Consider the following 288358-nt stretch of genomic DNA (forward strand, 5'->3'; position numbering starts at 1 on the left):
GTTTAAAAGCAGGAAATGTGATACTTCCAGCTTTCCTAAGATTGCTTTGGCTATTTGGGGTCTCTTGTGGTTCCATACTAACTTTAGGATTTATTTTTATTTCTCTGAAAAAATGCTATTAGAATTTTATATGAATTGCATTGACTCTATAGATAGCTTTACATCTACTATATGTCTAGGATACTAGTATATGTCTAGTATAGATATTTTAATAATATTAATTCTTCTCATTCATGGATATGTAACTTTTATAATTTATGTTTTCTTCAATTTCTTTCATTAGTGTCTTATAGCTTTCAGTGTACAGACCTTTCAACTCCTCGCTTAAATGTATTCCTAAGTATTTTATTGTTTTTGATACTATTTATTTCTTCAGGTATTTCATTGTTATTCAACTTATTTTACTAGGTTATTTTGTATCCTGCAACTTTACTGAATTCATTTATTAGTTCTAAAAGCTTTTAGATGGAATCCTAAGGAAATTCTACATGTATATCATGTCATCTGCAAACGAAGACAATTTATTTCTTTTGATTGCCTAACTCTTCTGGCTAACAGCATCTGGTACTGAGGTGAATAGAAGTGGCAAGAGTCTGTATCCTTGTTTGTGCTTGATCTTAGAGGAAGAGCTTTCAGCTTCTCACCGTTGTGAGCTGTGGGTTTCTCATATATGGCCTTTATTATGTTGAAATATTTCCTTCTGTACCCAAGTTGTTGAGAATGTTTATCATGAAATGGTATTGGATTTTTGAACATTTGTTTGCATCTATTGAAAGGATCATATAATGTTTATTCTTCATTCTATTAATATGGTCTATCATGTGTATTGGTTTTTGTATGTTGAAACATCCTCGTACACCTTGGATAAATCCTGTTTGCTCATGATATATTATTCTTTTAATGTACTGTTAAGTTTGGTTTGATAGAATAAGGTCAAGGATTTTGCATCTGTATTCATAAGGGATATTGCTCTATAATTTTCTTTTCTTGTGATGTCTGTATGTACCTTTGGTATCAGTATAATGTTGGGACACAAAATGATTTGGGGAGTGTTTCCTCCTGTTCAGTTTTTTGGACAAGGTTGAGAAAGGTTCACATTAATTCTTTTTTAAATGTTTGATAGAACTCACCAATAAAGCCATTTGGTCCTGGACTTTATTGTTGTTTGAGGAAGGATTTGGATAACTCTTTCAATTTTTTTAATCATAATTTCATCTGTTCAGATTTTCTATTTCTTCATGCTTCAGATCGATAGGTTGTATGTTCCTAGAAATCTATCCATTTTTTCTAGGTTATCCATTTGTCAGTATATAGTTATTCATAGTGGCCTCTTATGATCCTTTGTATTTTTGTAGCATTGGTTGTAATGTCTCCCACTATGTCTCCCAGAAGACTGGACTGGTCTCTGATAATGGCTGGAAGGATTGGACCTCAGCCTAGGGTCCTGAATCGCCAGGGGCACAGACAGGGGTGTCTCTTGCTGGCAGACCGGCAGACTTTGGCTGTGAGGAAGCTCACTTGTTCCACAGGGTCTTTTCAGGATCTCTGAGGTGCAAATGGGAGGTTCTCTTGCTAGTCCCTGATCCAGGTGTCCAGCTCATGGGTCTACAGCTGGGCAAGGACTGAAGCCTATTATATGGCCCTTTCAGGATCTCTGGGGGTTTAGACGGGGATGTTCACTGTTGGGGTGCTATGCCAGCAATAATGATCATGAACTACTGCTGGGGTAGACTGAAGCTCAATGATAGGGCCCTTTCCAAATGAGCAAATTTGATGGGCTTACATTCAGGTAATCTGAAACTGTGACAAAGACGTGTTGAAGCTGGTTTCTGGGCCACTTCAGGGTCCATAGCGGAGTCTGAAGTCTGTATGGGTATTATCTGATGCATGGGTGGGTGTGTCTCCTCTGGGTCTCTTAGCATATGGTGCCAGTGACAGTCCCAAAGACAACTGGAGCTATAGTCAAATTCTCAGGAGTCTGGAGCTATTTATGTTTCTGTGGCCAGGACTATGGTCAGTTAGTCATTTGCTTGGTTGGAAGCCTGATGGGCTATTATTGTTGGTCTTGATCTTCACTGGGGTTTCTCCATCTCCTACCTGGATCCCATAGTTCCCACAAATACACCCTTGTTTGTGGATAGATACCACATTATTACTTTTGAGAGAGGAAGGTGTGCAAGAAACATCTTATTTGGCCATTTTGCTGAAATCACACCCCACATCTTGATTTTGACCCTCTGGCTTCCAGAATGGCTAAAGAAAACATTTCTATTGTTTTAAGCCACCCCAATTGTGGTACTTTGTTATGGCACTCTTATAAAACTAAAACGATGCTGGAGTGTATTTAATTTTGAAACGCAACATGTTTAGAGAAAAGTTAACAGAAGAAAACTGCTTCTCCTGTATTAATATACATGTTATGGCACTTGGCTTAATGCTAATAATCCCATCTCAAACTCCGCCCCATAAGCAACTGAAATTCATATGTATACATAATTCAACTGCCTCTTTTTAAGTTAATACCACTGTGGCTTAATTCATTGGATTTAGAGAACAGTAGCGTAAGAAGTGAGGAACTAACACTTTACTTGAATACTCAAATGACAGTAAACTCACTTCCTTTAAAGGCAGTCTGTTCCACCCTTGGGTGGTTTTCACGACTGAGACTTTTTTTTCCATCTTGGGCTGAAATTTCATTTTCCATCATCATCACTTTGCGTTCTTGCTCTATGCCTTGAGGAACACCAAACAGTTTTCATTGCACTTTTCCAGAACAAGCCAGGAACCCTGGTCATTGTCCTCCATACCCCGCTTTCTGCAGACTCTACAACTTTGTATTCTTGGAGCTTGGCTCATGCGACATGGGTTCAGCTCACAGCGCTGGACCAGTCACTCCCCTCATCTTGTTTACTTTAACCATGTGCACTGGCATTTCAGCTCCATGCTTTCTGCTGCTAGTCAGTCAGTACAATGTCGGGCTCTGTTCTCCCGTGACATCGCTGCATGGCCAGCTTGCCCAAGGAAAACAAAGTTTAATTAAATCTTAATGTTGCACCAGGCTTCTACAGGACCGCTATTTCCACATCCTTGTGCTATTAGCTGAATATGTAATGAGGGTGAATGGGGTAAGGGATCAGCTGTGCTTACAAAGAGGAGCATTTTTTTACTCACTCCATCTCCTGTCACTAAGCTTAGTTTTTGGTTATCCACAGCGGTCTCAGTTTTCCTTACAGACAAACAGGAATACTTGTGGCAGTGTTTGTTCTTTTTAAATTATGAAAGTAGCATCATAAAAAAGCTTAAAATAGATTGGTATATCTAAAAGAAAATATGCATTATTTCATACAGATAGTTTTGGGAATTTTTCTCTATCTGCTGCTATTATCCAGTTACCTCTTTCGCATTTATGAATTGTCTAAATTAAAACACTACTAGTCTTCTGAGAACTCCCAAAGCTCATTCACACATACAATATTCCTTATCTGAACTGATATAATTTCTTTTCTTCTTAAAATTATTTATTTTTATTTTTATTTTTTTATTCTTGTTTATTCTGTTACAGTTGTCCCAATTTTTCCCCCTTTGCCCTCCTCTCCTGTTTTTACTTTATGACAGAAACAACCATCATAGTTATTAAGTTATGGGGGAAACTACTAAAAAGTAACACCACCCAGATATCCTTTAATTACTCATTTTTCCAACATGGACATAAATTCTGAGGAAGTGCCCTGTACCTCAACTGTTAAATGTTGATTCACTAAGAGTTAATAGTTGACTATTACTGCCTGCCTTAGAGAAGTAGAAGAGAAAATATGACTCTATGGTGTCAACCATTTTCATTTTCTACAACAGCTGAAGGCAAATACAAAAAAACAATACATGACATGTGGACTTCTTGTACCGTATTATTGAACTGATAATGATGTGAATTTATTCCTTCTGGCAATTTACCCTTTGATTTCTTAACAATTTGCACTACAAATTGTAGTAATAATATGCTCTTTTGATTCTATGATAAAAAACAAAGAGCCTAGAAGACTTTATGGCCACCAAGCTTCTGTCTTCCATGTTAAATAAGAATAGTTTAAAGTGGCTACACAGTATTAATGTTCCACTTTGGAAAAAAGTACTGTGGCACAGAATGTTGAGAGGTCTCTTTTCAAAGCTGCATGGGCCATGAAAAAGTCAAAGAGCAAATTTGAGTGTAAATGTCCTTCTTTTCATTCTTCAAGTGAAATTTTTCTAAATTTGGGTGGAAGTATTTCAGGTTGAATAGTTTACCAGCTTAGTCAGTATCTGTATCACATGCCTGTCAACATATGTAAAGATCATGAAATTATTTATACGTAATGATTGATCCTATTCTTTAAAAAATCTCAAGTACATTCACAATTAGATATTGGAAGTACAAAATGAAATGAAAATCAGACATTCTCTACCACCCATGTCTTGCATTTACTAGCATGTGATCTCCATCAGAGACTTACTCGGACCTATTTTGACATCTGATGATGTTATGAAACTGCTCACATTCCATCTATTTTCCACAATGTTAGCAGAGTGATAATTCTTAAATCAAGTCCACATAAACCCATCAGAGTCCTAGGTAATTCAATAAGACAAGAAAAATAAAAGCAGGTATACCAATTTGGAAAGAAGGAGTAACTTTTTTTCATTTTTATGTTTTGGTTTACAAATAACGTGATCATCTGTGTAGAAAATTTGAAAGAATCTACAACAACAAAACCAAAAAAAAAAAAAAAAAGCAAAAACCAAAAAACCCTGAAACTAATAAGCAAGTATAGCAAGGTTGCAGGGTATAGATTAATATACAAAAGGCAGTTTCTTGTCCATATATGAGCAGTGAACATTGGAATTTGAAATTAACAACATACTACCATATATGTTGGCACCACAAAAGTGAAATACTTAGGTATAAATCTAACAAAATGTGTATTTCAAGAAGTCAGTTCTTCTCAGATTGATTTGTATATTCAATCCAATTCCATTAAAAATCCTCACAAGTTATTTTGTGGATAATTACAACTGATTTTAAAGTTTATATGGAGAGCCGAAAGTTCCAGAATAACCAATACCAATACAATATAGAAGACAAAAAAACAAAGTCAGAGGATTGACACTATTAGACTTTAATATTTGTTATAAAGCTATAGTAATTAAGACAGTGTGATATTGGTGAAATAATAAATAGACCACTAACAGGATAGAAAACCCAGAAATAGACTCCCCTAAATATAGGCAACGGATCTTTGACAAATAGCAAGGGCATTTCAATGGAGTAAAGATTGTCTTTTCAACAATGGTTCTGGATTAACTAGACATCAATGGTAAAGAAAAAAGAAAGAAAGAAAAAAAGAGAGAAAAAAAGAAAGAAAGAAGGAAAAAATAACCTAGACACAGACCTTACCCCCTTCACAAAAAATTAACTCAAAATGTATCATAGGACAAAATGTAAATTGCAAAATTATGAACTTCCTAGAAGATAACATTCAAGAAATCCTAGATGACATTGGGTACGGCAATGTCTTTTTAGACAAAACACCAAAGGCATGCTCCATGAAGAAAAAAACAAAAACGGATAGGCTTAACTTCGTTAAAATTAAAATGTTCATCTCTGGGAAATATATGGTCAAGAGAATGAGAGGACAAGCCACAGACTTGGAAGAAAATTGCAAAAGATGCATCTGATAATGGACTGCTGCCCGAATACACTAAGAACTCTTAAAGCTCAACAATAAGAAAACAAACAACCCCATTAAAAAATAAGCCAAAGACTTGAACAGAGAGCTCACCTAAGAAGATATACAGGTGGCAAACACACATATGAAAAAGATGTTCCACATCACATATCATCAGGGAAATGCCATTTGAAACAATAGAGGAATACCGTGACACAACTATGAGAATGGCCAAAAAAAAATTACTCTCAGCACCAAATGCTGTTGAGGATGTGGAACAGCAGGATCTCTCAAGGCTGGAGGAAATGCAAAATGACGCAGCTACGTTGGAAGACATTGTGGTGGTATCTTACACAACTAAACATACTTATCGTGTGAACCAGCAATTGTACTCCATTTACTCGAAGATGTTTAAAACTTATGTTTGCACAAAAACCTGCACACAGACTCTGTTTATTGCATCTTTATTCCTAATTGCCAAACTTGAAAATGACTAAGATGTCCTTCAGTGGGTGAGTGGATAAATAAACTGGGGTACATTGGACAATGGAATCGTCATCAGTGTTAAAAAAGAAAATGAGCTACCAAGGCATGAAAAGACATGAAAGAACCCTAAATGCATATGACTAAGAGGAAGAAGCTTATATGCAATTTGGATTCTATGAAATTTGGAAACTATTCCAACTATATTGCATCCTGAAAAAAGGCAAAACTTTGAAGATAGTGAAACGACTAGTGATGACCAGGGGTTAAGGATGAGGGAGGACTGAGTAGGTAGAGTGCAGAGAATTTTAGAGCAGTGAAACTATTTTGTTTGATACTACAGTGGTAGCTATATGTCCTTTTACATCTGTGCAAACTAACAGACTACAACACCAAGAACAAACCCTAGGTGAACTATGAACTTTGGATGATAACGGATTATCAGTATAGGTTCATAAGTTGCAACAAATGTACCTCTTTGGTGTGGGGTGTTCACAGTTGGGGATCTTTTGCATGTGTAGTGATAGGAAGTATACGGGGATTCCCTGTAGTTTCTACTCAAGTTTGCTGTCAACCTGAAACAGCTGTATTAAAAAAGGTCTATTAAAATAAACAAACAAACAAATCAGAACCTCTGCATCTGTGTCGGTTTAAGGATAGTGTCCAAAGTCCTTGGCATAACATATGAGATCTCTCATAAACATGCCCCTCTCTAACTACGCATGTTAATTTGTTACACCCAGACTTGTTTGTTTACATGTGTACACAAACACACACACCCTTGCCCCACCCATCACACTCTAATCGTTCAGAACTTTTTGAAGCAAATGTACCAGGTTCTTTTATAAGCTTTCCTCTCTAATGGGGAGGTTGTCTGCTCTTTCTGAGTGATTAATGCCAGCTTGTCTTTCAAGCCTCATTCTTTCAGAAAGCTGTTCTTGATCTTCCCCCAGTCTCATTCAGTTGCCTCTGATTGCACCCAGTATGTACATTCTTTTATCATGGGGCATGTCATATTATTCAATAATTGTTTCTATATGGGACAGAATCCTTCAATGGACTATGAGCTCCTTAAAGTAGGATCTGTGTGGCTTTAGCACAGTCCTGTGTGTGTAGCAGGTGCCCGAGAATTATTCACTGTCTAAGATTAACACAGGAAAAAAAAACGGAGAACGCGCTCATCCTAGAGCATCCCCAAGCCTCACAACCATCTATGGCAAACTGCCCTTTAGAGAAAGTGTGTGCAATTGCTGGAAGCATTTTACGTCTTTGGTGATTAGAGCCAACTTCATTCCCCGGTGATGTCAATACGGCACCATTCACCAGCCTGAAAATCCTCTGGCACTAAAAATACATAAATTCTGGAAGCTGTTTATGAGACTGAGAAGGTGAGTCAATAGACTCTGTTCCAAGCTGGCAAGAAGGGATATAGTCCTAAACATCTAAAGCTCCATAATTCACATTGAGCTTCTCACTAACTTAAATGTTAATGTAAATTTAAAACATGTTGTATTGATCTGGAACTATTTTGTATGCATATTGCATAACTGGGGTCTCTAACAACAGAATCCAAATGGACATCCCTTCATATCAACTTATGATTAAGAAAAAGTGAGACTTCTTTCTTCCTGTCATGTAAAATCATTGGTTCGAGTTACAAAGTCACACTATGGAGAAACTGTGTGAACCTCAGCTTTGGACTACAATTGAATTCGATAGTAATGAGCAGAAAGATCAATTTCTTAATCTGCTCTTTCAGAGTATTGTACATATAATTTGAAATGTGTATAGAGATTAGTGTCTTTCCCATTTCACTGATGGGAAACCTAAAATCTCCCTTACCTGCTGGTGATCTCACTCTATTTTGTTAGTTTCAGTCAGAACCTCCTTTTCGGGGATTTATATTTCCTTATTTAAAAGGAAAATACAGTTTCCAAAGGCTATCTCATTGTGTTAGGCTCACATGATGGTGATGACAATAATGATGATGAGGGTGATATCTGGAAATTTTTGTACCTACTTACTAACACTTGCCAGACCCTCATGCAAAGTCTTTTATAAAAAGTTCTCACTTAATCTCCAAAGCTGCACAGGGTGGGGAAAGTTGCTCTGATTACCCTGTTTTACAGACTAGGAAACTGTCCCATGGGAAGGTTAAGCCACCTTCCTAAAGCTCTCCGATCAGAGAGGAATGTTGCTGACCCTGGGACCCAGGATGGTCTGACTCCAAGGTCTTCCATACCCACCATGCTCTCTGGGTCTTACACCACATATTGCAACTAACATTTGCGAGCCTAGAGTACTAGATTTCCTTTTTAGGACACGTGCATAAACATACAAGTGACGATCCAAAGCTATTATTGAGAAGCTGGGTGGATGGACAGCATCTGAAACCTGTTTCTAGTTCATGAACACCTTGTAGCCTGCCTTGTACACATTGTAAACTTTGCATTAATTTATCAGTGAGGCCTCTTCCAGTCCCGCCTTCTATGAATCTGCATAATGATATGCTTCACTCTGTCCTGATCAACCAACCCTCCGCCTGGTTTTTCTCTTCACTGTCACCCACCACAGCGTTTCTTCACATCGGATGCCTTCGCTCCTGCAGCAGCCGTCCTCATTCAGTCCTCACAGAGTAAGCATCCTGCCGCCAACACATGTCTTTGAAACACGTTAACTACCAGGCGAAAAAACTCAGGCTAGGAGGTGAATAAAAGGCAGCATTTTGTTGCCACAGACATGGACGTGAAATACAAGAAACATAGCCCTGGGGAGAAATCAGACAAAACGTTGACATATCAAAGGATGGATATTACCAATGCATTAAGAAGCTCTGATACATAGAAGCCTGAGAGAACTTATTGAAATTAAATATTTACTGGTCTAGATGTAGCCAACAAACTTTGTAGGGCCAGAATATACAGTATAGCAAGTAGGGGTGTTGGTCTTGTGATACACACCTGCTAACTCTGTTATGTATTATCTCTTCCTGGAAAACTGATTCATGCCTCAGTTTCCTCACCTATAAAAGGGGAATCATGGTTCAAAATTCTCATAGGGAAATTACAGGACTTAAAATAAATATAAAGCATTTACTCCAGTGTTTTATATATATATATATATATATATATATATATATATATATATATATATACATGCTTAACTTCGCCTCCATTATTCTAACAGCAATAACAATAAAAATATCATGCATTTTAAAATTTTCTTTGTGAGTAGTTATTTCAGCTAGCACTCTATTTCAGAGTTAGGAATCGTTATTGTTTTTGAAATACAATTACACATAAAACACCAATTAGATATGAATATTTCACCCATAATTATTTACCCCCTTGGGAAGTAACTGAGGGGGATAAAAAATATCATGATGTAATGCCAAATTCTACAGTCTATTTTACAAGTTGCCTACAGTTTCCCTGGTTCTTTCAGAGTTCCACTTTCTTGCCCTCCACGTTAGGAGGGCAGGTTAGTGGCTGACCCATTGGTCATCAGGCCACAGAGGGTTAGGAATCCTGGTTAAAATTCAAATTCTGTTCAGCTTCATGAGATACACAGTTGACTCTTTCAAGTCAATAGGTGAGCCTGAAATTGATCAATTGCAGTCACCTGAGTGTAATTTACTGACAAGTAATTAAGTGCCCATCACAGATGGAAGCCAGTGATTGGGTTCATATAATAAATTTATAAAAAATTAGGCTTCATCTAAACATAAGAGTTTTGTTACCACAAATTCTTTCTGACCATTCTCCCTACCTCATAGCACATCCTTAGAAGAAAAATTATCACAGAAGTTGAAAGATGGAAGGATCCTCAATGGCAATTTTGTATTAAACTCTTAATTTTATATGTGGAGAAATTAAGACTCAGCGAGGTTTGGACATTTGTCCCAAATTGCCTGACTAACTATGGCAGGTTTATGATTGAATCCAGGGTTGATTATCATTCCAATGCCTATATTTACTTATTTTCCTGATGGTATATTCACCTGGAAAATCTGGAAATTACATGTATATTTTCTAGTTTTTTTTTGTCCATTTAGAGTTGAAACAAACTGATTATTATCTGTTATTGTATTGTTTTGAGCTCCTGACAGAGGGATGTGATGGTGGCATAAAGTCTCTCAAATATATATACAAAAAGTTATTTATTATTAAAAAATTTTTCTAGTGAAATACATATGACACATTTCAATAATACAGCACAATAAACATTGACAAAAAAAAGACTTAGCAAATCTAGAGATGAATAAACTATATATGTGTGTGTGTCTGTATATAGATATATAGATTTCTATCCATTTATCTATATTAGAAAGATGAATATTGCAATATTGCATCATTTCAAATCACTAAATTCTACTGGGGGAGGGTGGCAGTCAGGAATGTCTTACTCAAATTTGTTTTGATTTGTATAGTATGATTTAAAAATGTGATATTTGTGTTGTCTTACCCCCAGGTATAAAAGAAACATCATCTTTAGAAATCCAGAACACTTCACCTTCTTCGGGTTTCCTCAGGAAGATCAGGACCTATTGGAGAAGTTTTGATAAGGTAGGTTCCAAGTACCACAAAATTTTTTTTTTGGCAGGTGGTTGGGGGGCGGCTTCCATTTTAGCTGCCCAAGTTCAGGGGGGAGAAAGGGAGGTTAAACCAAAGCAAAAGACAAATGGAGAGCCAGGTACCACATTTATTAATGATGCAGTTAATATCTGAGAATATTATTTCAGTGTATGATGAAAAGAATAGGTTTCCTGAGAGTTAACCACAGAATTAAACAGATGTCCCCATCCAGTCCCAGGAAATGCTGGGCAACCATTGACTTCCCGCACACAGCAGCCTGCCCTATAGAATCTCCAGTGTGGAATAGCAGGCTTGACTGCATTGCTAACAGTCTGCGCTCAAGATGAGGGTGATGAGAATGGATTAAACCACAACTGACAAAGTCTTGCTCCCAAGTTCACCAATCAAATAAATAACTCAAATGGCCAAGGAGCAGAGAGAGTAAAAGGAAAAAAAGGAAAACAAAGAAGGACAGAAAAGACAATATAATGGAGTGTACTTTATGCGGAAAAAGTAGAAATAGGAAATGAGCATTCTTCCCTAAAACCATTGAAGACAATGCCAGCAAAAAGGCTCTTTAGAGGTTGCATCCGGATTTTTCTAATTTAGGACAGCACACTAAGATGATTCTTCCTGGGTGACGGGGATGGCTACCGCTCTCTGATTTCTCCTGCTTTAAGGTGCAAGCAAGATGCTGGGTAGAATTTTTGCCAACTGCCTGTTACCGATATGCATTTTCAGTCACAATGAACATGGCTGTATTGTCATAGAGCAAGTGACTCTATGGTAGACCATTAGTGTTTGTGGTTTAACTGTTTTTCAAAAGCCATTAGATACAGTAATTTTTAATCCTCAGGCATGCTATTCAATTATTCTGTAAAGGGGTTGTGGAGGGAGTATCTTATTTTGGTAGTAAGTGAGCTTAGCTAACTCCTCAGTGTAGTCTCAATGGAAATTTGTAATTGTAATTTAATAAATCATCTATGTCACGTGGATTTTTTTGTTGGCAAAAATAAAACCAAAGGAAGAAAACTTATTAAAAGTATAGAATAAAAAGTAAAATAATAGGCCTGGTACAGAACTGTGAACTGAGTCAAGCATCTGTAGATGGCCTTGGTAGCAAAACCCACTTAATATTTTCAGTTGAATTATGCCTCTAGAATAAATAAGCCCTGTTCCCTTCATATTTGTGTTTCTTTACCTGAGATACAAGATCGCATAAGAAAAATTTTGATTTATTTTAGTCATTTGATTTGATCAAAATTGGTGATTTTTCCTGCCCTTGGTTATACTGAAGTAGCAAAGTAAAAAATATAATAAATTGGGAAATTGACTTTTATAATGGAAGGGTAATCATTTGGATTTATCACTTTACCATGAATGCATATCATCAGGAATAATTAATTATCAACAATGAGGTAGAGCTATCATCAGAAAGAAGGGGTCTATATGTGCTATTATTTAATATTCACTACCTTGTTGCTTATATGGTATATCACCTATTATCAAATAACCCACAAAAATATGTGGATTACAGTGACACTTAGAAAGTTGATTATTAGCAAATATCTCTTGACTATATCCTTAAAGAATGTCAAGGGATTACTAAACTGATCAACTTTTTAAATTTGACACTCAAAGCTATACTTCTGCAAGTTATTATGTTAGCATGAAAGTATGTTTAAAGCTATAAAAGTCCTGATCTCATCTTGTGTTCACTTTGAATGAGATTATTTCTTGTCACAAAACCTCTGTCCCTGCATGGAATGTGAACTTCAGGCATTTAAAAGCAGAACCTGATTTCTCCCATTTATTCCATTCAAGTATGGAATGATAACACTTTAGAAGTTTAAAATATTCTTATAGCTACATTTAACCCCCAAACAGCAGAGTGCTGTAATCTTGGTAATGAGTTTCTACACCTGTGCTTGAACTAATGAAACTATGTCGGAGGAATGGAAAGGAAAATGTAGTCATTAGGAGGTGATCTCAGGAAAGAGCGTGTAGAGCGGACCAAAGACATTTCAGTGGCAAGAGAGAGGATGTGGAAGAGTGGGAGTCAGGAAGTATGACCACAAATGCACAAGCTGGGGAACTTGCTTGGCATGTTCGCTGCTGTCAGTGAGCTGTGAATTGGAGAGAAATAGCTCAGATATTTAATCTGTTCTCAGGTCTGGAATTTGGAGCCACAGCTTTCTTCTACTGGGATGCCAGACTAGATACCAGCTGTAATTAGATTCTGGGGAATCTAAAACACATTCAGTAAAGACAAATGAGCTAGTCCCCAAATGGAAAAAATTATACTGAAAGAGAGAAGATGCATAGTAAGAAAATAAAGAGACTGGGGAATCAAACCTAATAATCTTTCCTAACACAAAGACTTTTAAAGAGGGATAAATTTGTTCTAGATCAGCAGGGCTTTCTGCTCCAAGAAGAAAGCAATGCAAATCCTAATTTAGGACCCTAATTTAAGACTTCAGAATTGCTCCAGATGAAGATCAACCTAAGATGTGGTTATTGTTGATATTTAGTAAATGTTAATTGAATAAATGATTGAATGAATAATGAGGTTAATTATAAATATATGACCATATTTTCCAAAATCTACACATTTGCCATTCTATTTCAGAATGAGTCAATGACCGTTTGTCTCTTTTCCCATACCTTTTTAACATCATTTTTTTAGGAAAACAAAATTAGAAGCAAGTAAATACGGTAGTCCCTCTCAATATTGCAGTTCACTTATCGCAGCCTCACTGTATCACGGGATTTTTAAAAATATTATACTTATTTATCACGGATTTTTTCACTATATCATGGGATTTTGTGGTACTGTATACATATGCTGTTAAAGTTATGTAGGTTTAAGAGTGTAGAATAAATGTAAGGTTCCTACTTCCCGGGGGCAGGGGGTCTAGAACGTAATACCCACAATAAGTGAGGGAACACTGTAACACGTGTAACAAGAGAGAGCTATATCCATCCCTGATAGATCCATGCTAAAGAATTTATCTCAGAAGTTCAAGGCTATCTGGTTCCTGGACACTGACAACTCACAGCATCATCAAATCAGATAATCATGGAAGCATTCTCACCTTAATGTTGTTTAGTGTTTATATATTTTTAAATCATACTTAGAATCAGCTAGTAAAATGAATGGAGAACAGGTTCTATAGGAATGTTTGAATATTCAGGGAAATTTTCCAAAATGTTTTACAAAAAAATAATTAACATTTTAGGGGAGGTCAGAATTGCAACACTCCTTTGATTAACCATCACAGTTCTTCCCCTTCTGCTATGACTAAGCGAGGCATGCAGATTTTTTCCCATTTGGGATTATTATTCCAATATGAATCAGCTCTATCAGTACTTAAGTTTATTTCTGACTTTTTGCTAAAGGGACTGAGAGTTCTTGCCATGTTGAAGCGTGGTTGAATGAACAGAGAAACAGAATGGAACAAGTAAGATTCCAAAGAGCCTTGTCAGGTCTGTGATTCGTATGTAAAAAGCAGACATCTACATGGTTAAATTGCAGTGGCTGTTCCTTTATGATTGACATTTTTATTTAGGAACAGATAAGAGTTCTACTTGCTTCTGGAAATATATCTATAAATTAGATCCCTCAGTGTCTAAAATGAGATAAGTAATTTCAAGTGAAACAATATTATTGCCCCAATCTAAAGAGAGCTAAAGGGACATTTGCTATTATAACATCCATGGGAATTTTTTTATTAAAAAAAAAAAAAAATATATATATATATATATATATATATATATATATATATCTTTTTCCATTTTGGGTTGTCTCTGACATGTAGCTATATTGGTAGTTCCTGAAATAGTTATTAGGTCTGATTCATACATAGAGTTTTTGGTAATAGAAAAAAACATGCCCACATTCCCATGACTCAGGCCCTGGTTAACAAATCTTTATACCATAAATCTGATGTGGCTCTAGTCAGGGATATCTCAAACTCTGTGGAATACCTCCTCCTTGCTCTTTAAATTAAAAATTGAATTAAAACGCCCAGTAGTGGCAAGAGTATAGAGAAAGAGCAATTTTATAAACTGCTATTGAGAATGTAACTTGGTGTAACGCTTTCTGAAACCAATATGGCATGTTATCAAAAATCTTTAAAATGCGCCTGCCCCTGGCCTACCATTTCCTTCTATAAAATTGATCTTAAAGAACCACTAGAGAAATGAATGAAGATATATATGCACATGGAAAATAATTGTAACATGGTAAATAGTTGCAATATATGAGAATAAAACTAAATACCTGAAAATAAAGGACTTGGTATATGGCCTATTGGTATAATAAAACACTATATAGTCATTAGTGATGATGCTATTGCTCCGAATTTACTCATATGGAAATATATTCATAATATATTATGAATTTTAAAACCTGGTTATAGAAGCCCTAACCAGTTTGGCTCAGTTGGTTGGGTGTCATTCCACAAAGGGAAAGATTGCAGGTGCCATCCTTGGTCAGGGCACATGCATGGGTTGTGGGTTTGGTCCCTGGTCGGGGCATGTGAGAGAAGCAAGTGATTGGTGTTTCTCTCTCACGTAAATGTTTCTCTCCCTCTTTCTCCCTCTCTTCCCCTTTCTATAAAAATAAATAAACCAAGAAAAATCTGATTATGAGAAATTAGATAACTGTGATATCAATAATTTATATATTACATATATTATGCATTTATATGTGTAGAAAATGAGTAATGGAATTATGACTTATTTTTTACATATTATATATTTAATACAAAAAATAAACAGACATGTAAATATATAAATTGAGGGAATAAAACAAATTACAAACTAAAAGTTCTTTAAAGGATAGTAAATGACTCCTTTCACTCCTTAAAAGACATACCCAAATACTAAGTTTTTTTTTTTTTCCTCTAAGGGCAAAAGTCATGTTTGTTTACATGTACACCATTGATCCCTATAACAGACATTCAAGTGTATAATTCACATATATGTGAATTTTCAATACATAATTCACCAATAAACCCAAATTTTCAAGATATGTCAATTAAAGAATTGAGGTACAATTTTACAGCCAAATTAGCATTTTTCCAGAACAAGAACACCCATTGTTTTATAAGAGAAAAATTTGGCATAGAAATATTTATCAAATTAGACCCTTTTCCCAATCCTAGGGTTTTATTTTTTAAATATATTTTATTGATTATGCTATTACAGTTGCCTCAGTTTTCCCCTGTAGCCCCTTCCGCCCAGTATCCTCATTCCCTCCAGCAATCCCCTCACTTAGTTCATGTTCTTGGGTCATGCATGTAAGTTCTTTGGCTATGCTATTTCCTATACTCTTCTTAATACTCTGCTGTCTATTTTTACTTACTGTTTTATACTTATTAATACCTTCACCTTTTCCCCCATTCTCCCACTTCCCCGTCTCTGCTGATAACCCCCCAAATATTCTCCATATCTATGGTTCTGTTTCTGTTCTGCTTGTCTGCTTAGTTTTATTTTTAGATTCAGTTGTTCATAGTTGTGAATTTGTTGCACTTTTAATGTTCATAGTTTTGATCTTCTTCTTTCTCTTAAATAGGTCTCTTTAACATTTCATGTATTAATAGCTTGGTGATGATGAACTTCTTTAGCTTTACCTTGCCTGGGAAGCATTTTATATACCCTTCAATTCAACATGATAGCTTTGCTCTATAGAGTCATCTAGGTTGTAGGTCCTTGCTTTTCATCATTTTGAATACTTCTTTCCAGTCTCTTCTAGCCTGCAAAATTTCTTTTGAGAATTCAGCTGACAATTTTATGGGAACTCCTTTGCAGATAACTCTCTGCTTTTCTCTTGTTGTTTTTAAGATTCTCTCTTTATCTTTAACTTTTGGCATTTTAATGATGATGTGTCTTGGTGTAGTGTTCTTTGGGTCCAACTTGTTTGGGACTCTTTGTGCTTTCTGGACTTGTATGTCTATTTCCTTCACCAAATTAGGGAACTTTTCTTCCATTCTTTTCTCACATCAATTTTCAATTTCTTACTATTCCTCTTCTCCTTCTGGCACCCCTATGATTTGGATGTAGGTGTGTTTGGAGATGCCCCAGAGGCTCCTTATTCTGTCTTTTTTTTTTTTTAAATTATCTTTTCTTCTTGCTGTTCTGATTGAATGCTTTTTTCTTCCTTTTGTTTCAAGTCATTAATTTGGTTCTTGTCTTCATCCCCTTCCCTGTTGGTTCCCTGTAGATTTTTTTAAATTTCCCTTTATGCAATATTCATCTCTGCCTGGGTCTTTTTTATGCTATTGTGGTACCCAGTGAATTTTTTGAGCACCCTGATAACCAGTATTTTGAATCTTGCATCTGGTAGGTTGCTACTCTCTACTTCATTTAGTTCTTTGTCTGGATTTTTGTTTCCTTCTTTAATTTGGGTCATATTTCTTTGCCTCCTCAATTTAGCAGCCTCTCTGTTTATTTCTGTGTATTAGGTAGAGCTCCTTTGACTCTCTGTCTTAGTAGCATGGCCTATTGTAGAAAAGGCACCTATAAATTGTGTGGGATGGAACCTTAGGTAATTGTCAGGTTGAGGCAACCTGTGTCACTGCTTTGTGGCTCTGTGTGTGGGAGGGGTCAGAAAGGGAAAAATGCTGTTGTCTGGTCTTTGGAGATTTGCCCAGGAGGAAGCTGTCTCCCAGCACATGCCCTGACGCCAGTCAGTTCACTTTCTCCCCATATGCCACTTGTGCCCTTCCAGCTGTTTCCCTGGTGTTGAATCCCAGAGTGGGTGGGTCTGCCTAAGCCCTGAGATCTTTGCAAGCTCATTAAGAGGAGTCTCCTGAGAATCCTGTAGTTTTTTGCCACCCCAAACCCCACTTGTTTTTACAGCCAGAAGTTATGGGGACTTATCTTCCTTGTGCTGCAACCCTGGGCTGGATGGTCCTGTCTGGGGCTGGGATTTCTCACTCCCAAAATATCTCTTCCACATTTTATCCCCCACATGTGAAAATGGGACTCCTGTTCTGCTGCCTATATGCACCACTTCATATATCCATGCCTTTTTGCACCTCTCCACCTCTCTTCACCTCTCCATGTCTCTGCCCCTCCTACCCATCTGGATGAATGTGGCTTTTTTAAATGCTTGGTTGTCAGACTTCCATACAGCTTGATTTTCTGGCAAATCTAGCTGATATTTGTTTTGTCATCTACTTGTAATTTTTGCTGTAGTTGTGCAAGGAGGTGAAGTGTGTTTACCTACGCCTCTTCCTTGACCAGAAATTCCCACATACTACCTTTTTATAATCAATATTCTTTTTACTTCAGAAGGAGTCCTTGAAGGAGGTGGTTCTGTGGACCTATCATGTTTTGCTTAGAATGGGACTGAGTTGTGATTCCTATTGTCCTAGTGTATAAAAGTGATAATATCTCTTGAAGGACTGAGACCTTTAAACAATATGGTAAAGAGCATTGGGGAGGGGCTTAAAACTAATATAAATTGAACCAGTTGACCATTTGTAAATAAGACTAAAAAGGAACAATGGGAGATATAATTGCGAGAGCTAGGGATTAAAAAGACACATTAAAGATGGTTAAAAGGAAAAGACAATAATATACGTGCTGCTCAGCAGCAAAGTAAAGCCAAGATTATGACTGGTGTAGTAGATATTTGGAGCTCAGTGAAAGGAGTGCATGAGTTTCAGAGCAACTCAAGTTACAGCGTCACAATTCCGCAATGCTATCGTGTGCAAAAGAAAGGGCTTAAGGGAAGGTGCCAAGGTATTGTTTGGGAGACTTTGAGCCATTATACAACTGCTATCAAGTCTCTGAAAGCAGTTAAATACTAAAGTCACTGCCCTTCAAGCTAAGCCCCACCCCTTTCATCCAGATTTTTTTTAAAGCCTATCAGAGACTTTATTTATTTGTTTGTGCATTTGTTTGTTTATTTTCCAATTACAGTTGACATTCAATATTATGTTAGTTTCAGGTATACAGCCTAGAGTTAGACATTTATAACTTATGAATTGATCCCCCATAAAAATTGCACCCACCTAAGACCATTTATAGTTATTACAATATTATTGACCATATTCCCTAAGCTGTATTTTACATCTTTGTGACTGTTCTGTAACTACCAATTCGTACTTCTAAATCCCTTCATCTTTTTCATCCAGTCCCCCAAGACCCTCCCATCTGGCAACCATCAGTTTGTTCTCTGTGTCTATGAAATATGTTTCTGTTTTGTTTGTTCATTTATATATATATATATATATTTATTTATTTTAGATTCTAGTTTATTGACTTCACTCCTCCTAGAATATTGAAAGTTTTGCCATTCATGAACAACTCATGTTCCTGAGGTAATGGGTCCCTGACACCTAAGGTTAAGAGGGAAGAGCCCTATAGCTCTAGTTTCTCTAGAAATTGCTTTTCACTTAGCATTCCTTGATGCCTCTGTGCTCCTGCCATGGAAGCTTAGGAATTCCTCTTTGAAGAGGTTTGGAATTTGTGTGTTTGTCAAGGAGTCTTCTTATATCCTAGTATATTTATCATTACTGTCATCATAAAAATAATGGCAGGTAATAGTAATACAGAAAAAACTTCCTATGTGGATAATTGGACCTAAGTCGCTTCACATAAATTTCTCAGTGAATTCTCACAGCACCCTTTCTGCCTTCACTTTACAGATAAAGACACTGAAGGGGTTGAAGCTAAATAACTTGTTTGAGGTCATTCAAACAGAAAGAAGGTGGGTATGGGATTAAAATCTGCACAGTATAATTAAAATCTTCTTAAGCATTCAGTGTGAAACAGAATATATTATAATTTTGATTTAAGATAACTTGTTTAAAGTAACGATAATAATTTTAAAAGGCTGACATCAGATATCATCAAACAAGAAGCTCACAGGACTCAGAATTTCAAATTTTCAGATTTTTTATAACAAAATAGGGGAGTAAGTGAGTTAGAACCCCATTATTCACCTTTAGTTTTCTCCTTTTGCACTAACCCAATAAACATATCATGGTAATTAATAAATGAATAAACTCCATACCTTTAAAAGCAAAAGGTGAATAAAAGAATATATCATCCAATCACTGTATCATATATAAAAAGGGAAAGCACATTCTAAGTATGTTGTGTTTGTCACATGGTAACCACTTGAAAAACAGGTGAAATGAAAATTACCTGCTATGTCTTATGTATTCCACAGCAATTTCAGCTGAGAATGCTTAAAAATAAAATACCCGAGAAAGCAAGCTATTTGCAGTTTTATTTGTATATGATTTTTCTTCTCTCTGTGTGAGATGTTCATTCAAGATTGTCACTGTCATCATTGAGCATTCTTACTCATTCAGAAAATGTTCACTAAACACATACATCATACCACAAAGCTAGACACAGGGGTTCCCCAGGTGAACAAATGTCCTCTTCTGTGGAGGAAAGAAAGGACACACCCTAGGAGCTTAATATCTTAATAGAATATGGTAGAGATGAGAGGAACAGATGCACATTAACATAAAGATGTATATGCTTGCCCACATATATGCATATGCTATCTTGCCACACTGTAGGAGAGAAATATCAATCACACCAAAGATATTAACAGAATGTCTGGGTGGCTTCCGCCTCGATGGCAGAAAATTTCATGGATGAATAGAGTTTCGAAAAGTTTGGCGAAACATGAAAGAAGTATGATGGCACAGAATATGGAGATATTTTCTATCTTGGCAAAGATAATGATGCAAGGTTATAAGAAGTTCTCAGTTTCTTTAAGGAATATGAGCAAACAGGTCAATTGAACCCTTTAGTGTAGGATTGAGTGTCAAAATTGATTTTTGTTTTTCCATAATATCTCTTAGTAGAGTCTAAATGAAGCAAAATACCTCCTCCAGACCCTTTTTTAGAATCTATAGTCTTTGTATCCAAGATAGTATGTAATTATTGCATTTAATTCTAACACATAAAAGTAAACCAAAATCATTTTTAAAGCTTTGGATTTAGATTAAACTGGGTTAAAGCTGCAGCTTTGCTTAATACTTTTTAAACTTCAAAAAGTTACTTAATTCTATTGTCTTTAAGTCCTTCATAAAAGGAAGATTATTGAGTCAATGCATGTAAACATTTAGCACACTATCTGCCATAGAGTGCACATTCATTAAATGTTATTAATAATACCTATTTACTGTTTCATTATGAGAACTATAACATGAGGAAAAACAAGAAAGAGACTTCTGGTCAAGATGGAGGCATAGGTAAATGAAGGTCACCTCCTTGCACAACCACAGCAAAATTACAGCTAAACTGCTGAACAGATATCACTCAGAGACATCAGAAAATCAGGCTTCATAGAAGCCCAGCAATAAAGGAATTGAAGCAATCACATTTGTCCAGATGGGCAGGAGACGCAGAGGGGTGGAGATCCAGAGACATGAAACAGGCTAGTCCCAAACATACATGTGATGGATATAAAATGGTGGGATATCTCAGGACCAAGGGTTCCCATCCCTGCACCAGAACACCCAGCCCAGGGTTCCAGTGCCAGGAAGATAAGTCCCCATAAATTCTGGCTGCAAAAACCAGTGGGGGTTGGATTGGCAGAAAAAACTTCAGGATTCTCTGGCATCTCCTCTTGGAGGCCCCCCACATAGACTTACTCACATTCACTCATTCTGGGCTTCAGCACCAGGGCAACACCCTGAAGTGCACCACCAGCAGATGGGGAGGAACTGAAGTGCCTGGCACCAGGGCAAGAGCTGGGGACAGCTTCCTCCCAGAAAGAACTGCAGACAACAGCCGTTGTTCCTTTTCTGAGTCCTCCCCCAAACAGAGCCAAGTGAGACAGCACCATATATAAGTCTCCATCAACCTGGCTAACACAGTTAGCCCCTCCCTGATAATTACCTAGGGCTCTGCCCCATCCAACATATAGGCCAACCCAAGCTGGTAACAGTGGCTTTTCCATGTGAATGACTGGTCTAAGCACAGGCTTCAGACTTTCCTAACCCAATCAAACAAGCAACAGCTGAGCCCAGCCTCCATATTTCTTGCTGAGCGACCCCAGGCCTGGCACTAACAGCAGCCATCTGCAGATCACATTATACCTTACACCAAGGGGCCCCAGACAGAGCATAGGTGGTGGCTAACCTTTGCCCGCATCACACAGGAAACTCCAGAGACTGCACACCCAGCGGAAATTTACAGACCACATCAGAGTACCATCACCCAACCACCTCCACAAGCCATGAAGGGTGGTGGTTGCAAGGCAGTTGTCACAGCCATTCCTACTAGCTCTCTGGCATGGGTAAATCCCTTCCACTGATCAGCTGACAGCAGTCAAGACTCAACTATAAGAGGAGGGAGTGCCCAGCCCACACAGAGGGCACACCTCAAGTACCCAGCTTGGGTAATAGGAGAGGCTGTGCCACTAGACTCTACAGGACACCTACTACATTAGGCCATGCTACCAAAAGATGGAGTCAAAGCAGTTCTACCTAATACATAGAAGCAAATACAGAGAGGCTGCCAAAATGAGAATACAAAGAAACATGGCCTAAATGAAAGAACAGATCAAAACTCGAGAAGAAGAGCAATGTGTCAGATACAGGGTTCAAAACACTGATTATAAGGACGCTGAAGGAACTCAGTGGGTACTTTGACAACATAAAAAATGATCAAGTCAGAAATGAAGAAGACACTAATTGAAATAAAGAACAATTTACAAGGAATCAACAGCAGAGTGAATGAAGCTGAAAATCAAATCAATAATTTGGGTCATAAGGAAGCAAAAGGCATCCAATCAGTACATCAGGAAGAAAAAAATCCAAAAAATCGAAGGTAGTGTAAGGAGCCTCTGAGATCACTTCAAACATTACAACATTCACATCATAAGGGTGCCAGAAGGAGAAGAGTAAAAGCAAGAAATTAAACACTTATTTGAAAAAATGACAACAAGGACAACAACAAAAAAACTTCCCTAATTTGGTGAAGGAAATAGAATTACAAGTCCAGGAAGCACAGAGTCCTAAACAAGATGGACACAAAGAGGACCACACCAAGACACATCATAATTAAAATGCCAAAAGTTAAAGATAAGGAGAAAATCTTCAAACTAGCAAGAAAAGAACAAAGAATTGCCTACAAAGGAGTAAAGGAGTTCCCATAAGACTATCAGTTGATTTCTCTCTCTTTTCTCTCTCTCTCTCTCTCTCTCTCTCTCTCTCTCTCTCTCTCTCTCTCTCTCTCTATATATATATATATATATATATATATATATATATATATGTATATATATACATACATATACATATATAGATAGATAGATATAAATAGATATAGCTATATAGATATATAACTTTGCAGGCTAGAAGGGATTGGCAAGAAGTATTCAAAGTGATGAAAAACAAGGCCCTACAACCTAGATTATTCTATCCAGAAAAGCTATAATAAAATTGAAGGGCAGATGAAGTCCTTCCCAGACAAGGTAAAGCTAAAAGAGTTCATCATCACCAAACCATTATTATATAAAATATTAAAGGGACTTACTTAAGAAAAAGATGATCAAAACTATGAACATTAAAATGGCAATACATACATAAATAGCAACAATTAGATCTAAAAGAAATAAATTAATAAAAGCAAACTAAGCAAATAAACCGAACAGAAACAGAATCACAGATATGGAGAGCATTGGGATGGTGGCCAGCTGGGAGGGGTGACTGAGTGAATGGGGGAGAAGATGAAGGAATTAAGAAGTACAAATTAGTAGTTACAGAATGGGCAGGGGCCAAAGAACTTATATGCATGACTCATGGACATGAACAAAAAAGGGGGGATCATTGGAGGGAGTGGGGTTGCTGAGTGAAGTCGGGGAAAGGAGGAAAATTGGGACAACTGGAGTTGCATAATTAATACAATTTAAAAAAAATATATATATATATATATAACATGAAAGTCCTGCACACACTGATTGATACAGTGTAACATGCAACTGGGTTTTTACTTCAACAGAATGAGTTTATTGAGCTATTAGCATATCCTAGAAATTACAGCAAGTGGTATATAACAGTGATAAGTAGTGTGGAGGCCTGCCTGCCCAGTGTCAGCACCTGGGAGGAACCATTTTTAAGGAACCACAATGGCTGGCTGGGGGTCCCGACTTGTTCTTTATTTATCTATCAATTCCTAAGAAAACCAGCGATCTCCAAAGTATTCTTTGTTCAACAGGAAATATTTCAAAATGCCTCTAGCACAATGTCCTATTGAAGCATTTTTGTATTTTGAAAATATATTCCTGTTAATAAAACACCTTTACCTGCATGAACATTGCTCCTCACAGTGGGCTGGTGAGGTAAGCCTGGGGCTGTAAGGGAGGAAGAGAGGGCTGAGGTGATGTTTGGAGGAAACTGACATTTCAAGTAGTTTAATGACTTGCTCATGCTAACAGGGCTCCTGAGAATGCAGAAATTTCTTCTGCATTAATTTGCCTCTGTATAGAATGAATGAGTCAACAGTTCACTCTGAACTCCAGACAGGGCCATCCCTAGGAAGAATATGAGCCTCTGGCATAAAATTTTCAGCTTCCTTTCAATCCACCATTTCCCTTCTCTCATCAAATATACTTCACTGCTTTTCTGGGTAGCTGGTCAGCCATTGGGATCATCCCTCTGCCCCTTCATTGTCCCTTGTCTACAGGCAAAAATAGTCTATCAGGCAGTGATAATTACTGGAATAAAGTGTAGTGTATCCACACAAAGGGATGAAATGATGGTATGTCCTTTGACGTAAATGAACATTAAAAAAAGTTATGCTAAGTAAAAGAACCAGACACAAAAGATCACATATGGTATGATTTCATTTATAGGAAATGTTGAATATGAATGATATGGATATAGTTCCACATCAATTTGAATACAGAATAGCAAATCTAGAGAAACAGGAAGTACATTAGCAGTGGTTTAAGGCAGGGTGAGGAGAATGGGGAATGACGCTAAAGGGTAGGGCATTTCTTTCTGAGGTGACAGAATATTCTAAAACAAGAGTGTGATATGGTTGCACAACTGTGAATATGTTAAAACCACTGATTTGTACACTTAAATGAGTCAACTGCATGACATGTTGATTATATCTCAATAAAACTGTTATAAACAATGTTAGGAATGGCAAAATTATGTTTGCATGTGACAAATATTTTGCACATATTAACTTTGCTTATATTAATTTTTCATATCTATTTAACTCTGCAAAAACCCTGTGAGGCTGGTTACACTTTTATTCTAGTTTTTTTATATGATCAAACTGAGAAAGAAAGTTAATATTCTTTTCCTTCCTCTTATAAGGATATTGTGATTACACTGGGCCCACCTACATAACACTGGGGAACATTATTTTTGTTGGGTTAGATCTGACACTTGTTTTTGACTAACAGCATCTGAATCCAAAAGTGACCCAGTTTTTCTCTTACTATGTCAACTTTTTAAGGTACAGAGTACCATCCGTTTGTCCCAAAAGTCATACAAAATATACATACAAAGGAAAATTTTCAAAAAATTACCTGAATACACTGTTTATTTAGAGTAATTTTATTTTTATAAAGGCTATATATTGTTACTGTAAGTCAAATTGTGCCCTGGCTGGTTTAGCTCAGTGGATTGAGCGTCGGCCTGCGAGCTAAGTGTCGCTGGTTCGATCTTCCAGTCAGGGTACATCAGAGAAGGAAAACTCTGACTCCAAAAAACCTCCGCTGCCTTGCGGCATACCTCTTCAGGGGAAAGGCTAAGGGAGTAAACCCCGACAGAAAATCCGGAGCCGGAGTCCCTAAGGCGGTTTGACGTTGTAGTCAACACCGGCAACTCCTGCGGCGCACCTGAAGCCAAGCTGTATTGACTCCGTCTTTCCCTTGGACCCTTCAGCTGCGAAGAGAGGGGGGGTCTGCTGCATGGGCAACAGCAGACCCTCCATATCACCCTGCCCAGGCTCTGTAGCTTCAGCGTCATCACAAGATGTCGATTCAACACGGGAGGAGACAGATACCATGTCACTCCCGAGTCGGACTGCACAGCCATTCTCGGCGGTGCAGATAGACTCTTAAGAAGCTACACCATCGTCTCTCGAGACGGACGGCTGCCGACGACGACGAAGTCAAATTGTGTATAAGTAGTAAAGTTCTGCTACCAAACGTACATATTAAGGTATTTTATGTTTTCAAATGACAGGCGAGGAAATGCCAAAATGAGATACTTGAAACAGTCTCCTTCAGTTGGCAAAGCTTTAACAAATTGCTTCATGAGACCCACTTTTATGTGCAGAGGTGGGAATATAATGTTATTTCTGTCAACAAGTGGCTCATGTAGAATGTTTGGATCACCAGGTGTGAGGTCAGATCTTGGAGGCCAATTCAACTCTACCCAGTGCTTCTCATGAACTCTGCTGTCCCACATACACAGAAAACAGGGATACTTGGTGTATCCGCGTTGCTGACCAAGAAGGAAGCAGACCATTTGAAGGTCAACACAGATGATCCAATTGTGCTTGTGATATTGCAACAGATCAATGACTCTCCTGATGTCTTCATATTCTTCACAAAAACAAACTGAATGGCCAATTGGGACTGCACCAAATAGATTGCCATTGTGGAGGAGGACACACTTCAAGCCCTGCTTTGAGCTATCAATGAACAGTTGCCTTTCAGTTGCATTATAGATTGGAGTTGCCAATTCCTCCATTAAACCAAATATGTTATGACAATACACAAACCCACCGTCACTTCAGAAGTACTGCAGGAGTGCACTTTCTCTTGATCGGAAGTAGGATACCCTCGCTCCTTTTTCAAGCAAGCTTTTCTCATGCAGTCTTGATGCGAGGAGTTCTGAACCCTTTTTAGATAGTCCCAAATCTCGTGCCAAATCATTCAACTCGCTGATCAAATCCCTTATGAACTGAGTCATCTTCAATTTCAAAATCTTCATCACTGCTGTCACTTAGTTCTTCACCATACTCCTGTTTTTGTTTTTGTTTTTTTTTCGAAGAAGATAGTTCAATGAAAACTGGCACTGGGATTTCAGCTGAATGAGGCCCTGGGCGTATAGCTGATGGTAGACTAGGATACTCTATTTTACACTTATTTTTCTTGTTCTATCCTGACGTTTTCACTATACAAAAGGAACAGTCACTTAAATGATCTCAGGGCTCTCGCCAAACCATAGATATACCAAATGGCAATTTGTCATGTGTTCCCTTTGTCCACATCCATAAGCTCTTGACACACTGCTTGCACAGCTTGTGAGGGGCTCAAGACTTATCTTGATCGCCAAGTTTTACTTTAAAATATGCAAAATAGGCTTGTCTGACAAATGTGCTGATGTTTGTCCTTTGGGAATGGTGAAATTGCCACAGATATAACAAAACAAATCAGGGTTGCTTAAGCATTTATTAGGAGAAATAGCAGAGGCAGATATGATAAGAAGGAAAGGACATAAATACATATGTAAATAAAAAAATAAATTCTGCTAACTCTTTGCATACAGACAAGAACTCGAACTATACTCTGAAATACGATTTACTGTATAGAGCATCACACAACCTCTCACGACATTGTCTCATGTGTAACTGAATAGCCTAGACAAGTATGAACCTGTCACTTGTCTCCAAGGTCATCCCCTCCCCCTCCCCACTTAAGGGAGTTTTGCTCTCAGCCAATAGGAGAGCACTAGTGCTTCCCTCAATCCAGGCTTGATTCAGCCTAGAGTGGTTGCATTAAGATAAGCTGTACAGAAAAAATTTGACGTGATAGAAGAAAACTAACTGCAGTTTTGAAATTAGCATGCCTATTTAAGTCTAAAACAGCTGAAAAATTGAACTCAACAGGAATTATGTTAAAAACTGTTCCCCTGTGTAATCCAGGATAATCTCTTCATCGCAAAATCTTGAATCATTGACACCTGCAAGGTCCCATTTACCACACAAAGTAACATATCCACAGGTGCTGGGGATGAGGATGTGGACATCTTTGGGGGGGACATTATTCAGCCTAACACAGTCACTTTGGTATTAAGAGGTAGTGTTGAGTCTTTTATTCATGTTTCCCAAATAGGATATTTAAGTCTCTTCTACTTTACCACAACCATATCCTATACAGTAATAACAATTGTGTATAAGCTTGTCTAGATTTTAAGCCCTTAGAGACTGGGAAATTTCACCTGCTATAGCAAATAGGTTTGTATGGGGGGAGCAGGGGACTGCCTTTCCTAAGACCACAGGTAGAATTAGGAAGAAAAATTCAGTTTCACGTGTAACTTGCACCGTTCCCTCTGGCAGTGCCTCCGTGGCCCTCCCTCCTGGTGAATAAAGCAGTAATGTAGATTTGCCTGCATTTCCTTTATTTGATAAATTCTGTTTTTAGCAGAAGAATACAGATTCCATCAATAGGCAAATCACTTAATAGTTTTCAAATGACAGCTATAATTCTTTCTCAGCTGTTTCTACCTGTGCACAGAGAAGCCGAGAACTAAGGCAGCAGCATGAATAATTGAAACAATAAACCTCTACTGGCTTAATTACCTGATCATCTCAACAAGTGTGTGGTTAGAATTTTAATTTTTTAAAATTCTCTAACATTTTTTAGTTTACTTAACAATCATGGACATTGCCTTTTAATAAGTCATTTATTTCTTTTGCGTTCCAAATTCAATTTAACAAACATTTAATGAACAACTGATACACGCCACCAACTGTGCTCATTTCTATAGTAGCTAAAGACAGAACACAAAAGAATTTCATTCCCATGGAGCTTTTAGTCCCAACATGAGAGATGATACAATTATAACAATAACTATACAATATGGCAGAATGTAAAGGTCATGAATGAAGTACAAAAATTACAGTAGAAGTATTTACAGAGAGAAATACTTAGTCCATTGGGAAGACTTATGAGAAATTTCTGGTAGGAAAAGTACTCTGGAGGATGGGTAAGAATTTGCAAGGCGGAAGGAGGGCAGGAGAGCTGTCGCAGTGGCATTAACCACAAAGTACGGAGGCAGGGAGACCTGGGATGATCTTGGGAGCCACAGTCTTCTGGTTATGCTGCGGAACGGGGAGCACCCACAATGGTCCCAAGTACTAAGAGACTGAAAGTAACTGTTGACACCCAGCATGTAAAAGTATCTAAGAATTCATCCTAATACCAGTTTTTAATATGTTTGCAGTGAGGCGATACAGAGGCAATGTCTGGAGACACTTCAATTTTCAAAATGGGAGTGGGAGGACACGGGGGGTGGGGGGCAGCCATCTAGTGGGTAGAGGCCGGGGATGCTGCTAAACTTCCTACAAAGCATAGGATATCCCCCCCAAACAAAGAAATATCTGAGCCAAAATGCCAACTCTTCCACTGATAAGGAACCCTGCAATAACATTATGAGATTGTAATATTATTTTCCTTACGTTACAGATGAGAAAATTGGGGACTTTTGAGATTACAACTCTTGCCTGACATTATTGACTACTGAATGGCAGAGCAAGGTTAGGGCCACATGGTAGAGAGTGAGGAATGTGGATATAATCAATGAGATTCTCTAAAGTTCGACGTGTCAGTCTTTGGAGCTGTTGCTAAGCGATTATGTGTGTCAGGTGCTTGGTACCATTCCTGACACATAGTAAGCACTCCATAGATGTTCTTTGATGCTTTGAATGGCAGCTGGAGTTTCCAGTGATGTATCAGCTGTGAGCGGGGTCCCTTGAAGGAGGGAGAGAACAGGAACTAAGAGAAAGTCTGGGACTAGGGCAGTGTTCTGAGGCTGAGCTGGAGTGAAACTATGTGGAGTGTACACACACACACACACACACACACACACACAAGAGACCCACAGAGCCTGATGAGTGGATAAACATGTGGGTGTATGTCGGGGGGAAGTTTTGAAGATGACTCTGGTTTTGAACCTGAGGAACCAGTTTTCGCCTAACCACCATGAAGCGAATAGCTGCCGTCTTCAGATTTCTTACGCTTCCTTAAAGCAGGCAAAGCTGAGACCCAGAAAGGTAAAGCAAGTTCAAGTTCACACCATATTTTAAGATTTCCTTAGAAATGTAAAGAGAAGATAAATTTGACCTTTTTAAAGACACGATGACTAAATGTAGGAAAGATAAAGACAAAATGACAAATTCTTTGATATGCTTCCGGATAGTTTTAATATTTTTTTTTTTTACTATCTATTTGTATAGATGAAAGTAACTTTAACCTCTAGCCAGGCATGATGGCTGAATGAGACACCCAGAAAAACTTACCCAAAGAGTGAGGTTCTGTTTTCTTTGTCACATTTGCTGCATTATTAAGGGATAGCCAAAAATAAAAAAATACAAAAGAGGAAATGACCTGGTTGGCCAGCTAACAACATGTAAAAGAGAGGACCCAAGGTAACCAAAAGCTGGGTTTAATATATTTATTAATAATATAAAACAACACTAATACTTAATGAGTGCTCATTAGAAGCCAGCATCTGTTTCACATGCATTATTTCATTTCAATTATGATAACTGTGTAGGGTAGTTGTGACCAGTGATAGGTAAGGTCTTTGAGGCATAGAGAGGTTAAGTGACTTACCCAAGATCACACAGCTAGGAGAGAGTGGAGCCAATATTAAAACTTCAAGTATTGGACTCAAATGTCCAAGTTTTACCCATCATATGTTTGGCTAAAACTTAGTTCATACATTCTTTGTTTTCTTTTTGTACTTGACAAGATGTAAATGAGACTGGGTGCACAGTCATCATTTAGTTAAGCGCTACCTAAGGGTGACTATAGAATAGTTGTGAAGGAACAGCATGCCTCCTTCTCAGCTCTCATCTTTGACTTTTGCCCAACCCTATGTAACTTCCAAATGTAACTTGTACTTTTTCAGCTCTTCTGTCAAAAATCTGAATCCGGTACCTTCTCTATGAATTCTGAGTAGAGAATAGGGCCCTGAAGAAGAACAGCACTGTCCCTGCATTCATGCACAAGACATTCATGTGGAGGTAGAGGACTCCACACATTTGTTTTTTAAATAGACAATCAGATCATCACTGTGCACAAAATTAAAATGCGGGATAGGCATTGGACTACTGCTTGGCAAAGATGGCCTGTCTTAGACGATCAGAAAGATCAGTGTCTGCAAAGGAGGAAACACGTTAGGCCTAGGGCACAGTTGTTACCAAGGCCCTATTGTCACACAGGAGAAAGGCCTCAGATGAAAGAACTGCTGTGAGAAGGTTGGTGCCAGGAACAGTAGGGTTTTAGAAGTCAATCTAAGAAATTTTCATTGATTTCTGGTACAGTGAGATATGCCTTTGGGTGGCTCTTAATCTTATTTTTCCAAGGGACTGCTTTTCAAATGAATAGCTTTAGGGGCAGTTACCCAAAACAAAAACAAAACAGAACAAAGTACATAATTTTGCCCTGATTTTATCAGTTAATATTTCAGATGAAGACGAGAAGCTAGAGAACCCCAAACTCTTCCAGTAGCTTCATTTGTATCGGAAAGGCACATTTTTGACACTTCGATCAATCAGTGGGTGCCATGAATCTACATATTGTGTCACAAAAATCTGTCTTCTTGATTTTCCTTCTCTTTTTGTTCTTCTCGGGAAATTAATTCACGCCATTTCCATTTGAAATCCTGTAGCATTTGACTGCACAGGCACTTAGAGGCCCCCTTCTGTGACGCTTGGTTGATGGCATTGCCTGTCAGCAGCACCTGAAGGGATGAGAATCTGAATGGCCAGGTCCCTCGGGCCCAGGAAGTTACACATGAGAAAGGCCTTGACACAGGTCTGCAGGTCTGCAGGTCTGCACGTGGGGTCCTCCAAAATAGTCAACTTGGGAGAGTGAGGCTGGCGATTTGATTTTTAACCTTCTTTTCAGTGCTGTGTTTTGCTGTGAAAGGAACATTTTGGCAAAGGTTTGTAAGGTGTCATCAATTTCACTTTAGAATTTTGCTCTCTACAGAGGCTGTCCTTGGAAACTTAGGGAGCATTTTCCGCAGTCGCAGTCTGAGACAACTGATTTGTTTTATGAAAGGTTGAATAATGTCAATCACACCATTTTCTTGATCTGCGTGAAAGCACTTCTCTAAGCAGACATATTCTGATAAAAGCATAAAATTTAAGATTCCAAAGGGCCCTTCAGAGGCCATCAGTCTAGCAGGTCCCCGAGTTGATATCTTTCATGTCATTAAAATGAATAAATATACAGTAGCTCAAGAGAGCGTTTCCAACCTTTTTATTGCACCAGATATTTACACTTTAAAACATTACTAAATAAAAATAAGAAAGCAATTATACCTGTAAAAATATAGGAAAGAATCACTTCTTTTTCAACTCGTTAATAGCACAAAGCCGCTACATCACCCTTACTCATCGCATTTTCCTATAGTGGACGGATGGAAATTTAATTGGGGACAATGTGTGGGAACTGCTAATCTAATCTGAGCCTGACTTAAAGACCCAACCATAACTTGCAGCCTATGCTTGAGTGACTCCAATGACAGTTTTAAAAGGCAGTCCATTCCCTGTTCGGAGGGCTTAATTTTCAGGAAGTACTTTGTTACTTTGATTGGAAGTTATGTGTAGACTCCAAATAGAATGCCTCATATGCACACACACACACACACACACACACACACACACACACACACACACACACACACAATGAATGAATGAACCAAAAACAAACATGCAAATTAATAACATTCTGTAGATTCTAATAGTTGGCATTTTTTACACTGATCTTCCTCTTTCCAACCCCAAAGCTGCTGCGTTTGTTTGCATCCCTATAACCACCCGTGGTTTACTAATTGCTCTCCTAGGTCTGGTTGTTCCTCTTCTCCTCCACTCCATCTGCCAATTGCCCCTTGTGATGTCTTTAGAAAATCCCAAACTTACCATGTTACATCTTAGCTTAATATCACTTTAATGATGCCCCGTTGCCTTTTGGACAAACTCTTCAAAACAACAATCCTCAATCTGGCTTTATATGCAGGTTCATTTCTTGGCACTTCATCTCCTCTCCATAAGTTCCAGCCCTACCTAAAGTATTTGCAGTTCTCATGTACGAACAATGAATATTTTTCAAATTCATGCTCAGGTCTATGCAATGCTAAATGTGCTGCTCCATGCTCTCTCCTGGGATCACGCATATCCCCTTTCTGAACTTATACCAGCCCTTTCTAAAAATGTAAGAATCTCTGAAAAACAATAAAAAGTTGCTAATCCTTTGCCCAGATGCGGTATACAGAACACATTGAAATTGGTACTCAATAAAAGTTTGTTAAATAAATGAATGAGTTGGATTAGATTGAACTAAACTGTTAATTAGTACCTATATACAAGTGTTTTTCCTTAGTATCTTAGTTACTGGAGAAGGGAAATACCTAACACTCAGGCCTTGGGCTTAAATAGAAAAGAAAGAAAAAGGAACAGACACCTAAAAGGGGAGTGGGCCTCTTCAAGGATAAGCTTTATTTAATGTAAGTTTGCCATCTCCTTACCCTAGAGGTAAAAGAAACAGAATTGAGAATAGAAAAGACGAGAAGATTTAGTTACCTTTTTATGTAGCTGCTAAAATCAATAAGAACAATAAGCAAAAAATGAGGTATCATTAATAAGAATTAAAGTAAGAAATCAAATTTCAATGTGACAGAATTATTTTCTGTATCCTTTGATTACCTTTTTACAACTTTACTGAGATGTAATTGACACATAACATTGTATAAATTTAATTTTAAACTTACAATGTGATGATATGATACACATATACATTGTAAAATGATTTCCACAATATGGTTAGTTATCACCTTCATCAACCCACGTAATTACTTTTGTGTGTGTCTATGTGGAGGGAAAACATTTAAAATCTACTCTCTTAGCAACTTCCAGGTATGTAATACAGTCTTGTTAACCATAGTCACTGTATTGTACATTGGATCCCCAGAATTTATTGATCTGATAATTAGCAGTTTGTACCCTCTGGCCAACATCTCCCCATTTCTCCTATTCCTCAGCCCCTGGTAACCACCATTCTGCTCCCTGTTTCTATAAGTTTGACTTTTTTTCGTTTTCACATGTAAGTCAAGATCATATGGTGTTTGTCTTTCTCTGTTTGATTTATTTCACTTAGCATAATGCCTTCAAGATCCATCCATGTTGTCACAGACTTTCTTTTTTTCATGGCTGAAATATACTCCTATATATATATACATTTTCCTTATCTATCCACTCGCTGGTAGACATTTACATTGTTTCCACAACTTGGCTATTGTGAATAACACTGCAAATGACCAGGGGGGTACAGATATCTTTTCAAGAAACTCACTTTCTTCAGATATATACCCAGAAGTGGAATTGCTAGATTACACAGTATTTCTCTTTTTAATTGTTTAAAGTATGTCCATTCTGTTTTCCATAGTGGCTGTACATTCCCACCAGCAGTGGACTAGAGTTCCCTTTTCTCTACCTCCTCGCCTACACTGATCTCTTGGTCTTTTTCTAATCTCTTGTCTTTCTGATAACAGCCATTGTGAGAGGTGAGAGATGATACCTCATTGTGGTTTTGATGTACATCTCCCTGTTGATTAGTGATGTTGACCATCTTTTCATCGTTCCTATTGGCCATTTGTATGTCTTTGGTAAAACATCTGTTTGGGTCATCAGCAATGTGGCATAATTATTATCCTATTGAAAGTATGAACATCCATAAATATCCTTAAAATTTTAATAAAATCCTTTTCAGGATGATGATCAACTGAAGGTTGTAGTAAAATGTCAAACATTCAATCACTTAACAGTCACCATTGTTCACACTGTTCAATAGGACCTCCCCTCCAAGATGTACTGTAACAGAACCCTTGGGCTGCTCCAATTGAAACAGAACCCACGGGCTGTTTAGTTAGGGGCCCGATCGCCCGCCGCCAGAATTATAACTCTGAATACCAGAGTTTGGTGAAAAGAAAAAGAATTGTTTATTTACACATAGTCCTGCCTCCCCCTCCCAGACCTGGCCAGTCTTAGGAAAGTCAGAAACACTGTTTCCCTACTTCCTAGGCACAGTTCAGCTTTACCAGCAGCTGCCAATCACTCAGTTCTGATTGGGGAGGTCCCTTCTGTGCTGTGGTGCCCTCCAGCTCTCGGTGCAGGACCGCCTGGATTCTCAGCCTCCTTGCAAACTGCCTTCTTCCTGCAAACCATGTGAATCTCCTCTCCTTCTCAATGCAGCCTTGCGAGAGCTTCTTCTTTAAGCAGCCTGGAGACTCCTTCTCCAAGCCACATGGAGGGAGCCCACAAGAGCCAGAGAGTGAGGGCGTGAGGGCCAGAGAGAGCATGAGAGAGAAAGCGTCCTAGAGCCAGAGCCAGCCCAAAAATGTCCGCAGCTGCTCTCCTCCTCCCTGCCTCCTCTCTCTCCCTCACTTTGTCCTCTCACGCAGTGGGTGTTGCAAAGCATCCTGACCGTTCACAGAACCCTACTAGGCTCTGTCTCCTTCTTCAGTACCAGCCCACAGTCCAAGACTCCTCCAAGACTTGAGCCTTGGAAGTAAAACAGATCTTTGCAACAATGTTTCCAGCCACTAGCTCCAGGCATGCAAGGGCATCCTGAAAGCTGCTTCCTTTTCCCTATCTCCCAGCTGCAAACTCTGGGGTTTGTTTTTGGACTCCCCTGTTTCTGTAACAGTACAGCACAATCTTCATCTGCCATAGGGATATTTATTTATATTTCATTCCCCTATAAAACCCACACAGATGTTGATGGGTGAAAAAGAGCTTTCTAGTGAAGCAAAGCATTCCCAACCTCCTCTCGTTTGGAAAGTTGATTCCCAATAGTATTTCTTTGTGTATGCTTCTTTTCTGTATTTAAAAAATAATTTCATTCAAGCAATAAAAGTATTTTCATGTTCTTTGTAAATACAATAGTTTTTTTTTTTTTTTTCATCTGAAGCATCTCTGCGACAGTCATTTACTTCCCTCAAAAGTGCTGTGCATGTTAGAAACCTGGACATTTAAGAATGCAGATTGTCTAACATTATTTGAATCATGTGCTACTAAATCAGCTGGAGACCTAAAATCACAGATGTGCTAACGCATCTTCAGTGTGAAGAGAACTGAATTTTGAAATCTATGCACTTCATTTCCTGAAAACACAATGGTAATGTGGTGGGGAAAACAAGGTTATCATTTCTTGGATCTGCACTGCATGGCTAATGCTGAAATAAAGTGACATTCTTTAGGAGCTGGTTTGTACTGAGTGCTGATTTAGCTAGATAAAATGCAGCTGTCTTCCCAAATTACACAACTGGATTCACACCATCTACTAATTCCTGGTGGAATTTTAAAGATACCTTTATGGGCAATTTTCTCCTCGGTGCAAGGAATTCTAATTTAGACAGTACAAGTACATACCATGTAGTTTATCTGCACAAATACTATCTCCCATAAAAACATGCGGGAAAGGAGACTGAGTTCTAAAAGTGCTTGGGTCACCCTTTAAAAAGGATTTCTAAAACGTAATAGGGTCTAAATGGATTCAAAATCAGGTGCCAAATTGCCATCTAACTGTTTCCATCATGATTCTTCTTAATAGTTTAAGTCACTCCTAGAATTTGTCTTGTTGCCTCTTGGGTTTCATAAAAGAAGAATCCTCCCTCAAAATGCTCCACTTCACTGACGCTCTTTCTTACCAGATATCATTTGGGATTGATATCCCCCTGGAAAGAACATTTTAAAGATAACTTTCAAAATCTAGATGCTCTTATCTCTACATGGCATGTAATAGTCCGGTCACCTCTACTGTAGCTGAGGATGCAATTTAACTAAAGGTTTAGCTCTGCTAATCTTTGGGCCACAAATTGTATTTTCTCAGAATGCACCTTATTTTCTGTCCTCTGGCTGCAGAATGGTCAAGCCTGTATCCATCAACTGTACACTAACATTCATGAAGCTCTTAACACATTTGTGTTTCCTGTTTGTGAAGTCCTGTGGGATTGTTCCCCACACGGGTAGCTGCTGCCTCCTCCACTTCCCCAGCTCTTTACATTTACATCTAGTAAAATGCTGAGCATATTGTATCACCATTGCCTGTAATTGTCATGCTTAACTATTTACTCACTTTCCTTCCCTAATCAAGAAGACAGTTCATGCATCCATGAGGCCAAAGGGCCAGGCACTATGCTAAATAACATGGGCTAACCAATAAGCGTTAACACAACCAGGTCTTTGGCAAGTTGACTGGTAATGAATTTTTCCCCACTCATCTGTAAGTTTATTTTTGTTTTTCTCATTTATTTCTAAAGTTGTTTCTAAGAAGTATTTATGTATGGAGAATATGAATATTTTGTTCTATACATTGCCACTAATTTCCCCAGTGTTGTTTTTTGTGATTGTACGTAAGAAACATATGTTTTGACGTATGCTTCTTCCTTTAAATTTTCTCACAGCATTCCTTTTTTGAAGCTGACTGGTCCTAGAGAGGGATCAGCCTGGGTAAAAAGAGAGACTAGTGACAAAGAGTCCACAGAGGAACTTCAGAGGAGTCTCAGGAAAGGAGCGCAGTAAAGATAATTGGGCAGATGTGTGAGCCATTGAATTAGCATCAAAACATGTGATCAGAAAAATGGGGGTAGCCGTGATAACGTCCATAATACCTGGCACAAAATGAGAGGTTAATATCCATCTGTTGAAATACATAAGTTATTAATTGAATGATCCCTTATGCTGAGGATACTTTTTTCTGTAAACCCCAGTAACCATTGAGGACATTTGATACTTGTAAGAGACAGAGGTGGTGGTTAATTGCAAAGACTACCCTGATTCTTCACTCTCTTTTGTCCTCATTCCTTGACAATGGGCTCAGCCACAGATATGACTTACACAGATCCTTAGAAAAATAATCATGCCTTTCTGCGTGCTCTCTTGGATTTCTTATATTGCCAGGAAATTTGCTTGGGCCAAGCTGATGAAGAGAGAGACACATGGAACAGGCCTGAAGTGCCCCAGTTTCCTAGCTAAGACCATCTTAGATGAGCTAACAGTAAAACTGGTCAAGATCAAAAGAACCACTTAACCAATCTCTGACTGACCTGTAGACACATGAGAAATAATAAATGGTTGCTGTTTTTAGCTGCCAAGTTTTGGGGTAGTTTATTGTACAGCAATAGCTAAGTGATACATGTATAATTCTCTGATTAAATTATTTTATTTGGTAGCATTTTAATTAGTTTATCTTTTAGTAATTGTAGTATCTCATTTTTCTAATATTTTGTATGTCACAATGAAAAAACATTCAATGAGGGACAAAAGATCTAGGTTCTTCCATTTACTGATGTCATAACAGACATTTATTCATTCCACTATATGCATAGTATTAGAAATACAAAAAGAAAAGCATGTTCATGAAATCAATCATGGGTTAGGGGGGAAACAGATACATGAGCAAATCATTTCCATCTGTTTTTGACCAAAACATCAATGCATGACTGTACTGGGCTGGGATCTGGGTAGAGGGGTAGCCACTGTAGAGAAGATATTAAAAACAAAAACAGAAATTTGAAAATCAACTGGACTTTAGTATCCTTTTCTATATTTCAAGGAACACAGGATAGATTTCTAATAGGATATCTTCTAGCCCTGAAATACAACATTCTTGGAGTATTGTTTAGCATAACACATGCAGTGAGTTCCCACTAAACATGGTATTTTATCATTAGTAGTTTTCCAGAGAAGTTGTTCTAAAGACGTTAATTTGCATGTCATTCATTATGAGTGACAACAGAAGAAAACTTGATAGGATTATCCCACAGGATATTCTGGTCCCTGGTTCACAGTATTGAAAGTGGAAAAAAAAATTGTAACATAAAGACTCAAATCTTAAGTATGTTTTGTGCTTGAGTAGAGTAGCCTACAGCCTGATAAGTAAAATTAGTAAACACAATAGACCCATCCATTTTTTTCTCTATTTTTAAGGAAAGCTACTGAATTTATTCTTTTTGCTATTTTGTATTTGTGATTATAAGATGCTGTCCTCTGCTGTTTGCTAAAGATTATACCAGGTAGAGTCACCAGCACACAGTGAAATAACATGATAATTTTGTTTCAGCACCCGAATGCCTACAAATCAGGACAGGAGAACGAACAGAATTCTTATGTCCATAGCACAAACCTGCCATGTTAGCACAGTGCCTCTCTTGTTCCGAGTCATCTTATTTTAATGATATTTGTCCTGTCCTTGCTTTAAGGCAATTAGATGGACTAAATGGAAGTGTGACAATGTAGTCAATTCATTACTCATTAGGCAATTATTTCTTTTAAATGAGCTTTTATTAAAATTTTTACTTGAACACATACCCTGTTACTATAGACAGTATTTAACAACTTCAACTGAATAAATATATTTATGTTCTTATTTAACAAATTAATTTGCATGTGTATTTGTATGACAATTAGCTTATTTACTGCAATGCTCTTTTTTTTTTTTTTAATTTTATTTTTTGGTTATTCAATTACAGTTGTCCCATTTTTCCCCCATTGCTCACCCCTCCCAGCCCATCCCTTCTCCCACAATCATATCCCGCCCCGTTGTCCATGTCCATGAGTCATTCATATACGTTCTTTGACTAGACCCTTCCCTTACTTATCCCCCTTCTCTCCCTCCCCCCTCCCCCCTACTGACTACTATTCTAGTCTTTGCCTGTTTAGTTCGTTTGTTTGTGTTGCTCTTTAGTTTCCTGTATTGGGTGATATCATATGGTATTTTGCTTTCTTTGCCTGGCTTATTTCTTTGAGTAAGGTCATTTAGTGGCAAATGTGACAATTCCATTCCCCCACAGGGTTACAGATTCATCTCTGGGATTCAAAGTTGATAATGACAGCCTGCATGTTCATGACTGTCTTAGATGTTTTCCACCTATCCCCAAACCTAGAAGTTATAGGAAAATTGGAGGAATCGGAATGGAGGGATCTGGATTCAAAACTTCTTTATGTCAGCTGTGGCTTTAGCTTTACTTTCCCTATCTTCAAAATCTCTCAGGAGGACGTGGTTTTGAGTTTTAGATAAGGTGATGTATATGATATTTCAGCAAAAGACCAACCCATACGAATGCCCAATAATCACTGGTTGAGTCTGAATGAAAAAATAAAAGCAAAATGACTAATACAAGGTCCTAGAGTGTGAATGGGCAGTTGAGGTGAGAAAAGAAATTGGAACTGCTAAATGGGAAGATAAACAGGGAAGGGAAGACTTTTCTTTTTCCTTTTAGCTAAATAGCACTGATCCTCCCCTGCTCCTTTGTTTAATAGATTAATTCATTCTGAAAGGCTTTAAAGACATCTTGTAGGTAGCTAGCTAATAATCAACTGTGAAAAACAAATCATTGGCTTTTCTCTTGCTGTCAAAGTCCCTAGAAAGAAAAGAATTTTTATTTCAAATGGCTTCTAGCTTACTTCAGAATCAGAGGGTAGACTACTTTGTATCTTTATAGAGCTGCCAGTGAGTGCACTTTTTAATAGTTTATTAGTTGATAAATTGTAATTGACATACGAAGGTAAGAGCTTCAAAAGACAAATTATAGTCAACTGCCTATTACTGTTCTAAATCAATCAATACAGCATTCATTTAAAAATAGAAAGAATATTACCCCTTGACAAATTCATATTTTGATGCAATTCATAACTACATCAAAACTCTCCAAATAGATAAAGAAATTATAATAAATAAAAACCATTAGTGAAGAAAGGCCTTCCTTTTGCAGGTACTGATATCTAAAATACATATTAGAGAATATGGTTAATACCCAAAGAATATATAGGTGTAATACTTTTAAAAAAATTTTTGCCCTAAATAAAGAAATATGTATAGCCTATAAAAAGAACAGGAGGGGGAAAAAGAACATTTGGCGTGAACTTGGATGTGCCTCTGATGTTCCTTTAGTAAATTTTTCTCCTTTTTGTCAAATGCCACTTCTCATTATAATTTGTCACATAAAGACTCAAATGTTATGTATGTATTGTGCTTGAATAGAGTAACCTACAGCTTCTTTAAAACTGTCTTTAAACCAAGTACATATTCATATTCTGATCTCTGAAAAATAAAATCATTAGAGATTATTAATTGTGCAGCTTGAAACAGATAAATATTTCTTTGCCTTCTCTCCCAACATGTAACTCTTTTATCCTATGAACTATCATTCCCTGTTTTATTCTTTTCATATCTCAAGGTTACATAGCTGAATGACAAAATAAGTATTCTTGGCTTACAGAAAGGGCCTTACTTAGGACAGTTATGTATTGGAGACAGAAACCAGCATAAACATGTTATTAATAATAAGACCCAGTGAAATTGAAATGTGCCACCAGCCCCCACCCTGCCTGCTCCTAACATGATGTGTTGGAAAAAACCTACAGCCAGGAGTCAGGGATGTTGCAATTGAGTTGTCAAACTGTCCTGGATATCTTGTACAAACTGAACAGGCCAATTTACTGCAATACTTGCCTAGGCTGAAGGCTCCTTCCTATCTTGCCTACGAACAGTGCTTCCTCCTGGGGAGATTATCCTGTTGGACAGCCGGCTCCCTCCTAGCAGCTTTTCAACAACTCCTAGATTCCTTCTGATCAGCCTATCCTAGGTAAACATAGTACTGTGTTACCTTTCTTTACCTTGTGACCAGCCTGCTTGAACAGGCAGGAGAGACGCTCTTGCCCTGCAATCGGAAAGCAACAGCTTTGTGTGTTTGGTGAGAGTTTTAAAATTCTAGCGGTAATTTGATTTCCTTGTCGTCCCCATTGTGGCTCCAGATTCTGGCTTTCAGGATGAAAACAGGCAGGCTTTTAGTAGGGGGGGGGGGGTGGGATGACAACTTCTCCCACACAGCCCCTGAGTTTCCTTGCCTATTACGAACGGAGCGTGGGGGTTGCTTTGAAACGCAGCTGTTCTGGCTCTGCCCTCCAGGTGGCAGCGGTGCCCCACCGCAGAGGCTCCAATCACTCCGTCCCAGACTTCAAGTGTTAACGCAATTGACCAATCAGTGCTAAGATGATGGGAGGTAATTGGGTAATTGTATTTTACTGATCACAAGATGAGAGAGGGGAAGGAAAGAGGGGCAGAGGAGGGAAGGGGACTGCAGTCCGAGAGAAGATTTTTGGGAGCTAGGACCCTAAACGTCGGGACGTGGCAGTGGCCGAGGGAAAGCTTAGACGCAGGAGCTGCTGCCAGCACTGAGAGCGCGTTTATTTACTTGGGGGAAAGAAGGGGAGAGGCGCGAGAGGGAGGGAAGAGAGTTCAAGCCGAACTGGATGGACGGGGACCGGGGTTTCTGCCGCGCCGGGAGCCGAGAGTCGGGGCGCTCGCACTAAGGTCGGCGCCGAGTAGCTGCGCTCCCGGGAACCTTCTCTTCGCAGAGGACTAGCCGGCGTCAGGAAGGTCTGCGCCAAGAGGAACCAACTTGTGGCTCCAAAATGTACCCGACGCAGCTGGAAATGAGACCAAAGCTGCAGTTTCATTCGAGGAGAATATGAGGAGCCAACGATTACAGATTTATTTTTCGTCACATTTGCCTTTTTCTCACCATATTATTTTCTGATTTGCCTAACACCCCGTTGGTCCCCGCACTTCGCCCTTCCCATTTAAAATAAAAGCCAGTTTGAAGTTTTTCGCCGCGGCGCCCCCGGATGCGCTGCCCGTTGATGGAAGAAAAGGGGACCTGGGGGCTGGCAGGGGCCACTGGAGAGGGACCGCGTCACGCGTCTCCCCCGTGATCGCGGCCCTGCTCCCGGAGTTCCGCAACACCTGGAGGAACTGGACCGGGTGCCGGGGTGGGGGCGGGGACAGAGGAAGGGAAAGCCACCTAGAGCCTTAAAAAAAAAAAAAAAAAAAAAAAAAAAAAAAGTAGAAGGGGGAGGAATGGGTTTCTTCTTGACAGCTGACGGAGCCTTGAAATTTTCCTCCACTACCTCCGCCCCCGCCCCCATCCCCCGCACTCCATTTAACGTGAGATTATGAAATTGCAGAGGCGGTGGAGGGAAGGAGACAGGATATAACAGGGAGTTTGGAGGGAGAGGGGAAGGTGGCTGGCCGGGTGGCTGAAATCAAAAATCCAATTGCGCACTGGGTTGTGATGAGAAATCTAATCAGATCTTTGGAGAAGGGACCGGCCAGAAGGGTGACGAGTGGGGGGAGTTGATCCCCAAATTCTTCCAAGGGGGGGGTTGCTGAGGGAGAGGAATTGACGATGTAAAAGGACACTTTTTTTTTTTTTTTTTTTTTTTTTTTGGTGGCGGTTGGGTGCCTTTGCAAAAATGAAGGATGCGGGACGCAGCTCCCTTTTGGAACAGAACGCAGTGGATTGTGCAAGAGAGCAGGAAGAAGGAAGCTTTTTCTTGTGAGACCTGGATCTTAAGACAAATGTGTATATGTGCACACTGGGAGTATTGAAAAATGAAATAGACCAGTGTCAGGCCCGCGGGAGTTGGTGTGCTCTGACATAAATAAATAATAATAAACAGCTGACCCTCTCCCCAAAAGGATGATTGGAAATGGAGAACCCAGGAGCCACAAAGAAAGAGTATGTTCTTTTTTTTTTTTTTTTTTTTCTATAAAGGAGAAAAGTAAACCAAGGAGATATCTTTTGGAATGAAAAGTTTGGGGCTTTTTTAGGAAAGTAAAGACCCGATATCGTGGTGTTTTCGAGGAAATTAATAATACATCTGCAAAGAAATTTTGGAGAAGAAAAGTTGACCGCGGCAGAATTAGCATTGATTGGGGGAGAGAAACCAGCAGAGCACATTTGGATTTGTGCCTGTGTTGACTAAAATTGATGGATAATTGCAGTTGGATTTTTCATCAACCTTCTTTAAAAAATAATTTTTTTAAAAAAATATTTTGGTGTCAAGATCATGTGTTTTTGCTTGTTCTTAACCACCTGGATTTCCATCTGGAGTTGCTGTAATCAGTCTGAAATACAGTGAGTGATCTATATTTTCTTATTTATTGGTAAAGAAAAAGGTCCATTGATTTAGCATTCCTAGTTCCCTTCTGCCCTCACCTTCTTGAGAATGGTTTGTAAAGATATCACTCTAGGGGGCCAGAGAAATAAGAGAGAGGTGGCCCATGCATTTGCTCCGTCAGCCTGTGCTCTCCGGGAGAAGGTGCTCTGCTTTAATGATGCAGGTTGTCTGCATCCAGGGCAAACGCCTTCGCAAATGTTCATCAGGGAGAAAAAAAAAAGATCTCAGGAAAGCCACTGCGGTGTGGGGTGCCTGTGTGTGTGTGACTGACACTCTAGAATGCACTTAAGTTGCATGTCAGCCCCGGAGTTGGATGCCCAGATATTTTGCTATTGGAAATCAAAAGGGCCTAATTTAAATTTCATTATCCAACCTGACATCACAGATCAACGGAATGTATTAACCCAAAAGCATGATAATAAACCCAGCAGATGAAGGATGGCTTCTGGCTCCTGGTATCCGGAGGGACAGAGTGTGGAGATAGGGGGAGGACGTGCTGGAGAGATGGATACACTTTCTCCAGTCTCTCTTGCACACGCATGCTCAGCTGTGGTCTCCAGTGCCGAGAGTGAGAGAAGGAGAGCCCGCTTCTCTTCAACACACCTCCTCGTAAATAAGTACTTCTTGGGGTAACAGAGACGTTGTATCTACATTGTAGATGGCATGGGTAGTTGGCTTGGGTTTTGCTAAAAACCTTCCCAATATCACCGGAAGGGGCTCTTGAGAGAAAGGCAGAAACAGAGTATCCTGTGTGGTAACTGAGGTAGAGGAGATAAAGAAAAGGTCTGTGTGTTGAACACCAGTGCTTTTCATGTGACAGCTTTGTCTTGGGGGAAAGGGGCCAATAAAGAAAAGTAAGAAGAGGTTGAAAATGCTTAGAGAGCCTGAGGGCCTATAGGATTGATCCCCTTCCCCTCTCCTGCCTGTGGGGGTCATGGGGCTGGCTTTTCTTTCTGGCTTCTCTCTCTCTTTCTTTCACCAGAACTCTTCCTCTTCACCTTCTTTATTCCTCTCTGGGGTCTTCGATCAGAATCAAAGACTCATATAACTTGAGAGCCAGAAGACTCCTCAGAGATCTCATGCCAATAAAAAAGGAAACTCAGGCCCAGAGGAGCTATAATTCTTTGGTTAAGGGCCAAACCATATGAGATCAGTGAGTGACACAGGCCTCCCAACAGCAGACAAAAGTCAGTTTGGAACCCAAACTGGATAGGAATCAGCCAGACATGGTGTGGCTACTTCTGTCCCCACAGGTGCCATTGTCATCTAGAAGAATCAAGGAAAAGACCTGTCCTGAGAACTTGAAATAAACTGCCACGCTGGACCTCAGGCTAGCCCAACTCCAGCATTCATAGTCCTTTTGAGTCTTTTTTTTTTTTTAATGGCAGAGCTCAGAAAACCCTAACTTTAATATTATTAAATAAAAGATCCACAACTCTGGCATATCCTGAAGGAGATGAAAGAAAGCATTCTCCTGGGTCCCTTCTTGGTGCTGGGCAGATTTAATCCAGTGAGTGGTGGTCCCCCGAGAGTCATTAAGGAATCATGGAGTTAGATTTATATTAGAGAGGTGATAATAGAAACCAGAAACACCCTGCTAAAAGCATCTGAGCCTCTTCTTTGGCTCACATCATCTGTTCTTATCCTTTTCATTACTCCTTAACTAAACTAGCCTACAGCTGAGCACTTCTCTAATTTATTTTCCGGACACATGTTTCCTGTTGGGACACAGATCAGGCAGTACATTTCCCAACCCATGAAAATAATCATGGAGAATATGGAGGGGTTTTTTATTTCCCCCCGTGATAGCTCTGTAGGCTTCTGAATATCTTATTCTTGCTGGCAGTTTTTTGTTTGTTTGCTTGTTGCTTGTTTGTTTTGACCTCAGTTAAGTTACCACCTTAGTCAGAGATTGACTCAAGTTAAGCTCCTGTTCAGAGGGAACTCAGGACAATGGACGAAAGAGAAAAAAAAAAAGTACTCTGATGTTTTTTACTGCATACAGAGTTCAGTGCTGGGCTTCACATGGGAAGCCCAGCCTTGCAGTCAGCCTGCGTCTGCCAATCAGGAGACGTGGTTTTTCCTTTCCTTTCCTTTTATTTATTTATTGGGACATTAAAATGTCTTTACTGCTACTGCAATTAAACCTCAAAGTGCATCCCTCTCCTTCATTCTGTCACACTCTCCGTACCAGCCACATTTACATACACATGCAAACTTTTCTGAATGAGAGGAGGGAAGGGGTTGGGGGAGGGGAGAGTGAGAGAGGGAGGAGGTGAATATCTTTAAAAGTGTGGGTTGAAATGTTTCCTCCCGCCCACCTCCACTTAAGCATGTTCCTCAAATCTGGAGAAGATGGAGCCTCCAAGGCTATCATCATTTTTCATCTGGTGAATCACTCATTTCCCCAGCACTACAGTTTGGGACACATTGCCCAGTTTAGGATTTAGCTCCTTGGATTTGGCAGTCAGAGTTGGCTCCGCATTTTAGGCAACTTGTTCATGGACTGATGCAAGAATGATGGCCATGGGAGGCCTGGAAACTTGCCTCGTGAGCTTATTTCAAGGGCTGAAGTTGGTGCCCACTGAATAACATTTGTGAGTCAGTAGTTATATACTGGGCTTCTGCTAAGGGCCACAGGCCCAGAAACAGCTGGGTGTTGCAAGTTTTGAAGTTCCCCTTGTAACTGTCTTTTCCTCTCATTTTTGATAGCTTGATCCTTTGGGCCATATCTTTAATTTCCATGGCCCTCTGTTTTCTCATCTTTGGGTTGGGAAAAATATCAACAAATTAGAATTCAACTAATTCGAGTTGTTTGGTGAATTAAATGTAATGTTATGCAAAGCCCCAGGCATAATAGGCCCTCTAAAGAGGGCTGTTTGTTATGATTGTTCTAGGATTAATTTGGATTAACTTCCTGGGTATGAATACAGGCTGGCCAAACACTTTACCAGTTCTAGTGGCTATATCTGACCTTACAGAAGTTGCCAGATTCTTCTTTTCAGATCTTAGCAGGATAGATTGGCTGCAACACATCATTTTAGATTGAAATGCTGCTTCAAGCTGGAAACTGAACATCAAGATTTTCTCCTTGCAGTATAGAAAAATAAATCTCAGCAAAGAAAATACTTAAATGAAATTGGGGGAGGGGGCGGATAATACTCTTATTGTGTTGCTATTATTTTGGCCTAAAAGTTGCATATGATGGATCTTATATATTAAATGAATAATTTTAGATGCCTATTACATTGTCTGGAACTGGAATGCACAAAACAAACACAGATTTCCAGGCAATAATATAACTTAAATTAGGTGGCATAAAATTCCATTACTAATATTAAGGCCCCTGCATTCACAATTTGGATTCAAAGCCTTTCCAGTTATAATGAATCCTGGGTTAAACATCTTCACTTTGTGAACCAGTCAAGGCCTGATAGTTTTTGGAGTCAAGACTTTATGTAGACAAAGTGTTATATTGTTTGTATGTGCAGATCTTCCAACACCAACTCAGTGATGGTTTTCTGAGGCAGCCAGTTGTGGTCTCTGCTCATAATTTCATTCTCTACAACAGCAGTTCTGTGTTTGGTCCATTTCCTCAATATGTTTCCATGTCCCTACTTTGAGGGAAAAAGAGTCCTGCTGTTGTAATTGTTGTTATTCTTGATGTCATATCTGTAGGTTATAACCAGACAGGCTTAGAAGTTGCCCATCGGATATTTATACTGCTTGTTTTAATTTTGGACAAGTATCCTGAAGTTAAGCATCTTTACTGATCTTAAGGAGACATCATCTATGGAGGAAGTTCTTACCGTGCGATCAATTTTACTTTTTTTGTGTGCTTCCTAAACGTGATCGAGAGATTCGGTAAACTTGGACTCTGGCAGCCTAAGTAAGTTTGAGTTCTCAGCTTTCCACTGGGTCGTGTGTGCTGCACGCACCATTTAACCTCTGTGAGCCTCTATGCTTATCTGTTAGGTAGAGGTTATAGACAACCACATGAATGAAATCAGATTGCGTATGTCAGGGATGGCAGACATTCAATAAATGTACATTTAGATGGGGCAGCTCTGAGTTTAGATTAGGTAATGTGCCGTTTGCAAAAAGTAAATACGGTCTTGTCTGAGGGAAGCTGTCCATCCAAAATCATGTTGGTATGGAGCAGTGGTTCTCAACCTTCCTAATGCCGCGACCCTTTAATACAGTTCCTCATGTTGTAGTGACCCCCAACCATAAAATTATTTTTGTTGCTACTTCATAACTGTAATTTTGCTACTGTTATGAATCATAATGTAAATAAATATCTGATATGCAGGATGTATTTTCATTGTTACAAATTGAACATAATTAAAGCATAGTGATTAATCACAAAAACACTAAGTAATTATATATGTGTTTTCCGATGGTCTTAGGCGACCCCTGTGAAAGGGTCGTTCAACCCCCAAAGGAGTCGTGACCCACAGGTTGAGAACCGCTAGTATAGAGTAACAAAGGAAAAATACATAGACAAGATTAAGGTCGAAGTAACGCCAATAGATGCAACCATTTTTTACCGTTTTTGGTAAGGTCCTACACTTTTAAAACGTACTTGGAAATACTTTACTGAATGTCATTCCCTCAGGAGAGATTGATATGTACTTTGTGAATCGTGGGAATTATACTCTGTGTCCATATAAAGCTTCATTATATTGTCAAGTATTTTACAATACAGGCATACAAAAATTAATGATTTGTAAATGGAATCTTGGAAAGCTCTCCAAGGGGATCAAGTGTTTGTTGCACCCTCCTTCAAAATGATTTTTCTGGAGAGATCTCAATTCGACAGTTGAAACTTGGTGGGGCAGACTTATGAATGAGACAGTGTGCCTGTAATGCTCTCTGAGGGCAAGGATTTTATTTGTTCTCTGGCATGTCCTGAGCCCCTCCGAGAAATGTCTGAGAAATAGTGTGCCTGCGATAAATATCCCTTGACTGACTAATTAAACTCACTTAAATCGGCATTTTCTCCAAAAGACTTAAATGCACATACATACCTATGCAACTTATAAAAGTTTAAATGAGAAATACCAGTTAGTGCATTGACAGGGTGTGTGTCTGTGTACAAATATGACATCACATGCTGATATTAAGTACTACTGAATGGTTTCCTTATGTTGGAAAAGCTGAGGCCCAAAAGTTAGGTGATGCGGCGTATTTATTTATTTTTATTCTTGATACTATCAGTAATAGATTGGAACAATTTCTACAAGTCTCCTCACTGCTCTTAGGTTAGTCTTACATCCTTCTCTGTTAAATAAAAGTAAAAACGAAGCTTTCTTCAAACACAAACATTTTAGGAGTCTGCATTTATAATTGACTGCCAAGGAATTTAAGATTCCTAAGAATTAAAAATATAAAATTCTTGATCTCAGGATACTAGTTTTCAAAATGTGGAGGGGAACAGAGAGTTCTGAGAGCGAGGCAAAAGTGGTGTTGTAATGGCTGACCTATAGGGTAATAGGTGAAAGAAGTCTCTAGAGGGTTTGTAGGGGAAAGACAATGAGATCTGGAATGGACAATCATTGGATTTCAACTTTGTTTACCGCCTGTTAGCCGGGGATCCTAAATGGGCTAGCTAACCTTGCTATGCCTTAGTTTTCTCAACTGTAAAACTGGAAATTACCTCTCTTGCAGTTCTGGGAGCATTAACATGTCTAAGTGTTTGATGCCTGATCAGGACATAATAAATGTTAGCTCACCTTTCATTGAAATCTTTGGCTGCTTTCCACAGAAATGGGAGCATTGAACTGAGTCTGTGAGTGTTTTATCCTTTATAGTTACTGAGTATGTAAATGAAAATCTTTTGCCGATTCTGCTACCAGAGTTGGCAATATTATTTTTGATAATGTTTTCCAATGTCAATCAGATTCATAATAAAGCCTAATGATGAGAAACTTATATAAGATTCATAAATTTTTATTTCAACTTTGGCATAAGTCAATGGTAGCTTTCTGTGCTTATGAAAGCTTTCAACACTTACGGAGGTTACAGGTATAATTTTGTAATAGCAATAGTAACTACCATTTAGGGAACACCTGACATGCACCAGGCACTATGTTGAAAATATAACATATATTTTTCTCTTTAATTTCACTTAGGGAACTGAAACACAAAGGGACTAAGTAACTTGTCTAAGATTCTGCAGTAAGAAAGTGGTGAAACTGAAAGTAGAAACTACATTTCTTTTGACTTCAGAAACGAGATCAAAATCAGTAAATTCAAACTTGTTGACTTGGTAACACATAAACATGGTAGCTCACTGTCATCTAACCTGGTGGTCAATGTTAATATTTTAATTTGAGATTAAGAAGGCTGCAGTCTCTGTCTCCCGTTTCCTGAAACGATCGCTGTCACCAGATGCTTAGGTCACAGATACCTTGCGTATTTTTGCTAGTTCTCAGTAGTAGCCAAGTGTGGCAGAAGCAATTTCTGAGAAAGATGGGAGGAATTGTCCTAACTCAGTCAATGTAACTATTGAACAGAAAGGCTTTGTAAAGTGCTATGAGATCATCTGGAAACTCAGAATTGTGTGAGAAATGTTATTGCTATAGGTTTGGAGTTTAGTTCCCAAAACCTACAAACCCAATGGCTTTGATCTCAGTCCTCATCATGTTTGATCTCTGTAAGCATTTGATAGTATGGCTGCTGCTGATTTTTCTGAAACTCTTCCAGGTCTGTGAGGGGCTGCTTGCTCTCACCTTCTGTATTCACTTTACTTGATCCTCCTCCTGTTTCTCTCCTGAAATGGTGAGGGGCTTCCCCTTTGAGTCTGTTCTAGTCCCAGTCTCACTGCATCCTTGAGAGATGTCAGCTGGGCTTGTTTTGTGAGATGGCTCTCCAATCCTTGGCCTCAGCCACCTGCATAGGGTGAAGGTTCCCAAATCTCCATTTCCACCCAGATGCCACTTCCTTACCTGGCCTGCAGGCCTTGGGAACTTAACACAAGTGTAACTGATTATTTTCCCTCCAGGAGGCTATCCAATTTCAGCTTCAATGACATCACTATCTCCTTAATCTCTCTCATATCCAACCACTCTTCAAATCTAAGTGCTATTTTAAGCTCAGTTTTTTTTTTTTGTTTGTTTGTTTTGTTTTTGTCTTTCAGTCCAGATTTCATTGTTCCTCTTCTAGATATCCTTTTAACTTTCTTGTATTTCTGGTGACACCAACTTTTCTTCGGTGTGTAGTCCAGTTATTCATTCTTCACTCAGAAGGACCATCCTAAGAAATAACACTAAAGTCCCCTTTTCTCTATTCTATAACTGTATTTATGGAATAAAATCTGGATTCTTCTCCTGATAATATGGTCTGGCCAACCTATTCCTGTTCTCTCTTGTCTGCCTTCCATTCTGATTGTTTTATTTCTCTGGAGATATTCTGGGCTACTTTTGGTGCAAAATTTGTGAGAGTTGCTCTATCTGTCTATGGCATACTCTTTATATGTCAAAGTTAAGAGCAAGTTACCTCTTCTGGGAAAACCTCCCAGGTCCCCCTTGGTCCACCAAGTCTGCCTGTCCTCTGTACAACAACATTTTATTCATACATGTGTGATGGCTCTTATCACTATTATGACATATCTAATTATTTGGCCAAAGCCTGCTAGACTGTAACTTATTTGAGGATAAGATCCTCAATTAATCATCTCCTGTGTTTAACAAAGCTCACTGGAATTTTCAATATATTTTGGTAGAACCAATAAATGAATAACTGGTATATATCTTTAGGGTAAAGAGGTTTCTTCAATTCAGTTTATGGTGAAGGCCATTGTTTTCTCAATATTTTTACCACCAAGATCACCTTTTCCTATTTTTCCTCCAGGGACCCATGTTTCAAAGCTATTTTGCTTAATAAATACATTGCGATTTGTTCCTCCATGTTTCCTACTTGAAAACACATACCTGCCAATCATCATTTTTGAAATGCCCCGAATGAACATTTTTTAACTTGAGTTGATATAAACTGAGCCAAAAGAAAAGATCTTTTTATTACCTTATGCAGTTGTGTGAGAACATGCCTCATTTCTAGTCAGCTTTTTGAAATATTGATAATAGTTCTGTAAATATATTTTAGTGCTAATTGGATGCTCTAATGTGTATCTGCTAATAATGGCTCACTACAAGTTTTACAATACACCCTCTTCAGTGACATTGTTCACAGAACATTGTTCACAAAAATGAAGGTGCCCCTTGAAGTTATGCATTGCACAGCTGCACAGTTATGTAAAGTGGGCCTTCCTATTCATGAATGGTTATTGGAAAAAGACTATGAATTTTAAACTTGAGTATTGCCCAAATAAGGAATCATGCAATGAGAGAATAAAATGATCTCCTTAGGAAAAGTGTCTGCATTGAAAAATATTGTTTCACAATATGTAAACAAACACCTGGCTTTATGAAACCAAATAGACATTTTCAGGAGATGGTCTGGCTTCATGCTTCAGAAGGATGCACCCTCCTTCTATCATAAGAAACAGAAGACGCTGGATTAGGTGAAAGAAAGTGCAATGGTAAGGTACTATTTAATTATGGTTTACTTTTATTCTTCAGTCTTTGAATGTAAAATGCTTTGATTATATTGTATCGGACCATTTGTTTTTCTTTTAGTCCTTTTTAATAAAATTATTCTAGTTTTAGATGATTTCTTTTCTGTTTTGCAATTACTATGATTAATCTCATAATAAATCGTATTAGTAAAACAGCATTCACGGTGATGCTTCACAGTGCTTTTTAAATATAGCTGTTCCTTTGAATCCTCTCAATGACATTCTGGCCTCAGAAAACCCAAAGATGTTCTGATTGCTACATCCCTTGTGATAAATCATCAGGAGTTGGGGAGGTGTGTAGGGAAGTTTTATTTAGAAGAGCTAGTGCTGAGTGTGGTCTCTGGTTTTTGACAAAGTGCAAACTGCTGAGACAATACTGTTTTCTTGGCAGGGGTCCATTTGTTTCATCTCATCGATTTTTGCCAAGTCAGTGCAGGGGATGTAGGAGAATTTAGCCATTCAATTATATTTCTTTATCTGTTGCTCTGATAAGTATCTGTGATGGTGGGGCTGGCTTTCATAGATTAAAAAAAAAAAAGTAAGGTCTTTATTCTTATGATGACTCATGCTGTCCTATAACTATTAAAATCAATGGTTATTGTAAATGTGGCCTTGCCAAAAACAAGTTGGTTTGATTGATTTGTGGCGCTTTAAGAGATAGCCTATTGTTCACAGAGATGATCTGTTTATTTATTATTTATTAGTTTTTGGAGCCTAAGAAACACTGTACTATAAACCTTGTTCTCAGGACAACAGACATGTTTTCTTTGAACCAATGACTTGATAATTATGTTGGAAAGTTCAGTAATTAAAATATGGGTTTTTTAAGAAAGATACATGACATTTGAAAATGTATAGATATGCCTCTCTTGAATGGCTTACAGTTGAATCTAAGCCAGATCTTAGAATATGCTGATTTTTACCACCTGGAGAGAGAGAGGGAGAGAGAGAGAGAGAAATTGTTATGAGTTGGGCTGTTCTAATCTGGGCAAGAATAATGCTGATAGCTTAGTTAGAGAATCTCTAGTGAGAATTACTTCGGCAGGGACCAGAGCCTGTGTGTGGGTGAATTAATTTAAATGCATTATAGGGAGTGATCCGGGGGACTCCAATTTCTCCTAACTAAAAAGGCAGAAAGTCAGAACCCATCGTAAAAGAGTTAAAATCTACACAGTGGTGTTCAGGAAGCCAAGAGTGGAACTATGAAGGCTTTCTCTATATTGTTTGAACGTTACCATGGCAATAGTTCCCAGAAGAAGTTCATGGTTTTTAATTCCCCAAAGCAGCCAGTAGCCTTTCCTCTCCTTCTCACCCTCCCTTCAACCCTCCTTATCTCCTTCAGTCCTTAGTTCTTGTCTCTCCAGTTCCTTCCTCCTTCTTCTGTTCTTCCTTTTGTTCTCACTTTCCCAACTTGTTCCCCAGTAACAACAAAGATATTCCAACTCCACTAGATTGCTTTTAGGCAGAAAGTGAATCAGACATACAGCCTTCTATCTTGGTTTCTTATTCCCCTGTCTGTTTATGTATTAAAGGCCTAATTAGAAGGAAGCTGTGGATGGAAGCAGAGTTGGTGCTTCCCCTTGTTGGTAGGACACAGAACATATTATAATGTTTGGTGTTGTGGTGATATGTTAATTGGATCGCTCCAGGCAAGTGCAGAGCAGCAGTCTCTGACAATTAGAAAGAACAATGACTTTCCTATGAAGGAGCCCACTCTCTTAACCAGTGGAAGGATTAGCATGCATTGCAGGTCTCTGGGAGGTTCCTGAAGACCCTGAGAGAGATCTGCAGTTGGGAATGCCTCCTGTCTCTTTTAGACGGCTGCCTCTCATTTAGCTTATTTTACTACCAAAGAAAGAGAAGTGAGGGGACAGTGACAGATTTGGTTTAGTGGGTGGTGGGGGACACTGTCCCAGATCTGGGCCATAGGATATATTGTGGGCTGTTAGGAAGAAATCTTTGCCTACTTAATGCACGTGGCCAGTGAATTGTGAAATGGGTCTCATTAGAGCCTTTCAGATCCCGGCATGTGCCAAAGTGCTTTGCGGGCACAGCGCCATCACTTCGGGTCCAACCCTGCTGCTGTTTGCTGCAGCCAAGAAGGGACAGAGACTCTATCTGTGTTAAAGCCTTCAGTCCCATCGCCCTCTATCTACTGTTCATTGTAAGGCGCCCCTGGGCCTTTCAGTCCAGCCAGCGAGGAGGCACAACACATCTCCTAGGTGTTTGTTCAGAGGAAATAGGAAGGATGTCTAACATCCCTGGATAGGTTTGCGGCAGCCAGTGGGTGCTGATGCCCTGAGATTCCTTCTCTTTTTTCCCAGGGCTGGCAGCGAAGCTGTCTCTAGGCTTCCCTGCAAATACGCCCTGATACTTAATGGAAAGAGCGGACGGTTGGGTAGTTCAGAGCCAAATAAGTCATCAGAGACCTTTGTGTTATTAGATACAGAGGGGCTCTTTGTTTTTTTTTGTTTCTCAGATTCATATACTAGAAATGCTAGTCTCAAATTTTATCTCCCGAAGGATATCCCCATCAGTAATAATAATAGTTGCTGCATGCAGAGTACTATGTGCCAGGTGCTTTGCATGTCTCTGATTTAGGACACCCAGTGGTTCTACAAGACTGATGATATAAAATCATAGAAGGCAGGTTGAACTGAGTCCATCACTTCTTAAACCTGGAGCTGTGGGTAATTTTGCTTACTCTTTTGAACCTCACCTGTCTTACCTGCAACTTGGGAATAAATATAGTATCGGGCTGTGGCGAGTTATAACTGAAATAATGCATGTACAAACTTTTTAGCAGAATGCTTGCACAAGGAAAACACTCAGGCTATTATTTGTAAAAATACAAGAGGCATTTTTACACAAGAGTATTAGCACTAGGCATGTGCCTCAGGCAGAATGAAGTTAAAAATAATTTAGGGCAGATTGTTTAATGGAAAGGAAAAATGAGCATTGGAAGATTAAGCATCTGAATTTGAAATACAAAAATTCCTGGTATTTTTGGTATAATTCTACAGTTTGGAAATCAGACTAGATAGGATCATTGAAATAAACTTCTGTTGCATTCATGCTGGGCACATAATTTTCATCCATTTATAGTGGAGTTTTCTTGTGGGACCAACCTCTAAGGCATTGTACCAGTTGTGATGGCTTATATTGGAAATAAGAGGACAAAATCTAACTAGATTAAGCAAAGCAAGAAGATATACTGACATATGCAATTGAAAAGTTCCACAGGTCATGAAATTCCCGTGTCTTTTGGTGCAGATGTTAATAACATCAAAGGGACTTCCACTCTCTCTTCTGCAATTCTCTTGGCTTACTCCTCCTCCATGGGCCATTTCTATCCTCGAATTATTGTTTTCCATCCTGTCACCCGTCCCTCAAAGAAAGACTCACACATTTGTCCCATTCTTCCCAGAGAACATCCTGAGATTTAAGCTCTCTGGACTAGCTTAGCTCATAGGCCTGCTTGTGGATCAGCCACTGGCTTCAAGGGAATGGAGATGATACTCAAATGCATCCAAATTCAGGGGATATTGAGAGACAAGAGGAATTAGGGGCTGGAAAGAGAATCACAAATAAATGCCATAGGTCTAATGGTGGGAAGTGGGAAGGATAAGTTATGTTTCACATCTGTAACTTGCTACAAGGGTTAATTTTGCTTCTGCTTCTTTGTAATGCTCCATTGCATGTAGGTATTAAAGTTTTAATAACCATCTAAGGACTCTTGTTCTTCCTGCACAGCATCTGGTTGTGGCTATCAGTTTTTCAAAGGAACAACTTGAGCTGCATTCATGCTATTTTTGCATTGTTCCTCTCATCTCCTAGGAACGGGTTCTTGTTTTTGAAAGCAAATCTACAGGCATTTCTGGGAGTAAGGACACAAATGCAAAAACAAAACAATCCTCTTCAGTCAATACAAGTCTGTTGGTAGAAATGCTTTAAGCTGTCTGGAACACCCATGCTGCTGGTCATCTGCATCGCTGTGGATGTGCTTCTGTCCAGCTTTGAGTTCATCTAATTTGTTGCTGCAAAGATCTCAGCAGTGACATAGTCCATCCTTGAACTCTCCATTCTGCCTACTTAGGGATGCTGGTCCAGGGAATATGGCACAATGCCCTTTGCTTCTTCCTAAGTTAAGTGGAGGAAATAATTATCTGGGCTTTGGCTACAAATACTTATTAAGTAGATCTCTATTCAAAGCGCATGACTGCTTGCCATGTTCAGGACTTGGAATTACTATTTGTTTGTAGTCTTTACCCTGTGTGTACCATATTGTGTGCAGTATAGATACTTCACTCATACTTATGTAGTGACATGCTCCAAAGTGGGATTCATCCAAGTTCAGATGCTTTTCATAAAAGCTATTGTAGAGCAAACTACTGATGCAGTAGTTAAAACAATGAACGAGGCTGCCATTTTTGACCACCTGTTATATGGTAGGAACTTTAGTGGGCTATTTTACATATGTTATCTCATTGTACCCTTACAAACCAGCAATACTAATACTAAAGTATCAATAATAAGTAATATTTATTGAGTGATTACCATATGTAGGCACTGTTCTAAATGCTTTAACTTTGTAATGGCATAGAATTTGCAATGAAATAATCACTTTTTTTTTAACATGCGGAAAGGGAAGCTTAGATCGGTTTGATGACTTACCTGTGTCACAGAGCTAGTAAGTGACATAATTCTGCTTTGAACTAATCCTGCCTATGGTTTTTATACTGTGCTGCCTCTCACATGAGATTACTGAAAAAAAGGAAAATAACTTAAATTTGCTTATTTCAGTTTAAAGAAATCAAAACGCCAAAGATCTATCATGCTTTTCTCTAACCCCAATTGGTTTTTAATTATTCTTACTTTTTCTGCTCTTTTCCCAGGTTTCTCAGCTTTGACTTTCTCTCATGGTAGTTTTCAGCCTCTGATTTGGCCTGGGGCAGCTGTCCAGCCACAATTTCATATATTTGAAAGTGAAGCTTTTCTGTGCCATTTATTTTAAATATGATTATTTGATATCACCACAAATAAGCCACAAGAGTGTTTTGGGAAGATTTATTGTTTGTCATAGGTTAGAGAGAGTGAAGAAAGGTTTCATATGCCAGTGGAGTCCTGGTAACTGAACTTTCAAAACCTCTACAGATATCAGTGGTGAGGAGACCTTCTTCCTTAAGATGTAATGATACCAGCAGCCAAATGCATCGCTGCCTAAGGCTGTACCACATATTTATTGTCTCAGTTGTAACCATCAGAATCCTTCTCTCTATATAAAAAAGGAACATTGGGCCTTTTCCTCTCTAGCTCTTAAGACTCTTTCCTCTTCCCTACCAGGGTGGGATATGGGAGAGGCAGAAGGGGCCACAGCTCTCAGACACTGTTTTTGCTGCCTTTCGCAAAAAGCTACTAAACAAAATCACTGTTCTCAGCTCATCTGGGCATTGGGCCAGATAGGAGGCAGTGACCCAAATCTATTTCCTTATTCCTTCAGCATATCACCCGTGCTTTTACTCGGGAGACAGACATTGCAGGGTGGTGGGAGCAGTCACAACATACTACAATTGCAGGATCTGTGAACACCGGCACTTGCTCACTTACGCGCACCTGTGAACACATACATGCACACAGATATGGCGCCCACTAGCTTAATTCAATGTCCTGAATCCCATGTGACTTCTGATTGGCCTTCTGGAGACACGTGCCATTTATCTTTATCTTTCTCCTAGACTCAAGATGCAAACAGAACTGCATACTGCGGCAATAGACTATGGATTCAGGGCACAGTTTGACAGCTGAGAATCCTTATTGCCCACTATACATTTGACCCAGTATCTTCTGTTCAAAGAATATAAAGTGACTTCAGTATCAGTTGTGGCTTTTTATCTGCCAATCTGAGGTTTTTGAAAAACAAACTAAAGAAGCTTGGTGCTACTCACTGTTTTCGAATATCTGAACTACTGCTTCCTGGCCCTTGGGGCTGGCAAGACTGAGTAGCTTCTTGCTTCATATTATCTTTTAGAATACACTCCTTTCCTACATGAATTCAGGCTTTTATGACTTACTATGTTGTTGCGAGCACTTTTAATATGGCTTCTATAGGCTGCATCTCTGTTGGAGGGTCACGTTATAATCTTTCCATAAGTCAAGGCGCACCTCAAGTTTAGGGAAGTAGCTTGCCTAGCTGGGTCTGTGCCCAGCAATGTCAAGGGAAGAGGCAAGAGCAACAAGAGCAGTTGCTCAAACTCAGGTTTTATTACATGCATGTTCACACGAGATAGAATATCAACAATGCATTAATACCCTGTTCTCTATAACATCACACACAGTTAACACACAACAATCAATGGGGGATTACCGAACGTGAGTCCCAGAATCTCAGTCCCAGGACCAGAGGCAGCGTCAGTGAACATGTGTCTTGGTCTAATTGGAGTGGTGCCTCAGGCAGCGTGGAGGTTCCGGAGCTCAGTGGGGCAGCCTCTGGTGGCACGTGGCCCAGAGTAGCATGGAGCAACATCTCACAGTGGAAGATTTGCTGTCTTAGTGGTGGATTTGAAGTCCACCTTAATTATACCCAAATTCTTTACAACTGATTGAGCTGGGAAATTCCATGGCTCAGAGCCCAGAACCCCGGTGCTCTATCAGTAGCTGCACCTTCTCTGCAGACACATCTGTATTGATCTCTTCAGTGTGCTAAGATCTTGGATATACTGCCCTGGCAGGCATTTGGTAGGGTGCTTGGTGTGACTTTGGTAGTTTCCTTCTTGAACCAAAGTGTCATGGCTGACCAGCAGCTACCTTGGTTGACATGAGTGGATGCCGTTTTGTTTTAAGTACTTTATCCTGTCTTGACTAGACCAATGCCATTTTATTGGTCCCGCTGTCCACATATATCCAGGTAATCATAATCATGCCCTAATTTGCCCTTCTGCGTCCAGTCTACCTTTTTCAGCAGTTATTTATCTTTTGGAGGTGCTGCTTCTGTGCTAGCAACCCTCACTTAGAGAATAAATGGCGGACCCTGAAGTCTGGCACTCCTGCAGATGGCCTTTCCATCTCAGCGCTTCGTCTTCTCTCAATTCCAGTTTGTGTTGCTTGGCCATGCTGTATTGTTTTCCATGTTCTCTGTTCTGCTTTGTATGAGTGATTGTTCTATATGCCTTTTGTTTGATTCTTCACCTGGAGTGAAGGCTCCCCAAGGGCAGCTCCTCAACTTACCGTCTGGGTGCTCTCCCCCGCGCCTTGAATGTAGGAGATGCTCTACATGTGATTCATAATTGAAAAACATGATATTTTGCTTTACAAGTTTCCAACTGGTGATTTTTTTTTAAAGCAGTGTTTGTTTTTAATTAGATCTTTATTAACTTTTTAAATAGGTGGCCTTATAGAGTCTACTTGCGGCAAGGCAACCTTTTCCACCTAGCACTGTGCCATCTTTGAAATAAAAAGAACTCTCTTTTGCTGAGTTTCCTACAGGAACCCTTTAGAGTGCTGCTGTTTGAGGAGCTGCGATTCAGAGCTCCACTTTCTAGTGGCTGTTTGCTGAGCAGGGGTACAGCACTCCGTAGTCAGAGCCACGTGCTTCTATGCTTAGAGGCTTGTCGTCTTCACGGGGCTACCTGCTTCTGTGCCCTGTAGTGCTGACATGAGGGAAAGATTTCCCAAAGGACCTACATGCTCATGTGTACAAGACTTTCTTTTCACAATTCCCTGGTCTGTGGAAGTTATAAAGAGCATAGTGAAGTTGTTACCCTCAATATTTTAAATCTCCTACCCCTGTATGCATATTATTCTAATATGCAGCATTGGTTCCTGAAGCTAATCCACCAAATGGGCAGGTGTCCCGATGAGTTTCCAATATTAGATAGAGGAAACAAAACAAAATATTGTGAGTTTCTCACAAAATTATATTAATATATTTTAAGAAACTGAGTTTTCTCCTTGTTATTTTAGTCAGGTCAAAATGTTCTTTTTGTAAAGGTGAATGATTAAGATGGTATATGGCATTTTAAAGAATATAAAGAATCATGGCAGGGTAAGTTATATATACACATAGAGGAGTGGGCAAAGTAGGTTTATAGTTCGGAGTAAATGGAACAGTTTATTTTTGTATTATTATTTAATTATTGTATTATTTTCCATATAAACAACTATAGACCTACTTTTGCGCATATATAACATATGTATATTTATATAAATATGCAAGTGATTGCTTTCTTTGCTGTCTATTTACCTATCTATCCAAGTCTGTGACACCCGACCGCCATGTCCGTGATTTAACCTCAGTCGTTCAGTGGTCCAGAACACTGCTGTAAGGTACAAGCATCAGAGCCCTGAAAAAGCCTTTAGCGGATGGTTGCAAGTAAAGTAGGAAAAGTGTGCCCACCACACCATAACTTCCTCAGCAGCATCATTGCAAGGGCCCTTTCCCACTGCTGAGTGCCATTGTCCCAGACGAGGTTGCCACGCTCCTCTCTGGCTGCAGAACTCAAGAAAGTTACCGCCCCTTTCTCAGTCTTCTGGATCTGCAAAATTAAAAGTTTAATTTAGAAACTCTGCTGTGATCCTTTTGGCTCTCTCTTTCTAAAGTCTAAGGCATTTTATGGAACTATTCACAGGTAACAGGACGATATGTGTCAGAGAGAATAGAAATTCATTTTTCTTGTTCCCCTTCTCAGACATTCTGGATGGCTTACTTCCTTATTCTTCGTATTCCTGGCCTCCGTCTTCTTTCTCATGGTGCCTGTCAAATGTATTTTTCTCCTCTCCTGTCTCTATCTAGCCAAGTCCTTTTCCACCTGAGTTGCCTTTGTGCGTGTGCGTGTGTGTGCGCGCGCGTGCGTGTGTGGCTATTCCGCAGGGTAAGCGCTTCATTTCACACTTGCTTCCACTAATTAACTACAAAATTAAGTAGGTGAATTCATTGATTCAGCACTTGGTTTGAAGTTTATATTAACTCATTAAAAGAGAAGTCCTGGATGTGGCCGGAGGCTTGACGGGAATCTTTCCCTCCCCCCGAAATCTCCTTTGACTTCCCCAACTAGATAGCTATCTCGCTGTTTCTCAGAAGTATTCATGTGTCTGGAGAACAGCCAAATGACCGCCCACCCCCAACCCAACCCCAAGCTGCATCAGACAGGAATTCCATTCTTTGTGACTATGGAAAGAATAATTTCTTTTTCTTTTCCTCCTTCCCCCGCTTACTGGCCAGGACTTCAGTTCTACTTTTGATATACCTGGGGAACTCCCTTCAGAGGACGACTGAGATTTCAGTGATATCTATTTTTTTTTTCTTTTGCCTTTTTTTACTGTTTTTCTTTTCCAGTTGTCCCAATTCCCCCACCCCCCCACAGTCAATCCCACCCTGTTGTCCATGACAGCATGGATGGAACTGGAGAGTATTACGCTAAGTGAAATAAGCCAGCTGATGAAAGATAAATACCATATGATTAGTGATAACTGAATATCCTTTGCCCACCTGCTCCCAGTTCCATGAGGAAAGTGAAGTAGGTCTGCAGACCCCGTCGAAATTTTCACCTTATTTCCATCAGAAAGAACTTATGTAGGAAGCTGTAATAGGGTTCCATACCCCACATCAGAACCATCAACTAGTTTTCAGAAAAAAAAATATTGACTTAAAATCTATTTTTGTTTCAGTTTCCAACAATCATATCTTGTTTCATTCTTCTTTACCACATAATAATCACAGTGAATATTTGCCACAAAATTGTATTTACCTTTTCTTTTTACTTCTTTCCCCGTTTTTGTAGGGATTTATGGGTTCTTTCACCTCCCTGCAAATAACATCTAGCTGATAAAATGTTTTATAATAAAATAGAGTGTTACATGGTCTGTAAAGAGTAGCATCCATCACAAAAGAGGCTTTTCTTGGACCCCACTCAAGCAGTTCAGTTACTTGTCTAAAGTAATTAGATTAAAAGAAAAATGTACTAAATATATGTTCTCTGATTTTCTATACCTTCTGTACTGTGCCTCTGTTAAAATTCTTAAACTCAATGTCCTTGCCTTTAGACAGCTCATTTTCTTGGTTCTGTGTCTTAAACGGTGTGCATGGATTGTTAGCATAAATTGATCTTATCTTCCATTGCAGCACTAGAAGTTGACCCTGTTGTTCTTCCCCCAACACTTCATACACACATCCACTATGGCACCGGTCACATCACTTAGTAATTATATGTTTATTTTCTATCTTTGCCATACCATCCTGAGATCTTTCTATGTAGGGCACCAGCCTTACTCATCTTGGTGTACCTCTTTGACACATCAGTGTCGAAAGAGAACAAATGAAATGGAGAACACGTAAATCTTGGAAATTGTTTAATATAAGATTTAATCCCTGTAGTAATAATACAATTTGAGTTTGATTCAAGTTTTTTTTTTCAAAATTCAATATCACAGTTACTGTGTCTAATAGTGCTATTAAATTAATTCTACAATTTGTGTTTCAAAACACTGCTTTGGGTTTTAAAACATATATGCATGGTTTAAAAAATGAGATTGAATTTGATATAACTCAAGGAATTGGTTTCAACCAACTTAGTCATTAATCTTTAATTACATAAGAAATTTTTCCCAAAATAGTAAGCTCTACTTTATAGAGTGCAACCATCTTATATTTGTAATTTATTCTGAGAGAGACAGACAGAGGGAAAAAACTTATGTCAGATTGGCTTGTCTTAGGTGGACCAAATTAAATTGATAATTGTTAATTCCCTAATAACATCCTATAGTACAAACATAAACATACAAGTTTGTGCTAATACTCTGCAATCAAATACAGAAAAGCTCTCATTTAACAATATTTTAAATTTATGTATGGGTATCTATGTGTATCTAACATTTACACACATATGCATATATGCATATATAAACATGCATGTGTATATTTACACATATACATATATATTTCTTGGTAGATCATAATTTAGAAGTCTGGACTCTACTTCTAGTGATTTTCTGAATAAGATATTATGATGTAAAATATTATGCTGTTATTAAATAGAATGGGAGATTAGAGGGTAATGAAGGGTAGTTTACATTTGCACAAGAAAAATATGTTTGCATTATAAAAAGGATATATTCAATACTTATAGTTGGAACTAAGTTAAGTATAATTGTTGCTTCCTCAATAATTTGTACAAGAAAATATTTTAAAATCACATTTCCTTGAAACCCAAATACTAATGTTTTGATTATTATTTATAGTGAAGATGATAGCCCAGCAACAAAGTGAGAAGTAAAAATATAAGAAAGCATGTGTTATAGAAATGTTCACATTGCTAAATTCAGCTTCTGACATCTTTCCACAGTTGGGCTACAATAATTGATTAAGATAAAATAGAATTTTACAATGTAATGTTGGATACTTTGGCCAATTTTGATGTAGTCAATAATTGTATAATTGCAGATTCAAGGAAAGTGCATGCAATTCCACAAAGTTAGATCTGTGTCTAAGAGTAGAAAAGCTAGTGTACACAGATTATCAGTTCTGAGTCAAAAATTTGAATTTGCACACACACAAACCTTTTTAAAAGACTTTAAATCCCTTTTTTCTCTGAGAAATTGTAATGTGTTTGGTGTCTTTGCAGTGACAGAAAAAGAAAATGAATCATAGGATTGCACTCTGTTCATGAATCTGAATAATTTAATTAATGCCTTTATAATAAGACTTTCTTTGCTCCAAGATGATTTTGGGTGACACTTTGAATCAAAGAAAGATGTTTCATTGAAATTATGATTACTCATTAGCAACTATATTATTATTATTACTATCATTATTGGATGCACTAACAGTTGCACAAGGCTGAAAACGATTTTTTTTTTTTCACTTAGTTCTTGTATACCTTACAAATATAATAAAGACTATGGGACTTTACCTTCCCCCTCTACACATGCAATTATTCAGTTCACAGAATCACTTCTACAGATCTTGGTTAAAAACAGGTGAGTCTTAGAACGGATTTACGTGGATCATTACAAAGCCACAACTCATAACAATCTTCTTTGTATTTATCATAGGCTTTGGTTTTGTATCAGATGTGGATGTATCAAGGAAAGCTTGAGTCCATTTTGTTTGCATACTCATTTTATCTTGTTTCTTGAGTGTGCAGAATTGGATTCATAGTAGGTTATACTTTGTGAATATTTTTGTTTGTTGTTTTTTTTTTTTTTTTTTTTTTTTGAGGCCATTGAAGACAAATGTTAACTGTAAAATAGCCACCAAATAGCTTTCTTCTCATGGGAAATCTCATGTATTTTCTCATTATAGGTTCTGTTTTTATTTTCATGCAACTTCTATTTAATGAATCCTCTAAACTTTCTGGAACTCCTGAGTGTATCTATGTTAGTTTATATTCAGTTTGGAGGAGGCCCATTGTAACATATGAAGACATGGATTGATGTGCCGTGATAAGGTTTTTAATCATATTTTATAGCAATGAACTTGAGATATAACATTTTGGAATGTGTTTGAATGCTAGCCTGATTGTAATTTTATTAATAACTACATGAGTTTGGAGGTGAAGCAAGTTGCCGGCACACAGTGATTTATTCCTAGTTTGTCATATCATAGGATGCAATAATATAAAATGCTCTCATATGATTCCCTGAGTCTGGGATGCAGTTATGAATGAGTCCATTGATATCTACAATGATATCCATATGTGTCAGCCACAAAAGTCCTTCCATGTGAGACCTCCATGTCCTTTCATCCATGTTGACCAGTTGGAGTCTACATTTAGAGCTGGTGTAAGTGAAGAATAAATGTGTCATACCTCATACCCCAGTGAGGAGTTTAGGGATGAGGGCAATACTGTTTTAGCAGCTTGAGGAGGCAGGGATTATCCCACATTCACAATCACTGAAGCCAGAACCAGGTTCTTAGCATATTTGACATAAAATGCCTGCTATGTAGTAGCTATTACCAATTTATGATAGCAATAAAATCTTGTCTGTTGCACAGATCTTTAGAATTAGTAAGGAAAGAAAATTTAACTTTTATTTACCACTTTTGTGTTCTGTAATTTAGGGAAAGTCATTTAACCCTCCTAAAGCTCTCTTTCCTGATCTGTAAATTTCAGCTTCTCTGCTGAAATGTGTCTCCCACATTTTGTTTTCTTAAAAGGCTGAGAACAGATGGTAACACAGAGGAAGCTACAGAATTTTTATATGAGAGGCTTAAGGGTTATAGTTTGCTGGAAAATAAGGGGTCCCCTGGGGACTGGATTTGGAATAGCAGGCTAGTTGCCTTTCTAGGTAGGCTATATATCTGGGTTGAACCGATTGTGGGAATGTTGATGACAATTATTTTGGGATACCTGAAGTGTATCCAACCCTTTAGTGTATGAAAGAGTCTTCGGATTTTTAAAAGGCTTCTCGGATTGAGGGTTTACAACTCTGCGGTAACGCCTGGCTCCAAGGTCATTATGCTTGGTCTTTTTCCCATAGCCACCTTACTGAGGAAGGAAAAATAGGAACAGCATTAGAGCTGGCTTACCCAGATTGTTTATATACACCACTGTGATCAAAATCACCAGATACACATGATAACTCTCAACTTCGTTCTGCCTTTAAACAGTCAATGATCTTGTTAGTTGCAGCTGTAGACCCAGTGGTAGCGGAAATCTTTGTTTATTGAATTCCCAGCTTCCAGTCAACTGTGCAAGGAGCAACTGTGTGAAAATAAAAGTCAATAGCACCCCCCCTTCCTCTCTTTACCTCTGCCTCATCATAAGAAGAACTGGGTTCTTAGGTTGGTTGAAAAAGTAGAATAAAATAGAAGAGAACCTTTCTCTGCTGAAAGACAGAAAGAAAGAAAGAAAGAAAGAAAGAGAGAGAGAGAGAGAGAGAGAGAGAGAGAGAGAGAGAGAGAGAGAGAGAGAGAGAGAGAGAGAGAGGCAGGGAGGGAGGGAGGAAGGAAGGAAGGAAGGAAGGAAGGAAGGAAGGAAGGAAGGAAGGAAGGAAGGACGAAAGAAAGAAAGAGAAAGAAAGAAAGAAACTGAATTGTGAGTATTATGGACTAAATTATATCCTCCAAAATTTATATTTGGAGGTTTTGATCCCCCCCCCCCTTGCAGCAGAATGTAACTGTATTTATAGATTATGTCTTTAAAGAGGTAATTGCCATAAATTAAAATGAGATCTTTAGTGTAGGCTCTAATCCAAAATGACTGACAACCTTAGAAAAGTATGAAATTTGAACACAGACTTGCAGACACAAAGAGGAAATTCTATGTGAGAAAATAGTGAGAAGGTGACTATCTCCAAGTTAAGGACATTTCTCTCTCAGAAGAAGGCAAACTTGCAGACACATTGATCTTGGACTTCTAGTCTGTACAACTCTGAGAAAATATATTTTCATTGTTTAAGCTGTCCAGACCTCATTGCTTTGTTATGGCAGCCCAAGGTGACAGTGTGTCTCTTAAACTGGAATGGAGAGCTATGGCTATAAAAATGGAAGAAATGGTCTAATGCAGCGGTTCTCAACCTATGGGTCACGACCCCTTTGGGGGTCGAATAGCCCTTTCACAGGGATCGCCTAAGACCATCGGAAAACACATATACAATTACATACTGTTTTTGTGATTAATCACTATGCTTTAATTATGTTCAATTTGTAACAATGAAAATACATCCTGTATATCAGATATTTACATTACAATTCATAACAGTAGCAAAATTACAATTATGAAGTAGCAACAAAAATAATTTTATGGTTAGGGGTCACCACAACATGAGGAACTGTATTAAAGGGTCGTGGCATTAGGAAGGTTGAGAACCACTGGTCTAATATATGTATCCACCTAAAGGAATGCATTCTCTCATCTTCACCTCCAGGGAGCATAGACCTTCCGCTTGGCTGTTCACTAGAATAAGAGATAGAGGACACTAGAGTTTCTATTTCAGAGAAATCTGATTAACCCTAGAAGCCCCACATATGGGTTAGTTTTGTATGTCCTGGGTGATATAACCACCTTCCATTCTGTAGAATAGAATCTAAGAAGAAATTCCAAGTTTTAATTAGCCAGATGTCTCAGGGACTACCTCAAATACAAGGATTTTCTCAGACCTTCTTTTGACTTTCTAAAACTTAATATTCAGGGATCTTTTTTACTCCTGGAATCGGGCAGGGGTAAGAAATTTATCTCTTGGAATACACAAAACAAAGGCTTTGTATCAATGAACTACTCAATATTTTTACAACTTCATTTATTGTGTTGTGTTCAATGAGACAGACCTCAGGTTAAATAAAGGTTAAAGAGAAGGTGAAATTTTGTTAGTTTGATTTTGTCGTTGTCATAGGGTAGAGACAATACTCAGTTTGGAGTGGTATGGTGGGATATTTAAGAGCAAGACTGAAGTAAGATAGACTTGGAATCTTGTCATGGTTGTATGCTATCTCTATGAGCTTTTCTAGAACTTATATTTCCTAAATATTGCTATCATTACCATCAATGAAGATAATAGCGAATAGACATAATAACAGTCACTGTAAATAGATATAAAAATAAAACCCACTTTATTCTGTTTTTATTAAGTGAAAAAATGTATGTACCTAGCCTACTATTTGGCACTTGATAAGAAATCAATTTGTTTGCTACTATTCTTTATAATAGTTACTTTTCAACAGTTCTTTATAGTGGAGCACTTTTTAGGCTAAACAAGCATTTTATGTTGACTTGGCTGCTAGGCGCCATTGCTGTTCCCTCTCATTATGAGAAATATCACGTTTGTAGCATGAAGAGTACAGCTGGGATGCGACTCTGAAAACTCTCTATGATAGCAACACCAGCTGTAGATTTTAAATGAATTCGGAATAATCCTATTTGAAGCCTATAAGCCAAGGTTCTTTCTAAAATACAGCCCCTTTAAGTACCAATATCAGCTTTCTCCTTCAAAGGTGAAAGCTGAAAAATACTGACTTTAAAACAACTTTTTAAGGGTTGAAAATAATAGGGCTTGCTAAAAGGAGGTACTTATGGGATTCTCCCTTGAGTCTCTAAGCCAGAGGTTCTCAGACCCTGTGGTGCATCAGGATCTCCTGAGTAAATTTAAAGTTACCAGTACAGAAGCCTCACCTGCTGTTTCAGACTCTCGAGGGATGGGACCTGCATATGAGTGTATTTCTGAAAGCTCCAGGAGTGGTCCTGAACTACATAAAGCCTTGCTGATGATCATGGTTCTAAAGAGACTCTCGGATGAGTCCCCAAAGCTCATGTGTTAACAACCGTATTTTTTAACAATCTCATTGCCAGTGCCACAGTTTAATGTTATCTAAATTCAAACCCAGTCTCTGACAATCATGAGGTTTTCCTAAACAATGTTTATGGGTATTTTTCCCTCCATGTTCTCTTTTTAAAAATATGTAATACTGCAATGCAAGTTAACGATGAATTTTAAAGCTCTAGATAAAAATCATAAAAATATAAAACCTTATGTAACGTCTCCCGAATATAAACTCAGACTCACACACAAAAAGTTTGCTTTATACTTCATTTAGGAAATATCATGATTTTTTTCGAGTCTTATTGGATTGAAGGTCTGGGATACATCATGAACCCATGACCCTCTTGGAACTCACTTTGAAGTGTCTTTGGCTGCAGTAGTTAATGGCATTATTTTCTTGTTGTAAAAAGGCATGTCCTAGGTGCTTTGACAAGTCATCAACCAAGTAGAAAGTACTGTTTGTGTTCAGAGGACCACTCCATCTGGTAGGATGTGGCTTAGGGTGAGACTCTGCCCTCTCCCAGGAGGATATTCTTGCACTTTCCTGTACTATATGGAAAACTAGGGACACACAAGGGTGCAGGGCTTTTTGCTGATTAAGGAGCTTCATGCTATTTTCTTAAAAGATTGAATTTTCCTTTCTTTCATTGGCTTGCTGTCCATATATAATTTCATCACCAGATGGGAGAGGAACAGGAAAATCAATGAAGGTTTGAAGTAGGGAGTTTATGGAGCAGAAAGCCAATAATTACAGAAAGTTAAATATGTTCCTGGACATAGCACGTAGTCTATCACACTTTCTATATTCAAACGTAACATTGTTTTTATGAACTTCAGTCTATGCTTTCCTACCTTCTTTTTAGTTTACAATTCTACTCCCATTGGAGGCATACTTAATACATATGCTTCTCAATTTACAATAAAGTTATGTGCCAGGAAACCCATTGTACAATAACTTGAAAAAAATCCTAAGTCAAACATGCATTTAATACACCTAACTTACCAAACGTCATACCTTAGTTTACCCTACCTTTAAATTATTCAGAACACTTACATCAGCTTGCAGTTAGGAAAACCAGCTCACTGCCACTTCCCAGCATCATAAGAGAGTATTGTACCATGTACCACTAGCCCAGGAGAAGACCAAAATTCAAAATTTGAAGTACAGATTCTCTGGATATATATCACTTTCACACCATCATGAAGTTGAAAAATCATAAGTAAGCTATTATAAGTCTGGGACTATCTTCACTTGAAAAGTCAGACATGAACCTATTATACCTTAAGATGCAATTATTAGTTTTACATAAAAAGGCCCCTACAAATTCCTATTAAGCACCTCCTTTAAACACAATAGCTTTATAAGAAAGTATTTGCACTTGACTACATGCAAACAGCTCTAAGGTATAAAATAAAGTACCACTCACTAATATAATAATTCAGTTATAATAATGCAGTAAATTAACAACTTTTGATTAAACATTTATTAGGAACAAAGATTATATATACCATCTGGTGTATAAATGGAGATTGACATATACCTTAAGTTAAGAATCATTTGTTTCTGAGAACACAAAACTAGTTCCAGAAAATAATTACCCAATTCTTCAATGATAGTATGTTCTGAAGAACAGAATTGTATAATAAAAGCAAGTACCTGCCACTGAAGACCAGAAAGGGAACGTTTTAAGGTGCAGGTAACATATAAACTGGCCCATGACAGAGAGCAGAATAAGAATGATATGTGTTTGTGTTGGACAGAGAGGAAATGGTTTGTGCTCTAAAATCCAACATCCCAAAATTAATTTTATTTCAACCAATGTAAGGCAATGGTAAGAACATGAATATTAAAACCAAAGCAATCTCAGGCTAAATCTGTATTATTTACCAAGTAGATTCCATTGGGCAAGGCATGAATCCTTTCTTTTTTTTTTTCATGTTTAAATGGGGTTCAGAAACTTACCTTTGAGAGTTGTTGTAAGGAATCCATAAGATAACTAAGCGCAGAATTCAATAAATGTCTTTTCCTTCCATCCCAATTCATAGTACTTTGAGAAATACTGTTTTCACTATAGTACATGACAGACTTGCCAAAGAATTTAGATGGTGCCTTGGGAATTGTTTGAATAGAACTCAGCTCTAGCCAGTTCAATTTATTTATTTATTTATTTTACAAAATCACATTGGAACTTGTGCTTCACATTTTTACTGAAATATTGTATTAGCCATTCTAAAAACGTAGAGGTGAACTATCTACATATGTTTTAAAATCTGTCAACTTCTTCTTTCTCAATCTGCAAACAAACAAATTACGTTTAGATTTGCCGTTGCCCCCACAGCAATTCCAATCACCGTGAATTGAGCAGACTCCTGGCGGGTGGATTTTAATGGTTTATTTATGTATTCATATAATCCTTCCATCGAATGTGGACCACATACTTGTGTGCCTGAGCTGAATTCTACTGATTTTTTTTTCTTGCTCCAAACTCTGCTGTTTAGATTTTAATTCCCGACAATGTATTAGTGCCAAATGGCACCATTAGTGCTCTTAGGAGTTGAGCTTTTCTGAAATATCAATACCTACTGCGTGTGTCCTCCAGAAAAGAAAACCATCCTATCTTCTTCACTGGTTGTGACTTCATCTGAAGTGTGGTTTTTAATTTGAGACATGTTGAGGTTGCAAAAGACGATAACAAGATACTTAGACTGTAAAGGATTTCGAATAAGGGGATCAGAAAAAGAATCATAGATGCAGAGAACGGGTTGATGGTTGCCAAATGGGAGGGGCGTTGGGAGGATGGTCTAAAAAGGTGAAGGGATTAAGAAGTACGAATTGGTTGTTACAGAATAGTCCTTGGGATGTAAAGTACAGACAGCAAGGGAATAGAGTAGCCAAAGTACATATATGCATCACCCATGGACATGGATAACGGTGTGGGGTTTGCCTGAGGGAGTGGGGGGCTGGGTAAAGCGGGGCTGAATAAGGGAGGGCAAAGGGGAAAATTGGAACACCTGTAATAGCATAAACAATAAAATATAATTTAAATTTTAAAAAAGAAAACAGGGCAAAATTGAAGCCTTTTATTAATATCTAAATCTGTGATGTTCCCTAACATTATGTATATACACTCCAAGCACATTTAAATGACTTCAACAGGTGCAAGAATACAATGGCACTGCAAAGCATGAACGTGAGATACACGAGGCAAAGTAAAAGGGCAAAGTAATGAGGTCAGTTATGCCAAAGGGATAATGAAAGACAGGCCTACACAAGACGGAGTCTACTCAAGAAAAAAGGTCGCGGGAGCAGATACTCGTAGCACAACGGAGGAAATAGTGATAGAAGTTTTGCACAGAGCACTGTGGGAAAATGGAAGGAGAAAGCACTGATTGTGTTAGAATTGGGAGGGGGTGAGGAAAAGAAGGAAAGGCTTTATTTCGATCTATGCTACCCTCGAAGCAACAGATTTCCCAGTTGTTCCCAGAACAACAAAAACCCACTTGGACTGCCCTTTTAAACATGTGGCATGACACCCTGACCCCCAGCTCTTTAATTCAGTGTTGTAAAGCAGTATAGGACAATGCATTTCTCTGTTTCCCTGAAGTAGCCTATTAGTCATGCCATATATGTCACAGGGGATGGTCAGTGCATGTTTCAAATCTGTGCATTTCCAAAGAGGTGCACAGACAGGAGCAGCTGGGTGTCTGGAAGAAGGTGCGGAACATGCCTCCCCCACCACTCTTCCTCAGACTGGATGGGGAATGAGAACAGACTCTAAAATGGCAAGCACAATCCACCCTGAAGACAAAATCCCTCTTCTTGGCAGTTTTGCCCAGGGTCAGCGCTGAGAGGAGCCAAAGAATGATGGTATGGGGGCTCCCATCCAAGTCAGGTAGCAGAATTGGCTCTCCAAAGAAAGCTTGGTTGTACAGGGTGGGGCAAGTATGTTTATAGTGGTGAAAAGGTGAAAAAAAGTTTATTCTTGTTGTATTACGATTAATTAATTATTGAGTTATTTTTCATGCAAACAACTGTAAACCTAAAAAAATAGGGCCCAAAGGAGGCAAGCTAACAGAAAATTCATCTTCAAGACTATGTAGGTCATTCTTTTGTGGGCCCTTATTTTTCTCATTGTACTGTGTTTTATGGGGTGACTAAAATGAGCAAGCCAGAAGTAAAAGTGTCAACAAATTTAAAGCTATTCACCAAGTTAAATTCAAAACCATTTTTAAATCACAATTTTAAATTGAGAATAGCTTTAAACATTGGGAAATGTGGCAGGGGAACTCTTTAACTTAGAAGGGATTTTAAAGTGTTGGTAAAGGACATGCTTCTAGTACATAGCTCTGCCTTGTTAGTCTCTGCGCACTGGGGACAGCGTTCTCTCCCACAAAGGAGAGAACACAGTCATTGGGGACACACAGGGCTCTCTGGTTTCAAATACTGGCTCTTTCACTTTATTAAGTTGGTAGCTGACATTTAGTGAGAGCTTACTATATGCCAAGCGCTGTTCTAAGTTCTTTACACATAGGAATTTAATAAGACATAGGCCAAGCTGTTATAATACAGGGATTTAACGTACAGTGGATCAAGCAAGATCTAGATTTCATTCTTCTCTCATGCTCATAACAGAGGTAGTTGAACTGGGGAGTTGGGGTGAATTTCTCCACAAGGTTGTCCTGAGACCCAGGTTTCTTCTATCAGGTTGTTCCCCAGCCTGTCTGGTTTGGTCTTCCGTGTGGTGTTGGCTCTCCAAAACCACGCCCACATTCAGATGGTAGGACCAGCAGCTTCGTTTACAAATGTGACCCTGAAGTAGCATATATCATTTGTGGTTACGTTTTGTTGGCCAGAGCCCAGTCACAGGAACAGTCTTGTCTGGGATGGAGGAAGAGGAATCTGGACCCTGGCTATGTGGCCGTGGATTTTGCTAAACTGTAGGGCATGGGACCACCGTATTGCATGATTCCTGGGATTGCCATTTCTATAGGTTATAACTGGAACAGTGACTCCCGAGGCTGGGCAGCAGAACAGGCCAGCTTAGGAGGTACTACAAGGAAGAAGGGGAGAGAGAATACAGGGATGAAATAAACAATTTCTACCATGATGTATTAATTTCTATAACCCTCAAAATAACCTACCAATTTTATCTTCAGCTTTATAGGCAACTCAGTCACAAAATTCAGTCTTAATAGAACCTATGCTCTTAATAGCCGCTTTATTTCCTCTCTGCTTCAGAGACTAATATTGTTCCTACTACTTCAGTAATTAGGTGCAGTTAATACATCAGCATTATTAAGAACCTACTATATTCAGGGAGCTAAGTAGTATCTTGTCTTGTTTTATTTGTTTGTGTGTGTGTGTGTGTGTGTGTGTGTGTGTGTGTGCGTGTGTGTGTGTGAGTGTTTGTTTGTGTATAAGTCTATTTTTCCCCCAGTAGGGGTTTAGGTGGCTGGTTTAATTGAGCATATGTTGAAGATTTCAGCCTCCGGCTGAAAAGGACCCTTTCTTCAGCTTTATCTCTGTATGGAATTTTTGTTTCTGGTACTACATGGTAATAGTTTCGGTTTGCAAGATATGTTTCCCATAATTGAACCTGATTATTTGTATTCTACCTTTCCCATATCTTAGAACTTCTTAAACTCGCTTTTATCCCCCCAATTTATAATCTCGCTGATGTTAGTTAAGTAAGGTGAAAGTGGTTTCTATACTCTTCCAGTGCAGTCAGGCAGAAGTTGCTGCCCCACTGAAGAATGCCTTCTCCCCAGCGCCAGGAAATATATCAGCTACAACAAATGGTCATCTCTTCTGTTAAAGCCTAACCCTTACCTACTTGTTTTAGGGGTACTTTATTATGGGAGAAAAATTTCAGTAAAGTTTCATTTTTTCTTCTCTTTTACCAGTAACATTTAGCGTTCTTTATTTTTTAAAAATTAATTACATGTTGTTTTAAAGAGTTGTTATTTTGTGTATACATGTGTTTTGCATTTTTTGGTTATCTTTTGGAAGGAGGCAGAATTCATTTTAAAAATAAGGATATATGGAGAGAAGAATGGAGATAGATATCAGTGGTTTTGGAAATGTAGTTACATCAATGCTGGTCTTTAATGCTTGTCCCTGTCATCTCTTAGGAAAGCTTCTTGGACAAGTATTCCTTTTATACCTATGCTCTCTCACCTCCATGGAAAAGAGGACACTTTGGGTGATGGGTACCTTACAAGTGCAGGCTGAGATGCAGGCTGCTTCTCTAACTTCTGGCTCTGACCCACGATGTGTAAGCTGTGAGAGCTTGGGCAAGTCACTGAACTTTCTGTCTCTTGGTTACCTAATTTGCATAGTAAAGATAACAAGAGGATGGGACTCAGAGAATTATTGTGAGGATTAAAGAAGTGAGTGGATGTAGCAGTGCCTGGCATGTGGTTAGCAACTGATAGAGTGTAGCTGTTCATGATCATTGATCATTTTCTTTATTGTCATGTTCATGTGGACTTGGCTGATAATCGTTCTGTTTTTCTGCGATGATGTCCTGGTTGCCAGATGTATTGGTTTATTGACGTAGAGAAGCTCAGCTGCAGCAGATGAGCTGTTCCTTCCTGGCTTCTGCTTTATCTACTTTAGTGTACGGTGGACAGCAGGCTTCTAAATGAAGAATAGTTTGAAGAATCCAGACTTTTTAACTCTTTCTAGTCACAGTAGATTTAGGCTACAGTCAGATATAATTGTAGGCTTAATTAAAGATAAGTTTAAACAGTTACTTTAGAAGGAAAAATATGTTCTGGTTGTTATTTATTTTACACCTCTGCTTGATAACTTAACTGGTCACAATATATGATTGAATATTTTATCTATGAGAAGCGCTTTGCTTCTTATAAACATATAGAAATTTCTCTCAGTAATTTTAAATTCCAGCTGGTGAAAATGGCTAAGACACACACTCTATCTATCTATTTACCTATCTATCTATCTATAAGTATTATAATTGTGTAATTTAAATAATTTCCACTCTCCAGTTACATATTGAGAAAATTGAGAAACTAATATAAGTTAAAATAATTATGACGATTAGGCAGAGATTGTATTTGAGGTAGATTTTTTTTATTTCATGAACACCTAGCTATGAGTGAGGAAAAGTTCATGCAAGTATCTGAGGATTTAGAACATGTTCAACTCCAAACTCGAGGACCAAAAAGTTGGATGCATACCTACAAAGGATCCCCCCATTGTATTTGTGCTTGGGATGAATGATTCATCTAGAGACTATGAAGCATGATACAGACGAATCACGGTGCTCAGTTCTGCTATTTTTAGGAGATGAGCACATTGCTGGGATATTTTACATAGAGCAGTTCACTTGGTATTTCTAGAATTCTTAAAGGGCTAATTTTAGGACAAAATATATCTATTTATGTTCTACCCAGGGCCTGGTGGAGCTTTAACAATAGGTATCTCTTCTGGCTTTTAAAATGTAAGAACATTTATTTTCACATAGAACAAGAAGTTCAGAGGGAGGGTGCTTCTGTTTCCCTCACTGGTTAAACAACAGTATCAAGGACAAATATATTTCCATAATTTTGCTCTATTCTTTTTTTCCTTGTCACCTTTGTCTTTAGTCAAACTCCCCTTTGGTCACAAGAGATCATGACAGTTGTAGGCATCAACTCTGGACGTGACGTAGGCCAGGACAAAAGTTTGTCTCTTCCTTGATTATTTTAAGAATAAGAAAAACTTCCCCAGAAATCTTCATTAAGCCTCCCCTTATGTTTTATGGGCTGGACTTGTATGCTCAAAACAATTGCTAGCAAAGGAAATGAGGTGACCTTAATTGCCTCGGATGAGTCAGGACCCGTTCTTTGAGGATGCTTGGAAAGCTGTATGAGTGGGGATAGCTACCTGCAGAAACCTGGGGTTTACTTGGGAACTAGAAAGGATGGGGATAAGGATACACGTATTTGGGCATCAACAGTATCTATTACACTTGGCATATAGTAATATACTCTTATGTTCTTATTTTTGTAAAAAAATGGAGGGAAGGAAGGAAGGAAGGAAGGAAAGGAAAACGCTTGCATAATATGTTTTGTTTGGCCTTCACTACTCATCCAGTAGAATTTGTCTCTGTGTTTCTCTCCATTCCAGGTATAGCACAATAAACATATCGTTAAGCCAAGCATTAGAATCATATTGTCAGAAACTGATTAGAATTGGGTGGCCACTGTTTCTTTCTTGGCAAGGGATCAACTCATTGCAGTAATGTATTAAATAGCCCTTCAAAATAGAAGAGCCAAAAAACAATGTCCCCTGGAAATAACACTCTTAAATAGTATCCAAATTAATGGAAAGTGCCTACACTAATGAAATAAAACATAAGGGCTTTGGCAGGAGGTGATTGGCAGAAACACCCAGTGGCTTGATACATCTGTCTCCTGAAGAGATAAATGAATTCCTCCTATAAAAGAAAATAAGTGACTATGGATGAAGCTAAAGCACTGGTCTAAAGGAAATAATTTCCTGCCTTCTGCCAAAGTACCTAGAGCACATTTCTCAACCTGGTCTTGGTGCTTACTAAATTCAGGTCCTGACTCTAAAGATAAGATAGAACCTCCATCTGCAGTCATGAATACTTCATTGTTTAGTATTCAGTAAAAGAAATTATAATAAAGACATATTTTCTTTAATGACTTGTAAGGATTCAGAAGTGATAGTTACGTAGTTAATTGATGGGTTCATTTAAATACTTTTATGGTTTCTTTCATTCATTGATGCATTCATTCATGTGTTTATGCAATTAAGAGTATCTGCTCTTTTCTAGACACAGTTTTGTGTTGGGCACATCAAGGTTTGCAGAGGCCAAGGTCCTGGGTTTGGGTCATGTGTAGGACAGTGAAGGAAATAAAAGAAACCATGCTATGAAACCCACCAAGTTCTCTTCTACGTAATTCCTCCCTAACACTCCTCACAACCATGTAAGCCATACCATTACCTCCAGTTCCAGAAACAGAAAATGAAGGCTTAGACATTACACCACCTGTTCACCATGATTCTAATTGTCAGTGATGATCTTGGCTTTGAATCCAGGATTATTATTCCATTGCTGGGATCATTCTACCATGAATGAGATTGTGTTCTACCCTAATCACAAATTTACCCTTTTCACTAAGTATCTGGGTATCTTTACTAACAATTCCTATCATTATTTCTTAGATCTCTCTCTTGAGGATGTGTGTGTAGGTCCAAACCAATCCAGCAGAACTAAAAGAGGCCTACATCTCCAAGCTGAAGTCAACTGGTGGTGGTACTAGGAACCTGTGCATTCATAAATATTATACTTACTCTTAAGGAATGAATAAATGGACTCTGAGTGACAGCCTCTGAACTGTTCTAGAAGTAAAATATGTGAAGTTGGTGAGACTGTTACTGTTATTCTCATTTTATAAATAAGACAATTGAGACTTTGAGAGATTAAGGAACAAGTCTTAGGTCTCTAACCTAGAAAATATCATATCTTGGATGCAAAATAAGATTTATATGATTCTGTACTAATCTAAACACCAGTCTTCTTCTTGCTTGGTACTCAGCTCAAAACACCAAGTAAACAACCATATAAACAAGCAATAGGAAATTGTTTTGAGGTGTCTGATATATCTCAGTTTTCTAAGCTTGCCTTTATAAAGTCAAACATATTTTAGGGACATAAAATCTTTTATAACTCCCATTGAATTTTTTTAGACAAGAGGTAGCTTTAGATAATTGAACACAAAAGTATAGACTGAGAATCTAGGTAAAAGATAACTTTGGAATTAAGCACAGAATGCTTCTGCCACTATGATAATGATATTTAGGAATTGATGCTATCTGTATAAATGCCAAGTGGATATTGTACATTTGAGGATTAGGTGAAATTGTTCTGTGCCAATTTTTTTTCTCTCCAGTGTCCCAGGCATCTCTAATATTTCATCCAAACATCATTAATGTGTTTATGCAAATAATTCATTTAGTAGCGAAGAGGTACTTAAAGTATGGAGAGGTGAATCTAAAGCTTCCTGTTTATGAGAAAAGGAAGTATTAATGTTTTGTCCAGTGACAGGTCTATATGAAAGTGCTTTGGTAAACATGTTATTTATGTAAATAAACATAAAACATGCCATATATTTTAATATATGAATTGCATAAAGCTTTTGATTGATTTACTTTTATTTCTGATATATTCTCTACTATGACAGTATAGGAGTTTTTTATTCTGTGTGTTAAGGGTCATAGGGACAAATAGAATCGATTCTAGCCCCACGTTTATAAGCTGGACCATTTTATCTTTGCCATCCTGTGGGTTTCTCTGCTCTGCACAGAAATAGTGTTTAAAAGAAAAATGTAGTGAATATTTTTAGAAAGGGCTTTTTATTTTTTGCCATCCCTTGGAAACTTAAGTCAATACTTGACCTATTCACACCCTATCAGGATAAAATGGAGTCTTTCTGTGCTGACTTGGAACTCTAAAGTGTGTGCTAAGATACATTTGTCTTGAGAGCTCTCTGTTCCTTGGGGTGCTGTGGGTATGTGTGTGTGTATATATACACAATTTCTTGAACTGACTGGCAATAACACCACCCTCACAAGAAAATGATCATATTTTCTGATTTAACCAATGCTTTCTTTCACCTGTATCTTTTCATTTGAGTCTTTGGACTTCATGAAAAAGATCAGAGGCAAGGTTGATAAATGATTCATTCAAACTCAGGTAAACTGAGTCCATGTGCTAATAAGAAGCAATGTCCAGATGCCCATGATGCCTCCTAACTTTGACCTCCAAAGGGGGCCTTCCACGCTGCACGTATTAATACAAAGGGCCAAGATAAACATGTCCTCTCTGCTGTGTGACAAAAATGCTACAGGAGAACAACATAAAGTGACCTGTGTGTCAAAGCATCCTAAGGTCCAAATTCTGCGTTAGTCATGACTTAAGCTCTTTTAAATTAACATAACTTACCGGTGCCCCAGAATTTCTTTCAACTGAAGTCAGAGAAAAGAAGACTCATTGGTGTAAAATGAGGAGGTGAAAGTGATTTATTTCTGTTTCTGTCTTATCTCAGGTATACAGGCCCCTCAGCCTCTGAATGGAACGGTTCTATAAATGCATATTTCTTTGCATCTCAGTTACTTTTTCTTTCTTTCTGCATGCCTTTGGGCACGAGGCTGAGGGCAGTGCAGGGAGGGCTGGAGTGTGGAGGATTGGAAATGTCTCTGGTTGTAGGTATGTATCTGAATGTGGCTCACATTTAGAGGAGGAGTGGGTGCAAAAGAATCTGCTGTGTATTCTGAGGTGCTTGCTGTTTCTTATCAGAGAAGACTCTTGGAGTGAATTTTTCTTCACCCACTTAGTCGTTAAATGGCATCACACAATTTCTTAGTTATCCTGGTATTTAATTACTTCCTCTTTATAGGATCAAGAATAATTGCTATCTCATAGCATTATAATTATAAAGTTATAATTAATGTAGCTAAAACCAAGAAGAGGCAAGCAATAAAATGTGGTCACTGAAATTACAGTCTTCTATAATTTATAGATCATGCATATTGGTTCTGAGCGACCTCCTTTCTGACTGCCAAGGAGGAGCTGGTCTTATCTTTGGACTTCTCTCTTGCAAAAATTACTTCGACTTACCAAATGCACTGCTACTGCTTACAGCATCCCAGTGAGAATAACAGATTTTTATGGATTTGAAACTAACTAAACCTGAAAAGACAACTCTGTCTCACTTTTAAAATTTTAATTAAAACCTCAGCTCAGGAAATAAGTGAAGATATGCATTGCCAGTTCATTTCTGAGGTGAGGAAAGGTCTTTCATCACAAGCTGATATTAAGATCACAATGGTTCTGGCTTTCAGTTCAAATAAATGGTTAACTGGTCTGCAGTAATCAGCAAAATCAGATGACTTTCAATTGTTTGGCACTAAATTGGGAAGAAATGAATATCTTAGCTGGATGGCAGGCCATATTATACTGTACCTGCTTCTGTATTGAATCAAGTCCCTCTTATTTTGAAATTTCAAAATAAGCATTACTTTTTTCATGAATGATTCTTTGAGGAAAACAAAAGCTAGAGATTCACTTCATATTTTGGTAAACAGATCATTTTAAGATGGTATATTTAAGATGGTACATTACTTATATCTGGTTTTCTGAATGCAGTTTTCCAGCAAAGGTCATTATGTGCATGTATTTCATACATATTGGGTTAGCAAAAAGTTCATTTGGTTTTCTCCCTAGTGCTTGGTTGTCTTTAACATCCTTCAAAACAATTTTGGTAGATTGTATGGTGTCCGCTGTCATATCAGCATGCATTAAAAAGAACATATCAAAATCGGTGAATTTTGGTATAGCTGTTTGAATATTGAAGAAGTATGCAACATTTTCAGCATATTATGCTTCATTATTTTAAGAAAGGTAAAAACACAACTGAAATGCAAAAAAAGATTTGTGCAGTGTCTGGAGAGGGTGCTGTGACTGATCGAATGCATCAAAAGTAGTTTGTGAAGTTTTATGCTGGAGATTTCTTGCTGGATTATGCTTCACAGTCGGGTAGACCAGTTGAAGTTGACAGTGATCAAATCGAGACATTAATTGAGAGCAGCCAGTGTTATACGATGAGGGAGAGAGCTGACATACTCAAAATACCCAAATCAATAGTCATCGGTGAAAATTAAAAATGTATATTTTATTTTATGAAAAAAAACTAAACAAACTTTTACCAACACAATATATAATTTATATAATGTGATTTCTTTTTGATATATTAAATACAGAGGAAAGAGTTTTTTTCTTTTTTTTCTCTGACACCCAATGACTTTTGATCTCTTTGTGAATCCAGAGTATTATTTAGCAGTCATTTTCATTTCACTTTTAAAATGCGAATTCAGTGCATTTTATAATACAGTATGTAATTATTAGGAAATGAGACTATTTTAATTCTAATCAAAAGAGTTTATTAACTGCTGTGGGCCCAATGCACTTGGGTACATATCATAAAAAGAAGCAGTCACCAGTTTGTGGTTCCCACGATCTAAAGCAGTAGTTGTTACCTGAGGGTGATACTTCCTTCCCCTCAGGGGACATCTGACAATATCTAAAGACATATTTGGTTGCCATAATTGAAGGGGTGGTGCTACTGGCATCCAGCGAGTAAAGATGCTGCTAATACATAGGACAGCTCTGGTAAAATAATAATTATATAATCCGCCCACAATCAGCAATGCTGATGCTATAAAACCTTGTCTATAGGTTGAGAAATATATAATGTATTGTGATAAGTGCTATTTTAGGAACATGATTGAAGTGCTGCAGCAACTCCAAAGAAGGATAACTAGAAGTGGGGAAGTGCTGAAAAAGCTGTGTGGCAGCAGTGACATTGGGGCCTGACCAAGAAGAATGAGCCTGGTTTAACCAGGTGAGGATGGGAAGGCAGGGAGCATTCTGGGTAGAGGTTCAAAGATGAGTGAAACATAGAAAACTACTCCTGCCACAAGGCGTTTAATGTAGGCAGTTACCATTGAGGTTATATACAAATTGGGTAAATAACGCAACTCTATATGAGAGCTTTTTTTCTAATATGTATTTTAAACTGTATATATAAAAACTTTTTCTAAGTAAAGAAACAGAAACTCACGTTCTGCTAGCAGGAGGACACTTTCCTGACTCCCTGGCTTCAGTTTTCCCGTAGTGCAGTCAGTGTGTCTGCAGATTGCTAATTCTATGTCTCTTCCAGACCCTTCTAGAAGGGTAATTCTAGGAAAGGACTTCATATAACTTAGAGCCATTTGGGAGATAATGCAACCCCCATATCTGGACAACCCAGAATATTAAGACTTTAAAGGGCTTTAAAGGACAGAAAAACAAATAAGCAAATAAATAAAACAGAGAGTAAGTCAGTATTTCATTCTTTAGTGCTGCTCATGGTTCCGTTCTGTGCCTAGTGTACAGCCAGACTCTGCTAGTCCCACCTCAAGAACTTACTCTTTGTGTGCCTTTTGATAAGTGATCAAATTTCTTTTTGCATCCAATTTCTCCTTTAAATGGCTATAATGATATGTATACTATAGAATTGTTTGAAGATTAAATACCATACCATTTTTAGCCTGACCTGTAGTTAGATATCAATATTAGTTCTTTTCACTTCCCCCACTGTGATCCAGGAGCATGAGAATTTGTTTAAGGACCAGTCCTGCATCTCAGGAGACCCTACAAGCAAGATTCTGGCCTTCCCAGTTGAAGAGAAAGACATTCCCAAAGATAGCTTTATGATGGGAAAATGCTAAGTGCTGTGGGCAGATAATGAGGTTGTTTAAGATGCATTCAATTAACAAAATTCAATACTTGTTTAATTTTGTTACACTCAGTGGGTGCACTGAAGATGTCTTTTGAAATGTTGATGGCAAACATGTTGAATTAAAAAGGTCTGTATTTAAGTTCTGGGAGAGAGAGGAGAAGGGAGCAGAGGGGAGGGGAGGCGAGGCGAGGAGAAAGGAGTTATAGTACGGGTAGGCGGACGTTGAAAGCAAGCAAGATTAGTTTAGATTAAAGAAAATTTTAGTCTCTGAGTGATTAAAAGCAAACCATAAACTCTACCTGGGGAAATCACTTGATCTCCTGCTGAGCAGTTGGTGTTACTCCTCTAGCTGTGTATTTGAACGTGTCCAAGTTTCTAGTCATGGCAGAAATAGCAAATAAATTATTTTCTGCTTTCTATGAGTATAAATTCTAGAAGATATACATATATATACATAATATATGCCTTTTATTTCTAATGTTTATATTTTGTTCTAATTGTTATATTTTCTTTAGATTTTTATTTAATACTGGATTTTATTGTTAAAGAATTAATTAATACATATAATCTAAAAAAGATGAAAATGAAGATATGATACTTGTACCTGTAGACTCTTATGTAAAAAGTGATTTGAAGGTTCAAACTAGAACTATTAAGCTATCAGAAGATATACTTCAGGGTTTTTTAGTTAGTGTCTTTTCTTCGAGTACAAACACTAGGGTAAAGGAAACCACATGCTTCTGTTCGTGTTTCTCCTACTAATAAGAGATGAGATGCCTTTCATCACAGTTAAGCTAGAAGGATGAATTTGTCAGATATATCACCTCACAGAAATCTCAGTGTATCATTTTTCACATCCTTTAATTACCATAGAGATTAAGTACTCAATCAAAAGTCTGCAGAGTTAACCAAATACAAAGTAATATTGAGTATTTGAGGTCTTGAAAAAGGTTGACCAATTCTTTTATTTTTCTCTTTTCCCTAACAATGAATTAAAAAGTTAGAAGTTCACTTACTTAATAATCTATGGCATGTATATGATACTTTGAATATAAAGAACCGTCTTCAAACCTCTAAAGTATAATTTATAATAGTAATATAGTAATTAAAATAGTTAAATAGTATCTACAAAATAATATCTATATTGAACACTAAGATCCAAGCACAGGAGTAGTATTTTACTCAATAGTGAAAACAACCTTATAAAGAAATAGTTTTACGATTCACATTCTACAAGTGAGAAAAATAATCCTTAAAATAGGTTAAAATGTGATTGAATTCATTCAACCAGCAAGAGCGATGAAATTGATTTGATTGTTCAGCAAATCTGCAATTTTAAAAATGAAATACTATAGATTCAAATGAAATGAAATAAAATAAGATAGAATAGGAATGAATAAGATAGGAAAGGATATAACAGAATGTAATGAAGTGGAGTGGAATGGAATAGAATGGAATCGAGTACAGAGTGGCCTGGAATGAAGTAGAATGGAATGGAATGGAATAGAATAGAATAGAATAGAATAGAATAGAATAGAATAGAATAGAATAGAATAGAATAGGAGTAATCACTTGTTGTAAGGTTTGATTGGTGAAACATTGCTTCCAGTTTTGAAAGTGGGAGAGAGAAAAAAAGATGAGAGAGAGAGAGAGAGAGAGAGAGAGAGAGAGAGAGAGAATAAGAGAGGGAATAAGAGGTGTTGTATTGCATAATGAGTGTTACTGAGGGATCTCATACAAGAACAAAAACAATTTGAAGTAACTGCACTAAAAATAATCTGCCTCACTTCACTCCCATATTGCTACTACACCATCCAAACCAAATCAATACAATTTTATTTTGTGTGTTCCTGGTTGATGTTTGTGTTATTTAAAGGTCTGAAAGAATGAATATGTGCAGCATCTCAGGCAATCCCGTGGGGTCACATATGGAGACACAGAAGACTGAATAGATTGACACCCACTCCAAGATGGCACAGCTAATTAGTGGCATAATTGGAAGTAGAATATGGGTGTCCTACTACTGTTAGGTGTTGTGCTTTTCATTAGTTTTGCTTCTTTTTTTTTCTTTTTTATCCTAGGAGTTGCAGATTGAATAAACAAAGCCTCAGAAATAAATTGTAAGCTGTCAATACCTACATATTGACTAGTATATCTGTAACATATGTGGGCCTTTCTGGTGCAATCAGATTACAGAAGTGACAATTTATTACATACCGTTTTGGTATAAGACTATACTTAGCTATAAACTACGCCTCTTATTGTCTTGAGCTTCTATTATAGATGAGAAAAATGTATTTATTTATTAATAATATAGTAATATACATAAAATTTAGGTTAAAAAAATCAAAAGATGTTTCAAATAAAATGTAGTTTATTACATTGTTCCAGAGAGGGAGAGGCAATTTTGATTTAGGTGAAAATTAAGTAAGGGATAGTGAAAGAGACAGAAGTGATATCCTTCTCAGGTGGTCTCAGGATACGCCAAGATTGATGAATATCTGGTCAATTCTACAAAGCTTAATGAGTCAATAGATAAAAAATCTGGAATGTCAGGAGAAGTTACAAATAACAAGCTGAAGAGTAATTGTCACAACTGCTAAATGAGTCTTTAGGAACCTGTTGATATTGTAACATAATGTTGGGACAGTTGTTCAATAACCTGTTAATGGGGAGAAGTATAGTTATTCCAAAAGCCTGTATTAGGAAATCCAGGCACAATAGCTCTAGGATAATAGTAATTAATAGTTTAAGGTCAAATTATAACTCTTCCTTAAAACCCACTTAAAAGTCAGTCCACCCAGAGATTTCATTTTTTGAGATTCTCTCTAACGTATAAATTGCTGCATTACATTTAGCACTTAAATATTGTCCTGACTTTTTTAAAACAAATTTCTTGTTTGTACATCTCAGCCAGCGACTTAAATAGACTGTAAACTTCTAGCTGTTCCTGGATTTTTTTCTAATCTCGTTCCCAGTTCCTTTCATGTGCTCCATGATAAATACAGATTTGATTATTGGTTAATAGATACAGTGTTTTTTTTTTAATATAACTAGGAAATTATTAAATTAACCTGCGAAATTCTCTTGCTTTCCTACGGTATTGACTATATTCTACCATTATTATAACCATTTATGTACTTGGTACATTCCCAACTAGCTTTGAAAATGCTGTGGTGCATAGAAACTCTTACGTACACTCACCTCAGCGCTCTGTACCAAACACAGTGCCTACCCCTTGTAGCTATCAAATGAATAGTTATCAAATGGAAATTTAACGGATTTTAAAAATAAGCATGATATATGTAGGTAGCCTAGCAAGGATGAGCACATGGAGGTCTCGCAATAAACGTAAAAGCCAAATGAATAAATGAGTCGTGAATTCTAACTTTCGCTGTGAAGTAGCCATGAGACACGGTCAAATCACTTCCCATGTTGGGCACTTCATTTTTTCACTAGTAGTATAAGGCGTTTTGATTTTGATTTTAAGAATGTTTCCTCAAACTACTTTTCAGACTCTAGGAAGGTGTTTCAGGACCTCCATAAAGAATGAGGTAGTTTCTCGTCCAATGATAGGCAGAGCTAAAATTGTTTGAAAAAATTTGGTTTAAATTACAGTGTGAAATTTTGCTTATCTCAAAGCAGTTTGTACATGTACCATTTAAAATCCATCTTGCTGTTATTACATTACTTTACAAGAACTGGAGCAAGAGGTCCTGCCATTCCAGAAGTCACATTCAAATGAATTTGACATTAATTTTATAGAAATATTGTAAACAACATTTATTAATTTCAAAAACATATTATAGGTTCTTTACTACAGAGAGAAATGTACATTCATCTGTCATTCATACAATGAGCTTTAAAGAATATTAGTTTTTAACATAGTGGAATCAAATATATTCATTTTTTCTCCTTTCCTCATTTCATATTCTCTTTCTAGTAAGGAGAGCAGCACTCTGAAAACATGTTATCGAACTGCTTCATTTGTTGAAGGTGGTTTGGGTTCGTTTCCCTCTCCCCAGACAATTTACACTGGCAGGCTGGCAGATAAAATTTTGCTGTTTTGGTTGACCTATTAGAATGTTAAGATGGCTAGTGATTGGTATTTATTAAAACACTATAAAATCAAAGTTACTAAGCTTGAGGCATTCATCTGTGGCTTAGCAATCACAGCAATGATAATAGTAAATAATAGTAGTAAAAATAATTATAATCAAGAGCTCTATTTAATTTTATTTGTTGGTTACTGGTCCCAGGCACTGATTTAAGTATATAATCTAATGTATTCTCATGACTACCCTGTAGGACAGGTTCCATTATTATAGGAGAGGAAAATGAACACCTTTCCCAAGGTTAATAGTATGTGGTAAGTCAAGATTCATTGAACTTATGATCTAATAGGCATAAAAATAAAAGGACACACTTAGATTTCACACACGTAGAATATAATGAGTGCTATAAGAGAGACACACACAAGTGTAATTTTCTCTAAAATTGTCCGTGTCTTGGTTGGTTCATTTATTTGTGTAGCTATACACTCCATGTTCACAGTATTGCTTTTGTCCAGAATTTCAGGGTTGGCTGATCCTTAGAGCCTCTCTAGTACTTTTATCCATTGCCATGATCTCTTTCTATAGCATCCCTGAGGGCTGGTCAGACAGTCCTGTTACTGAGCACCTTTAGCAATAAAGACACTCGCTGCAGGCAGGGGATAGCTGCTGTTTGGCTCCTATAGATAGCTATTGGAACAAACTTGGTTTCCCTGTACCTTCCAATCTTGCTTTTGCCTAATTCAGATGATTAAAATTTTATGTTTGTCCCTTTTCAAAAACCTAATCCTTCTTTAAGGCTGCTTTCTGACTTTCTTCTACCTCTCCAATGCCGCCTTTTAGGGTTAACATTACAGTGTTTCTGTAAGGTTAAAACTATGTAATTATGTAAAGGGTTTAGGAGCATGCATAACACATAAAAAGCAATTTATATAGATGATAATCATGGTACTAATAATAACACATTTATTACTTATTGGATTAGACATTGTTTATAGAATTTTTCTCCTTTTGGTTGATCACATTTTATATATAATTATTTAGCTGCAGATACTAGTTTTTCTTAAATATGTTACAGCTAATAGGACACAATTCTTTAGGGTCATCTGTGTATATTACTAAAATGATCCCAATTAATTGAATTCTGGTTGAATTATTAACTTAATTGTTAAAGGCATTGGCAGTCTTCACTTGTACATACATGAAATCTGGGTTCTGCCTTGTTGAGTCATTTATTTAAATATCCTATTAAAAACCTAAACTACTGCTTGACTTTCTTACTGTGCATTAGAAAATAGTAATAATGAAAAAATGAGAAAGGGAGGGATGGAAACATTTAAAATAAATAAATGGAAGCCATTTGAAAGATACTGCGCTTTATAAGAGTGATAAGTAAATGTGGTTAAAGTATGACCTATGATCATGGGAGGTTCTCCATTCAAAGGCCGAATTTACTTTTTTTCCTAATACACCAACCTTTTATTTATTAACCTAATACAATTGTAATAAAATATAAAAGTTTTACTATAGACCAAGCCAGACAGCTAATTAAAAGATGCTAAAATAGGCAGCTCCCTGGAGCCTAGAGTCACTTTTACGGTTGATTTTGAATGACTCGTCCAGGCAGGGAGTCTTCTAGGAGGAAATACATCTTTGTGTGGGGTTCAGTCAGGGGCTGGACTCCCAGGGCTCTCTAGTGAACCTCCAGGAGAAGTGCCTGAGGCACAGCCCAGATGGAGGAGCTCACCACATCCTCTTGGAAGGGGGAGGAGAAGATTGACCATCACTCCAGATTAATATTCAGTTGCAGCATTTCTTAGGCAAAGAGCATGCCCATGGCTGTTCTCCCTGCTTTGCTGGTCTGTGGTGGGTACCACCGACCTATGCAATTCTGAAGTCTCAAGTTCAGACGCAGCATCAACAAGCTGGAACACCAGTAGTACCACATGCCACTTAAATAGCTTTTCATCTTGTTGTATGTTGCTTTGGAAGGGGAATGTTCTAGAAGATGTCTCCTATTTCTGCAGAATAATGGCATTTTCAGGCTCTGTGGAATCTTACATCATCTAGTCCAATCACCTCATTTTGCAGATCAAGAACCTGAGGCTGAGAGAGAAGGGACTTGCTCAGAGTCACTCAGCTAAGCAGTGACAGCCAACAGTGGAAACTGCGGTAAGTTGTGTGGCCTCTTTTGGGCTTCTCTTTCCAAATCTATAAAATGGAAACGAGGGATAGGTCTACACAATCTCTAAAATTCCTTCCTGTTCTAATATTCTTTAATTTTCGATTTTTAAACTTCCAGTGGGGTTTTCATTTTGTAATCACCAGGAAGCTTTTATAAAAATGATGCATTTATCTGCCTACATAACAGTGTTCAAGCATATTAGCTAAAATTGTAGTTAATACTTTTGCATTGTGTGCAAATACCTCTGCATATGGCATAGATTTGAAGATTTTGAAAACACACCTGGTGTTGAATATGGTTAATAATTTGCTGTATTGTATCCTAACACTACAAACAATTTTTTAATACAATTATAGTAAATGCTTCATCATTGTTTATTGCCTTATGTTGTTCTGTTCATTGATGGAAAGTTCAGGTCTCATGAATGAGTAAGGATTCTGGAGTAGGACTGCAGTACAGGACAGGAATGCCACATTGATTTTAGTTAGTTGAAAACTCCACTGTATTTAGGCAAGGATTGGATTTTTCCTTCTCATTTCTTCTGCAGGCACATTTTAGACAAACTGACAGTAAATCCATTATGTAATGGCAGCTATAACAGCTTTCATCAAGCATGGGCAAGTTAATGTCTCTGTATGGGGTAAGCTGCATTGTAAGGGCAAGGAAGTCAAGGGTAAGATAGACCTGGGGTTTCAAGTCATTGTTCCCATGGAATTTGAGGGGCATTTAGGAGGAGCAAAGAACTTAATCTCTTTTTTATTTAAACTCATCATATGCAAATCTCCATAGTTTTGTAAAGGTCTGTCTTAGAAGTACATGAATATCCATTTTCCTCGTTAAACATGTGAACTTAACATTTTTGAAGTTCAGTTTATAATGCAGAGAATTCTGAGGTTCGAGAGTTCTCTGGTTACAGGGTGAAGCCTTTTCATTATTTGCAAGAAGTAGCATCTTTACACCACTGGGAATGCAGATTCTCAGGCATTTATTACCTAAATGACACTTGACAAGTTATGTGCGATGATGTTTACAAGGATATCAAAAGGATGAAATGAGATAATGCATATGAAAGAAATGTGTACAGTCTAAAACATAACGGAATCTTTTTATACTGCATATTAAAGCAAATGGGTAGGCGTATAGAAAACAGTGAGGGGTAGAGAAGGAGAGGGTGTGAGAAGCAAATACAGTAATTTTCCAATAAAGTCACAGCTCAGAGCAAAGAGACTACCAGGATGCAAATGAAATATTGCTGCTAGAATATTCAATATCCAGGCTCTGGATATTAATAGATGCAAATTCTCATTCAGTAGATTGGGGACTTTTGAGGTCTGAGAGTCTGCATTTCTAAAAAGCTCCCAGGTGATGTTGATATTACCGGTCTCCAAAATGTTGGGTATAAGTTCATATGTCCTCAGATGAACCAATGTAACCAAAAGTCAACTAAATATCTTACCAGGGAAGAAATGAATTTGTCCACATATTTGTTGGGACACATATATCAATGGGATATCACCCAGCCTCATTAATGCCCGCTCCCCTCCCTTATCACATAATAAAGAAATTGTCTGCACTTTCCTGTTTTATTATTAAGTGTCGTGAAAGCATTCTGTCTCTACTGATGAGGGTTTCTGGCTGACCAATAGCAACGAGAGAGGGGTTTATATACAACAGAAGTAGAAATAACAGGACCTAGAGAACAAACACATTGCGAAGGCAGTTGAGTTGTTTCTTGTTCTTTTTACAGGTTTTAGCAAATAGAGCTTTTGAACCTTGCCTTAAGAATTTTAGACACGTGATTGGTTGTCTTCACTCTCTCCTTTCCCTCGGCACATTGCATGTTTACATTGACTTGGATCCCTCACTTCCCTCATATAATATGTGAACAGGAAGAAACCATGGGAGATGCTTCCTCTTTTTTATAATTTAAATTCAACTCAACACACATTTACTAAGTAAGTACTAGGTTACAAAGTAGTGGACTAAGCACTGGGAGAGACATAAGGATTGTTAAAGTAGTTTCCAAGTATTCTCAGTTCGCTTTTAGAGGATTCAGACATAATAACCACATACAAGGCAGTGGGGTTTAAAAAACCTACTACATCTGTAATAACATGTCAGAGATCTGATAGAAATAGAAATTCTGCTGGGAAGGGAGTTAGGAAGATGTCGTGCATGGAGGAGAATTTAGAACACGGTCATTTGCACCCGGAGGCCAGAAGACAGCTTAAGGCAAAGTGTCCTATAGTGAGTTTACAAAAGAGAGCAGAAGCGAAGAGACGCGATTAGTGTAATTCAGCTAACACGGTGCTGAGATGAAAATGCCTTTTTCTGGATTCAGGCTAAAAACTAGAGCTGGTGTGGGATTGATGGAGGAAGGCCTTAGAAGGGTGGTGTTTCAGCTGCTGCTTCTGTCAAACTTCGGTTTTTCTCCTTTGGCCTTGTTCCCTGGAATCTGCAGGAGAGAAGATCACCTTTTATATGACACTGCCCCCCTTTAGCATATGGAACACAGCATTTCAGGAGGTACATGGATCAGAGAAGGGAGAGAGAAAAAGGATTCCAAATCAACTTAAAATATATTTCCATAGTAACCCATTTACTCATTAGGTGCTCCTTTACAACTCTGGCACTCAAAGGTAATAAAGTATTTATTTTTCTAACCTACTTACTCTTTTCAAATGAATATTTCCCATGAGTTACTTTGGAGTGCTGGTTGATCATAGGGGAGAAGCCTTTTATATTTCTTTCTTTCTTTCTTTCTTTCTTTCTTTCTTTCTTTCTTTCTTTCTTTCTTTCTTTCTTTCTTTCTTTCTTTCTTTCTTCCTTCCTTCCTTCCTTCCTTCCTTCCTTCCTTCCTCCCTTCCTTTCTTTCTTTCTTTCTTTTTTAATGTGCTGGTATTTAGCCATTAAAAAAATGATTCTGCAACTCTTGTCTGATTGCTAATTTCCCTGGCTTGTGCTATTCCCTGGACAGGATAGAGCTAACTACCTGGTGTCACTGAAGTCAATGCCGTCTGATATTCAAATGTATACAGCAATAAGGACAAGCAAAGAGTATTACCATGATCAAAGAGCATTATCCAAGGACAAGTCTGGAGTCATAGTCAGGAGGTATAATAATTTCACATTTCAAAAGTGATCAGGAATATATCAGAGAACAGTGGGTAGAGCAATACCCACTTGAATTACATTATGGGGTGTTTGTTCTTACTGGATATTGACTCTGTTGGCTGAAACTGCCTTACGGGCACAAAGAAGAACATGCAAATGCCAATCCATCTCATTCATTGCTCGCCCTGCAAAGAGAACTCTTAAGAGCATAGATGGACAACGTGAAGCATGTGCTGCTATACAAACTTGGAATCCTCTTGCATCCTGCTCAAATTTTCTTAAACTTCATTCAGCTGTGGCTGTTCCCTGGTCACTTTACATCCTTTTGTCAATTGTTCTGCCATTGCTTATTCTTCTTTAACTTTCCTTCTCTCCTTCTCATGCTCCAATATTGGCAATATTAGATAGTGTTATTTTGATTCTGGTAGCATGCTGTCAATCCAAATTCCAGGTAATAACCGAACTTCAAGGGCATAGCTGTTTCATACTGAGAGGTGTTTTGATGATCATCTAGCATTCTTCCCCTTTGTTTTCAGATTGAACAAATCAACAAATAAACAAGACATTTAAAGGAGATATGGGGGAGGATCCAATAGAGAGATTTGAGATTAAGAGAAAGGGGATGAGAAAATGAAACCAGCATTTATTTGGTGCCAACATATAGTCAACACGTTGTTAAGTTCTTTATATACTTTGTGCTACTGAATCTTTGCCGTGACCTTGTATTAGGGACATCACTGGGCCCCCTTCACCAGGGGGCAAATAGAGCACAAGAGCGATTCTAAGGAGAGATCCACGTCTTACAGACAGACACTCACCAGGAGAGCTCAGGCAGGGGAATCTCCATCTCTAACTCGTCTCTATTACTAGGCGAAAAACAGAATGATGGGTAGCTGCCCTGAAGTGTCATTTTTTTCTTTTTCCCAAAGTAGCTTGAACTATACCAAGATAAGCAGTTTAGATAAAAGGGAGGAAAGGGGTGAGGGTTGAGTAAAAGTTACAGATCTGCTTTCTTTCAAACAGATTGCTGTCTGCATTCACTTTGAACCCAACATGTGTGCTGCTTCGTGGTGGTAATAATCCTTTTACGTGAATATGATCTGTCCGTTCCTCAGTCAGCAATATGAAGTCATGCTGGTTAGGCCCTCGATGTTTAGTGGGTTGGTATACAGTCTGTACATGCTTAATATGCAGAAATTGTTTTTTTAGATAAATTAAGATGAGTATGCTTTTCTCTTTATAAAGCACATCTGGACTTAGATGTTACTAGTAAAGGATGTTCTCAGCTCTACCCATTTATTCTTTAAAGAGTTACGTATTAAGCATATATTACATGGTAGAAACTGAATTAAGAGCTGTATTAGTCAGGATTGTCTGCACTCTGCTATGATGACAGGTAAGCCCTGACATCTTGGTGAATTGCCACAGCAGAAGTTCGTTGTGTGTGCATGCAAAGTCTTCTGTGGGCCCAAGTCCTGAGGGGCCGCTCCCTCTCAAGAGACAGACAGTCTGCTTCTATCCCATGGCTTTGCTGTCTCCACACGTGACTTCCAGATTGCTATAACACGAAAAAAGACAGCTGGAAGTGCCTCAGGGAATTTTCTCTGCCTTCAAAAGTGACACACTTACAGTCTTTTTACAATCCATGCTTCTAAAATCCTCCTTCCCCACCTAACTCTGAGGACAGTGTTGGGAGGGTTCTGGGCAGTGTAATCTTCTCTACGCCTGTGAAAGAAAAAGTGAACAGATGCTGGTGAGTGCTATAGTACAAGTTCTGGGGAGAGCAACGCTGAAATTGTTCAAGTTATCTTCTTCTATCAGAGCTATGCAGTCATATGAGAAAAACAATAATTACAGGCAAGTATTTAAGGCTATGTTACAATTTGGCAGGGCTGATAGCCCCGTAAGCCAGCAACTGCTGTTTTGTTTAGAAATTCTATTTTCGTCTACAAAAGCTGACCTGAGATTTAAAAATCCCTTGTATTCTCTTACATTTATGCTGCCTACTTAATTTTCTTAAATAGAGGCCAAGATGTTTTACAAACTAATCCTGGGCCTTAGAACTTATTTTTTGAACCAGTGGCCCTGTGGCAGTTGTTTCAGAGAATGAAGAAAATTGTCCTTGCCCATCGTAAGCAGTGAAGGGCAGAATGAAACCACTTTATTTGTTGGACTCTTGTTCTTTATACATGTCCTCATGTTTATGACTGGCATGCTCAAATATGGAGACAGTTTTCTGACAAATCATATGCAATTGGAGAGATTTATACCTTGTGGAAAAATAAGAGTGAAAACTAACTAACTAAGGCCATACAAGTAATTTTAGGCTTCAAAGCATGAACCTTTCCAATGGCTTACCATGCTATTGGATACAGTCCATCTTTTGCATGCTTTAGCAGACCATATCTGATTGAGACCCAAGGGCAATTGAGCTTGGTTGAAGATCACATGTAGCTAGAGTTCAGATATTATGTGTTTGTGTATGTGGTACAATATTTTTATTATCATGTATAACTTTCAAAATGACCTGTGAAGAGCTGAAAAAAGGTGTCACATGATTTGCAAGAAACGGAAGGATTAAAATTGGTAACATTTTTCAAAAACCTTTTCTTAGAGAGAAAACAATTTCTACTACTTCTGTCTTATTTATAACTATAATGTGACTTATCCAGAGACTTACATATTTGGGCTTTCACTGTAAAATATTTTCTCTCAACAATTACTCCCTGTGCCTTGGTTTTCAAATTTCATTTGCTTTAAGTTATATCCATGTAACGGATTTGCTTCAGCACTCAGACATATGTTATGGTCTCCAAGTAAACTTTTTCAGTGAATGCAGAGAGGCAGCATGATGGCTTCTGAGATTTTGAAGATAAACTAGAAAGGAAATCTATGAAAATTATACACATAATAGTAATAATAATAATACAATCATGAACAATAATTGGGCATTCATTATGATTCAAGTATTGGGCTACATGTTTTGCAAGGATCCTTTCATTTAGTCTGTATATTTGTTAGAGGCAAGTGCTATTATTAGCTCCACTTTAACAACTGGCTTAGAGAGATGTTAAAAGTTTTCCAGTGTCACATGACCAGAAGGCCTTGATCTGTCTGACATTTACAATTAGCCAACTATTATTCTGCTATAAGGTATTTGGATGGTTTCTAAATGTGTGGATAATCCACAAAACCACAATATAAGCAAAGGGAACTTTAACCTAAACTGCATCTTTTAATTTGTATAAAGAAGGTATATTGTAACAAAAGTACAGTAGCAGAACAAAGTTTGGACATGGAGATTGAGCACTAGAAATATGTTGAATTTTTATCCAGAAGTCTACAAGGGAAATATCCACTACCTAGTGCAGTGGTTCTCAGTAAGGAACAATTGTGCCTCCATACTCAGAGCACTTGTAGAAAAGTCTGTAGACATCTTTGTTGTCATGACTGGGAAAAAGGGTGTTACCATCATATCAGGGTAGAGGCTAGATATATGCTGAACACCCTCTAATTCACATGGTGGCCCCAAGCATTATGCAGGCAAAAAGGTAAATAGTGCCAAGACTTCTCTTGTGTAAAAGAGGTTTCTGTTGTTAGATAAGGGAAGGTATGTAATCAAGAGTTCAATCTTTGAGTCAATACCTGGGTTCAGGTCTAGCTCTTCTGCTTGACTTTGAGAGTTTATGCTCTCTAAGTCTTAACTTAATTACTTGTAAATGGAAACTATGATAATACCTTACAAGATGGATTTGAAGAGTAAATGAATGTATACAAATAAGTTAGCATAGTCCCTTACCTTCACAGATGATCAATCATTTTAATTGAGAAAATGATAAACATTGAATTAGCAGAATTGGTATTTTCTTTTGAGACCCTCAAAGACCACTGTTGATAGATGTTAAAAAAAATAAATCTGCCTCCAGATCAGACAGCTTTGTTTTAAATCTTGTTCCCTCTACTTATTAACTATATGACCTTGAACGGTGCCTTAGAAGTCTCTGTGTCCTCTTTCCCTCATTTATAAAATGAGTAAGGGTAGTAAACATTGTATGTGTCTTCTACAGTTTCTTGAGGCTTATATGAGAGTACAAATGTAAAATGTGTAGAAGAGTGTCTACCACCTAGAAGCAGATAGTTGTCAGCTTTTATTAATCATTTACTTAATATTCATAGATAAGGCATAACATATAAATTAATTTTCTAAGTAGATGAACCTTACCTCTTGAAAAATGAGCCTTTTGTTTTCTTTTAAAAATTACAGTACTGGAAATAGCTCTAAAGTTATATTTAAAAATCCCTTGCTTATTTAAAAAATTGTAGTAAATTTTCAGCATTTCATTTTTAACTTTTTTTTTTTTCTGTCATCATACTATTGTTTCTTGTACTGTATTATGATACACGAAGTTTTAAAAAAACTATTGAAAATAATTTTTCTTACTCTGCACTGCTGGACTGTTTAATTCTTTGGTCTTCTTTTTTAAAAATATTGTTTTTTCTTTCCTTCTATCAAAATATCAGCTGTCTGACTCTTACAGTGCTTTATTTTTGCCTTCGAAAAATATCTGCATTTGATCAGTTGAACAATATTTATTTAATATGCTATGTGCTATGCTCTCTAAAATATAGCAGTGACCAAAACAAACACCCCTTTCCTGAAACTTGCTGTTTAACAGAGGTAAGCATCGAAGACATAATGGAAGTTAAATAAATATTTAGTTTAAATGTGGTACTATGACTGAGACGTATAGGTCACTGTACTTAAGCACAAACTCCTCTAGTGTGGGGAGTTGATCATTAATTGTCAATCTGAAAAGTGAATTGACATTAGCACATCAAAGAGAATAAGTGATACAAGCAGATGCAATGGTATTCACGACAGTCCTGATTCTGAACAGGACATGGCATTAAATAGAGGACTACTTAAAAGCCCAGTATGGCTAAAGACAAAACAAAAAAAGAAATCCAGGTTTAGGGTAGCATTGATGAGTCTAACAAGATAGCCAGGATCTCAATCATATATGGTGTTCTAAAGCACGTAAAAGATTGACTTTATCCAATACCATGGTAAGCCACTGGAAAGGTTAAGCTTGCTGTTGATCCAGCAGATTTTCATGTGAAGAATGGCTTGGACATAGGAACGAATCGAGGCAGACACCAGTTAGAGAGAAAGCTACTGCCGTAGACCAAGCTCAATGTGATGAAAACTTCAAAGTGTATCTCTAACAGAAGTAAACACTCTCTGAGGAATGAGGCTGAAAACGTCTCCAATATTTAGCTGAGGGACTTGGGAAGATTTATTTTGACTATTTTAGCTTGTTTGCCTTCTACCTTGTTCTTGGCTGCATTGCTGAGGATTACACTGATGAATAATCAGTTTCCAAAAGAGTGAAAATACAAATGTAGAGCAATAATAAAAATGAAGTTGTATTTGTGTAATACTTTAAAACTCTCTATTATTGCATTTAATCAGAATATTTTCCTAGCACGTGCTTTTACCCCCATTGCCCCCACAAGACTGATGTAAGTAGATGTACCTTAATTTATTGGCAGTAAGAAATTTCTACCTCAGATAGCCATGATGCATAATAGGAAATTTCATTTGTCCCATCTTATGTCCAATCTTATGGAGAAAGCTGAAATTGAGTAGAAGTGGTCTTCTGTTTTGTTCTTTGCATTACAGATGAGACATAAAAGTGTAGACTCACCAGTTCTCATTTTTAACCATTAGTATCTTGATAAAAAATACAAAACTTTAGATATTAAATAAGGAGAAAGTTACCTACATTATGTGCCACGCACATATGAACTGTGTGCATAGTAAATATGTATATGTGTATATGTACACCGCTGTATTGTGTAGGGCCTTGAATGTCATATTTAAAAAATCAAACATTCTATTTTTTTTTTTCTTAATCTCTTTACCTTTTTCACCCAGCCCCTCAACCTCTCTTCCTTCTGACAGCCATCAGTCTGTTCTTGGTTTCTATGAGTCTGTTTCTATTTTGTTTTTTAGTTTATTTTGTTCATAAGATTTCACAAGTGAGTGAAATTATATACTTGTCTGGCTTATTTCACTTGTCATAATGCCAACCACCTTCATTCATGCTATTAGCAAATGTAAGTAAGATTTTCTTCTTTTTTCATGGTCATGTAGTAGTCTATTTCATTATGTAAATATACCACAGCTTTTGTATTCATTCATCAATTGATGGACACTTGGGCTGCTTCCATATCTTGGCAATTGTAAATAGTATTGCAACGAGCATATAAGTGCATATATTCTTTTGAATTATTGTTTCAGGTTCCCTTAGATGAATTCCCAGGAATGAAACTGGGGGGTCAAAAATTTTAAATTTTTTTGAATAACTTTATACTGCTTTCCACAGTGGCTCCACCAGCCTGCATTCCCACCAACAGTGCACATGGGCTCTCTTTTCTCCACACCCTCAACACTTGCTGTTTGTTGATTTATTGATTATAATTATTCTGACAGGTGTGAAGTGATGTCTCATTGTGGTTTAAATTTTCATCTCTCTGATGATTAGTGATGTTGAACATGTTTTTATATGTTTGTTGGCCATCTGTATGTGTTCTTTGAAGAAGTGTCTATTCAGGTCCTTTGCCTTTTCTTTAATTTGATTTTTTTTTTGTATGTTGATTTGTATAAGTTCTTTATAAATTTTGGATATTAACCCCTTATCAGATGTATCATTGGTGAATATGTTCTCCCATTCAGTGAGGTGTGTTTTTATTTTATTGATGGTTTTCTTTTCTGTGCAAAACATTTTAGTTTGATACAGTCCCATTGGTTTCTTTTTTCTTTTTTTCCCCTTGCCCAAGAAGAAAAATCAATAAATAAATACACACACGTGTGTGTGTGTGTGTGTGTGTGTCTGTGTATTGCTATGAGAAATATCCAAGATTTTACTGTCAATATTTTCTTCTAGGATTTTTATTGTTTCAAGTCTAACATTTAAATATTTAATCCATTTTCAATTTATTCTTGCGTAGGATGTAAGAAGGTAGTCTGGTTTCTTTTTTTTTTTTTTTTTTTTTTGTATGTATCTGTCTAATTTTCCCAACACCATTTATTAAATAGACTATATATATATATCCCATTGCATGTTCTTGCCTCTTTTGTCAAATATTAATTGACCATAAAGATGTGGGTGTAGCCCTGGCTGGTATGGCTTGGTGGATTGAGTGCTGGCCTGCAAACCAAAAGATTACTGGTTGGATTCCCAGTCAAGGCAGATGCCTGGGTTGTGAGGCAGGTCCCCAGTTAGGAGGAGTGAGAGAGGAAATAAATTGACATCTCTCACACCAATGTTTCTCTACCTCCCTTCCACTTTTGCTAAAAATAAACAAAATCTTTAAAAAATTAAAATTATAAAAATATGTGGGTGTATTTCTGGGGTCTCTATTCTCTTCCGTTATTCTGTATATTTTTTTTATGCCAATACCATGCTGTTTTGATTACTGTGGTCTTGTAGTATAGTTTGACATCAGGTAGCATGATTTCTCCAACATTGTTCTTCTTTCTCAAGATTGTTCTGGCTATTTGAGTTCTTTTGTGGTTTCATGTACATTTTTGGAATATTTGTTGTATTTTTGTGAAATACACCATGGGTATCTTGAAAGGAATTGCACTAAATTTATAGATTGTTTTGGGTAGTATGGACATTTTAATTATATTAATTTTCTATCCATGGACATGGTATATGCTTCCAGTTATTTGTATATTCTTCAGTTTCTTTCTTCAGTGTCTTATAATTTTCTAAGTATAAGTCTTTTCCATTCTTGGTTAAATTTTACTTGTATGTTTTTTGTGTGTGTGAGGTAATTATAAATGGAACTGTTTCCTTGGTCTCCTTTTCTGATAGCTCATTATCGGTGTATAAAAATGCAACTGCTTTCTGAATACTTATTTTGTATCCTGCTACTTTACTGAATTCATTTATCAGTTTTAATAGTGTTTTGGTGGAATCGTTAGGGCTATCTATATACAGTATCATGTCATCTGCAAATAATGATAGTTTTACTTATTTTTTCTTATTTGGATGCCTTTTATTTCTTCTTCTTGTCTGATCCCTGTGACTAGGACTTTCAGTACTATGTTGAATAAGAGTGGTGAAAGCAGAAATCCATGTCTTATTCCTGATCTTAAGGAAACACTTGTAGTTTTTGCCCATTGAGTATGATGTTGGCTATGGGTTTGTCATATATGGCCTTTATTGCATTAAGGTCTGTTTCCTCTATTCCCACATTGTTAATAGTTTTTATCATTATATATATATATATATATATATATATGCTGGATTTTATGAAATGCTTTTTCTGTATCTATTGATATTATTATGCAGTTTTTAATCTTTTTTTAAAAAGGGATGTATCATGTTTATTGATAAGTGCATATTGTACCAATCTTGAATCCCTGGAATAATTTTCACTTGATCATGATATATAATCTTTTTATTGTATTACTGGGTCCAGTTTGCTATTATTCTGTTGAGAATTTTAGCATCTATTTCCATCAGGAATATTGCTGAACATTCTATTTTTAAAATCTACAAAACCTATTCAATGATCTATACATGTCTATTTCTAAAATATTTTTTTGAACAAGGTACAATAATTGTTTTTTCATAGAGTGATGGGGGAATTAAATTAGATTATTAACACAAGTGATTGATTTACCTAATACATAATAAATATTCAGTGAAATTTAAATATTCACATGCAATTTAAATATAATTTTATTACTACAAACTGAGTCTATGACTCATATAAATATATATATGTTGATAATTTGATATAAAATTATATACACAAATACAAATTATACATTTGCACTTACATTACATAAGCTATCCATTATAACAAAAATGGTTGCCCATTGATATTCAAAATGATATATAGCTTTACAGCCACCTTTGGTGAAATTAGTTTAGTTTTACTTTTTTTGGTTATTTCTTTCCTAGGAAGTTGCCATAAATCAGAAGTTGAATGTTAGCCCTGAAGGTATGACTTCACATGAGTTGTGATCCTGGTGTACATTCTGTTTCCTACTTTCTCTCATTTACTCATTTATTCCTTTATTCATTATTTAAACAAATATTTACTTGATCTCTACTCTGTGCCAGCCACTACAATCTGCCCTTAAGAATCTTGCATTCTTGTAAGGGAACAAACATGAAAGCAATACAATGATGTGGACAATGTGCAACACATTCTTTCAAAGTAAGGACATATGGTTGATTATATTGCACATATCTGTATCACTCAACCAAATAGAGAAGAATAGAAATTAAATAGAGAAAATTTAATGGAGCATTTCTTTCTAAGCATCTTTTTTCATCCTCTTGTCTTCATCTACCACCTACATGCTGAAGACATCCAAATGATTATCAGTAATTGCTACCCCTTTCTCATACCCTGGAATACTATTTCCATCTGAGTTTTGCCAGTCTGTAGGTAGATGTTCTGTAGCTATCTCAAATTCATATTTTTAAAGCAAATTCATTATGTTTCTGCCTCCTACAGAAATTGTTTCTTCTCCTCTCTGTGTGGTCCCTGTTAAATAGATCACCGCCCACAGTATCATCCCAGCTGAAGTGTTGGAGTCCCAGTCCAAGTTCAGCGCCTACCTACACCCACGGCCAATTGATCATCAAATCTTCCCCATCCCCTGCCAATTCTTTTTCCACTCCCTTCTAAGTAATACATGGAGCCCTTATGCCCCAAGTTAGTAGACTAAAAAGGCATTTTCATGTTGCTAAGCAGCAGCAATTCAAAGAAAACTCATAAAATTAAATCAGTGACTTGATTATTAAGTGTTGTCACTATTTTCTGTGAATGGGAAATGTTCCTCTTTAACATGGAATAATAATTTTAAATTCTGTTGACCTATGAACTTCAAAAATGTCCTTGAATTTGTCTCCACTTTGATGTACTTGCTGAATTTACCTTTCCCTCTCATTACTGATAATTTTATGCTTTCAGAGGCATTACCAGCTCTGAAATTGGAGTCCTTTTCAAATGTCCTATTGCTCAGTAAATGGGTGGGAGATTCATCCTGCAGTTCATGTGTATGGAGAAGTACATTATTCATTGCGATTAGTCATTGAAAAGAAATGATTGACATCACAAGAGTGAAGAACACCACAAGTGGGCCCTGATTATTTCTTGATTATTCCTGTAATTTTCTTTGGGTCCACACTCTTAAAGAGTTATTCATTAATTCATAAATGTAAGTAAAAAATGTATCTGTAACATAATAGGTCCAGAGGAAGTGATTCATCCTTTTCTCTCTTGTAGGATATCTATATCTATATCTATCTATATCTATATCTATGTATCTATATCTATATGTATGTATCATTAAGCTTCTAGATCCCTAAACTGCCCTAAACCTAAGCAGAGGAAACACAACAGCTTTCTTTTTCATTTTTAATGGTTTTTAAATAGATTTATATACTGGGAAATCTATGGTATGGGGTTAATATTAACTCTATGTTAAAAGCAAAGTTAGATATATCTTTAAAATATGAGGTTTTAAATGGAATAATATAATAAATACAGAGGAAAATGCCACTTGACAGGAAGGAAAAGCTAAAAGAGACAGATATTTTTTGAAGAGGTAGAAAAAGAGAAGATTAAATTTGCACGGAATGTTTCTCAAGTTAATGGATTATTTCTTTCTGAGCTCCCAAGTGACAATCTTTCGTCACTTCTGAAGGAACTGAAACTTAGAATGTTGTGCTTTAATATTTGACATCTTTTTTGGCCTGTGCATCCTGATCAGGTGTGCTAGCCTAACACTATTAGCTAACAGTTGTGTTGTCGCTGTCTACACGTTTACTGGTCTTCAGCTAAAATTCACTTTGTGGAGCAAATAGATTTGTGCAGCTGCCCTAAACAGATCATTTCCCAGAATGCCAAGGGAAACACTGGCAATGGAACTTACTTCATCCTTTATCAATGATTTTTTTAAGTTGAATTGATTTGGTGACTTTGGTTCATAAAGTAATATAGGTTTCAGGTGTACAATTCTATAATATATCATCTGTGTGTTGTATTGTGTGTTTACCACTCCAAGTCAAGTCTCCTTCCATTACCATTTATCCCCCCCTTTACCCTCTCCTACATCCCCCCACCCTCCTTTCCCTTTGGTAACCATCATACTGTGGCACATTTACCCAATGGAATACTACTTGGCCATGAAAAATGAAGGAAAACTTATCCTTTGTGACAGCATGGATGGACCTGGAGAGTATTATGCTAAGTGAAATAAGAAAGACAAGTACCATATGATATAACTTATATGTGGAATCCAATGAACAAATTAATCAACAAACAAAATAGAAACACACTCATAGATACAGAGAACAAACTGACAACTGTCAAAGGGGAAATAAGGTAAAGGGATTAAGGAAGGAAGGAAGGAAGGAAGGAAAGAAGGAAGGAAGGAAAGAAAAAAAGAAAGAAAGAAAGAAAGAAAGAAAGAAAGAAAGAAAGAAAGAAAGAGAAAGAAAGAAGAAAGAGAAAGAAAAAAAAGAAAGAAAGAAAGAAGAAAAAGAAGGAAGGAAGGGAGAAAAAGGTGAAGGGATTATGCAAAAAACAAAACAAAAAGAAAGAAAGAAAAAAACTCATTGACAGGAGGATCAATGTTTCCATACTTAAAAAATAGAGAAAGGAAACACTGGACCAAAGGTAAAGCTGCTGATTCACCAACGTAAACCTCTTAAGTACAGACAAGATTTACGCATGTGAAAGGATGGATGATTTGTGAATATCATCACACAAGCAAACGTCATTGTCAGCAGTCGCTTATCAGTCATGGTGAAATGCCTTAGGAAAATACTAATCATTGTATTGCATTTATTCTGCTTCCTGTAAACCAAGTGAAAGTGGAATTATATATATAGCATAGCTTTCAACATGAAAGTGGAGGGAAAGTTTATTACCTGTTTTCTCTTCTTCTGAGAGGGATCTTTATTTCCTTTGAAGTTAGTCTTGTAAAAAGGCTGCAGGTCACAATGTGTGTAGTAGTTTTCTTGGAATGAATTCCAAACTATAGTCCATTCTTCTTTGTCAATTTGCCTGGAAGCCACATATACACGGGCAAATATATGGATGAGAATTCACTTAGAATATGCCCCACTGGAAGAAGGCAGTGCTTCGCAATTGGAGGTCGCTTGGTAAATACTAGTTTTTCTGATATTGCTTCATTGAGAAGGGCTAATAGGACTCTACTTTGAGAAGCAATGGAAAGAGATGAGAAAAGGATGACTCGTAAGATAGATACAGGTTAATGAAATGAGAAAGAGCTTTTGGCTGGAGTGTAGGGACCCCGAAGCCAGAAAGACCTGCATTTGAACCCTGTCATCTCTTCTTACTACAGACCACTGCTCTCAGCCTCAGTTTACTCTTGCAAAACAGCAATCATAAACCTTTCACCCAGATTGCCCTCTGGATTATATGGGGGAGCACATCATTCTTTTTACCTTGCAGGCAGCAGATCTACCCTGAGGGGTAATTATTTTTTTCCTTATTGTAGCATAGCCTTAAAGAGTTTTTAAAAATTAAAATCCATGTTCAACTTCAGGTTTCTTATTTCTCAAATAACCATGCTTAGAACCTATGTTATTCTGCAGTACTTTCTTTTTTCCTTCTGTGTCTTCTTTTGTACTCTTCTCTTTTTAGCACCCGTTGTTTCTCTAGTTTCCTTACATAACCCTCTGTTCTCAGTGAGGAATAATGGACTGGAAAACCCTGGGGAATGATCCTGCGTCCCAGTGAGAGGTTGCAAACCTTCTGTCACCCTGAGACTTTACACCTCTCTCCTTCTTTCCTCCCAGATACAAAGCAAACCAATGCTGTGTTGCAGCTCAAGGAGTTTTAGAACCAGTTATGTACATACATATTTGCGGTGATGGTGGTGAAGAATGATGTCAGTGGTAAACTCATTGACCTAATTCCAGCTTTGCAGAGAAGAAGTATTTGGGGGAAGAGAAACTAGAGATGTAAGCAGGCCAAAAGCTGTCATTGTATTAAGTGTCTTCTTCAAGGGAGCATCACCTGCTTATATAGACTGAGAGAGATAAATATAGGATGAGTTTTATAGGATATGATAATTCATTGGGAGGAGGTGGTTAAGGAGAGACCATTAGTTTATCATTTATTTAAATGAGTCTCAGTTTTAAAACCAAGTTCAGCTGCCAGAGATTCATATCCACCATAAAATTGCATACTTCTTCATTCCAGCTTCCCCATCCAGTTCATTTGCACAATGTGTCCTCTGCCTAGTCTCTATTTCAGAAAGGCCACTCTTCATGTGCGTTGCTAGGTTCTCGGTGCACTATGTTCCAAAGTTAATACCATGTCATGGCACAATATGGGCAATGCCAGAAAGTAACAGCCTTTGAGGTCTCACCTTTCATGGGTGGGGGGATGTGAGACTTAATTAATGAATGATGTAAGATCCTCCACAATCCTGAGATAAAACACTATAAAATCAGAGAATTGCAATTTTCCTAGTCCTAAATAGGAACCTACCATGCTAATAGGGATTTAAATAGCTATTCAAATATAAAATGTACAGCATGTGCAAGTGTGCGTATGTGTAAATAATGAACTATATTTAATACTGGAAGGAACTTTAGGCTGCCCCTTATGTTACATCTTTAAAAACTGAGGTCCAGACATGATTTTTCCCCAAATCATTGAGCTAATTAGAGCCAAATGTCAAACCAGAACCCAGATTTCTTATGGTCATTGCTCTTTGTAACATGTAATACTGCCTCACTATAGATGTTCTACATAGAATCTATGGAATATGACCAAGAACTAAATAGAAATAGTTTGTGACTGATCTTAAATGGTCTTCAAGTATAAGCAGGCATATTGCTGTTCTATGAAATACCATAAATGAGCTGTCATCCTATTGGGCATAGGACAAGATATAATTTTAAAGGCACCTCTATGCTAGGAAAATATTACTGGCAACAACTCATGTTATTTGGCAAGGCAGCTACCACCTCCCACCGCTGACTGGAGTTTAATATATTATTGTGGTTGTGTGGAGGCATTGTTGAAAATTACTCATAGGAAGTACATAGAGGCTTTCTGTATAGAAGGCCAAAAGAAAGATCCAAAAGTGATTCATTGGCATAATTTGATCTAACCTAAAATTGTTGTTGTAGAATAGGACAGCAGTCTGAGTCATAATAGAAAGAATTCTGGACTTTGATTCAGGTGACTTGAGATTTAATACCTAAGCCAGCATTCCCCTTATTAATAATATGAGTTGTGGCAAGTCATTGAGCTTCACTGAGTCTCAAGGTATGTTTTTCCAAAAATGAACTAATGATTTTTAGATCATGTCGTTTACGGGAGAATTATATAAGATAATTCAGGTGGCATTATCTGCTTTGAATAGTGCTTCTAACTTGTTTGTAAGTACAATAGAACATCAGCTAGAGGTGCAGTGTTTTTAATCTAAATCTAAAGAAAGATGTCAGCAATGATTAGGATGCATGTTTAGTGTTTGTTATGTAGAAATCAATCCTCCAGAGACATGAGACAAAGAAGAAAGTGTTTATACAATGGATCAGAACACCTATATCCTCCACTAATTACATAGCTTCACTTTGATATCTCACTTCTAGACATTTATTACCACACAAAAATGCGTGGCTTGTAGCTCTTGAAAAAGATGAAACAAAGAACAATAAAACCTACTGTTGTTGGAAACTCTATTTTTGTAGAAAAATTTCACCTTTCTTATAGCTTAACTTACATGTTTTTGTTTTTGTTTAAATTTTATTTTGGCACTAGAGTTGGCTTAATTAATTCAAAGTCTTCAAGAAGCCATACTCATTGCTATTTTCCACTTTTTTACCCCAATGGAATTCAGGCTAGTTCATGGAAAAGGTTTTAGATATCCAAATAGTTTATGTCTGCTTCTCTAAGAATAATGGATTTACACCATTATTCCAGGAAGCTTCAACTACACGACTCATGGTTTTACATAGGCAGTTATGGGAATTCATTTCCACAATGGCTTTTATTGGTCTCTTTATATTTTATAATGGCTTCAAGTTCTAGTCAATAATAATGGCCTATATACATAATCTTATAGTATTGTGATAACGCCATTTCATTTTAACGGGATGATCAACCTCCATGTGTCTGGCATTGTCTGGGTGGGTTTCTGTCTGATAGCAGATGATGGGAGGTAAAATAGCCTTTGTAGACTATTTCAACTTTACAAAGCTATGGAAGTAAAATAAATAAAAGTAAATGAATGGATTTGTGAGTCTTCTTGCATTATTGATGACATCCATTCAGGTAACTTATCAATTTATTCAATTCCTCTTTATTGTCATATTGTTTCTAGATGTTGGAGAGACAAAATGGGTTAAAATATGCTCTCTAAATGAAGTAGCTTCAGGTTTTTTTTGGTACAGCACCTGGGGAGGTAATTATATTACTGTTGTAGATACACCGCAAATATCATGATGGACTAATTGTTCTGTTAAATTCTACTAACTGAATTTGGGATGGAATTGCTTCTGGGAATATTTCCCCAAAATGTTATGCTTAAACCAAGGCATAAGAAGTAGAAATTACCCAGGAGAGGAAAATTGAAGAAAGAGTATGAGTTCTTAGCTTCTGTCCCCTGGCATTTTTATCTGTCACTCCAGTACTGATAGACCGTAAAATATGCCTCCAAGTGACCCTTTAAATAACAATTGAGAAAGCATAACAAAGAACAAAGCAGACTGTATCACTAGAATTAAGAGAAGTGTAGCAAAGTGTACTGGTATGGGCTACAAGTCAATGGGGAACTTGTCTTGGCATCAAAATGGTAGTAATTTATTGAACACTTACTCCATGCAGGCTAAGCATTTTACATATGTTATCTTACTTAATCCCAATAACAAATCTAATGGTAAAATTATGATTATTATTTCAGTTATAGAGATTAATCAATGAATGAAGGCTTGTAGGGAAGAGTAGGTTATTTTCATAGGTAGATAGATAAAATAGAGAGTAGAAGAGTCAGGCTAAGAATCTGACTTACCTGAATTTAAAAATCATGGTCTTTGGGCTATGTTGCCTTGTCTTTATAAATTGCTTTTGTCATATTGCATTTATTATGGACGCCGCAAGTGTTGAAAAGCTTAAATTGGAGATAGCTGAAAAAGCCAGGCAAATAATGAAAGAACTGGATTTGGGGGTATATATAAATATATTAAGGTTATTAAATAAAGCCCAAGTTATAGGGAGGCAATTTATTCACACATATAAATGCTAAATGGAACTGGAATTATATATAACCCAGATCAACATTATATAATAAGGAGTTTAATGAATGTGGAGGCTATTGAGCATTTGACAGCCTCCACAGAATAAAAAGCTATTGGATTTTGAAAGTCATCTCGTGGGAAATATTGGAAGCTGAAACACTTGAGGGATGTAAAGCTAAATTGGATAAAACATGCCTCTAATCTCCAATATGATCTCTTTGTGTAAAAATGTATGCACAAACACACACATTATTTAAAACTACTTTTAATTTCTACAAACTGCATGTCTCAGTTTATTTAAATAATGGTTTTAATCTTAGGAGAGAAAACTTGAAACAATTAATTTACAGGAGAAGCTAAAGCATTGTAGGATAAGTTGTATAAACCAAAGTCTCCTTACAGTGGGATGGAAAACATACAGTCATTTAAAAATAATTAGTTTTGCAAAGATATACGTGAGTGGAAGGTCTTGGAAAGGAGGCAAAGAATTAATTTCCCAAAAGGCACTGCTGATAAAATTGTGGTTGGCACATTTCATCCTGCAGATAACCTCTTATTGGTGTCTTGTCTGTTCTCTTAGGTGACATTTGAAAATAGTGGTGCTCTAATGATTGTCCAATCATGCAGATGAGAAAGGCACCTTTTAGACATTTTACTCTGGACAGACACTCTGAGCACAGCCTTGATTTGGTTCCATCTAAAGAAGCTCTAAAAAGAAATAGCAGAAGTAATTTCCCAGACCTCCAATGAGTGGGAGTTTTAGGCTCTTTATCCTGCCTGAGCCCCCTGGATTCTCCTTATTCAGCATGGAAGAGAATATTATGATATTGAAAGGAGCCATCTAACTGACCTTGCATTTTTTTATTTGTTTGTTCAAAATCTCTGAGTCTCACTAGCTCTTGTGCTCTCTTGCTCTGTGCTTACTTAAGTGCTAATGTCATTTCTCATATATATATATATATATAATATATATATATTATATATATATACATATATGCACACACATATACAAATGTGTGTATATATATATATATATATATATATATATATATAAATGGTTTCTTTATGTATTTTACCTCTTGCATTCCAACCAGTCCAGGCCTCAATTGCTTCTCTGATGACAAGATAAGGTACAATACTGTTTTTGCCATTTTAACTAGTCCCCGCTGGACTCAATGAGATCTGTCATGATTTCCCTGTTGCACACATAATAAAGGATAGACTCATTATCCTAAATGGAAATAGTCTATGTGTATAGCCTTTATGCTTCCTTTGCTTTATTTCATAACCTTTTCTACATATATGAGGTCTGTCTGGAAAAAGTTCAGCCATTTTTAATGTAACAAGAATAGTTTGCATGACATCAATGTAACCTTGCAGCCAAGGAGAGTGGACTGGAATACACTTGCATGAACAATGATCACTTCACTGTACTAGTCAATGGGGGGTTGTAGACACAGTTGAGTGAGCATGTGCACTATGTGGCCGTCTCATTCAAAATCACTGAGCGAGTAGAGCAACAGATCCGCATCAAATTTTGCGTTAAGCTTGAACATTCCTCCGAGAAACTTATTTGGGTGATTCTGAAGGATGCAGTTATGGGCAACTGGTGATTGGTAGGCTTATCACAACAATGTGCCCACTCATGCCTCATATCTTGTGTAGAGATTTTTGGTAAAACATCAAATCACCCAAGTGACTCAGCCCTGCTACAGCCCAGATTTGGTGCCCTGCGACTTCTGGCTTTTACAAAAACTAAAATCACCTTTGAAAAGGAAGACATTTCAGACCGTTGATTAGATTCAGGAAAATATGATGGGGAAGCTGATGGCTATTGGGGGAACTGTGTGAGGTCCCAAGGTGCCTGCTTTGAAGGGGACTGAGGTGTCATTGTCCTATGTACAATGTTTTTTGTATCTTGTATCTTCTTCAATACATATGTCTAATTTTCATAGTACATGGCAGGACACTTCCTGGTCAGACCTTGCATATGCTTTTGCTCCAGCCAGACTGGTGACTGGCTTCTCACTGTTGCTGAAAACTGGTTTGTACTGGGTCACTGTCCAGCTTTTGCTTTAAGTGCTTCCTCTGCTTTTACTACCATCTCTCATAATCCTTGTGCTCCTGTTCTCTTTACATTATCTACCTATTGAAACTCTAATATATATATAGCTATATTACTTGGCCATAAAAAAAGAATGGAATCTTACCATCTTACCATTTGTGGTAACATAGGTGGACTCTGAGAACATTTTGCTGAGTAAAATAAATCAGACAGAGAAATACTGTATGATCTCACCTGTGTGTAGAATCTAAAAAAACAACAACAGCCCTAGCTCATAGACACAGCAGACTGGTGGTGCCAGAGATAGGGGTTGCAGGATGGAGAAATGGTTGATGAGAGTCAAAAGATACTAGTTTTCAGTTATAAAATAAAGATCTCACAGGGCTGTAATGCACAACATTATGACTATAGTTAACAATACTGTATTGCATATTTGGAAGTTGCTAAGACAGTAAATCTTAAAAATTTTCAATACCAGAAAAAAATGCAATTAGTATTTTGACAGATGTTAGTGAGATTTGTTGTGGTAATCACTTTATTATATATACAAATATCAAATATTATACTGTACACTTGAACTAATATAATGTATGTCAATTACACCTCAATAAAATAAAGAAACATACAAATAATTGCAGGTCAGGGACATTCAAAATAAATTAAGAACAATTGAATATATGAATGCTAAGGACTACTGTTCTGTTAAGGGTGGGGAAACTGAAAGTCAATCGACAATACATAGGACCTTACATAATTAAAAATAGGAATGGAAATAGATGGAAAACACTAACATATATTCCACAATGTTAACTGGGATAGTATTTTGATTATAAGAGTTTGTGTTGTTCTCCTTTTAAGTATTTTATTTAATATTTGTATCATTTTTAATATTCCATCAGGCTTCATTCTGTTTATAGTTAGAAGACTTTGATAAATATAAACTCAGGTCTTCAAAAGTTAAAAAGAAATTGAATTAAATAGCTGTAGTTCTAAAGCTTTTTTTAGTTCAATTCAATTTGAAGCTGTTGCTTTGGCCAATAATATGAATTCTTAATACATATGAGATGATTCTGTACAGTATCGACAATGATGAATTCAAATTTCAAAAGTAATTTGTATTTCCTGTAAGGTCACACACAGAAGGTCATGATCATTCACATTTGGTTGTTCATTCTAATGAGTATAATTAAAAATAAAAAGTGATTTTTTTTTTACAAGGCACATCTGTATGTCAGCTATAAAATCAAGAGAGTGTCTGATGGCCTCTATGCACTAGTCATCTGTATGTATCTTCTATTATGTGGGAATGAAAAGCCTATTCAAATGAGATGCTCAACTAAGTGATGCAAGTCTCCCTTATTTCTTTTTTAATGAATAGTTCTGTTTGAATTCATTTGTTCATTCAATCAATATGTATTGAATATCTGCTTTAGACCAAGGACCACTCTAGGTTCCGAGGACAGATGAAAGTCCTGGCCTTTTTGGAGCTTACAAATTAGGCTGTATATGAGTGGGCTGGTCAAGGGGAGAATGAAAGTAAACAAACATATAAAGTGTATGCATGTCTAGGGAAAAACTGTCCCATAGAAATGTCTTCAGTGGCAGAAATGTTCTATGGCTGCACTTTCCAATATGGTAGCCACTGACCACATGTGGCTTTTGAATATTTAAAATAAGCTTAATACAGATTGAATTTTTAAATTTTATTTCATTTTAAGTAATTTACGTTTAAACTTAAATAGCCACATTGGAATAGTGGCTACCATCTTGGAGAGTGAAGGTCTACTAGACAGCTGTGACAGTTCAGAAGTGTGGATACAGGTGAGGCAGGGCAGGGCACAGAGGAGTGGCTGCAATTACAAATAGAGTGGTCAGAAAAGATATCTTTAAAAGTCATTTGGGTAAATAAAAAAATAAAGTGAAGGAACAATCTGTGTAGATATTTAGAGAGAAATTCTCTAGGCAGAAGGACTAGAAAGTGCAGAGACCTAGAGGTGGGAGGTGCCTGGCCTGCAAGAGGGATGGCATGGAGGCGGGTGAGGATGCAACAGAGCGAGTGTGTGGATAACAGAAAGCCTGTGGCCGGTGAGGAATCAGGAACTCTAGCCTAAGTTTAACATATACACTTAATTTTATATACTATTAACCAAGTATGTTTACACAGAAACAACCACTTAGCAATATATGCAAGCTAGTATATTTATATTTAAAATTAGTGTCAAGATTTAAGACTCGCCCTGGCTGCTGTGGCTCAGTGAATTGAGCATCAGCCTGCGAGCCAAGTGTCGCTGGTTCAATTCCCAGTTAGAACACATGACTAAGTCTCACGTCAGGTCCCCAGATGGGGTCATGAGTGAGAGGCAACCACACAGTGATGTTTCTCTCCCTCTCTTTCTCCTTTCTCCTCTCTCTAAAAATAAATAAATAAACAAACAAATAAATTATTAAAAAAACAAAGATTAAGACTCAAATAACACAAGAGCCTATTTGTTCATCTAAAGCCCTTTGTTGATGTGGAGGTCAGCTGGAGTATTTTTCTGGCCATATTTATATTTCATACTTGAGTCTAGGATCTTAAATGTTCTGTGATTGTCTTACATTTCCCCACCACACTAAGTAGCATTTATGACCACAACCTTCTTTAGTTCTCTGCCAGCAAACTTCCCGTTTTCTTTTCTCAGGATTGAGTTTATCTATAAAATTCAAATGTGGTTGAAATATAGTATGAAAAGAATATGCCAATTTGTATAGGCAAATAATTCTGTGACATTGATGAGAATTATAGATCATTATAGAAGGAGATATGAATGCAAAGCATTCTTAGAATAAAGAGCATTAGTCACATGAAACTGTGCAGGATGTTAAGGAAATTGCAGGTATTCAGATTTATCTTGAATTTCATCTCACTAAAATAGACCTGTCATATGTGAAATCTTCTTGATGCATATTGACACTTAGCTGCCATATTATAGACTTTAATCCTAGATTTTGGCTTTACCTAGGATATCATTTTTAAAAGAAACTTGATTACTCTGTAGAGATAAGTATAATGCCCACATTTTCATGTGTATTTTTTAATAAAAAAATGTATATAAACAACCATATCTTTCCTTGATTAAATTCCAGTATTTGGGAATTATTGTCTTCTTAATTTAACTTCCTATTTTATTAATGTAATCAGCTAATTATCTTATTAAATGGTTTTTCTATAAAAAGAGATGGGAAAGGATGAGAGAAGGTATTAACATTATTTTAGTGCCCACTGTATGCCAAGGTCAGTAAAAATAATGATGCTTTTATATGTCACTTAATGACATTTAAAACATTTATTAAAAGGATGAAACAATGAAAAATGGCTCTTATCATTATTGTCTTATACTATACCCTGTACATGCATTATCTCATTTAATTTGTAGACCAGACTTGCAAGATAGCTAGTGTTGCTTTCATTTTAAGGGTAAGGACATCGGAGAGATACAGAAATTTGCCTGCAGACACACACACACACACACACACACACACACACTACTACTACTACTATTACTACTACTACTGCTGCTACTACTACTATTACTACTACTACTTGATGACACCAGGACTCAACCCAGAGTTTTTTTAACTCTAAAATTTGTGTTCCCAATATTATAATGTCTCTCTCAATTATAATTTACTAGTACCTAAAAATAATATTTTTACATCCTGGCTTTGCTATTTACTTGCTGTATTGACTATTTCTTACTAAGGTTACTTACTCTTGGTGAGCCTTAGATTTGTTGTCTATAAAATGGGGATATTAATATAAAATATTATTAAGTTATTATAATTATTATATGAGATAATCCCTATAAACAAACAACAAAGTGCTTCAAACAGAACAATCACTCATTAAATGTTAGCTATTATTTAGCATTTTATTCAAGGTTCTGCATATACAAGTAAGAAATGGAAGAAATCATTTGGTGTGTTAATTCCATGTGTTGTCATAAATTAGATTTTCTAACCCTTATGTTCCTTTAGTCTTTCTAGCCATACTACTTTTAAATTTTGATCTTTCATAATTTACAGATTATGTGAAACCAGATATCATTATTAATTAACTTAAAGGGAAATTGATTAACCTCCTAATGACTTCCTTCCCCAGAACTGAAACTGAGCCTGGATTTCCTCAGATGCTCTGTGCTTGCTCCCTCTGACAAGAATTAGTATTTTCAGCAAGATTGACTGACATCTCTTCCAGCCCTGTCCTCCCCAGCCCCCTGGAGAACGTGAAATCTTTCCATGACTCTGATGACTTGTTAAAAACTCTGTTTCTTGGGATGCAGAACATTGACAGGCAGGTTGATGATGCCATTTGTTTCTAGTCACTTTTTGTTTCCTAACTAGGGAAAGTCCCAGACAAATTTTATGCTTATTCTTCTAGTTTCTGGGAATCCCCAGGGTCTTTCTCCTCCAATTCTGGGTGCTTTCTGGGCTGCCCTTGCTCCCTTGTCTCCCGACTTCCACTTCTTAGTCTTGTTATAGAAGATAACTAGCCTATTCTAATAAAATTATCCATTTGGTATCATGAAAACCTTGTCTGTCTTTTAGAAAAAAAAAGGACCCAGTTGGTCAAAAAGAGAAACCCTGGATCGTGCCATCTTGTACCTCTTAGGTCAAGGCTTGACTTGCAGTACAGAAGGGATCCTCAGGAAGAGGATAAAGCAAATCAGTTTTCTGGGCTGACTAACTTTGGAAACCAAACAAGCAGGCATTTTAGCCCTGAGGGCATGGGAGCTAATGAGGACTAAAAAATAACCAGCTGTTGTCACCCAACCTCCATGAAAGAAATGGTCAAGTTCACCCTCAATAAGTAAGTACTAGCGGCAAATATGAAAGTCTCAGCACGGCTTTGAAGTCGCAGTAGAAATCTATAGCTTTTGCAGTTACACACTGAAGCAAAAAGGAGGAGGAGGAGGAGGAGGAGAAAAAAAAAGAGAAAAGAAAAGAAAAAAATGCAAGAGAAAGGGAAGAAAGGGAAGGAGATGGAAACTTACATTTGCTTTTACACTTAATAGTTTACTTGAAGCAGTGGATGATGAGAATGGCACCCCAAGATAATATATAAAATGAATCAATGTCTGAACAATAATTGTTTAAGTCTTTTTAATATTATATAAAAAATACAGGCAACTACATAAGAATACATGCTGCTAAACAAGAGGGGAAATTCCCCTTCTTATTTTTCTTATTTGCTTCGTTTGTTCACACACACACACACACACACACACACACACACACACACACACACACACACACATTAATCTCATTACCAATGCTGAACAAAGAAAGCCATGTTCCTCACCTCACAGACCTCCTTTCTCTTTGCTTTCTTGAATGCTCTGCGTATTCTCCTCTCAGTCCTTTGGCCTCTGGGCTTGCCAGAGAGCGCCTATTCTTTAAGCTCCCTCATTCAGCTTTCTGCCTTCCTAAGCAGTTCTTAATTTTTTTCTTTGTTTCTTTCTTGAACCAGTGCTAAGTTTGGTCCTTTCCCAGACTGTCTTAGTGTTTTTCTCTCCATGGAGAAATTTCCATGGGCCCCCTCATATTCATGCCGTCAGGGCCAGGGGTGTACTTTTTATTTCTTGGACCCAGCAGGGGTTTCCTGCCTGTTTTTGTGTGTCCATTTCTGAGTTAATTGGACTAATCAATCTAATGAATTTTCCTGAAGTTGTTCAACAGCCATTGTAGCCCTGAGGGCTATCTGGGCTAGAGTCCACAGCCTGGAGAAAGACAGGTCTGAGTTTAAATGTCATTTATTCCAACCAACAATCTGTGTGGGCCTTAAATCCCTTCTTCCTTCCTTCCTTCCTCTCTCCCTTCCTCCCTCTCTCCCTTCCTCCCTCCCTCCCTTCCTTCCTTCTTTCCTTCCTTCCTTCCTTCCTTCCTTCCTTCCTTCCTTCCTTCCTTCCTTTCTTCCCTCCTTCTTCCTTCCTTTCTTTCTTTCGCCCTTTCGTCCTTCCTTCCTTTTTTTTTTTTCCTTTGGCCATTTTCTAGATGTGTGAGCCTAAGCAAGTACTTACATTCTCTCTGAGCTCCTCTTTTTCTCAGTGGAGGTTGAAGTAAGGATTCCTATGTATGTAAAACGTATTACAGAAAACTTGGCACATATTAGATGCTCAATTGGTGTAGTAATCTGTAGGAAAGAAATTCATTTTTTATTTATTTTTTAATGTATTTTATTGATTATATTGTTACAATAGTTCCAATTTTCTCCCCTTTACTCCCCAGAAAGAAATTCATTTTTTAAATGTATTTAATGCTTCCATCTCACTCTGTTGCTTGACCTGAAACCTGCCTGTGCTCACAACAATCTGAGTAGGGGGATTATATACCAGGGCATCATGATTTTATGACTGGAAGAAGACCTTGGGGATCGGGTGTTCCAACTAATAATGATGCCCTTTTTGTTTTGCATACTAGGAAAGGGAGTTCACCCTTATATGAAGGAATCTACTTAATATCATCCAGCTACTAAATAGCAGAACTAAAATGCCTGGCCTCTTGACTCCAATCTGGTGTTTTTTTCCCCTTTACACCAATTCTCCACAAATTTTAGCCCACAGATAATGCTCATACATCATATCCTCATGGGTGCCAGCAACGCCAGGTTTCATCAGATTAGCCAAAATACCATTTCTTTTGCTCTTATTCAAAAAGGATCAAAATACAAATGAGTGAGAACTCTCCTTATGTACAACCTTGAATATCCTCTAACTGTGAGAAGGAGGACCTTACAAACTTTGCTACTCTGACACTTATTTTAATAAATTACACTAGACACTCCTTAAAATATTGATCCACTGGTCTCTTGTAGAACAAGTCGAGAATTGTTGCACGAAGGAGAGTTTAGCTTCTAAGTGCTTTTATGCATTCAGCTTTTCTCAAAAAGACAGGGTAGAAACAACTGGAGGTATCGCTGGCATCCTGGTACCACGATGTATCTTATTCAAACCCAGCCACTGAGGCTTGGGTGTAGTTTTCTGGTTTCCTTTGGTTGGCAGGATTCTTACTGAGCCACTTCACTAGAATGTCTCAGTGACTGGTCCCCAAGTTATTGTTTCTTCACGTGCCATCATGCAGTACTCGCACAGCTTGATCACTAAGTATGTGAAGTCTAGAGCTTCCCCACTTGGATTTTGGTTCAGCTTCCAGTGTTGCCTGAATGTGGCATCTTCAGTAAATTATGCAGCATCTCTACACCTCCATGTCCTCATCTGAAAAGTGAAGATAATAATAGTATCCACTCCATAGAGCTGCTGTGATGTTCATATGGTATCGTCGTCGTCGGCAGCCGTCCGTCTCGAGAGACGATGGTGTAGCTTCTTAAGAGTCTATCTGCACCGCCGAGAATGGCTGTGTAGTCCGACTCGGGAGTGACACGGTATCTGTCTCCTCCCGTGTTGAATCGACATCTTGCGATGACGCTGGAGTGTCCTCTCCAGTGAAGCTGAAGCTACAGAGCCTGGGCAGGGTGATATGGAGGGTCTGCTGTTGCCCATGCAGCAGACACCCCCTCTCTTCGCAGCTGAAGGGTCCAAGGGAAAGACGGAGTCAATACAGCTTGGCTTCAGGTGCGCCGCAGGAGTTGCCGGTGTTAACTACAACGTCGAACCACCTTAGGGACTCCGGCTCCGGATTTTCTGTCGGGGTTTACTCCCTTAGCCTTTCCCCTGAAGAGGTATGCCGCAAGGCAGCGGAGGTTTTTTGGAGTCAGAGTTTTCCTTCTCTGATGTGCCCTGACTGGAAGATCGAACCAGCGACACTTAGCTCGCAGGCCGACGCTCAATCCACTGAGCCAAACCAGCCAGGGTTACATATGGTATATTATATGTAAAAAGCATACATTTTGTCTGCATTTAATATGTGTAAAGAGCTTATACATAGTGGGTATCATTAGAAACATTGATGATTATTATCTTTTGCCTGGGAGCCCCAATCTAACTGTACAGACTGGAATGGATCTAATGATTCATTTAGTTAACTCCTAAATAGTAACATCAGAGACTTTTGTTAATGCCCTTACAGTCCTTGTATTTTCCTTGTGTTTATCTTGCCTGCTTCCTTAGTTGTCTGTTTTTACAAACTACAACAAGTTTCCAAAATGAGCCTGCAATTACCCTGAGTGCTTCTCTCCTAAATCCACAATAATAAGCATTTAGTTTGTTTTTCATAGCTATTGTGCTTAATTAATATTTATGTAGGACTTAGTGAAATCATGAAAATTAACAGATGTCCTTACCTAAACAAGTGGTGAATATATCAGCAATCATAATAAGAGCTGCAGATGCTACAACAGTACCTATTTTATTTTATTTTATTTTATTTTTTTATTTTTGGGTTAAGACCTTGAGCTTCTCAAAGACTTATGTACCATGTAGATGTGCCCCTAGAGGGTGGTGTGCTGAGCCATTGTCTCATTGTCTGTCACAAGCTGTGGATCAGCTTGAACAGTTATCACCCAACAGAGTCCAGAGGAAATAGGACACTTATTTGTTTTTTTGTTTTTTTCTTCAAGGTGATGTATAGGGAAGGAAGGAGTCAATTAGATCACTTTCATTCAGCTATGAGAGAATATAGTTTACTTTTAAATACAGTTAGCTCAGTCATCTTTTGCTTAATTTATCTCAATTGAGGTATGCTACCATCAGAACAAATAATTGTGAAAGGATTATGTGTGCATATATTTTCTAGAACAAATCAGTAGTACTTAATTTAATCTAAATAATTTAACCCATTTCTTTTCTTTTTAATGTGTTTTATTGATTATACTGTTACAGTTGTCCCAATTTCACTTCCCTCTGCTCCCCTGCACCCGGTGACCCCCCTCCCACCAGGTGTCCCCCCCTTTTAGTCCATGTCCATTGGTTGTGCATATAGTTCTTCTCAGCCTCTTCCTATCTTCTCCATTCCCTCTACTATGCTTCTTAATTCCTGTACCATCTCCCTCCCTTTCCCCCTTCCCCCTCCCTGCTGACCTGCCCCCAACATGATCCCCATACCTATAGTTCTTTTTCCACTCTCGTTGCCTGTTTAGTTTGCCTTTGTTTCAGTTCCCTAGCTTCTGTTGTTATTTCTTGTGATACAGTTTTTATTTTAGTGTTCATAGTTTTGATCCTCCTTTTTCTAAACCAGTCCCTTTAACATCTCATATAACAGTGGTTTGGATCTAATGAACTCCTTCAGTTTTATTTTGTCCTGGAAGCACTTTCTCTGCCCTTCTATTCTGAATGACAATTTCGCTGGATAGAGTATTCGTGGTTGTAGGTTTTGGATTTTCATTACTTTGAATATTTCTTGCCAGTCCCTTCTTGCCTGCAGGGTCTCCCTTGAGAAGTCAGCTGATAGTCTAATTGGGACCCCTTTGTACATGATTCTTTTCTTCTCTCTTGCTGCTTTTAAGATTCTCTCTTTATCTTTAACTTTTGACATTTTGATTATAATGTGTCTTGGAGTGGTTCTCCCTGGGTCCAGTTTTTCTGGAACTCTCTGTGCTTCCTGGACCTGTAAGTCTATTTTCTTCCCCAAGTTTGGGAAGTTCTGCTTCATTATATTTTTACTTAATTTTTCAATTTCTAGTTCATCTTCTTCGCCCTCTGGCAAACCAATTATTCTTATATTTGGTCTTTTATAGCTGTCCCAGAGGTTTCTGATCCTCTCCTCATTTTCCTTGCTTCCTGTGTCCTCTCTCTGCACTGGTTGACTGTTTGTTCCTTCTCTATGTTCTGGTTTGTTGAGTTGAACTCTTGATTTTATTTCCTCACCATCTGTCTCGTATGTGGTTTTGTTCTTTTCAGCATAAGTGTTTTTCAATCCTTTCTCATCTTTTTCCAAATCTTTTGTTAATTCTGTAAGCCACCTGATAACAATGGCCCTGAACTGAGCCTCTGACAGGTTTCTTATTTGTTCATCTGTCAGGTTCTTCATCTGTTGCCTGGTGAGCTGCGCCACTGGGATTTCTATAGTTGTCTGCCTCATTTTGACAGATGCGTTTTGCTTTCTTGGGCCGGCTATAGGGGGCAGTGCCTGTGTACTCGTCACAACCCAGTGACCGGCGGCGATCTGCAACCTTTCTCGCGCGCTGTGGCGCTTTGTCGTCACAACCCAGTGACCGGCGGTGATCCGCAACCTATTTTGCAGCGCTATGGGGCTTTGTGTGGGGGCGGGGGTCCAAGATGGATTCCTGCAGTTATTCCGCTAGGAGACCGGGATCCTTCCTCCCGCCATCTGGGCCTCACCTCTGAGGCGATGTGGTGGCTGCTCTTCCCAGTGTTGGGGTCGCGAGCTGCTGGGGCTCAACTGCTGCTGGGGCTCGAATGCAGCCGGGATTGTCCTCCCTGCCGCTGAGACTGCTCTCCCTGCCGCTGTCCCTGGTGCTACTGCAAACAGCACCATCTACTTTCGCTCTTACCTGCCCAAAGAGCGCCGCTTGTTTATAACTTTGTACGTTGGGCTTCCGTGTAGTTTTATTTTCTGGAATTTCTAGTTATCTTTTGTTTTGAAGTAGTTGTATTCCTCTCTAGGTGTAGAGGGAGACCAAGCATGTCCGTCTAAGCCTCCATCTTGGCCGGAAGTCACAACAGTACCTATTTTAGATTACTCAGACTCATTACTGAGTCTTGTAATCATGGTTTCCTATCTGATTACTACCCAATCTTATAAATGCCTGGTCAGGCAAATACACATGACTCTAAGTATATTTTAAGATATTGACATGAAATATGAACTTCTTTATGTAAATAACAGTGGCGCCAGCACACAGGGGTTATTCTGTTCCATGGAAAATTCTGGAAATACAGTAGTCCCCCTTATCCACAGTTTCCCTCTCTGTGGTTTCAGGTACCCAGTGTCAACTGCCATCTGGAAATATTAAATGAGAAATTCCAGAAATAAATAATTCATACGTTTAAAATTGCGTGCCATTCTGAGGAGCATAGTGAAATCTCTCGCCATCCCACTCCATTCGCCCACAATGTGAATCATCCCTTTGTCCAGTGTCTCCACGCTGTATGACTCCTCGGCCTTAGTCACTTCGTAACCATCTCAGGTGTCAGACCAACTGTCGTGGTATCGCCCTTGTGTTCCAGTAGCCCTTATTTTACATAATAATGGCCCCAAGGTGCAAGAGCAGTGATGTTAGCAATTCTGATATGCCAAAGAGAAGCCATCAAATGTACACATTATGGGGAGGAAAACATAGTCTATATCGTCGTCGTCGGCAGCCGTCCGTCTCGAGAGACGATGGCGTAGCTTCTTGAGAGTCTATCTGCACCGCCGAGAATGGCTGTGCAGTCCGATTCGGGAGTGACAATCCCTGCCGCACTTGGTACAGGTGAAGGCAGATGGCTGTTGTTGCTGCTGCTGACGCTGCTTCCGCCTCGATCTTTTCTGGACCGCCTCCTCGTTGCGCGCAGCCTCCGCGCGTGACGTACCTTGCCTGACCGCGAGCCTCCAGGCTAGGCGGTCGTCTGCTTGAACTTCCCATGTGTTGAGATTGATGGAGCATCGTGTCATGTCCTTTTTGCAGATGTCTTTGAACCGCAGTTTTGGGCGCCCTGTCATCCTCTTGCCTTCTGCTAGCTCGCCGTAGAGGAGGTCTTTGGGGATACGGCCTGCATCCATTCTTTTGACATGGCCGAGCCACCTGAGGCGTCTCTCGCTAAGAACTGCATGCAAACTGCTCATATTGGCTCGCTTCAGCACCTCGGTGTTGGGGACCTTATCCTGCCAGGCGACATGCAGGACGCGTCGGAGGCACCTCATGTGGAAGCTGTTGAGTTTCCTTTCGTGCCTTGCGTAGGTGGTCCACGTCTCGCTGCCATAGAGGAGAGTGCTGAGTACGCAGGCTTGGTAGATGCGCAGTCTGGTTTTCTCAGTGAGGCTGGAATTGTTCCACGCTCGCCGGTTCAGTCTGGCCATAACTGTGGCTGCCCTGGCGATTCTCCGGTTGACCTCCAAGTCGACTGACAGAGAGCTCGAGATGGTGGACCCGAGGTAAGTGAAGTCGTTGACAACCTCCAGGGTGTATCCGTCGATGGTGATGCATGGGGGAGTCCCCGTGCCTTGAGCCATAACATTCGTCTTCGTCAGGCTGATGGCTAGTCCGAACTCCTTGCATGCGTGGGAAAGGCAAGTGACTAGCTGCTGGAGTCCCTCTTCGGAGTGTGACGTCAAAGCTGCGTCGTCGGCGAAGAGCATCTCACGGATGAGCACCTCTTTGACTTTGGTCTTGGCTCGTAGACGGGCCAGGTTGTAGAGCTTGCCATCGGATCTGGTGTGAATGAAGACACCCTCGCTGCAGTCCTTAAAGGCGTATTGGAGGAGCATGGAGAAGAAGATTCCGAACAGCGTAGGCGCGAGGACGCAGCCCTGCTTTACTCCGCTGCTGACTGGGAAGGCCTCAGAGGTTGCGCCGTTGTAGGACACCGTGCTGTGCATGTTGTCGTGAAAGGACATGACCACAGCAAGCAGATGTGGTGGACAGCCAATCTTCCGTAGCAAGCTGAAGAGACCGCTTCGACTGACCAGATCAAACGCCTTCGTGAGGTCAATAAAGGCGAGGTAGAGTGGTTTATGCTGCTCGTGACACTTCTCCTGCAGCTGGCGTAGGGAGAAGATCATGTCCACTGTTGATCGGCCAGCTCTGAAGCCACACTGGGACTCTGGGTAGACGCGGGAAGCAAGGGTCTGCAGGCGGGCAAGAGCGACCCGGGCGAATACTTTGCCGACGACGCTGAGGAGAGAGATGCCCCGGTAGTTGTTGCAGTCGCTGCGGTCTCCTTTGTTCTTGTACATGGTGATAATGTTGGCGTCTCTCATATCCTGGGGGATGTAACCCTCCTTCCAGCAGCGACAGAGTAGATGGTGGAGCGGCTGTAGCAGGACTGGTTTCCCGCTCTTTAGGATTTCTGGAGGGATTCCGTCGCTTCCTGGTGCTTTTCCGCAAGCGAGGCGGTCGATGGCTTTGCCGAGCTCTGCCGCAGTAGGTGGGGTGTCTAGCTCCTCCATGACTGGTAGGTCTGGGATGGCTTTAAGAGCAGTGTCTGTTACGGTGTTCCTCGTTGTGTACAGCTCGAGGTAGTGCTCGGTCCACCGCCGCATTTGCTGTTCCTGGTCAGTGATGACCTCACCTGTCTTGGACTTAAGGGGGGCGATCTTGGAGGGGATTGGGCCTGTTGCCTTCTTGATACCCTCATACATTCCTCGTGCGTTGCCTATATCGGCGGCTTCCTGAATGCTTCTGCACAGGTTTAGCCAATAGGTGTTGGCACAGTGGCGGGCGGTCTTCTGGACTTTGTTCCTGGCAGCCCGTAGAGCTTGAAGTGTACTGGGAGTGGGCGTGGCCTTGTAAGCCAGTAGGGCCTTCCTCTTAGCCTCGATCACGGGTTCCATTTCTTCCCAGTGAGCCTCGTACCAGTCAGCGTTCTTCCGCTCTTTCACCCTGCCCAGGCTCTGTAGCTTCAGTTTCACTTGAGAGGACACTCCAGCGTCATCGCAAGATGTCGACTCAACACGGGAGGAGACAGATACCGGTTATAAGCTCATCCAATTGGCGAAGGAAACGAGCGCCAGGGGTCTCCTCTGACGGTGGGAGAGGTCATCGCACCTCACTGGACAGCTACCGTCTCGCCATGGCTCGCCTGCCCCACTGGGTGCGTGGGGATCAGAGAGGCGCCTCTCGAAAAGTGGGCCACAAAACACCCGCACCAGTTAATTCCAAAAGATAGTCTATATAAGGTTTGGAATTTTCACTAATTTCAGGAATTACCTGGAGGTCTTGGAACACATCCTCAGAAAAAGGCAGACTATTATATAGTACAGACTTGGCATGATGGTTGTTCAACATTATAAGGGATCCAAGCTTCTGCTATGCCTCTGTTCTTGTATTCTAGCATAACGTTTTAAGCCTCAAGGTCAAACACGAAGCACAGTGGCTGCCAACTCTCCAGCTATCATGTCCGCTTTTTAGGCAGCAGAAAGGCAAAATGTAGAAAGGACCTTATGAAGCTACTATACTCTGAATTTACTTCTTTAAAACATCATTCTTGAAATGCTCACAGACATTTTGGCTTATATTCTATTTGATCAGAACTTAGTCATATGACTATATCTAGGGACAAAAAATTCTAGGGAATGCAGTCTTTGATTTGGGACCCAGTATAGGTCCCAAGCTAAAATTAGGATTTTTAAGGAAGAAAGGAAAAATGGCCTTTGGGTGGGCAACTAGCAAATTGAATATTGCCCTTTTATTTTAATTTGGTATTTTGTTGCTTTTCCTCAGTACTTCATTTTTTTTTGATGTATTTATTTCCTATGAAGTATTTTTTCATATTTTTTAGAATTCTGTTTATAGTAATTTTTCCCTGTTTTCTTTTGCTTTAAGTTTATTAACACTTAGCACTGAATTTTTAAAAAATCTCAGAAAACTTCCCAAAAGCACATGCCAAAGTGTGCAGTTTATTCTTTCATTCATTTTAGTTAACAAAATTTTACTATGTACCTTGTATATGCCAGGTACTGATTTAGGCGCTGGGAATAAAAGAGTAAGCAACACAACATATCAACCAATATGGGACTTACTATTGATGGGGGAAGATCAAAAATAAGTAAATCTATAATATAATGTCAGTTTATGGTAAATAAAGCACAGGAAGTGAGAGTGTTGGAGGAAGAGGAGTACTGTCTTTGACCAGGTAATCAGGGTAGACTTTCCAGCAGAGAAGACAGTAATACAAATGCCCTCAGGGGAAGTTCTTCAAGGAACTTGTCCCTGGTCTGCTCAGGAAATACAAGAGGCCAGTCAGAGGGACTTCAAGGATGGATGGATAGTTTTAGGAAATAAATTCAACAGGGAGAGAGATCAGAGTTGAATGCACCAAAAGGAGAGAGAATTCCAGCACTTTAAAGAATACAACTAGCATGGTAACAGCAGCCAAAGTAAAATAGAAAATAAAATGACTGTTGTATGTATTAGTGTTTCTATTTTTCTTCTTCAGTTCACCGAGTGTCTAATGATTGCCTGCCCTGTGTGAGACTCTTCCAGTAGGTCCAGAAGATAACACATGAATATGGGATGTTCCCTGTTGTCAATGTCCTTACTATCTAGCAACTTCGGATGAGTTGAGAAAGTGTCGGGCCCTCAATTTATTACCTGTATATCCAGATTTCATTTTATTCATGTTCTCTTCTCTGTATTGGAATCTTTACATACAAAATAAGCCTTGAACAATATAGCTTAACGTTGTTTGTCTTCTGTCTTGAAGACATACAGAAATCTTAATACTCCATTCTATTTTTGACCTGTCTTGTATCTTTTCCTAAAGGATCCTGTGTTGTGTGAGTGTATAGAGGTTGTATATACCACTTCCTCTAATTTGCATGCCTTTCCTTCCTTCTCTGGAAAAGTCCAATTCTTCCTTCACAGTGTCTCCTTCAAAAATATTTTCCTACCTCTTTCTCACAGAGCTAATTGTTTCTATGTGTATTCAGCCCAGTACTTCTCTTATATTAGGCATCATGGTGTATTATCATGATTATATGCTTATATTATTTATTCCCACTGAAATACAAGTTTCTTAAGAATAGAATGCAATGCTTATTTATTGTTGACACTCTGATATCTAGCAAAGGTCCTGGCTCATATTTAGTGTTTATGTTTCTTACATAAAAAAATGCCCTATTAAAGACAAGGTTAATGTCATTGTCTACACTGTGGAGGAGAGAAAATTCACAAATTGTGTTTTGATTATGTAATCTTCTCTCTCAAAAATAATAACTTGAAGGGAAACTTTTAGCCTTTATCACAAGTTGTTTCTAAGTAAAATATGTGATTCCACATTCCAATTAAATCTAGAACATCATCTACTATTTACATTCTTTGAAGCATCTAGTGGCCTCACACCCCTGCATAGTTCTAAATTGAATTGACATAGATTTAGTCTATTTTATGATAAACAGTAGGCACACAAGTCTACTGTGAACCAGCCACCTTGAGGAAAGCATAAATCCAGAGCAATTTTATGGTTATAAATATATAAAGTTATTTACTAAACTACAAGCTCTTCACTAGACTGTGAACTCCTTAAGGACAGGCAATGAGTGTATTTATCCTCACATAAGCTGGGCAAGTTGCTGGGATCAAGGTGCATCATCCCCTACCTGAAAACCTTGGTGGGCAGTGGTGTGCTAGTATATGTGTAACAACTGGTTCTCAGAAGACACACACACAGGCGCAGAGACATACACATGCACACTCAGGAAAGCCCTGATGTGTACCTTTCTTATTTTCTTCTGTAAATACTCCCACGTTGGCTAATCAGGTTACCAAACTGAAATCACTGAACATGAAGTTGGGAAGAGATTCATAATGTTGGATAAGGCATAAGCTGACGAAAATGCTCAGCACACTATTAGTAGGTTTCTCAATGGGTTTAAGACTTCAAATGTTTTCTGATTTTTAGAAGCTAATATGTGAATATAATATATATTATGTAACACCTTCAGTAGTATCTGGGGTACTACTTATAATAAAATGGACTAGCATTTCTGCAGTAAAATAAGTAAGTGTTGACACTAAGAGTTATATAAATACCAAATATATAAAATAATAGCTTTCAGTTTTCAGAGCTTTTCCTCTTCTTAGAATTGCATAAAAAGTTTTAGGACTCTATGTCCATGTTTCAAAAAAAGAATACTTCAATGGAAAACTATTCATGCTCTAGAGCACACCTACCCATGCTGTTCCATTTTAGTCCTGTTCACTGTCATTGAGCTACTTTGTACCTCTATAAATTGTAAGTAGCTGATGGCTATGCAAACTCTGTCTTGTCCAGTAGAATTTCAATTGACTTCCCTCTCGCGGTGGAAAAATTAGCTTGTCTTCATTTGTAATTTAGCTCAACATTCCTTTATTCCATGTAATTTTATAGTGTTTTGACTTTGACTCTGAACTGTTATAACATCTTCTTGGTTCCTTCATTTCATATGGACCATAATCAATTCTCTAATCATGTATGTGCATGAGACTCATGGTTTTATATTTTTGAGTGTTCTTTTCAGACACTACAGGGGAGGTACTACACATGTCCAATAGCATTCTCAGACACGGAGAGCCAGGTAACTCTGCTGTGGGCTTCCCAGAAAGTATGAGGCCCTTCCTTGGGAGTGCTCCAAGGAGACTTGGTGCATCTGACTGCCATATGCAGAAGTTACTATGGGACTGCATGAAATGCTTAAGTTTAATTTAATTCTTAGTCATTTTTTATGGTTCCAGCTTCCCCCGTGTGGATGACTCAAGTGGCACAGAAACACTCAATGAATCATTAGTTACCTTAGATGACCAGGAGCTTGTGTAAATCTATGTCTGTAAACTTAAGCAATAAAGTTAGGCCTTATTAGTACTGGTCTGACCAATGAATTCATGAAAGTTCTCTTTCAGGAAATCAAGGATGTTTTAATTATAAGAAAAGTAACTTGCAAGTTCCTTGACGCAGTTCTTCTGTAAAGCCATGGGGCCTGGCTTTATGCATGTTTGCTCCAGATTCACAATTTCCCACAGCCTAGAAATGAGCTCTATCTGTGTTTCCATTTCCTTACAGATGTTTTTCTTTTTAGTTGTTGTTGTTGCTTGTTTGTTTTTAAACAAAGCCAAATTCAAGCCCTAAGGCTCAGAGTTTTCAGTCAAGGTCCTGGGAAAGCTCAACCTGGAGATGTTTCCTTTAGATATTTAAATCATGTGTAAAATATTACACTTATCCTATATGGACTCGGAGGGTAGAACTAAAGTCAGAGGGTAAAATTTCTAATAGGAGAATTGTCTAAAGTCAGGGGTGCACAAAGAAGAAATGGCTGCCTACAGGTTGCCAGGACCCTTGCTCTCTATCACAAGCTCCAAAAAGGGGCAGGATGAACACGTGGAAGCAAAACTTGCTCCAGCCAAAGTTAAACAGGCAAGGAAGACTCTTCAAAACTATTGCAATAAGGGACATAGGCTACAATGAAGCCTAAACTTAACTCCACTTAGAAGGAGGAGGTCAGGCTTTCAGTAAGGGCTGGGGTGAGCTGTCCTGGAGGCAGGGGCAAGTCATGGACAGCTTTATCTAAGAGAAAAATAAACTTCACATCATTCCAAGACAAGCAGTCATTTTGCAACTTAGAACAAGGTGCCCACCAAAGATAGGCTTCTGCCCTCCCACTGAAATTGGGAGATGGGGGTACTGTCTCCTTTATTAATGTCATAAAAATGAGACAGTTTCCAGGTCCTTGAGAAGGATGGTTTTGGGTGGCAGGAGGTTTTGAAAACATTTTCAGTGTCAAAGGGTAAAAGAAGGCATTTATAATGACAAGTTTTCTGAAGTAAATGTTAATAAAAAATAGGTGAAGGGGGTCCTAGAGTCAGGAAGAAAAGCCTGTCTAAACTTCAGTGAAGCTGAGGGAATGGTTAAGGCCTATGGGTCAGACACATACGATGAATGATACGCCTGAAAATCACATGTGAAATCTGTGACTAGAAAGGATAGCTGTTACGATACTTTACGAACCTTCAATTGCCTGTGTCCTCAGTTTAGCTTCGGAGATCAGGAAAGGGGGCTTCATGAGGAATTTCACTCATTTAGGGAAATGGTGCCCAGTCAGCCCCTCCACACTGTGTGGATGAGCTGCCTGCATCTTTAATGATGGAACTCTGATTGGTCTACACTCTAACACGAGAGTCCCCGTTTCCACACGAGATGCTGTTTTGTGACAACTCCTTTTCCTTCCTTGTGGTTTTTGTACGGCTTTCCTTCATGAGCCCCGATTGCTTCCATGTCCTGTTTGTAGAATGCAGAGATTTAAACTGTCATCTCTCTGCAGCTGCAGTAACCAACATTAGGTAGAAACGTCTGGTGGGGCCTCTAGTATAAAATTACTAACTTCTGCTTTTAGCTGCAAAGTATCTCATTTGCTTAGGGAAACCCAGGAATTAGGGAGCTAATTAAATCTGGTCACTGTCCCCTCCCCCATTTTTTGCATCTGAATGGAAGAAAATCCTGTAAAGGTCAACACTGCCTGTATACTATCTATAGAGTGTTGATAGTAAGAGGGAAAAAAAATCACTAGATTATGTATTCTTCTCCTAAAAGGCTTTTCAGATATTGTTTGAAGCTCTTGGTTTTATTATACTGTGTACTTCTTTATTATATATTAATATTAATGGAGTTGATGCTATTAAGCCCCTAGCTGGTTTGGCTCAGTGGATTGAGCTTCGGCCTGCGAGCTAAGTGTTGCTGGTTCGATCTTCCAGTCAGGGCACATCAGAGAAGGAAAACTCTGACTCCAAAAAACCTCCGCTGCCTTGCGGCATACCTCTTAAGGGGAAAGGCTAAGGGAGTAAACCACGACAGAAAATCCGGAGCCGGAGTCCCTAAGGCGGTTTGACGCTGTAGTCAACACCGGCAACTCCTGCGGCGCACCTGAAGCCAAGCTGTATTGACTCCGTCTTTCCCTTGGACCCTTCAGCTGCGAAGAGAGGGGGGGTCTGCTGCATGGGCAACAGCAGACCCTCCATATCACCCTGCCCAGGCTCTGTAGCTTCAGCTTCACTGGAGAGGACACTCCAGCGTCATCGCAAGATGTCGATTCAACATGGGAGGAGACAGATACCGTGTCACTCCCGAGTCGGACTGCACAGCCATTCTCGGCGGTGCAGATAGACTCTTAAGAAGCTACACCATCGTCTCTCGAGACGGACGGCTGCCGACGACGACGACGACGACAACGATGCTATTAAACTCACAACATAGTCATATCATTGCAGGCTTACTGGAATGAAAGCGGGTGAACCCCAGTCCTTTAAGGGAGCCACAGATAACAATATCCAGTGGCAGAGGAATGATTCATTTGCCAATAGAGCCTGTTCAAGGCTTGCTAATTTAGAGAGGCATTTTCAAATATTGCAGAGACTAGGATTTCCCTGGGGAGTTCACTTGGGCACAGCAAGTGAATCAGTGTTTAGAGAATATTATTTTTAGAGTGATTTGCAAAGGAGGATGAACAAGCAAATAGATGATTTCATAATTAATATTGTAAGTACAGATTATTCAAGACCCATTTGTCTTTGTGGGAGAAGCAGCTGAGCCCTCTTCTGTGTCCTGCCCTGCAGGCTGCAAGGTAAAGGGAAATGATCCCATAGAAAATGGGGAATTTGACTAACAGCGTCCCCATGACATGGTCAGGCTTTGATGGTCACCCTTCATGGCTTTGTCCCCTCCCATCAGGCACACATCCCTGCAGGCTGGTTTCACATTACTCTTCTTCTGGTCCTATCATTGGAATTGATAAATGACCATCATGCAGGAACTGGGGACATTTGTCAAAAGCTGTCCGGTTCACAGGCAGAAATGGACCCCGCCTCTTTGGTGACAGTTAAGCCCACAAAGAGTTTTAGAATTTGGAGCCTCTGAGTTTATGCCAATTCATTCATTTCACACAAAGAGCAATGAGGCCCACAGAGGTGAAGTGACCTGCCCTTGATAGTATAATTTGTTGGGCGCAGGGAGAGAATTATTACCCAGATAGCCTCTCGCTGCCTGGCTTTGCCACCATGTGACACCATTTCTTTGTGACTGAGTAATTTTCTCAAGGTTAGGGGATAAATTGGGGCTGATTTGTGAATGGGGACACAGTTGTTCATCCGTTAGCTGTTTCAAAATGCTGCCTCCTTTGGGCAGCCTCCCTCTGACCCGTCTGCTGTGGAGTCCCTTTTTGATGTAATCAGCCAGGCACCCTCAGAGGAAGGCCGTCTTGGTTCTATATTGAATAAGCATTCCCCACACATTATTGTCCTTAATGAGCCCAACCACTCCATGATTAGCCAGCTGTATTAGACAAGAGCAAACGAGAGCCAGAGGTGTCCAAACACCTTTCCCAAAATTACCCAGCTCGTGAGTGTGGGAACTGGGATTTGATCAAATATCTTTGTGATTCTAACACCTCCAACCTTAGCCAATATTCTATGCTAATTTGTCCTCATTATCATCTGAACAGCCTCTGTAACTGAGCGTTAGGAATGATTCAAGCTGTTTGGAGTGAGGGCCACCTGAGGTTGCTTTTGCTGCCTGGTAAGCTCTTCCCTCTCTTTCAAGTCCTCCCCCTCAGCCCTCCACAACCCCCGACCCCCTGCCCTGTTGGAGTCTCAGCCTAAGTTTGATATTTCTCTTCCCCCATGTCGCGAGGGACACAAGCACCTGTCCTAAAATCATTGCTCCCTCTGGAACTGGCATTTCTCTATTCCTAGTTATGAATCCTTAAAACAGTTATTGTTCAAAACCGATATCTGCCTGTCTGTGAGGTTCTTTGACTCCTTACACCTGTGCTTGTGCGGGCTCCGTGGACTCCTGTCCCTTTAAGAAGGAAACCACCAATGCATGGGTGGGAGGGAGTTGTTGAAATAGAGGGAGTTCACTCCCATGGCTTAGGGGCAAAAGAAAAAGCCTATCTCTCCCAGTCTGTTTGGGAAGATAAAAGTAAAAGGTTTCATTTCTTTGAAGTAGAGAGAAAGAATTGTTTACTTTTATTCTGTACCCGGTAAGAGGGATGCATTTCCTTTTACAAGGGAGAAAGAATTGGTTTAAGAAAATGACCAGCAAGTCGCAGAAAGAATGAGATGATGAGGGAAGTGGGGGACCCCTGGATTGAAGCTTTCAAATATCTCATTTGCAAACTGAACTTGAAAGAAGATGAGGTTGCTCCTCCCTCAACCCCTATGGCCACATGTGAAGTCCAAGGCTGAGGCTGGCAAGTTCCGGCTGTTTTGTGTGTGCTTTCTGCCATGCGTGCCCTTGGCATGGACGGGATGTGATGGCATGCAGCATAGCTACACTTTGCATTTCTGGAATCAAGACCTTTCTATTTCTACCTGTCTCTGCCTCTCTTTTTCTGCTTCTTTCCCCCTCTACTGCACACATGTACACATGTGCTTACATGGCATACACACATTGCACTCTTACCCAACATGTTTCATAAGGGTCTGTTCAGCCGGCTACTTCGCAGAGGGCAAACGTTTTCAGGACTGGCTGCAGTGTGTTTGGTGGAGAAACCAAGAGAGGGTTCTGACCTGCGGGCATACAGATTTAGCAATCGAGGTACACCTGCAAAACTCGAATTGTGCTGTTTGCAAAACTAGAGTTTTTATTTTCAAAGTGATAATGAGAATTTTATTTATCAAACAGAGAATATTGGGCCACAGAGGCAGTTGGTTCTGAATTCAAATTCCATCACCTGCATTTCTAACTGTGTGTCCTTGGACCAATTACTCTGTCCAAGTTTGCTTTTTCTTTACTAGGAAAATAGCACCTACTTTGCAGGATCCCTGGGGTCATCTAGAACATCTTAGACTGGTTTTCATATGCTGCAGTTCCTGTAGTTTCTGCAAGAAAATTTCTCCCAGGGGAAACTATTTGGGAAACAAAATTAACAGATTTAAAACAAAAAAAAAAATCAGATAGATATGGGCTATCTTAAACGGACAGTGTATAATTAAACTCTAGAAAGTTAATATCCTTTAAAATGACCAGTCATTTCTATCCTACTAGGTAAGGTATTGTCTTGTCTATTTTTTTCTGGTGAAATCTAATCACTCCCTCAGGCTAAAGTAAAGAAGAAAACGGGAATCCTTTAAAAAACAAAGTCTAGCAAATCACCTTGTTGCTCAAAAGCAATGGCTTATTTCAATCAGGGAAGAACCTTTTTCTTGATAAGGTCCCATGAGGCCATGTGCTGTCCAATGCCTCCTCCCCCAAGAACCATAAGAAAAGTAACCCTTTGCCCTTGACTTCCAACTCCCTGCCTTCATCTGATTGCTCCTGCTTCAGACCTTTAATACTTGTCTTTCAGCTGCCCATACAATTATCTTCTGTACATCCCCAACATATACTCCCTCGCCTCCTTCTGGGGAGATCTCTACAGAAGGTGATCCGGTCCACAGTTTATATTTTTGTGATCATCATTTATGAGAGTGTCCATCTCTGATCTTGTGCCTCAATCTGAAGTCCCCTTTGACTCTGTTTATTACCCTGGCACCAAGCAGCCTCTATTTAGAAAGTGTGCTGAATAAGCAGTCTGGAAGAATGTAAATACATGTAGAATTATTCCATATTTCAGAACTGCAGAGGCCCATGGACATGGATGAGTGGATATGTGAAATAAAAACTGACATGAATCTTAACCTAGAATTGGAATTTAAAACCAAACTTTATTTGAGCTTCAGAATTGACTTCCTTTAACTCTCTCCAAGGAATAGATAAATAATACATCAAAATTGATTTCATGTGTTGGTGCATCCTATATTGTCCAGGGACATTTGCATTAATGTTGTAAAAAATAATACATGTGTAGGATCTGTATATCTCTTAACAATTTTTTAATCAAATAAGGAAGGTAATTGAGCGCATGAGCTTAGATCTCCATTCATGGAATTGTTGTGTACCTCTGCTCCAAATAGATGGTTGTGGATTTATGTGGAGTCAGACCTTACTCTTTTCACGGTCAGTATATAGGTAAACAGCGTGTGGTATGTACGAGTGTATCTATCCCTGTATTTGTTTGTGTATGTATTTATATGCAACCAAAGCACAGAAATATGTCATTATAAAACATTGACACCCTCCTGTCTCTCTCTCGTTTCCTTCCTTTCTTCTCTACCAATTATTCATTCAGTGAATAATGGTTCTCCTACTATCACCGCTGCGGCCACAGCTTTCTCTAGAACATGAACGTTTCCCTGCCTATCCCTCTTTAATGGAAGTGCTGATAAAGTAATCGCTCATTCTTATTAAATGTAAGTTTTATAAGAACAGTGATCATGCCATGTTGTATTTTGAAATAATAGGACAGCACCCATATTTAACATAGTGCGTAATATGTGCTTCATACTACTTGCCTGATGAATGGCTGACTGGGTCCTGTGCTGACTGGGTGAGCAGCACTGTGCTTGTCCCTAAAAGACATTTATTATCAGAAGGAGCCTTAGTCTCCCAGGAGCTTGCAATTTTGTTGTGGAGATAAAACATATTATCCTAGCATCTAATGCAATAAATAAGTTATAAGAAATGACATGATTGCTGTAATCGGTATCATTGCAATAGCCAGAGCCTGTAGGCTGTTCCATGGAGGATGTCGGAGTAGAATTAGAATGGGAAAAAGGGGCAATGTGGCAGAGCAGCAAGCGTTCTGTGCAGCTCCAACTTGCCAAGGCACTGGGTCCCTGTAAAGAATTAGTGATAAAAAACATTTGAATCCAAGGGTCAAAAGTTGTAAATGTGAGCTGAGCTGCAGACTTCTCACTCCAGCAGCTGCAAAGAAGCTTTGGTCATTTCCGAGCAAGAAAGGCACACGATGGAACCGCCCTTTTAATAAGATTAATATCTGGCAGCTGAGGTCTGCATGGGTTATCTGTTGGCACATAAAGTACCTTGTTGTGTGAACCTGTGGATTGATATGATAGGTGAGTGCCAGTCTGATTGATTATAAACTCCCATGGGTCAGAAAAGCAGGAAAATGAAAGGGGATAATTTTGAGGTTAGCACCATTTATGGAGGCTCAAGCTCAAGTGTTACACTTGAGAGAGTTATTAGTGCCCAAAGCTTGAGTGTACACAGCATTGGTTTTTCAAGCAGAAATAAACTTCCCCTTCAATCCTATAGTTTGTGTCTAAGTGAGGCTCATAGAATATAAAAGAGTACCTTGTTTCGGATTAAGTTATTTATTTTGGGGTGGGCTGGGACATGTTTTTAACCCCTTCATTATCCCAATAGTGTTTAGATAGCCCATGAAGTACAGTTTGACACAATAGAAAAAACGCAGACCCTACCCATGGCTATCTCTAGTTTAGTGACAGCCCTGTCTTTACTAGTGATCTTGGGTAAGTGACAACTTTAGCTCAGTTTGCTATAATTAGTGTTACCCTAGGATCATTATAAGGATTGTATATAGATAATATACATAGAAAAATTGGACCTTTTAGCATGATAATAATAGTTAATATTTACCTCCTATATGCCAGACACTGTGCTCAGACTCTAAGTTCATTATCTCAATTAACTGAATGGTTACGTTAGTAAAGTCTTAGATCTGCTTCATCCCCAAGAGAAACATTTACTGCAATGAGAATCATATGTTTTTGTTTTTGTTTTCGGAGCCATTTTGCCCATGTGCATGTGTGAATACAGACGTGTGTGTAAACGCTTCAAGGTAGGTTACAGGTTAAGGGACCACCAAGAGGTTCATTTCTGATCAAATCATGGGCCAGTTTACATGACACAATAGGTTTTTCTTTGGATTTTCCCACTTATTGCTTCATTTAGCCCCGAATGCTGCTGGCTGTTTTTTTTTTTTTTGTTTTGTTTTGTTTTGTTTTGTTTTGTTTTTTCACTGTCCACCAGGTTTGAAACTGGCCTCCCTAATTGGATCATACATGCTGTAGAATTAATCTCTTCCCTGAGGGTTTTGTTTCTTTCTGTCCCAGGTTTTCATTTTGTCTGTTTCATCCCCTTTTCTCCCTTGTCTGTGCTAAACCTTTACTAAGCTTTTCTTGTTAAAGCGTTATTTTGCTTGCCTTCTGAATTCTTATCCACGTTGAGTAAAAAGCTCCTGCTAGACATAGTTAGAATGTATTCCAGATTTCTTGAGGGTCAAAAACTGTTTTCTGAGAAGCTTTGGGATTCTTTAAGCTTTATGTTACCCATGATTCAGGAAGTGTCATTGGCAGCCGAAAGTTGAATTTGTTTTTACATAGGACGCTATATAGTTTTTAACTGAAGTATATAGGGAGTTCCATTTGTGGTGATTCCTTGACAAATTGCCCAGCTCATGAATGCTTCATGTCTCCACATTCTAGCCTTATTCTTTGTCTCTCAGAGAAGGGCTAATCAAATGCCTTTTGTGGTCTAGAATTCAAGGAAATCTTACGACTTTTTACTTAATTATTCATGGAATATTTAAATATGGTCAACACCTTTGAGATCTATAATTATGTCCATAGTGTTATTATAAACTCATAGTTAAATAATAACCAATTCACAGATTTATATAACTTTTATGGAATTTTAGACCAAAAAATTAAGCATAACTTAAGGGAATATGTAAACTATGAATGGCAAATAGGTTCAGTCTGATTGATATGCTGTAATTATCTAAGTTGCTTTGATGAGGAGGACTTTTGACTCCCCCCAGCCTACGTGATCAATTAGTGATGCCTACCTTGTAACAGGAGAAAGAATTTCTGCAGTCATGCAAGGGATTTTATAGCTGCTCCCTTTTGAATGAAAAAAACAAAACAAAACAAAACAAAAAACAAAACACTTAAGCAGACAGAATTTTTATAACTTGCACATTTACAACGTGGAGTAAATCTGTGTTTAGATTGTGAATGCAAAAAGGTGAAACATCTGTTTTGAAAGTAGAATTCAATTCAGAAGGGTGAAGAAAAGTAGGGAAGTATAATAATTCCTTGATGAAGTATTTTACACTTGGGTCTCTTTACTGTCAACTGGTGGGTAGTAGTGTTTATGAGAGGTGATCAATCACCTGGCCTTGGTGTCACATTAACCTGGGTACAAATCCTCCTTTCCACCTCTTTGAGCCCCCTTTTTCTCAACTCTGAAATTAAATATCGGGTTGATTGATGCGATGTATGTTGATTAACATGCTCAGCTGCTTGGCGTAAAGCTGAACAACAGTAGTAACTGATCAGATAACTGATGAAAGTGGTCATGAATTTGCAAATATTGCAAGTTCCCCCTGATGTACGTCTTTCCTTAATGGAAATGGGGCAGTGGTGGCTTTGGAAAACCTTTTGGGAAAAATGACATAAAAACGAAGTGTAGCTTTTCTATTATCATCACGTTTTAAAAATTCTCTGGCACCCAAATGTTGAATCCTTACTGTCTAAATTGCATCCCCAGATGACATCTTCCCATGTTTTAGTGGCTTCATTAGCATCCTGCCCCCCTTCCTTCAGGAATCATCATCTGTATTAAAGTCTGTGTTCAAAGCATATCTAAGCAAGAAGGTGACTTTTCAGGTTCATGTTCTAATTGATGCTACAAACTGCTAATTAAATACATCTGTGTCTATCAAAACATATGTAGAATTAAGCAGTGCAGCTGTGCACCAGTGAGCTACCTGATAGAACGGATCGGTAGTGGCAGAAGATGTAATTTGTTCTCTGTCCCCTAATTTCCAGGTCTGACAGAACCTCAGAATCTCCTGAAGGAAATTTTAAAAATTAGTGTGCTATTCTCTCTGCCCCACTCCCGAAGCTAGTGCTCTAAAACTTTGAATTTTTTAACATGCTAAAGATAATGCCGGTGAACGGATAGGATTGGAAACTATAGTTTTAGGTTTGAAGTATAATTTAATGAAGTGGAAACAAGGCCAAGCTTGGTCCAGAGTTCATTTGCCTGCATCCTCTTACTTTCTTCAAAATCCCATTTTAAGTCTTCTTATTTTCTTTTTACATCTCTTCCATCATCTTCTTGGGGTTTTATAGCCTGAATTATGAAGATTTCACTTATAATATTCTGTTTTTTGGAAATGTCGTGTTGCTATTCTTTGCATCATCATGGAATTTGGTACTGGATGCCTGTAGGTAGCTCTCACATGGAACAATGGATGGTTCTTGTAAGTGATAACAAAATGAACAACATTTTAATAGCATTTGTGTTTACAAACTTAATGTATGTCAAACAATTTTATCCTCACAAATCAGATTTTCTTATAAAAAATATTCCCATGGTGTACATACTTAATGTCCTTTCTATGTCTAAAGACAACCCTGCTGTCCAAGTGGCATATACAAATCATCACACAAAGGCCTCCTATAAGTAAAACAACTTTTAAATCCTATATTTGATCTATCTTGTTACTCTCAATACTTTTTGAAATATGGTTTCAACTTTTAGCTAATTTTTCTTCTGGTGGTTGTTTAAACCTGCCTCCCCTCAAGTAGCTAACATGTAAGTATATTTCTTCATCACCTCCCTTCTCTTTGTAGAGCTCTTTGAAGAAGATATTCTGATTCTTCTTTTCTACAGTGTAGGAAACTGAGGCCTACGGAGATAAGCAGTGTGTCAAACTGAAGGGCAGTTGAAACCCAGGTCTCCGTAACCACAAAACCCACACAAGTCTAATATATATATATTACACACACACAGATTTATTTATTTTTCTGTCTCAGGAAATTTGCATGACACGCAAGTACAGGAATACAATGGTTTACCTTAGTAAGTAAAGAGCCAGGGTTTTAAAACCAGTTGACCATGATTTAAGACAAAGAATGATCAAGACGTGGCTTTTTAAAAAAGTCCTTCCTTTCTGTAGTAATAGTCCAGACACTCTCAAAAGGAAAAGTGGTAGAGGAGGAACAAGGAGGTCCCATCTTTTTATCGTTGCTAGATTGCAACAGAAGTGGAAAGAAGTAAGACCACAAGGACAGGTTAGAGCTTCAGGTGGATGACCTAAATCAGAGGTCCCAGCATAGAGACTTGGCCTCCACCCACAAGGGGAAAAGCAGTCAGGATGGTTTTGTTGACACACAGGTGTATTTCCTCATTATGTAATAAATTTTCCCTGGTGTAAGAGCACTTAAGAGGTTGAAAGAAAGCCTTCAAGACTGTTTGAGGTAATTGAATGCCAACATACATTTCTTGGAGAAGTTATGACTCAGTAGAGTATCAGAGACTTGCGCAGGTAGGGAAAAAGGGAGCTCTCTTGCCAACTGTTGTATCCTTTTCATCAGTTGTCATCAAGGTCTACTCTGAAGCTTCTTTTCAGGAATCAGGACCTCGATTTGTATTTGGCATCAGATGTAAATATATATATTTTTCCCCCTATCTGGGGATAGTAGCTCCCTAGTTCGTAGAGCACAGAAAAATCTCAGTGCCATTTGCACTAATTCAGAACAGAGCAATTGCTGCTGTAAATTAAATATTTTGTGTTCAAATCTATTGAAACCAAAAAATGATAATAAAAGTATACATGAATAGAAATGTTCAAGAAAACACCCATCCTGAGTTTTTACTAAACATCCATCCATCCATTCATGTCAAACATATTATGTTCACGTAGGTGTAGGTCTTCTGTAGTTAAATCTATAAGGAAAGTTATCGAAATGTAAAGAGAGGTATACAGTAAAGCTTTTGCAAGCACAATTTAGAATTTTAAGACCCAAAGGAAGTCAGAAATTCAATTTGCTTTTTATAACCAAGACATTTGCATTTTAAAAAATAACTCAAGGTTCAAGCGCAGAAACAATACCATTTGATTCTTGGTGATAGTTTGTCTTTGCTGTTTTTTTACTGGCAAAATTGCCCTCTGAGAGCTTCTGTCTATCTTTTTCTGTCTTCTTTCCATACTCACTTTAAAAGACTCCTCTAAGGAGTTATTTTACATTCGGTTGCAGACAGTTTGTCTTTAAACCTAAGCACTGCACCCTGAAATGAGATTCCCGAAGATTCTTCTTTCATTCTCTCTCTCTCTTTTCTCTCTCTCTATCCACTTTTTTTTTCTCCATCCCTTGCACATTTTTTCCCTAAAGGCTGATTTCTGAAGGGAGAGATGGAGTGTTGCATCTGTTCTCAACAGGGTATTGATTGTAAAACTCCTTCATCTATGAAAGTCATTTGGAATCCTCTATCCAACCAAGTGATGGAGAAACTGATTTTATGCTGCGGGAGGTGGCAGCGTGCTGGCGGAAGGGCCGAGGGAGTGAGGGAATGATCCAAACATGGACTTGCAAAAGGCCCTTGAGTTCTCCTTCACTCACCATCCCCATGTGGGCTGGTTCATCCCCGGGGGCCTTCTCGGCGGTGTCAGCATCTAAGGTGCTTGAAACTGGTTGCTTCTTTTAGATTGGAGGCAGCTCTGTGGGCAGAGAAGAGGAGGTGAGAAGGCATTGCACTTGGCTCTGTCTGATAATCTAGAAGTTGGAACTGGCCTGAAGAGAGGGCTGTCAATCCAAACACTTACATGAAGAGCAGATGAATAGAGATGCAGGACTCTAACATCTGTAGCAAAGGACATCGATACAGCTGTTCAAAAAAAGAAAAAAAAAAAGAAAAAGAAACTCCCAAAAGGCATTTCACCTTGAAGTGTTCTCATCTGCAGGAGACTGAACCTCTACTACTTTGGAGCTGTGCTAAGAGTTCACATGTGATTTTGCAATTGGCACAGAGCCAGCTGGCAAAGCCAAGAGAGAAGTCAGGGTTCAGGTTTCCTGAGCTTTCCCCCACCTCTCCCACTGCTGAGTGGCTGGAATTTTTTGTTTCCCCAGACCGGGAGACGTGATCGGATTTGAGCCCTGGGCAGTCACCGCAGCTCCTTTGTGGGCTTCCGTGCTTGGCAGGGACTTGCTGTATCTTGACTGAAAGGTGTCAGTGCAGCGGTAGCTTCCCCCAACCGCCCCCCTTGGCACAGCCCTACCACTCTTGAGCCAGGGAGGGCATCCTGAATAAAATGCTTCCTGATAGAGGGGCTCAGCCACATGGAGAGATCAAGTGGTAGTGCGCTAAGGGTGAGAGGATTTGCTTAAGAGGGGAAGCTAAATCCGTCCATCAGCATCTTTCCCTCCTAGAGCCTGGGGACCAAAACAGCAGACATGTCAGGGAGAGAGATGAGCTTTGGGGGAACCCACCTTTCCTGGCAGTGATGTGCATCCATTGCATAGGCTTGGAGGGACTTTCTGTAAAGCAATGCTGCCCAGCAGCCCAGTGTGCGATTAGCAGAGCAAAGTTGACATTGACTATGTCTTTGGAAGAAGAAAAGCTAAAAGTGATGGTCACTCAGAGACTTGGGCATCATAGTATCTGAGTGACGGTGCAGAGGGGGCATCCCCTTTTCAAGGCCTCCAGCTGCATGAGAGACTGTCAGCAGAAGTATGCTTTGTATTCACAGACTCAACTAGATCGAATTCAGGAAGCTTTGGTCTGGGAAGGAGATGGAAGGGGGAACGAACACCCTTGTCATTGTCCTATTCTCCATCCATCCAGTGCATCTGTTGTGTCATTCTGCTCCCTGTGTCCTTGCTGGGAGAAAAACAAAACAAAGCAAAACAAAAAAGACCTACATTTCAAAGACAGGAGACTCAGGAGAAATTCCCAGATACTTGGAGAAATAAGAACAGCATTAAGCAAAACTGTGAAATAGGATACATCTATTTCACAACATTCTCGATTCCCAGTTTTGTGTCTTTGATTGTTAAATTAGGCATCCATTCACTTATTCAAACACTCATGCGTTCATTCAACAAATTATCATTGAGCATCTACTTCAAGCAAGACCCTCGTGTAGAGGAGTCTAGAGTAGCGAAGAAGAAACAACCTCTCGCATGCACCTTTCTAGAGGTTCTTTAAAAACAAGTACATATACGAGCAAGTTAAATACACGTGGCAGGAAGGGCCATACAAGAACTAAATGGGCTGATGTGGTAACTAGGAACTGAGTAGGGGGAAGGGTGGCTCCATGGCATTGGGAGGGTGGAGAAGACATCTAGGAAGACAGCAGAGAACTGAGGACAATGAGCTACCGAGGGAAAGGGGAGAAAAAGGAGAAGAACATTCCAGGCCCCTAGGTGTTATCGTATTCTCAGCTGCTTAGAGAACTGTGCTTCTGAGGGTATTTCCCCTCCTATTCTTACTCAGGACCTCAGGTATCCTATTTTGTCTCCATTACTTTCTAACTCTGTTACCTGGGGCAGGTTTCTTTGCCTCTCGCAAGCACTGTTTCTTTGAAAAATGGGGATAATAGAAGCTATAAGCTACATATTGAAGGTAATTTCAGTATCAAATGCAGAACTAGCGCAATGCCTAGTACAATGTAGGGGCTTAACAAACCTTAGTTCTCCTTTTCGCTTCACCACATTTTAATTCAAATTCCTAACTGAAGTATAAGTTGCAACTCTTCCTCGACACAGTAGCATGAAGGATGAGATGAGCCAGGTTGGTTCTCTGCCTTTCTTGTGCTCTGGGAGCCAAACTTTGCTGGCAATTGTCTACAGTTTATGTTAAGCCCTGGAAACTGGAAATCATGGTTTCCAGCCCCACCATCCTTTATCATTGGGTAACTAAGTTCAAGGTGGTCCGTACTTGCTTGGGAATATGGCAATACTGAGCGTGAGTGTTTTCCTTGTAGCAGCTTCCCATCCTCCTTGTCAGGTCCATTTCTCCATGTCCACAAACCCTGTGCTCCTCCTAAAAGTGCCCACACTGTGTCCCATTGCTGCCCTCAGCTGACTGTCAATCAAGAAGTAAGCAGATAACAGATTCCTGCTGATAGGTTCCCCAATAAGGTTTTACATCTGCCACAGAACTGGTTTAAAACTCTTGCACATCTTATTTACATTTTATTGTGTGAAAGATTCCATTCTGGGATGAGTTGGAATTTGTAAAAAGAAGGCACCATGTGAGCATAGGCCATCCTAACAAGAGGCAGTGAGAAATAATTGACTCTTTCTGATTGAAGACTCTTGGCCATAAGATAATGTGAGGTCTGTCCAGAAAGTATCCAACCATGTACTATAAAAAATAGAGCCATTTATTGAAGAAGATACAAGATACAATAAAGATTGTACACAGGGCAATGACACCTCAGTCCTCTTCAAAGCAGGCACCTTGGGACCTCACGCAGTTCTCCCACTCACCATCAGCTGCCCCGTCATATTTTCCTAAATCTCATCGACAATCTGAAATCTCTTCCCCTTCAGAAGTGATTTTAGTTTTGGGAAAAGCCAGAAGTCACAGGGTGCCAAATCTGGGCTGCAGAGGTGCTGAGTCACCTGGGTGAGTTGATATTTTACCAAAAAATCTCTGTGAGAGACATGATGCATAAGCAGGCACATTGTTGTGATAAAGCTTCCAATCACCAGATGCCCATAGCCATGGCCTTCTGAGTCATCCTAATAGATTCTGTGTAGGGATGTTCAGGCTTAATGCAAAATTTGATGCAGATTCGTTATTCTACTCGCTCAGTCATTTTGAATGTGACAGCCACACAGTACACGTGCTCAGTCAACAGCATCTACTGTGCCCACTGACTAGAACAGTGAAGTCGTCATTGTTCACTCATGTGCATTTCAGTCCACTCTCCCTGGCTTCCAGGTTACATTGATGTCATGCAAACCATTCTCATTATATTAACAATGGCTGGACTCTTTCCAGACAGACCTCGCATAGCCTCCCTCTAGAGATGAAGTTATCAGTTATCTGATCATTGCTGCCCCTTCTCTTCTTCTGAGGTAGAAAATGTTTGAGTTTGGTATGTGTGCATATATTGAATGAAACTCTGACATTAACTGATATCAACTTCTTTCTTAATATCTAGATTAGATATATGGACTCCACCACTCAGTACTTTAGAAGTTTAATACCCTTTCTAAGACTCCCACAAATTCTTGTGCAGTGTGCCTTGCTGTATGTCTTCTGGCTCCCCATTTCCAATTTGTGTGGTATTTTCCTATTCTCTATTCATTTTTTCCCAAGATTATTTCTTTGTTTCCTTCTGGTATCAGTCCAAATATTGACCACAGACTTTTCTCGATTCTCCTTTTTCCCCCTCTGCTCCCACTCACAAAGACAGCTTGTGTAAAAGACTTTATTAGCCAGTAAAGAGTAAAAATAATAATAATAATAATATACACTTGAAATCTCAATATTTAACATTATTCCTCCTAAAGAGCCCCTCACTTCTTTCTACTTACAGAGGCTTCAGCTTCCTTCTTGATCCCATGAACCTATTAAACCCCATTGTTCATGCATCAGCAATTTCTACTGTGTCCATGTAATTTATCTTCCAACTCAGGCTGCTTTTGAGAGGACAACAGATATATCCAAGAACTGTCCCAAGGATGCAATGTCACCCAAGTCACATACATATAGACAAGCATCCAGCTTAGCGCCTGGTGTTTGCCCCTGATTCTCCTTGGTACTGATATGCTCTAGCTGTGATCCAGTTCCTACCTTGTTCTTAACTCTAAGCTCTGTCTTCTGCTAGTGATCTCTATTATTACATTTTCCAGAACTCTCCAGCCTTCAACCCTTGACGCTTCTCAAGGACTTTGGCCAGAACTGCTGATATCCCTAATTACATTCACTTGAGAGTGTTAGCCAACTCCCCCCCACCCCCAAAGCATATCCACCAGATCTAACATTAGCCCCAGACCAAGGATAGGAGGGTCGAGAGTGAGGATTAGGAAGAGGTACAAAGCTGGCCTTTGCTGAACATTCCCATTTTCAAAATGCAAGCACTTCAGACAGCATGTTTCTTTTTTCTTTTATTTTCTCCCAACCTTTCAATGAACAAAAAAGGAGCTGCACAGAGTTCTGTTTGGTTTTATAATGAGATCATTACCCTACGTGGCTCACGTTAGTGCCACTTTCCAGGCCATGAACTGCTATATAGAACTGAAGGTCCTGAAAGAGCGCACCTGAACAGTGGCGGGCCTCTCAACAACGGACTCCCTTTCCCTACCTCCCTAGGCAGCAGGTGGTGTGAGGTGACTGATCACTAACAAGAACATTCTATTCTACAGTCTCAGCCATTTGGTTTATTTCTGGAGATGTGAGGAAAGAAAAAAGATTGCATGTCTTTTCTTTTATTATTTTTCCCAAACAGGGACTCCATGGTAATTTCATTATTGATAATTACAAAGAAAAAGGCACTGAAATGCAAAAATTAATGTCCAATTTGCCTTTTAATGGCCTGAAGCAAACCTGATGACTATTGCAATCCAATGAAATGACTATTTTAAAAGAGAAAAGAATACCTTGATTAAATTTCTTCTGCCTTTAGCCCAGGCTGTGCATCCTTGTTCTTCCCTGGTTGTTACCAAATTTGCAGAGGGCATTTCAAAAAGTAAATTAATATTTTAATGTTTTTCTACTAATTACAAAGCTAACATCCTTATTACTAGGTGGTAGCATGGCATAGTTAAAAGCTCAGCTTCCAAACGCAGACCGCCTGGCTTCACATAGCGGCTGTGTCAGTCAGTAGACTTCTTAGCTTCCCTATGCCCCATTTTTCTCATCTGCAAAATGGGCATACTAATAATACCTACCTTCCAACACTGGGAATACATATAAAGTTCTTAGAATAGTACATGGTAAGGGTCCAGTAGATGTTAGCTACGAATAAGTTTTCAGAAAACTGTGAAAATACAGAGACAAAGAGAAAAACAAACACATGAACAAACAGTTCACCTGTCCACCCAAAGCTGAGCACACTCAACATTTGGGATGTTGTCGTGTTGGACATTATATATTTGTGTGTTTTTATACCTGTATCATGCTACAAACATGACTATGTATCTTTTTTTTAACTGAATATTGTCACTGAGCATTTTGCATGCAATGAAAATTATTTTTATACTTTTTGGGTTGTATAAAATTCTAAAATAAGAACTTTCCTAAAAATGATTTATTCTGGCCTTGGCTGGTGTAGCTAAGCTGGTTGGCCATCATCCTTCAAAGTGAAAGGTCACTGGTATAATTCCTGATCAGGGCATATGCCTGGGTTGGGGGGTCCCCTGTTGCGGTGTGTTCAAGAGGCAACAGATTGATATATCTCTCTTGCACCAATGATTCTCTCCCTTAAAATAAATAAAATAAAAAATGACATAATTACTTTAATTGAGCAATAAGCCTTAAATTAGGAGGATAAAAAAAGGCAGAAACCCATCAAGTTTTCTTTTTTTTAACTTCTATGTACCCTGAAGAAGCCAGAGGGGTAATAGGGGTAATCTCTCGGTCTCTCTGTCTCTCTGTCTCTCTCCCCCTCTCTCTTCCTCCCTCCCTCCCCCCTTCCTCTCATAATCCTTTGTTTCCTTTGATGCTGAGGGCATGGTGTATGTGATATTTGTATCTGCATTTAGGCCAGAATGGATGGAGCAGTAGGGAGATGGGAGGAACATACTTTGGGAAGATGGACATAATAATATCTGTCTCATAATTGTGTTATGAGAATTAAATTAAATAAGTCTGGCATGTAATGTGCTTAACATCATAAATGTTTAATAAATTGTAATTGGTATTATTATTATTAACAATTTTTACTTATTGCTTTAGAGAGTATATTTTAAGTACCTCCAAGTTAATAAGCAGGAATAAATTTAAACATTTTGGCTTGCTTCGTTCAGAGTTGGTTACCCTTCTAATGAGAGAGAGAGAAAAATCTCAATGAATGGAGTTTTTCAATGATGACCATCCCCCACATGAATGTGTATTTCAATCACTCTTAGTTCATGTCTACCACTTAGAGATACAAGAGAGGAAGGCACTGACCACAGGAGGCCATCCAAAGGGGCGAGCAGAATCGGAGCCTTGGGGTGGGCTATTCTTGCTTACCAGCTCTGGGATACCGCTGGCCCTGATGGAGCAAAGCTCCATTTCCCTTTCTCCTCTTTCCTATTGTCCATTTATGTGCCTCTCTGTCTTTCTCATCTTCTTCCCGATTAAGCTCTGTCCTCATGGTTGATCAAGAATGCACCAGAAATAGACTTACTTACTCTTCAGTTACCCGCATTATCTTGCTATGTTGCTATCAAACAAAAGTGAACTAGCCTAGCTCCCAGACTGTGTCGTGAGAGAACAAGTCCCATTTCACTTAGCTTCATCTAGCATCCAAGATTGTCATCTACATAAAACGTCCATCTCAAAGTGCATTGCTTATAGGGAACCTGAACTCCAACTGACCTTATTTTCCCATGTTTGTGGCTGACCCCATGAACCTGAGAAACAGAGGTAAGCCCAAGAAAAAGTAAATCAGAGAATTATTTGCAATATGCCTTATCTTGAAGTGAAGTGTAGAATTTTAACCCTCAAACTCACTGGCGGGAGAAGAGGAAAATTCCCAATGTTCTTTTTTCTTTCCTGTTTCTCTCCCCCTCCCTCTTCTTTCTCTCAAGAAATATTATATGGAGTGTCATGTGTCACACTGCCACACAGGGGAAAGGAGGGTGAGAGTAAGGACCTTTGTATACCATCCTGCAGAGGAAGAATGGTAGCAGGACAGTAAGGAACCTTCTTAGTTCGAAGCAGAAAACATCGTTTCCAGGTTGACCATGACTACAGAGAACCTTAAAAAATTACTGAAAAGACACTATTTACCAGATTGATATGCCAGTACTACAGTTTCAGGATGTGTAGTGGTAAAACTATTTGGTCAAGTACGTTTGGTACTTGTGATGTGTCTTATAGCCCCTTTATGTGGATATTAATTCAAGCATATTACTTTCTTAGATAATGATTCAGCAAAAACACAAATCCAGTCCCCATCCCTTCCCTCCTTCCTTCTTTTGATCTTCTTTTTCCTTAGAATCACACAGAGGCAAATTTAATGGTGGGTGCACCAGGGGTCCAATATCTTCTTCTGCACCTGGGGCCTTAACCGACCTTAATCCACCTCTAGGAGCACAGACTTTCCGGCTGACAGAGCTGGGTTATTAGTTATAACCCATGTCCCCTTATGTGCATTACTTCTTCATCCTCAGTTTCCTGAACTGCAAAGTGGGAATGATAATAATACCTATCTTGTGGATTTGTTGTGTGGGCTAAACTAGCTAATGAACTCAAAGAACTTCACGTGATGTTTTGTAGATAATAAGCACTCAACAAATAAGTCATAATTCTTGTTTCTTTCTCTAGTCAAAATTAAATTGTCTTTGTGTTCCAATAACTCAGATTCCAAGTCAAGCATATTAATGACCCTGGGGAAGAAATCCCACAGTAAAGCAATAGGAAAAACTTTCTTTCCCTACGCAGGCAAAGTTTATTTACCTGGATTCTCTCTCTTGTTCCCCCTCTCTCCCTCCTCCCCTCCCTTTTTTCCTTTTTTCTTTCTCTAATAGCAAACTGATTTCTCTGTTGTATGAAGCGGCAAATTAGAGATCTTGGCTCTGGGTCTCTTCGCCCTTTCCCATGAGCACTCATCCTTCGGCCCTGGCAGCCTATTGCTCTGCTCTTTCTCTGCCTTTGCTTGCTTACATGTGCATCGCCATGCTGAAGCCATCCTGCTAGACAGATCGCGGAAGATAGATACATGAATCAGAAAGGAATATGTCATTGAGGTGCAACTCGTCTAAGGAGACAAGATAAGAGAGATACACAATTCTGCAGAATTCAAGATGGAAAAGGAGAAATCTCATTTCAGCATTGTAGATAAAGGGCTATGGGTACCAGAAAAAGGAAATGTATACCTCTTGCCTTTCTTTTTCTCAGTGACTAAGACATTACTAAAGGAAATTATATAATTTTATTTTTCAGGCATGAGCATGCTGAAATTACTCAAGGGCTCCTGTTATTTGTTCAGAATAAATGGAATATTGTATAAAGCCACCACTGGGTCAAGAGTAAGTACACTTTGACAGGGTTTCCATTGAGTCAGCAGAGAACTTTGCCCATCTCTGACCTAACTCAATTCTTCGCTGCTAATGCTATAAAATCAAAACCATATGAAAAGTGAAAATCAAAAATGTCAGAATGTCATTTTCACTAAAAGGTATGAACTAGTGTGCACTTACATGCTCTAGCAAACACAAACACAGGCTCTGCACACAGACACAAGCGGTACAGAAATGAATTCAGCAGAAGAAACTAGCACGTGTGGGCTAGCAGAGGTGCAGGGACACATTCGGAAGGACTGTTCTTGGTAGGAGTCGAGGAAAGAGGAAATCAACAGTGAGGCGAGAAGAAATTTGGCGCTGATTGTATTCTAAGAGGAGATTACCCCCAGAAATGGGCTCTTTTATGTAGTACCTTTTGCTTTTGATTTGGTTTATGACATTGAGAATAGATTTCAGGTTGTGCTGCCAGAATCCCTCCCACCCACTTAATGCTCCCTCTTACTATATATAATAAGCCAGAGGGTCTCAAAGGTAGAGCATCAGGGGGGGAGGGGGGGCATTTCTGCTTCTAAACAAAAGGTGGAAATTGCTGAGCAAATAATCATATTTATTAATTGTCATATTGTGAAATAAGTGAAAATATTTCTTTCCATGTTTCCATATGTGCTGATGTGACTGGGATTATGTAATAATATATGATTTTTTAGTTAAAAAAATCTTTAAGAACTAATGTCTTAGCTGATTTGATGATTATTTTATTTGGACCATAAATGAAAAGTCAGGTTTTAACAATCAAGTTTTAGAAATTGAATGCACTTTTACTTTAATCATGCTTTCATAGTTATTTTTTTCAGATTTTCGATAATTTAAAATGGTTTGATGCGATTTTCTATTTAATTAGTTACGGTTTATTGTTAAGGTGTCCTTCTTGTAGAAAATGTGTCAAATAAGAGTTGGCTAAGAGGTTGTGATACATCTGTCTCTCTCTCCATCCATCATCCATCTATCCATTCATCTATCTACCTATCATCTATCTTTATGTTTGTACACACACACACACACACACATACACACACACACACACACAGATTCTCAACACTGTTACTAGCTAGTTGTGGCAAAAAAAGATTAAAGTAATCTTTTCCATTCTGCTATTATATCTAATTATAACATCTGAAATGTCAAATTCTAAGGCTTTATGTTCTAGTTTTACCTGATAATGCCTTGGAGCCCTGTCTTCTGCTGCAGGTGTACCATATTTACTCAGTGATCATACAACTGACATGCACATGCTAGATGTGCAGATCTAGATCTTTGCGTCTGGGGCCCTGCCCTTAAGGAGGGCTCAGTTTCCAGGGAGAAGCCGACAAAGTAAGTAGGTGCTTATAGTATAATGTGCTAAGTTATAGTACAAGCCAGGCAGGCCAGAAACTCATGGCGTTTGAACACTTTCTTCTAGGTCTACTACTTTGCTAGGTATTTTACTAGGGTTACTTAACTTAGTGGTCATTGTGGCTATAGGTGTCAAATACTATTTTTACTTTATTGATGAGAAAACTAAGCCTCAAAGAATTAATGTGAATCATGGAGGCCTCAACAGGAAACTGAACAGCTGACAAATTCAAATTAGCACAAGGAGATGGTTTTTCAAAGATAGGGGTGGTTTTGTGAACCAAAAGGTTTGGTGAACCACAAGGTGTAATAAGTAATCTGGGGCTAATAATAGAAGATCTGTCACTATTCCTAAGCCAGGAGAGATAGTGGGAAGGAGAGGTTACAGGTATCGAGAAGGAAAGAGTCATACAGAAAAAGTCACCTTAAAAGCAATGCCATTTGTTTGAAGGTCACAGAGAACCTAGTTGACTGCACAGGAATGGAACCAAGGGAGTACGAGAGGGGACACCCCATAAAATGGAATTATCTTAAGGAGGGTGGGTCCCTTGTAGTACAGGCTTCCCCTGCTAGATATGTGTTCTAGGAACCCATCTATATCAGTGTACCAGCTGGCATTGTTGTGAGAGGCTGCATTCAGCTTTGGTGAATTTTTTTGAAGACTCTTTCAATGCGTTTGCCCATTTTATGATGGGTAATTTACAAGCACACCTGCCCACACTGCACCGAGTGTTCAGCAGTTTTTGACCTATGAATTTTGACCTAAGACAGCATGCCCCCCATTCCCCCCCAATCCCTACTCACCAAATCTTGCCCCAAGTGACTCTTGTTTCCTGGATGAAAGAAGTCCCCAAAAGAAAACGTTTTCCGAATGTGGAAGAGGTGAAACAAAAAATGGCAGAAGCAATAAAAAACATTAAAATCGGTTAGTTCAAAAAATGTTTTGAACTGTGGAAAAAAAACACATCTCAATATATGTATTGCATCAAATGGAGAAGACTTTGAAGGTGACTGAATTTTAATCATGTAAGAATAAATACACACATTTTTTATAAATAAATTCTGGCTTGGGGAGGTCCCCTTGTATATGGCCTGCCTGCCCTCCTCTCCCCTCTTCCAAGCTCCTGCCTATGTCCCCTGTTGGGTGAAGCCCATACACATCTAGAGGGCAAAGGAGCCCATTGATTCAGTGTTAACAAGCTGACCAGGGTGGAGAGAGGGGTCTGGAGGGACAGATATAAGCACATAGGACATTTTGATATTTGCAGCAGATCAGACAGTAGTTTAAGAATGGAATAACTCATCAAGCCTAAGCCCAGATATATTCTAGAACTATTCATGCTTACTTTTATCTTCAGCAGCAAACGGCCACACCTGCTCTAGTTGCTTCCCAGTGGCCATAATTTTGCCACAATCCCTGGCCATGGGCACCAGTGTTTCTAGACTTTCGTTAGAGTCACCTCCAGGTTGCATTCTCCCTTCTGCTCATCATTTCACAACGGCGCTCTCATTTCTCTTTTAAAATAACCAGCTTAGGTGGGCAGAACTGGCACGCACTGTATCCAAATGTGTTTTCAAGTGAATTAATTAGCATTTCCATATTCTTTGGAGGCTCACTTACTCTTCTCTGTTCTTTTCCTGCCATCAGGAAGCACAGCATCCAATTGGCAGTAAAATGACTTGATGGCCTATTTGATTCATGCTGTTTGTGATGTCAGTAATAAAGTACTGGCTTCTCAGTATATAGAACCTTATGTTGGTATCAGAATTTTACCATTTATCATAGCATTCCTTTCTAATGACCACCTTCTAAGGTTGGCCAGTCAGATTCAGGTTCTACTGCTTTATATTTACCAAAATCAAAATTCTTACTCAAATATCTAAACTTTGTATGCAGCTCAGCAACCATCAATACAGGACCTATGGTGTGCCTGGCTGAATGAAGTCTGGGCATAAAAACTTGGGGTACATCAGTAGGCAAAATACAGACAAATATCTCTATTCTTGTCAAGTGGGGGGGAATGGAAAACAATGCAGAGAAAGGAAAGTGAGTTATGGAGTACAGCTGAGTGAGAGAAGTGCTATGTAAAAATAAAAAAGCTGAGCTGGGCAAGGGAGAAGAGCGGTGGGAAAAGAGAAAGTGTGACATTTGAACAAATTGCTTAGGGAGGACCGTATGAGAAAGTGATATTTAAGCCAAGACCAAAAAGAGGTGAGAAAATAAGCTCCAATGATACAGGAGAAGATGGTTCCAAGCAGGTAGAATGGGCAGGAACATGCCTGGTTTATTCAGGGAGTGCCAAGGAGTCCAGTGGGAGTGGGACTGTGATGGGGAGAATTTGGAATTAAGATAAGGAAGGTAAGACACAGCGTTTGTATGAAGGTGTTCAGACCATTGCAAGGACTACGGTTTTTACCCTACGTGAGATCGGCATGCAGTGGTGGGCTTTGATCAAAGAGGATCCTGAGTTGACTTATGTTTCAAGTAATTTTTTTCTCCCTTTTCTTTTGTTAAGAATAGGTTATAGCAGGACAAAGGTCAAAACTGGGAGACATGAAATGATAAAGTATATGTTTTAAGAAGAGCAATTTTAAAAAGAGGAGAATCAAGATAGGATATAACGTTATAACGTTACCTGTTAAAACTCAATCTAATCCTGTTATTCCCCTGCTTAAATATCACATGCGTTTCCTTTCAATGACCTCTCAAACATTGGTTCATTCATTCACCTAGTTATTGAAAAGGTTCCTAAGGAGCTACCATGTGCCAGACAGACACTGTGCCTGACTCAGGTAATGAAACGGTGAACAGCACACATCCTGCCTGCACTCAGGGAGCTGACCTTGGAGGAGAGAGCATCCAAAAGTCCCTTTACTATGTGATACTCCTCAGCTTAATATCTTCATTCTGCACGTGCAGCCTTATTACCTCCCTGGACAGTCCCCAAACATGCCAAACCCATACTTTGAAACCAGGTGAATTTGATCATATTCTTCTTACCTTAAGTGCCCTTGCCTCACCCCCACCCTTCTTTTCCACCAGGAAACACCACGTCAGTCATAATGCCATGTCATTCTTTCTTGAACTCCCCAAACAATGTATCCTGCTGGCATAGCTTTATTGATGGGAGGTGTGCATGCGAAGGACAGAATCTAGCTCAGGGCAGCTGAATTCAGGTGCATGGTGGTGACAGGATAAGGTGTTTTGAGAGGTAAAAATGAATTTGATGGCTAAGCAACGTGTTGGGGAAATAAGAACAGTCTTAAAACAAGGGCTGAAATGCTGCAAACTGAATCTATGGGGAGGAGACCTTGTGTTCCGGCAGCTTTAAGTGGGGCTGTGGTGCTTTTGGATTGGTTAGATCCTTGAAGCTCATCAAGAACAAACTTTTGCATTTTGTATGCAAGAATACTAAAGGGTCAGAATCTGGGTATCCAGGTGGTGTGAATTGCCATCACTTTGTAGAGCTAGCGGTTGGTCTCAAGTTTGAGGCTGCCTTGATGAGACAGTCTCTAACATCCCATGAAAAATGAGTCTCTAATTTTGTTGTGTTTCCTTCTGTGGCCTGTCAGCTTGCATTTGGACAGTGTTTTGTTTGGGTAGAAGAATTCAGCTGTTACTTGGACTAGGTGGAAGACTTCCCAGAGACAAATCAGGACATGATCTCTGCTTTTCCTGCAAGCCTAAATGTTAAGACAGCAAAGAAACCATTAACCTCCTCTTACCATTTTTTTTGCTATGAATTTTGACATCATTTAGCATATCCAGACAACTTTGTGCATTTTCATTTAATGGTAAATTTAGTCAGTGACATTAAGGTCCTTGCTTTGTGGGCAAGCAGCATGATTTAAGTTCAATACCATCAAATCTATTATGCAGCTCCAGCTTTATGGTGTTAGTACTCAAGATGGGGAAGACGTAATTCTTTGAAAGACAGTAAGCTAAAATTTTCTTACCTCGACATGGTCAGGAATGGATGTGTGCATGCAGCCTCTCTTTCTAACTGTATTCTAGATCATCAAACTACCCATCTCACTTTTTACATAATTACTGCAGCAAGTTCTAACAGAAGGAAAGGAGATTTGAGGTTGAAAATTGTAGATTTAGTACCAACCTTATCCCAAAATAGCTCTGTGACTTTAATCAAAGCATTTGATCTCAGTTCCTTCTACTTTGAAATGGAAATATTACTTAGGATTATTTGACTTGTCCTTTGAGAGGATCAAGTAAGTTAACATGGAGGAAAATACTTTATAAACAATAATGCAATAAAAAAACCATTGGCTATTGTTACGAATCATAGTTTTTCTTTTGTCTTTATGAACAGTATTATCATATGATCAGACACTAGACTGCTGTTATGGTTATAGCATAAAAATGAATTAAACACTCATGAGACTCTTTCTGTGGTTCCTTCATAAACATGGCTTTATGCAAAAAAAATTAAAATATTTCTCACACACACTCAAACACACACACATACCCCCCACGGCCACATTCAAAAATACCTCCCTCAGTGTCATCCTTGGCCTTCTGACAGGCTTGGGTGACAATTTTAGAATGATTGTCTCCTGTTTCTTCAGGATTCTAAGATAAATCAATTATTCTAGCATTAAACAACAGCCCTTGGAATATGGCTTCTGCGTGTGGAAGTAACTCTTGGTCTTTAATTTCATTTAAATCATTAAACCCAGGTCAGTAATTGAGGACAAAGGATGAAAAAAGTAGGTTTACATTGTGCACCTGCCATAGTCCATTAGTCTATGAGTTAAATAACAGATTTAGGTTTGTATTCCTCACATACTAGAAGACATTAACCTTATCAGTGGATTCTGTAACCAGAGAATTCTTAAAATAATACAAGTTTTTGCAGGAGGAGGAGTTGAGAAAACTAAGTCTTAGAAAAGAATACCACCTGTACATAGTCACACATTTTGTAAATAAGCCTGAACTAGAGCTCTCTGACTTCAGGACCTATGCTTTTAATTGCAAGACCTTACTGCTTCCCAAATGAAAGAGAGGTAACATATTTTACCAATGGTAGTATCTAGTACCTTGGTTTAAAAATACTTGTGGTCAAGTTTCCCATCATCAACATTTGACCTAAACCATGACACATGTATGAAGAGGATGGCCGAAATGATTTTCTATTTTTACCATGTTTCCCCATCAAAGAATTTTTTGCTTTGCTCCTCTTCCTATGGAACATCACTGATGTTCTATAAGCATCAGCATCTGTGCCCTAAGTTCAGAGGTTTGGGTCCCATAATAATCTATCAACCTTTATAGACAGTCACACAATTAATTGTTCTCCTGGCAAAGATTTGATTTAAAGGATGCTTAGAGTAGAAAAAGCAAACAAATAAGCAAAAAAAAAAAAAAAAAAATAGCAACTAGCAATAAATGATTGTAGGTATTTTTTTTTTCTCTAAAGCTTGATCATTTTTTCCCTTGAACTTACTGCATATATTGAGCACCTACTCTTTGCCAGATGCTTTCCTAGAACCAGGAGATACAACACCTAACCAGATATGTATGATACCTCTAAGGTTGAACATAGGCAATAGCTGTAAACCAACTAACTGACTGCAATTTTGACAAGTGCTGCCAAGAAAAGGCCAACATGGTGTATTATTTTCCTAGGGTTACCATAACAAACTACCACAAACTGGGTGGCTCAGAACAACACAACTTTATTTTCTCATCATCTTTGGATACTAGAAATATAAAGACAAGGTACAGGCAGGCCGTGTCTCTCTGGCCTCTCTAAGGAAGAATGCTTCCTTGCTTCCTCTGGCTCCTAGTGCTTCCTGGCAATGCTTGGTGTTCTTGGCTTGTATGATAGTTGCCTCACTCTAGTCATATGACTTTCTCCTCCTGTGTGTCTTCACATAATCTTTCCTTTGCACATGTATGTTGGTGTCCAAACTTCGCCTTTTGCCAAAATACTAGTCATTTCACATTGGGGCCCAATCTAATGAACTCATTGTAAAAGGATTGTCTTTATAGACTCTACTTCCAAGGAAAGTTACCCTTAATTTCCTTTCCTTTTTGCCAGGCAGTCATTTCCATACTCAAATGTTCTATTCTTGAATATATATATATATGAAATAAAATATCAATAAAGCATAAAAATAACTTATGCTAATAGGTCCTTATCATATATCAAGCACAATATAAATTATTTTAATGAATTGTCTTTTAATTAATAAGGCTATCCAAAAAAAGTGCCTTATGCACATATCTCTAGATGATTCTAATTATTACTGGAATTTCTAATTGTAAGTTTTTGCCTGCTTCACTAAGTTTTAATATCTTAATTTTTTAAAGCCAAGTTTAATGCTGAACTTCTGAGTGATTTTATTTTATGCATTAAGTAAATAATATCAACATGTAAAACAAAAGGATGAAAAGGGTATAGAAATCTGTTTCTGATCAAGTTTGATTGTTAAAATAACTATCAAACTCTAACATTATAAAAATTAATTCCTAAAAATTATTGTAGAATAACATTTTCCATTTTTAATGGCTCTTACAAATAGTTTTCTTTTTAGTATAAGCAATAATTAGAGATCTTAACTGCAACGTCTAATTTGGCCTTTCCCAAAATAGGCTTTGGGGAGCAAATACAAAGGTAAACACTTCAGATAAAAGGAGGCGTGATCCCATTTCTCACTACACAGTATATGTGTCCTCCCCATTGGGAAAGTGTAGAGTTCATTACCATATACATGCTCTGAGAAGTCCTGCGGAAATGAAGTCTCCTTTACTTTTCCACACAATCCCTGAAATGTTTGTAATCACAGACATCCTGTTTAGATTATACGTACTGCATCGTGAGCAGAAAAGACTCTCGCTTTATTTCTTGCTCATGTGTTGGGAAGATAAAGTGAGCCTGACATTTCCACAGGCAGAAGTGTAAATTCACAGGCCAACTCCCACTTGGGGGCCAGTTAGAATGCTTTTTTTTTTTTTTTTTTTTTTCCCCCATACCTTAGATTTCTAATTTCTTAGCAACCAAAAGTCCTTGTAGTAGACCTTGAATTTCTCACAGCATCTGTTGAATCTTGGACGCATTAGCATAGCTTTTGTTTGCACCCCAGAGATACTTTTGAAATGTCCTCCACTCTCTATCTCACTTTTTCTTTCGTTGTTCTTTTTCCTTCCTTTCCTCTCTGCTTGTTTCTACTTCTTCTTCCTTATTCCTCTCTAAGTCGCTTCACTCTGAGGCATATTCGCCCTCAGTTCACTGTGCGCTGAGTGGCTTACTTTCACGGAAGATGTAATTTTGAGACCTTGATTTAAAATAGACACTGTAAATGTTTTCACTAAGGGAGCCTTTGAAAGCGTCTTCTTGGGTACACAAGGTTCTCTGCTTTTGTGTTTACCCTTGGAACAGAGTTAGCATCCAAATTAACGTGCAGCGATGACTGCACTGGAACAAAGCAGGGACTGTGTGATGACTCATTGAGTAAACGGCTTTTACTTCCTTTAACAGTTCGTATGTGTGTGTTGGGTTACAGGAGGATACACACAAATATTCAAAGCAGAAGCCCACTCACACATAGCACGGCTTTAGGTAGTAACTGTTGTCAGGCACAGCCAAGACAGGACTCTGTTTAATAATACCTCACATTCAGGCTTTATCTGAGGCCACTGTATGTATTATATTATCTGTATTTTATTATTTATTGTAAAGCCATGCAAGCATTACTAGAGTATCCTTTACACAAAGAAACTAAAGGTGTCTCCTAACTAAAGTGTAACATAAGCTCATATCTGCAAAAGGGAAGGACACTGAGTAAGTTTCCAAATGAGCATTCCAATAATCCATCAGTAATCAATGCCAGTCAGGGGTTTTTTAGAAAAAAAAAAATTACCTGCCTTTCTATATAATTAATGTCTATAAGGAATAGTATGAAGTGTGGTTTTTACCAGTGATGACACATTTTATATCTTTTTTTTTTTTTTTTTGAAGTGGGAGACTAGTCTTGACCAAGAGATTATAAGATAAGAGCCATAGTAGCTAACATTGTAACTTGACGAGAAAAAGATAAACGGAATCTATACTCATAAATACGTGCCCATTTTCTCCAACTATAAACACAGCACATTGAACAGGCATTATCAAATTAAAGTAGTACACTGCATAGATATACATTTATATACACTTATATATCTACCAAAATACAAAAAGTGCATACATTTCTAGTAAACACTTAACTCAATAATGCAATAAATTTATCTCAGATAATCTTCCTGTCCTAGGATTGACTCTACCCACCTTTCAAATATTTGTACATCCAAACCCTATATCATATGCTATAAGAATTGATCCCCTGAACATAGCTTTAAAATAATATGTACATGTATGTTAATATCTTGTATGCTCTCATGTGCCATGATTTTACTCTTATAGTACTGAAACTCTTCTATAGAAAAATACTGTCTATCACATGACTGGCAAATGAGCTAGTTAACAGGATACATAAACCCTTTCAGAATATGAGGGTCCTACTTAAGAGCTGTCTATGCCCCCGCCCCAAAATGCCTCAATATTATATATTGTTAGGACCTTATATTCACATGTATAACTGTATATAAATATATGTAAAGCTATGGGAGCGCATACTCATTAGCCTTTATAGCTATTATGAATTAAAATGCTCCATGGCAAAGTTATTTTGTAAAAGTCAAGGGTTAGAATTACTCATGCAAAAATTGAAAAGGAAACACTGGAGTGAATCGGAGCCCCAAGGTGACATTACCTTACATAAGGGCAATGTGAAGGTGATGACTTTTAATTAAAATAGAAGTGCTGTGTCATGGCAGAGCACGCATTTGATTTCGCCTACTTGCCCTGCTCACAAATTATAAATTTAAAAGATGTAATTAACAGAAAATTTAAGATTCTCCTTCATTCTGAGTTCTATAAAAGAGTCCTGGCTCCTTCCCTCTCTCAGCCCCAGCCTCTCAGCTGGTGTGGAGCCTTTAAAGTTGTGTATTACACCACATGAGCCAGGGCCATTAATTAGCAAAGCAGGGCTACTATGATCATTAGCTCTGATATGAGGTTTCTCTTCCCCATCTGACCCTTCCCAGAGCAGGAGCATTGGGTTAAGTTGCAGGCAGGAACCTTCGTTTATCCTCCATGCTTCCAGCTTTAATAAGCTCAAAGGAAGTCCCCTGTGTCCTGTGGAGGTTTTCAGGCCCCTTTTCTTCTATTAAATGCAACCGATGTACACAGTTGTGAAGTGGGTTTATTGATTTGCAGCCTCAGGAGGTTTGGACCCAAACCAGAGCAAAATCAAAGAATCCCTTTCTCGTCAGTCCAAAACCTTGTCTGCCACTTTGGCCACTGTACATTCCTACCCAGAACCCCTTTTATTTTTTCACTCTTTGTCCCATGAATCCAATCTAAATGGCTCTCCCCAAAATGTTAGTCCTTTAAGGAACTTGCATCCCTGTCCCTCTAAGTAGCCCTTCTTTAAATTCCATTTAGTCTGTGTTTGATTTTGGCAGGAGCCTTGGAATAACCTCTGCCCTTCAGTAAAACATGCTTTCTCTCCAATCACATTCGCTCTTTTGTTTTCGTATGTACTTCAAATGGCCTTTCCTTGGAAAAGAATATTATACATAAGTTGGTCCCCACCTCAAGACACTGCCCTTTTCTCCTGAATTTGACCAGGGCTCAGTATGAAGCTTCATCCTATCCTGTTCACCCATTTATTTTGCCTTTACTGCTTCCCCACCACTTCTGCAGAGCCCTTTTTGTCATAGAACATCACCACCAGTGATTTCTGTGGGCAAACATGTCCCAAACTAGAAAACGGGGAATTATCTAGGTCCGCCTTCTGCTGGTGTCTTTTTAAAAATTTTCCTTAGTGCCTGGTATTAGTGACTAATTTTCACGTTAACACATTTATCCAAACATAACATCACATGTTTACAAACATCTTGACTGGAGTTAATTAAAGCAAGGGGTATAAAAAAAGCTATTAATTATTAGCCTCATCCCATTATTTTGGGAATATGCAAATGAACAATATTTTCCATTCCCCACCTTCCCTGATGTGCAGGGCTACCACCCACTACATCTGCTTTAATGTTATGGAGAAATATGGTTGAAACAGAGTCCATGTACAGCAGTTTTCCCTGTTGTGGAAACAATTTGAAGAATTCTAAGTCATCTCCTGGGTATAAAACGCTAGGTGTTCTGGAAAACGATCAAAAGTGACCAGGCCAGTGGCCGTCATTGCTGATGAAAATACAGTGGGAGTATTTTAATTGTGCTCTGGGATTTTCATGTTGAAATGCCTCTTTACTTTATTCATGTGAAATCAGTGTAGTCTAAGGGGTTATAATGCAGGGACAGGACTTGTAGGAAGCATTCAGTGAGCCTAGGTTGCGGCTATATGACCTTATAATATAGATACCCTATATTAGTAACTTTGATCTTTTTTGTATGCAACCCATCATAAAAGTACACTTATATCACAACCCAGTTATAAACAGATAAATTTATAGTCTAGCTATAAACGATTTCCAGTGTAAGATATACTCTGATATCTTCCGTTTTATTCTCTTTATTTTATTTAATGCAGGTCATAATCCATAAATTGATTCCATGACCAACTAGTTGTCATTGCCTAGTTTGAAAACCATTTTCTTAGAGGGTTGCAGTGGCTGCAATGTATTCAGATCACATTCCTGTGTCTTATCCTGTTTGATCATCACAGCTGTCAGACAGTGAGGGCTTTTTAAATTTTATATTAATACTTAATATTATAAGAAAGAAAGTATGCATATTGGAAGCGCACTTCCATGACACACTGAGATAACCAACACCCAACCACAGGAAGCTAACAGAGTTCCTCACCTCAGATGCCCCCTGTGTACCCTCCAAGGATGATCACTGTTCTGACTTCCTAGGATCTAGATTGTCTTTGCCTATTTAGATTACATTTGTACATTTGCCCGTTTGCACACTTTACATAAATCTTATAAAACTCTTTGGTATCTAGTTTCTTTTGTTCATATTATATGTGTGAGATTTTTTTATTCATATTGTTGTGAGACTATAGATTACTCATTTTCATTTCTATATAGTATCCCATTGGGTACATATTCTACCATTATCCATTTATTTGTTGGTGTTCATTGGAACATTCTAGTTCGGGCCTATGAGCTCTGAATAGTGATGCTATAAATATTCTGACATGTACCTTTGGTAAACACATGTACACATGTGTATTGGCGATAGCTGCCTAGAACTAGAGTTGTTGAGTGATAGGGCATGAATCCTTAAGTAAGGGTATCATTCTGTATACAACGTTACTGAACAAACCTATGTCCACTTAATTCACAAGCTGTTATGTCTAATTTAGGGTCTTCCTTCTGCCCAAAGAATATTTTCTATTCAGGTTCTGCTGAATTATTTAGGGAAAATATTTTGCCAGTGATTCAAATGTGGGCCCTATAGTTCCAGGAAACAAGTAGGAAAAATATTTTGGTTTCTATTGCTATGTAACAAATTACTACAATTAGATTATCTTAAAATAACATACATTTAATATCTTAGTTTCTGGAGAAAAGATTCTAGTCACAGCTTCACTGGGTCCTCAGCTCAAGGTTTCTAAAAGCTGCAATTAAGACATTGATTGTGCTCTAGGTAAAGTCTGGGGTTACCTTCTAAGCTTAAGTAATTACTGGCAGAATTCGTTTCCTTGTAGCCTAGGACTGAGGTCCTGACTTTCTTGCTGGCTGTCAGTCAGGCCTCATACTCAGTGCCTAGAGGCCACTTGCAGTCCCCTGCCATATGGCCCTCTCACAGTAGCATGGCAGCTTAGTTCTTTATGGACAACAGGAGAACCCGGTGCCTACAATGTCCTAAGTTAGATCTTACATAACATCATGTATTCATCGGAATGATCTCCCATCACCTTTCTGTCTATATAATGTGTCGCATTCAAGATAGTGAATATTCCACCGATTCTGCCATCTTCTATTGTAAGCAAGTTGCAGGTCCCAACTAATACTCAAAGGTTGGGAAGAATATACAATGGTCTTAGAATTGTGCCTACCACAACAGAGAGATTTCTTTTATGTGGTCCTTCTAACCAGATTCCCATAGTACTGCTATGCTATTATAGATCAATTTCTAGTCATAGGCTATATTAACTCTAGCAGCAACTGATAGTCTGATTCATATATCACTTGCTGAACTTCAGAATATATGCATATTCACATGTACATAAATACAAATATGTGACTCTTTTCAATTTCACATCCTTCCCTAAGAATAGAATCAGCCACAGTTTATTCTACACACTTACTATCTTGCTACCAAATGGCTTTATAGTGTAAATATTTTACAAGCCAGTGATTTCTTTAACAAGAGGTTTATATTACCTTACTCTCACCTCTGATATAAATAAGAAGAGATTCAGAACACCAAAGAAGATGGTGACTCCTTTTGAAATTCAGCACACTTTGTTATAAAGCCCCTGAAAGATGGCCAATATTTATTAAAATCAAATCTTCAAAATAATGTGGAACTACCATTCTCTCTGAGCTGTATTATAAAATTTGGTTCAGAATAGATCTGAAACTTTTCATGGGTATAGGTATTCTTTTTTTATTTATTTTTTGACATATAAAAAGACAATATTTATTTTATTCAAACTTTCCTGTAAGAAGTTAAACACAATGATCCCTAGTGGAAAGCATTACCAAAAATGTTAACATTGTTTCACAAATCCCTTTAGTGCCCAGGGTAGAGATATTCTTGCACATGGTAAGGTAGACTGGGCATGGGTAAGACACATGGTGCTTTCTGGGAAAAATGCCAAGCAGTGACTTCAGAAGACTACTATAAGGACTTTTCTTGCTTTGCTCCCTGACAAATGCCATGCCTGCTTAATCGAGGCTAGGTGCAATGAGGTTGCTGCCCTTTATCAAACTATAATGGAAGACAAAAGACAAAAGAGATAGGTAGGGGACGTGATCAGAGGGATAATGGAACTTGTAGATGCGGTGATATAGCAAATGAGAGCATCTCATCCAGAAAGGCTAAGAATAAGTTGGGAGTTGAATCATGTTTCATGAAAAAGATCACAGTGAAGGCCGTATGAGACCAAGTGGTGCTTAGAAGTTCAAATTAAGGTGCCTGATCTTTGGCTTTGGATAGATTGGACAAGAAACCTGGCTCTTCTACTTAACAGATTTGATCAAGTTACTTAACCTTGTTAAGGCATCATTTTCTCATCATGTAAATGATACAGCCTACCTAACAAGTTTGTTACAGTTTTTGATCCTAATAAACACAACAAAATGGGGACATAAGCAGAAGAAATTGTGGCTACGAAGATGAAAAAAAAATCTTGTAAGTTTCTTCTCGTAGGTCATTATCTAATGGGGGAGGGGCATGCTACCCAGGTGAAAGCATAATTACAGCGCACTCAGCCCATTCCTAGAATAGTGGCAAGAAGTCTCAGCCTTCAAGAGAGATCTGAGATAATCAAACAGGTGCTTCCTTGCTCTCCCTCGTACCCTGAGCCTGAAAGAAGCAATTTATTTATCCATTGTATCTATTTCTCTTTCTCTAATTCTGTACTGAAAATTATTAGACTCCATTTTCCTTTAACCTTTCTACCAACGAAAAATGGCAAAATGGAATGTTCTCAACTGTGATACTTATGAGCTAATGAAAATCAAACAGACTGAGTCCCTGGAGCAGAGACAGTAAATCTGGGACTGGAAATGGCTTCTGGTTTAGTAATGGTAGAATGGTCAGTCTTTTTTTTTTTTCCTGCCCCAGTTTCCAGACAATAAAATAACAATGACCATTAAGAAGTCAAAGAAAAGGAACTATAAATATGATCCATTTTCCACTAGCACTTCTTCATAAATATTTAAACAACTGAATTCTTGGACAAAGTAGAGTCTTTATAGTTTTCCTGGTCTTCAGGGACAGAATGTTAGGGGAAACATACTATGCTTTCTGCTTCTGCTCTTCATTTCAGCAATGGTTTTAGGATCAGAAGTCAACAGGGAAGAAAGGGACAAAATCTTTATCTGTGTCACAGTATCAGTTGCTTCTGTCTTCCTCTGTAGATCTGGACAGACATAGAATTTGTGGCAATAGTTTCAAATCAGATGATATGAGGACAAATGAGTGGGAACAAAAGATCTCTGGTTAGGGTAAGGTTCCTGCACATAACTTAGGCAATTGGTATTTGTTTTTTATTAATAATGTTTTTTGTATTATATTTCTCTTGACTTGCCATCCATAAAGAATGGTCTTTAAAAGACCACCAAGAACTTATATTTGTTACAAACATTAAGTTGGAATAAACAGGCAAACTGACTGTTTTTCAAGCTTTTAACCAGTCAGATCAGCTGACTGATTTTTATTACATGGAACCAGATGTTTCAAACACTCTGATGAAAACAGTTATGAAAGGGAAAATATAGGGCATACAAAAAAGATGAACAACTAAACAAAAAGGCCAAGATAACAATGCAAAGCCTGCATTTGCTAAAATAAAAACATGAGGACTTAAAGACTTATTGAGACTAGCTAGCAGGACACTACTGAAATGGAAAAAAAAATCCCTTTCAATGACTTATTTTTCACCCAAATTACTGGATGTTTTGTATTTTCCTAACCTCTGTGTCTTATCACATATGCACCTTTCCCAACTCCACACACAAACATGTATTGCCCTTAGATCTCAATCTCCCAGAGCCTGTAAATAGTTAAGCACTGATGTATATCCTTTCCTCTACTTTTATTTTTTTAAGTAGGTTTTGTTGATTATGCTATTATAGTTGTCCCAATTTTTTCACCTTTGTCCCCTTTTACCTGGTATACCCCTTCCCTCCAGCAATCGCCCCTCTTAGTTCATGTACATGGGTCATGCATATAAGTTCTTTGGCTTCTCCATTTCCTATACTTCTCTTAACATCCCCCTGTCTATTTAGTACCTGCCAATTAGGCTTCTTAATCCCTGTACCTTTTTCCCTTTTCTACCCCTCATTCCTCCCCACTGATAACCCTCAAAATGATCTCCATGTCTATGATTCTGTTCCTATTCTAGTTGTTTGCTTAGTTTGCTTTTTGTTTTTAGATTCAGTTGTTGATAGTTGAGAATTTGTTTCCATTTTAATGTTCATAGTTTTTATCTTTTTTTTCTTAAATAAGTCCCTTTATCACTTCATGTAATAATGACTCGGTGATGATGAACTTCTTTAGCTTTACCTTGTCAGGGAAGCACTTTATCTGCTCTTCCATTCTAAATGATAGCTTTGCTGGATAGAGTAATCTGGGTTGCTTTTGATCACTTTGAATACTTCTTGCCAGTACCTTCTTGCTTGCAAAGTTTCTTCTGAGAAATCAGCTGATAGTCTTATGGGAACTCCTTTGTAGGTAGCTCTGTGCTTTGCTTTTGCTGCTTTTAAGATTCTTCCTTTATCTTTAATTTTTGGCATTTTAATTATGATGTGTCTTGGTGTGCTCCTCTTTGGGTCCAATTTGTTTGGGACTCTCTGTGTTCTCTGGACTTGTATGCCTACTTTCTTCACCAAATTAGGAGAGTTTTCTTTTATTATTTTTTCACATAAGTTTTCAATTTCTTGCTCTTCCTCTTCTCCTTTTGACATTCCTATGGTTCAGATGTTGGCACTTTTGGGGATGTCCCAGAGTCTTCTTATTCTCTCCTCATTTTTCTTTTTTTTTTGAATTAGTATTTCTTCATTCTGTTTGGTTGACTATTTATTTATTCCTTATGTTCCAAATCATGATTTGAACCCTGGCCTGCTTCCCTTGCTGTTGGTTCCCTGTGGCGTGTTCTTTATTTCACTTAGTGTAGCCTTCATTTCTTCCCTTATGCTTTTGCCATACTCAGTGACTCCTCTGAGTGTCCTTAACACCAGTGTTTTGAACTCTGCATCTGATAGGCTGTCTGTCTGTTTTGTTTAGTTCTGTTTCTGAGGTTTTGTTCTGTTCTTTCATTTGGATCACATTTCTTTTCTCCTCAATTTGGTAGCCTCCCTGTGTTTGTTTCTGTGTGTTAGGTAGAGCTGCTTTGACTCCCTGTTTGGCACACCTATTATGTTGTATGGGGTGGAGCCTTAGGTAATCGCCAGGGAGGGGCAACCACTTTGTCGTTCTGCATGTGGGGGGCAGGGATTGGAGAGGGAACAATGCGACTGCCTGGCTGCTTGAGGCTTGTTTAGTACTCACCCTGTTTCCAGTCATTTCACCCACTTCTCACGTGTAATTGGCGACCCTCTAGCTGTTGCCCTGGAGGTGGTTCCCAGAGTGGGTGGGTTTGCTTATGTTTTATGACTGTACAGGCCCTATAAATGGACTCTCCTGAGAGACGGGCAGTTTCTTCCTTTCCCCCAACCACCACTGGCTTTTACAGCCAGAAGTTATAAGGCTTTATTTTCCTGGTTCTGGAGCCCTGAGCTGCATGGTCTGGCCTGGGGCTGGGATCACTCGATCTACCACATGAGCATGTGGGACCTCTAGCTGCTGCTGCCGCCTTATTGCCACAGCCTTGCTGCCTCCACACTGCATCCTCTCTGCCCCAGCTCCCTGTCTCTGCCCTCCTACCCATCTGGATGACTATGGCCTTATTAAACCCTTGGTTGTCAGATTTCCATACAGTTCAATTTTCTGGAACTTCTGGGTGTTTTTGTTGTTGTTGTTGTTTGTTTGTTTTTTAGGTTAGTTGTCATCCTTCTCATGGTTGTTCAAAGAGGCAAAACATGTCTACCTATGCCTCCATCTTGACCAGAAATCCTTCTCTAATTTTTAAATAACCCCAAATTTACCTTTCTTTCACCAGCTCTTTTAGAAATAAAAGAAACTTTAAAAATATTTAAACCTTGAGAATTGTTGCTGATTAAAAAATAATTTTTATCTATCAATTTTGGAGCCTTATTCTCAAGTCAATAGTTTAACTGTCATCTTCATTATCAATCACAATGTGAAACATAACCAGACAGAAATCAGATTAAAATTTGAAATTTGAGAGGGAATATATACATGGAATTTCTATATTTATGTACTCCAAGGCACTGTGGTAAGTAACTGAAATATGCATAGTACATCATTTTCAAATTTTTGAACTTACATTAAGATTTCCGCCTTCCCAAACCCAGGATCAATTATTGCTGGGAAGCCTGAAGTCATGGACCAGAATGTGGGCATGGCTGGTTTCTTCTCTATATTGTAACCTAGTTTTCTCCTTCTCTTCCCCTCTCATCTCCCTACTCCTGGTTCTGATTCTTCTTTGTTTGGTTATGGTTAGGGAAAATAAGTAAGAGGTGGGAAGAATAGCTCTTGCTGACATCACTATCTTTGAGTTTGCCAGACATTTGAAATTGATTTTCTTATGGTGGCCTTCATGTCCATGTGTCCATTTGTGAGTCATCCTTCCTCTCTCGTTCTTCCCTTCCTTGGCCTTGCTGAGAGTGATGCTTTCTTCCTTAACACATAACTTACTCTATCCCCAGCCCCTCAGATCCAGAAGTTCTTTCAGATTCCCTCTGGCACGATATTTACTTCTGGAGGCAACCCTCTTGCACAGGATTGAAAATATCTTCAAGGCTCTTTCCAGAAACTCATGTGTGTGATTTCAAACCCTGGAAATTTTTAGGATGAGATTATACACATCCTTCTATGCCTGCTCCACTATGCCATCTGAGCTCTATCTTTAGTCTTGTGAGAGTGGGCCGGATTGCTTCTGCAATGTTATTTGGGTGGTGGGTGATTGTAAGTCATAGCCCAATGACAGTTTACTCTTCTTGAAGCCCCTCTCTACTAAGCTGAAGGATAGGATGCAAAACCACCCATCACATTCCTCAGGAGTGGGACTCATAGGATAACTCTCTCCAAAGAAATCTTCATGAGCTTTCCCTGGTTCACTGATGTCTTTGCTGTCTCTAAGGGATTATGAGCAGTGCAATCACTTGTGACCATCTCCATTGTAACTGCGTCATCTCTGGTGCCTCAGTTCCTTGGCCAAAACCTCCATTTCATTATTCTCTCATTCACATAATAACACATAGAGGTGTAATTTAGGTAGTGCTTTTGTGACAATATAAAGTGTTCTTAATTTTGTTATTTAGTAATTATTTGAGTGATTTATGTGCCAAACATTACTCTAAGCTCAGGAAATAAGAGTGAACAAGCTATACAACATCCTTCCATTCATGAAGCTTATATTTTGTTTGAGGTAGAAATGTGGATTAAAAAAGAGAAAAATAAATAAATAATGTAATTTCAGGGAAAAGAGATGCGTCACAATGTGCAGGTGAGTATGGGGTTCTTATATGGAAGTTTGTGAAGAAAAATCTGTGATAAAGTGACATTTATACATGAGTTATTAAAATTACTGAGAATAAAAATGTACATTTTAATATAGATAAGCACATCTGGAGAACTATGAATAATATGCAATGGAAATTTTGATATACATTTATGATTCTTCCTCCCTTAAGAAATGGATAGAGATTCTCATCTCTTCTAGGGAATATTTCCTGATCTTATACAGTCACATCCCCTACATTTCTCTTCAATGGATCCCGCCCAGCTGGCCTGCACTGTGACCTTGTGTCAGGGCTCTTATTACATTTGTAGATTATTCTTAGTCTGTGCTAATGAGATCGCTCAGAGTTCGCTTTGAGTATCACATCTTAATCAGTTGATTTCTGCAGACGTTTTCTTTCTCCAGATAAACTCTTCAAAGTGCCTGCTGCTCAGTGCTCATTAACCTGGGAATGGCTTCTCTAACTCAAATTTAAAAATTCTCTTCAATATCTATGGCGTCTGTTCTGATCAGGATCCTCCAAGCAGTAATAAAGGGAGGAGGGTTTTAGACTCCTCAATTAAAAAAAAAAAAAAAAGTCAATGACCAAATTTCTACCTGCAAGGGGATTTCCCTTTATATAGAAGTAGTACAGACTTTACTCCCTAGCAATGTGACAGAATTAAGATCCCTCCTAACTCCACCATCTGTCGGATTACCACTTAATCATTTCATGCTCAATCAACTATAGGTGACTTAAAATAGTGAAATAATCAGTTAATGAGTAAATGAATGAATAAATAGATGAATATTCATCAACTAAGAAGATTTTTTTGTAAACTCTTTTCCTACTTTTAGCCCACAGTTGATTGGATACAGGCTTCATGATCAAGACAGCACCCCTTATTTAAACATAATGAACATAGAGCCAAATGTCAGTCTAAACATCTACAACATTTTTCCACTTGCTGATAGATATTAGGTTGGTGACCTGTGTTTCTACAGAATTGCCACTCTGATGGATTTTATTAAAGATCTTTTGGATGCAAATTTGTTCTAATTCAGAGCCAGAGAGCAGCAGCTCCTCTCTTCACCCTTGCCAAATTTCACATGCCAGGGGATGTATTTTCTTGATATATTTTAAGCTTGCTGGAATAAGGCTGATTCTATATACTATTGGTTTTGAAATACCAAATCCTCAAATTTGCTTTGCTCTTATGGGGCAAAATGATAAACTTTATGCCATAATTGATAAATTGAAAATATAGATGCAAATAAATGTAGGTTTAGATGTTGAAATCATTCTGAAAAAAAGATGAGCTTATTTAAAAATAAGCTTGACAGGCACTTACCAGAAGAAATACTGGGCAGACACTCTGGAATGTCTTATGGGAAGAACTCATAGGGGAGCAACCTGGTGTCAAGGAATAATGACAAGGATATGGTTAATTGGTTCCTCTCCCAGAATCCAAGAGTCTATCATAGGCTGCCAGCCACAGTTTCACTCAATAGCTGCTCAATTTGACCTTCATCAAAGGATTTTACTTTTCAAACCACAGCGCATTGTCTTTTGCTCATCATTAGTAAACTATGCAGATTACTTTCAGACTCACTTCTTTATCAGAATTTCAATCTAATGAGGGAGGTAAATTATAGTTGACTTGAAATGATCCTTTCTTTCAAAGACGTAACTATGAGAATTGGTATTATTTCACTTAAGTGTATTTCACTTTTTGTGTATTCAGAAGAGGTCCCTGAAGTAGAAAGAATCTAAAAACTATAATTCTATAGAGGTTTAAGTACAGAACACATGCAGGCCACTGAGACAATAATTGTATGTATAATTAGACTTGTTCCCAGAGAGTTTTCAAACACCTTGACCTGAAGAAAATGCAGAAATGTTTGACATTTCCAGGGTATAACTAAAACACTTAGGTTTTGCATGGATGCCTCAGGGAACTGCATTGGAATGGAAAAGCACTGGAGTAGCCTTATTTTAAAACAAGACTGGTTACTGAGCAGGGCAGACCCTTGAAGTTATGTTGGAGGAGGCACGACCAGCCATAGGAACAAGGACAAGGGCCAGACTAACAGAGAAGGTACTATTTTCAAAATTCTAAGAATAGCAAGGTAAGTGGAGATGATCCCTTGACACAAATACTCTCGCAAACATATGGAGCATGGCGGTGGGGGAAGTTCAGGAGCAGATGATATTTGGACAGCTGCATTGGTAGGTGGCAGATGGTGATTTTTTTTTTATTTCTCTTATCCTCATCCCTCTATGTAATCCCTCCAGAACAAATCCTTAATTTTCTAATTCTCTGTATTTCTGCTGCTGCCACTCAAGATCAAGCTATTTCTCTCACACACTATTGCTCTACTCTGGAGCCCTTAAATCAGTGTCCACACACAGCCAGAATGATAGTTGAAAAGTCAAAATCAGAGTATATTATTCCCCAGTATAAAACTTTGCCAAAGCTTGCCATTATATATCAATATATCAATATGAAGAAATTGTTTCCCCCTGACCTACCAGGCCTAACTCTCTTTAGGGGGTTGAATGATGAATCCATAAAAGATATGGCCACGTGCTAACTAGCCTACAAAGCATGAATGTAACTTTATTTGGAAAAAGTTATCTTTGCATATGTAATTGAACTTGAGAATCTTGAGATGAGATCATCCTGAATTATACAGATGGGCCTAAATATAAAGCATTCTTATAAGAGACACCAATAGGGGAGACACGTGGAGAAGGGAAGAAGGCCATGTGAAGCCTGAAGCAGGAGCTGGAGTTATATAGTCACAAACCAGGGAGAACTTGGAGCTACCAGAGCTAGAAGAGGCAAGGAAGAATTCTCCCCTAATGTTTTGGAGAGTCCTACTGGCACCTCAATTTCAGACTTTGATTTTCATCACCGGGAGAGAATAAATTTCTATTGTCTTAAGCCATTACATTTGTGATAATTGTTCTGGAAACCGAAGGAAACTAATAGATTCTCCATTCACATATTCTATTCTTCTGCTGCCTGCCTACTTTAGTTTTACAAGATTAACCTATTTTTTCCCTTATGTTTCTTTAACCATAACACGCTCTTTGTCTTTGTTTGTTTGGACCGCCACAACAAAACACCACAGACTGTGTAGCTTATCCACAACAGAAATTTATTTCTCATGGTTCTGGAGGCTGGAAGTCAGATGTCAGGGTGCCACCATGTCAGGCGAGGGCTCTTTTCCGGGTTGTAGACTCCTCATTGTGTGCTCATGTCAAGGACAGGGCTCAGGTTTGTTCTGGAGCTTCTTTTATAAAGGTACTAATCCCATTCATGTGGACTCCATACTCATGATTGGTTACGTCCCAAAGGCCCCACCTCCTATGCCATCATATTGGGCACTAGGATTTAACATGAATTTTTGAGGGACATATACATTTAGATGATAACACTAACTCAAACTTGGAGCCTTTACATTAGCTTCTCTGTCTGCCTGGAATATTTTTCTCCCAAATCCTTTTATGTCTGTCATTTTTTTTATTTAAATGTCTTTTTTTAGAGGAGTCTTCCTGGATCAAATCAATGCAATATTCCTTGTATCATCACTCTTTTATTTTGATTTTAATACTTATCTGTACCTGATATTTGCTGGCTTGTTCATTGTCTAACTTATTAAAGGGAAGCTCCATACTCCATTCTTCATTATCAGATTCACTGCAGAATCCTGAGTGTCTAGAATAACCCCTGGTATCTAGCAAGAATGCAATTAATGTTGAATAAGATGCATATCAGAAAGACTCTTGTTGATGGAGGGCATTAAGGTGGTAATATTGGATATCTAGAAATTTAAGGAATAATCCTTGTCCTAAGAGCTATTAGATATGTTATAATGAGAAAGATTTAGACTCAGAGAAGACAACAGAACTTCCATAAAAGATCACAAATAGATATGAGGGCACGGTCTTGGTCCAAACTAGTAACACTTCCTAGAGCAGTATAGAGTATGGTGTATAAGATATTGGAGCATAAGATGAGAGCTGAATCTAAAGCAACAATGTCATGAGGCTGAGTTTGAGAATTAGGCTAGGGAAGATGGCCAGGATTTGTTCTGCTGATAGGTGGAGGTCCATTGATCACTATTAAACAAAGAGAAGTTCTCCACTGGGGAAAAAGTCAAGCCATATGAGGCAAAGACTACAACTCCCAACTGCTTTGGCAAGGACCAGACTTGGCTTTCTGATAATATAGAGACATAAAGGTTTTCTAGTGAATCAGATTTAGGGAACTAGCTTCTTCCCAACAGGGCCAGGTTTCAGTTTGAGTACAGTAACTTAAAATGATCCTACGTGCTACTACATTAGAATCTAGAAGAGGCCCATATCCAATGGCGGGCTGGCATTGAGTCCCACTTAATCTCACTATGAGGACTGGGCAAGGAGAGCATCAATGGGGGAGCCATATTTAGCCTTTTTTAGCCTGTCCATGTTACCAGCAATTAAAGATGCTTAATGAAGATGTACTAGTTCAACTAAGAAATTGAGGAATGCATATTATTTGAACATATTTAATATCATCTGAGAATAAAGTAAACCAGGAGGGCTATCAGATAGACAGATGACAAGGAGGTCTTGAAAACCACTCTGTTAGAACCACCATCTTGGTGAATTTTCCACAGGTTGGAGAGTGGCCTAGTGCAGTGTCCTTGGTGGTTGGGGGTGGGGTCTTGGTGACTTTCTCATAACAATAGCTCAATGACAGCATCCGGAGACCCATGTGAATCTCATTTTGAGGCTTGCAGCCATTTTAGCGACCCCAGAGAGAGGGTCTTTTGAGATATTCTCTCACGGGGTATGTAGCTTGTCTCCTGGAAGTTATGTCAGCATTTTTCACCACCTCTGACTTGCCCACAGGTTCTCTGCTGTTATTGTTAGCTGTATGGTTTGAAAGTGCAAAACAATCAGATTGAGGAAAAGGCCTTCTGTATGTCTGTTCCTGAGGGCACAAATGTGGAATGGATATATATAATGCAAGGTAGCTGATATTTTGTGCTATTTATCTTCATCTGCGAGGAGAGATAAGTCACTCAAGACTGTGGCAGTCCCGGTTCATTCTTCATCACTACGCTCATGAAGATAAATGTCACATTTGCAGAGATCACAGCGCTCATGTGTTCTTTCAGTCCAGAGATTTGGGTCTGTTAGAGCTGGAGGTCGACCTGGTGTCATTAGTTAAAAATTAAGGACACTTTACATGTAGCATCTTCTACTCCCACACATCTTGATCTCCAGTGTTAAACTAGTGTACCTTTAACAGCTAAAGAGGCATTTAAGTAGCATATATATTTTCATCCATGTCTATATTCAGACAGTTACTTCATTTTAATTAAAAAAATGTTTATTTCCTGTGTATGCCCAGCATAGCATTCTGCAATGGTGATGCACTGGTTAATAGGATGTTGTCTTGGTCCTCACAAGGTGGTAACTGGCATAAAGAAGAGAATACTATGGGGGGAAAATGACAAGCAAGTGGTTAAGTCTCTCTTGGGCATGTCAGATGACAAAGGAGCAAGTCAAAATAGAACCATTGAGCAGTAAGTGTCTGAGCAGCTATGTTAAAGGAAAACATCGTGCACACCTTAGCTTTCCATGGCTTGCAAATGGCTGTACTGTGGTATTTTAAGTCTATGGCTGAGCAAGTGGGTAACTTCCCTCTTCTGTGCTGGGGGACCCTACTATACGCAATTAATAGACAAGACCCCTTTTAACCCAATGTTGGATATCCTTGTTTTGGTTTTATTTTTATTTTTTCCCCACATCACTGTATTGTATTGAAAACCAGGCAGAGGGATATAAAATTAACTCACCTAGTCACAATGGCATATAAATCAAGTACACAAAAGTTGAATCTACATAAACAGTTTAAACATACAGACGGCTCAATAAGACCCCTACCTTCCCCGGGGTTTTTCTATGAGTGAAATAAATAACTTATCATATAATCAGAAGCTTAACTTAGGGTGATGTGGTTAATTTTCAGTTAGAACTTTCAAAATAGTACCAATTGAAATTTTGCTGCTTAGGTTGTTACTGTTTATCATTCTAGAAACCCCCAGGTCTGATATTCTAAAGGCAAATTTAGCTATAGGGACTTAGACATTGTCTTTTCCTGGTGGCCTGACAAACAGGATGGTGCCCTTCTCTCCCTTAGTGATTTTCATGCTGCTTCCATATACAGCACTGGCCCCCAAGTCAGAGTTGATATTTTTAAAATTTTCTTTGTGTGTGTGTGTGTGTGTGTGTGTGTGTGTGTGTGTGTGTGACTTTTAGTTACAGTTGACATATGATATTATATTGGTTTGGCCAAAAAAGTTCATTTAGTTTTTTCCTTACGATAGCTCTAATAGTGCTTAGTTGTCTTTAACTTTATTTGAAACAATTTTGTTAATTGTATTGTGACACCTGCCATGTCAATGTGCATTTTTAAAAAACTTATCAAAATTGACGAATTTTTATGTTGCCATTTTAATAGTGAAGATGGAAGAAAATACATAACATTTTCAGTCTATTATGCTTTATTATTTCAAGAAAGGTAAAAACACAGCTGAAATGCAAAAAAAAAAAAAAAGAAAAGGGTTTTACAGTGTATGGAGAAGGCTCTGCTTCTTGATCGAACATGTCAAATATAGCTTGTGAAGGTTCTTGGTACTATTGACATTTTGGTCAAATAATTATTTCCTGTGGGGCTGTCTTATGCATTGGAAGAGGTTTAGCAGCAACCCTGGGCTGCACCTACTAGAAGCCAATAGCAGGAGACAGCCGCCCTACTCAAAATACCCAAATCAATAAAGTTATTGGTAAAATGAAAAATGCATCTTTTATTTTATGGAAAAAAGTGAATGAAATTCTTGGCCAACCCAATATTAGTTGCAGGTGCCCGACATAGTGATTTGACATTTACATAATTTATGAAGTGAACACCCTGATGAATGTAGTATCCACCTGGCACCATATACAGTTATTAGAATATTATTGACTGTATACCCAGTGCTGTACTTCACAGCTCCATGACTGTTTTGTGACTACCAATCTGTACTTCTCAATCCCTTCACCTTTTTCCTCCATCCCCCCAACCTCCATCCTATCTGGCAACCATCAAAATGTTCTCTGTATCTATGAGTTTGTTACTATTTTATTTGTTTATTTTATTTATTTAGATTCCACACATATATAAAATCATATTGGTTTTATTTTTAATTGTTCTTCCACAAATGGAATCTTTGAAGTTATAATAATTTCCATTGAAATAAAATTATTGGCTCTTTTTCCTTTGGTTGATATATAAAAGTTTATATAACCAGTAGTAAACTAAAAAGGATGTCCATAAATTCCAGAATTTGACTGGTAAACTGGACATGTCCAAAATCATTGTCTCTCTTTGAAAAATGTTGTTTAACTGTATGAATTGTTGATGTCCGCAGTTTTTGAGAGGAAACAGCAATTTTGTAAGGTTTGCTCTAATCACACTGATGGATTGAATGATTCAAATTTAGGTTTACTTTCAGTTGTTTTTTCTGTGCATAACCAAATAAACTATCTCATTTACTTATCAAAAACTGCTTATGAGCTGAGGATGGGGGCTGGATAGAGGGGGACAAAGGGAGGGGAAATGAGGGGCATCTGTAATAGTGTCATTTTGCATGCACGCACATAAGATGGAACAGTGCCTGTCCTAATAGAGCATGTAGTCTGAGTCGTGCAGGAAGACACATGAATAGTACAGTGTGGATGAATAACACAATAGTTGATAATTGCTCAATAAAATTTGTGCATTCTTTCTATATGAAAGTAACAGTGTAATGTCTTAAAAGGAGCACATTAAAAAAGCAAATCCCTTCAAATGAAGAGAACCTTGGAAGGATCATAGCATAAGTACCTCCTTCTCTCCATTTACATGTTTATGTTAAAAGATCATATATGGGCAAAATACTAGCCTAGGACTCTGAAGAGTTAACTTCTTGCATTAACAGTTATCATATATAGTTAGTACTTTTGTTATTTTTACAGTTATTCACGTTATTTAACTTATACTTCCTCATCTGCATTATTTAACTTATACTTCCTCACCTGAAAAATGCAAAAAAAAAAAAAAAAGAAAAATTGTTCTGCCTACCTCCTATAACTGTGAAGGTCAGATAAAATAATGTATATGAGAAGATTTCCTAATCTATGATGTGTATTTTCCCATGTCCAGGCATGATCATGTATTTGCGGATGAGTAGCATATTTAGCACCAGATAATCATTATATAAAAGCCCGTGAATTGTTATCCACTCTCCAATTATTTAGAGTAATGCTTAATAAAGAATAAATGAAGCTCTCAGATAATAATAATTAGTTCTATTTTCAGAGAGCTTATGATATGCCAAGCTAGTTGGTTTATGGACATCTCCTCATTTCATGTAGAGAATAACCTTCTGAGCCTGGTTTTGTTATTTTTGCTTTCACTTTACAGATGAGGGACTTGAAGTCTAAAAATAAGGTAGAACTTCCCCAAGTCACAAAATTACCACATCTAATGATGGAATTTATCAAATTCTGTGTGCTCTCAGATGCATGATCTAGGATCCATCATCGTTTCCATTTTCATACTCTTCTCTTCACCCTATTTTCTCAAAAAAAAAAAAAGGCCCCCAGAGAGGCACTTAACCTCTACGGGCTTTAGTTTCTTCATCTATATAATGGACCACTGATGGGCTTCATCAATAAACAAATTATATAAAGTCCATGTCCTGGGACCTCATATTGTCAGAAGAGATAGAAAATACATGCATACATATATACATACACACATAAATGTGCATTATCTCTGGTTGTAAGAAGTTTTAGAAAGAGAAATGATTTATAATAAAGGGATAGAGAACAATGGGGACAAGGGGAAGTTATATTTTAGGCAACATACCTGAGGAAAACCTCTCGGAGCAGGTGACCTGGAGGAAGTGAAGGAGACAAACTTACAGATGTTTGCATAAAAAGTGTTGCCATGTTCATGTGCATGCATAGCTATAGCTCTGTCTGGGTGAAGAACATTCTAAGCAGAAGAAACAGCAGGGACAAGTTTCCTGAGGAAGTAGTGTGCTTGATATATTTCAGAAACAGCAAGAAGCCTGTTTGGCCACAGTGGAGTGAGTAGAATGGTAGCAGTAGCAAGATAAAAATTAGAAAAGTAGTGGGAATGCAGAACAAAGATACAAATGGCCTCCTAGGCCACTGGAAGCCCTTTAGTATTACTCCGAGTGATATGGAAATCCATTGAATATTGAGCACAAGAATGAGTGTGACCTGCATTTCCTTTTGATAGGATCCCTCCACTATGTGGAGAAAAGACTGAGGATGGGCCCATAACAGATACCAGATGTTGGACCAGGCTTTGGAGTTATTCAATTATCCACAGAGAGAAAATGGACTAGCATGTAGCAGTGGAGGTGAGGAGAAGTGATGTGTCTCTTCATATACAGGATTTCTAATGTATAGGCAATAGAATATAAAGGCGATAAGGTGCAGAGGTAATAAGAGGCAAAAGTGGAGGTGAGATCATAAAATGAAGTTTCAAGGGGACTTTGGCCTGAGCTAGTAAGAGCATGGTCCCTGAGAAAGCTTTTGGCACACGAAAGAGTTTAAAAATTTTGGTTGAATGAATGAATGAATAGAGTTGCTGTTAGAAAAGTCTTTGTTGGATGGGAATTGAGTTAGAATCAACAGTTTTATTTTGGAGAGTGTGATTTCCAAAGCCTCCAGGTAGAAGTCTTAAATTTTATATATACAAAAATCTACACTGCCGCCTGTAGATACATGTTTGGCAGTCTTTAGTTAGTAGGTGGAATTTAAAGCCACTACTATAGGAGGTACATTCTAACCTTAAGTGGCTCAGGAGAAAAGGCAGAACTAGTGATGGAGGCTGAGCATCGTGACCAATGCCGTAAAAGGAGAATCAAGAGTGGTTTCCTAAGAGCCAACTGCAGGAAGGACCTAGTGGTCACTATGTCTAATGCTGTTAATTTCTGCCGAGTGTGAGAAATGAGAATTGGCCACTTGACTTAGCAAGGGGCATAAGTGTTCACCTCCCACCTCTTCTTTACTCCCTCCCGACACATTTATCATTACCCATGGCCTTGCTGTCACATAAATCCCAGGCAAATTAATGGTTCTTGAAACTGTGAGATTTGGGGAAACTTTTTGTAAGACTGAGCTACATGTTTGTTTTTTTTTTTTAACTGATGACAAAAAAATCCACAGATGACTTCAGAAATACATTTTAATCTTATTCAGTTTTACTTATGTAATATTGATGATATTCACTCATGGCATATTGCTTTGAAGTTTAAGAAACATTTTTACTTACATTATCTGTTTCAAAAAAAAATCATCTAACACAGTAAAACACTCAGCTCTGAAGCTTACACCATGAGACTCCACCACCTGCTAACACCTCCCTGAAGGAGTCAACCACAGACCCACACATCACACCTCCTCATTCCTTGAAGATTTTAACACCTGTCTCCCTGTGCTCTCTCCAATCCTGCTCTGAAAGAATTCTTGGTGATTTCAATATCTATGTCAGTTCCTTGATCTTGATTACTAATTGCATGGGCTTTTTCCATCTGCTCTTGTTCAGGATTTCCTTTTTTTTTTTTTTCATTTTAGTTTGCACCAACTTTATGTCTAAGATTGGTATTTTTCTGGAATTAGAGATTATTCAGTTTACTTCATTATTCTTTGCAAAATGCTAGCTCTACCTCTTCATGTTTCTTTGCTTCAAGTACTCTGTGGTTCTCAATCTCAAATTCTGTTATTGCCATGGGAGTGTTAGGAGGGGAGTGGAGATAGAAGGATGGGTAGGAGGAGATATTATTATCTCTCTTGGTTTTGGGTGTGAGGGAAAAAGAAAACCCAACTGGAGATTGCAGCAGAGACCTATGTCAAACTCCTAACATGTCATTTGACTTTAATAATTCAGAGTGTTCTGTTTAACTGTTTCTTAGCCATACTCCAAATACATTATGTCATTTGATCTTGAGAAGTAGTTTGATTAAGACACCAGAACAGAAGTAAAGTGTGACTTGGTTTAGGTCCTGCATCTGATAAGTCAGAACCAAATACAGACTGTAGACCTTCTGAAACCAAATGCATTGTTTTATTGGCCTTAAACAATGCCCTGTTCAAAATGGCCAGCGGTTAAAATAGATGCCTTGGCTTTCTTCCCAGGAGAGTGTTAAAATACAGTGGCGATTCAATAAATATTGTCACCAGTGTTGTCTGTGGTGATGGCGATGGCAATAGATAGAGAAATGTGCTGAATTATTCTAATGGATGCCTTTATTTATTTTTTTTTAAAGTTTGTCAAACACACATTGCCTGTTTATAGCATGGAGACCACAATAGAGAGCTAGGTGCATGATGCGCCATCCTATTCTTTCCCACAATATGCTGAACACCACAGTGTCAGCTGACATGAAGGACCTCATTATACACGGTCAACCCCAAGAGCAGCAATGACTGGCTTTGCTAGCATTAGCAACTTGTGGGATGCCCAGCTATTGCGAGCCCCTTCTGGATTTCAAAAAATAGGCTGCAGTCTTATACAAAAAGCATACTCGGAGTCCTATTGCAAATATCCTGTATGTTTCTCTTTGCCAGTTTAGAAACAACCTTCAGGTTCCCAGCTTGACACCAGAATGACTGTCCTCGGGATCCCTTTCTCTTGTGAGAGCCTCCTCCTTCAGTCATATTTCAAGGGTGGAGGATTTTATAAATGTCGTGGTGGCACAAGGACAGAGCTGGACTAGTGGTTCTCCCATGAAAATATTTCAGAAGCTCCCTGCTCATCACACCGTCCACCTCCAATCACCCCACATGCACAGCACACTCACCTACCACTGTAGCACAACAGCCATGGGCAGTGTTTCTATCCATAGAGAGAAGATCGGGAGGCAGGGGGATGAAGCATGGACTTGTTTCTCTGTGACTTATGATCAAGTGTCTTTTGTCTCCATTAAATTGTCATCTACTGGGAGGCAGGGCAGGATCCTGGATTTGTTTTAGTCTAGTACTTATGAGTCATAGTTGTCCCTCCGTGAATACTTATCAACAAAATTAATGCATTCCCTTCTAAAAAGTCCATAATTAAGTTGGGAGTAGGGCTTAATCTTTTTGCCTCCCCAGTCCCTGGGAACAGTGCCCTACACATAGTAGGTGGACACTATGTGCTTGTTTAGTGAAGGAACAAGGGTTTGGACAAGTTCATCGATCAGATGGTTTCTTGTGGCTAAATTAAAGGCTAAGCAAACCTCTTCTAATTATCATACACAGAGAAGTGATGACTTGTAGTCATTTTGAGGGGAGGGGCGCGGGCTTCCAGGAATAATGCCCTAAAAGTGGTTGTTTATTTTGGAAGGCAGAAGCTAATCTGAAGCTATTTTCTTTATTTTTATATTCAAATGTCTATAAAACAGGAAAACACCAGAGACTTATTCATTGCTCATAAATGATCTATGGGGCAATAATGAGCTTGCTTTTTCTGCTGTGCGGCCCTTTGGTGCTATCCTGGGTTTAATTGAAAATGTGTCGTGACCTTGGTTTTGCTCACTGGGATGGGAGTGGTCTAATTTGTGTGAGACCTCTGAAGTACTCTCTTTTGACAAATGTGATTTAGCTAATCTGGGGTTCGCCTATGGGAAATAAGTGTGAAGTTCTGTAAATTCAAGATGCAGATTATTTGCACGCAATTCACATGAAGCTAATAGTTTTCAAAAAAAAAAAAAAGAGAGAGATTAACTTTTTATTTTGCCCTACCTATCCATTGAATTCTAAATGCTATCAATATGATGATAGTATTGTCCCTAACAGTCTCATGTTTCATCGTAATTAAATAAACAGCTTGTGAATTGCAGTCCAAAAAATGTCTTTGTTCTACACTTAACTTAAGGGGTTTCCATAGAAACCATGGGCAGCAAGTTGAACTGACATTTATTGGACTTGAGGCTATATGCAGCATTGATAGCTCTGCTTTTTCTCTCTCCGATACTCTGTGTGTGTCTCCTTCTCTTCCTCTGACCCTCACAGTCCTCTCCCCTCCTCCGTCCTCTCCTCCTCCTCCCTTTCCTCCTCCCCTCCTCTTATAAGCAATGAGGAAGTAATTTGGACTCAGTTAGATCTAACAAATGCAATAATACTAAAATGAGCTCTGAGACTTAAGTGTAATTGTGTTATTAGCTGGAAATGTTTTTCCTCAAAAACAAGAGAATGGAGAGTGAAGTTCACTCAAATAGCACTTGCTGGTCAGAAGAAACCCAGTGGAAAATTTGCAATCTGCATATCACAGTCCGCATTCATACCCCAGCTATGGTTTTTCCTTGATGTAGTCAATCCAGACTGCTGCCTCTCTTCGGTCCTAATTTTCGGTCTTCTAAATGGAGCATAAAGTCATTGTGCTGATTCTATTCCAAAAGAAAAAGATGAGTCTGTTTAGGGAAAAAAAAAAAAAAAAGAATGCTGTATGTCATATACTTCCTGTGTGCCAGATATTTTGTTTTGTACTTTCATTTAGCTTGTCTTATCTCATCCCACAAAACGCACTGCCAGGCAGGAAAAGGAACCTGGAGCGGGTGGTTGAAGTTCAGGTCCCACGACCAGCTGGCTGTCAAGCTTTGAGTAGTGCTTCACTGCTTTGTCTTGGTTTCTCAAAGACGAAACAAATATAAACTCTTATGAAAAATGGAGTTGTATTAGGATTAGCGATGATAATGTAACCAGTGCACAGTATTAGTGATGTTTCTCTCAATCCCTTTAGAAATGAGGGAAATTAGTTGTCGAAAGAGTGAGTCAGTTATCTAAAGCTAGAATGTGTATGCATGCACTGCAGTGGTTAAAAGAGTTTGGTTTATTATTATTTTTTTCTTATTTTATTTTATTTTATTGTTGTTCTTTTACCATTGTCCCAACTTTCCCCTGTGGCTCTCCCCTGCCCTGCCCCCCTCCACTCCCACAGTCAATCCCCACCCTGTTGTCCATGTCTGTGGGTCCTTAATTCTTGTTCCTTGACTAGACCCTTCCCCTTATTTCCCGTTATCCTCCTCCCCGCTCCCATCTGGTCTGTCGGTTTGTTTCTTATTTCTATATATCTGGTTCAATTTTACTCGTTTGTTTGTTTTGTTCCTTAGGTTCCACTTGTAGGTGAGATCATATGGTATTTGTCTTCGATGTAGACAGACCTAAGGTCAATTGCTGGTGGTATGGTTTGGGGTAGGTGATAAATTGACAGAGCATCTAGTTGAAAGGTCGTGCAGTTGTTGTGAGGATTAAGTACAATTGTATATGTAAAGTTCTCAAACAGGTGTATGCCACCTTGAAAACGATATTTTTGCTGTCTCCTTCCCTCTCTCGCCTTTCTGAATTGTTTTGTTTTTAGTATGGATTCAAAGTAACCATGATTGATCTTCAAAACCTATGTAATACTTATAGTTTAAAAGTATCTCACCATTCATAAACTATTTCAAGATACTGTGATAATAGTGATAAAGGAAAGACAGATAATTTCACACCTATTTTGCATGTTACCATAAAGGGGATTCAGAGTTGTTACTGACAAGATTTCCCTATTGTGAGTGAGAAAGTTGAGCGTTTTTCTTTTTTTACTTTTACTTTAATTTAATTTTTAATTTAATCTCTATTGTATTTTTTCCATTGCCATTTAGTCCCCTTATACCACCCTCCCCCCAGCAACCACCACACTGTTGTCCGTGCCCATGAGTCTGTTTTCCTTTTTGCTCAGTCCCTCCACCCCCTCACCTGCCACACCCCCACCAACTGTCATCCTGCTCTCATTTACCTAGGTCTCTAGAGTTCTTTTTATAACTAAGTCTATTGTTCTTATTTGAGTCCTATGTTCTTGAGTTTTAAGGCTGAAATCCAGCAGATTTTAAGTCATATATCTCATAATGGTGAGAGGAAGAAAATTTTGGGAGAGGAGAAGGAAAAGAAATAAGGAAGGGTTAGTTGCAAAATCTGTCTCTTACAGAGCTGTTCCCAGGTTGTCCCCTCGGGATACAAAGAGACATGTAGAATACAATTATTGATCTAAGGGGTAGATGAGGCATTGATTTTGTACAGCAATGGTTTAGTGTTGCAAGTTGGAAAAAAAAGCGTGGGGGGAAAAGAAACTCAAGTCAGATATTGGTCAGAGATGTTGGTGAGCACCTACTGAGCTCAGAAGAGAGGATACAGCTATGACAAGGGTATGATGGGCCCTGATTGCTGGAGAGCATGATAATTAACACACACACAAATACATATACGTGGGTGCACCCACATACACACAGGCACATGTATAAAGGATTAATCTGATTAATCCTTAAATTGTAATCAGTTTATGGTCTTAAAGAGCTCATGCAGGGAGGTAAAATGTGAGCTCTGCCATTTTTATTTGTTATGTTTATTCTTGCTTTATTGCTAGAATACGGATTCTGCATTGTCTTTGAAAGAATCCCTGTAAGTCCCTTTCTTCAATTTCTATTCGTTTAGTTAAAACTAAAAAATGTAATTCCTAAAGGCACTTAGCCAGACACACAGGAGTAGTAGTATATCACAATGTGCTAAAAGCATACAAACAGGTAATGCGTAGTAGGTAACCCCTCTGTGTTGAGAAAATCACTCTTTTGGTCAGACTTCTTCACATATGTTATGGGACATGTGGCACCATTGCCACCCTAGTGAGTCCTAAACATTTTCTTATTGCTTAGATGAAACAAATTATACATAGAAATTTTAATATCTTTCTCCCATGCGCTAATGGATAATGTTGATAAATTTGGGGCTGAGGAGAGTGAATAAGGAAAAGAATATTTCTGGATACTGTAGAGAAGGATCAAGACACTTTATTTGGAGAGGGCCAAAGAGTAAATATTTTAGGCTTTGTGAGTCATCTCATCTGCCATAGCTACACAATTCTGCTTTACCGTGGAAGTAGCTATAGATAATACAAACATGGGTGGATGTGTAAGTGTTCCAATAAAACTTTATTGACAAAAACAGGCCTTGCGCCAGACTTTGCTTGTGGGCAGTGGTTTGCCAATCATTAATCTTAAGAGTTTTGCTTGTATCTCCATCCACCTTTCACTTCTGTTCACATGGCAATTATAGCTTAAAAGGTGGGACTGGGGAATGTAGGGGTGACAACTATATCATCCTCTATCTCATTTTGTGGATTTTACTTTCTGTCACACTTACCTTTGATTAAGCATTGTCTTTTCAGTGTTTCTTTAGCACAGAAAGAACACATGTTTTATCTCCACTTTACAGAAGGGTACAGAAAGTTTAGGTGGCACCTATAGGACCATCCTTGTGTTTTTGAATCTGATTATGCTTTCTAAAATGCATCATTTAGAGAATAAAGAAAGCTGGTGGGAGAAGTAATCAAAATGTAATTTTCATTATCCAACCAAGGAAAAAGTAGTTGACTAATGGCTTAAATAAGGAAATACATAGGCTTCCCTACATTCTTATCCCATTAAAATACTATAGGGGAATGAGTTTCATATTACTTTTTCTGTGTATTTCTGATGTTTTTCATAATTTATTTTTGGATATAACGTATTATAGGCAAATGCATACAGTAAAAGAGAGGGAGTTCTTGCTTTGTATGGTGCTGTGTTAACTGAAGCTTGTTCATATTGAAACTGTGTCCTCATTTTGCAAGGTTCCATGGCAACTGAGTGCAAATCTGTTATTTAAAAAAAAAAAAAAAACTGCAAAAAAAGACTTTGGTTCCAATATGAATGAACTACGGTTAACACTGTCACCAAGCAAAAGGAGGAGTGCCTTAGGTAAATAAATAAGAATCCAATTTCCAAATGTCTGCATTGGCCGTATAATTCCCTCTTTTCTGGTCATTAAGGGGAGACAAAGAAATCACAGATTACAGTCATTTCCATTATCTGACATGTCATCACCCAGGTTTCCTCATTATGCAATGTTAACAGTGTTGAGGTTACTTGAAAGCAGTTTCAGTTCTAATTAGGAGGTCATCCCTGCTATCTGCATTCTGATTAAATGATGTTGCCTGGAAATCACAGTAAGAGTCTATTCTGTTTCCTCCCCTTGCTCAGATCTCATAAACACAGACTCAATTAAAGAGAGTTTCCTTATCAGGTTCCTATGGGTCATTTTGGTGAATTTATTCAACTCTTAAGTCATGCTGAAAACTAGAAGGTCGTGGCTGCAAGATCATCAGTGGGAGGCAGGACTAGATGAACAGGACTTACTCTGATGTTTTAGGGAGTCCAGAATAAATAGAAGTCTGAGCAACCAATGATGGGTCCAGAATCTAGGAAGGTGGTGAAGTAGAAAAAACTCTCACAGCGGGAAGATTGCAGAACAGAGATATGGAAATCATGATGCCATGTTAGCCTATATTTTAGGTAAAAAAGCAAAGCCTAGTCGAGGCCCTCATCGTTGCATACCTCAGTTACTGAAATAATTTCTTAGTTTACTTTTAGGCCTTCCCACACACTCTTCCCTATCTGTTCTCCATATTATTACAAATCTGCTCTTCATTAATACTCTTCTCATTGTCCTATTCCCTTCCAACAAAAGGAGAAAAATCCAGTCCCTACAACCCATCCCCTATGACTTAGTACAGAATCAAATTTATTTTGTCTGTTGTTCACAATCTGCCGTTACTTTGCTTATCAGATCTCCTAGCCCACTAGTTATTAGTATATGTTCCTAGTAGAAGTCAGCCTGTGTCTCTCTCTACCCTCTACTCATGTTTACTTCCATACATTTCCCACCCACCACATGCCTGTTTTCCAATAACCTCTCTCCCTCCCTTTTCTCTTTCTTCTTTTTCATTGTGTGTCCTCCTAAAACTCTGAATTTTCTTCTAGCTCTTTCTGCTATATTATAGTTCTTGTTTACACACTTAATGAATACTACTACCCTGGGAGCTTTATGGGAGAAACTTTGCCCTAGGGGTCAAGAGCTGAGTAGGCACTTAGTAGGCACTCAGCAAGTTTAATTGAAAGGATACATGCCTGTGTTTTTCTCTCTCTTGGAATGTTAGGTCTTTGGCTTATCCAAAGTATATATCCTGCTTAAACTCACGTCCACATAACCTTCACTAACTTTTCTAAACTTACTGTTTCTCCTTGAACACCAAACTGCTTATAATTATTCACATCATCATGTACATATGCAGTGTAACACTTTGGCATTGGTTCATGGCTCCGTTATGTTAGGCTTTTCTCAGCATGGTGTTTTAAATGATCAATGATGGGGAGTTACCAAGGGGAAGGAGTTTCCTCATAGGTAAAGTTCACACAGTGTTGGTGAACATACTTAGAATTATATAATATTATAACTGACATGACTTTAGAGACTCTTTTTTCTCAGCACCCTCCTATAAAATGAATCCCAGCTATATGTAGTGCTTTTTGCTTACTGCCTAGCAAATTAGGGCTTGGCAGAGTTTAATAATAAACAGGGAAGATAGTAGTTGGTAAAACATTGCAACGTAGTTTTGAAATCTGAATGGGTCTGTATATGTGGTATTTATTCTCTTCAGATTCCTTGCAAGGCAATTTAGATTGCATTACTCATTACACAACCCTGGCTGGTTTGGCTCAGTGGATTGAGCGTCGGCCTGCGAGCTAAGTGTCGCTGGTTCGATCTTCCAGTCAGGGCACATCAGAGAAGGAAAACTCTGATTCCAAAAAACCTCCGCTGCCTTGCGGCATACCTCTTCAGGGGAAAGGCTAAGGGAGTAAACCCCGACAGAAAATCCGGAGCCGGAGTCCCTAAGGCGGTTTGACATTGTAGTCAACACCGGCAACTCCTGCGGCGCACCTGAAGCCAAGCTGTATTGACTCCGTCTTTCCCTTGGATCCTTCAGCTGCGAAGAGAGGGGGGGTCTGCTGCATGGGCAACAGCAGACCGTCCATATCACCCTGCCCAGGCTCTGTAGCTTCAGCTTCACTGGAGAGGACACTCCAGTGTCATCGCAAGATGTCGATTCAACACGGGAGGAGACAGATACCGTGTCACTCCCGAGTCGGACTGCACAACCATTCTCGGCGGTGCAGATAGACTCTTAAGAAGCTACACCATCGTCTCTCGAGACGGACGGCTGCCGACGACTCATTACACAAATCCACATGCCTTTTGGGTGCTACTGTTGGCTTGTTTGGTTTCAACCAATAATGGCAATGATAATCTTGCACAAGGCATTTGCTAAGGATTAATAAGCAGGTGGGGGTTAATGGCTATCAACTCCTCCCAGCTAGTCATCAATCCCAAGGGAACATGGGAAGTTAGGTCATTAACTGCATTACCAGATTCTGAAATCCTTCTCTATTTGCCTCGCCAAGGATGTATGTTAAGACAGGCTTATAATATTTTCAAAGGCTTCTTTAGTTACTTGCCCTGTCATTGACATGGACAGGAAAATATGTAAACATTAAAATTAATAAATAAATATATGTAAAAGTAAAAATAAGAGAATAATCTTTAGCCTCGTAGACTGACAGGAGGTTATCATGAGAAGAAAAATAAGTTTCCATATTTTAATCAAACATAATTTGAGAGGTTCAGCCCTTTTTATTTACTATCCCTTAACTCCCCTCTTTCAAACTCAGATTCCCTAGAGATAATTATTCTATTGTTCATTCCAAGTGGCTAACACACATGTCTCATTTCTATAATTTAACTTAATCCTACATTAGATTTTATTTGGGGAGGGGGAGGCGCAATGGTTATAGGGATTTTGGTTGTAGTTGTTTTAATAGGATATAAATTTTTTCTCACTTATTCCTGATATACACTTGATCTTTACGAATACCAATGAGCATGATATTTTCTCCTTTGTCAATCATTATTACCCAAAATATTGTAACAGATAGATAAAAATTAGAAATATAATTGCACTATCTCAGTGCATTTTCCCTTGAGGGATAAACTGTGGCAAATGAAGGAAAGTTGTGGAGCAGAGAAGTTCCATTTCTTTCTGTTGAGAAAGATCAGAACCCATTTCATCATGTAGCATCCTGATTCTTACATTGACACAAATTCCTTAAAGAAACAATGTGGGGTGACAAATTTTCACCAAAATGTCAATGTTTAGAGGGATCATTGTCACCAGAGAAAATTTTATTCCAGAACCTTTCACAATGGACATTTGTCCTGAAGAATTACTAAAACCTGGGTCTAGTCCTTAGTTTTTTGCTTTCAGAAATATGATTTTGGTAGCTTCTCATGAGAAAATAGTCATGCTTACTAAACAGAAGAAATGGATATTTAGAGCAGAATGCCAATCTGCTAATTTGTAGCTAGAACTATAATAGACCTTTCAAATATTTCAGTCTGTCAAATCTTTTCATGTAGAACTTAAGTTTTTTGCAGTCATAAATCTCTTTGAGACTACGATAATAAAACCAATGAATAATCTTCCTATAACATACACAATCACATTTATATGGAAATTTACATATAATTTCAAGAGATTGACAAATTGTCCATAATCCATTTATGAACTTCTGAGAAACCCATGGATTGAACTATGCATTTTTATGAAAAAGCAAAGTATAATTAAATAAGATGGTTGATGAAAAAACAAAGTTTTTAATTATAGCATTCAAATTGTTTTAGCATTAGTTTATAATAGTCTGATGTAGTAATCATTCTCTATAATTGAACTTCAGTTGTCAGCAATAGACAAATAACAATAACAAAAACAATGACAAACATTAATACAGTCTTGAATATATACCAGACATTGTTCTTCTTAATTTATTAACTCATGTTTCCTCACAGCAATAGATTATGTAAATCAGAATATCAGTCTCTAGGAAGCTTCATAAATTGGCACTGCGCACATTTGTATCTCCATTTAAAAAAAACTATATTCTATTAACATCCACTTAGTTGTATAAGTAGTTGGCAATCTATAATCAATATTTCCTGGAATCTATGTATTTTCTTTCTTTTTGAATTATTTATTTGTTCTTTCTTTCTTTCTTTCATTTAATATACACATATTTAATATATACACTATGCCAGTTACAGTGGATGTGGTATTCGACAAACAGCTTATTGCTGGTAAGTATAAATTTTTACCCTATTCTGTTGTTTTCAATCACTCAATTGCATGGTGATTTTTGGTAATCTACTTCTTCACAGCATTAATTTATTTACAAGCTCTTGTTTGTTTGTTGGGGGGGCAAGAAATAGTTATGAGCTTCCTTTTTACCATTTATAGTCAGTTGTATATGGGGTTTTTTTGCTTCACATATGGACCTTGATATGCTATTTGTTATTACAAAATCAGCTCATTAGCTTGGCTTCTGACTAGAAATTGGAATGTGGACTACATTCAATAATGCAGTTCAGCAAATATTTACTGAATGCCTAGGTATTGCCATTAGGAAGTCTGTGATTAAGTAGGTCAAATGCATTTCCAAACATTTAGATCCAAACACAGACTTGAAAAGTGCTATAGTCTTGGCATTACAAACACTTAAGGAGAAGATGTATTAATACTGGCCAGTAAGACTAAGAAAGGTCTAGTTGAAATTGTCATTGCAAAATTGGCTCTGACATCGGGTACAATTTTGAAAGAAAAATCTGAGTACAACTTTCCAGGCCATGGGATAAATAGGAGCAAGGCTCTGAAGAAGAAAAGTAGGGGGTATATTTTTAGACTCAGAAACAAACTGCAGCCTAAGCTGTGTTATGCAGAAGAGCGGAAATAAGGCTGGAAGAAGCAATGTGGTCCTGCATCATGGCGTCTTGCATGTCATACTAAGGCAGTGGTTTTAAGAGCACTACCCCCCCATCCCCATAACATTTGGTCATTCTAGAGACTCTGTAGTTTGCCATAACTGGGGGTGCTACTGGCATCTAGTGGGTAGAGGCAGTAAGGGATTTGGGCTTTATTCTGTGAGCACTGGGGAAGAATTAGTGGGTCGTTTTCTGGAATTGTGATTGTCTAGGTCCCTGTGTGTTATGACATGAAATCTGCATGTGTTACTTTGAAGACCACCCCTCTACCCCCATGCCGGAAAAGTACAAAACAAACAAAAACACAACCCAATTTTGCATATAAAGATGTCATGTAGTAATCATTTGCTGGCCCTGAACCTGAGAAAAAGAAAAAGGAACAGAAAGGAAGGGGAAAGAAGTCCTTATGCATTGGTAGGGCTCCGGACTCAAAAACGTTAGTGCAAAGGAGAATGCATGCATTGTTACAAACAGACACATTTCTGTTAATTGGAACAGTCTGATTTCATATCCTGAAGAATGAAATAGCAAGTGGTATGTGGAGCTTGAGGTTTTAAGCTTTATTCTTTGGTGATGCATTTCACCAAACCAACACAGCGGGCAGCTCTCATAAAAATACAAAAATGTCTCTGAACATCTTAAACCCCACTCACCCTTTAATTTGAAAAACAAGTCAGTCATCTCTGTTTCATTTCTGCATAAATAATCAACCTCAAAATGTGAATATGATCAAAAAGACTCATAAGCAGCCAGAAACTTCATGCCAGGTACACTTATCTCTCCTGCATCATGTGAGGCTAAGCAAGCAGGAAGAAACAAATTAATTCTATGTTAGCGTTGCCAAGTCGCTGGCTGTATTTCTGCATCTGCTTCTCTAACACGAAGTAGATTTCTCTTTTCGTTGCTAAGACAAAGTTGAAGCTGCCACTACCTTCCCCAATTCCTCATCTATTCCAAGTTGTTCTTTGGATTGTGGCAGAAGAATCAGTGGACCTTTTTCACACGTGGCTTTTCTAGCTTTTGTAATTAATGGTTCAAATGAGTTCCAGACGCAGGAATGTGATGATGAATTTTAAAGGGCATTTGGAGATAATTCGACTCTCTGCACGTAAGAATTCTTGTTCTCTACTCCAAGTGTTATATCCAATGGAGTGAATGGAAAGCCGAGTGAAGTCTTCCTCTTTCTGAAGTACACGTGGAAAAGCAAATTGTGAAAAGAGCTTTTGCATCATCCACGTTGGAATTTCCAAGGCAATGATGTTATTTTTAGGCACATACAGCAGAGGGCATTGTTTGGCCAGACTTAAAACAGAGCTGCTATTGACAATAATAGATGAAGAAAAAGTAACTCTTTCTGTAAAAAACAAAAACAAAAAACCCAAAGAGAGCAAGGAGATAAAATAACCATTATATCACTTTGTTCTCCCTAGCTTTTCTTTCTAGGAAGGACCTACAAAGAAAATATCTGAAAACTGGACAAGCATTGGTCCAGAAATTAATGAAGTTTCTGCATTGTGAGTTGAATTCTACTAGGTGCCGGGGATCCATTTGGGTATTTGACACCATGTAGGTCTTCAGGGAATTTATAGCTTTAACTGTCTACAAGCTGCTTCTGTCTGTTTAAATACCCACTGATTCATTTATTCATGCATCTCACAAATGGTTGGTGAGTAGTTTTTTTCTAGGTGAATACCACTGAATAGGGGAGACAAGTCTCTGCTCCTTGGAACTTAACATTTCACTCGAGGCAGGCAATAAGAAAATAAACACTAAGTATATCAAATAATGATAAGCACTATGATGAAAATTAAATATGGTGATGTGATTGATGGTGATACAGGGGCTACTTAAGCTGGCCGATCAAGAAAGAACTTCCTGAGAAGGTAAAATTTAAGAGAACCCTGAATGGCAAGGCAAACTAACCCTGAGAAAAATCAAAGGATGCGTGCTGCCCACAGGGGGAGCCCTAGAGCAAAGGTTCTGGCGGGGCGGGGCGGGACTGGGGGCACCGAGTCAGCAGTGCGTGCGGAACAAAGGAAGTCCAGTGTGGCTGCAGAGAGGAGGAGGAAAAAGAAAGTTGAAATGTATCACAGGTAGGCAGGTTTCAGACGATCCTTTGTTAGAGGCCAGAATAGCTTGTATTTTGCTCTAAAAAGGTAGAGAACTAACAGGAACATTTTGACTGGAGAACGATACGAACATATTCGTATTTTTAATCTTCACTCTGAGTGCTATACGAGGAACTGAGAGTGGTAAGGCAATTGCAAATGTAGAAAAGCTGACAAAAGCGTATTTCAGAGGTCCAAGTTAGACATGAAGATAATTTGGTCTAGCACAAGAAATCCTTCCATTTGTGCTTGGAGCAACTGTGTCATAGTGGCATTTATAGAATTGCAGGGGCAGGTTTGGGCATCTGCTTTTAGTATATGTTGTGCCATTCATTGAATATAATCCTCTCAATGTCCATTTATTAATGTTATTGTCATCACTCCCACTTACAGAAGGTGCAGCTCACAGAAAGCTAATTTGTCACTGACCCTTGCAGTTCAGTGACCTCCAATCGAGGTCCTTCTGTCCGTTGTCATTCACTCTGATTGAACAGGACTGCTTTTGGTAAAGCAGATCATAAAATTTATTCTTAATCAAAGAATAAAGGACACGATATGATCAAGGCCTAAGATCCCTTCTCTTTGATTTTGGGAAGTCAAGAAAATCTTAAAGGGTTGGGGGAAGGCAGGTGGGCTCAGGGGTATGGATTTTGGAAAAGGGTGGAGAATTCTTGGAATTGCAGGAGAGCATATGCAGTTTCCAAACATGCTTGGAACATGCCTGGCCATATATCACATGCTCCATTCTAATATTAAATCTCTAATCCTGGGTGTGATTTTTAGTATACTAATGAAGAAAGTTTATCAAAAGATGTCTTGGGAAGAGGTTTCATTGGATCTTTCCAGTGCAAACTATGATAATTTCTTAGTTGTGGCCCTTGGGTTCTTTATCTGATTCCTGCTGTGGCCCTGGGATTTTTGTCTTTTTTTTTTTTTTTTTTTTTTTAATGAGTTCAGTCTGCTTTGTCAGGGGATATGTTGGGGAGACTACAAAAATGTTAGTAACAGTTTAAATATTAATTAATGACATGGTAGCACAACTTGGTGACAAATTTACCGAAGATCAAACGGTCAGTAATTCTAAGCCAATCCTCTAACCCTTCTCATTTTATCCTAAATCTGGTTTTTGTTCCTTTAAGTTTTGCTAATATAGATTGGTGGAGGGCAGGGGGGTGGGGATGGCTTTCTATGCTTCAGCATTGTTCCAAGTTGGAAAGTATAGATGTCGTCAGGGAGCTAAAACTGAATGTGTGTTTAGTAGTCCTTTGTGAGAGATACCTCCTTCCGGGCTTGCACATTCGAGTTTCCACAGTGATGTCCTGCGTACAATGATATTCTTTAGCATGCCCTCTTTTTTTTTAAACTTTAAATTTATATTGTACACCTGAAACTAATACACTGATTTTTTTGTGTGTGTGTGTGTGACCATATACAAAAGCTAATTTTGCCTTCAGTAGCATTTCATACTCTTACGGAATTTCAACGAGGCTAGTTAAGTTGAACGTATACATTTCTCAGTTGTCAGATTTTCAGACTGAAGATCTGTTAGTTCCATTCATTTCTGAAATAATACGAAAGATGTCGATTATTAAAGTCATTTGACTTTCCCTTCAACCAATCTTCTCTCTCCAATTTGTTTTACATAGAAGGGTAGCATCTTCCTAAAACAATGCTCTCAGCATGTCCTTTCCTGCTTCAAAACTCAGAGTTTCTTCTGAAGTGTCCTTATTGACACAAATCCAAATTCTTCTCCCAGGCATGCAGCTCCTCAACTGGGTCAACTTAACCATCTAAATCCTGCAGTGTAAGCCCTCTGCTTCCATTAAGTCTGCTCTGCTATCATTTCATGCTCTTACTTCTCTGCTTTTACAAGTAGTTCTTCCCTCCTCCTCTACCACCTTCCCTCTTAAACCTTTCTCTGATTACCTGTGTCTATTTTGATTTCTGACAACATTTTATGGCATTTAGATATTAAATATACTGGTTTTCATTAGCATCTAGAAACACACATGTACATTTTTTATTTTTGATAGACATTTGTATTATAGCTCCAACAAGGTGGTGAAATTCTATAAGGCCTGGCCAATTTAGCTCTTTTATAATCCTTATTTTATACTCTCCAGAACATAGCCACATGTGGGCCACATGTTGTTGTTTTTGTTTTTGTTTTTTTTTCTCCTTGCTTTTTCTTTTCCTTATACATCATTCTCTCTACTTACCGCTTCTTCTTGTGTACTGCTGTCACCTCTTAATATTAAACACGTGTTCTTTTACTATAAGCCATGTAAGTCCTCTAGGAAAAAAAATGAAAATGCAGATTTAGATATTTTTTACACTATATCTCAAGTTATTAAAATCCCAACATTTTATAGAAATATTTTAAGAACAGTGTGTTTAGCCAAAGATCCTGCTTTTTGCCTTGACAGAATGAGTCCCTGGGTTACTGCCCTTTAAGTGTTGTATTGTTTCTACTGCTTTTGCTAGAGGGGAAGCCCGGGGCCTTTACACAAGTACTCTTTTCTCTGAAAACCTGCAGAACCACAGACTCCTGCATAAGGGGTGGAGAAAGCTCAACAGATCTGCAAATTTGACTCTCAAGTAGGGGAAAAAGGACTTGTATTTGGATATACTTGCATGATAAATTTGATTTGGAGAGGTAATATTTAACTTGTTGCTTTTTCTTTCCTGTAAAGTGTAGCTTTTTATTTATTTATTTATTTAATTTTTAATTTAAAGAGAACCTTGACTGGTGTGGCTCAGTGTGTTGGATGTTGTCTTGCAAACTGAAAGGTCACCAGTTCCATCCCAGTGAGGGCACATGCCTGGGTTGTGGGACAGGTCTCCGGCTGGGGGCATGTTAGAGGCCACTCATCAATGTTTCTCTTGCAAATCAATGTTTCTCTCCTTCCCCTTCTCCCACCCTTTTCCTCTCTCTAAAAGTAAATGAATCAAATCTTTAAAAATAAAATAAAATTAAAAAGTATGTCCAGAGAAATGACTGCAACAGAAAACCTTCTTAGCATGATGAGGATGAGCCTTTCCTCCTTCCTTAGAAGCAAATCATGTTGCTTCAGCTTACTTTGTTCCTTTGAGAGATCTCAGATTTATAGTGGTATAAAACCCCAAATTCTACTATCTTATTTGTGTTTGCTTTTGGTTAGAGGAAGAGCGAGATGGCAAGAGTAAAAGAGACAGGAGAGAGGGAGACAGGGAGAGAAGAGAATGAGTATCAAAGTATCAGGATAGGTTTGACTGTAAGGAATCAGAAAAAATAACTGTACTGTAAGGAATCGATTATATGAAAATACAGAGGAAAGACAATTATGAAATTAATTAATTCAGCTGCTTATCACAGTATCAAGAATGCAGTTCTTTCCCTCATTTCATTTTTCTTCCTTGACATCTATCAGTTGTGTCCTCAAGGAGCCTCCTCTCTTGGCCACAAGATGGCTGAAGAAACAGGTAAAGAACTACTTCTTTCCCATGTTTCTCTTGTGATATGTGGGAGAAAAAAAATATTTCCCAGAACCCTTTCAGCTGATTTCTTCTTATGTCTCATTGGCCAAATTGGGTGACATGCCCCAACCTAACCAGTCTCTGTTGTTAGGAATGATACAGCCACAGTTCATTTGAAAAAGTTCAGCAGACTAATAGTCTAAAAGGCAGCCCACCTGGTTTTGTATGTCCTGTGAGCTAAGAATTTTTTTGAATTTTTAAATAGTTGAAAAATATTAACAATAGTATTTTGAGATGTTAAAATTATAAAACTCAAATTTATATTTAAAACTTCAATGCTCATTCATAGTTTAATTAGAACATAGCGATATCCATTCATTTTCCTTCTGTTTATAGCTACTTCCAAGCTGTAATGACAGAGCTGAGTAATTGCAACAAGAGATCATATGGCCTTCAAAGCCTGAAATATTTACTACCTGGAACTTTACAGGGAAAGTTTGCCAAGTCTTAGCTTAAACTAAATCTGTTCACCCATCACTGCTGGATCAGCCACTCCCAAAGCAGATAACATAATTTTGTGATTTTTTTTTTTTTAAACATGGGAATGAATTTTTCTGAACACAGTTTTCTTGGGAAAGAGTAAGATGGTAGGATGTTGCTTAGGCAACAATTGTGGAAAGAGTGAGAGAGAAAGGAAAAGAGGGAAAAGGGAGAGAGAAATTGAGGTTCAAGCATATTTTTAAATAAATAACCTGTAGAGTTGTAAAAAGTTGACTCCCAAAATATCCAACAGACACATGTTCATAAGACACTGCTGAACTTATTGCTCACCACGTAAGGGGGAACACCACCCCACAAAGGTTTAGAAGTGTCTGTGAAAGAAAGGGTGAAGATCAGGCCAGATGTTATTAAGAATTGGAAGTTTGATTGGAGGGTGATTTTTCAGTGTGAGAACTTGACTAGGGTTGCATAAAGGTCATGCTACAGCAGTCCAGAAGTAGCAAAAACAGGACAGTGAGGTGACAGATTCAAAGACTCTTAGATCACAGGCCTCCATAAATGCTTTCTATGAGAGAGGTGATGGATTGTTGGGTAAGTTCCTACAAACCATGTCCTCAGACAGGAGTGCTCCAGAAGGGGATAGAAATGCTTATAGAGACAGTGGAAGAGCAAAGTCCTGTGGATGCCCATGGTCAGGTATAATTTGAAGGTCTCATTGTCCGGGCTGAGTATGGTAAATGATTTTGGTGCTCAATGTCTAGGAACATTTGTTGAGGTTACATGAGTGTGAGTGTGTGTGTCTGTTGGGGGCGGGCAATTGAGTGGTTGTGTTTAACTAAATTTATCTTTCTCCCACCTGTCTTTCAGACTAGTTCCAATAGACAGTTTATGCTGACTTACCAATCATGCTGTGCTAGATAAAGCAATCCCATTAGCTAAGGTAGTCTCCCTTACTCAGTTTCTTCTGTACATCTCAGTGCAGTGATACATGCATGGGTAGGAACAGAACTCAAGATATGCTCTGGGACCAGGCTAAAAGTATTACGGTTTAATTCAAAACCTTTACAGATCCATTTGTAAATAAATGCTGTCAGATGACATTGTAATGGAGAGTGCACACCTTTAAATTGATTTCTTTTTGATGTGATAAAAACAGCTTATGAAAGAGATGTTGAAACGTGGCTTTTGATGTACAGTAACATAATTTAGATTTTAAAGTAAAAAACCTTTTGTTGATAGCAGTTTATTTAATTCAGTGCGTGTATCAAGCATTATTTGCTGTAGGTTATAAATCAGCTTTGAACCATTTATAATTCATAAATTGTTACTTATGACTGATTTATGGGAAATATTACTAATTGCAATAGCAAAAAGATACTCAAGTAAGCAAGAAGCAGCAAATAAAACAACATGGGATATAAAAAGGAAAGATATATAGCCCTGGCTGGTGTTGCTCAGTGGTTTGAGCACCGACCTACAGACCTGGGGGTGAGGAAGTGGGAGTGGGGTTGCTGGATTGATCCCCAGTCAGGGCACATGCCTGAGTTGCAAGCCAGATCCCCAGTAGGGGGCATGTGAGAGGCAACCAATTGATGTTTCTCTCCCTTACTTTCTCCGTACTTTCCCCTCTCTCTAAAATAAATAAATAAAATCTTAAAAAAAAAAGAATAGGCATATATACTCTACAATTGTAGCAATATGTTATGTTTGTACATGTTTTATTGATAGCATGTTTCTGATCATGCCAGTTAATCCTTACAACTTTGAATGATAAGCAGTACTATAATGCCTTTCTTACATGAGAAAAAGGAACTGAGTGTACCATCATTTTATTTTTCATATGGATTAAATATTTATTATATATTGCTTATTATGAATGAGTAACTTTATGTATATTATATGATAGCTCTAACCAAAGTCTTTTGAGTTTTAACTGTAGTTTCCTTTTCTCAGATGGGGAAGGTGAAGTATAGATAAGTGAGTTTTTTCAATAGTAAGGTCATGGAGGTTCAAACAGGCATGTGAAATCAAGAAGTCACACACCAGACACTTCTCTTGGTCACTGGACATAACTGTTTTTGTGTTTCATATTTTAAAGAGGATAAATGTAGCAAGTGGCGGAGTAAGGACTTGTTATTTTCACTTGTATGGTGTTTCCAATCAATCAGTTCTTCAACCTGTGTTGCCAGAGACCCTAGGATTCTGAAGAGAGTCATGGGGTGGTAGGCATGGAAATGGACAAGCAGAGCCTCAGGACCCCACTCCTAAAAACATCAGTTAATGTATCATGGATTTTATGTGCTATTTTGTGTGTGCGTGTTTATTCCCAACTACCTTAATAAGTGTGTGCTGGGGGGACGGGAATATATATAAAAGCACACCAAGTTACGCAAATAAAAAAAATTTTGGTGGTCACCATTACTGGAAATTTGAATAGCATTCTTTTTTTTAACTGTAGACCTGAAAGAGTTTTTAAGGTCATGTTTAAATTTACAATGAAAGATCTAACTCAGGGAGTCAAACCTACCAACAACGTTATTATTATAAAGCCATCAAAGGATTGATATGATGAGTGGGTTTCTAATACTTAGCAATTAGTTCTAAAATGTAGATTTTTATTAGTATTCAGGCATGGTGAGGCCAACAGATCAGGAGACAACTACCAGTATAAAGATAGTTTTGCTGTTCTTATTTGTTTATTACTCACAGTTCCCAATAGAAGAGGGTGTGCCTTGCCACACAGGGGCCACAGGGGCCACAGGGGAAGCACCAAGTTGGTCAGGAGCAAGGGAAAGATGTGAGCAAGAGCCTTTATTGTGTTTTTTTTTTTGAGGGAAGACAAGGTAAACAGGCTTAGGATTGGCTAATATGAATAATTTCAGTGGGTGCTGAACATGGCAGCTATCTCTAGTTACCTGGTACTTAGCCTCTACAATGGTTAAGGCAGAGAGACATTGGCCTGAGTATTAGGGACCTATAAGAACCCAGTAAAGGAAATGATTGGGGTATGGGGTTCAGATTGGTTGGTTTGGGGCATGAATAATACATTGGTACACATGTGCAGGAGTTGTCATTTTACATTAATGACAGCACATTTTCAACAGCCATTTTATTTAGTGCCTGTAGCAAGCCAAGTGCTGTGTTGGAAACAGGCTAAGAAAACACCATCAGACATGGCCTCTGCCTTCCCAGAGTTCACAGGCAAGGGAATGAAACAGACCCAGGAACGAATGCTCATAGTGCTGTGCTGGACGGTGTGAAAAGTCAACCTAGGGCCAAAATAGCCCCAAGAATAGAAGCAAGTCAGTCTGCCTGGAAAGTCTGAGAAAAGAAATACTAACTGAGAACCTATTAGTCAACTCTTTGCTTCCATAATGAAGGAGATGTAAACAGGTCTCTGAAGCCAGAAAGCATTCTATGACTTTAAACTTTACCTTCTTGACACTCATGTTCCATTCCGTAGCTTTGTGAATATGAATATGTGTTTAATGATTGCTAATGACATCTGCCTTCTCTGATTAAGGTATCTTCTATTTTGAAAAAAAAAATAGAAGATGCCTTCTTCATCTTGTGTACTCTATGAAAATGCAATTATTTAGAAAATGCTCATTTACATTGAGAACCTCACACCAGCAGAAGTGTATCATAAAGAAGAGTCAGCTCTTCTCACCTCAAACCCTTCCTCAAGTGGTAGGTATGGAAGTGACAGCCAACTGGATCAGTTTCTGGCAGTGACTTCTCTCCAAGGCTCACTGGGGACAATAGGAAGATCATTTTAGTTGTTCTCCTTGCTACTAGTTTCTTCCAGAGCTTTTCTCTCTCACTCATTAGTCCAACATTACCATTCTTAAAAACAAAGCTGATAATAGCATTCCATTCTAAACACAGAACTTGTCACCTGCAGGATAAACCAGTATATCCTAAGTTTGACCGAATTCTTGACAGTCTAGACCTGAAATCCCTCCAGTTTCTTTCCCATTCTCTTCCCCAGACTTTTCTGTTCTACTGCCACAGGGAACCTTCCATGGTTCCCTGGAGCTTAGGCTGGTCTCTCTGCCTGAAATGCCCTTCTTTTCTCTCTTTACAGACTGCTTTCACAAAACAGAGATCAGATAACCTTTCTCTTTGAAAATTTCTAATTTATCAACACAGATTGAGTCACTCTGACATCAGTGCCCTGGTGTCAATATGGCCTGGTCTCAAAAACCTATAGCACATGTTTATTATTGTACCTCACCTGTTTGCCTATATATCACCTTTTGAATTATAATTTGCTCAAGGATAATGTTTATGTTTCTCCATTTTATGTGTTCAGTACTTAGTAAAACATCTGGCCAAGCACAATAACAACAACAGTGATAATAATACCGATAATGTCTAATAGTTACTGAGTCCTTATGATGTGGAAGGCATTTTTCTAAGCCCTTCATCTACATGAACTAATTTTGTTCTCACCACAACACTAAGGGGAATTTGATATTATCATTTCCATTTTGTAAGGGGAGAGACTGAACCATACAGAGGATTAGTTAACTTCCCCAAGGCAACACATAGTAAGTACTTTAGAATTGGAACGTGGTCAGCTCTTCCTCCCCTCCCCCTCTCCCCCTTTTTTTTTTCTTTACAAGAGATTCATAGAAGAGTCACTGTTTATTGTGATGAGAGATTTGGGAAAAGTCATTGCACAGGAGCCCAATCCACAGTAAGCCAGTGGAGTGGGGCATGTACTGGGCAACACAAGTTCCTTTGGAAAGCCTCCTTTCACTGGAAGAGATGCAGAGAGTGAGTTATTTTATTTCTCTTAAAATCTACTTAAAATCAGTAAGAGTAAGGACACAGGCATATTGTAGTCCTGTTACACTAAAATCCTTTCTGTAAAATAATATCATGCTTTATCGGAAATGATTTAATTCGTGGTGTATCTGCCTATAGGTAGCAGCCAATGATATGAGTTTTTGTATATGACACTCTCTAGAAGTGTATGTACATTTGTGCATGTCATTATTTCAGTGTATCTTCATATGTACCATAAGTTAAGTTGCCAGCGTTTACAGCTGATGTCACCCCAAAGGAATGGTATTTTAAATACATTAATTATGAACTTACACATACGTGTATATATGTACATATATCTGGTTTGGCTCAGTGGATTGAGCATCGGCCTGCGAGCTAAGTGTCGCTGGTTCGATCTTCCAGTCAGGGCACATCAGAGAAGGAAAACTCTGACACCAAAAAACCTCCGCTGCCTTGCGGCATACCTCTTCAGGGGAAAGGCTAAGGGAGTAAACCCCGACAGAAAATCCGGAGCCGGAGTCCCTAAGGCGGTTTGACGTTGTAGTCAACACCGGCAACTCCTGCGGCGCACCTGAAGCCAAGCTGTATTGTCTCCGTCTTTCCCTTGGACCCTTCAGCTGCGAAGAGAGGGGGGGTCTGCTGCATGGGCAACAGCAGACCCTCCATATCACCCTGCCCAGGCTCTGTAGCTTCAGCTTCACTGGAGAGGACACTCCAGCGTCATCGCAAGATGTCGATTCAACACGGGAGGAGACAGATACCGTGTCACTCCCGAGTTGGACTGCACAGCCATTCTCGGCGGTGCAGATAGACTCTTAAGAAGCTACACCATCGTCTCTCGAGACGGACGGCTGCCGACGACGGATGTTAATGTGTGTATGTGTGTGTGTGTGTATTTCATTCTCAAAGCAAGTTATTGTGGAGTATTTGAGATCATATGCTCCTGGACCAATCAGGTGAACATCTGAGTCCTGGCTCTGTAGTTACTAACTATATGAATTAATACATGTTACTTCTATGATAAATTTATTCATCATGAAAATGGAAAATATTATAATTCCTACATTGGAGGAATTTGGGTTTAGAAAGGATTGCAATTGCATAGGGCTCCATTCTCAGAGGGGCCACACTTGGCTTAATGCTGTGTTGTTACTGGTTTAAAATTCTTCATAATTATTAACAAGGCACCACATGTTTTTATTTTGCACAGAGACCCACCAATTATGTAGCCATTTCTGGATAGGATTGTTTGTGAAGTCTATCACCCATGGTGCCGGGCACATAGAATAAGTCCAAATAAAATGTCAACCATCACTAATTTTGCAAGGAAACTTTTAGTGTATCGGGTAGAGCTCCAAATTCAATTTTCTGAACTTTTCCAATTGGGTCAGGACAATGAGTCTGACGGTGAGGTACATCTCCTATGTCCTCATGCACTCAGGACACGCTGGTTGGTTATCACTCTATTATGGCCCTCCACCTCCTTCTTCCATCTCTCTGTGATTGCAGTCTAATGGAATATGGGCTGTGGATGGCTGCTAATTTGAAGTGCAGAAACATTTTTCTAAAAATATGAGACTCATCACTCAATAAGGGACATTAGATTTGTTGTTTTCCTAGTCTGAGAAATGATGCTTTTAGCAGAGATGCACTGTATCATGTAAATTGTCCCAGAAAGACAGTTTGGATAAGATCTAATACTCTTTTTTGCTCTTATTGTATTGCAGACTATTTGAATTCCAGAAGGACCAACACCAGATAAATTATGAATGTTGAACAAGATGACCTTACATCCACAGCAGATAATGATAGGTCCTAGGTTTAACAGGGCCCTATTTGACCCCCTGCTTGTGGTGCTGCTGGCTCTTCAGCTTCTCGTGGTGGCTGGTCTGGTGCGGGCTCAAACCTGCCCCTCCGTCTGCTCCTGCAGCAACCAGTTCAGCAAGGTGATTTGCGTTCGGAAAAACCTACGCGAGGTTCCTGATGGCATTTCCACCAACACTCGGCTGCTGAACCTCCATGAGAACCAAATCCAGATCATCAAAGTGAACAGCTTCAAGCACTTGAGGCACCTGGAAATACTCCAGTTGAGTAGGAATCATATTAGAACAATTGAAATTGGGGCCTTCAATGGTCTGGCAAACCTCAACACTCTGGAACTCTTTGACAATCGTCTTACTACCATCCCGAATGGGGCTTTTGTATATTTGTCTAAACTGAAGGAGCTCTGGTTGCGAAACAACCCCATTGAAAGCATTCCTTCTTATGCTTTTAATAGAATCCCTTCTTTGCGCAGACTAGACTTAGGGGAACTGAAAAGGCTTTCATACATCTCAGAAGGTGCCTTTGAAGGCCTCTCCAACTTGAGGTATTTGAACCTTGCCATGTGCAACCTCCGGGAAATCCCTAACCTCACGCCGCTCATAAAATTAGATGAGCTGGATCTTTCTGGGAATCATTTGTCCGCCATCAGGCCTGGCTCTTTCCAGGGCTTGATGCACCTTCAAAAACTGTGGATGATACAGTCCCAGATTCAAGTGATTGAAAGGAACGCCTTTGATAACCTCCAGTCGCTAGTGGAGATCAACCTGGCACACAACAATCTCACGTTGCTGCCTCATGATCTCTTCACGCCTTTGCATCATCTAGAGCGGATCCACTTACATCACAACCCGTGGAACTGTAACTGCGACATCCTCTGGCTCAGCTGGTGGATAAAAGACATGGCGCCCTCCAACACAGCGTGTTGTGCGCGATGTAACACGCCTCCCAATCTGAAAGGGAGGTACATTGGGGAGCTCGACCAGAATTATTTCACATGCTATGCTCCCGTGATTGTGGAGCCCCCAGCAGACCTCAATGTCACCGAAGGCATGGCAGCTGAGCTGAAATGCCGGGCTTCCACATCCCTGACCTCTGTATCTTGGATTACCCCCAATGGAACAGTCATGACCCACGGGGCATACAAAGTGCGGATAGCTGTGCTCAGCGATGGCACGTTGAATTTTACAAATGTGACCGTGCAAGATACGGGCATGTACACATGTATGGTGAGTAATTCTGTTGGAAACACCACTGCTTCAGCCACCCTGAATGTTACTGCAGCAACCACCACTCCTTTTACTTACTTTTCAACGGTCACAGTAGAGACTATGGAACCTTCTCAGGATGAGGCACGGACCACAGATAACAACGTGGGTCCCACTCCAGTGATTGACTGGGAAACCACCAACGCGACCACCTCTCTCACGCCACAGAGCACAAGGTCAACGGAAAAAACATTCACTATCCCGGTGACTGATATGAACAGCGGGATCCCAGGAATTGATGAGGTCATGAAGACTACCAAAATCATCATTGGCTGTTTCGTGGCCATCACGCTCATGGCTGCAGTGATGCTGGTCATTTTCTACAAGATGAGGAAGCAGCACCATAGGCAAAATCATCACGCCCCAACGAGGACTGTTGAAATCATTAATGTGGATGATGAGATCACCGGAGACACACCCATGGAAAGCCACCTGCCCATGCCTGCTATTGAGCATGAGCACCTAAATCACTATAACTCTTACAAATCTCCCTTCAACCACACAACAACAGTTAACACAATAAATTCAATACACAGTTCAGTGCATGAACCGTTATTGATCCGAATGAACTCTAAAGACAATGTACAAGAGACTCAAATCTAAAACATTGACAGAGTTACAGAAAACAAACCATCAAAACAGAGACAGTTTATTAAAAATGACACAAATGACTGGGCTAAATCTACTGTTTCAAAAAAGTGTCTTTACAAAAAAAAAACAAAAAAGAAAAGAAATTTATTTATTAAAAATTCTATTGTGATTTAAAGCAGACAAAATGATGTGTATTCCTCAGAACCTGTTTTTGCTGCACTTACTTCCTATTTTCCCACATCTCGTCCCCGCCTTCCCCAACTGCCATATTTTCATAGGAGAGCTCAATTCCCTAAGACCCTGGTCTAGGAAATTTTGTAAGAATTCTGTTACACTTTAAGACTTTTATGGTGAATTCTAGTGGTGAGATCCAGTCTATTTTGTCTTTCTCCCCACCCCCTTTTCTTTAGTTTACCCCCTCATGCCCTTATAAACTAGTCCAATGGGGAATGCAATATTAGAAATAGATTTTTAAGAAAGAACAAGGAAAATAATGCAAGATCTTATATTTTCATGGAATGACCTGTTCTGTATTTATGATGAGGACCGTTCAGTGGAAAAGGGGGGAAAAAGTAAGCAAACACAAGATTAATTTACATACATCTATAAAACCCATGATCTTTTAAACAACTCTAGAACCAGAATTTGTAGTTCAAAAGCTAAAAATAAGATTATAAATAAACTATTGTTGGTTTTTCTGTACCTGGACACAACTCATTTGTAGTGTGGCTCAAATGTGAGAAACTTGAAGGTAATTTGATTTTCTACTTTCTGAAACAGAAAATATTACAATATTTTTCAATCACAGCATCAGTCTCATGGGGTCCTGTTTCATGAGTTGACTTGAGTTTTGGATCTATCTATTCAAAGATGCTGTGATATATTTTCCCTCTCATTAGGGTCACCCTTTGTAGAATGCTCAGATTACAAACAATGATTTTGTGAAGTAAATTTAATTCCATTTAAAAGAAAGTTTCAGTATAATTTATTCACTGTCTCATATAATTCTGCTGGCTGGACAAAGTATGGCCCTTGAACGCAAAGGTATTGTAAACTATCCAAGTTGAAAAATCATTTTTGGTGCTGAGTGTCAGAAAATATATTTCTATTCAACAATAATTATTAAAGACCTACTATGTGTTAAACAGTGTTTTTAGTGTGGGCACACAGTTAGTGTGCCCTTGATCACTCATGACTTATATATGATTAAAGAATACCTGTTTATTATTGGGGGAAGACTAATATTACTGTTATGTGCAAGACTTAAAATTGTGACCATGAGTTTCAAAATATCAGGTTACTCTTATCACAGAAACCTAAAATTCATGTTTTCTTTCATCCTTTTGGAAGAGCTGACTCTTTTTCCAAATGCAGATTGCAGAGTTTAAAGAAGTGTAAGTAAAGAATTTGTTACAAATGGATGGATGCATACCAAGAGATAGCAATGCTAATATAATGGTAATGCACTGAAGGCCTTGAAGGAACTGGAGAAATTTTAGGTATAAAAACATACACTGGGTTCCAAGTAAAAAAAAAAAAAAAATTACTTGTGGGTTATTGATACCATGGCACTCTTCTAATATTTTAATATAATATGTATATGATCTCTGTCTTTTTGAAAAGCAAAGTGAAAATATACACCTCTTATTAGTGACCCTTGAAACCTGCCACACATTGGTGAAATAAGGGTTGGCCAAGGTAGAGCAAACTTCAGCTCCTAATGAGTGATCTGTTTGATACTCACACTTAACTCTGCAGGCTGGACCTCACACCAGGGTTTTATAATCTCCAGCTGTGAAAAACCGATCATTACTAGCAAACTAGGTCAGAGAACTAGAATGATGGGATAGCAAATGAACAAGATCACACAAGAGTCTTGCCTCTGTTTTTTGATCACCAATTCTCTAATACCTTTTTCCTACTTTATTACCTATATTTTCTACTTTCCTTGGTAAGAAAATGGTTCACATTTGTCTTTACTGTGTGTGGAGAAGATCAGAAAAAAACAAACAAACACATATTGGCTATAATTTGTCAAGCTTTTCAGTATCAGATGTCTTAATATAGTCCCATCTGTAGATCACAAAGCAAACAACAAGCAAACAAATAAACAACCCACCCAGGAATATGAGGCATGTGCTAGTAAAAAAAGAGTTGTATAAATCAAGAAAAAGAAAAAAAATATGCCTCTTCTACTTGGTTTGTGTTTACAGATCTCTGTCTCTGCTGACTCTAAACTTTCTTTCTTCTTGAGTTAGATTTAGCATACAATTCCCCTTGACTGTGAGGGGTGGCTGAACAGTTAGAGAAATTCTACTGAATAGAATGAAAGGTGAACTTGAACTAAAAATTTAACTAAGAAAATAAAGCATATCATTTAGTCCTGTAGGAGATTATAGTTGCCACAGTGAATCCACTTTAGAATATGAATATATACATACACACATACATATATATATATATATATATATATATGTGTGTGTGTGTGTGTGTGTGTGTGTATCCTACTAATGATATGTGGTTTGCTTTGGGGATACATCAAGGATGCTTTAGAAAGAAGAATTGCCAATTTTTTTCATACCCTTTTATACCTGGCTATAACCTCAATCTTCTAAATTCTTTTGAACATACCCAGATATTGGCATTGTTAATGTACTAGGAAGATTTGATATAGCTCACACATATGCACCCTGATGTAGCTTAATCATTTCCCCTCATATTCTGAATATTGTGAAATCAAATATCATCTTTTCCTAAGGTTGAAGTAGGTCATTTGACCTTGGAACATTGATCAATATTTTTTGAGAAAGAAAATATTGCTAGTTTATGATTTCTGTTAGACCTTATAATCAGAGTTAAAAACCAGGATATTCTTTGAGACCTGTACCCTATGAAATTCTGAATATAGGTCTGCTAGAAAATAACTAGGCAACAGAATGCGTATTTACATGGGAGAAAGAAAAGAAAGGCATTTTTGAAATGGATTACTGGAACGTGAATAAATAGTAAGTGAAATGTCCCATTGTATACAAGATTTTCAAGGTAAATATTGATCATGGTGAAAAAAAATCTGAATCTTTTATTGTTTTGGAATGATATTCAAGATAATTAGATAAGTAGTGGAATCAGATGACTCCTTATGAATGCAGGGTAGTACTCTGAAGTGATGCAGTTTTTCAATATGTTCAATTGGTTGGTACTTCAGCGTACTGGTTTTTATAATGATATATAGTAATAATTATATCGTTAAATATCATGGACCTAACATACAAATGCATGAGTGAAGAGTCATACTCTTCTAGGAAGCCATTTATCTGTTCCTCATAAAATATAGTAGTACAGAGTGAAATATCTTATAAAAGTATCTCTCCCCAACTATATACACATCATTATATTTTATTTGAATGTATTTTTGTACAAAAGATACTTACATAAAAATAAGTCTAAAAATTGCCCTTAAGAACGGTACCACTTACTCTTTCTCTTCTTCCATAAGAAAAAAAAAAAAGGATTTCTAAAAATTCTGTATCAGCTAGAAACCAACTATTATACGTTGTCTGATTATGCTGTGTCAGGATACAAAATAAGATAATATCTGGCTCTATGAGGGAAAAAAATTAGAATTACTGAAAGTACTCTGTCACTACACAAATTTAGATGATAAATGCACCATTTTCTTACACATCCAGTCATGTCACTTTGTTTCTTCAAGTGCTACCAACAAAATTTCTGAGATTTCAACCTTCCCTAACATTATTTGTGAAATATATGCACATTATATTAAAAATTATAGTATTCCTTTTTATAGCAAATGTTTAGCAGCAGTACGAAAAACTACTGTTTGTTTTGCTTCTGCCCAGATAAATAAAAAGAAAAACAAGAGGGTGAGACAGACAATAAATTACTATACAGATTAATGTCAGAAATAGATTGCATCCTTGGAAATTAGATGTATATCATTAAGTATTCATCAGTTAATTCAAACATTTAAAAATGTGTTTTATAGCATAAAAAGTACATCCTCCTGTTTTTTTTCATTTGTTGATCTTTGAAAGAACGGTAGGTGAATATATTTTAATATATTAATCAAATTTTCCTTGGATAGTGCATTTGTCTGTATGTAGAGGTATTTCTATTTTGAAGTTAAAAGAAGAATAGAAGGGGAAAAATACTGGAAAAGAGAAAAAAGAAAGTTGTAAAAGTACAAAAATACTGTTAAATTCTTTTTGTGTTAGAATAGACTCATTCATACATGAATATAAATTGAACAACCTATTTGACTCCAGGACAGTTCAAGGCTTTGGATGTACAGCAATGAACAAAACCAAGTCATCCTTAATGTGATAACATGAACAGTTCACCTCAGTTTGCCCCAGTTTTCCTGGTTTCAGCACTGAACATCCTGTATCCCAGAAGCTGCTAAGTTCAGGGCAAACCAGGATGGTTGATCACCCTCCTGCTGACCCTATCTATCTTCTGGTAATTGTCCGCTTGATTTGATTATTTCTATTAATGTGCTTATCTATTGCTAATAGCAATTCCAAATAACATTGGCTACAAGTAAATAGTTTCTCGGTTGGGCAAGGTCATAACAAGAACATATTCTGGTAATATTACTTTCCCTCTAATAATTTCTAGATGGCACTCCATAGAGTGAACAGAAGTACAGCAAACACAATTCACCCTCAAGAGGGATTGTGTTCTGGGGATACCAACAATCATATTGCTAAATAATATCATTTGCAGGACACCAGCCCTACTCATCTCTGCTCCTCACAAAGTCCTATCAGGTAGGTATTCTTATCTCCATTTTAGGGATGATGAAATCGAGAGTAAGTTCCTTCCACTGCACAAGAAAATTAGAAGGAAAACCAACGGTGAAAGAAGAGAATTGGACGTTTGGATCTCATTGCATTTATTATTCAGATAGAAAACTGTTAAAACTGTCCTGAGAATATTTCATGTTTTGTTTTATTGGGTCATGTTCTCCTGAAAAAGTCTTCTTTGGGGAACACATTTTGGTAATTGATGTTAGTTTTATTTGTTCTTTCAAATTTACTAACGAAATTGGTAGTCCAACACCTTTGAATCACTGGATTGGTTAATATGGCAATGTTTGAAATATTGGCTTATGTTGAATTTCACAGAAAAACTTCAAGTGAAAAACATTATGGATCAGCTTAGTAATATAAGATGGAAATCAATCAATCAACATTATTTTAATTATAATTAATCAGTTTTAGGTATTTTATTTTTAAGGTTGCATTATGATTCATTTTTATATTCCAATAAAATATCATTAATATATTTCTAAATAACACAGTAGCTAAAGAATCATATTCCAGTTTCCATTAAAATAAAATCCTCTTTACCCAATTATAGTAGTACTTTAGCATCTCATTATGTAAAATGTTCCCATGAAAGAGGTAAACACTAGGCAACAATTTTGTACTTGCTAAGTGGCTACAAGAAAGTAAAATATAAGACATATACCCCAAAGCTAGAGACTTAACTTTTGAAAATTAAAGACTCAATAATTTTAAATAAAAATGTTTAATTACCTTAATCATTTACTCCTGACACAGTTAAGCCACTATGATTCAATTTTTGATTATTATTTGTTATATTTGATAAAAAACATTACATTTGATAAATTGTGAAGGCAACCAAAGTGAAGATATCAGAAAACTAGAGAGATACATGATAAATTTAATAAGTTAATATAAACCAGCACTAAGATACAGTGGAAGAGTTGTCTGTCCATGTAAAGGCATGAGTAACAGATTTGTGAATAGGTCTCTAGTTGTAGACCTTTTAATATGGCATGAGAGGTTCGTTTTGAATCTTTGATTCCATTTAGTATTTCTTCATCTTAACCTACATATATTTATTCATTCATTCATGAAAAACTCATTGAGTGCTTGCTTTATGCCAACAATGAGTAAAGTCATCAGAAATACAAAGATTTGCTTTTGGAAATTAAAGTATTAAAGTATTGCAATTACAGTAGGATACATTGAATGGAAGAGGTGGTTACATTACACAAGCAAAGAGAAGGGCAACAGATCTGGGCTGTGTAGTTGAGGGAGAGGAAATCAGACTTGCTTCTTATATGAAGTGATGTCTGAGTTGAGCTCTAGAGGATGAATATGATTCAGCCAGGTGGAAGGAGGGAATACATCAGCTTTTCCAGCACCATGGACATCAAGGTCAAATAATAAGCAACATCATGTATGATAGGACTGCAAGTGGTTTAATGTTGCTACAGCAAGATACACACTTTGGAGATTGATAAAGACAAATTTAAGACAGAGATTAAAGACCTTTGAGAGCATGTTGACTCCATTGAATTTAGCGTATAGATTATGATGAAGTATTAACGTTTTCTAAATAGTTGAGTGGTAACCTCAGATTTCAGCTTTGGATAGGTCAGCTGCGCGGTAGAAGAAGCAAAATGTAAAGTTATCGAGACTAGGGCAAGAGAGACTCATCTTGGAGGGCGTTTACTGCAGTGAAGAGAAGTTAGTGGAAATTATGGTCAGGATGTGTTGAAAGGTCCAATTTAAAAAAATTCAAGCTGATTTCGCTGCACGTGGTGTCTCATTGGATGGTGGAGAGGGGAGATGGAGTCAAGATTTATGCGTTAACCAGTGGAAATAATGGAACTGACTGGAGGTTAAAAGGAAATGTTTATAGGTGGCAGCTGAGATAGAACAGACTGTTCTGGGTGGGGCTGGGGAGGAAGGTTTTGTCTTCACTAAGTTTTAGATATATAGAGTTTGAGTACTGCCAAAAACCAAACTCGGTATATTTACTAAAACAAAAGAGAAAGATGAGTTTATCGCAAGGCTGTCCAGCAAGCCAGGGCACTCAGCCTATAGGAGGAATAAGTTCCAAGTTGCTCATAGACAAAGAGGTTTTCACGGAGTAAATGTGGATGCCATTTGGTTTTATTAGCTCTTTGGTTGCATAGTGGTCTCCCCTATTTGGATCAGAGAGCGGAGTCAAGGGAACAAGGAAGCACCAAGATGATGTGAACAGACTTGGCGTTTGAGGATTGGCTGGTGCCCGGGTGTCCTCTGCTGATTTCGGAGAACAGCTGTCAGTTGCTGTAAGGTTAGATTACGTTTTCTTTATGTGCCACTGTTGACCATTTCCATTTTGTCCCTGACTTAAGTGACTCTGTTACATTTGGTTCTGCAGTACCTATGAGAAATCTAGATAGACTCGTTCAGCAAGAACTTTTTCTGGACCAATGATGTTAGTCTTGCCACTAACACTATACAAGTTCTGCTGAGAATGGAGAGAGTGGGTGGGGCCACCCACTATGCAATTCAGGAAGTCCGGTGGGTAAAAGATAGGAGCATGAAGAATAACAACATTTGATAGGTACAGAGAGGAAGAGAAAAACCATTTGTTCAAAATCCTTTAAATATATATTGACTGGGGATTTACTATATGCCAGATCCTATGCTAGACCCTGGTGTTATCACTTTAAACATGAATCCCAGGTTACAAATGGAAAACAAATGATACAAATTACTTGATTGTAACTGGGGTAGGTACCATAAAGTAAAATTGCAGGATTAGATAATTAAGGATGCAGAAAAGGGGAATTTGTTCTAGTCAGGGAGGGTTCTTTGAAGGAGTGGCTTTTAAGTGGGTACAAGAAGAATGAACTATTATAAGGAAAAGAAGAGTGGAAACAAAGAGCTTTTGAAACAGAGAAACTGGGGGGCATTAATTTCCTGAGGTTTAAAGAAGCAAATGAAAAAGAAGACAAAGAAGAAAAAAATTAAGAATACCAAGAAAAGGTGTCTGATAGACAGATGAACAGAGTTTTGGAAAGAACATGAATCCAATAATCTAAGAAATTTTAAAGTAGTAGTCACTAATTTGGCAATTGGTTAGTGAGTGATAGCGTCAGCAAGAACAGCTCTAAGAAATGATAGTGTTTGTTTGTGAGGGTTCAGTGAGAGGAGAAAAAAGAGGCTGCATCACAGTGGCAGGTGTAAGTGGAGGCAGCGATTGATGGTTTGGGAGGAACCTGAAAAGAAAAATAGAAATAGACCTTGGTGATGTTTGATGTTAACCAGAAGGAGAAGGTAGAGAACAGGGAAGCTGCTAAAGAATTTAGACCTTATAGGGAGAAAAGTAACCACCTATGGATCAACATTTATAACACAATGATTAAGTTATAAGAATGAAATGGGATGTCAGTAAAATTATGAATCCCAATGGACCTTACCTTGAAGAAATGACAGGGAAGTTACTTAGATTTCAAAAAATTAACTCTAAATTTCTGATCTATACCACACGAGTGGCACACACACTATTAGTGGCAGATAAAGAGCATTTTTTGAGGCGCAGTGGACTCATCATGATCATTACACAAAGTCCTCACTTAATGTCACCAATAAGTTCTGCAACTTTAAGCAAAACAATATTATAACAAACCTTAGGATACTTGATATAAATGAGATTTAAGTCCCTAAGGCATTGCCATCAACATTATAACAAAATGATGTTGAATAAAACCATGTTATTCGAGGACCTGCTGTATTTAGACTGGCTTGTAGTTTACAATTGTTTTAAGGAACAGGAAACAAATACTTTCTATCAGTTTCATGAGGGCTTAATTAATCCATTTAAGGAAGTTCTTTCATCCCTTCATATATAATGAAGTAATAAAATTTGCATTTAATGAATGAACAGTGGATCATGAAATTTAAAATACCACAGAGTCCATTACAGGAATGAAATTAGGTTATCATCTATTAAATGACCTATTAATTGATGTCATAATAGCTTAGAGCAAAAGATTACAGCTGCGGTTTCCCAATGCAGTCAGATAAGAATATGATGAATGGAGCGAACACAGGCTTTTGAACTCATGAGTAGAATATAGACGATAAATTCAAGGGAAGGAGCAGAAGCTTCAAGATGGAAAGAATAAAACCTTGAGACACCAGATGACAGGTCACCATGTTCCTGTGAACACCAAGACATAGACAAGAAGCAAGGCTATACTTCCCTTCCATCTCACTAGCATCCCCTGTATTAACACTTCAAGGATCTAAAAGCTTTTCAAGAATTTTAATATTGGTTCCAAGAGAAATGATATTAAATTGGTAAGAAAATAACAGAAATTTCTAATTTATTTTTTCCTAAAATATTATTTATAAGATATCCACTCTTTCTGCCATAACAAAATATGGCATGATACATATTCTTACACACTAGTAATTTTCTTTTATATTAATAAGTAACATTTTGAAAACCATTTAACAAAAGGAGACCTGGAACCTGCTGCCTTGGGGACTGGGATTGCCATGCTTAGGGTGAACATCAGAGCAAAATATTTATGTGCTAACCATTAGGCAAAGAAAAACAAACAACAAACAAACAAACAAAAAAACAGAGTCATGAGCAGGTAACCTGGACCAAGATGATAATTGTTAGAATTAGAGACACAATAAAAGCAAAAAAAAAAAAAAAAAAAAGGAGTTTTTGATGAGAAATTCACTCTCTCTCAGTCTGCAAACCTAACACGAGTGGTTCAGACTTTCCGTTACTTTCTTTATGGTTCTTTGATTGGATGCTTATTAGTACAGCATCCATGGAAGCCATCGTCATTCATCCCATACCTTCCTAGCACGTCGCAAAATGGAAAATGTAGTGTAGAATTTAGATGGACTCCCTGCCCGTGATGGTCTTTATTTTTTATATTTCTACGTTAAAATTCATTAAACATCTAAGTTCTGTGTACAATGAATCCAATATACATACTGAGTTTTTCTTTTACCCTTTATGTTTGTATTCTTTCGATTCTAAGAACAGGACCACAAACATGTTGGCAAAACAAATGATTTTTATTTCTGTTTTACATCTGGAAATTTTTGTTCAGCTGTTCTATGGCTATGGGGATTTTCCTGCATTTTAAAATATTTGTTTTATATGCTTCCTTTAAGCATTTGGCACTACCACTGAGTTATTTGGCCATACTTTCCTTGGATCAAGTAACGCCCCACTACATTGACCCATGTGTCATCATTTTCCAGTAATAAGAAAGTTTGGAGTAGACACAGCCCAGAGGAAAGGGGCAGAATGTCATCAAACCATTGCATCTGTTCTAACTTCATCTGTTCAGTTTTTAATTTTAAATATTTTTATTTTCTCAGTAGTTATGCAATCACTAATTACAACATTTTAGCTTTTACTTTTGGGTTTCCATTAAAAAGAAAAGATTTACTTCTTTTGAACTATCTGACTCTAGTATGTGGGTGAATTAATGTGTGTGTGTGTGTGTGTGTGTGTGTGTGTGTGTATATCGTCGGCAGCCGTCCGTCTCGAGAGACGATGGTGTAGCTTCTTAAGAGTCTATCTGCACCACCGAGAATGGCTGTGCAGTCCGACTCGGGAGTGACATGGTATCTGTCTCCTCCCGTGTTGAATCGACATCTTGCGATGACGCTGAAGCTACAGAGCCTGGGCAGGGTAATATGGAGGGTCTGCTGTTGCCCATGCAGCAGACCCCCCCTCTCTTCGCAGCTGAAGGGTCCAAGGGAAAGACGGAGTCGATACAGCTTGGCTTCAGGTGCGTCGCAGGAGTTGCCGGTGTTGACTACAACGTCAAACCGCCTTAGGGACTCCGGCTCCGGATTTTCTGTCGGGGTTTACTCCCTTAGCCTTTCCCCTGAAGAGGTATGCCGCAAGGCAGCGGAGGTTTTTTAGAGTCAGAGTTTTCCTTCTCTGATGTACCCTGACTGGAAGATCGAACCAGCGACACTTAGCTCGCAGGCCGACGCTCAATCCACTGAGCTAAACCAGCCAGGGCATATATATATGCATGTATGTATGATATGAGTATGTATGTGTTGGTGTAAATCCATGTGCTTCTTTTTCATATTTATATTCTCCTTTCTTTTGCTACTAATGGACACATTTCATCAGTTTTGTGAATGTATAAAAAATAGTTTTTCTCTTCCAGTAGGTTCATAGCTTAACGTTTCAGCACAGGGGAGGGGCAGATTGCATGCTTTTTCCATTTATTAATTTGTTCACTTGCTTCTGACAAATTATAAATATTAAAGATATAATGGTATTGATTTTAAAGCCATTTATTTTTTTAATATATCTTTCCTCATTTTTTTCTTCTGAGAAAATGTCCTTTTCCAGTGTGCCATTTGTGCATCTAAATTATTGTTAATAATAGTTATTATTAACTATAATCTTAATAAAAGTATAATAGCTAACATTTTTGAATTCTCAACCCAGACCACTCTTAGGTTAATAAATTTAATTCCACATTTCTCAACTTTTCCTATTGCCCCCATTATTAGGACTAAGCACTATATTTTCTTTGTTTGAGAAAAGTAAGGGATGACTTTGAAGATTCCACTCAAGATAAGTAAAATTAGGCTCAGAAGTGCATATCCTTTTTATTCCTCCCTCCCAATGCCTACTCTGGAGGAATAGGAACTCTACCAATATACTTGTTGCTTATATAAAAGACCGCTTTATTAAGTCCTGTTTGATAAATGTCTCTCAAGGAAGAAACTGAAGAAAGCAGTTAATAAATCTATAATTTAATTTTACTCAGTCTTTCTTAGGTCCACAAAAGGGAACACACCTGACAAAGGTTAATAATCACTGACAAAAACCCTGTTCCTAAAGTATTTCTTTATTGAAATGTGTTTCAGAGACCTGAAACCGAGACCTTGAAAATGCAGCTTTGAAGAAATCCATTAGGGATGTAAAAGGAATAGGTGTAAAAAGCACAGTTTATAATTTCGCAAGTTTGATGTCGAGTTCTCCTCTCTTTTGATACTTCTCATGACTAGCTTTGTAAAGAGAGTTTCGTAAATACGGGCCCTTGGAACTTTCCCTACTGGACTCAGACATATTTCTGCCAAGCAGTGTGTTTTCAGTCTGAAGCTTTTTGGAAAACATTGAAAATGATGCAGTTTACATTGAGTTCATTTTTTTCTCTATAATTTGCAGGTCTTGAGTAATGAAAAACTTGATTATGCTATACTGAAACACAAAGGAGTGACACATGAAAATGCAGTGCATTTTAAAGTAAAGTGCATGCACCAATTATCAAACACTCCAGAATTATGTCAGTGAATTTAAAAGAAAATGCTTGCAAAACTCAGCTACTTTTATGTCATGGTTTTAAACTCTTATTTATAATTTGTGGGTATTTTTGCCCAGTTACACTTCCTACTCTTTTTTTTTTTTTTTTTAAGATGTTATTTATTTGTTTTTGGAGCGAGGGGAAGGGAGGGAAAAAGAGAGGGAGAGAAACACCAGTGTGTGGTTGCCTTTCACATGCCCCCAACTGAGGACCTGGCCCACAACACATGCATGTGCCCTGACTGGGAATCAAACCAGCAACCTTTTGGTTCACATGCTGACACTCAATCCACTGAGACACACCAGCCAGGACCATTTCCTACTCTTTATAGAGCTCTGCTCTAAAACCCCTTCTCAAGGAGTTAGAAGAGACCTTGCAAACCCAGGCTTACATTAAATGTGGCCTCTTTCTGTGGGTTTCTTTTTAGCATTATCCTATCCTTATAATCTTTCAAAAATATGCCAGCGTAAAGCCTTCACAATTTCAGATCAATGGACCAGGAATCCATAGATACATCAGAAACTTGCGAATGATATAGAATCAATCTCCCGATCAGTCGAGTGGTTCCAAGGGACAGAATTCCACTTTCAAAAAGTTTCCTTGAACCACAGTGAGCCAACGACTACTTTCCTGTCGATGACCGATGCTAGCACACACACGTATTGGGACACAGCCACGCCCATTGGTTTCTGCAGGCATCGTGTGTGATAGCTTTTACACTACAATGGTGGACTGAGTACCTGTAACGGGGACCACATGTCACAAAATATTTACTAACTGACCCTTCACAGAGAGTTGGGCCATCTCTGGTGTACAGTATGGGAATTAGTCTGCAATCGTGAGTAGCCACTTTTGTCGGGTTAAATGATTTTTAATGGTTTGACTTTGGAATCCTGTATCTGCATTTTTTAAAAAGCTACATTTTTTTTCCATTATCCGATTTCTACACTACCCATGAGTATATTTTAGGTTGAAACAGCATGCTGTTTATGAATACATAAAATTCACATTACACATTTCCCCCCATGACTTAAAATACTGTCCTTTAGATTCCTCAGTGGTTCCTTGGCTGCAGAATCTATGACCACCTTTAATATTTCTTATTGCATCAGAACAAATTAATAAGCATCTCATTATCAAAAGTAAACGAGCCCGTGGGTCTTGATCATGAAGGTTTTCTTTTTATATAAAAAGGAGTGACACTAATGCCTCTTCAATGTACATTATCATAAGCTGGGAACTTACATGTTGATTAGATGAATCAGTTAAATGCTGCTTCTGAAGAAATGTATATTTTGCTGTGTTCATGGTTTGTTTGTTTGTTTTTTTTTTTTCAACTGGACTTATTGGGCAAATATAGTAAGGCCTCAAAAACAAAAAACAACAACAAAAAACAAAAACAAAAAAGAGGTGTTCAAGAACCATGACAAATTTAAATATCTTGATTATCTCTCTGTGGTAGATTATTTGTTTTATTGTCTGAAATAACACAATTACATTGTGTTCTACTTCCATCTTTAGTTACATCAAAGAGAAGATAGAGGAATAAATTAAGCTGGTTTCAAGTGCATTTTGGATAATAATTGTAGAGAATTTGTAAGTTCATGGGCTAGCTGAAATGTGTCCTAAATTCACTAAAACTAATAATTAATATTTTGAGGATTCTGACTTGACACACTTTCAACTTTTGGTCTATATTCCAAGTGCTCTTGAACAAGTTTCAAATCTTCATTTAGAATAATAAGCAATAAGGAAGATTTTCTTTGCCTAGTAATCCAAGCATTTAGAAAAAAATTGCTTTTACCCAGATAATTTTCCCATAAAAATTCTAAGCATAGCCTTTACTTCCCACTCAAATGTCTAAATCAATCTTTATCAATTCTGATTCTTTATTAGAAGAAGCTTGAAAGTTTGTTTTTTTAAATATACTGATAATTCAAACTCCATGCATACTTCAGATATTTTAATTGAACTGGTCTAAAGTGGAGTCAAAGCTCAATATTTTCTCAAGGATACCCTTGTAATTCTAATATACACTTCAGTTGAAACTGCTGGTATAGATATTTTAGTAACCACAAGCAGATTGATCCTATAAAGTGACAAATCCAATAGACAGACTGTCAGTAGAAGTAAATCATAAAGTTTTCTAATGGAGATTGGAGTAGACTTGAAATAGCAAAGCAAATCATGAAAACTAGTTTCTAACACTGAACGATTGGAATTTACTTTCCAGATTAAAAATAATACCTTACAAGTATATGGTATTCCATTTGCCATGTGATTTTATACTCAACCACTTCTACCAATGACTTAATAAATATAAATATATATTAATATAAGCTGACTAGTTATGTAGAACATGGTAGTCAGTGGTCAACTATATATCATACTTTTATCGTAGGAATAATAGTAAGTAGCTGTTGTAATTGTTAAGGCTAAGAGTAGTTAACACATTTTAGATTGTGAGGACAGATGATACCTGGGGTATAGGTATAAAAAATATATATATGATTTTCCACTGGTGGATACCTTTAAAAATGAAAGCCATATGCCTTTTCTAGGATAAGAAAGATATAAGCTTCACTAAAGGCCAGAAGCTGAATTTCATAGATAATCAGTCAAATAGTTCTCCTGTCATATATCTCTCCTGGGACAGAGAAAGATAAGCAGAGTGTGGCAGAATGAAGAGCTTTACCTTCAGCTTTAGCAATATGGTCTAACTTGTGATTCAGCTCCTGAATGTTTCTAGTAAAACTTACAGTGAAAATAATGTCTTGTCGTGATCACAGGCTAAGGATGGAAATAAGAATGCCTCAAAATACTTTATTCTTTCACAAATATAATTAAAATTTTATTGCCATTTCTCATTAGAAAATTAACCTGTAAACTGAAAGTCATTTGTTAGTGCTTATATTAGGATGAGGTCTGGCACCTGGACAATTATTAATAAAATTAATAAAGTATGATTTTTATTACCAATTAATGATTTCACTAATTAACTTATGCATTTCAGAACAGACAGAATTCCCCAGTTGTGTTCTTCAGTCTGTACGAAAGTATTTTCTGGTGCCCTAACATAAGACCGCCTACAGGAAGACCCCACAGGAGCCACGTGGACCGGTCACATTTATTTCAGGACATTGCTTGACTCAAATTGAATGTGACAGGCATTTTAAAGTCATTCTGTATAAAAACATAGTCAAACCAAATATAGAAACTTGTGTCGAGGCCACTGCATAGTGATTGTTTTTCAGGTGTTTTGTTTACATGGGAGGGGCTGTCTGTGGCTGGGTGAGAGGAGGTGACTGGCTGATCCAGTCAGAAAGCAATGACTGAAAAAAACTTACTTTATCCTTTCAGAGAGAGAGACACCCATTGTTAAAGCACTAGGAAGACTGTTTCACGTGGTTACTAGATACATAATCTTATCCTCAATGCTAAATGCATAGTAGGGTCTCAATGAACATGACTGAGTGGGTAGATGGACAGGTAGAGAATGAGTGGATGACTAAAAGTGGTGGCCCCCTCAACCCATGCTTGCTTTCTGCAAAAAGAGACTAAGGAGGCCACACAGGGCTATACTTAGAAATATCGTTGAGGCAAGTCAGAATGTCTCTCAGAAGTTCTCATTCTTGAAATGGCTATACGTTTTCTCATCTCCTAATTGGGACTTACAGTCCCTCGATATTACGGTGCTTGAGTTATTTCATCTTATGTGTGTGTGAGTAAAATGTTTTCCTATATAACAATTGTTATTAACTGAGCAGTTTTATTAAAATTAAATGGAGTAGGATGATGTACTAAAATTTGAGCTTTCTGTGAGCCCAGCACAATGTAGGAGATTATAAAATTTTGATGAGTGAGTGAATGCATAAGTAAATGGATAAAGACATTTAGATAAAATTAAATTGAGGCTGAGTTTCTGCTAGTTCACACTAACCCTAGAAATACTAGTGAAGGATGATGATTTATACACCATACCAGGAGTCATCAAACTAGAGTTGTGAGCTGAATCCGTCTCCCACCCTGTTTTTTTTTTTTTTTTAATTGCTCACATCAATACAAAATTTATGGAAATCTATTTCCATTCTGGATGTCCAAGTGCCTGTATGATAGCCTCAACCTTGCCTCTTGACCCAGAAAGCCTAAAATATTTACTAGCTAGTGCATATAGATAAAGTTTGCGGATCCCATATTATACTATAAGCTCCATGAACGGTGAACCAAGTTTGATATATATTCTATCATCTACTCAGCATTTAGCTCTCTGTCTGGCACATAGTAGAAAGTCATTCAATAACTATTTAATGGATAAATAAATAAATGTATGAACATATTTTCCTTCTCAAATCCACATGCACCAATCTTCAGTAGAAAAATGAATTGTCATCAGAATCCTCAAAAACATTCATTTAAAAGTTTACCTGTGTAGAAAAAAGTTACTTAAACAATATGGTCAAAATTTTAATATGAATTGTTCAAGATATTTCAGAAGCATACGTGTAACCATGGGAAGTTATTTTTTAATTGCCTCTAGAGGTAGAATGTCCATTTCCTGGTTGAGATTCTAGCAGTGTGTACTTTCACATGTAGATATTGAATGAAATATGATTTTAAAGAGTAAAAAAGCTTTGTTAGGCATGGAGTTTACCAAGAAGCACTTGCTTTTGCTGGACCTTCCTTTTGCTCTTGAAAAAGTTCAGGTGGAAAGAATTGCATATCCAGTTATGCTAATGAATCACCTAAGAGGCTTCACTCTATGTAGTAGTCACAGTGTGGTAAGATTTCTTCTTCTTTTTTTTTAAGATTTTATTTATTTACTTTTAGAGAGAAGGGAAGGGAGGGAAAAATAGAAGGAAACATCAATGTGCAGTTGCCTCTTGCACACCTCCAACTGGGGAAATGGCCTCCAATCCAGGCATGTGCCCTGACTGTAAATAGAACCAGTGACCCTTTGGTTTGTAGGCAGGTGCTCCACTCACTGAGTCATACCAGCCAGGGCAAGATTTCCTCTTAACACACTTCTCCAGACTACAAGAGGTGCGTGACTTAAAGATAAGCACATTTAAGATTCTCAGTGTCAACAGAACAGAGTCTATTTAATTGTATGTGTTCTTTATTGCTATTTATCAGCTCTATCATTCTCCGTTTTTCATATTTCTTTTTCTCATTTATGTAGTTGAAAATTTTACTATTTTGGTTGTCTAATTTCTTCTGGTTTTTCTTTATAAATCACTTTGAAACATTTTTTGAGGTAGGTAAGGTAATCATGTGCATATATAGCAATTATGGTTATATAGCAATTATATACTTGCTATATATATATCAATTATGATATATAGCAATTACATGTATAGAAAATATATAAAATGCTTATGATCTTTCTTCCAAGCCACATTTGAGTTAAATAATAATTTTATCCCCTAAACAAAATAATTAATCTAGATTTATTTACAGCTAAACCCACCACGACATTTGGGGGGTTCTGGTTAAGAATACTAATAGAAAGCCACATACCATGTATCTAAATAGTTAAAAGGTATAAATTAAGCTAATAAACTGGTAAATAAAATACATCCCATCTCCCTGCATCGGCAAATATGCCTTATTCCAGCCTGGAAGGCAGGTGTGAATTTAACTTCCTTGGGCTCTCAGAATGTTGTGGCCCCAGAAGGGTCAGGATGAAGCCCCATCACCTTCTCTCCGACCTCCCTGTTGCAGTCCTCTCTTCTAGAGAGCACTGAGGCGGTGAGCCTCCCACATCCTCCACAGGGCCCCTCGACATTCTTCAGGCCTTGAGAGTACCCTACTCTGCATTAAATTGGCCCAGGAATGTTTGAGTAGATAAATCTGGGGTCCTGGGCAACTGGGCTGTGGATTAGAATGTGGGTACAGGCTCTGATGGCATGTTCTCCTGACCCTGTGGTTTCCACACTCCGTGGGAAGGCATAACAAAGAGGCTCTTTCAATCCATGGGACCATGGCCCTTGCTCCTTTCAAGGGTGGTAACCATGCAGTATAATGGAAAGAACACTGATATTGAAGTCAACCATAGGTTCAAATTTCAGCTCTACCTTTTATGAAAATCCTCACCTTGGTCAAGTTCCTTGTCTGCTTATTGTCCCATGAGTTTGCTGTGAGATATAAATAAGGCAATGGATACAAATGATTAGAACAGTGCTGTTTGTCCAGTAGACATTTTTTTAAATGTTAGCTCTTTTCGCTGTTGTGCAATTAATAAATATTTAGTAAGTAGCTATAAAATGTCCAAGGTGTGCCTGGTGCAAGGTAGTACACATAGTATCATAAAGAAGTAGTTGGTAAATGTTGAGGGGGAAATCATATATAGAGTGCTTGGTAATGTTCTATACTACCCATTTTGCCTGAATAACCTCAGATTCACCCTATTAGCTAAGTGTATTTCTAGACACACCCTACAGAGGAGCAGACAATGTGGTCACATTCTTGAGTGAATTAGAAAACAGTCATGCATTCATTAATGAAGAGGATGTGTTCTGGTCAATGGTTATTAGAATATTTTGCAGTTGCACAAACATCATGGAGTGAACACAAACCAAATGGTATTAGGACTGGCAGCACTGTAAGTTTGCCTACACTAGTGCAATCGTGAACTTGTGGAATCCTGGCAGTTGGCTTTTCTTTTTTATTTATTTATTTATTTGTTTGTTTGTTTATTTGTTTGTTTGTTTATTTATTTATTTATTTTTAGAGAGAGGAGAAAGGAGAAAGAGAGGGAGAGAAACATCATTATGTTGTTGCCTCTCACATGTCGCCAACTGGGGACCTGACATGCAACCTAGTCATGTGCCCTGACTGGGAATCGAACCAGTGACACTTGGTTCACGGCTGATGCTCAATCCACTGAGACACAGAAGTCAGGGCTTTGGCTTTTCTTTGTGTAATTAATGTAAGTGCCTGACTTAAGCTTCCATGGCCTTCCCAGGTACCCACCTCAAAGAATGGATGCCACTTTAAGGAAGACTATTTTGAATAAACACAATGCCAGCCACACTACTAGATAAAGAGCCAGGCTGTTTTTCCCCCACTGGGGCTCCTTTTCTTTGGAGATCTTGATTTCAGTAAATGACCATTTGGGTTACTTGTTTTATTTTTCCTTCCTGCCTTCATATGCTCACTTTTATGTTTTAAATTCACTAACAATAAATAAGTCCTTGCAAACCTAGCCCCCAATTAAGGCAGAACCCCCGGCCCTGTGCCCCACCCATCCTGAAACCTTACCAGTAGCTCCCAGTGTGCCTTGTATGCTCCAGAGCCTGGAAGTAATAGATTCTTTCTTTCTTCAGAGTTTTTTAATGGTTTTTGCTGAAGGGGGTCATTCAGTTGTAATAAGAATCATAAGGGTAGGTCCAGTTGTAAAATTGGTTCAGAAAGGGTCAATGTCTGTGGGAAGCTCAATGGGACCCAGGAGAGCACTCCTGTGTATTTCTATCGCTAGGCTAAAATTGATACAAATTACTAATGCCCTGCACTATGACCTTATGAGGACTATGATGTCACTAGGCCATAGGAATTTTCAGTCCATTATAATCTTACAAGGCCATCTTCATATGCACCACATGTTGTTGATCACAGTCATTCTATGGTGAATGACTGTAGCAGAGTCAGGACTAAGATTCAGGTATAATTCCATATTCCATACTTCTAACCATTTATAATCTTAAGGAGTTTAGTAGAATAGAACAACTGTAAAACAAATCACCAACAAAGTATTAAATAATTATTATTAAACTTAGTATAGCAAAACCCATTTATCAATTATTAGCATAGTGGTGATTATAGAGACTTGTCAAAGGGCATTATTTTCAACTTATGGGGAAACCCTCCCAAAAACAGAATTATCTTCTGGAGGGTGGGCCCCTTGTAGTGTAGGCTTTTCCCGCTAGTGAGTGTCCTAGGAATCCATCTATATCAGTGCACTAACTGGTGTTATTGTGAGAGGCTGCATTTGGCCTCAGTACATTTTTTCTGAAGACTTTTTAAACACATTTGCCCATTTCATGATGTGTGATTTATGAGCACACATGCCTACAACTTGCTGAGTGTTTAGCAGTTTTTGACCAAAAATGGCATAGCCCCCATGCCCCACCCTCTCTGTTCACCTTCTTTTGCCCAAGTAACTTCTTTTTGTTTCCCTGATGAAAAACATCCTCAAATAGAAATGTCTTGCTGATGTAGAACAGGTGAAACAAAAAAACAGCTGAAGCACTAAAAGGCATCAAAATCAACAAATTCAAAAACTCTTTTGAGCAGTGGGAAAGAAAAAGTCTCGATAGGTGTAGTGCATCAACTGGAGGTACTTCGAAGGTGACTGAAGTTTAAACATGTAAGAATAAACACACAATTTTTAATAAATACATTGTTTTTTTGGGGGGTCTCCCCTCATATATTTTTTTCCAGAATGGATTATTTTCCTCAATCTAATTAGTACACAACTGTTGAGGAGACATCTTCAAATCTTCCAATGTCATTAACCTTTTGAGTAGTGTTGAATCCAGGTTTAGCCATACAAAGACACATTACAGAGACTACATCCAGCACTGCCTTTCAATTGTGAACACCAATGATTACAACTTAGACAGTAGTGTTAAAAATGTAGGTTTCAACGTCCCACCTCGGCACAATGAATCAGATTCTCCCAGATTTTAATAAACATTCCAAGGTAATCTTTACACATCCTGGTCTTCGACCCGGGAGTCTTTCTCTGATTTAATTGGCTTATGGAGGACCCAATTGGGTTTTCGGAATTGCTTTCCAGGTGCTTTTAAAAGCTGGGAGCTCCTCCAGGAGGAATGTTTCTCTTTAGAGTAGGACGATTTCAGGTAGAATAAAGTTTAAAGCGCAAAAATTTCCTGAATCTCTTCAGCAAGTTGATTCATTAAGGCTTAATTGTTCGGGGGCATAAAAAAGAAAGGAACAGCCTGCCTGCTTTCACGTAACAGGAAGCTGATGGAAGAGACCTATGAACAAGTACCAGGTAACAAAATGAAAAGAAATTGAAGAAATGGGAAATGTACTTTTTCCCAGTGTTCATGGAGGGAAGCATTCACCTTTTAAAAGGGCTGACTGGGCAAGTGAGGCCATTACAAATACAAAGTCCTGGGGATAAAAGCTTAAGACAAAGAAACAGTTGTGATACTCTAATTTTTAATAGATTTTTTCAATGGAGCTGTTGATTACTCACTTTATGACTACAATTTCTTGTTTGTTTTATTTTATTGGTCATACAACTTTACTCACATTCCCCAGTAAGACTCACAGCAGGGAGCTTAAATTAGGAGGCGGCTTCAGTTTTTATGATGATGTGAATGGTAAGCTCTTCAACAGCCTCAGGTTTCAAGGCTGAAAGTTTTTAAGTCCTGGCATTTGACTGGTTTCATCTGCTTGCTTCTCAATTGATACCTAGTTTAGATTGGTATCTGGCTGAGTTGGGACATGTTTGATCTTAGAATAAGGGTCCGATAATAAATAAATATCCCACGGAGCCTTTTAGGTTTTATCTAGGTGAAAAATGTCTTTTATCCTCCCAATTCTTTGATGTAGATTCTTTGATGTATGTCTTTTGATGTGCCAAATACCCAGAATGGAAGAAAGTCTTAACAAACCAGCCAGTCCAGCTGGGACTTCGTGGAGGTGAAGAGCTAAATGGCTTTTTGGCAACTAGGGACTACATACACATGCTAATCAAAATTCCAGTTTTTTCCCCCTATTATATTCTAAAATCACATAAATCAATTAATAAACAATTGCTTTTAGATTTCTTATAAACTAGTCTTTTTCTGTATCATACAACTCACTTTTACATGTTTTATGATAGCTAACACAATGATCACTTTAAATTTTTACCTGTACTTTGCACATTAAAAAAAAATAGTAATGAATATACATAGAGACTATGGTGTACCAGGCATGGAGATATAACTAAAAAATACAGAGTTATTGTTTAGTGGAGGATGTTAATGTCTATATTAGAAAAAGGACGCAGGAAAGGCTTCTGTCTCACACTGAGGGAACAGATAAGCCTGGAGAAAATACTTAAATAATAATAAAGATAAAACGGTGACCATGTTGAATATTGGAATGAGAATGTAAAGAAGTGGATGGGTTTAAGAGATTATCTGGTTTTCAACAAAATATAGCAATGGATGGATATATTCTAGGTGTACAACAGAAAGGAAAATTAATGATGAAACTGAGTTTCTGACTTGGGGAAATTACTGCACTGTACCTCCATTCATTGATTTAGAGAACAAAGAACAAGGAGTGAGCTTGGAAGGCAGGGAAGGTAGGTGAGAGAAGCCCTTGGGATTGAAGGACTGTGAGATATCCAGTGGAAAAAGACTAATTAAAGATTTGAAAACATGGTCTGGTGCTCAGAAGGGAAAACGGGGCTATCAGTAGGATGTGTAAGTCACCATCATGTTGGTACTAATCGACACCACTGGAGTGGCTGAGACTTTTCTGGAGGCTTGGTCAGTACCAGGATTTATTGTGTGAAGTAACAAGAGAGGAGGCTGGAAAGGGACCCAGGTTATGCAGAGCTTTGAAATCAGTAGTAAAGAGGTTTGGACCTATTCATTTAGGCACTGGGGACATCTTTTTATTTGTTTTTAATTACATGTGTATTTTAGATAAGCAGTGAGGAGTATGTGATTGTGTGTGTGTGTGTGTGGTGTTGGGGGTATTGTGGGGGATCTCTGTGTGCATGCTCATGTAAGCAAAAAGGCCAAGTAAAAGGCAAACTTTCAGGCAAATAACATTGAAGCCTCTACAGGTAGTGGTTATTGGAGATAGTGGGGAAACACTGGTAGTAGAAGAAGCTTCTGCATTTGATTAAGGGGCGTGTTTCTTTTGGACAGTGATGAAGGGGAAGATAGACTCATGCTCAGCAGCTGGGTTATAGAGGTGGAACAAAGCAGTCGCAAGTGAGGCATTCCTTCCTTTAGGAAAACTACCTCTAACTTGTGTCCTCTTTGATGATACAAAGTTTTGAGTAATCTCACTGTAACTTTGGTGTTCTAATTACTGACTGTTTCACCCAGAGTGGTCATTTTCAATATACAAACTATCACTAGGACTGGGGCAAATATTGGCAAATGCAATGATTAAATATCATGATTAAAACAGTTTTCCTTTGAGTTCACAAAGACAAAATTGCAATTTTAAATTGTATACTTATAATGTAATAAAACAGAATACATCATGTATTCCCCTTTGGATTGTTATTATTATTATTATTATTATTATTATTATTATTATTTTGCTTTAAGCAAAATTCTAGTGATATATGTCTCAGCAATTTGGTCAATTCCCAGGGTATTGCTGCAAAATGTAAATGCGATGATGAAGATATTATAAAATTAACATTTACCCAATACTATTTCAAATTTTGTCAGTTATCCCAGTAAAAAAAATTTTTTAATGTGGAACCAATTCAGGATCTCACATTCAGTTGTTTTCACATCTCCTTTGCCTTTTTTTAAATCTCAGAGAACTCTTCAGTCTTTCTTTGTCTTTCATGACCTCTATATTTTTGACTGGCTATACTTTTTAAAAATGTACTCAAATTGGGTCTCGTGTTTTCTCATGCTTAAATTTAAGTTATATAGTTTGGGCCAAAAATCCTACAGAATGGTGTATGCGCTTAAATGTTAGGGTGCCTGAGGGATCCCATTTATTAATCATTATTCCCTTTGCCATCAGATTTTTTTTTTCTTTAATGGAGAAACAGACCTTGAAGTTAGATAGAAATTAAAACATATGCTCTATTTGTTATGAAGCTGAATTAGATAACAGACCTTAGACTCAAGTTTTCTCGCTCCTAAATTGAGTTACCCGCTCAGGCAAAGACAGAGCTGGTAGACAAACCCACAGGGCTTCCCTTGCGCAGGCAGAGACTGTTGATGGAAACTTACTTGCAGGAGGAAGGGAGCAAACTGTAAGACTTTATATTTGTCCGGTAGAACCCAGGGGCCAATGTACGTTCCACTGTAGTCGTCATCAGGCGTGTTTGCCAAATACGTTTCATTTTGCTTTTAGGCACGTGGTAAAATTTCACTTTTCCGCCCCCGAAGTTAGATATACCCTTGTGATTTCTTTAGCCAATGGCATGTAAGAGGAAGTGTTATGTGTCATTTCTTAAAGGAACATGCATTACCCTCCACCACAAAGGTGGTCAGCGGAGTCCCAGAGTGTGGGAGGTATGGATGAGAATTACCAGCTGCTCTGAAGCAGTCCTGCAGGATGAGTGAAAAATAAACGTGTGATGGTTTAAACCTCTGAGGTTCACGGTGAGGGTAAGGAATGGATTGTTAATGTAATATGGCTGAGACTGTGCTGAATAACAGAGATCTTTACCATCTCATCAGCAAAATAAATAAATATGCAGCCTACAGCAAGTGGTTATTTTCTCAACAAAAAGAAGAAAAGTACTGACAGAAATTCTAATTGTATGGGATGGCAGGGACGTTGTAAGAGAGAAGTTAATTCCTTCCCCAGAGACAATAATAACGCACTGTAATCATTATATTATGAAAACCAAAATAACATCAATGGCAGCTCTCATAGTAGAGTGCCGATTATGTACCAGTAACGGAGAGGCACTTTATATGAATTATCTCTTTTAATTTCCACAAGAACCTTATGATAGCTGTCGTTATTTGTCGGTTTGGTTCATGAAGAGCAAAGGCTTAAATATGTTAACTTTTTTACCCAAATGACACAGCCTAAGCTTTTATCTACTGTGCTATATACTTTTTAAAAAATTATAAAGGTTTGGTGCAAAACGTTTGTGTTATTTATATTTAGGCTTTTTAGCTTTTCTTTAAAAATGTTATGAAAGAACTGAAGATGATTGTCCATGACCCTTGCATATGACATTTCTGTGAAACATTAGATATTTGTTTCCAAAGGCTACTATAACACACTACCATAAACTAAGTGGCCTAAAACAAGAGGAATTTATACTCTTACAAACATGGAGGCGAAACGTCCAAAATCAAGGAGTTAGCAATGCTGTGCTCCCCTGACAGCCCCAGGGCAGAATCATTCCTTGATTCTTCATCCCCTTTCTTCTTTTTATAAGCATACCACTCATCAGATTTAAGGCTTGCCCAAAATAATTTCAGCTGTCATTACTCTTATTTTTACATCAGATACTGTCTTCCTGAGCTTTTGCTGGTGGCTGACAGCCTCAGTTCCCACGATGTGTCCCCTCCTACCACCTGCTTGCAGCTGCCTGGGAGTTTCCCATGATAGTGGGGAGTGTCAAGCAAAGGTCCATTAGGCCGTGATCAGCCCCCAGACTCGCAGCTGCATGATAATGACTGAATTCAATAGTGCCTTTTTACTTCCCCCTATAAAACAGCCTCCTCCTTCCCAAGGACCCCGGAGTCAGGCCATTCGTGGCATGGCTTCCTCCCCGCTTGCTAGTTCCCTCAATAAACGTCTTTTTGTCTGCCTGCTGCCTCCTCATGGTCCTCTGAGTGACACCGTTCTTACAGTAGCTACTTAAGGGAAAAGTAGCCCATGGAAGAAAACTTATTTTATGACTTGTAATAGGTTGAATGGTGTCCCCTAAAAGTTAGGTCTAGCTAGAACCTCAGAATGTGACCTTAGCCCTGGATGGTGTGGCTCAGTAGATTAAGTGCCAGCCTGTGAACCAAAGGGTCACCAGTTCAATTCCCAGTCAGGGCACATGCCTGGGTTGCAGGCTAGGTCCCCAGTGGGGGTCTCGCAAGAGGCAACTGCACATTGATGTTTCTCTCCCTTTCTTTCCCTCTCTCTTCCCTTCTCTCTAAAAATAAATAAATAAAATCTTTTTTTTTTTAATGTGACCTTATGTGTAGACAGGATCTTTGTAGATGTAAAATAAGTATTACAGAATTATCTTTGATGACATGGAGTTATTTTTTTATTTTAAATATTTGAATGACACCTTTTCCTTTGAGACATTTTTGGGTAATTTGGGTTGTCTCAGATGAGATAACAAATTATGATTCTTTAAAATATGCAAAAGATGTAATTACAGTGTTAGAAAATTAAGAAGACCATGCTTCTGGTTGAAAGGATTTAAGATTGCAAGATCTTCCAAGTAGAAGAAGGGGGCCATGAACTTGAAAGCCAGGCTTATAGCAATATTTTCATTAACTTGTAACTGAAACTTAGTACAGTATTTCTTTAAGACATTTTGGGTAACAATATCTGCAACAAACCCATAATTTATTATCTATGAATTTGGGCAATAAATCATAGAAGTATTAGTAATACCTGTCATTTGTCAACTATGTAATTAATGTATTTTCATATAACTATTACAATAGTTGTAGATAGCTGACCAAAACATTCGTGTTCATCACTACTTCAAATTTAACAGCTTATTTGAGATTTAAGGCTAGATCTTGATTTTTTAAAAAGATTTTATTAATTTATTTTTAGAGAGAGGGGAAAAGAAAGAGAAAGAGAAGGGGAGAAACATCAGTGTGTGGTTGCTTCTTGAGCGCTCCCAACTAGGGACCTAGCGTGCAACCCAGGCATGTGCCCTGACTGGGAATTGAGCTGGTGACCCTTTGGTTCACAGGCCAGCACTCAGTCAACTGAGCCACACCAGCCAGAGCTAGACCTAATTTTTCTAATGTACTCACACAAAAATTTAGATCATTTTACATCACAACTTTGTTTTAAATATTTGATTAACTTAATTTAATATATTTGCCTCCCTATATTTCATTCAGAATTTTCAGGATAGGGTAAAAATAGTTATAGAAAGTAAAATTTTTAAAGACTGGACCATTAGTTGACTTGTAGAAATGCTTAATTATATTCTTGTTTATATTTCTGTTTTCAACCTATTTCCATGTGCATGTAATGGGTATTTACTCTTACTACATATGGTAACCCAGGCAAGATGCCAAGAAGGAAACAAATATGGATAAAGCATCATGTTTTTTGCCTTATTTGGAAGTGGGAAAATACTAACAAGAGATTATGCATATTCACCAAAGGTAGAACACCCAAGTTTTTAAAGGAATATGTTAACAAAAGATGAATGTGTGAGATTAATGGGTAAAGTTTCCACAGACAGAAGAGTTAAGGGGGGGCATCTCAGATAGAGGATGTATTGTGAGCATATTGCTGACATTGGAAAGCTAGGGGACTTTGGCCACAGCCCAGTCTCTGGGTTTGACAGCACCTTGGAGATAGTGTTGGAAAGGCAGCTCAACAATATCTAGGAGGACTTGAATGCAAAGACAAAATGTCATCCTGAATTTGGTAGGTATTGAAGAGTCGTTAAGTATTTGAACAGGTTATTGTCAGAGTTATAATGTAGAAAGATTAATCTGGGTGTAAGATAGTGCCCTGTGGTGAGAGAAGGCAGTAAATCAGTGAGAGCAATTACAATGAGGGAGGATAAAGGTTAGAAAGGCCTGCATTAAGATAACAAGGGTGAGAATGAACAAAATATGAAGCGTACTCAGAATGTAGACTCTTTGTGATGTTTTATAAGATTGGGTAATGGAAGTGCAGAAGGAGGAATCAAATCTGTGTGGCTTGTGCTGTTAATAAGCATTTCAAAGGAAAGGTGACACATTCTATTGTGGACATGATAGATTTATGGTGTCAGTGGCCTTTGGGCAAGATATCCAGTTGGAAAAGTCAAGCAGTTAGAAATGAAGGTCTGAGTGTCAGGAAAGGAGCTGAGGTCAAGGAAGAGAGAAGCAAAAGTCCTAAGAAGTATACTTTGAATTTAGAAATAGCCCCCACTCAAAGAATCAGGCTTTCAACCTGATTAAAGTGTTGAAGAATCGTTTTTTCCAATTTGCTTTGATTTCTAGTCATGTATTTGTGATCCCTTCACATCTTATATTTGGTTTAATAAAGACTAGCATTGCATTATTTCCAGTACAACCAGGGTTAGAAAATATGTTGAGCAGAAATCATCTGGTTGGGCATTTTCCAGTTCAATTTGAAAACCAAGAAGTTCTGATCTGCTTTCTAAACTTTAGGTGCTCATCCTAGCAAGTTGAGATAGATATACTGCCTGTTAATCTTCATACTCAACTCAGCTGTTCTCTCTTCCTTACAGCAAAAATGATTTAGGGTAGTAATATGAAAGGAAATGAACTAACATGATATAAAAAATGGTGCATAACTTGAACCTTAACTAAGTTCTAAGTTGATGCTGATTACTTTCCTATCTCATTCTTTATTTGCAAACGCCACTGACTCATGGTCACTGAGTTCTTATTATATTATTGCATCATTAATCATTACAGGAATCCCAATACAGCCCTAGGATAAATACAAGCGTGCTTTATCTTTCACTTGTGTCTTGCAGAGTCTCTCCTTTCCTTCATTATCATATTGGAGCTTGCATTTAAATAGCCACTTGTTTTTGAAATATTTTCAAAGTGTGTTATGATCACTGATGTGAGGCTCTCTGGGGAGAAAGGCAACAAATACTTGGCATTGTATTAGGAGGTGAATTTAGAGATAGGAATAAAAAAGTCATATTCATTTGAATGGGTAAGATTTAATATTTGGAATCATGTTTGTGTTTAACAAGACAGTGAAAGTGAGATATCCCAATGGAAAATGACAGTTAATATTAAATGACATCTTCTGGTCACATAAACACTTTAAGTATAAGGACATTAATGCTTTACAAACCTGACCTAACAAAAAACAAATAAGATACCATGGACAATATTTAGTCAACTATTGAAAGTGTGCTATGTACTAGGTACTACATGAGGCACTTTTAATATATTGCAAACAAAACGGGTGAAGATAATTTTTATTATGGAAAGGCAGACACTAATCTTAGACAAAATGGATAAATAAGCTATATAAGAAAAGGTAATAAATAACTTAGGGGAACATGTATAGCAGGGTAAGAGGAATCCATCATGCAGTGATGGCAGAAAAAGTTGTAATTTTCAATGGGTTAATCAGGATAGGTCTCACAGAGAAGATGAGATCTGATGACAAATGAAAAAGAGAGGAGTTAGCTCTGTAAATAGGGTGGTTGCAGTTGCGGATTGGTGTAGCGTATCAGGAAGTGAATAACCAATGAAAAGTACTAGTATCAAGTCCTATTCATTGTCAACTGCATCTGCCATTAACAGTCTTTACCTACACACAGAGACTAGTCTCCATTCAGCTAAACGACTTTAATAGAAGAATTTCCTATATTTAAGCTCTTTTATTGTAGAACAGTACCAACAATACTCATGAACTAATTCTGACCCACTATCTATTTTTATAAATAAAGCTTTATTGGCAATAGCCATGCTCATTTGTTTATGTATTATCTGTGGCTGCTTTCATGCTACAGTGGCAGAATTGAGTATGAACACAGAACATTTGGCCTACAAAACCTAAATCATTTACTTTGTGACTAGTTCTAGAAAAGTTTTTTAACTCCTATTCTAGGATATTCCAAATATGAATTAATGAATCAAAACCACCTTTAAATCCTTGAAGACAAAAACTGTCTTAAATAAGATAACAAAATTTTTGAACAATATTTGAGTACTTTCTTCACTAATTTGTGTGATTTTGAGGAAATTACTTAACTTTTTTAGTACGTACTTCATAGAGTCAAGGGAATTAAATGCATTTAGTGCATTTAGTATTGCCACTACAGAGATAATTTGAATCATGTAATAAAACTCTTGAATCTAAATACTATACAACTGAGGGTATTTGTTTTATATTACTGCTATAGCAAATTACCACAAACTTAATGATACAAAATAATACTTTTGTGATTATACTGGGCCCACCAGGCTTATACAGTATAACTCATCATTTTAAGGTTAGCTGATTAGCAGCTTCTATTCCATCTGCTGACTTGATCCTCCTTTACCATATAAACTGAATGTCCTTGGGTTCTGGGGATTAGGACCTGGATGTCTTTGGAGGACCATAATGTTGCCCTTAACATTAAAGGCCACAGAGTTTCTTGCCCAAGGTCATTCATATAGTGACATGTAGAAGCAAGACAAGGACCTACATTTCCTGATATTTGTTAAATGTTGAATGAACTTCCAATTTCTGTACGCTGCTTTCAGTAGTAGAAGTCATTTGCTTAATTTGATCTAAGGCATTGAAGCTATGCTACATCGATTGAGTGTTTTTTGTTAAAAAAAAAAAAAGATTATTTTAAGGCTGTCTTCCATCAGAACCTCGTTAATGTCTGTAGAGAAAGCACAGTCAAAAAAAAAAGAAGACACCCACAAATGTTGTAAGATTTCCATTATAAGCTTTGACTTAAATAGGCTTTCTTTATTAAGTTCTAAACAAAAGTTAGGTGAGACAGGACAGTGCATAACATCAAGAAATGTAACTGTACCTCTTCTGTACACTTATAAATGTTTACTCTTCGAGGCGGTGGCAGAGGCTGCCAGTTGCCTGCCCTCCATGCCCGTTTTCTTCTTACATAGTAATATGCATCCTGCCTGAGCCCATGACTGCACATCCACACCTGCCTCTAGTTAGTCTCCTGTGCCCCTAGGAGTTCCATGTGCCTAGGTTTTGACTCCAAGGGGATGTGAGCAAAAGAGATATGCAACGTCCACTTGTGGCCTTAAATGAAAGAGGTGGACTTCTCTCCTTCCTTTTACTTTTTACAGTGCTTCTACTACAAGTCTGAGCAAGCAGTATCTTTAACCCATGATCTGTGTACCACATGTCAAAGAAGGCAAAGACCAAATGATAAAAGAAAGCAGCATGCTTGATCTCTTTTACTCTAACAGCCTTGAATTACTATGTAAGACGAAAATACATTTTCACAGTATATCAGTCATTTCATTTTTGGGACTCTTGTTGTAGAAGCCTGGTCAGCATTTTTACTAATATGAGGCTAATGCATCCCCTTGGTAACTCTGTTTCCTCAAATATAATTCTAAGTTTGTATCATCAACAAATCCATGTTTGTGTCTAGAAAGTAACGTCAGTTGAAATGGAAGCCAGCATATAAAGGCAAAAAGAAACAACAAGAAAAAACAAACAAACAAACAAAAAAAACATTGCTTGCTAGTATTAGGTTCTTCTGGTGATGAGAAGCTTTCTAAAAGGAAAGGGGCCCTTGCTGTTGTTTGTATTTTAAAGGGAAGAGGAAAAAAAGATATAAAGGCTTTGTGAACATGTCATCATTTTAAAAGTTTCCTAATTAGCTCTAAAAGCTACAAAAGTGGACCAGAAAGAGGAATTAATAGTAATCTATTCATAAATTCATACAGATTTGCAGTTTGGAGCACATTCCTACCATGGCTGAAAATGCAGTCAAAGAAGAATGTGCTCACATGTTTTTAGTTGAGCTAGAACTATGAAACTCCATAGGAAAAGAATGTAAGAAGTATATTCCTGTGTTAATAGTTAGCATATTGCACTAGTTAAGATTTCTGGGCTAGTTCTGGAGTCAGGAAGTCCTGGATTTCAGTCCCAACTTCGTCATCAGTGACAGTTGCTTTACCTCTGTGCCTGTTTCTTAATCTGTCAAATGTAAAAAGTGGTTGTCAGACTGGTATTTATGTCAGCAGTATGAACATGTGTTTATTCACCGAAATCCAAATATGGTCATCTATCAGAATGCCTGAGGAACTTTAAAATAAATTCAGACTCCTCTCCAGAAGCTTTGATTTAGTAAGTCTGGGTTGGGCCCCCTGATTTTATATTTTCCCAAATTCAAGATTTGAGATGTTATTGTAATCCTCTTGACTTCACCTAGGATTTGGTAGCCTCTTGTTTAAATACCAACCCAGAAAGTGCTTCACATCAGTAATAAAAATGGCATGCATTGCATTTTAGGCAACACGTAACCAATTTTTTCTTTCATAATCACCCTTGAAGTTCAATAAGGATATTAGAATTATCCTTTACTTATTCACTAAAATAAATATTTTGTGTATTTGGTATTTTAAAAGACACATTTAATATCTAAAATAGATTTTAAAAATATGTAATCTCACTTAGAAAGTTTTATTAAACATTTTTTAAGAAACCTAAAGTTGTGTTTACAGCTCATCAGGAGTCCTTTAAGCCAGCGTGAATCTCTTTCTAACCCAGCATGAACACTGCAACAAGAGGACGAAAGTGAACGTTCAGTGTGAGTTGGAAATGTGAAAGAGACCAGAGCTCTTTGCGAACTCAAATCAGCACAATCACAGAGGGTTCGTGTGTTGGCTGTGCCACAGCAAGTCTGTTTTAGAGCATTCTTGCCATTTCTATTTTAAAGAGAAAGTCAAATTCTAAAGAGGCTAATCTTTAGAAGGAACTGAATGAGAGAGTTTTCTCAGGGTGATTTGAAACTTCATAAGTTGAGTAAAAGAGAAGCAGCACATTGTTTTTTTTTTTTAAAAATATTTATTTGTGTGTTTATTTATTTTTAGAGAGAGGGGAAAGGAGAAAGAGAGGGAGAGAGACATCACTATGTGGTTGTCTCTTACTTGCGCCCCCAACTGGGGACCTTATGTGCAACTTATTTATGTGCCCTGACTGGGAATCGAACCAGCGACACTTGGTTTGCAGGCAGACGCTCAATCCACTGAGCTACACCAGCCAGGAGGCATAATGTTCTTAAGGTTTCAGGACCAAAGAATATATTTCCCAAATAGAAAACTTTTTTTTTAAATTGTCATACATTTAAAAAATATCTATTCATAAAAACCCTCTCTTCAGGTGTCAACAAGTGAAAATCGTAATAATTTTAAATGGTGCATCATAAAACACTAGCGTCCTATACCAAACCTCAAGACTAACTTCCCCTGATCCTCAATCCAGATAATCCCAGATCTCCATGAGCCAATCCATAACTTCCGTTAGTCGTGGCTGCCAGGAGTAAGCCTGGACTTTGGGACACCTAGTGATTTAAAATACTGAATCCTAGAGGTCACTACGCTACATCTAAAGGTCCCTGCCCAGCCAAAATACCTTCAGGACTTCTTTACTCTAGGACTGTATTAGTTGGGTTCTCAAGAAAAACAGAACCAACAGGAAAAAATTATGTATATAAAATGAGAATTAGTTCATGCAATTACGGAAGCTGAGATATGCCACAATTTGATGTCTGTCAGGTGGAGAACAAGGAGAGCTGGTGGTATAATTCAGCCCAAAGTCAAAAGGCTGAGAACTAAGAGCTCCAATGTCTAAAAAGGAGAATATGGGTTGACCCAGCTCAAGAGGAGAGAGAGAATTTGTTCATTCTCTACCTATTTCTTATCTTTGGGGCCCTCAAGGGATTGGATAATGCCCACCAACATTTGTGAAGGTGGATCTTCCTAACTCAGTCTAGTGATTCAAATGTTCATCTTTCCTAAAAGCACCCTCACTGACACACCCAAAAATAAAGTTTACCAACTATCTGGCCATTTCTTAGCTCAGTCAAGTTAACAAAGACAATTAACCATCACAAATTCAAAATTCCACAGGTTTGGCTGGCCTTGGTCAACTGATCTATGGATGTTTCTGCAATTTCTGTTTCTTCAGCCAATAGCCCCAATGCTCATCCCACCTACCCCACCTTCTAGTGTGCAATTAACTATGTGAATTTCACCGTGACTGGAGACTTGCTAGATCTGGATCTCTGAGTAATTCAACTCTCCAGTTGCTACCCTTAAGGAGTCAAGGCTCTAGAGAGAGAGCCTGATGGCCAAGAAAGCTTTTGTAGCTGGCTTGTTTCTGCTCCAAGGTCTTGCTGGTCTCTAATCACTGTAGTTACCTCTTTCGGCCCCATTCTGCCCATCTTCCTGCGCACCTTATCTTACTCAAGTTAGGTAGCATGCTCCTTTGTCTTGCTTTTTTTTTTCTCCCTTCTTTATAGATGTAAAAAGGCTTTAATGCAAAATCGAGGTGAACATATTGGGCTAAAGAAAAGTTCAAATCCAGTTTTACACTCTAAATGAACTCTCTCTGAACACCTGGAGTGTTGGTATTTGATGAAGGGTTGTTTTTCAACCACTTACGTGCAGTTAAAGCTGAAAATTTACTATTACTCTAGGTATTAAAATATTTTAAAAACCCACAATTTTATGAATTTCCTGAGTCATATAACTTTACACCTAGCTTAACAATTTAATATAGCTAGCACATTAAATTGCAAAGCTGCTGCTTCTACCTTCAGTTTTCTTCTGAAAATTAGATAATCTAACCTAGCCAACCATAAGTTGACTCTTCTTCCAATGCTTAGAAAAGCTTTATTGAGACTGAATAGGCCCAAGGGTGAAACTAAATGAACATTAAAAAGGAGATAAAATTTCTGTGTGGTTTTTTTTTTTCCCCCACTTACTGGATATGTGGTCTTGGCTAAGTCTGCCAGTTACATCATCTGTACAATGAGTATATTGACTTAAAAAAATAACTAATTAATCTGAAAGCAAGTTTCTCAGTAAAAATGAAAATTGATAGGAAAACTGGCACACATGACAATGTTGTGAAAATGTATACAATGAATAATGAGCACAACATTTTATCTCTAGAAATGTACTTTTAAAGTATCTCACCGTACAGTAAGGGATACATCATTGAAACAGTGGTGTCAAATTCAACTGAAATAACAACAGCAAAGAGGAACAGGATGATACTCCCAGCCTACTTAAATGATCACGATGATACTCTTCCACTCAGAATTGGAAGTTGTGATTCATGCAACTGCATTACCTTCTCAAACCATACCTCTGCTGCATTACATCAAGGTGTATTTGGTAAAATATGAACCAGTTGCCTTGGCCACTTTAAATTAGATGTTAAATGGGCATAAAATATAAACTGAATCAGATTCCCTTTTTATGATAAAGAGATTATTCACTCTATTGGTAGCTGACTACATAACATATTAAATGGAAAGCTCACTGGGAATGTGCCTTCTACAATATAGAAACAAAAAAGCAGTGGAGAACAGTTTCTAGAGCTGGAAAGAAGTCAGCAACCAACATGCCCAGACAGAAAAAGTAGGGAATGAAAAAAATACCTTTAAAAATAGTCATACCACTGTTTCTAGTTTATTCTAGGTACCTAAGCTGTATTCTTTGTGTTATCAGAACCACGTTGCCTCTCTTCTCCCATGTACATTAAGGTGTAAAAAAAAAAAAAGAAAAGAAAATATGTAAATTTGTAAAAGTTTGCAAACTTTCTTCTTTTTAATATCCCTGTTGAGATAATGCCTTTCCCTTTCCCTTTTCCTTTTTGTTTTTTTCCCCTTCAGTTTCTAGAGTTGATTCCACAGTTTCCAAATAAGTTCCTTGGCTTTGTACTACTACTGATTTCTGAGTGGTTGATAGGCCTGAAACATCAGAAAGGAGAAACTTTCACTTTACATTGGAAAGGGGCTTAAAAAACAGACTGGACGATGAAAATTTTGGAAAAAAGAGGAGCAAAGCAACAGGGACAGTCTACATAGGGGAGGGTTCTGGATAGGGTGTGATTAGGAGTGAACTCAGAAAAATTGGAAAAAGAAGCTGCCAAGACGACTCGGTGTCTGAGAGCTGTGGAGAGTTAGAGGATTGAAGGTGGAGGATTTTATAAAATGCTTCATGAATTATAAATCTGCTTTCTTCGAGTTGGCCTGAGAGACTTCAGTAAAGATTTGAATTGTCTTTTGATCTCTAATTAAATTTGACTTCCAGATCATATTTTTTGTGCCATGATTGGGCCTCCATAACAGTCCAGATTTTATTCAGATCATGCTTATATAAAATTCTGCTTTGTTTTTGAATGAGTTTAAGAAATGTTTCATTACTTTCAACCAGAAGAACCCTGATTAATACAGCGTCAGTCTGTCAATGCCCAGATTATATTCCCAGCTGGATAAACAGATAATGCTTTATGCAGATGATACAAAGGGAGAACATTAAAATTTGTGATTATCTTGGATTTATGCTAAGTCACTTACTTGGAACTATTGGAAAGGTAAACTTATTCTTTTGAGAAACATTTCAGAGAAACTGGAAAAAAATGTATTCAAGCCATTATATGCTGGAGGAAGTTTCACTTGGTACCTGGATTCAGGTTGTGGCACTGTTTTCAGAGAGGACCGACATTAAGATCCACTGCCTTTCAAGATCCACTGCCTTTCAAGAGCCACAGGCTGCTATAGGCTAGCAACTATTGATTAAAGTTCTAAAATGTTCTAAGAAAACTGGGTATTGGAATAAACATAAACATTGAAATCTTCTACACAACCGGTTCAGTATGTTCACAGTAATTATGCTGTTAGATGAATAGCTGCCTGAAAGTAGAAAGTAGAATTCCCCCTCAGAAGAGCAAAAATTATTCTTTTCCCTGAATTCTCCTTGGACAGGTTGAAATTTTGAAACTTAGAGTAAATGCTTACAAACCTAAGTGAATGAAACAAAATATGTCATGTCTTTGGTCACTATTCCAGGTTTTCAACAGTCCCTATTACAATTATTGCTTCAGTAGAATACTTCTAGGTTTTTGGACTTGGAATCATAGTCAAAAAACCCATGACCCATTTAATCCCAAAGTAAACTGGCATAGAAGGATAGAATAAGGATGTTACTTTTACTAATGTGGCCTTCTTTTTCTCATTTGTGCCCCAGCCTGGAATAATTTTTTTTTCTCAAAGATCTTTTCTGGAAATATTAACTATAAAAAGCATGGACTTTTGCTTTAGAAAAGTTTGTAATGAACAGAAAATTTGGGTTTTAGAATATGTTTAGATTCATTATTTTGGCAACCATTATAAAAATACTCAGCTCCAGAACAAATTATATGTGGTTACAGTACTGGTTAAGTCAGAAGTCCTTGTGTGACAAATATGGAAACTCTGGTAAATCCATTAAGCATAATGACTCAGGCTTGAACTAAAAATTTAGCATCTTCAGTGCATAAATACTACATTGCACCCAAGAGGGGCTGCTGGAAAGACAGCTTCTTTAAGACTGTATGATCTAGGTGGGGACCATCAACCCAGATCAAGATATATGCTTGCAACTCAAGAATATAATTTGGTGTTTATGAGCAGAAAAGTAACCCTAGAATTGGATTGACCTTTGAGAACTTTCTGGAGGTGGTCAGCCAGAAGAATAGGGTTGTCTCTTTGTATCCACCTGGCATTGGGTCCAGGACCCTCTGCAAATACCAAAATTCATGGATGCTCAGGTTCTTTATATAAAATGGCACAATCCTCCCATGTACTTTACATTATCTCTAGATTATTTATAATACCTAATACAATATAGGTGCTTTGTAAATAGTTATTTTCATGTACTGTGCAGACACAACTATTGTAGACCTAACTACATAATACACACCAGCAATAATATAACATTATTTTTTGAGTATTTGATCTGTGGTTAGTTGAATCTGCAGATTCAGAACCTGCGGATATATATGCAGGGCTGACTGTTGACGTCAGAACCTCCGCAAATTTGAGGGCTGTTGCAAGAAGATGAGCTCCATCAGGTAGCCTCCAAAGCATTTCTCCAGAACAACACACAAATTTGAGTTTTTCTACCTTAGTGTAATCAAGTATGAGTCGATTCTATTCTCTTAGTTTACACTCTTTTATTTTCTTTTTTATAATATGTGCAATGCGTTGGCAGGCATGAAATTTAGGGAGACACAATGCTATCTTTAATCTGTTTCTTTCAATAGTCTTATAAATAGCATGGTAAACTGAACCTCTTTCCTTTAGAAATACTGATACCCTGAGGGCTTAGTCAGTTTCAAGGCTTTCGCAGGAAGCTGCATTACTTGGTTTTCTTTGAAATTAACACAGTGTTTAAAGTAGCAATGATTATAGCTACTTGGTGGATTGGCATTAAAAAAGGGTGCAGCATGTGAGCTTTTCTCTAAATTGACACATACATAAATGTGTCAATTTAGAGACAGAGTGTGGTTACAGCAGATAAAAGCTGACCAGTTTGTCTTTTCCTCCTCATGCAGTGTTAACTTGTTTCTATATTGGGGTCCAAATACTTTAACTTAAAAAATACACACACACACACACACACACACACACACACACACACACACAAATGGCCTGTTTTTGTAGTGATGCTTGTTAAAGTAATAAAGGTCTCAAAATGTACTATTCCTTCTCAATTTTGGGGGAAAAAAAGGCAATTTTTATAATAACATGGTATTTGATGACCACAAAACTGTGACCCTTCTGAGTAGGATTTGTAATTCTTCTGAGTAGAGATTGTTTTCTTACACTGGATATGATATGTCTTCCATCGAAAGCCAAGGTATAGTATCTTAAGAATAGTCTTATTATTTCCAACACTTCCTACACACCAGGACAAAAATACTGTTGGGTTAGAGTTCCAAATTCAATTATCTTCTTAGTTTTGTTTCTAACTACAAAATGGTATGTGTGAAGAAGAGGGCGAAGTGGCACAAAAATTATTCACATACAGGAATTGCAGGCAAGTCATTTCACGGGGAGTCAGGGTAGAGGAGAGGAGAGAAGGGGTGAGAGATTTCATTGGTGCATTTGAATGTCACTAGGTCAGTCAGGGGAGGGCAACAAAAGACACTTTTGACAGCCTTATCACACTGGTGCACCTGGGCGACTGGGCAGGTGCTCAGAGACCCTTTGTGGGCATGTTAAGGTATTTTAAGAACTTCAAATGCATAATCATAGTGTCTTCATGTATTAAACTCCCCAGAGAAAGCTTTAAACTCAATGCCAATGTCATCCATCACTTTAAGGATTATCAAGCCAGAAACAAATCATCAAACATTTATTTGACTAGTCCACTTACTCTATGTGACAGGGAAACATTCTTTGTGAGTTAGTTTCAGCTCAGCAATGTGATTGGTTGAATATAAATCAGGCAAAGAAATTAGTCTGAAAAAGATACAGTAGTCTGAGAAATCTGCTTGATCCAAACATCTGGAGATTCATATGTCTGGTGGTCTCGCAGCCCCTTCCCTTGGCACTGCTGTCACAACTATTTCATCATGACTTCCTTTCCCCCATAATTTTCAGTGATCAAATGCCAGGAGCTATTCTTGTATCTTATCCTTATGTCAACTCTCCTAATTTCAAAACATTTTCACAGCACAATATGGTTTCCAAGCTTGTGCCCTTAAATTCTTTTTCTTGTGTGGGTATCATAAAAATATGCACATGCTGGAATTCTATGCAAAGGTGGCATGTGATTGGGGGTAATTACTGTGCATATTTATAGAAAAAATTCAAAATAGATCATTTGAATTAATAACTATTAAAATTTTATTTACTTATTTCTTTATTTTTATTCATTGAATTTATTGTGGGGATATTGGGTAATAAAATTATATAGGTTTCAGGTGTACAATTCTATGATACATCATCCGTATATTGTATTGTGTGTTCACCACCCCAAGGCAAGTCTCCTTCCATCACCATTTATCCTCCCTTTACCCTCTTCTACCTCCTTCCATTCTCCTTTCCTTCTGGTAATTAATTATCATACTGCTGTATGTGTCTATGAGGTTTTTTTTGTTTGTTTGTTTTTTGTTTTATTAATTTCTTTACCTTTATCGCCCAACACCCCACCCCCCCTCCCCTCTCACAGCTGTTAGTCTGTTCTCTGTATCTATGAGTCTGTTTCTATTTTGTTTGTTAGTTTTTTTGTTCATTAGATTCCACATATTAGTGAAGTTGAAGTTACTTGTCTTTCACCAACTGGCTTATTTTACTTAGTATTCCATTATGTAAATGTACCACAGCATTTTTATCTACTCATATACTAATGGACACTTGGGTTGCCCCCAAGTCTTGGCTATTGTAAATAATACTACAGTGAACATAGGTGTGCATATATTAATTTGGATTAATGTTTCGGGTTTCTTAGGATATATTTCAAGAAGTGGAATCACTGTCATAAGGCACTTCCATTTTTAATTTTTTGAGGTGTCTCCATACTGTTTCCACAGTGGCTGCACCAGTCTGCATTCCCAACAACAGTGCACTAGGGTTCCTTTTTCTTCACATCCTCGCCAGCACTTGTTTGTTGATTTATTGATAATAGCCACTCTGACAAGTGTGAGGTGATATCTCATCGTGGTTTTAATTTGCATTTCTCTGATGATTAGTGATAGCCAAGGTTTGGAAGAAGCCCTAGTGCCATCAGTAGATGAGCAGATTAAAAAACTGTGGTATATTTACACAATGGAATACTACTTGGATGTACAAAAAAGAAGGAACTCTTACCTTTTGTAAAAACATGGATGGACCTGAAGAGTGTTATGCTAAGTGAAATAAGCCAGTCAGAGAAAGACAATACCATATGATTTCACTTATATGTAAAATCTAATGAACAAAACATACTAACAAAATAGGAACAAACTCATAGATACAGAGAACAAACTGATAGCTCTCAGAGGGGAGGGGGCTATGGAAGGCTGGGTGAAGAAGTGAAGGGATTAAGAAAAAGAAAGAAAGAAGAAAGAAAGAAAGAAAGAAAGAGAGAGAGAGAGAGAGAGAGAGAGAGAGAGAGAGAGAGAGAGAGAGAGAGAGAGAGAAAGAAAGAAAGAAACAAAGAAAGAAACAAAGAAAGAAACAAGGAAAGAAACAAAGAAAGAAAGAAAGAAGGAAAGAAAGAAACAAAGAAACAAAGAAAGAAACAAAGAAAGAAACAAAGAAATAAAGAAAGAAACAAGGAAACAAAGAAAGAAAGAAAGAAAGAAAGAAAGAAAGAAAGAAAGGAAGGAAGGAAGGAAGGAAGGAAGGAAGGAAGGAAGGAAGGAAGGAAGGAAGGAAGAAAGAAAGAAAGAAAGAAAGAAAGAAAGAAAGAAAGAAAGAAAGAAAGAAAGAAAGAAAGAAAGAAAGAAAGAAAGAAAGAAAGAAAGAAAGAAAGAAAGAAAGAAAGAAAGAAAGAAAGAAAGAAAGAAAGAAGAAAGAAAGAAAGAAAGAAAGAAAGAAAGAAGAAAGAAAGAAAGAAAGAAAGAAAGAAAGAAAGAAGGAAAGGAAGACACAGACTACAGTATGGTAATTACCAGAGGGGAAAGGAGAGGAGGTGGAGGAGGGTAAAGGGAAGATAAACGGTGATGGAAGGAGACATAACTTGGGGTGGTGAACACAGAATTCAATCTAAAGATGATGTATTATAGAATTGTACACCTGAAGCCTGTATAATTTATTAACCAATGTCACTACAATTGATTAAAATAAAACATTTTTTTGAAACCTTTCTGAAAAGTAAGTGTATTTTGTTGCATTCCACTGAATTTTTGTGGGTGTTTTTTAGGCAGCAATATTGGGGTAATAGATGGCATCTAATTTGCTACATTCTAACAAACAAAAGATACTTTGTACATTAGTATATTAGGCAAAAATGTTACCTAGTCTCTGAAATTCTAAGTGCCTAGTAGATGAGATTGATATTAATTCTAGTCCTCAGATATAATTATGTGTTTGAAGTAAAGACCTAAAACCATGGAGGCTAGTGTGTGTGTGTGTTTAAAATTCTTTATTTTTTAGGACCTACATCAAATGCCTCCTTGCAAATAAATATAGTACAAAGGAACAACTTTCACTTATTTTTAATCTAAAAGATATAAGAATAGCTCAGCATTAATATATTGCTTCGGTTATATAATAATGTCACAAGAGATAAGCTGGTGATGGTTTGGATAATGATTCTAGATTCAGGTAACATCCTGATAATTCATCTATATATTTTTTCATAGTAGGGTGGCAATTAGGTTTTGAGTATTAAAAAGTATAGTTATGAATTAAAACAAAGATATAAAGGAGGAAAATTCGTCACTTTCTTCTCCTGAAATTTTGCACGATGAGAGCTCAGAATGCTTTAGCAACAAATGTGAACACAAGATGTGTGAGTGTCTATATTGAGGGAAGTAGCTAAAATAATGCCTTAAATTTATTCATAGAATGCCAGCTGTGTTTAAAACAGGGAGGTGGAGGTAGCAGAGCACAGGTTCATTTTGTCAGGATGTGTATTTTAAGTATATCTGCCATTTTAGCACTGGGAAATTAAAATTAAGTCAGGTCTGTGTTAAATGCAGGTTAGGTCTATATATTGGCAGACCAATAAACAAAGATAAAACAGTCATGGAAAGTAATAGCCTGACCATTAATGAAGAGCAATAAGAAGAGGATTGCAAAAGCCGGGACATGTATAGTTAAGGTGATATCCAGAAAAGAGCCCCCAAAATGATAACTGTTAAGAAACATAGAAGTCTGTAAATAGGTGAGAAACTATATTTCTAGAGTAACAGAGATAAGAAACAAGGGTTTTGCTCAAGTACCAAATGTCATTAGAATTCTTTGCATCACCTCCCCTATTTATCCCACTGACCCCCACCTATGTCCTATGCTCTTAGGGCACTCCTCACATGACCCTACCATAGAACCTCCCATAGTATACTGTGATTACGTCTTTATATGCCTGTCTTCTTCACAAGACGATAAAATCTCTGGCTGTGATGATCTTTTAGGGACAAATGGTGTATCCTCAATTCCTTACACAGGGTTTGCTACACATGAAGATGTTCAATAAATGTTCGTTTAGAATGGATGAGTCAATGTAGACAAATGGAAGCAGAGGGCCTACGCTCCAGGGTGCCACCACACAGCAGACAGAACTGGAGGCACAATAATGTTTGAGGCACCTTTGGCTACTGACATTTGAGAAAAGGTGGGTTAGGTCTCCAGCCACGGCAGAAAGAAAATATGAGATAGCAGCATCCAGAAAACACTGGGGCACGATACTACATAATAAGTAACCCCTGCTGAAGAAGTACACAGGGGCAGAGCATCAGTCACCTATAAGTTAGTGAGGAGATGAGATAAATAATTGTACATGACTGAAGGGGGTGGGTGAATAGAACACAGTGAAGTAATTTAAAACTTTGGTACAATGATCTCTTTCTATCCAGTTAAAAGTTTTATAAAGAAAATTAATTTCGTGGTAAAAGTATTTTAGTAAGTCGATGCCATCATATTCCAATGACTGAGTATGTAATGCTTCATGTCATGCTGATTTAGCTTTTTAAATGTAGCACAGTGCGATCTTGCTCACAGGACTTACCTGGACTCCTTATAAGGTCTGTGAGTCATTAGAAATACAACTTCCCATCTAAGTCTGAGGTCTTCTGTCTTTCGCAGAACAACCTGGACGGGATGCACACAGATTTCTATCATCCCCGAAAGGTCAACCTTTCATTTCCTAAGCATCTTCAACTAAATTTTTGCTCTTAGTGGGAAATCAAACATTCTTTTCTTCTTTTTGTTTTAAATGTAAAGAATATTTCTCCTATGGATGTAACATGCTTTTCCATTAATTTATCAAATATCTAATCACACCAGTTTTGAAAATCACAAAACAAATAAAACTCTATGAGCTAAAATTTTCATAGTAAGCAGTCGGGTACATTCCCACCACTCTGACCTTTGACCATTTGTAAATGACAATAATAATGCCTTTATCAGGGGTTGTGAAAATGGAAGGAAATCTTATTAAGAAATTCTACTAAATGCTTGCTGTATGAAAGGCACTAGGTAATGTAAGTACCCTTTTCATTGAACACTTTTTCTTTTCTTTACAATCTTCCAACTGGGAAAATACAGTTTAGCATTGAAATTTTTGCCAGAAGAGCTCTCACACACTACTACTGATCCTAGCAGGTGGCTAAGAAAAGCCAATCACTTTTAGGTTGAGTACTGATTTAGTCAACAATTATGTATGTGTCCTTGACTGCGCCATGGGTCTGTGAAGCCATTGGGGATCATAATTTTGACTATTCTGAAGGTTGATAGTGAGGATAAATATAAAGTTTAATTTAAAGGTCATGAATGTTAAAAGTAAACAAACATTTAATAGCATGATTCTGCTCTTCAAATGACAAATTGGAAGTCAGTTCACAAGTGAAACATGGAAACACAGATGGAATCGTGAACTTGGCTGGCAGAAACCCTAAATCTATTGGCATACGCTTGCTGCTTTTACCCCGTATCAGCTCAAGACACTCTCACACCGACTGCATGGAGATAAAAGGCTGAATATCTTATTACCAGTTCCCTTGAGCTCTGTGGCCAAATCTTTTTGTAATTGGAGCTTCATTACCTTGAAAGAGGTGCATCCGTTTTATAAGGTTACAAATAAAAAGAAGACTTAGCTGTTTCCTTGTGTGAAACTAGCCTATAGATTGAAATCTAAACAATTGTCACTGCTCTGGCTTTGTGAAAGTGGAGTGGATTATTTCTTTAAGGGGATACACAGTGCTGAGTAACCCTGAGCCCTCAATTTGCATTGACTAATAATAATAACAGAAAATGAACAAAAACATTTGCATTTATCACTAATAACGAATAACTACTTACTATGACATGTAACATGGTGTCTATAACTGCTGTTAAACACAAATATTTTTCCTTGTTGCTCTTAGTGATTTTAACAGGTAAGACCACTAACATTTAACTTTTAGAAATAAAATTTTAAATCTTAGAACTGCCACATTTTAGCATAAAATTTGCGCGCAGTACTTAAACAGCTTTAGGTTCACCACATTTCCTAGAATTAATGCAATTCTCCTCAGATGAAATTTAAGAGATAGGAAATATATAGCATTCAGTGTTTAGCCATGAGGTATGTTAAGATCCTGGGTGCTCTCCTCTTAGGGACAATCAATAGAGTGGGTGGATTACCGTGTAGACCAAAGGTTCCCTTAACACCCTCTGCACCCTCACAAAGTAATTATAGTTTTCCCTCCTTACTATAGAAGCAGTCAAATAAATTGCCTGCTTATTAGTTTATATGACTATCCCTTTAAGATGTTTAGCAGTTAACTGCTGAATGGAAATAATTTAGCAGAGGATGCTGAGTGTGAAATTTGAGTTAGGACAATAATAACATGAATAATAATGTACATGAATCATCACAGTTGCTTCTGTGTTGTCTAAGACATATGACCCAGAGAACTTGATTTTGTGCTGAGCTAGCTACTTAAAGCAAAATCATACGTTTTTCTATAACAAATTCTAAGTTAAATAAATGTTGGAAAATAGGCAATTAATAGGATTTTCCTTTATTTCATTAACTAAGCCTTGACAGAAGTCTACTAAGATAGGGAAAATCTTATAAGGAACAGATATGGAGCGTTTAACCTTTATTGAATATTTGCTCCCAGATTATGTTTTTTAATTTTGTTTACCTTTGTAGCATTTTCTCCTGTTGATTTTATACCTATGTGTCCATATCATAAAATTTGGCACTTTACTGTATATGGTCTTTCTCTCTAATATTTTAGAAATATGTAGGTGTATCTGATACAGAGAGATCTGATCAGAGTACTAAAGAGGAGGTTGCCCAAGGCAATGGTTAACGGTCTAAGATGAGATTGGCTGAGAAGCTAAATGCCTCCAGAGCTCATGGAATTATGGGCCACAAGTTTTAAAATAAAAGGAGGGTCTCTTCCTCAAGAATGCTTGGATGATCATGCTGCAGCTGCCTGTAGACAGTATTTAGGATGGTAGAAGGAACTTTGAGTGTAAACCTAGGATCAGGCTGCCTGGCAGAGGGTGGCAGGGTTATTCTTCTTTGGGTGTTCTAGAGGGGATGAACTTGAAGGCAGAGGCCTGCCATTATCCCAAAATTGTGTAGCTTTTGTATCTTATGTTGCTTTGGTTTGTAAACTAATTCTATAGAAATAAAATAATTAAAAACTAACAAGATGAATGAGAGGGAATTCAGAAGTTAAAGATTTTAGCCTAATTAAGGCTAATTAGATAGGCTTAAGTGACTAACATGTGGGAAACTGTTATTCCAAAATTGTGTAGCTTTTCAATAAAGACTCCTTTTCTTTATCACCAAACCTTTGCCTCCAGAATTTTGCCTAGAGGGTTATGGCAGCAACAGGACCCCACTTGCTGTTCAGTGACAGCAATGGTGACTTTGGTGGGACCTTACCTGTCTATGGCTGATTGACCCCAAGAGTGGGATTGCAGGGCTTCCCAGTCTCCGATAATTTTTCTGCATGTCTGCTCATGGCGTTGGCCACCTAAACATGCCTGACTGGTGAAAAGAAAATGAGTCTGGGATAGGGCTGTGAAATGAGGTCCGGGTGAGCACTTCTTTGTGGAAGCCATTGTGTGGGGATCACAGATTGTGAGATTGGTTGGCAGAAGATTTGATCATGAGTACTTTTTGAATAATGGAGTCATGGATGCCAGTTTTGTTTATATATTCTCAGTTTCCTTGGATTTTCCTGGCTATAGCTTTTGGTCTGTATGTCCAGGCCAATAAGGGCAGTTCTGTGTTGACTCCCAGAGGGAGCCCAGTGGGTAGGATTTTGGTGGACTGGAGCATGTACTGTCATTTTCCAATGTCCAAGGAATATTGCTTTATTATTGTAATACTGTGTGGCCTATGTACGTTTTGGATTATGAGGAAAGGTGTCCCGTGCATGGTTCCCTAAGTTACCATACTATCATGCAGTTGGAACAGTATTGCCAACAGTTAGATGGGATGAAATCCATTATGTCAATGTATTTATGGCATTATGTAATAGGATTTTTCCAGGGATGGAGAACCATTTGGTAGTGCAGAGAAGGGAAGAGACCTCAAAACCTCTCCCTGACAGTAAGGTGCAGGAAGAAAAGGAGAATGAGGAAATAAACTTTATTACTGCTCTGAACCCAGGGGACTCAGGGTTGGTGGTAAGAGAACTTACCCCACCCCACCCCCTCTGCTAGCTACTTCTAAAGTAGGTTTTATAAAGCCAAGAACTCCACCCTTGTATTATGAGGGATGGGTATGCTCCTCAAAGACCCATCAGAACACACAATTTGGCTGGGGACCATCCCTATCCAGAGCAAGATGGTTTCCTTTGATGCAATGCCCCATAGGTGGAGCAACTCAGGAAGGCCAGCCAACTAGCTACTATCAGTCTCGTATTCTGTTTTCCACTTCAGATTTACTGAATTGGAAGAATTCCAACCCTTCATGTAGGGATAATTCTCAGAGAATGACAGATCTTATCACCTTCATTTTTGCCACTCATCATCCAAACTGGGCAGATGTACAGGCTCCCCTCAATATCATGTTAACATCAGATGACAGATGGCTGGTTATAAATAAGACTGATGAAGAGGTCCAACATCTCCACCAAGACAATCTCAATACAACCCCCAACCCAGCTGGGGTAATTCCCTCGACAGAGTCTGACTGGAACCCAAACACTCGGGTCTAGCCTTTCTGAAACATTACAGAAGATGCATACTGGAAGGGCTTAAGAAGGATGTACCCAAGCAAAAGAGCCTGAATATGGTACACACCCTTCAGCAAAAGCCAAATGTGGATACTTCTGAATTTCTAGAGAGGATCTACCAGACCTATAGAAGGTATAGCAATGCTGACCTGTGAGCACCAGAAAATGTGTGAATGATGAACACGACAGAGTGCCCTGGATATTGAAAGGAAACTCCAGAGGTTCGATGAGGTATTGAGAATGAATCCCTCTCAGCTGGTGAACATGGCTTTTAAAGTTTACAATGCCTGGAAAGTGAGGAAGATAAAACAGGCCATGGTGTTCTTTAAAACAGGGTGGTGAGCCCAGAAGAAGAGGTGGGACCCTAAGGGAAAATGGAGACCCCCTAGGTGCTAATCAGTGTGCCTGTTGCAAGGAGGAGGGCCATTGGAGAAAGGAGTGTCTGAAGTTCAAAAGGGAAAGTAGAGATAAAAATCATCACCAAGAAATGATGTCCTGCTGACAACACACTCTTCCCTAAAGCTGATCTACCACACACAGCTAAAATAGGCACTGCCTGAGGAGGACTCAAATCCTGCTTCTGTGCTTGATGCTGAAAGGGACAGCTGGACCTGCACTCTGGAAGGAAATTTGAAAGTTCTCTTCTGGAAAAAAACAACGATTGCCAATGCAAAGTGACAATGTTCCTTTTACTTTATTTATGTGCTTGCAAAGCTAAGGACTCTAGTTGCCAGATACTGAGTTAGAGTATCGTTTGAAAAACAAACAAGGGTTGAAAGTGAATTACAGTTATTTCTGAATGAATAAAGGTATATAGAATGTTTGTGGAAGTTGCAGAAGGTGTGTAGAAAGTGGTAAAGCCTATAGGAGGTTTCAAAAGTTTTAAACCTGGGAGATAGGAAACCTCAGCTCTTGGGTGCACTTATATTTTGCTTGTTTTGTTCTTTGCTTTCTGATCTTATGGGGACTTGGTTTGAACTCTGTTGTTTTGTATAAATTGGGAATCCTCTGTCTCTACTGTTTGACCATTGAGACCTAGTAGAGGTCATCTGTGACACAAGTTGGAGATAATGCCTCTGCCATTTGGGATCTCAGAAGGGTCATCTGGTGTTGGGTGGAGCCTGGCAGGGGGCAAGGGAGCATGTCTCTGCCAAGAGACTAGTGGATGTACTGGGAGATGAAAGAATGCCTCTAACATTGGGCTTTCTGCCATTGAATGCTGGTGGGCATACCAGCTGGGGGTAAGAGGTCATGTCTCTGCCAGGAGACCAGTGGACATACTGGTAGATGACAGAATGCCTCTACCATTGGGGCTTTGGGGCATTTGGGACCTAAGAAAGGTCATTTGTGTGACTGGTTAGTGTGACCAGTGGATACGAGACAAGATTCTAAGACTGGTTCTAGTCCCCCTTCTTTTTGAACTCTGTATTTGCTTTGGACTTTGCTTTACTTTGGTTTTGGTCAGAAATTAAAGTTTCCCAGGGAGTTAAAACTTCACATCAAGTGAAAAGTAAGCGATGAGAGGTATAAGGCATGGAAATGCAATCTTGGTGGATATTAGAAGGGCAAGAACTCTCCTTCGTGCTTTGCATTTTTCTCCCTACTTGATCCCTCCAGAATGTGTCCAGTTTCCAGTGGTGGTTTTGTTAACCAAGACTTTGACTAGAATGTCATGCCTGAATGAGGCATGCCTATGTTCTTGTTACCAGAAAGCCTTGAGAAACTGAGACTGACTTTCAAAGCTAATGAAAGCTCACAGAAGAAGTGGCTTGGTACCTTGGTTGGTCATGTGATTTATAGCAATCTTTGCAGGGAAGGAGTGAAGGTTGTTTTCCTGAAAGATGGCAAAGAGAAACCTTAAGACACAATGGGAACCTTAAGGACTTGGGAATGTAGGCACTGCAGGCAAAGCTATGTGGCAGTTGTGTGGCTTGGCTTTTGTGCCCCAGAAGTCTAAATCAATTCTCAATTCTGAAAAGCTGACACATACCCTTATTCAAATTCATAAGAGTTTTAATAGGAGAAACTTACATATAAAGGCAAAGCAGCTGCTCCTAGTGGTGGCAACTGAGTAAAATCCACCATCCTCCCAGGACAGGTGGATTAATGATAAAATGGGAGGTTAATGATAAAACTATTTGGTGGGTAGTCATGTGGACCACCAGAAAGAACAGTACATTCTTAAGTTAACAGATAACATCAAGCAGTATCATACTCTGTACATTCATTATCCTCCTTCCTAAGGGCATGACATTTATCTTTGGGGCAGCATTCTAGTTTTCTGGGTAGTTAGTCAAACCTGAGGCTCTAGGGAGTTAAGCAGTCATTGAAAATTAAACAGAGTCCAACATTTCCCAGATGCCTTTGCTGCTGGAGCCATATTACATCAAAAGTGAGCTCCCCTAACTCAACTTAATGTAAGTAGTGGTAAAAAAGTAAAACTCAAGTTGCCTGTAATTTAATAGCATAGACATTAAATTTAAAAAATGGAGAGGTAGAATTTGAATGAAGAGTGTCCCAACAAATTATTTCTGACTCCTTTAACTTATCAAAGAGCTGGATTTAGAGAGTACAGGCTGTTACAAGTTTTTTTCTTCATTCAACAAATTTTTATTGAATATCTTTTTAGGTGCTAAAGGTAAAGTGCTGAGTAAAACAGACATGATCCTCTTCCCTACAGGATTAAAAAATAAAGTGGCTAAACAAAAACATATGCAACAGAAATAATTGTGTGATTGCAGTTATTGTGAATTAGACGTACAGTGATCCCTCACTTATCACGGGCATTACATTCTAGACACCCCCTCTCCCCCACAATAGGTGAAAATCCACGAAGTAGGAACCTTACATTTATTTTAGTACTTATATATATATATATTTTAAGGCTTCATAAACCCTTCCCACACACTTATAAACCATTCTCATCCCTTATTAACCTTTGCCATTCACTTATTAACCTTTTCCACACTTTTATAAATACTACTTATGTTCTTAACCATATTCTACCCTCTTAAACCTACTTAACGTTAACAACATACATATATAGTACCGAAAAATCCCGCAATATAGTGAAAAATCCGCGATAAAAAGTTAAATATAATATTTTTAAAAATCCCGCGATACAGTGAGGCCATGATAAGTGAACTGCGATATAGAGAGGGACTACTATACAGACAGCGATGCATGAATATCATGGGATGAACTAGCTCAGAAAATGTCTGTCATAGTAGGTAACTTCAAAACAAAACTGCGTGGCAAAGCAAGTACCAGGCAGAGAGAACACATGCTAATCTAGCAATAAGCTAGCTATGTTTAAGAAATTAGAGAAAAAAAAGTCTTCAGTTGAGACACAAAACATAATTAGTCTCAGAATGATATGAAAAAATATGGAAAGTACAATCATATAAGGTTTTGAAGGTCATTAAATGTTTTTAAAACTTTTATCATAATTGAATTAGGTAGCCAATAAAAGTTAATTTTTTCCCTGGGAAATTGCCATAATCAATTTGTTGTTGAAATTGTTTTAAAGTGATTCTTTTAGTAACTGTGCAAAAAAAAATATTTAGATAGGGGCAAGGGTTAGGGACTTCAGTTAGAAAGCCATTCCAATAGCTCAGTCATGAGACAGTTTTAATCTGGGACAACTGATACTGCTCATGGAGAGACGTTGATGAATTTAGACCTTTTGCCAAGAGTTAGAATTGATATAAATTTCTGATATAGTAGTCTCCACTTATCTGCAGTTCTAGTTTCTGTGGTTTCAGTTAGTTGTGGTCAGCCATGGTCTGAAATATTAAATGGAAAATCTTAAAAAAAAAAAAAAAAAAACTGGTGTTTTAAATTCCACGCTGTTCTGAGTCACATGACGAAATCTCATGCTGTCCTGCTCATCTCACCCAGATGTGAATCATCCCGTTGTCCCATGTCCCCACACGTTTATGAGGCATTACAATGCTGGTTTTCCAATAATCCTTATATCACTGAATAATGCCCCCAAAGCGCTAATGTAGTGATGCTAGCATTTCAGATATGCCAAAGAGAAACCATAAAGTGCTTTCTTTAAGTGAGAAAGTGAGTGCAGCCAGTCAGTCCTTGAATAACAGTATTTCTTTCAATGTTTCATCATAGTGTTGATGAGAAAAAAATCATTTCCTGCTGGGGCCGCTGTCTGTGTGGACTTTGCACGGTTCCTTATTTCTGAATGGGGTTTCTTCAGGCATGGTAGCTCCCTCCCACATTGCAGAGATGTGTGTATTAGCATGTCTGACTTGTCCCAGTCTGAGTGACTGTGGGTGTGTGTGAGTGGCTCTGTGATAGAAAGGTGTCCTGTTCAGGGTGGGTTCCCACCTTGTGTCCGGGACTGTCGTGAGATGCTCCAGCCTCCTGAGCCCACGAACTGCAATTAGCAGGTTGAAACCTCCTCACTTAATATTAAATTAGAGATGACAAAAAATCATTAAAACAACCTCAAATATATTTGGGAAACAAGAACAGAAGAAAAGTTCATCATGCTTTCTGACCAGAACCCTGTGATAGACCTAGCAAACAGACATGGGCAGTATCATCCCAGAACAACTAGGCCCTGCCCAGGTGAAACACATCTCAATGAATGTCAGCAAAGAGTGTTGCAGTAGCAGACACACACTATCTGTCAATTCTGGGAGCATGTATAAAAACCCTGTCATAAATTGCATCAATAACCAGTATATATGCTAGAGTAAAATGCAGTAGAAATAAAGAAACCAAATTTTAATTAATTTGGCCAAGTTTTGCTACACATTAGAACGGTACTATATATCCACATTAATTTCAAATGTTAATTTAGGTAATATTTACATTTAGCCTTTCACTGATGTTTTTTTAACCACAAAAATCTATCAAAATTGACCATCTAATGACCATCTGTAATTGAAACAGCAAAAGAGTTTGATGAATAAACTGTCCTTTAGATCACCTTTAAGACAATATTCCATCAGGCAATAAAATCTTCCAGTTCAATTTCCTTTAATAGAACTCACTTTTCCCTTGAATGAAATTCTCTTTATTTGCTGACTGGGGAAGACAGCTAATTTTAATACCGATTGTCCCTGCATGACTAGCCTACATTTGCAGATTACTTAGGAAATATGAATTTCAGGAGGAAGAAAGTCATTAGCAATAGAGGTACTTAGAAGAAGTAAAAGGGTAAAATGTACATTTAGCACAAAGCAGCAATCTCTTTCCACACAGCTCCAGGGTTCTCAGGATGCATTAACAGCTCTTACTAGGTAAATGTTTCCAAACAAAATAAGCTAAATGAGTAACAAGGTGAGCATGGTTCATTCCAAAAACACTTACTTAGTGTTGCTTGAAAATTGAAGGGGAAAAAAGTGATCACATTCCAGTTCCTTTCCAAACATAGTAAACCCAAAATCTTTCCACTGCCCCAAGTCAATATGTGTTCTCATGTAATTCGAGTTTCATAGTATTTAAGTCAAACACTGTTTTTAAAACCCTGCAGAGTAACAAATGTTGTCACATTTCTATTACTTTATTTCTACCTGCCATGGGACAGAGAAGTATCTTGTAAATTTTTATTTTGGTTTAGTCCCCAAATCCTCTCTTTTTACTCTTGAGGAGATAAGAGCTATTTTCCCATAAAATGGTCAGTGATTTGATGATAAAATGTCTAGAAATGGGTCAGAATTAATGTTTCTTATTTCAAAAGAGTAACTAGGAAGTGCTCAATAGTGTGGGCACTTACACAATACACATTGTCTTTGCACCTCTCAGAACCAAGCACAGAAAGATTTTGAATGACACAAACCCTTTCTATAAAATGCTCCTATTCTAGTGGAAAGATGTTCAGTGCAACAGCCAGTCCCTACTGTAGATTTAGAAAATAAACAAAATAGAGAAAATAAACACATTCAATTATCTTAGCACATAAGTAATTATTGTTATTACATGTGTGTATATGTTACCATAATTTTTTCTATGCAATTATGCAGATATGTTTCCCCAAGTATGAAAATACTATCTAAGTGTTTTATTGTTTCCTTTTTAACCTATTCTCCATTGATTAAAGCATGCTTCCAATGCACATGTTCTAATAGTATTCACATACATAGGTCTATTAAATTTATTTAACTATCCTTGAAGTGTTGGACATTTTCATTCTACCAAAGTTTTGCTAGTGTCAAAGAAAATAATAGGCTGAGCATTACTGTGGATATACTTTTGCATATTTAATCATTTCCTTGAGATAAGTACCAAGAGACAGAATTTCTTGGGCAAATGTTAGGCACAGTTTTAAAGACTCTGAAACATACAACCAAATTGCTCTTTTCTATTGTTTTTATTGGCATGAAGACAAGTTGTGTTGTTTGCTTTTTTCTTTATTTTTTGTAATGAGTTTCATAAGGTTACTCCTGTTTATTAGCTATTTTTAAGTTTCTAATTTGTAAATATTTTATTGGGTGTTTTTTAGTTTATTATGTTAGTTATTTATATTAAAAATACCCACCCACCCACCCCCTTATCATTTCTTTAAAACTTGTAGTATACAGGGCCACATGCAGGGACCCGAGAGAAATGTCTAGGAGGTGAGACCATCCCCAATCAACATCCAACAAGTAACTGGAGACCTCAGTCCTCCACCATCAAGGAACTGAATGTAATCAATAATCTGAATTCTTTATTTCAGTTATGGGTTGTTATTTTAGTCAGATTTTTATATTGTTGTATAAAGCATATGGACATGTAATGTTTTGTTTGTTTCATTTTCTGCTATTAGTTTTCTTATTTAAGTTTCAGGATTATGCCAAGCTCATAACATGAATTGGAAAACTCCCCATCATTTTTACTTGTCATGAGAAGTACTTGTTTTTAAATATTTGAAGAAAACCTACATATAAAATCATTTTGTACTAAAAAAACTTAAGCAATAATTCTTTTAAAATGTGTTCATTTGCCAAAGTAATTAGCCCATATTCAGGATGGAGCTATGTACAAAGGCATATAGATCAATCAAGGAGGGAGGTAAGAGGATAGGAATGTGGAGCTAATGCTAAGTTTAGAAGATTAGGAGGCAAGCAGTGTAGGAAAGGGAATTTCAGGAAGAAGAACAGCATTTATAAAACCAAGGAATATGAGAAAACACACTGTTGTCTACTTTATGCTTGTTTCATATCCACTGCGTGCTTTTTTCCAAATATATTAAATAAAATTTTTATTGCCCCACATATCTCACATGAAAAATGAAGCGCAGGAAACTTAATCCATTTGTATAAAGTTACTAGTAAGTGAAACAATAAAATTCAAACCCATCTTATACCAAAGTATACATTTTTTTCTTCTTTCATATATTGACAGTGGAAATAAAATGAAATTTCAAAAATTTGAGGATAGCCAAGAGACTTAAAAAAATATGAAAGAAAAAGAACTAATTTTGTTGAGTCTTATTCTACTGCTATAATACAATAATTTTGATTGTTATAGGCTATTAACATTATTAGATTTATATTGACATTTCTATTTGTTAAGAAATTTTGTAATATTTTTAACTTAATTCTCCTGACAAATATGTGATGCATCCCCTATACAAACCCAGGAATGCCTTTTTCAAGGACCTGGCAAACATCTTTTTGAAATGTAAACATCAATAAAGATAGATTCCCTGTCTTCTAGTCTCTGTGAGAGGGTAGGAGCATAATTTTGATAAGGGGCAATTGGCAAATAGAGATAGCATAATCATATTAACAAAGATTCTCCCCTAATATTCTTCAGTACTTTTCCATTTAATTTACTCTGGCACTTAAAAATCCTCCAGCCTTTTTCTTTTTTTTCTGCTGAGTTTAATCTCTCTCCTCTATTGCAATGTCTTGACCTCTACAACAAGTCCTGAATGAAGTCTTCCTTGCCATTTTTAATGTGCTTAGTACAATTCTTCTTTTATAATAGATATTAGAATTATATCTTCCTTATATAGTTATCAAGTAGCTCAGCTGAGATTCTGGCTTTTCCACTACATCAATGTTGCTTGGAATGTCTATGTATATGCATTGTGTTACTGATAAAACATAATATATATTAATGAAGTAAGCTTTTTATTACAAAATATAATAGTGCTCAACAAACGTTGACCATTTGAAATGATTTCCATAGTTGATCTTCAGCTCTGGTTTGAAATGTTACTTGAACAACATAGGTGGTATAGATGACAAGTAATCTGAATCTTAATGCATATACATTATCATTCAAAGCTTTTATAATTGTTAATGCAGTTATTTCAATTACCCTAGCTTATTAGCATATATGTAGATAACCACAAGTGTCCCTTTATACTACATTGTAGTGAACACTCAACTTGAAAATACAGACTCAAATTTTCATTTTTGGATAGTTTTGTTTGTGTCCTTGGACAAGTCCATTCTCACTCTGGTAAATATCACCAGAATAATATATGCTTTCTGTCTTTCTGATGAAGTTCAATTATATTTTAAATCTGCTATATAAAATAAAATTGCTGTAATTATTTGGTTAATGGAAATCCAACTCCATGAGCTTTTGAAATTGCTTCCATAGTGGTTTAGGTAAAATTTGAAGTCAGAATTACAAAAAAAAAAAAAAAAGAAAGAAAGAAAAATAGTGTCAACATTTTGTCAAAAATAACATTTAACTTTTAAAAATCAAAACATCCTGTTTCCTCAGAAATCCATTTAATATAATCACCTCAAACAAATCAAGTATTCTAAGTCTGACTTATTTTTTGTCTCATAGTTCAGTGACATCACTTGTTTTAGGTTTTCTTGTGTAACTGATATTTAAGGGAGGGAACAAATGGAAAGTTTGAGTAGCTAAATTGTACCACGGGTTTAGGGAAGCCAATGGAAGCAGTGCTTTACAAACAAAGGTTGTTGAACATGAACATGCCATACATTTATAATAGCTTTGGAATATATATTTAATGGTGTGTTAGGAGTCATTCTGAGTCAGGTGACAGAAAACTAGTTCAATTAGCTTAAGTGGAAAGGGTCCATGAAGCAAACCTCAAAAAGAGATGGGTGCAGCTAGTTTGCATTACTGACTAGATACAGAAACACCGTTCTGGTTGTTCACTTAGTTTTTGTTGTTGTTGTTAGATTCAGTTGTTGATCATTGTGAGTTTGTTGCTTTTTTTTTTAAGTATATTTTATTGATTACGTTGTTACAGTAGTCCCAATTTTAACCCGTTTGCTCCTCTCTGACTGTATAAAGAGAGAGACCCCCTGACAATGACACCCGCCCAGAGGGGATCAAATAAAGCCAGCAGGTCAGGAGAGGTGGTCCCTGCTGATGTCACAGAGCACCCTGGCTCTCAGCTGCCTGACAGCCGAGACCTCCGCCTGCTTCACCCCTTGCTGTGCCCTGGTGTCTGCACCTGTCCGGCATGCCCAGTTCCTCCCTGTGGCCCATGTTGACCCACGGGCCTTTTCCCTGTAAAACCACATGCCCAACCTTTGGGAGTTCCCGTAGTAAAGCCCAAGTAGGTACTACGTCAGGACACGCTTCTCAAGCACGGTATGCCCAGCCCCAATGCTGTGCAGAGAGGATGAGAAACAAAGTATCCAAAACACTTTTCTGCATCAAATCATCAAGTTTATTACAAAGTTTGGAAAAAACCAAGTACTTTATTAAGAACCCCACAAATGTGGGAGCAAAGGAGAGCAGGGGAGGGAGAAGGGCCCCAGGAGAAAACAGTCCACGGAGATGCGGGATCCCCTCCTGGCATGAATCCCGTGCGGAGAACGCTGCAGCAGCTCGCACACATTCCGTCGTCCACCGGACCGGGTCCTGTCACCTGCACGCACGGCGTGTACTTGTGGCACCGCCGGCACCGCAGCTGTCTGTGACCACCTCTGGTGCCGTAGGCCGTCCACAACTTTAAAAGTCACGTTGGCGCGACTCTGGTCCTTTTACGACGCCACTTGCAAGTGGACAGCCCACGGCACATGCATGTTAAGAACCTCCTGAGGGTGCGGCGAGCCACACCCCGCCAGCCCTGGCCGGGGCCAGAGGGAGAGCCTGGGGTCCCACCTTCAGGCTGTGCAGCCTGGATGCCGTTGTCAACGCTGGGTCCTTCTGGGGCTCTTCCGGCTTCGCTGGTGCTGCCGTGGCTGGAGGTGGTGGGGGAGCCACCGGGGTCACACTGGGAAGCGCTGGTCCAGGACTCCAGGATGGATTCCAGTGGCGGCGGAGCGGTCGTCCACGACCCCTGACTGCTGGAGGGAAGGGCAGGCTCTTCTGGACTCTCCCCGATGTTGGAGACAGGGTTGGGGCAGGGTCTCACCTGGATGGTGCGATACCTCATCTTCGTGGTTGTTTTGAGGATAAGGTACGTTCCCATGACCCTGTCGTATTTCTTCTGGGTCAACGACTCCCGAATCTGGTGCTCGGTAAACCCCATGTTATTCATGGTGTCTACCACCTGGCGGTCAAGGTCGCCCCAGGGCGGCTCGCTGTATGGCGTCAGTTCCTCCTGCTGACCCATGGTCACCCATGGGTCTTGTAGTATGTCTTGCAGCGTTGGCCTTTCCCTGGGGCTGACAGTCAGTAACTTTTGTAAAAGATTTTGACCTTCTCTGGATAGGGAGGGTGGTACCCAGAACTTCCCACTCCGGACCTTTTTCTTCAGCTCTCCGAGCATGAGCCCCTCAAATGGCAAACTCCCCACCAAAATCCTATACAAAACTACCCCCAGGCTCCAGACATCAACCTTCGGGCCGTCATAGGCGTGACCCCGCACGATCTCTGGGGCCATATAGTATGGGGTGCCACAAACGGTTGTCAAGTTATAGTTTGTAACGTCTCTGGCAAGGCCAAAGTCTGTTATTTTGAGGTTTCTCTCACCGTCTAGCAGGATGTTTGCTGGCTTGAGGTCCCGGTGGACGATTCTCTTCTGGTGGCAGTAGTGAACCGCCGACACCAGCTGCCGGAACATGAGTCGGGCTGCTGCCTCGCTCCTGGGGCCGCAATTCTCTAGGTAGTCTTGTAAGCTCCCTCCGCTGACATGCTCCATGAAGAGGTACCATTTCTGCGCAGTGCCAATCACCTCAAATATCTGTGCGATGTTTGGGTGATTTAGACACTTATGGCAATCAACTTCTTGAAAATAGTCAGTTACCTTGCTCTTGCTAATGGCTTTGACAGCCACCTCTGTGCCCGTTGGCAAGTGCAGGGCCAACCACACCGTGGCACAGGAGCCCTTGCCAATGGTGTGCAGGAGCCTGTAGTCGCCAATCAAGCGCTCCCGAAGGCCAGCGGTGGCTGCAAGGCCACTAGCCATGGTAACTTCAAAATGAGAACGAAAACAAAACAAAAATAAAAAGAAAATAAATTAAAAAAAGATGAAATAAGTAAATAAAAACTAAAACGAAAAGAAAAACAAATAAGAGAAATTAAAAAAGGGAAAATAATAAAGGAAAAGAAACAAAATGCAAACAATGGCAAACAAATACAGTAGGAAAAAGCAAAGGAATGGCAAGAACAAAGCTCGTGAGTCCAAGTCCAACAGGTCACCACAATCAGCTTCCTGGGCTCTAACGGACAAAATCTCAGCCCCGCGGGGGCCCGTATATGTAGGGTGGGCTTGCGGTTACGTCACAATGGTTGGCGCCTGTGACGTCAGAGCAGGGCGGGGCCCAGGCGAGGATGGGAACAAACTGCAGTGGTTTTTCTCACTTTTTGGTCTCACAGCCGTCTGGCTGTGGAATTTCAAAAAGGGACCCCCTCCCGCCCAATGAGCTTCTTGTTTATGTGGGATATTTAAGATTGATATTTACTTCATTAGAAATAAACATCTGTAAGTTGCCAAAAGGAAAGACAATGACAAGTCTTAGTCTCATGCTCCAGGTCACAGTTCAAATATCAACTGCTGAGAGAAAGACCTGCCTGACCCACTCATTCCTACCTGCCTCCCTGGCCCACCACGTCTGTCATCCTCACAGCACTGACCGCAGGCCGCTGGTTCTTGTTCACTGTCCGCCCTCGCCGCGACGGCGGGAGAGTGCCCGCGGTCTTCCCTGTGTCTGGCACGGGGAGTGGCAACAATGTGTTCAATAAAGAGAAGTTTGGGGTAACAGAAGACTATGTGGTCAACTACTTATTGAATCAGAATGATTCATTAAAAACAATCTTTTAAAAAGTTCTGTTCTGCTGTTCTGTCTTTGCTCAGCTTTTGGACAGATAAGATAGGAAAGAGGAGAGCAGAAGTTCGGGTTTCAGGCACGTGGGTGCTTGGGGAGCCCGAGGAAAGGCCACCTGGAAGGAGCTTTGCTCTAAAGATTCAAGGAGATGATCCTTCCTCCCTCCAGTGGCCTTGCTAAGGGTGCGATGAGTTTGGATCTGCAGCAAGGCTGCAACATAGCTTTAGGCTTTCAGCATCCGTTTCCAGTATGTCTTCCAAGGTTGGCCTTTCCCTGGGGCTGAGGGTCAGTAATTTTTGTAAAAGATTTGACGTTCTTTGGATAGGGAGCATTTTACCTGGAACTTCCCATTCAGGATCTTTTGCTTCACCTCCCATTCTCAAATTTAGGTTAAGGTTATCCAGAATTTCTAGTGGCCCTAGCTTCCTGCTAGAAGCAAAAATATATTCTCTCTGGAGGAAAACCATCTTAGATCTCACTTTACCTGACATTATTTTTCAAATACGGTTTCTGGAATTCAATAAAAATTCAAGCAGCAGGAGGAATGATACAAAGGGATCACAAACAGAAAAAAAAAAAACAAAAAAAAAACAATATAAACAAACTCACCTAGGATCCAGGTAATAAAGTCTCGAGACACAGAATGTTTAATATGGTTAAAGAGATAGTAGGCATAATTCAAAAGTTGGACATGAACTGGAAACTATTATAAAGAACTAAGTTGAAAAATAAAGAACTGAAAAATAAAATAATCAATATGAAGAACCCCAAGGTTTTTAATAGTACAGTAAACTCAGTTAAAGAAAGAATTAATGAACTGGAATATAGGTCTGAAAAAATATCCAGAATAAAACATGACAAAATAAAAGGATCTTTTTTAAAAAAATAGAGAAGAATATTGCAAATGTATGGAAAAAAAATCTCACTGAAGAGGATGGAGAAAAAAGGGGCTGAACTAAGTAACTATGGAAATGAGCAGAGTCTGTAAGACTGAAAGAAGAAACTGTGCATAAGCGCTGTTCTGTGGTTGGTAGTTTGTGTTCTGTGGGATACAGGTTAACAATTCTGGATTTGCCGAACATGCACACTGGAATTGAGCAATTAAGTAAATGAATGGCAGACAGTTGGAACAGGTTTCTCACCGTTGGAGAGAAAGTTTACAGATAACAAGGGAAATGCTAGAACAATCCACATCTTAACAGATCAGAGACACTAGTATGAATGAATATTTAGCTTAATATAGAAATAGATGGCTACACTATTTTTATAGTATTTATACATATACTGTAGACACTTGATAGATATGTATATATACACAGGCTACTGTACACACATATATGTTCCTGCTCTGTCAGACGAGACTAGAAGCAATGTCCACATAGTAGCAGTGAGCATACCTAGCACTGAGATCTTGATTTCTAATACCATTAACCAATAAAAGAAACCAGAGCTCTTTGGACAAATATAATTTCTTATTCAAAGGACCTGATATTGAGGTTTGTTTACTTTTCATTTAAAAATGAAGTTTAGTGGGAGTTTGAGGGGGTTAAAGATAATCTAGCACCAAATGGAGAGCTTATTTTTGTAGTAATTAAAAATACTGAATAGAATTGAAGAGGAAATTACACTGTGAAAGTGTGAGTCTGTATGACTTAACCTTGATGCCCTTGCTCCTTAGAAATGTTGTGTGTATTATGACATCTCCCATGCTGTGAGGACCATTGGGCTAAAGCAGCTTGAGCAGATAGAGTGAGTATGAGGGCCTTGTAAAAGATCCCAGAATTAGAAGCTTCACTGAGGCACATACATCCTAGTTCAAGCCCAGTCCAACTTTACACTGTTGATACAGCATAATCATTCATCACAATCCCTTTTACACTTCAATGTGTCCTGATTTGGGACAATCCCTTGATAGTCACATGGTTGATGGTTCACCTGTCCATTATTTTCTGAGCACTGACTCTCGATTTTTTTCCCTTTGCTCCCCTCTGCCCAGTACCCCACTTCCCTTCAGCAATCCCACACCCCCTAGTTCATGTCCATGGGTCATGCATATAAGTTCTTTGGCTTCACCCTCCCTATATTATTCTTAAGTTGTACCAACTTATTATGCTTCTTAGTGCCTGTACCATTTCCCTATTTCTCCCCCTCCCCCCTCCCAGCTGATAACCCTCCAAATGATCCCCATACTACGACTATGTTCCTATTCTGGTTTGCTTAGTTGGATTTAGTTTTTATTTTTTAGATTCGGTTGTTCATAGTTGTGAGTTTGTCATCATTATAATGTTCATAATTTGGATCTTCTTTTTCTTAAGTAAGTCCCTTTGACGTTTCATATAGTAATAGCTTGGTGATGATACGATCCTTCAGCTTTACCTTGTCTGAAAAGCACTTTATCTGCCCTTCCATTCTAAATGATAGCTTTGCTGGATAGAGTAATCTTGGTTGTAGGTCCTTGCTTTTCATCACTTTGAATGCTTCTTGCCAGCCCCTTCTTGCCTACAAATTTTCTTTCGAGAAATTAGCTAGTAGTCTTATGGGAATTCCTCTGTAGGTAACTTTCTTCTTTTCTCTTGCTGCTTTTAAGATTCTGTCTTTATCTTTAACCTTTGGCATTTTAATTATGATGTGTCTTGGTGTGGTCCCTTTTGGGTCTAGCTTGTTTGGAACTCTTTGTGTTTCCTGGACTTGTATGTCTATTTCCTTCACCAACTTTGGGAAGTTTTCTTTCATTATTTTTTTCAAATAAGTTTCCAATTTCCTGTTCTTCCTATTCTCCTTCTGGCACCCCTATTCAGATGTTGGTATGTTTAATCTTGTCCCAGAGATTCCTAATCCTCTCCTTGTTTTTTTTTTTTCCTTTTTTTCTTCAATTCTTGTTTCTTCTTTCTATTCCAGGCAAATGTTTATTTCTTCCCTTTGTTCCAAATCATTGATTTGAATCCTGGCTTCCTTCCTATCACTGTTGGTTCCCTGCATATTTTTATTCATTTCACTTTTGTATAACCTTCACTTTTATTATTTTGTGGCCACACTCAATAATTTTTCTGAGCATCCTGATCACCAGTGTTTTGAACTTTACATCTGATAGGTTGGCTACCTCTGTTTTATTTAGTTCTTTTTCTAGGGTTTTATTTATTTCATTTGGGCCATATTTCTTTCCCTCCTCAGTTTGGCAGCCTCCCTGTGTTTGTCTCTGTGTATTGGGTAGAGATGCTTTGACTCTGTGCCTTGGTAGCATGGCCAATTTTAGTAGGTATCCTGTAGGTTCCAGTGGCACAGCCTCCCCAATCACCTAGTGGGTACTTAAGGTGTGCCTTTCATGTGGGCTGAGTATCCCCTCCTCTTATAGTTGAGCCTTGGTTGCTGTTGGCAGATCAATGGGAGTAACTTACCCAGGCTGGTCAGCTGCAAAGACTGGCTGTGACCACTGACCACCAACCTCCACCGTCCATGGAGGATCAGCTATGCAGGGTCAACGTGGTGGTACTCCGATGTGATCTGTAGCTGTCCACTAAGTGTGCTGGCCCTGGGGTTTCCTGGATAGTGCAGATGAAGGTCAGCCCTGACCTGTGCTTTGCCTGGGGCACCCTGCCTGAGCTATAAAGCAGTCTTGATGACTGCTACTCATGCTGGGCTTGGACATTCTCAGGTGAAACCAAGCTGTGAATCTAAGCTGGCTGTTCCTAGTGCCAGGCCTGGAGCTCATTGAGGCCAGCTCTTGCTTGTTTGATAGAATTTAGGAAGTTGTGAAGCATGACCAGCCATTCATATGGAAAAGCAGCTTGGTGGGCCTGTAAGTTGGGTAGGGTGGAGTCTCTGGGGATCTCCAAGGTGGGTGAAACAGTGTTAGCCAGGTTGATGGAGTCTCAGATGTGGCACCAGTTTGCTGGCTCTGTGCGGGGAGGGTTTAGAAAAGAGACAATGGCCTCTGCACACCTTGAGGCCAGACACTTCAGTTTCTCCTCATATACCACTGGTAACTTTCAAGCTGCTTCCCAGGTGCTTGAGCTCAGAGGTGGTGAGTCTGAGTAGGTGGGTCCATGTGTGGGTTCTTTAAGAGGAACTGCTTGGGGCTCCTGAATTTTCTTCCACCAACTCAACCCCCACTGGTTTTGCAGCCAGAAGTTATGGGGACTTATCTTCCTGGCACTGGAACCCTAGGCTGGGGGGCCTGGTACAGGGCTGGGACTCATCACTCCTAATATATCCTTCCAGAATTTTTATGCACCACACGTGGGTGAGAGAGCAGCCTGTTCTGTGTCTGTGCCCCTCCTACCTGTCTTGATGGATGTGGTTTCTTTATTCTGTAGTTGTCAGACTTCAATTCAACTTGATTTCTGACAGTGCTGAGTGGTGGTTGTTCTATATTATAGTTGTAATTTTCATATGGTTGTGCATAGAGGTGAGCCATATCTGCCTACATTGCCATCTTGACTGGATCCCATGCCCTCTTTAAAAAAAAAGATTTTATTTGTTTATTTAGAAACAGGGGAATGGAGGGAGGAAGAGAAGGAGAAAAACATTCATTGGTTGCCCCTTGCACGAGCCCAGACTGGGGACCCCAGGCTCTGAACCCACAACCCAGGTATGTGTGCTGACTGGGAATTAAACCTGTAAAGCTTTGTTTTGTGGAATGATGCCCAATCAACTTAGCCACACTGGTTAGGCCTTCTGTCATTAAAAAAAAAAAAAGAAAGAAAGAAAGAAAGAAAGAAAGAAAGAAAGAAAGAAAGAAAGAAAGAAAGAAAGAAAGAAAGAAAAAGAAAGAAAGAAAGAAGAAAGAAAGAAAGAAAGAAAGAAAGAAAGAAAGAAAGAAAGAAAGAAAGAAAGAAAGAAAGAAAGAGAAATAGCCCATGTTTTTCTGTGTCTTTCCATCTTTCCATCAGTGGCTCCCGTGGCAATATCTTCCTAATTATTTCACGAAGCCAATGCGTGTACCTCATGTTTGTTCAAGAACAAGTCACAACAGCCACCCCTATTTTCTTTCTTTTCTAGGTCCTATCTCCAGCCCCTTCTGTGAAGTTCACTGGTTACCTTGAATATGAGCAGGCATATTGTTTCTGTGGCTGAACCTTATTTGGCATGGATCCTTCCTAGTCTTCTCTACAGCTTCTGTTCATTATCACAGTAGCCAGTTATTATGGCACTTATCTGATACAGAGCTGGCTGCCACATGACTTCCAGAGTTCTGGAGGTCCCAGAGTGGCATTGTGTCTTATGGAGTCATTTGCTGAATCCACAGTGCTTTCCAGGTGGACGTGAAAGATGCTCTTTTTCTTACTATTATCTGACTCTCATCCTTCTTTGTCCCCAGTTCCTTACAATATTTTCAGGAGAGCTATTATTTAAGGTTGAATTGTAGACCTAACATACTCCAAGCTAATATTTGAGCTCAGAGTTTATAATCAGAATAAGTCATAGCAATAAGGACAATACTGCCCTTAGAGCTGTTAAGAGCTCTGGACTCTCTGGTGCATTAACCTGAGTATTTTCTTAGTTATAGGAGAAAGGGTTAGAGCCATGTTATTCTGCCATGTTCCTGTCTAAATTTGGATAATTATTGCAGTATTGAGTGACTTCCTTTTTACTATTATATCTTTCTATTATCTACCCCTGACCACCACACCCATTTGAAGCTTTCTCTGGCTTTCTTCTACTTGATCTCAAAATATTGGCTTACCTGACCTCAAGGTGTTGATTTGGGAATGTTATGGCTGAACTGTGCTTCCACTCACTCAGATTCCTGACACTTCTCTCCTTGATTTTTACTTTTATGCATTTTAGAGTTAGTTCAGGACAATACAGTGTTTGCTACGATCATGATTTGTTTTGTTGTTTAATTTATTTAAGCATGGTATTGTTCTTTATTTTGTTTGAGTATTGTCTCTTCAATGGATATAAACATCCCCTGCCTTTCCCCCGCATCATCTCCATGTTACCAAATACATGTTTTTTAATACCCATAATTTTTACCCTTAAAAAAATGTTTTAAGCTTGACTTTTGTTCTGTGTTTTGATATGCTATTAATATATAATAGGGAGGACTCCAAAAATCCCTGGAATTTATTTGTAATAAGTTGTGTATTTATTCTTACATGTTTAAATGCCAGTCCCTTTCAAAGTACTCTGTATTTGATACAATACACCTATTGAGACATTTTTTCCCACTGTTCAAAACAGTTTTTGAATTCATTGATTTTGATGCCTTTTAGTGCTTCTGCATTTTTTGTTTCACCTTTGAGGATTTTTTTATTTGTGAAAACAAAAAAAAAAAAAGTCTCAGGGTGAGATAAGGTGAATAGGGAGGGTGGGGCACAAGTGTCATGCTGTTTTTGGTAAAACTGCTGAACACTTAGCACAGTGTGGGCAGGTGCATTTGTAAATCACTCATTGTAAAATGGGTAAGTGTGTTGAATCTTCAAAAGAAATTCACTGAAGCCAAGGATAGCCTCTCACAACAATGCCAGCTGGTACACTGATCTGAATGTGTTCTTAGAACACTCACCTAGTGGGGAAGCCTGTACTATAAGGGGCCCACCCTCCAGAAGTTAGTCCTGGGTATTTTTGGGCTCCCCATTTTAATTCAACTTATGTTTCCACTAATTAAATATACTGATATATATTAAAGTTTTTCTTTATGTAAGTTACTGAAGGAGAAAATACTGTTTTAATGTTATTAAATATATTTTTAATAGATCTAAAAAACACAAAAACAGTTACAATATAAAGTATAATAAAATATGTAAATATGTTATAAATATAAAATAGAATTATTATTAAATAAAATAAAATTTTAAAATCAGTTAAATCATTGGCTATACCATATTAGTGCCTAATAGTTTGTTCCAAGTCCTTTGGGATTTTTCAAAATATTAATATTGTACATATGCTCTTATTTGCATTCAGAAGTTTTACTAATCTTTAAGAGAGCCCACAAATTAGCAACTTGATATACAGTATTCCCTCACTTATCACCGGTATTACATCCTAGACCCCCCACGATAGGTGAAAATCCACGAAGTAGGAACCTTACATTTACTTTGCTATTTATATGTATTTTAAGGCTTTATAAACCCTTTCCACACACTTATAAACCGTTCCCAGTCCCTTATTAACCTTTTCCACACTTTTATAAACACTACTTATGTTCTTAAACATATTCTACACTCTTAAACCTATGTAACTTTAACAATTACGTATACAGTACCACAAATTCCGCAATATAGTGAAAAATCCATGATAAATAATTAAATATAATTTTTTTAAAAATTCTGCAATACAGTGAGGCCATGATAAGTGAACCACGATATAGAGAAGGACTACTGTATACATATTTTTGCCCAAATAATTTGTACATAGGTTAAGTGGCTTACCCAATTAAATACCCACAAGTGCCTATTTATAAACCTAAAGTTGGCATAGATAAAATTAACCTAATGGTCACCTTTAGCTTTAAGTCACATTTACATTTGATTTGAAGAGAAAGGCTGCTCAGTTTGTTTCTTTATGGTTCCCTAAGCAAGGCAGTGTCCTCTGCGTTTGATGGGGTTATATACTGCAGACCAGACTATTTGGATCAGTGATGTCTCTAATTAACACACAGAAGGTCATGGTAGTGCTCAGGAGATGCCCATGGCAGATGTTTTGGCTAATCATTATTGAATTCAATCACTATTAATCATTAAAGTTTCATTGGGGTTTTCAAGTGTTGAGAGGAAACAGCAGGTTTTTCTGCACAGCCTATTGAAGTCATTCTTCTTGTCCATTAACTCTTATGAGGTCAGGATGCTAATGCTGTCCCAAGAGGACCATGTATCTTTCTTTTCATTTAGTATGTGCTTCTGGTTTGGATTGCACAGCCTGGTTTGGATTGCAGCCTACATTGGTATATCACACTCTTCACTAATAGAATCATTGCCATTTAGTATAACAGAAAATGCAGGGCAGTCCCAGGAATGGGGAAATAAGCAATGAGTTCAGTTTGATCATGACATCAGAAAGCATTATCTTTAAGAGATCTATGGAGTTGGCCCAGGACTAAGTTGCCTACTTGTGCAACTTCTTAAAAATATTGTCTAATACTTTAATTTGAATGGCTTTGTGATTTTCTCCTTAGCTCGTGTATAAACTTGACAGAAAAGCTCTTTGAAAATATGGCAAGAGGTTTTATATTTTTTAAGATTATAAATATATTAACTTATTAAAATAAAAATATATGAGAATGTATCTCTAGGTACAGGTTGGAAAATTGAGGATATTTTCTTAATTGACCCCAAAATCGTGCATGATTGACAGGAAGCAGTGTTTGAGTCTCAATTTGTCTTATCTGGATCTTGAAGTAGATGGGTAGAGGAATATGCATGTAGTTTTGATGTGTGGCGATTCATAGACTTCCCTGCTTCTCCTGCACACACAACACCATCAAGCAAGCAATTATTGGATACCAGCTGAGTGCCTTACAATCCAACTCATTTCAGACACTATCTACCTGGAGAGAGCACCAGATCCTATAGGTTAAAAGCTCAGTCCCATAAGACTGCCCCTCTATGTTAGATGCCAATCACAAGCCCTATTGACCCCCATGCTCCTGATTGTTGGACTCTATAGATTGGATGTTCCAATGGTCCCCTTGTTGAATTTGATTAATTTGCTAGAGCAGCTCACAGAGCTCAGAAAACTTGTTTATTTATAAGATTACCATTTTATTACAAATGATATTAAAAGATACAAATCAAAAGCCAGATGAAGAGGCCCATGGGCCAAGGTCCAGATCTAAGGAGCTTCTGTCCTCCTGGGACCTGAGGACTGGCAATGTGGCATGTGGAAATATTCTAGTTCCCCAACCCAGAAGCTCTTCAAATTCTGTCCTTCTGATGGAGGCTTTAGTACATAGGCATGATAGATTAATTTATTGGCCATTTGGCCATCAGTTCAATCTACAGCACCTTATCACTCCCGGCAGGTGGAGGGGTACAAATAAAAATTCCAACCCTTGAATCGCAGGCCTGGCTCCCCTGCCAACTCACCCCCATTTTTAGTTGATACAGTAGCACTCCAAAAGTCACAGCCTTAACATAACAAAAGACAGCTTTATCTCTCTCACCACTTAGGAGATTCCAATGGATTTAGAAGTTCTCAACTTTGGTATCTGTAAGGATCTTGGGACCAATTCCCCTTGAATACTAAGGGTACTTGTAATATATATCTTATTATAAATAACAATATCATAGTGGACATCACCAAAAGATTATACAATGAATGACTTAATTTTTCCTCTCTAGGTGTAATCTAATCAAATGCAAATCCAGTCAACTACCAGTTGGCTATGACCTTCTGAATCAACATTTTCATTTCTCTTTATGATTTCTACTATGGCTATGTAGGTCTAAGCAATTGCGCAAATATTTCATGACCACCTGTAAGTTGTAAGACAATACTGGGGCTACAGGTGATATATAAATATAGAAAAAAAATGCAAATAGTCTCCTAGAGTATTAAAAAATAGCATAGATAAAACCTGAACACTAACAAATATAGGCAAAATGTGGTGTAAGGTGAGTTATAAGCATATTGTTATTCAGGTGTGACGAGACCCATGTTTAATACAGAATGAACTCTAAATGTTTCTGCAGGCCATTCAAAGCCATTGTAATATTCTCCTCAGCACAATTTATTTTCATGGGCTTTATCTTTCAGTGGGTTTACACATCAGTTCCAGCATATGAGATTACTTCTTGTTCCCACCTCAAATCTCCATCATTTTCCCCCTTTTGTAAAATATTTATTTTCATTTGGAAGGCCTTTACCTGTAATACTAGTAGTCATGAAATATAGTTTTGAAAGCCAGTAAGAATGACCAAGTACAGGTGGAATTTTAAGAGGGGAAGATCAAAGATGATTTTAATATTATTATTACGCTTTTTTAAAAAATTATGATTAAAATAGAAGGAGGGGGAGATATTAGCTCAAAAGTTTGGGGAAAAGTAACACACTCATTATTTGATATATTGATGTCATCCTTGTGGAAACATTTAAATGTAAATTGAAAATATATTTGTGGAACTCTGGGGGAAATATTCAGCCTAAGAAATTATATATACAAAGGATTGTCTGAGACATTTTCTTTGAAACAAAAGAGAATCAAAGGAGCCATACAGGAATGTAATCTCAGAGCTAGGAGTTCTTACAATTACTGTCGATTGCAGGAATGCAATGCTGTAAGAATATTTAGCTGGAAACGAACAAAGAAAGAGATGTAAAAGAAAGTTTAAAGAAGCAAGGGCTCTTAACTGGTGTCAACTACTGAAAAGTCAAAGATCAAGCATTGAGAGAAGGGCCTTGGAGTGGAATTGAAATCATTCAGTGATTTTTCTTGCCTTTTTTCCTTTTCTTTTTTTCCCTTTTCTTTCTTCCTTCCTTCCTTTCTTTCTTTTTCTCTTTCTTTCTTTCCTTCTTCTTTCTTTTTCTTCCTTCCTTCCTTCCTTCCTTCCTTCCTTCCTTCCTTCCTTCCTTCCTTCCTTCCTTCCTTCCTTCCTTCCTTCCTTTCTTTCTTTCTTTCTTTCTTTCTTTCTTTCTTTCTTTCTTTCTTTCTTTCTTTCTTTCTTTCTCTTCCTTTTTTACCAAAGTGTTTCAGTGAAAAGTAGCCCCAATAATTTCCAAGGCACTGCTATTAATTAGATGGTAAAATAAAGCAGAATTTACTTTCAAGGGATTCAATATAAAAGAGAAATTATTCAATAACAAGTCATCTATCCTGAAGTTTTTATCTGTAAACTGAGATTATTGTAACTTGCATTAACAAATTATAAGGATTAGCAAGAATCTAGTATAATACCAAAAACATGAGTGCTTGCTAAATACTTTCCCCTATTACTATTTTAACTACAGGCATGCCTTGTTTTATTGCATTCCACACATGGTGCATGTTTTACAGATTGAAAGCAAGACTCTCCATCAGTGAAAAGATTATGATTTTTATTGCAATGGTCTGGAACCAAACCCACGATATCTTTGAGGTACGCCTTTATTATAGAACTCAGTCTTATCTTGTCTTTTCTCCTTCCTTCCTTCTTTTTTTGTTTCTTTCTTTTTTTTTTTACCAACTCTTTATTGATTCTTCTTTTGCTCAGTCTCATTTCTAAGTAAGTGCCACTTTAGCTAGTTTCTGCTGTGTCTGCTTGGCCTTGGTGCCTTCCTCAGCTGGCCTCCTTATCATAGCTACTTAATAGTGTGTTTGAGACTCTGGTTTCTCAGACAGAGAATACTGACAAAATGGTGGAAACATCTGATTCTTCCAAAAACTTCATATTTTATTTTTATATTTTTACTTTTCAATTAAATATATTGGATGACATTGGTGAATCACTCCTTTCTGCTGCATTGTTGGAGCTGGCTACTTATTCTTCTGGATACTGCCATTGACATCAGGGTCCTTTAAACATCAAAGCTAAGCCATGGCTATGGTGAGGTTGCAGAAAGAAGGCACCCTTGAATTTTCATGGACCATTTTGTTACAAATGAGAGCAGAACAACCTTGAAGACTGAAGTTTAAATCCATAGGTTTTGTTGCCAGTTCAGGATTCCCTGAGACTTTAACCAGTGACAGTTATGAGTGATACCTTACTGTGCTCAGAATCACACACCCTTTTTTCAGTAAAGATGATTTTTTTTTTTTCTAGCTAGAGGTTCCTTACTCCCTCAGGTGAATTGGATAAGGCAGTTTTTCCTTGCCATTCTGTCAGACATAATCAAACAATCTAAATTTCAATTAAAGTTAGTCCCAAATTGTACCATCTCCTACACAGATAACATTGTATTTCCTTTGAGTACAATTCTTCATGGGTCTTTTATATTTTTTTCACATTTTCAAGCAAGGTAATGGCTGCTCTTTGCTCACAACTATTTTTTTAAAAGGATGTCTGTATAGTAAGCACCCTGGAAGGTAGAGACAGTGTCTTCCTCTGGAGCAAAGGGAAGGCATGTTTACTGACCATTATAAAGTATTTGTGGTCCCTAAATTCAGAGTTCCTTTGCCGTAGTGAATTCCACTCAGTGTGATGTTGTCACCTGGCCTTCTCTATGTCACTCTGGAAATTGGAACTCAGGGAAAGGCTCAGTAAAATGCTGACACTCTGACTAATGCTATTTCTGTGAGTAATAATGTCCTTTGTTTCTGACCTTCAGTCTTCTGCTGGCATCTACGTAGCTGTGGCAGGCTAACATGTTAGTTTTCAAGCAGGATAGAATCTCAGACTCTTCATTGTTCTTCACACTTGCCTCACTGTAAACACTCTACATATGGGACTTCTCATTAGTATTAAATGCCTTATTACCAAAACAAATCTTCAAGATGGAATACATATTGTCTAACTTGTCAGTCTCTGACAGATCTGATTGATACTTTAAAATGGATTATGTAAAAGGAATTTTAGTCTTGCAACTCTATGTTCTTTGGAAAATTGTATACATTTTATAATTCTAAGACTTTTATTGATCTGTCTGCTTCACAAGACTGTGGTGCAAATTAAATTTAAAAAGTAGGTAACATAGCTTTGTAAACTGTGATGTTTATATAATGTAACATTGTGCTTTTTGTGCACATGGGATGGAACATTAAAATCTAGAAATAATTCAAAAAGTTTTCAAGAACTTTATATGAAAGTTACATTTTAAAAAATGCCCTGGCTGGTGTGGCTCAGTGGATTGAGTGCTGACCTGCAAATCAAAAGGTTGCCGGATTGATTCCCAGTCAGGGCATATGCCTGGGTTACAGAGCAGATGTCCAGTTGGGGCTCTGTGAGAGGCAACCGATTGATACTGATGTATCTTTTGCACCCCTGATTGATGTATCTCTTTCCCTCTCTTTCTCCCTCCCTTCTCCTCTCTCTAAAAATAAAGAAATAAAATCTATTAAAAAAATAAAACAGTGAAAAACAAAAAACAAAAAACACTTGAGTAGAAAGCCAGAGTCAACAACTTGAATTTGATGTCAAATACATTTAACTTACCTGGTTCTTAACTTTCTCTCCTTTAAAATGCTGTAGGAATGTTTGGCACAGTACATTAATTTTCTTTTCCTGTTGTAACAAATTTTCACAAACTTAAACACAAATTTATTATATTATCATTCTGTGATTTAGGAGTTTGACATGAGTCTCACTGAGCCAAAATTAAGGGCTGCATTCTTTTCTAGAAGCTAAGGGAGAACCTCTTTCCTTCATTTTACAGAGTCTAGAGGCTACTTGCATTCCTTTGCTTGTGGCCAACTCCCTTTCATCTTCTATGCCAGCAACATTACTTTTTTTTTGACCAAGTTTCCATTGTCACATCTTCCTGTGACCACTTCTAGGAAAGGTTCTTCATTGTGTGATTAGATTGGACCCACCCTGCTACTCTAGAATAACTACAGGCAGGGTTATTCCTTTTGTGTGGGACAGTCCCTCACATCATACGTGAGTATTCCTCACTCTCACATGTTAAATATAGTCTGATGCCCAAGTCATTGCCCATCAGTTTTCCACACACTTCTCACGGAGGCAACATTGCCCACTAGAATTGTTGATCTCCTCAGTCTCTTTCAGTTTAAAGATCTCGGCACACATCTATTTTCAAACACGTAAGTCTTCACTGTAAAAGATAATGATGGATTGTTTTAAAGAATAATCTCACTACTTTCACCTAATATTATTTTAACTTCAGATTTCTCAGAATACCTGTAATGTAGGATGTCACATGTTGAAAGAGAGCACCTGTTTTATTATGAAAAAGAAGTGGAGATAGTATCTAATTACATTTTTGTGGAGACATGAATCTATCAAAACTTAATATTTTTGAAAATAGACAAATGTCCACACTTTTCCAATAGCTTAAGTATCTAAAACTTGAATATTACTTGCTAATCTCTAAGTTACTCCCATTGAGAGGTATGGAATCTAATGCAGCAGACAGCTCTTAAGAATAGAGTCTTATCCATTGCTATAAATATAATGTATTATAATTGGAAGTGAAATCACTATCACAAATATAGAAAGTGACTTTAAGCATATAATTCATTTTATGTATCTTCTGAATATCAATTATCACCCTTCATTTGTCATGTAAAATACACTTTGATTGCTCTTTCAATCTTCAGTGAGAATTGTTAGCAGGATGTTGATGTGACATCCTTAGATGATCCATATCCATTCTAGTCACCAAATGGGGTTTGTTGTCCATATATGGGTTGGATAGGATGGGGATAGAAAAGCAGGTTACTTTTTACATCTCACCTACAAAGGACCTGATAAGATATTTCTTCCCTTGACCATTTTAATCTATCTTGTATATCTTTGGTATATAATGATTTGGATAATACTTGAATTTGTGGCAAGATAGCTAATGTTATGGAGATACAAGAAAAGTGAGATTGCCTCCTACTTCAGTTGCCACTGTGATTGCTAGGGCCAGGGATTTGTTATATTCAAGGTGTAGGGACAAAATTGTTCAGTGAGTTGAACTTAAGGAAGTTCTTCAAATTACTTTAATCTATTTCCACATAATGAAATGTACATTTCAAACATGTGATGAAACATTTTTGTCTTCTACCAACCAGTTTCATAAATAATAATAAAAAATACTTTTACCTGTATTTTTATTTGCATTATACATTTAAAAAAATATGTTGGTGTTGTTGGTATTCATGTCATTATGTACAAATTGGATAAAAATAAAGAGACAGAAACAGAAATGATTGGAAAATTGTAAAATAAAAATAGTTTTTTACTGTATTATTTTGGTTTAGTACAACGTTTCTGAGGCTTAACACTATTGACATTGGGACTGGGTGACATTCTGTGTGTGTGGGGAGAGGGGGTAAGGGGGTGGAGGTGTGGAAAAGGAGGGCTGTCCTGTTCATTATAGGATGTTTAGTAGCATTCTTGTCCTCTACCTACCAGATGTCAGTAGCAACCTCTTCCACCAGTTGTGACCATCAAAAACTTATCCAGCTATTACAAAATGGGCTCTGAAGGATAAAATCACCTAAAGTTACAAACCACTGGTTTAGAGCTTGACAGTTTTTCTAAGTATTTCTCTATACTTAATCTATCCTCACATCATATGAACCCTAGAAAGAAGGGATGTATTTTAGATATGAGGAAAATGAATCATAGAGAAGTTAAGTAAATTACTGAATGGTACAACTATGATTGAGATCTATCTTTTATCTTAAATACTGGGCTTTCCCCCTTTTACCAGTGGTTTTCAAAAACTGATGTGCATCAGAACCAACTGGAGGGCTGTCTACAACCAAATCCTGGGACCCATTCCTGACCATCTGATTCACAAGGTCTGGATTAGAACTCAAGAATTTGTTTCTAGCTAACTCTTGGGAAATAGTAAGGGTACTGTTTCAGAGACCACAGTTGGAGACTTGCTGGATCAGACTACTGAATGTGGCTTGCTTAACAATTTCATATGTCCATATACCTCCCCAAAGTATATCAATTACTCTGACCATAGGTAATTTGCAGAATTTGAATCTCCTATATTTGTGTTGAGGATTGTGATAAGAACTGATGATGAATTTGTGACAATAGGTAACAAGGGTGACTCTAAATGTTATTCCTTGGAGATTCAGAACTCAAATAAATTCATCTTCCATTAAAATATTTCTCTTGTGATCTTTTTTTTTTTTTTTTAATTTATGATAACAAAAAGTTGAATTGGATCACTACCAGTTCTGTTGACAATTGGAAAACTTGCTTCAGCAATCCCTTGAGTTTTAATTGCCTTACCTATGACATAAGTTTTGTTTGTTTTTTAACATAAGTGATTAATCCAACAATCTATGTTACATTTTTCCTTTAACATTAGTACTGCATTTAAATTAAGGTGAAAAGATCAATGACATTACTTATAATTCTCTTTACAAATACCTGGATAGCCAAGTATTTAAATACTGTGTCAGTCAATTTCAAGTGCTGCCAGGAGGACCTCAAAATTTTTTGATTTTTCTTATTAACCAACTGAGAAATTTAATTTTTCACTTTGTATGAGTATCATCTGCCTAATATCATTAATTCCCTACCTTTCCTCCAGTATTGCATGTCTTCAAATTCTGTTCTCAAGTTCTTACTATATTTCAAAACTTATCCTACTATTCATATTAATATGTCAATCAAAACAGAGTCTAAAACTTAATTACATAAAATTGATAAAAATCAAGACTTTTTTATTTCATCCTCTCTTCAATTGACATAAATGAATGTCTAATTTAGCTGAAGAAAATAGCTTTATCCTTTGGCAACATAAAATCATTATTTCCTATTTGATCATTTCAGCTGGAGAACATTTTTGTCACTTGTGTATAACATTGGAAATAATTATATTGGTTATGTAAATCCCTATCAGTCTTTGTGTGTTATTTAGCTATAGCAAGAAAAAGATAAAAATCATTTAGATGAGAAATGAAGTAGTGACAAAAACTTTGAGATCCTAACAGTTTTTTGTTTGCTTTTACTGTGACTCATAGTCTGTAATATCATTTTTTCCCCTAGCAAAAACTATCTGAACAAGGGGTCTCTGCACAGTGAGGTGATAGAAAATCATTGCTATAATTTTACTGAAGATAAATGCAAATTGTTAGCTACTTATCTGAATCATTCTTGATCTCTCTAATGCAAAGACTGCTACACTTAGCCACATGCCTCTCAATTTCAGGAAAGCATTACCTAGGAAAATGGCAGATTACACAAGTGAGAAATAGAATACGATAATAAAATCCTCTATTGTATTGTTCATAGTCATTGGAGCTGCATTCAGGAAAAAGCTTATCGTATCAACGTTGAGATAAACATAATGTGAGCACATTGGGGAACACTGGAAATGTAATGTGAAGAGACCAGCTACCTTGAATTAGAGCCTTGCTTTGCCACCTACCTATAGGTTTAATGGCCTGCACCAAGTAATTTGACTTCTGAGTCTTATACAATAATTTTCTTATCTGTAAAATGTGGACAACAGTAGCATCTATCTCATATCTACTGTGTTATATGTGAGGAAGCTTTTTAGTGCCTTGTAATACACAATAAACATTATTAATATTCAGACAGCAAATATATTCTCAAAAAATATGTCTTTATTGCCCAGGCAACAATTTTTGTCAAATTTGTCTTATCCTATTTTCTTAGTGCACAGGATTCATAATTTTATCAATGATAAAATACATAAATTTGGATTTAGAGATATATCATTTTTTCATATAAAATTTTTAGACTAGGATTTAATTTATTTCAATAAGTCTTTCTCAGAGGCATACTATGTGCCTACCATAAAACCATAAGGATTCAAAGAAAGAAAGAAAGCTTGAGACTATGATGAAAAATTGTTAAATATGTTTAGATTTAAAGAAATATTCTTATCCATAAAATGGTAATCATAAAATTTGCTTTATCTATCTTGCAGTTATATTGTGGACAGTAATATAAGGTTATTGCTCTATTAACTCACTCAAGTTCAAATTTCCAGTGTCAAGATAATGGGCACTGATGTACATAATCGTAATTTAAAGCATAGAACAAAAGACATATTAAATGTAAAAGAACGGGACTGAACATTTGTAGAAATCATTTCAGGAAATGCACTCAAAAGATCAATTTTAATTATAGGACAGATAATATCTGGACATTACTTCAAACTTAGTCAAAGTTGAGCATCACCTTTAAAGAAGGTGGCCTTAGCAGACTTGCAGGTATCACTGAAGTCCTCAAGTATTTTGATGTCAGGCTCTATGGATAACTAACAAGGGGTATTAGAAAAGAAGAATTGGTTTTAGTTACCAATACCAATTTTCTATCAGCATCTTAACTAAAGTGCTTTCATTGGTCACTGTTATAGAATTAAAAGATGAAGTGTGAAAGGTGTATACAAATAGAATTGAGAAATAAATTTCTCCTCTGGAAGTATTTAAAGTTAAAACTATTCATTACCATCTAGGCAAAATAAAATGCTTTCAATGGCCAGATTATGGACCCTAGAAGGTGGTGAAGTAGGATGCACCAGGAATCTGCCTCCCCACATTGATAACAATTGCCTTGGAAAAATCTCCCTGATATAACTGTTTTGCTATTCTGCTGCCTATTAAAGGCTTGGGTCATAAAATGTGGTTAATTTTGATCCATGTCAGCTTTTATAACAGTAGCAGCTACCAATCTCTTACCTTCAGCCACTTGGCAAGAAGCTGGGCTTTGTGCTTGGAGCAGCCTACACACAAATTTCAGGAGCCAGGGCGCATAAAAAGAATCTGTGCTCTGATTACTGATGGCTGCTTTTGACCTCTGAGGTGCAAAGAAGCAGGTAACCATTATTTTTGTACCGTTCCACTTTATAATTAGCCTCTTCCCTTCTGGCTGAAGCAAAGGTCCAGGAGATTTAAAGGGCAAGCACTCTTCCCACTTTTCCATTTTTATAATCCCCCCATTTTTGGAGCCAGATATTAAATACTAGGACATTCAAAAACAAGTGCATATATGGAGAAAATTAGATAGTGGCCATGCGTCCTTGCCAGTGTGGCTCAGTTGGTTGGGGCATTGTCCTGTACACCAGAGTTGTGGGTTTGATCCCTGGTTGGGGAAGACATGGAAGGCAATCAATTAATGTTTCTTTCTCAGATTGATATCCCTCCCTCTCTCTCTCCTTTCCTTCCATTCTCTATAAAATCATTAAATAATCTTAGATATTGGTTCCTGCTTTTCATGACTTTAAATATTTCTTGCCAATCCCTTCTAGTCTGCAAAGTTTATTTTGAGAAATGAGCTAACATTCTTATGGAAACTCCCCTGTAAGTAACTAGCTGCTTTTCTCTTACTGCTTTTTATCTCTCTTTATCTTTAACTTTTGGCTTTTAGTTATGATATGTCTTGGAGTGGGCCTCTTTTGATCCATCTTGTTTGGGACTCTCTGTACCTCCTGGACTTGCATGTCTATTTTCTTCACTAAATTAGGCAAGTTTTCTTTCATTAATTTTTTCAAATAAGTTTTCAATTTCTTGCTCTTTCTCTTCTCCTTCTGTCACCCCTATGATGTAAATGAACACTTGAAGTTGGCCCAGAGGTTGCTGACACTATCCACATTTTTTTTTATTCTTTTTTTCTTCCTGTTGTTCTGATTGGTGTTTTTTGCTTCCTTATGTTCCCAATTGTTGGTTTGATTCTCAGCTTCATCCAATCTACTATTGTTTCCTTATAAATTTCAATCAGTATATCCTTTGTTTCTGGCTGGATCATTTTTATGCTATTGAGGTCCTCATCAAGATTGCTCTATTCAGCAAAGATATCATTTAGAGTTGAAAGACAGATAAAGAGTTTCCCAGACAAGAAAAAAAAACTAAAGTTCATCATCACAAAACCATTAATATATGAAATATTAAAGGGACTTATTTAAGAAAAAGAAGACCATCAAAACTATGAACAATAAAACGGCAATAAATACATATCAACAATTAAATCTAAAAAACAAACTAAGCCAATAAGAACAGAGACAGAATCATGAATATGGAGAGCATTTTGATGGTTTTCAGATAAAAGAGGGTGTGGGAGGATGGGTGAAGAGGTGAGGGGATTAAGAAGTACAAATAGGTAGTTACAGAATAGCCATGGGATGTAAAGTACAGTATAGGAAATGGAGAAGCCAATGAACTTATATGCATGATGCATGGACATGAACAAAGGTATGGGGATTGCTGGGTGGAGGGGGGCAAATAGGAAAAATTGGGACAACTGTAATAGCATGATCAATAAAATATAATAAAAAATAAAAAAAGTAAAATCAATAAACATATTTTAAAAGTTTTTAAAGAATAAAAATGGCCATACATGTTAAAGGTAAGGCACAGACTCATAAAAGACATGGGATGACTTTAAGTTTATACCTTGGGCTGATCCTTGACACAGAGATAGCCACCCCCATAAAAAAAAAAAATAAACAACAACAACAACTAAAATGAGCAAAAAACCCCAGTAAACTCTAGTTCAGGGAAAAAAATCTGAATTCAAGAGCTAGTGCAGTATTAGGTTCAAATATCTAGTTTTCAATAATAAACACAAGGAATACAAATGAAAATATGGCCTATTCCAAGAGGGAGAAAATGCAACAGAATCTGTCTCTGGATGGCAGATCTACTAGACAAAGATTTTTAAACAATTGTCTTAAACATGTCTAAAGAAGTAAAGGAAAATGCAGAGAAAGTCAAGAAACTGATACAGGAACAAAATAGAAATAACAATAAAGAGATAGAAAATCTTAAACTGTAAAGAAATTCAGGAGTTGGAAAGTACAATAACCTGAAGAAAAATATACTAGAGTGATTCAAAGAAGTATTAAGCAGGCAGAGAAAGAATCAGCAAACGTAAAGGAACGTGAAAGAAAATTATTAAGTCCGAGGAACAAAAAGAAATAAAGATCAAAGAAAAGTGAACAGAGCCTAAAGGGCCTGTGGGGACCCATTAAAAAGACCAACATACAAGCTGTGGGAGTCCAAGAAGGAGAATAGAGAAATAAAAAGGCAGAGACAATTTTTGAAAAACTGATGGCTAATAACTCCCCCAATTTATTAAAAGAGATGAATATAAATATCCAAGAAGCTCAGTGAACTCCAATTTAAGGTGACCTCTAAGAAATCCACACTGAGATGCATTATAATAAAACATTTTTTTATTGGTTTTCTATTACCCTTGTCCCATTTTATCTCCCATTGCTCCCCCTACCCAGTCCATCCCTTCTCCCAGTCATTCCCCACCCTGTTGTCCATGCCCATGGGTCATTTATCCTAGTTCCTCAACTAGATCTTTCCCCTACTTATTCCCCTTCTCTCCCTCTCCCCTCCCCCCTGATTACTGTTATTCTGTTCCTTGTTCAATTTATAATCAAACTTTTGAATGCCAAAAATGAAGAGAATAACAGCAAAGTGACTCATCCCGTAAGATGCTCAGCAGATATCTCATCAAAAACTTGAGTCCAGAGGAGGGCACTGTGTTAAAACAAACACATTTTAAGATGCAAATGGTTGTTGTTATTCCTTTTTCTTCCTTCACCAGATTGATTAACATTCTTTTTCCTTTCTTCTTTAATGGACTCAGTTGGTAATCTTACAAAACTACCTCAAAATTACTCGCTTTAAAACAACAACTTCTGCTTCTCCTAAATCACTTTTACCTTCAGGCAAGATTGTAATCCAAGGCCTTCCTCCAAATTCATTTTGGGCACACTGTTTAAGGTCCTTATTTAAAAGTAGTTCAACTTCTCTTTTAGAAAGGTAAATTGTAGAAAAGGAACAGACACACTAATGACATTTTCCTCAACTTTTAAGTTCATGTCAAAGCAGACCTACTGTTAGTTTGATTGGGAATGGAGCTTGAGAACAAGGTGTGGAAAATCAAGCTGTTCTTGTTCCTACTTGGCTCCGGTGGATTGGTGTCACTGCCTTACTCTAAAGTAATCTGTTCTCTATCATTGATTGGTTATTCCCAATAGTGCCTTTAGGTACACATTTTTTCAGATTGTCAGTGCAACTAAGCCACCATTTTAAAGTGTTTTTAAGTTTCCTGAGGTCAGAGACCTTGTCTGTTTTGTTTTTATATTGACTTCCTTTCAGCAACATCGTCCAAGGCTAGTACATTAAAAAAAAAAAAAAGACATTTATAAAATATTTAGAGGAGAGCATGCAGAAATAAATGTGCATGATGGAAGGACCAAACAAGATTAGATTTATTTGTGATTAAAACTTATATTGTAATTAATTTGCTTGTATATGTGTGTGTGTGCATGTGAATAAAGCCTAGCTCTCCTACCTTTCCTATATACAAACACACAAGTGCACACACAGACACTATATATATATATAGATAAAGTGGTGCAAGGGTCTATCTTTTCTGCCACGGTGGTCATCTCTGCACCTGAGAATACAGTAAATTCTCAATATTTATATGTTAACACACAAATTTAGACTAAATTCGATTTTTGTATTATACCATAAGCAACATTGGGAGGGACTAACTATGTCTATAATCAAAAAACTTTTGTCTAACTTTGCTGTGTTGTTAACTGATTTGTAGTTATTTGACTGTAAATTAATTAATGTTGGTACAGAATTTCTGTACTTACAGCAGTGGGCAAAACTAGCTTAAATTACCTGCCATTCTTACCTTAAAAAATAAATCATAAGTAAGGATACAAAATAATAACAATAATAAGTTCACAAGAAGAGGACAAGTAATATAAATAAATACTACAATAATTGATAAATAATAATACAAGAATAAACTCTGAGCTTCAGGTACTCACAACTGTAAACCTATTTTTGCCTCTGCCCATATTTATGACTTAAAATCAGGCAATTTTAGAGTAAGGGTAAGGAAGGGCACTTATAATTTGGAACTCATAAAGAAGTGTTGTTATGAAGACAATTATATCTTGGATGGGTGTTGCACAGATTTATTGCATTCTCCACATGGAAGAGCTTAATGTAAGAGATGTAAAAGATGCCCAAATATAGGGCCATCACTCATTTGAGAAAAGAAGACTGAATGGATAAACAGCCAATATTTGTTTAATGCCTACAGTGGCTTAACCACAACTCTTTATAATTTTTCAGCACAAAGCTATTTATGAAAAGGCACTAACATCTCAGCACATACCTCTATGGAAATGCAGAGATTCCTGGAATATATAGTCAAGCTATTTTTTATTTGGAAGTAAAATAATTATCAGATGACATTTATAGTCAAATTTACTTAATCTTGAAATAAAAATGAGTTTAAGACCATAGTACCAGTTTTAATTGATTGAGGAAAATTTGTGTTTTAAATGACTGTAATTGATAGTGAATGCATTCACAAATTATTTGGCTATAAGAAGTAAGGGAAAATCATTACTTTCTGAGATGATTAAATTCAATTAAAATAATTGAAATTCAACTATTATAATAATACTTAGGCACTATGACTACCTATATTCAAATTAACTAATTGCATCAATTTCTCAGGCAATTTAAGTTTTAAAACATTCGATTTTTAAGATTCCACACATAAATAAAGTGATTTTTGTGGTGATCACTTTATAAGATATATAAATGTGAAACCTCACTTGAAACTAATATAATATTTTATGTCAACTATGCTTTACTTTAAAAGGAATTTACATGCCAGAATAAAAATTAGACATGAAAAAATAAATAAAAACATTCAATGGTGTAAAATGTTACCTTATATACTGTCTTGCATAGACATTACATGATGAATGACAAATATGTATCTGTTATTTTTGTCTGTGTCACTAAGCAACTGGTTATCAGTTTTCTGTTTTCTTTTCAGATAGTTTTAGCATAATTTTAGAAGTAAACTTAACACAAAAAGACCATGATTTATATAATCTGATCTATAATGTTATGTATGTGTTTTTTGTAGTGGTATAAATGTCCCCAATACTATTTTGAACAAATGCTCCATTTTTAAAAAGCAGCTACAGGAGGACAAACTGATTTAACCCTATTTTCTTTCTTGAGCTCCCATGTCTGCTGTCCCCTCAAAACCAAACGATGATGAAAAGAGTATTGTACTGTGTAAAATATCTAGTATACTTTATGACTATATTATTAAAGATCCTTCTATTTGTTAGCTGTTTTAACAACAACAACAAAAACAGATCATCGGGAGGTTAAGTTGCAAAATTATAAAATATTGATTTTAACAATCAGCTCCTTTCTA

At 38.1% G+C, this 288358-nt stretch overlaps 2 protein-coding genes across 4 annotated transcripts; one reads left to right on the top strand and one right to left on the bottom strand.

The window, feature by feature from the left end:
• The first annotated feature begins 43625 nt into the window (after window positions 1-43625).
• LRRC4C (leucine rich repeat containing 4C) lies at window positions 43626-206176 on the top strand. 3 transcript variants are annotated; one of them, XM_090267574.1, is made up of 4 exons: window positions 43626-43698; window positions 89030-89110; window positions 148940-149025; window positions 203136-206176. In XM_090267574.1, exon 4 carries the CDS (start codon window positions 203178-203180, stop codon window positions 205098-205100), a length of 1923 nt encoding a protein of 640 aa, XP_090123700.1. In that variant the 5' UTR covers window positions 43626-43698; window positions 89030-89110; window positions 148940-149025; window positions 203136-203177; the 3' UTR covers window positions 205101-206176. The 3 variants fall into 3 exon arrangements, with proteins under 3 accessions (XP_090123700.1, XP_090123702.1, XP_090123701.1); XM_090267576.1 differs by lacking the exon at window positions 148940-149025; XM_090267575.1 differs by lacking the exon at window positions 89030-89110.
• A 56187-nt stretch (window positions 206177-262363) lies between these two features.
• Window positions 262364-263758, bottom strand: LOC150017947 (MAP/microtubule affinity-regulating kinase 3-like). Its single transcript, XM_090267265.1, has one exon. The coding sequence runs from the start codon at window positions 263756-263758 to the stop codon at window positions 262364-262366; it is 1395 nt and encodes a 464-aa protein (XP_090123391.1).
• Between the last annotated feature and the right edge of the window lie 24600 nt (window positions 263759-288358).

The sequence above is a fragment of the Furipterus horrens genome, unplaced genomic scaffold (assembly GCF_987537825.1).
Source record: "Furipterus horrens unplaced genomic scaffold, mFurHor1.1.pri manual_scaffold_2, whole genome shotgun sequence".
Classification (NCBI taxonomy): domain Eukaryota; kingdom Metazoa; phylum Chordata; class Mammalia; order Chiroptera; family Furipteridae; genus Furipterus; species Furipterus horrens.

What these genes read in the sequence shown, in the direction of transcription:
- LOC150017947 (XM_090267265.1), bottom strand. Translation starts at nt 263,758, where the DNA reads ATGGCTAGTGGCCTTGCAGCCACCGCTGGCCTTCGGGAGCGCTTGATT.
- LRRC4C (XM_090267574.1), top strand. Translation starts at nt 203,178, where the DNA reads ATGTTGAACAAGATGACCTTACATCCACAGCAGATAATGATAGGTCCT.